Source organism: Melanerpes formicivorus, unplaced genomic scaffold (genome assembly GCF_026170545.1).
Source record: "Melanerpes formicivorus ecotype bairdi unplaced genomic scaffold, bMelFor1.0.p_v2 SCAF_4, whole genome shotgun sequence".
NCBI lineage: Eukaryota > Metazoa > Chordata > Aves > Piciformes > Picidae > Melanerpes > Melanerpes formicivorus.
In genome coordinates this window covers 17,665,956-17,954,313 of record NW_027142356.1, presented here as the reverse complement: position 1 = coordinate 17,954,313, position 288,358 = coordinate 17,665,956, and the positions used below count along the sequence as shown (strand labels likewise).

At 38.2% G+C, this 288,358-nt stretch overlaps 5 protein-coding genes and 1 long non-coding RNA gene across 15 annotated transcripts in view; 3 read left to right on the top strand and 3 right to left on the bottom strand.

Moving 5' to 3' along the window:
• ANXA10 (annexin A10) overlaps positions 1-4,830 on the top strand; it is a 24,298-nt gene extending 19,468 nt beyond the window's left edge. For both annotated transcript variants that reach the window (XM_068171115.1, XM_068171113.1), the window contains exons 10-12: positions 211-269; positions 3,000-3,122; positions 3,729-4,830. In XM_068171115.1, coding sequence (XP_068027216.1) covers positions 211-269; positions 3,000-3,122; positions 3,729-3,797 — 251 coding nt within the window. In that variant the 3' untranslated portion in view covers positions 3,798-4,830. The remainder of the gene's footprint in view (positions 1-210; positions 270-2,999; positions 3,123-3,728) is intronic.
• Positions 4,831-7,907: 3,077 nt separating this feature from the next.
• Positions 7,908-19,139, top strand: LOC137440694 (uncharacterized). Its single transcript, XM_068137131.1, has 8 exons — positions 7,908-8,779; positions 10,198-10,284; positions 10,461-10,694; positions 12,662-12,684; positions 13,536-13,681; positions 14,065-14,165; positions 14,260-14,361; positions 15,342-19,139. Exons 1-8 carry the CDS (start codon positions 8,240-8,242, stop codon positions 17,088-17,090), a joined length of 2,982 nt encoding a protein of 993 aa, XP_067993232.1. The 5' UTR covers positions 7,908-8,239; the 3' UTR covers positions 17,091-19,139.
• Positions 19,140-20,511: 1,372 nt separating this feature from the next.
• On the bottom strand, positions 20,512-62,786 carry DDX60 (DExD/H-box helicase 60). 3 transcript variants are annotated; one of them, XM_068137126.1, is made up of 38 exons: positions 62,700-62,786; positions 61,008-61,339; positions 60,803-60,872; positions 59,022-59,199; positions 58,538-58,879; positions 58,003-58,113; positions 56,532-56,693; positions 55,574-55,729; positions 54,946-55,087; positions 53,698-53,859; positions 52,316-52,418; positions 51,848-51,963; positions 49,535-49,698; positions 48,201-48,453; positions 47,127-47,290; positions 46,074-46,226; positions 44,944-45,093; positions 43,884-44,003; positions 42,527-42,622; positions 41,713-41,828; positions 41,052-41,197; positions 40,756-40,865; positions 40,266-40,370; positions 40,051-40,179; positions 38,782-38,909; positions 36,098-36,256; positions 34,961-35,105; positions 33,011-33,163; positions 31,784-31,888; positions 30,288-30,488; positions 29,139-29,243; positions 27,689-27,827; positions 26,905-27,026; positions 24,858-25,005; positions 22,827-22,969; positions 21,699-21,847; positions 20,710-20,772; positions 20,512-20,614 (listed from the first exon to the last, which is right to left on the bottom strand). In XM_068137126.1, the coding sequence occupies exons 2-38, from the start codon at positions 61,324-61,326 to the stop codon at positions 20,512-20,514; spliced, it is 5,430 nt and encodes a 1,809-aa protein (XP_067993227.1). In that variant the 5' UTR covers positions 61,327-61,339; positions 62,700-62,786. The 3 variants fall into 3 exon arrangements, with proteins under 3 accessions (XP_067993227.1, XP_067993229.1, XP_067993230.1); XM_068137128.1 differs by lacking the exon at positions 20,710-20,772 and having other exon boundaries at positions 20,526-20,614; XM_068137129.1 differs by lacking the exons at positions 20,512-20,614; positions 20,710-20,772; positions 21,699-21,847; positions 24,858-25,005 and having other exon boundaries at positions 22,843-22,969.
• A 17,174-nt stretch (positions 62,787-79,960) lies between these two features.
• Positions 79,961-260,758, top strand: PALLD (palladin, cytoskeletal associated protein). The gene is given in 20 exon segments (XM_068137130.1): positions 79,961-80,994; positions 135,507-135,685; positions 137,853-137,919; positions 138,552-138,657; positions 139,546-139,620; positions 141,494-141,635; positions 141,949-141,972; positions 149,720-149,839; positions 150,638-150,971; positions 227,923-228,618; positions 237,502-237,637; positions 240,334-240,435; positions 242,567-242,788; positions 247,507-247,656; positions 251,621-251,715; positions 255,068-255,200; positions 256,136-256,343; positions 257,027-257,192; positions 257,531-257,664; positions 258,652-260,758. Coding segments are annotated over 20 exon segments (4,296 nt in total). The 3' UTR covers positions 258,825-260,758.
• LOC137440696 (uncharacterized) lies at positions 240,430-258,658 on the bottom strand. Of its 3 annotated transcripts, none has more exons than XR_010987224.1 (5): positions 258,523-258,658; positions 255,046-255,193; positions 253,492-253,580; positions 252,440-252,553; positions 240,430-241,032 (listed from the first exon to the last, which is right to left on the bottom strand). It is a non-coding gene; the product is annotated as an uncharacterized lncRNA (long non-coding RNA). The 3 variants fall into 3 exon arrangements; XR_010987223.1 differs by lacking the exon at positions 258,523-258,658 and adding an exon at positions 256,980-257,045; XR_010987225.1 differs by lacking the exon at positions 258,523-258,658 and adding an exon at positions 252,633-252,797 and having other exon boundaries at positions 255,046-255,132.
• A 1,418-nt stretch (positions 260,759-262,176) lies between the features above and the next one.
• CBR4 (carbonyl reductase 4) lies at positions 262,177-276,054 on the bottom strand. 5 transcript variants are annotated; one of them, XM_068137133.1, is made up of 6 exons: positions 275,912-276,054; positions 273,379-273,520; positions 272,782-272,902; positions 272,184-272,320; positions 271,459-271,593; positions 262,177-270,049 (listed from the first exon to the last, which is right to left on the bottom strand). In XM_068137133.1, exons 2-6 carry the CDS (start codon positions 273,518-273,520, stop codon positions 269,871-269,873), a joined length of 714 nt encoding a protein of 237 aa, XP_067993234.1. In that variant the 5' UTR covers positions 275,912-276,054; the 3' UTR covers positions 262,177-269,870. The 5 variants fall into 5 exon arrangements, with proteins under 5 accessions (XP_067993234.1, XP_067993237.1, XP_067993236.1 ...); XM_068137136.1 differs by lacking the exon at positions 275,912-276,054 and adding an exon at positions 275,692-275,896 and having other exon boundaries at positions 272,782-272,899; XM_068137135.1 differs by lacking the exon at positions 275,912-276,054 and adding an exon at positions 275,779-275,895.
• Positions 276,055-288,358: the final 12,304 nt, after the last annotated feature.

Sequence of the window (288,358 nt, the reverse complement as noted above, 5' to 3'; positions counted from 1 at the left end):
AATAAGTTCTTCAGTGCAACAGCAATGAGTACCCACCCAAATTAAGTACCAGACTTTGCAAAGTAAAAATATACTTGGGAAAACTTGCAGCTTAATTATAAGCTGAGTCATAGACAGCATTACCTAGCTTTATATTTCAAGGAGCCAAGTGTCAATAAAAATTATTGTATAATAATCTTCTGCTTACCTGTTGCAACTCTTCTTTCCTAGTTCTCTGCGTTCGTGACAAGCCTTCCTACTTTGCTTACAGGCTTTATACTGCAATTCATGTAAGTAATCCCTCTTCTACACATACCATAAAAAGTAGCTTCTCCATTTTTTCTTGTTTGCTTGATTATTCATGAACAAGTATTCATAAATAAGTCCATTTAACCACTACATGTTTTTAAATTGTTAGTACATACATAAATTTCACAGAATCACACAGAATCACAGAACGTTAGGGATTGGAAGGGACCTCGAAAGATCTAGTTCAACTGCCCTGCCAGAGCAGGATCACCTATACCAGATCACACAGGAATGTGCCCAGGAAGGTCATGAATATCTCCAGAGAGGGAGACTCCATAGCCCCCTGGACAGCCTGTTCCAGTGCTCTGTCACCCTCACAGCGTAAAAAGTTTTCCTTGTGTTTCCATGGAACTTCCTATGCCTCATGTTCCACCCATTGTCCCTTGTCCTGTCATTGGGCATCACCAAGATAAGCCTGGCTCCATCCTCTTGGAATTCACCCTTTACATATTTACAAACATGAATGAGGACACCCCTCAGACTCTTCTCCAAGCTAAAGAGCCCCAGCTCCCTCAGTCTCTCCTCATAAGGAAAATGTTCCACTCCCTTAAAAATTTTTTGTGACTCTGCACTGCACTCTTTCAAGCAGTTCCCTATCCTTCTAGAACTCAGGGGTCCAGAACTGGCCACAATATTCCAGATGCAGACTCACCAGGGCAGAGTAGAGGGGCAGGAGAACCTCTCTTGACCTACCAACCACACCCCTTCTAATACATCCCAGAATGGCATTGGCCTTCTTGGGGCCACAAGAGCACATTTCAAAGCAGTGGCACCAGAGCAATAGTTATGATTTAATAGTAACAGTAAAAGCTTAAATATTTAGATGCCTTAAAAAATATTCATCTGCTAACTCTGTCATTTTTTTTTTTTTAAATTGAAAATCTGTCTTTTATGGATAGTATCTCCCTCTGCTATGTAGAATGTGCACTTTTCTTGCTATGTGACTTTTATCTCTAGAGATTTAATACTTATCACTAAAAATCAAATCATAACTTAAAGTTACATAAAAATAAATGGTGACATTTTCTTGTGGGACTCAGTGTTTGTATGCAGGTTCTTTTATCTTTATGTGTAAGTGCTAACATACTAAAACAAGTGAGTGCCAAGAAGAAATGTGGGGAAATGCAAAGAACCACCTACACATTTTTCCTACAAGAGGTCACTAAAGACATTTTCTTTTGGTTTTCATTCATCGGTGAAAATAATGAGGCATTATGTTATAGAAAAAAATAGAGTATATTTTTTAAGGCAAAAGTACCAGGAAATAGCAGCTAAGAAAAAAAGGAGTTACTCAAAGGTCTTGTATCAAGACCACTTTTCAAGTTAAAACCTCATTTTTAATTTTAAGAAATATCACATAGATAGTTTTATTCTATGTTATATTCAGATGATGTATGTGATGCAGGAAAAAGTTTTTCTTTATTAAGAATATACATTTGCATTTTGCTTTGATTAATATTTTAATCTATTTTCTCAAAATGTTTTAACAAACAGATAATTCTCAAAAGAAATACAAGAATTTAAAATACTGTCTGGTTTTGCAGCCAAATTATGTCTAGATTATACAAAAAGCTTTTTATACATTTATTTATTATGAGAAGAAGCTGAGAGATCTGGGGCTCTTTAGCCTGGAGGTCTTTAGCTGGGGGTCATGAGGCCCTTTAGCTGGGGGTCATGAGGGTGGGGCTGGGCTCTTCTCACTGGTGGCCAGAGACAGGGCAAGAAGCAAAAGATATGAACTGGAACACAGGAGGCTTCACTTGAACTTAAGAAGAAACTTCGTTCCTGGAACAGGCTGCCCAGAGAGGTTGTGGAGCCTCCTTCTCTGGAGACTTTCAAAACCGGCCTGGGTGCATTCCTGAGCAACTTGATCTAGGTGTACCCGTGTTAGCAGCAGGGTTGGACTAGATGATCTGCAGAGGTCCTTTGTAACCCCTACCACTCTAAGATTATAAGATTGTAATGCTTGAAATCATAGTCCATGACTTTTTATATAAAAGATTTTAAGACAGACATCAAACATATCAGATTCTCTATATGCAGTTTTTTGTGTTGTTGGTTTTTTTTGTTGTTGTTGAGGTTTGGGGGGGGGGGGGGTTGTTTGGGGTTTTTATATGTGTAAACAAGATTTCTGTGTCAATGGCTAATCAATAAAATTACAATTTATCTTTAAACAATCTGAATGGGTCATCAGGCATCCCAAACCTAAATCGGTTTTGATTACTTTTACTGCCACTAGATGTCCCCATTCTCCACACAATTACAGTATCAAAATGTATTTAGGAACAGTTAAAACACAGCTGAATACAAGCTATGTACGTTCTAAATAAATAATTTACAATCCCACTGAATTCACATTCAGCAGCAGTTGTGAAAAAAAATAATCATTGGTTTCATTATTGTTTGAATGGACTCCACAACAGCCACAAGTTACCTATAAACTGAATACCTAAAACTACTGAGAAAAGTTCATCAGGTTTTAATTTATAAAAGTTTCAGCCCATGATATTCAGTAACATTAATTCTGTTAAGTATATGAAAACTCTGTAGGACAAAACCTTTGAATGTTTGGATTCCTTTCAAAGCTCAGTTATCTTTACAGATAGCCTAATTAATTGGCTTGTCTTTTGAACATTAATGTGAACATATACAGCTAGGTAAACATATACTGTCCAACTGCCAGATTTCCTCTCATCTTCTTTTCTTCCCAGGACTTCGGGTTTCACAATAAAACAGTTATAAGGACTCTCATTTCCAGGAGTGAGATTGATTTGATGAATATACGACAGCGATACAAAGAGAGATATGGGAAATCACTCTTTCATGACATTAAAGTAAGTTTTTACACACTTTTGCATATATTCGGCACTGGCACCCCACAGACTGTGTCAAGTGGCTGAGACAAAATGACCAAGGAATCAACTTGTGAAAATATCAGGAAACCTTAGTAGACTGTAATTTATCTGTGACTGTCATGGGTTGTGTTGAATCTGCTGATGATATTCAAACCCATGCTGCTATTATGCCTGCTTCAAAATGAAAATGCTGGCTGGAGCAAAACATCATGGGGCTTGAAGTTCAGATTTTAACATGAGAGGCTTCCTGTTCTGGTTGCTACTTTCTGTTTCCAGGTTTGGGTTGTTGGTCTCTTCTGCTCGACTGGCTGTGGATTGGGGGTGGGGGAGTCGCTGGCTTCTAGTGCTGCTTCTGCATTTTTCTGCCCTTGCTTGAGAAATTAGGATAAGGTAGTTGTACATGTTATCATCTTATTAAACTCCTTATGTCAAGCCAGAGATTTTTTTTGTGTTACTTTCCACCTTGGAAATGGGAGAGGCCTTCACTTGTGAGAGCAGACTGTGAAACCAGTGCAAAGACACTTTACCTTTTTTTATTTTTGCTATAATCCAAAGTAATGTTTGGGGTTTTTTTTTTTCTTGCAGCATTTTGCTTCAGGGCATTATGAGAGTGCTTTGCTTGCTATCTGTGCTGGTGACACTGAAGATTATTAAGGAATGTGAAGATCAACTTTGAAAACTGCATAAAACTCTTAAATAGAACAGAAACTACACACAAAACACTAACTGTATGAGATCCCTACCCTATGCAGTGCTATACATTTGCTCATATTAAATCTTTCTTGAGACAGGAAAAAATGTTGGCAGGAATATGGTTTTATCCCTAGTTCTAATTAACATTTCCGTTTCTATGATTAATGAAGCAAGTACAAAAATATCTCCATGTAAGCATATGTTTATCATTCAGTCTTATAAAATCCCAAATATAGGCTCTAATATAGGACAGACAATAGGCTCTGGAAGAACCTATTCCCTTCCACACTGATGAGAAAAAAAATGTCTTGTTTTATTTAATTCTAGCAGCATGATTTCTTCCTTTAAGAGTTTTTTCCCCTTCTCTTTCTCATCTCTTACACCTCAGATTATACATTTCTTTTTCTCCTGTGGCTACAATATTTCCAACTTGGACACAGAGTCTTAAATATTTTTTAAAGAGGTACTTTCTGAAAGTATATCTCAGTATGACTGAATAAAGCATTACTACAGACATGCAAATACACGTTTGCTTTAATGCTGTTTGCACCTGTCCCTTATAGAATCACAGAATCATTTAGGTTGGAAAAGACCTTCAGAATCCAACCATTAACCTTACTCTACCAAGCCCATCACCAAGCCATATCCCCAAACACCATGTCTACACAGCTTTAGACACATCCAGGGATGGTCCATCAATCCAGTTCAAGTCCCTCTGTAGAGCATCCCTACCATCAAAAAGATCCACAGTCTCTCCTAACTTGGCGGCATCTGCAAACTTCCTCAATCTTCTCATCAAAGTCACTGATAAAGATGTTAATAGTAAAGTGGAACCAATACTGAATCCTGGAGAACACCACTTGAGACTGGCCACTAGCTGGATTTAGCTCCATTCACCACCACTCTTTGGGCCTGGCTGTCCAGCCAGCAGAGCACATGCCCATCCAAGCCATGAGTAGATACTTTTTTCCTCAGAAAACTATGAGAAACAGTGTTGAAGGTTTATTAAAGTAAGATCTGGTTCATCAAGCATATAAACCATGCTGACTGGGCCTGTTCAACTGGTTGTCCTGTATATAGTGCATAATGGCACTCAAGATGATCTGCTCAATGACCTTCTCTGGCACCAAAGTCAGACTGACAGGCCTGTAGTTCCCCAGATCCTCCTTTCAGCCATTCTTGTAGATGGGTGTCACATTTGCTAACCTCCAGTCCACTGGGACCTCCCCAAATAACCAGGACTGCTGGTAAATGATGGAAAGCTTGGAAAGCACATCCACCAAATTCTTCAGTAATCTTGGCTGTAACCCATCCTGCTCCAATAGACTTGGGCATGTTTAAATGGTGTAGCAGGTCACTGACCATTTCTTCTTGAATTGTGAAAGTCTCATTCTGGCCTGTTTCTGCACCTTTAAGACTTTCTTCTTTTAATATGTCCAACCTTCCTGGACTCCTTTACCCTTCAGGACTGCCTCTCCAGGGACTTTGTCAATCAGTCTCCTGAACAGGTCAAAGTCTGACAGCTGGAAGTCCAAGGTGGCAGTGTTGCTAACCCCCACACCTTTCTTCCCCAAGAATTGCAAACTCTATAATTTCAAATAATCACTATGCTCTAGATGGCCACCAACTGTCACTTCACCCACAAGTCCTTCTCTGTTCACAAGCAGCAGGTCAAGGAGGGCACCTTCCCTGCTTGGCTCCCTCACCAGCTGCATCAGGAAGGTATCTTCAACTGTTGTTGCTCTCTCTCCTGTATTGTATTTCCAGCAGACATCTGGGAAGTTGAAATCCCCCATAAGAAGAAGGGGTAGTGACATGAAACCTCCCCCAGATGCTTATAGAATGTTTCCATCTGCTACTTCATCCTGGTTGAGTGGTCTGTAACAGACTTCCACCACAATATCAGCCTTGTTTGCCTTCCCCCTGATTCTTACCTATAGAAACTCAACCCTATCAGTATCATTACATTTTAAGTATTCATACATCTCCCTAATATGGAGGGCCACCCCACTACCTCTTCTTCCACACCTGTCCCTTCTGGAAAGCTGGTAGCCATTGATTACAGCACTTTAATCGTGAGAGTCATCCTACTAGGTTTCCACGATGGCAGCTATGTCATAGTTTTCTTTCTGCACAATGGTCTCCAGCTCCTCCTGTTATCGCCCATACTGTGTGCATCGGTGTAGACACACTTCAGCTGGGCTAATGGTCCTGCCACTGTTTCTGAGGGAGAAGTCTTAATTCCTATCTGACCATTCTCAGCTACTTCCATGGTTACAAACCTACCAATGAGCTCTGTGTTCCTGCTGTTGCCATCACCAGGTGGTGGATCACCGTCCCCCGCCTCCACTGAGATGGCAGACTGAAAGGTTTTGCCAGTACTCTATTACACAACCACTGGTATTGCCATACCCAGGCTTCCCTCTAGCAAGCCCAGCTTCATCCCCATCCCCCTTTACATCTAGTTTAGATCTTTCAATGAGCCCTGCTAATTCTTGTCCCAGGATCCTTTTCACCCTTTGAGACGAAGTTCACCCCATCTGTAAGTGCAGGTAACACCAGGCTCAAAGCCAGGCACTCACCTGGCGGCTCTTCCTGTCTAAATCCCCATCACACCCTGCAACTAACCGCCGGGATAGAGGAGAACCTTTATTATTAGAATTAGAATAAACCTTTATTAGAATAACCTTTATTAGGATAAACCAAACCAGGTTGGAAGAGACCTTCAAGATCATCGTGTCCAACCCATCAACCAATCCAACCCACCCAAACAGCTAACCCATGGCACCAAGCACCCCATCAAGTCTCCTTCTGAACACCTTCAATGACGGCGACTCCACCACCTCCCTGGGCAGCCCATTCCATAGCGCAATCACTCTTTCTGTATAGAACTTCTTCCTAACATCCAACCTGAACCTCCCCTGGCGCAGCCTGAGACTGTGTCCTCTTGTTCTGGTGCTGGCTGCCTGGGAGAAGAGACCATCATCAGCCTGTCTACAACCTCCCTTCAGGTAGTTGTAGAGAGTGATAAGGTCACCCCTGAGTCTCCTCTTCTCCAGGCTAAGCAGCCCCAGCTCCCTCAGCCTCTCCTCATAGGGCTTGTGTTCCAAACCCCTCACCAACTTTGTTGCTCTTCTCTGGACTCGTTCCAGCAAGTCAACATCCTTCCTAAACTGAGGGGCCCAGAACTGGACACAGTACTCGAGGTGTGGCCTAACCAGTGCAGTGTACAGGGGCAGAATGACCTCCCTGCTCCTGCTGGCCACACTGTTCTTGATGCAGGCCAGGATGCCATTGGCCCTCTTGGCTGCCTGGGCACACTGCAGGCTCATGTTAAGCCTACCATCAACCAGCACCCCCACTATGCTTGTGAACCACATCCCTTGACCAGCTGTCCCAAGGCCCTTCAGTCTTTGAAAATGTTATTTGCAGTGTATTTTTTTTCAAGTACTGTATGTTACAAACGTACTGATTTATATCAGAAAAATTCCTTTGAGTCCCTGTTGTTTGACACATTTCAAACTATTTCATGCAGATAATGAAATTATTAATCCAGACATCAGAAGGAACAGCTCTGGGAGGCAAAAACAAGAACAAAAAAGAGATCGAGGTGCGCACCACCCTAATTTTTCAACATTAACCAAATTCTAAGTTTATTATGATTTTGCAACTGCAGTTAGAGGTAGCTATTCACAGCGGTACAGCTGTTAACAGCCCCACGGAGTGACTTTGCCTTAACTCGGTGTGCTTGCAGACAGGACTAAGGGCACCTTTCTTAACCGCAAACTCCTCGTTTGCACGGTGCCTCTCACAGACCGAGGAGCTGCCACCGGGAACGAGACAACCGCAAACAGACCTTCACAAAATGGCGGCGGCCCTAGGGCGCGACAGCTGTCCCGGGGGCAGCTGTCCCGGGGGGGCAGCCGCCCAGCAGGGGGCCGGTCCCAACTCCCTCCGGCCTGGCCCCCGCCGCCGGCACGCCCCCACCGCGATCACACGGCAGCATCTCCACGCTCCGCCCCGCGGCACCGCCTCACGCCCCCGTCTGCTCTGACTGGAAAGTGGAGGTGTCAATCTCGCATACTCCCCAATCGTCAAAGCGTCTCTCCTTGCTCCACCCCCTCACTACCGGGTTCCACTTCCTGGGAAGTTGGCGGTTGGAGTTCGCTGTTTGTGGGGGTTTTGGCTCTCTTGTCCTGGCTTGTAGCCCGTCTGTGGCGGGGTTCGCTGTTGCTGAGCTGGAGGCAACGGGGCAGCGGGACGAGCCGGGGGCGCCCATCCGGCCCGCCTGCGAGTCAGGCCTGGGGCAGCAGGACGAGCCGGGGACGCCTAGCCGGCCCGCCTGCGAACTGGGCCTGGGACAGCAAGACCGACGATCTCGGCCGCCCTCCTGCTTGTGGCAGATGGAAGCCAGTCTGACGTGCGCCGTGTGCCTGTCCCTCTTCGAGGAACCAGTGACGCTGCCCCTCTGCTCGCACAACTTCTGCCGGGACTGCGTACTGGAGTGCTTGGCCTCGGCCGAGACCGCCCGCCTGCAGCAGCAACGGGGCCAGGGGCAGGCCCGCCTTTCTCGGGGGGGGCCGGGGCCGGGCGGAGGCACGGCTGGCACACGTGTGTCGTGCCCACTGTGCAGGAAGCTGTGCCCGCTGCCCCGCGGCGGTGCCGCCGCGCTGCCCGTTAACACCACTCTGGCGGAGGTGGTCAAGCTGTACAGGTCCGGCATGGCCGGGGCCGTAAAGGCCGGGGAGGCAGAGCAAGGACAGGGGCCCGGCCCGCTTTCCCCGCTGGCGCTGGGGGGAACCTGCCAGAAGCATCCGGGCGGGCTGGTGCAGCTCTACTGCCGGATGTGCCGCCAGGCGGGGTGCGGGCTGTGCGTCTCTGAGGAGCATCAAGGTATCTTCCACTCCGTCAACCTCATCGAGACTGTGTACCAGGAGGAAAAAGTAAGCACGGTGCTGCTTGTCTTCGCCAGAGGTCCGGCTGGGAGTTCGGGCTGTCCCATAGGGCTTGGGTTGATTTTACCCAGAAATGCAAAGGAAAACGCAGTGTGGTAGCTAAGCGAGAAGCAGCGAGAAACTGCAGCTGGGAACCAGTAGTTTCGATTTGGTTGTGCGCTAACCCAGCTGCCTTCTGCTGCCATCGACTTCATCCACCACATACATACAGGGGGAAAGGGCATATTACGGTATCATCAGATCTGAACCAAACTTACCAAGGCGCCTCAGAAACTGGGGGAAAGGGAGTTTGTGTTTGTTAGGGGGTTTGCAGACTGGAAAAAAAACCCAACAACCAAGCCAACAAAAAAAAAAAACACCAAACCCAAAACAACAACAACAAAAAACCACACCAAAAACCCACCCAAAACAAACACACTGATTCTGAGACTTTTGCATTTCTGGATCCATTTTCTTTCACATTCAGGAGGATGCTAGTTCTTCCAACAAAGCCAGCCACCCACAGGTATTTTGTTTATAGGCTTTCTGAGCTGGTACAGGTAATTTAGGTCATAGCTAATTGCACATTTGAAAATGGATGGCTTAACTTAGCAATTTTTTTAACAAACCCAAAATGTGTTCCTGTTTGCATGAATAAAAACAACTGCCTGGCTTAATAGTTGATTGGCTAGTTGCAGTGGTGGTAATTGTGATTTTTTGCCTGATTAACTATCGTTGGGGCATAATAAACTTTTTATGCCCTATGCAGATAGAGTGCAGGGTGACATGTCATACAGCAGTTCTGCTGTGCAGTAACTGAAACTACTGCAGGGCAGTGATGAAGAGTATAGGCATCAAAGTGTAAGTGCCACATTGACTGTTCCTTGAGCCAGATGTTAGTTTTTGCACTGATTTCCTTTCTGCTTCTCCTGTCACCAGTATGTGTCAGTTGGGGAAACAGTCTTTGCACTAGACTTACTATGTAAAACAGTGCTACTATAGTGAGGTAAAGGACCAAAAAGTAGTGACAGTCTTAGTGTAAAACTTAAGTTGTGGACAGCTTTCTATTAATGTAAGGCATAAAAAATAGTGAATATCATACAGTTGCTTGTCAAACTGGAGTAGAAGCATTATAACTTGCTTTGTGATTCTCTGTGAGGTGAGAGGTTAAACAAAAGACTGAGAAAAACAATGGTTTATCAAATAACTGTAGCTACTCTAGCAAAATGCATTGCAGTTGAACCTAAAAACATTACTTGAGAACTGTGAAGGCAAGTTTGTGTGCAGATCCAGGAAAGCATTAAATGATGCTTTAAATCCATGACCTTCATTTAATACGTTGTACAGATCATCCCATGATTCTGGGTAACCACTGAAATGTTTATGGAGTGGATAAAGTTGTAGTAAGTCTTTCAACTGTCTTGCAGTTAACCTTCTTCAGCAGTCTGAAAAAAATGAGACTAATAAATGAGAAGCTGATGAATGAAATCTCAAGTCAGCCAAATGATATGGAGGTGAGTTACACATATTTTTATATACATATATAAATATCTTTGTTTCTGTTTTTGTGATAGGTTAATCACAACATGGAGCACCCTGGTGGTTCTTGTAGCTTAGGTGTGCCTGAGCTTGCTTAGGGAAGTGACTCCATGTAGATATTGCTACTGCATTTCATCTCTTATGCTTCTAGATGGTGCTGAACAGTGATGCAGAGGTAATTGCACTGGAATTTGGAGAAATTTTCAAAACTCTGGAAATGAAGAAACAGCAGTTGCTGGAAGATGTTGAAAATCAAAAAAGTAAAAAAGAGAAAGAATTTCAGATTTGGAAGAAAATGAAGGAAACTCATAAGAAAACTATTGAGAATTTTTTGAAGGATTGTGAAAAGCTTGTCCATGAGTGTGATCCTCAGCGTTTCCTGGAGGTGATGGTCTTTTTGTTATCATTTGATATTCAGATGTCATAGAGCCTTCCATATTGTGGATATGGTAATGACTGGATAAGGAAAAACGAACACAGCAGATGACAAATGCAGAACACAGTTATGTAACAAATTCGTAACTGTTTTGTATAACAGTGTCTTTTGTTTATAATGTGTGCTATACTATGCTACCAGCTGTGAAAGTAAGGCTGTCTTGGTGCTGGATGGGGAGGAATTTGCTAGTACTACCTTCAAAATTGTCATGTTTATTTGCTTTTTCATAGGTATTTTCAAGTGCTGTGTGCATTGAGCATGTTCTTTGCAGTTTTTGACTTGGAAGATGTTAAAAAAGGGTTTCAGTAAAAGATGGGAGCCAGACTGATGGTTTGCTCTGCAGAATGAAGTGCTGTGTTGGGGACACCTGAGCTAAGGCAATTGTACTGGTTTTAAAACTTGCTGTAAACTTTGCACCAAGGTGTGCGTACAGATAAATCAGCCTATTCAAAGCTACCTTAGAGATTTCTGACATGTACTGTGTAGTATATGCACTTTGTAGTATATGTACAAGATAACCCTGAGGGTCTTCCTTGTAGTGTTTTAAGGAAACTCTAGTGAAAAACACTGTTTCTGATTCAGAGTTAAATGCTAGAGGAACCCAAGGCACTTAACATTCTTCACTGTTGCTAAGGTAGTGTAGACCTTTGCATTTCATTTATGTTAAGCACTGTGGCTGCAGTTGTGTGGAATTTAGGCAGATGGTAGATACATGGCAAAATACTTAAATAACTACGGAATTTTGTGTTCAACTTCAAGGCTTACACATTCTTAAGAAACCACCGTGTATTGCAGTTTTCTGCAATGAGTCTTTTTGTTGCTTTCAGAGAAATGAGAAGCTAAAAAAGCACTTCAAGTCTGCCTAAGTTTCTGGTAACAAAGCGTTAAAGAAAATTTCACTTTTGTCTGAAGTAAAAGCAGCTCCCTCTTTTGAAAGAAATATTCTGACACCAGGGATTAGTATGCTTTAAACTTACCACCTTCCCACCTGTGCCCCTTAACAGTGGAGAGCTCATCCAGTACAGTAAAATTACAAGATTTTTATAGAGAAGCAGCTAGTCTGTGATCCAGGCAACTTTTTACTTTTCATTACCCATTCTTAGGGAAGTGCAATTTGACTGGTGCAGTACATTTCATACTGCCATTAGCTGTCTGATTTAAAATTAAAAGATATCGTAATATCTTGAGAGTTGGTAGCAGGGGCTTCCCTCACACAGAAATACAAATTTCAATGCCTACAAGTACCTGAACACCTGAAATGGATTAGATAACCATGATTCAGGATTTGAATGAAGGGAGCCTAGAAGAAAGCTGGGGAGGGATTTTTTACAAGGGCTTGTAATCATTGGACAAGGGGGAATGGCTTTAAGCTGGAAGAGGGTAGATTTAGACTGGATATTAGGAAGAAATTCTTTACAGTGAGGGTGCTGAGGCACTGGAACAAGTTGCCCAGAGAAGTTGCGGATGAAGGTGTTCAAGGCCAGGCTGAATAGGGCTTTGATCAACATGGTCTAGTGATAGGTGCCCCTGCATATGGCAGGAGTTTGGAACTAGATCATCTTTAAGGTCCCTTCCAACTCAAACAATTCTATGGTTTGGCTCTGAAGGAGTTCCTTCTGTCTTTAATGCAAAATATTAAAGGATAAAACATTGTCCTAGCCACACTTGCTTTTCCTACACCTCGTTCCACTCACCCCCATTAAAACTTTTAATTTTAACAGGTCTGTCTCACAGAATGTTAGGGGCTGGAAGGGACCTCAAAAGATAATCTAGTCCAAACTTCCTGCCAGAGTTCCTATAGTCCTGTGAAATAAAGATAAGGAGTGCAGTCTCTGAAGTAGTTTGATAAAGTAATCATCTCCTTCCTTTGAGAGTTGGAGGAAGTCATATCTTACAAATTCTTGTTTTATTTATAGGTGGCCTGTGGCTTGAATACAAGGTATATATTTTTTTTTTCATGCTTTGTTAATTCAATAGTGAAATTTTAAGATTAAAAAGTAAGAAAGTAGCTTGAATATGGTCAGATACAGCAACTTAAAAATATCAGACAGTAATTAGGACATAATGCTTTCACTTTTTTTCAATGCTCCATATTCCAAATATTTGTAAATATGTCAAGTATTTTAGTGAGGTACTATCTGGCACTAGAGGTAATGAATCTTTTGAATTGGCTTCTTGACAAGAACAGAGTATAGGAATTCATTAATATGTAATGATTGGATACTTTTAGGTGTCTTATTTAACCTCAGGAATGCTGAAGCATGCCTGGAGTTTTTTACAGAAATCTTGTAAATCTTCTTATATATGGAGATTCTTCAGTGCCTCCGTTTTTGTTCGCAGTGCACGTACACTACATATTTCTTTCTAAAGTTTCATAATTATGTTTCCTGTCACTTTTTAAACAGAGTTTAAGAAAGAATATTGGAAATGGAGTTCCTTTAAAGTATGTGGTGGTTCAGACTAACATTAGTAGTGCCCTGTGAAAAAATAATGATTCACCACTAAAAAAAGTGGTGGCAGTAGTGTGTTAATCTTTTTGCTGAACTGTGGGCACTACTTGCAGTTTTCTTTGTGTATGAAACCTAATTTCAAGTTAATCATCTAATAAGTTTTAAGGGAAGAAATACCTAGGAAACTTGACTACTTATCAAAGACTTGTTCTGATTTCTTCTCCATCTTGTTGATTTCTTTTTAAAATAAGGGGGCTGTATTAGGCAGGTGTAATTTAGTTGTCGGTATGTGAACCTTAAGAAAAGTGTTTGTTCGTGTGTTTGTTTTTTCCTTTCCCAGAATGAAAACTCAGCTTGACCTGATGAGTATAGCATCCAGCTATGAAAAATCACCAGTGTATACTCAAAAGAAGATTGATATCAAACCTGTGGTTAATGAAATCTTGGCTTTGAAGTTCATGTCCATGAATGAAGGTATTGTTAAAGGTATGGAAGAGGGGCAAGACTGAGGAAGTCATTTTAGAAATCTGCAACTTGTAAGGCAGGTTGCTCCTATGCAGCTTGCATTACAAAAGTGTGCAGAAAGCATCGGAGCAAATTAATAGATGATAAATTCATCCAAGAGCTCTAAAATGCATTTAATGAATGTGCTTTTTTTATAAAATCTCTAGGCTTTATTTCTGGAACCTGGGGGGAGTATCAGTATCATTTTCCAACAGAATCAGTATTATTACTGTTACAAATATGTTTGTTGTAGTATGATACGGGTGTTCGTTGTAGAATAATATGAAGATCAGCTATGCTCAGGAACCTTTCATTATTTTCCGTACTTAATATGCTCCTTATCAGTATGGTATTCTTTCTGCTAGATCTACCTTCTGGAGGAAATGAGAATTCGACGAAAATTGCTCTCTTTAAAAATAACATAAAGCAATGGCAAGTGCAGAAGAATATGCCCAACGCATTTCTTGTAAGTTACTCAGTGTGGAACTATAACACTGCACTATTTTGTTTATTTTGTCTTACCAAATGGTCTGTAACATCTGCTGCAAAACATTTTTCAGCCTGTAGCAGGACAGGAGGAAGCGCTCGCAGATGGTAGCAGGATCTCTACCCGCTTAATGTCGATATCAGAAATGTCAGCATTTCAAAACATGAGTCATGAGGTATGACTGAACATCTGTAGTAAGTATGGCTAAGTTACTATTTGTTATGACACAACGTTCTAAATAAACTTTTATATTTTCCAGTTTTCTTAGTAGAAATTTGCCTTTCCATTTTTAGAATGTAAATTGGACTAGACTATTAAAACTGTTATGATTTTGCTCTTCTGTTTTATTCAGAAAGCTGGAACTTAATCTTAGTACTGACTTCAAATGCATATATTTTCATGTGACTTTTTGAGACATATTTGTAGCTTTCTAATCTAAATAAGCTTCTCTATCTCCTATGTGGAGAGGGAGTTACCTGCCTGTTTTCTGAAGATGATAGAACTCTTCTAAGACTACCTAAATTCCTAATAATTTGACATGAAACTGGATCCAGTCTCTTTTGTTGTTGTTGTTTTGTTTTCGATGATCACTAGATACAACTAGATTTTTTCACTAGATACAACTAGATATATTAGCAGTTCCATCTGAGTGGCTGAGTGAGTATTGTTCCATACAGAATGATTCTAGATACAGTTAATGAAGCATGGCTGGCGGTGAATCTATAACATATGTTCTGAGAATACCAATGGCAGATGATTGAATGAAAAAAATTGCTTAGGTCTTTTAAATACAGACTTTTCTTTCACTGTATTTTGGGGACCATCTATTTTCTGTTCCCATTGAGAATACAACTATGTGGTTCTTATATCTGTATTGTATTCTGGCAGTGACTTTAAACACCCTCTTCTATAGACTCCCATTTCAAAACCTACTCTCTCATCAGGGTTCCTTGTGTATCTTGTTCAATTGTTTTAAAGAACTTTTACCTATAATGACCAGTGTTCTGTTGCCTTCTAGCAGCAATGGAAAATAACATCATAAATGCTATGCAATATACAAAAACTTCTTTAAGTCTTAGAACTGTTTGTGAGTTTTGTAACTGATGAATCCACAAATGCTGTTTTACTTAACAGGATTCTTTGCTCTGATTGTAGGAGTTACGTTACAAGTACTATATGGAACGGCAGAAGCTCACCAGTGAGTTCAGGACACAAACTTCACGTGCCAATAAAAAGTACAAGTTTGTGACTGCTGAGGCTTTGAAGTACAGGTCCTTAGGAACTTTTCTGGTATCTTCACCTGCTGAAGCAAATAACACAGATACAGTAAAAATGGGTCCCCTGCAAAGAGCAGGTGGCTTTTCTGGAACCAATAATCACAGCGTCCCATCCACAAATATGAACGTTTTTGAAACAAATGGTGACTTAAAGTTGTTTCATGAGAGATGTTCCCAGGAAGTAACCACTCTAGCCATATCAGAAAACTCAAAAGACTTAGCAATTAAGGAAAAAACACCAGTTCAGGCATCAGCAGTTACTGTTTCTAATGAAATGGCCAGAAATTCTAGTGCTTCATTTGGCTTAAACCCAGCAGCATCAGTGGCTGTTACTGTTTCAAATTCAGAAATTCTGGATGTTTCTGGAGAGAGACTTTCTGCTTCACCTTTTGCTTTCAGTGCATGTAACAATTCATTACCCAGATTTATGAAAGATGCAGGTGCATTTTCCTTTAAAAAGAAAGACAGGAAATATGTTTTCCCTCAGTTTTATCTGGGAAAATGTGATTGTGCAGATAAAACCAATAACCAGGATGAAAACAGTTTTAGAAAGCATGGTCCTGTAAGCAAACCCACAGCTTCTAACAGTTCTAATTTAGACTCGGCAGAAAGTGAGAAGCCAGCTATTCCATTTCTCTTTGGCAATGCTGAAAGAGATTGTTTTCCAGGATTGGGAGTCAGCAATTCATTTAAAGTTTTACCATTTTCCTCATTTTTTAGCCAAGCCAGAAAGCCATCTGACAAAAGTACATCATCTCACATAAGTGATAAAACATCTTCTGCAACAGAAACTGGAGAACATCGTACACAGAAACCATCTGTCTCATGGGAACAAAAAGGTGGTACCTCAGAATCCATCACAACTTGCAGTACTTCAGAAACCACCATGGCGTCTGGGGTGAATGATGGCTCTGATTCCTCACTTGTCCCCAGTAACTCTGTGTTTTCCTTCAATAGTAACTGTTTGCAGTTTGCTTCACCAGTATTTTCGTTTGGGAATGTTGTCAGAAATACTTCTGATTCACTAACTTCCTCCGTGTGTTTGTCAGGAAATGCTACTGAAAAAATGGAAAAAGAGAAAGTGACATCTTCGAACAAAACACCTTTATGTCTAGGGAAGTTTGCATCTTCAGAGTGTTCAGAGTCTGCTTCTAGACATAGTCATCCAGAATGTGAAGGATCTTTCTTGCATGTGAACTCACCTAAGAAGACAGGAAGTGCAGAAATGCCTGCTAGTAGTAATTCTTCTTGTAGTCAGCCTTTATGTTCCATCTTTCCTGTTAAATATGAGAATGCCTCTTCTACTCAACTTAATACAGCAACAAAAGAAGAAAGAAAAGATGAAGAAAGTGAAACTCTTGCTGAAAATGCTTCCTCTCCTAAGAGGGAAGAATCTGAGTCTGTACAGTTTCAGAATGCAGCTTGTTCTGTATCTGGTACATGCAATGATCTATGTTCTGGAGGTTCTGTGCTTAAGGTAAAGGAAGCAGGAGGAATGTCAAGTGACAGTGATTCTGACACTGAAAAGCTAAGTCAAACATCTGTCTCTACTGATACCAGTAGTTCATCAGAATATTTTTCTGTTGCTGAAGACAAAGTATCTCCTAGAACAAAAACAGAAACATGAAGAGAGTGAAATGGAAGATACCTGTGACTTTAGAACTATTCTCCCTGATTCTTGCCAATTGAAATATTTTTGTGTTAGAAACAACTGCTTATCAGTGAGTAAAATGTACTAAAGTGATTTTTATAATGCAAACCCAGAAGGAAGAAACAACCAAAAATGTCATATCTTGTTAAAGACTTAAGTATGACCATGTATACTATGTCTTTAAGAATGCTGTCCTGAGATGTGCCACTGCGTTATGTGTGGGTGATGGGGGCCTGAGGTGTCTGGGAAAGCAGGTTCAGTGAAGCTTCAGAAACAGGAAGTAGTATTGCTCTACTGGTACTGCACAGCAGCACCATTGGTAGGGTTAAATCAGTCAGACAACAGCATTCACTGCACGTGCAGACAGGGAGGGAGGACAGCTGTGGGGAACAAAAGGATGTTAAAGGGTGTTGCAGAAAATTGGTTTTCATGTATCCTTTTGGCCATTTTCTTTTTCTCTGATTCCAGTGTAATTTTAGTAATTTCTCTTCTGCTTTTGAAATTGAAACACCACATCAATATTCTTGTTATACACAGTAGAAGGGTGTCAGCTGCCTTTATGACAAGTAACCATCACTATAACTGAGATTTGGTTCCTTTTGGCAAGTTTGGGCATCAGTGGACAGGAATTAACATGCTGTTTTGATGAAAGCATTAGGATAGTCTAGTTTTTAAAACAAAAGCAAAAAAACAAATCCCCTTTTAAATAAAACGTGTAACAGGAAAACAGCACCCTGCACTCTAAGTGTTAATGATCCAAAACTCATTGACTATGAAATTTAATACAAAGTGAGGATAAAAAAAAATCTTCTCTAATTAACTATTTTGTTGCATCCAAGAGATTCTCTAGCTATTTATTAGAATATGCAGACAGTAGTACTATTGGAGATTACAGCTCTATGGGGGTTGGTATCCATGCTCCAGCAAGAGCTGGTACCAGATCTGCATTAGGAGAGTAAACTGCCAGGTATTAGATCAAAATGCATAATGTTTAATATTCCCACTGGCAACTACCCAGCCATCTTTAAAAAAAAAATAAAAAATTAAAAATTCCAACTGCTCTTGGCAAGTTCCTAAAAATAAATACATTTGAAAAATCTCTGGAAGGCTTACTAACGCACTTATTGTGATGGTGCTTAGAAATGCTGTTCTTGGTTTAGGAAACATTGACCAAATTTTAATTTGGTTTGCATTAAATTCTTTGCTCCAGTTTTTCTGTGGGAATGCATTCCTTTATTAAATGTGCTGAAAAATAGTTTCTGGAGTCTATAAAACTTACTCATCTTCCCTTCATGTCTGCATTATAGCGAGGAAGGTGGTGGAAATTCTCTTTGTTATTAGTTTTATGGTTTCTTTGTTCATCTCTTAAGTCTTACTGTATTTCATATTTTTCCTAAGAATTACTCTTTATTTCTAGACATGTTCTTCTGCAGATGCAGAAGTGAAGTGTTAAAAAGGGTATAAAGTTACATTACTGAAGGACAAAAGCTGAACGTGATGGTAATGGCAAAGAGTGGAGGCATGGGTAGAGGCTGGTCTTGCGATAAGGACAGCAAGAGACATGGAATAATTTGAGACACCAAGCACTCATAAAACTTGATGCTAGAGGGTTGTAGAGAACATTTTCTGCTACCGTGACAAAAAAGAAAAAAAATAAAAGGTAGTTCTTATGAGCTAGGCTAATAAACACTATTTAATTTCTTTAAATTGCTTATTTTCGGTGTATCTTCTGTTAATTTCTCTTACAGTGTTTCACAAGTGTTTGATAAAGTTACTCTGTCTTTTAGTGAAAAGATACTATTGTAGAACAACAAAGCAAATAAACAGTGTGATGCACTGGTTTTGAAAGCAGAAACTGTTGGTGTGTGGGTTCAATATAGCTGCTTTTCAAGCATGGCAAGTTACTGTCCAAATTCATTATAGTTCAGCATTGAGGTTTTACAAGGAAGATGAAGGGCAAGCAAGACATTTTATTTACAGTAAGTCAATGTCCTGGGTTAACACAACCACCTCACCAGTCCCCCTCTCCCCATGCAGTCACAAGGAAAAGTAACACAAAAAAATGTTGGGTTTCAATAAGGGGTTTAATGATCCCATAAAATGTACAGTTACTTTAGCATAATTTCTCAGAAAAGCACAGCAAAATGCAGAAGCAACAATAGAAGCCAGTGACCTCCCCCCATGCCTCTCACCTGCAGCCAGCCCAGCAGGAAAAGACCAACACTCTAAACCTGGAGACCAGAAGCAGCAACCAGAACAGGAAGCCTCTTGTGTTGCAATCTGAACTTCAAGGCCCATAATACTTTGCTGCAGCCAGCACTTTAATTTTGAAGCTGACATGACAGCAGCAGATTCAGCTCAATGACTGTGACAGATAAATTAGTCTACCATGATTTCCCAATGTTTTTGCAAGTTGATTCCTTGGTGTGCCAGTCACTTCGTCCTCATTCACTATTGACTCCTTACTTAAAGCCAAAGCAGGATTGAGGTGCTTTCCACATGTTATTTAAAATGACATGTTGACTACTGTTACTTTAAAACACATTGCAGCCTTCAGCATACAAAACTAGTACCCTATGATTACCTGCTAAGTTTGCAATTCTACATAGGATTGCAAGATTCTATTACTAAAACTGCATTACACTAACCAAATCCCATTTTTTTGTTTATTGTATTAAAAATGTTGTAGCCTAAAGCTGCAGAACAGTTTAAAAACTCCCATAATGGTTCATGAAGGCACTGCTCTTAATATTAACTTTGGAAAATAATTAGAACAATGTGGTTATAATTGCCAAAGTGATTGCTGAATAACCTTCTGAAATACAGCAGTGTTGTCTACTGAGAGGCTGGTCTTTCCAGGTGCCACAACTGTTAACATTTGTTCCATATTTGAAAGCTGTGTTGACATCCATATCACTACCTTAAAAAAAAAAAGAAAAAGGGGGGTGGGGGGGAAATGCAATTGAAAGACATGTGAAGTTACCTAGTTTTGAAATCTCTCAGAAACAATTATTTGGATTAGAGCCACTAAAATGACAAAAAGTGAAGTTTAATTTTCTAAAGTAAACTATTACTTTAGAATAAACCTTTAGAATAAACCAAACCAGGTTGGAAGAGACCTTCAAGATCATCATGTCCAACCCATCAACCAATCCAACCCACCCAAACAGCTAACCCATGGCACCAAGTACCCCATCAAGTCTCCTCCCGAACACCTTCAATGACGGCGACTCCACCACCTCCCCGGGCAACCCATTCCATAGCGCAATCACTCTTTCTGTATAGAACTTCTTCTACTGATATTGGATGAAACATTTTAGAACTCAGACGTAGTCACTGTAACTTAAAAGGCAGCTGATTGGTGTGGTAAGAGTGTTTATTTTGTACTGCTGCTTCTTCAGATAGCACACTTCAGTTTCTCTTCATAGATTTCGCCCAGTTGTTTAAATGCCAGTAGAACGTTATCATTTGGATCATCACACAGTTCACTCAGTGATGTTCTGGGGTTTAAAAAGCAAAGCAAAACAGAACTGTTTAATTCTAAGTTGGTTTAAAGATTAAATGCTTTATATTAAAGAGCACAAGTTTATCATACCCAACAGATTTAATGAGGAGTGCAAAATCCTTCAGTGCATAGTAAGCATCCCCTTCATTTAACCTAAAGGAAGGGGGGAAAAAAAGTAAATTGATATGCACTATAGTATACTGTTTCACCATTAATAAAGTCAAGAGATGTCAAAAGCTTAGCCAAATGATAATGAGAGATTAAAGGAGTAAGTCATCATTACTTTTAAATAACAGAGGCAAGAGAGTGTAAAAGAACAGATTAAATCTCCCGTTTTGGAAATGCAGGGCATAAGTGTTCCAGGAGGAAAGAAGGAGGGCTGCACATACCAAGTGCTTGAACATACAAATATGATGAGATATAGTAGCAGCTGAACAACTTGGGCACAGTTTGAATTATTAGGGCAAGTTGCTGAATGCTTGGAAAAGGAGGGAGTATTGAAGCAATACTGATGCAAATACTGAATTACTGGCCATTTTTGCTTTACCACTGTGAAAGTCAGCTTTCTGTGATGATGCTCTTCCTGCACCATAAAAGAGCTTGTGTTTTGTATGCTTGTGTCTTTTAACAACGATGATGAATTCTTCCTTTGATTTGGTTTTGTATTTGACTAAGCTTTAGGCATCTTTCTTGTGCTGTGTTACCGTCTTCTAGACTGCTGCATCAGGCTTCCCCATTTCAGGGACTTTCCTGACTTTTTTCCCTTGTGGCAAAAACCCTTGATTAAGTTAAAAGTAAAAAACAAGCAAACAAAACAAAACATTTGAAGAGCCTTTCTAAATAACCTGTGTCTCTGAAGTCAAGGCTTCTATGATACTATTCTGAACACCTTCACAGCCCTTGCATATCAATTTAGTATATGTTTTATTCTCATTAAAACATTAATCCAATTTAATCATATTTAACAGCTATTCCATCCCTATGTTCTGGAAAGAGAAGGTTTTAAAAACAAAAATATGTATTTATGTACATATTGGAAACTGTTGCTGTTTAGCATTATGAAAAACAGTAGTATGTACCAGTTATCAGTTGTCAACGCAATCAAAGAACCATGCTTATAGAAGTCCAGTGCATATGCATTGAGCGGCATCCTCCTTCCCCAGTTGTCATACTTCAAATAAAGCAGGGGGCAGTTTTTGACATTAACTCCAAGGGAACGTAAGACAGCCTAAACAAAACATACAAACAAGAAAGTATCTATTTAATAGCTACTGTGGTTTTATTTATATATGCCTGTTTTATGAAATCTACACCTATAGAACCACATCTGGAAAGTCTCATGCTTTAAATCTTGGACCACTCTACAAATCTTCCTAAGTATATGTAGGCTGTAGAAAAGGAGAGTTTGTTCATAAAGTGACTTATAATGTCAGTTCAGCTGTGGGACCTTCTGAACAATTTAATGTTTGACTAGGCCACTGGTGCTGTCTTGCATTTTAGGTGAAGCTTTTTTCCATATGCATAGATCACATATTCAAACTCTCTCACTGCTATTTTGAACATATTAATCTTAAGCATGCAGCGTTTTAAGGATGAAGGTAAATTTCAAGTCCCCTGTTGTAGAAATAGTTTAGTTACTTATTTTTGTATTACAGAATTAGAAGGCATGTGGTAATTCCCTAATACTTCAGAGACCACAGGAAAATGCAAGCTGACAGCAAACCTGCTGATGTGCCTTGCAGTTAAGCTAATTCCTATGCTATCGAGCACAGTTACTGAAATCCTATCTGACAAGCAAATGAAGGCGCAATAATGCATCCTTTTTCCAGGATCCTTGCAACTTCTGTCATTAATTTTTACTTTTAAAAAAAAAAAAACAAAACATAGAATCAATAGAATTGTTAAAATGGAGAAAACAAAATAGGGATGTGGTTTGAATTTGAAATTTTAGAGTAATTTACTTTTCTCAGAGTTGAAAAGAACAAAAGCCTTGCAAGGCAGTAAAGTACACACTGTTTCCCTACATTTACTCTGTTTCTTGCACTGTGATAATGTGGTGTGCCCTACTCAGTGCTGCCTGCTTTTTTGTTGAGACCTTTCAAATTGCCTTTCCTAAAACCTGACACATGGTAATAAGCAATTTTTATTCAACTGTAATAAAATTCTGCCCCTCATGATAAAACAAACCAAACCAAAGCAAAACTTACTTTATTAATTGCTTTCCCATGAAATAGATCGTTATCAGTCATTCCAGATAAACAGGCAAATGGTGAGATGGCAGATATGCTTTTGGTATTGTCCAGCAAATAAGATGCTAGTTCAGAGCCATGCCAATTCTTAGATGTAAAGTCTACAGAAAAAAATTCAAATACAGTATAAGCTATGCAGACACAAACTCCCTTTCAGGAACATTATGAAAGTGAGAGATTTTGCATTCAGTGGATAAAGATACAAAACAATCTTAGAAAGTTAAATGCTTCTTGATGTTTATTTCTTTTGTTCATAAGAAGCCCTACACAGTTGATTGCAGTATGTAAGAAAGAGAATTCTAGTGGTGAGAATAATTACATCTCAGTCCCCCCGCCTCACAACTTCAGCATTTCTCCTTGACTCATCTGTAGCCAAAATTGCTAACAGCATGAAGATGTGCCAAAACCAAAGGGAATGTTTGAAGACTATTAGAAGACTTATTTTTACCTTCATATGTTATGTCCTACACTGTCTTCCACTGAAGAAAAACTGGGTTTTTTCAACCTGTATTCACAGGTCTTAATAGCTAGACATCTAATAACCTTTAGTCCCAGTCAACATTTTTGTTAAATCATGGAGCTCTAAATAAGGAATATTCTAGCTGAGGCACTGTTAGGGTCAAGTATGTGAAGGTTGTCATGTCCAAGTGCTCTGCTCTTCAGTTTTTACAACAACATGGCATTTCAGCTGGCTCATGGTCTGCCTGAAACTTCAATTGCTGTCTGCAGAACTGTAGTTGTTTATAAATATATTTGTACTTTTGATTTTCCTTTTCTAAACAGAAATTTCTTATTTCTTTCTAAATCATAAACAATACTTTCAATCCTTACATTTCAACCTTTTGTGCTTTGTGTTATGTTTATTAAGTATGCTGCAGTTACACTGTTTGTGGCATTCAGAAAAAGATTCATAGCAGATTGAAAGCACTGACTGACAGTATTTTTTGGGGGTTTTTTGCTGCCTTGCCCCAGGTTATGGTAGGTGCAAAAGTCTCTGGCATCTCAAACCACAGGACATGGTTTGACCTTGTTTTTCTTCTTACGTAAATCTAAAGAAAAACAGTTCTTGCAAGTGCAGCAGTTTCAGCAAAATGGGAAGAATGCAACCACATTACACCTTCCATTTAAGCAGGAAACTTTACCACTCGAGTTGAAAAGGAAATTCAATTTCAAAGCTCACGTCCTGGGTAAAAGTAACATTAGTAACATTAATATATATAAATCATGAAAATGAAAGGCAGCTTGTGCTTTGCTCTTCTAATTTGGAACTCCATCATTCTATTATTTATAGCTCTTAATTGTCTATGTTTTTCAGGTAATGTATCAAGGTGTGGAGTGATTCAATTGTTAAAAAAAGTTTGCTTAGATTCAATATGAAAAAGTATCACTATACTGTTGCTAGCATTATACCATTATGCAGCACTTTACAGTGCTGTGTACTGGAAATAGAAAATTGTTATTTACCATCTCAGACCATATGGCAATTTTATAGTTGTGCCATTTCACATTGTTTGGTTATTGGACATCATTTACTGACATAAGTAACTCAGCTGATGTAAGAAATGCTGCAATGTTGTTCTTTAATTGTTACTTCAACAATGTTCAGACATTGAAAATTTAACCTTTGTAAGACTCTAAAAGCAATTCAAATATCACAGACATTTAAGAATCAGCAAGTGAATTGATGATTAGCTAAAAGGTCTTTTATTCAATAATTAAAGTGTCTTTCCTTTTATAAAAAGGCACCTTGATCTTTATTTCCCCTACAAAAAAATAGCAATAAAAATTATTCCTCTCTTGTACAAAACCTTTACTATGTACAATATTACCCACAATGCTTGTAAAATGTATGTGAAATAGAAACTGTATCCCTTTATTAGTGTGTCTGAATTTGCTATCTTATTTCTTTACAAAATAAGAAGTAACCTGAATGTTCTAATACAATCAATTCCACATATTATGACTATGCACTAATTTTTCACTTCCTACCTGTCTTTGACAGTGGAAGTCTGTATTCTTGTTCCATATCTGCCAGCTTGGCAGTTGTCAGAAGAAAGTGAGCAAAATTCTCTTTTACTTTGGTGTTGTACTCATTTAGAGCATCTGCAAAGTCTTCCGGCAGATCATCTAGAAAAACCTGAAATAACAGGCCATTTATTGCTTAATTCCGGTCATTTGTCCAAAGGTGCCTTTCTACATTGGTGCATACACTTGTCAGACTGCCTGACCATCTAGAATTAATGTATCTCAAAAATGTGTGAGAATTTCATGCAGAAAAAGGTATGGAAGAGATATAATATGTATAAAATGCCTAGGTTTTTACTCACAGAATAGTTGACAAACAACTTTCTCAAAGGTGTTTCAGCTAGTCTTTCCCAGAACTTGTTTTGCCTATCTTGGTGTTCAACATGACAGACTGATGCTTTGTTACCATTAGCCACACCAGCCCCACAATTCTTCTTTTGTGACTAGCCACTTTTCAGAAATAAGTAATATCTTTCCTCTTGGAATGCTTGCTGGAAACCGGCCACGCAAATTATTTCATCTGGAAGGTGTTTCCCCAGTTGTTCCAGCTGTAGCTGTGTCCTCAAGAATGTTAAGGCTTTGCATAAAAGAGCACATTACAAATGTTTCACTTTCTGTCTGTGCCCACATTTGGTTAACTTTGTAAATAACTAATACTAATGTTCATCCTACCAATATCCCATTTTTGGAAAATGCTCTAAGCCTACAGTGTCATTTACCACAGAGCTTGCTGGTATGCCTCTGAGTTGTTAGTATGTGTTAGATGGAAACACAATTCTAGTAGGGTGAGGAGAAGAAAGTATATTGCTATTTGGAGAAGAGATGCTTGAGTTGTGTAGTATAAAGAAATGCTGTGTCATTTATACTTCTAGATTTTGCAGTATCACAACAGTAACTGTATAATCATGTCAGCACTGAAACAAACTCGAACAATCTGGTACTTTTCATTCAACCCAATACTCAACTGCTACTTTAACTGTGGTTAAATCAAGGCTTCTTTATTTTAATCCACTAAGTACTTTCTTCATTATTCTAGCTACTTGTATTGCGTGAAAGTGTCAAGGTGCCGGCGGGGTGTGAGGCAGTTCAAGGCTGGCTACTGTGAAAAGAGGCCAAGGGCTCCCATGGCACAGACACAGCCAGTTCCAATGGCCCCATCATGGGACAGAGCTGAGTTCGACATTTCTGTGAAAAATTAGTTAAGAGAGGGCAAAAATTTCACACAAGCAGAGAGAAGCAACAGTGCAAACACCAAGGTCAGAGAAGAGGGGAAGGAACTGCTCCAGGTGATGAAGTGGCAATTCCCCTGAGTCTGTAGAAGAGAGCACAGGGGAGCAGAGATTTCTCTGCAGTTCTCAGTGGCAAAGACCATACAAGAGCAGATATCCACACGCCAGCTTGTGAAGGACCCCACACTAGAGAAGCTGATTATTTCCTGAAAGAACTATGGCTAATAGAAGGCCCACACTGGAGCAAGTTTTTCCTGAAGGACTGCAGCCCACAAAAAGGATGCACACTAGAGTAGGAGTGAGTGGTGAGGAAGGAGTGGCAGAATGAGCTGTTAAGAATGGATCACAATTCATTTTTCATTTCCTGTTAGCCCTGAACTGCTTGGGGTTGTGGGTAGATAAAGGAGTCAGGAATGAGAGTAACGTTGAGCCTGGAAAAAGCAGGGGGAGGGAGGAGGTAGTGTTGAAATTTTTATTTTTTGTTTATCACTACCAAAATTTGTTTTAGTTGGTAACTAATTCATTTAATTTTCCACAAGTTGAGGCTGGCTTTCCCCATAATCATAACCGGTAAGCAATCTCCCTTGACCCAGGAATTTTCCATCTTGTTTTCTGTCCCATCATGTTGAGACAGAGAAGTGGCTGAGTAGGCATCTACCTGCAGACCCACCAGGAGACTGTATGTACCCTCCATAATAACGCTCTTTTAACTTGCAAAAGAAAACAAGTTCATTGAAGTGGTAAATAATGTCAGTTAGAGTAAAGAATAATGCTTTCTCTACCTTTGACTGGCAAAACTTGTATTTGTATTTCCTGGTGCAGGCTGGAAGATATTTTCTCCCAAACAGGTTTGCTAGAATAAGCACTAGCCTTTCCAGCACATCTTCTGAAAAAACAGTTGTGCCTGTATTGAAACAGAAAGTGCTTAGGTTAATTATGAAAATATTAAATTAAAAAAAATTAAAAATCACTTAAAATAAACAGCTTCTCTTCAGGAGCTGCTTTTCCATCTGACATTGTCATGACAGAGGTCATGCAAAACTATATTGGATAATGATCAGCTCATTACATACAGAAGAATCTTGTAATTAAGCAACAACATATAGTAATATGTACAAATTAATAGTGTATTCTTCCAAGTTCACATAGTGCAGCACATCCCAGGGCACAGAATGGATTTGACTCATGAAATGAGAATTAGTAGTACTTAAATCTTTTTTGTTGATGTTCAGAGCCATTGTCTTATTTGCTACATGATTCAAACCTTGCTCTGATGTCTGAGTTACTAATTTTGCTATGTATAGCATTTTCTTTTACCTTATCAGACTGTTTCACAAATAGTAAATTTAGGTTCATAACAGCATTGCCATATGCGTGCACTGGCTTTCACAGACAGAAATAATAGCACATGCAGGGTGTGTAGAGGCAGAGGCCAAGAGTATGACAATGAAGACTAGGCAAGCAAAAGTGGTAGCAGCAAGAAGGCACTCAGAAAATTCAAGAACCATTTTAAGTTACAGAGCCTGGCATAGACTGCAGTTAAGATATATGGAGAGTGTTATTTACCTTCAATTGGCTGGCATAACTTGTGGAACAAACCTTTTGCAAGAAAGCTCACTAAAACAAAATTTGAGGGTTCATGATAGAACAAGTGTGTCACAAGTCCAGCAAATCCCATGGGGTTACCTTCTTGATCCAAGTAGCCCTATATAATTTCAAAGTGTAAACAAACCAAAACCTTAGTTGTGAATGATGAACCTGGATATGTCAAAAATATTAAAAGGTGGCATTCAGAATAGTCCTTCAATTTAATGCATATTGAGACATTTAATTTCCAGTGAAAGGCCTTACTAAAAACAAGTTACTAACTATCTGAGTATTTCCAAGGGAGATTTTCATTTCCCTGTGCAAAGCATGAGTCTTGACTTCAGAGTTTTAGTGCCATTTTAGATCATACTGCCAGTGAAAAGTGCATATAGTTACCAAAGCAAGATTTGATGCAACTTTAATTTTAACAAAGCTATTAGCCTAAATGTTTGAGGGGGTAAGAGCACAGCAAGCAGTGATCCGTCAAGAATGTTGTTGCAAGATGTTTGTGTGCTTATACAGTTTCCAATAGCAACAGGGCAAGCACATGGACTAAAACTCCATTAAAGGTTGTAAAATCCAGGACACCTGTAATCTCAGTGATCGCTCTGTATCACACCCTGTAAGAAAGGAGGGAGTATCCAGAGAATGATTACATGTGTGTTTGCCCTTTTTTTTTTTATATACACTACCCTAGGAAACTTACCAGAGACAGGATATGTGGGCCATGTTTTGCCAGTTCCTATGCTAATTGTAACTTACTGGAAATGTTACTAATCTCTCTTGGTCATATTCTTCTCTTTAATAGGAGTATCAGACTCCTAGTCCCACACAGAAGGGGCACCCCCAGCAGAGCAGGCAGATGTTTTGGTTAGGGCTCCTGTCAGGAGCAGGTCTGGGAAACCTGGGCATAAATGACTTGTTAATGTAATCACATTATTGGTGCCTCTGATTGCCTGTAGTCCTGAGCTGTAAGTCAAAATGGAGTCATGCATAGAAATTTTCAAAAATGGTATCCATCAAATTGAAACTATTACTGTGGAGAGAGACCACTATTTTTCAGTCTTCTCCAAGACCTATTTCCTAATTTATTTATTTTTTGTTAAAGGTATAGTTTGTTTCAGCATTTTGGAAATTAACTTACTCTCGATATGTTTTAAAACCCTACCAGTTTACATGCATGAATCTTCATATACAATATAAATGCTCAAATTTTGCTTTCCTAATCAATTTGCAATCATATAGACCATGCCATGTGACTTTTCCTATTGAAACATTTATAACAATTTTATGTTTCCCTATACAAAAGATGTAGCCTATTGCTATGGAATGTAAAATACACGGTTCTTTAAATTAAACCACACTAGCACAAACAATGAGAATCTGTATATATAAGTACCACCCTTCATGAGAATCAGCTAAAACCTACCTCTTTGATAAGAAACTGCAAGGAAAACATGAAATAAATTTTTAATATTTCAGCGTATCTTTCTTTCCTGAATGCCATCAGTGAGTGCTTCAACACTGACAATGCCTGGTCAAACAAACAGAAGAAAGAAAATACAAAAGGAGAAATTAGAAATCCAAGGTCTTACTGATATTGTAACAAGCAAAGAAATGTAGTATCCAGCTTCTATGCCTTGTTTCACCAACTGGCTTTCAGAGTAAAAGTGCTGGGTGAGAGTTACATTGCAGATCGAATGCCTAACTTTTGGAAACACTTGTGGAAAATTCCATCCTCTGTCAGATGTGTATTCATTTTCTAAATTTGTGCTTCTATTAAGGTTTTCAAAGTTAATTACATTCATATAGTGATCTAAAAGATAAGGATTTAAGTATCATTAAACTAAACCCAGGAAGTTTTGAAATTATTCCTTCCATTTTAATACTATTTTAATATTTAATACAGAAGTTTACCAATTTACTTTGTTATCTTATTATATTAAGAAGACTTATGTCTGAATTCATTCAGTGAGTCTTTAAAAATAAATGTCTATATGCCTAAGTGGATGTTTAAATTCAGATCAGCTGAATGCAAGAGTTCGTTAATAATTACAAGATGAGATCTCTGACCAATTTGTAACCATGGCCATGGGTTTTTCACTTAAATCACTTCAGTAAATGGCAAAAATAAGAATCTTTTGATTCCAGAGAGTTAGTATGTATATTTAAATGAGTGAGCAATACATAGAATTTTATCATTGTTTCCACTGAGACAGGATTACACAGCACCCCTCCTCCCTCTGTGTGATCAGCTTTGTCTCAAATCAAGGTAAAATTTTAAATATTAGAAGACATTCTAATTTTCCAGGTTGATGCAAATATTGCCTAGAGCGACCCACTAAAAATACATTCCTGCAGCATTCATTCTGATGATAGTATTTATTGTAAAGAAGAAATGCATGAAAAAGCACAGGACAATACTGTGGAGAAGATGGCACAGGTACTAGAAGCAGTACAGCAAAGTACGTGGTTTCTTTTGGAGGCAGATAATGCTTACTTCTGAAGTTCATAGCTGTCTGCTCATTTTAAGGAGACATAGTTTAACTTAATTGCTTTTAAGAAAACAATACTAAACCTTTGCTCTGGCATCTGCTTTGTCATCAGCCTTTGCAGCCAACAGCATGAGTCTCAATATTAAGGAAACAGTCAGAGGAAACTGGCCTTTCAGCTGAGGTACGTTGGACTTGATAAGTCTTTCAACTTTGGGATACGGAATGTTGTAGAAGAACACATTACCAATCAAATCTTGCCCTCGTCTTCCAGCACGTCCTGACATCTAAGAATATAATATTTAATAATTATATTATTAAAATAATAACTATACATTTTAAAATCAAATATAGATAAGTTGTATATACTGGTACTATCAATGCAGTCTTAATAAAGTATTTATGACAAATTGTTTCAACAACGTGTACAAAATCTGTTGTACCTCAAATATAGATGGTTTACAGGTTTGGTGGGTTTATTTATTTCTTAAAATATGAACTTCCAAATTTGATAGAAGACTTTAACACTGGCTAAGATGGTTAGGTTCACTCACATATCATTTTAACTTTTATATTTCTTCAAGGTGAGATTTAACTTAATTTGTACCTATATACTAGCTTTGTTTTCAAGTTACATTATTTCTAGGTAGACTTGAGGCAGAGACATTTGCAGTATGAATAAAGAGCAGAGAATATGAATGAAGAATACAGAGAATGATCTTAAGGATGTATTCCCTTGCTTGGGTCACCTGTTCTTGGTCAGGTCCATTGTGGGGACTTGCCAGATGGTGTGACAAAGCTGGAGTCATATAATTTATGTGAAGTGGAAGGTTGATGCATGTAGGTCCAGTTACTGCACAGAACCACTCACACTGAGGGAGAGCTGGCTGCTAGGTGATATGAGCAGCTGTATCTGGCCTATATGATCTCCTGGACCATATGCAAGCTGGCAGTACTACATGAAAATATAGGTTTGGAAAGTAGCACAAGAGCACCAAACACAAGTAAATTTGGGATTTGGGATAATGATAATGAAGAATCTCTCAGCCCATCCAATAAGTTGTGCCATGACTAGAAGCACTCTGTTTTATTGTATTTGGAAACTCATCTACTCACTGCTGTATTGCATTGCATGGAGTGCCACTTCTATGATGAAAGGAACTCAAATGTGCTGTTAATTCAGTGAGTAATTTTTCTTGTCTTCATACATCCCCACTGTGTGTTCTTATAGCGTATTTTTCACACATTTGTAAAACCCTGGCTAGAACAAACAAGAGCTTTTGTCCTTCTGGCTTCCATAATGGCAAGCTGAATCTATGCCTTTAATTCACCAAGCAATTGCAGTATTTTCATTATTGAGATAGGTCTCTTGACTGTATACATTATTTGTGGGCTGGCAGTCATGCAACATGAGTAAAATCACCTTAGCTAAAACTATTATTGTCACCAAAATGAACAGCTAAAATTCAGGACATACCTAGAATTATATGTAAAAGAAAATACTTATCTTCTAAAGTTGTGTGTGAAGACAGCTACATGTGTACTGTTCTTGTAATAACAATTAGGTGTTCTATTTCTGTACCTGTCTGTAATTCAGGGCATCTAAAAAGACTGAATCTTCAGCAAAAACAACAGATTTACATGGCATGTTGATTCCCAGAGCAAGTGTTGAAGTAGCTGTAACCACCTATAAAATACCAAACGTGAGTATATCTATTAGCAAAGGCAATATCCAATTTTAGAAAAAACACCTGTAATATGCAACTTAAACTGTAACAGGAATTTTATTATAACTTTTCATTTGCTGAACCTTAGCTATGAAAATATACAAATTTCACTCTTCAGTGTATTTTGCATAGCCGTTACATGTGCACATTAAGAAACAGTACTTGGGATACAACCCCATGCAACAGTAGAGGTTTGGGGAAGAGTGGATGGAAAGCTGCCCAGCAGACAAAGACCTGGGGATGTTGGTCAACATTAGTTGACTATAAGCAAGCAATGTGCCCAGGTGGCCAAGAAGGCCAACAGTACTCTGGCCTGTATCAGGAATAGTGCGGCCATCAGGAGCAGGGAAGTGACTGTTCCCTTGTACTCAGCACTGGTGAGGCTGCACCTCAAATACTGTGTTCAGTTTTGGGCCCCTCACTATGGGGAATTGCTGGAGTATGTCCAGAGAAGGGCAACAAATCTGGTGGTCTAGTGCATACATCTTATGAGGAGCAACTGAGAACTGGGATTGTTTAGCCCAGAGAAAAGAAGGTTGAGAGTAGACCCTACCACTCTCTACTTGAAAAGAGGTTGTAGTGAGGTGGGTGTCAGTCTCTTCCCAAGCAAAAAGTGATAGGATGAGACAAAATGGCTCTAGATGTGCCAGGGGAGGTTTAGGTTGGGCATTAGGAAAAATTTCTTTACTGAAAGGGTTGTTAAGCACTGGAACAAGCTGCCAAAGGAAGCGGTTGAGTCACCGTCCCTGGAGGTATTTACAAGACATGCAGATGTGGCACTTAGGGATATGGTTTAGTGGTGACCTCAGTATTTTATGGTTGGACTCAGTGATCTTAAGGATCTTTTCCAATTTAAATGATTCTATCATCCTATGATATACTAACCTGAAGGATGGAATCTCTTAGTCAGAAACAGGGTTCTATAGCTATCAATTCACCCAGTTTACATTATTTATTCAGAAACCTTCCTGTCAACATCTTTTCAATGAGTATAAGTCAATGCAATATGTATTTATGACTGGTGAAAGGTACACTATATTTTTAATATAACATTTTAAAAGAACTGATCCCAGTTGACCAACCTTGATATATCCCATCCTGAAAAGCATCTCCACTACTTGTCTTGACTTGTGAGACATAGATCCATGATGAAACCCAATGCCCCTCCGTGCCATGCTTTGCTGCAGGTAACATTTTCTCTCAAACCTAGCTCGATAGAAAATCTTCTCTAATGTCTACAAATAAAAACAAATGGTGTTAACCACAACCAGGTGCTGTTAATGAAAGAAAAGACTTCTCTAATGAAGTTCCAAGCACTATAGAGAAATATAACTGTTCATGATCTTCAGTCAACCTGAAACCAAAAGTACACAATTACATACCATTAATAGCTTCATTGTGATGACAAACCCACTTCTATACACTATCAGATTTTGTCACCTTTGCAACAAATGCTATGACAATAGCATCAACTGTCATACCACGTAGCTAAATGCAGCCATGCAGACATGGCAAGCTTGCCTGTTCACGACCTTCCTACTCAAAGCATGGCCTTATAACCATATACTGTGTGCCAGTATCACAGCATAAATTCCTAAGTAGCTTAATGAAACTGATACTTATTTTGTTTGTTTGTCATCCCTGCACAGTACTAATTAATTAATAATTGCAGAGGGACCTTGACAGACTGGACAGATGGGCAGAATCCAATGGGATGTCATTTAACAAGTCCAAGTGCCGAGTGCTGCACTTTGGCTACGGCAATCCCATGCAGAGCTATAGGCTGGGGTCGGAGTGGCTGGAGAGCTCCCAAACAGAGAGGGACCTGGGGGTGCTGATTGACAGCTGCCTGAATATGAGCCAGCAGTGTGCCCAGGTGGCCAAGAGGGCCAATGGCATCCTGGCCTGCATTAGGAATAGTGTGGCCAGCAGGAGTAGGGAAGTCATTGTGCCCCTGTACTCTGCATTGGTTAGGCTGCACCTTGAGTACTGTGTCCAGTTCTGGGTCCCTCAGTTTAAGAAGGACATCGAAACACTTGAATGTGTCCAGAGAAGGGCAACAAGACTGGGGAGAGGCCTTGAACCAAGCCCTATGAGGAGAGGCTGAAGGAGCTGGGATTGTTTAGCCTGGAGAAGAGAAGGCTCAGGGGAGACCTCGTTGCCCTCTACAACTACCTGAAAGGTGGTTGTAGCCGGGAAGGGGTTGGTCTCTTGTCGGCAACCAGCATCAGAACAAGGGGACACAGAACAAGGGGACACAGTCTCAAGCTGCACCAGGGGAGGTTTAGACTCGAGGTGAGGAGAAAGTTCTTCACCGAGTGAGCTGTTTGTCATTGGAATGGGCTGCCCAGGGAGGTGGTGGAGTCACCATCCCTGGAGGCGTTCAAGAGGAGACTGGACGTGGCACTTGGTGCCATGGTCTAGTCATGGGGTCTGTGTTGATAGGTTGGACTCGATGATCCTCGAGGTCTCTTCCAACCTTAGTTATACTGTGATACTACCATCTCCTTTCACAACATGGCTAGAAGCTTCCTTTTCCCAAACTCAGAAATAGCACAAGGTATCCTAGTCCATTAGAATATTCATAAATCATTTTAATGCCTGCAATAATTCATTATTTCATATTTTTACAGGATATGAAGGGCATAAAAATGTTTTGATAAGTACACAAAGGTGCTATATAGCCTATGCTAATGACTGACTCAGAAAAAATAGGAGTTCATGATCTGGATAAAGTGATAGAACTGTACTGCTGATAGTTCTTGGAAATGAATTAATGGTAGCATACATTTCAGGATGGCTATCACAACATCTTTTTTTGTTGGCAGACAATTGCCCATACATCTCAAAATTAAAGTTCTCTGATATCTGGAATCAAATTTTAAGGGAAATATTCAGAATGTATCACGAAGGCACTGTTATGAAGTACAACTGCATCACACATTATATGCTTTTATGCATTTATGCAATAATGCACGCGTTTTAGACACACAAAATCAGAATCATGCTATAATTATCAGTTAACTACTTACATCTTTATCCACTGCTTTAGGATCAGCATAAGTATATGCAGAAGGGATAGCAGTTAGCCTGTCAAGTCTTTTTTCTAACTCTTGTTTTGTAGTCGCAAGAAGTTCCAAGTTTTCCATTTTACTAGAGCTCAACTTTTCAACATTCCTGTACAAAATATAAAATTAAATTACCATACATTTATCAATTTCAAAATATTCATTGTGTGCTGAAAGAGACAGACTTATTCCCTTTTGACCTGCATACTCAGACATGTAGGTAGATCTGTTGATGTAAACTTGCTGATAATGTCAACTGCTTCATTTTATCATGGCTTGTATGCAAAACAGCAAGTAATTCTGGGTGAAGAAGAGAGAAGGAATTACGGTGATATACTAACATGAAGGAAACAACCATAAGTACCTTGCTTAGCAAATTAGAAAACTAACGAGATTGCACAGTAGAAGAATTAGAAGTGAAAGAAATGTGATGGATTTACTGCCAATAATGACTGTAAGGATTTAGGACAGGATTTGAAGAAGATAAGGGAGGGCCAACAACTTAGAGGAAGATTTTCAAGCTACTTCTGTGTCTAAACATCTGTCTAAATTCTGGATTTTCAAATTCTACCTTACTACTACTACTACTACTACTATTAAAGGCAACTAAGTCCATTCTCTCATGACATTTCCAAAGAATGCACTGTCAGTTGTCATGATTAGGAGGACAAACCCATGATACTTCATACTCCTGATAATCAGGGTAACTACAGCCATATTTCACTACCCAATGCCTCATAAAAATCCATACTCTATGATCACAAAATCAAGAAAATTCAAGCTTACAGTGAAAAAAATACACCATAATCAAAATGTCTTCAAATATTCAAAGAACACCTCACCAGTCAGGTGAACCCATACTTGAGAGACTTGCCTTACACAATGTCAGCAACACTGCTATCTTTCTGCTCCTGACTACACACTAGGTACTGCTGATTGATAACCTGCCATACAGATGCTTCTGCTGTGAGAGTTGTTAGAGCACAGAGGAGCAGGGACTACATTCTCAAGTCAGATGAACATGCTCCTGAAAGCTACATCCCCAAGGAATAACTTGTCACAATATACAAGTTTTTAATAACACATAGTTAAAATACTTACTGAGAACAGAATTTTGCTAGCTTCTTCTTCAATTTTCTTCGTTCATCCCTCAAATGTTCTTTTTCCTTCTCAGTATTAGGGTCTTGTTCACATCTTTGTTTTCTCACCAAATTGAGGAATATATTCCTGGCTGAACGTTCCACTAACTCCACATTAAAACTTTAAGTAAATAATGTACAATATATATGTTAGGTAAACTCTATTTAATATAATTTTTATTTACATGTTACAAGAATATTCATTAAGCCTTATCACCTGTCAACAGTTAGAACCTAATCATTAGAAGCATATCCCCACTCTACCCTCACATCATAGTTCACATTCACTTTTAAACTGCTGTTATTTCAAAACTGAGTGGTAAAATGTAAAATGATTATGCCAATAAATTACCTAGAACAAGTATGCTCAACTCTATCTTTCCCTAATACAGACACTCATAGATACTGAAAAAGTTTAATCTTTGTAATTCTCCTCAATTACCTAGCTGAGAATAAGAGCCTTTCTTAGTCTTCTACACAGCTGTTCTACCTCATAGCTTTTTCAGTATTGGACTGTTTGGAGTTTAACTGGGATGGGGATTTCTCCAACTGGGATGGGGATTTCTCCAACTTCTCTTTCAAAAACTGATTTTTTTATTCTTGTTGCAGTAGGCAGATCTTCTTAACTAACACCATAAAAATTCTTGGCAACATATGGGATGAGGTTGTATCCTAGTCCATTAGAATATTCATAAATCATTCAAATCTGGCAGTCACCAACAACAGGAGCAAAACTGAAGGACTTCACCCTTTTATCCAGAAAGATCAAATACAACTATTAAGGCTAGCAGGTAACTTCTTAAGCTTTTCACATCTCCATGGATGACAGAGGTCAGTAACGCTTGTTTGCCATTTACCCTTTTCCCCCGCCTTTGAAGCTCAGGCTGTATGATCTCATATCTCTCTGCCACTGGGTTTATTTGGTCATAAGGAGTACTCAAGTGGCGCCAACCCATTCTTTCCCTCAGTGGCTCTAAGAAAAGAAAATCAAACTCTAAGTACTCCTTTCTCCTACCACTAATGGTATCTACAGCTCTGACACCTGCTGTCCCAGGAGTCTCCATTAGTTCCACACTAACATAACACCATGAAGGATGACTGCTTTGCAGCTCACACATCAATAATGTCTTTGGCAGAAAAAGCTTACCAGTACCAATGAAACATGACTATCAATCTATTACTCCAAGTCACTGTCTACTACTTGTGATGGTAACTCATACCCTTGATTTTCATCACAATTTCTCAAGACTGGGACATTTAACTGGAGATTCTTAATTTTATTTTTTTTAATCTTGTCCCTTGTCAGACTACGAAGACACTGTGGAGGTCTACCAGGTACTGTTACACTACAGGTAACAGATTTCTGTAACTCACCTCCCAACTTCATACCACTAGGGTTCTGCCTCAATCTTTACTGTCACGGGATGTATTTTAATCTCACTATGATGTTTTATCAATCATCTAGAATATTCATACTCTACTTGCAGTCCCTTATCAGAGCCATAAACCTCCAAGAATTTTTAAGGACTGTAATCATTCCAGGGTGGATGAGAAGAAGACATCTATCTGTCCACCCTGATGAGAAGCACCTTGGAACTTCCTACTTAGGGCACCTAAATGATGCTGCAGTTCATACAGCAGCTCTGAAATGGTTACTTGAAGGAAGTACGAGTATCTAAACGTCCTTTTGAAAACTGTCAGTTTCAGTTTGAAAACAGTCACAACATTAATATACAACTATATTGTCACTGAGAAATAAAAAAATAAACAATTTATCACCAACTAATTTGAGATGTGCCATCAATATACATATTCATTTTTTGCTTTTTCCTTTCTAAAGTCCTTTCAGAAATACCTTTTTATCAGTACCAGTCACGTGTGAACTGAAATGGCAGTCCAATATAAGGAAGGACAAGGCTTCATACCGAGCTAGGAAAACTTTACCTTTTTAAACAATCATTCCTGTGCATTATTAGTGAGAATAGAGTAAACAGCGCTAGACAACTGTGTACTGATAAGCAGCTTCTTTTTGTTACAACATCCAGCACTGAGGGACATACCTACTTTACTAATATTAGCAATACCAGTGAGAATAATGGCATTGTCAGTAGCCTCAAAGGGGTTCATTTCACATTGTGTCATTGCATCTCACATATATGTAAAACTGGCTGATGCATGTCACTGCATGTAAGATGAAACTGTTAGAGGCTATGAAATTAAACCATCACCATGTGGCAAATATCCACATTAACAGAACCTTATTCCACCCTTTTCCCTAGCAAAGCTGACCCTGCATACATCATTTGTAATTCTAATTAAACATAAAGCATTCAACACTTTCCACAACTGTTCCACAGTGCCCACACTGGGGCAATGCAACTGAGACTAGGACTCTCATTGTATCATGATTCAATTTCTTGCAGTTTCCTCAGTCAGCATGCATGGATTCTACCCTTTCCACAGAGTTTTACTTCAGCTAAACCTTTAGGACCATAAAAATACAAGGGTTGATAGAGCTTGCAGGTCTTTTTAAAACATAGGCAACATATACCATAGAAATGCCAAGCCACATCTCTGTTTACCTGCAATATTATTTTTTCTGAATATAAGTAATACACATATAATACATGAAAGCTAAATACTTACATAAAAAATATGGCAGGCAACTTATTCATCTCATTTAATTTATCAACAAAGCGTGGAAAATTACTCCACTTCTCCAGTTCTGAGCAATCCACAGGTTTTGGCTTAAGGTGTTCCAGTAGCTCATTCACCTAATCAAATTAGTATTATTGTCAAGATTTTAAAGGCAGAAAGTTCAGGCTGGGGACTAACAAATATGAATACTTAATTTTCCTGTGCCATCTTCTTTCAGTGGACACCTTATTGCTCGCTACAGCTGTCTGAAAGGAGGTCGTAGACAGGTGAGAGATGGTCTCTTCTCCCAGGCAACCAGCAACAGAACAAGAGGACAAAGTCTCAAGTTGCGCCAGGGGAAGTTTAGGCTCAAGGTGAGGAGAAAGTTCTTCACAGAAATTGGCCATTGGAATGGGCTGCCCAGGGAGGTGGTGGAGTCACCGTCCCTGGAGGTGTTCAAGAAAGGTTTGGACACGGCACTTGAAGCCATGGTTTAGTTAGTCATGAGGTGTTAGGTATTAGGTAATAGGTTGGACTTGATCTCTGAGGTCTTTTCCAACTTGGTTGATTCTACAATTCTATGATTCTATCAGCTCAGCTTGTTAAAATTATTCAGAACTGCAACAGTCACATACAGCTCACAAACTAAAAAGTCTTCAGGCTATCAACTGACTTCGGTAAGAGCCCAAAATGCATATGGCTGTACCATTCACGGTTACCATCACTGTGAAGATAAAGTATTACTAACATATTGATTATATTTTAAGTATAATATTTCAAGAAATTTTGGGCGTTCTTCTCACATATTCCTTATTTTTGCCTTGCTGTCCATTCACTGCCATCTCATATTCCTTTTTATGATATAGGAATAGGTGGCTTTCCATTAAAGATTTGATTTTCTTCTCAATGCTTTAATTTCTATCTATACCAATGAGAAGCAAAAGAGACTTAGGACTAAAATAGCAGAGTAGTGGTGCAATACTCTCATTAATTGTAGGAGGTACTTACAAAGAATCAGGAATTAAAATGTCACAGCAGTATCAGAAATCTGACTTCCAGAGAAGTTTGTGAAAATACCACCTTGAAAATGCTTACAGAAATGCCTCAAATCATGCCTCTCTTTCAAGTACAGCACCAGATAAAACTGATATGTAACTATGGGAGGAGAAACTTCCATAATACATTATTACATATAATTATTATATAGCTTGAATATATAATTATTATATATTAAAGCTGCATACGGTCTTTAAAAAGTGTCCTGTTAACAAATGCTACCTTCTGCCGTTGGCCAAGCACAATCCATTTGCGTAGCTCCTCCTTTAGTTCCTGTTCATATTTCCTCACATCTGCCTTTTTTATTACTACTTTATTCTTGAAAAAGATAAACTCTTCAGGATCTAGTTCCTGGAAAACAACATTAATATAAAGCATTGCAGTACTTTGTTATCTGTTTATTTTGATCTCTTTTTCATACAATTGTATATACACACCTGTGCCCTTGGCCACTCTTGCCAGACTTTTACCATCATGTCATAAAGTTGGATGCTCTCTCGTGGAGACAGGGAAAGATCTGAAGGAATACCGTAATTCTCAATCTGCAAGGAGTTTAAACAAAAGAAAGAGAATAGAATAGAATAGAATAGAATAGAATAGAATAGAATAGAATAGAATAGAATAGAATAGAATAGACCAGGTTGGAAGAGACCTTCAAGATCATCGCGTCCAACCCATCATCCAACCCACCTAATCAACTAACCCATGCAACCAAGCACCCCATCAAGTCTCCTCCTGAACACCTCCAATAATGGTGACTCCACCACCTCCCCGGGCAGCCCATTCCAATGGGCAATCACTCTCTCTGGGTAGAACTTCTTCCTAACCTCCAGCATAAACCTCCCCTGGCGCATAATAATTTTGATGGAATCCATGTTTCCTAAAAGTAACAGTTGCTGAGCAATGTGACATCAGTATTATGCTTACATGATCCACTGTTAATACAGCACATGGATGACAATGTTCAATGATAAAATCACTGCCCTTTAGAGAACATACGTACTTTTCCAAATCATTGTATCTTTCTTCATACAGAACTGTGAAGAGACAAAAATGCTGTCATGATGCACATGGTTCTTTTAAAAAGTACTTAATCCTGCAATATTTGTTTTTATATAAAATAAAAACTAAACTGAAACAAGCTTACATTCTCATACAATGACTAAAACTTTTGCAGAAATATTAAAATCTATTTCTTCAACACAAAATACTCTGACACCCACCTAGCCTAACACGATAGGATTTCTTTTGTTCTCGTACTTGACGTTTCACTTTATTTTTTCTTGTGAAGTTCGTTTCAGAGTCTCTAGAGCTTTCTTGCATTTTATTCTCAGCACATTGCCAATATCTTTTCACAGACTGTAACCAGCTTCAATACAAGAATAAAATAAAAATAAGAGTTATAAAAGTATTTTAAGAAAATTCCTACGGCTATGATAGATTAATAACTACAATCTGCTCAACTTCTCTTATAGAATTTCCAGTCCATTTCTCACTATCTTTGGGGTAATTTTCTCCAGATTATGTGAGGGTGCAAATAAAAATGTGAAATAGCACCATTATATATAAAAATACAGTGCAATTGTCTACTCTGATTAATGATGGACAAGTGTGCTTATTAGGTTTTGGCAAGTCATATATACGTAAAAACCTTTTAAATTCCTCTGCACAGTTCAATTATAGTGTCTGAAGGAATAGTAGGGCTCGTTCTCAATACTGAGTTAAGAGTTACAGTGTTGTTTCGTGTCAGATGGGGGAATTATGTTAGCATAATAGATCTAGTATTATAACTTCAAATTAGTTGTGTCCTAATAGCAATTGACCTCTTTATGTCAAACAACTGACATTCAATTTAAATATGCTAAATATGTATTCCATACATACTCTGTTAGGTGTTCTGGGTTACTGACAGTAGCAGAGAGTGCCAAAAATGGACATCGAATTGTTACCAAAAGATGCTCCCAAACCTCTGCTCCAATTTCACCACCAAGACAATGGACCTATGTTTTTAGAAAAAATTATTAAAATAAAAGAAGAAGTGGCCTTTATCAAAGTGCACTTGTAACAGGACCTGGCTTGTGCTTTGCAAGAATCAAAAGAGTGTCAAGATCAGTACTGAATAAATCTTATGTTGGAGCAAATGACCGTCAGATACAAATCACATGTCCAGTAAATCTCTCTCCAAATTAGTATAACTTTCAATACTAGATTTACTGACTGTACCCTAGATACAAACTAGCATCATTAACAATACATTTTTTATGCAAGAAAGAATACAGTAGACATTTTTAATTTAGCAAGATTAATGATTTACTTTTACCCTAACCAACAAATACTGTATGATATGACAAGTGTATAATCCGAGTGTGGTATACTCTGTTTGTGCCATTGAGACTATGGTGGCAGATTTCAGTTTTTCAGTTGACTGGCTTGAGAGAAATAAAGAAAGCTCCTGGTATCTTTGATTGACCTATATGTCCTCTTAAGAACTAACAGAGTTTTAAGTTTTTTTACTGGAGCAGATAAACACTACCATTGAACACAAAAAAGCATGTAAGACTGAAATAGTATTTCTGAATGTTGAGGGGTTTTTATTAGCAATAATGTGTGTACTGAAAAATCAAACCACTAGCATTTTTCCAAAAGGTTTTGGGGTTTTTTTCCTTCGTTAAATTTGTTACTATTAAAAGATGCCTACCTCATCAAATATAACATATTGTATCCTTTTGGTCCATTTCTGGCAACGAGGAGACAGCATCAAAATTTCTAAACATTGAGGCACGGTCACTAGTATCTAGGAAAGGTTTGCAAAGCATTATTTTTAAGTAAACTGACTAATCAACTACAAGTAGATTCAGCATTCAAAAAAATAATGAATACACATGCGTTTAAAAAATGAATGAATGATTTGTCACTGCTATCTTCAAGAAGGGCAAGAAAGAGGCCCCAGGAAACTGCAGGCTGGTCAGCCTCATTTCATTCCCTGGGAAGATGAAGGAGTAACTAATCCTGGAAATCACTTCCAAGCAAATACAGAGTAGGGAGTATTCAGCATGAATTCACTGAGGGGAACTCCCAAATTCTATGATGAAATGACTAGACTGGTAGATTAGGGGAGAGCAATGGATGTGTTGTCAAAAGACATTTGAAGACATCTCCAGTAAGATCCTCACAGAGAAGCTATTAAGTATGGCCCAGATGAACAGACAGTGGAGGTGAATCAAAACTAGCTGGAAGGCTGGGCCGAGACATTGGTGATTAGTGGTACAAAGCCTAGCTGGAGACAGTGTAACCTCAGTGGTCAATGCTGGGTCTGATTCTGTTTAAAATCTTCATTAATGATCTGGATGATAAAAAGTATACCCCCAGCAGGTTAGCTGATAATACCAAATTGGGAGAAGTGGCTGATCACAACAGCAAATCATGCTGCCATCCAGTGGGATCTAGGCAGGCTGGAGAACTCCATGAAGTTCAACAGGGGGATGTGAAAAGGACAAACTCTACACCACAGTGTATACTGGGGGCCATCAAGCTGAGAAGTAGCTCTGCAAAAAAGGACCTGAACATACCAGTGGCCATCAAGTTGAACATTGGGCATCAATATGCCCTTGTGGAAAAGAAGGCTTAGTGGTATCCTGGTCTACACTAGGAGGAATGTGCCCAGAAACACAAGGGATCCTTCCTCTCTTAGTAGCGATGAGGCCACACCTGGGGTCATGTGTCCAGTCCAGTCGACTTCTAAAGTGACTACATTAGTGGGCAGGGAAGAGCTACCGATGCATTCTATTGGACTTCTGTAAGGCATCTGCTGTGTGCTGGCAACCAAAGAATCTTAATGTGTTTTTCTTTTAATTAGAGCAAGTAATCAGCTGCATACCCGATAAGGGTGAGTAGTATGGTTTTGACATAGACTGAAAGGTTCTTGTGAACAGTACAGGTATGCTTAGATTTTTTTAGTAATGGTACAGTTGTTTTATTAGAATTCACATTTTCAGAAGCCAAATGGAATACAGAAGTCACTATTACTGTGCGTTAAAACATCCATTAAAATATACCTGAGAATTCATTACATCACTGCGGTAATCTCTTGTGAAGACACCACACACTGTCAATCCATCTGGAAGTTTCTTGGTGAATTGTTTGTATACAGTTGCCACCACTTGGTTTACAAGGGCCTGAAATAAAGCAGGTCATTAACACAACTAGACACTGTATATCTGAAGGTGTATGACATTCTAAGACACATGAAAGTATTCAATTTTGTCAATGATACTAATGCAATAGAGTATAATGTACTGTGTAATGTGCTATTTAACCTACTTGAGTTTCAGTTATAGTCAAATGCTTTCAAATAAATTTAGTGTTGTGTAAATTCAGTTTTACTTTAGCAATTCCCTATTTTTTTCAAAACAAAAATAGATCACATTCTACTGCATCTACAAGTACTGTAATGATCTCAAATTTCTGTGGCTACAGGCATTAAAAACATTTCTGCACCCAGACTGACATTCAAATGATAAGATGATTTTGATGCCCAACCTGAGTATAACAGGTTTGGTTTACATACAGGAAACAGTCCATAACGATTGCTATGAATAATAGCACACATAATTTATTATTAAAAAATCATATAATAGCACACTAAAATAAATTTTATAAGAAATCAAAACATTCCCTAAATTTTTACACGTTTTCTTTTGAAATATCTAATGGTGAACTGAATGAGGAAAAGACAACCAAAGATGACTTGCTTGGTCATTGCTCTGTTCCAGTACTGCTTTGAGCATGTTGGTAAGATTTGGTACTTTCATCATTTTCCTAACATGCTACTTCTAGCACTTTTGTGTGCATTAGTGTTTCTGACCTTAAATTAACTGTACAGATACTAATAGAGAGAAACTTTATATTATATTAAATATTTTGAAGATTTTTTGGTGAACAAGCCATTTCAAATAAACATAAGTGTAAACCAGAATGTAACGATTCAATTTCTAATAAAAAACCCCAAATGTGTATCAACTAAATTTGTGTAACAAGTTACCCAAAAAATTACAGAATCATACCAAGACATATCATACTCATATATACTGAATATGTCATAGGATTCAGCCTTACCTTTGTAGGAGCAATATACACAACTACTCCTTCATTGCTTGCTTTCAGAACTTTTTCCATGCAGTAGTATGATGCATATGTCTTTCCTGATGAAGTGGGAGCAACAATCACTGCAGACTCATTATTGTCTACAATATCAAGAAGCTCTCTCTAAGAGAAAAACAGTTAACTACATTGTGATGCTATCACTATCACATACATCAAAACATGTCATGTTCTTAGTGAGTAAACCAGGTCTTCCAGTGAAAATATTTGCATTCTTTTCTCTTTTCTAATGGAAATATTTGGAACTACAACTTATAACTTGACTATTTCAATTATTTGATAACAGATACTGCTACCATAATATTCTGAGTTCAAAACTGGACATTTTCAAGTTAAAAAATAAAATCAATTAACTCAGCAGTGTATAATTTATTTCCCAAAACTTCAATATTCTATACAATGCAACATTTTATTTCTTACACTATATTACATCAATAATGAATGTACCTCTCTTTTGCTTCTAGCATATAGTGTTCATTAGTCTGTTTTCTTCCCAAGTATTGTTATCCTACATGTGCTCTCCTGCCCTACATATGGCGGTGAAAGGATTGGAAGAGGAGTGCAGAACTGGAAACAGAAATAGTACTAACACTGTCTTTCTCAATTAGCACAAATGCCAAGTTCCAAGCTGCTTTTCAAGCAAGTGGCTCTTTTGCAGATAGGGACAAGCAAAGCAGCAAATTAGTTTTGTTTTCCCAGTCCAGTAATACAAAAATCTGAGTTAGATTTATTCTGTTTTAGATAGAAAAGCTCTTTTTCAACCCATAATATGGGTGATTCTTTAGGGACAAATGAGCAGAAAATGAAGATTCTCAGGTTATCTAAATGGGGTGTTATCACCATCAAATGTAGTAACAAGCAGTGAAATCCCATGGCCTCAGAATTTCTTATGTGAAATTCCTTGGGCCGAGCTCTTTATAGAAAAGCTCTCAGTGCAGAAAGAGCATGAAATACAGTCAAAAATAACCTACTGAGTCAGATTTGTTAAAAACATTACTTTTAACAAGTAGTAATTTCTAATGGATTTTTTTTTAATTAAAAATCAAAGATAATTTCTATTTACTTCATGCAAAAGGTTTCATTACCTGCCACGTGTCTGGTATGAAATGTTGCACCCGAGGATCTGGATCATTTCTCTCTTCTCTGAGCAAGTAATAATCCATGTATTGTAGCTGAAAGCGAGCTGGACTCACTTCGATAGTGTATTTGCTTATATTCTGATCATTACTTTCTCCTACCTATAAGGTCAAATTTGTTCCAAAACTAGTGAGAAATTAAGAAAATAGCACATGCTTTGCTCTGAGGAATTCTGCAAACTTTGAAAAACATGAAAGTGATTTTATTAGACATGTAGTCAATAGGCTGTGAGCTATATCATCCTTCTTCTGCCTGACAAATCACCTTAGTATCTCTTCTGTTTAATGATATCCCATCTACACACAAAGGTATCAAACTACTCTTAACATTACATTAGCCAGTATGCAAGTTGCTAACATGCAGAAAAGCACAAGGGCAATCTATAGAGGAAGTATTTCAGCACCAAATTCACTGTAGCTACGTGTAGTCTCATCTGTGCTAGGAAGGATAAGCAATTCAGTATCTGAAACTGTTTCCTTCAAGGTGATCAGTAACACCATAACAACAAAGGTAGTTTTCACCTACCTCTGCAGTCTCCAAGATTTCCTTTTCTAAAGCAGTACATTTTAGCTTGTTAGAAAGCAGCTGCTCATCACTTAGCTTTTAACAGTGGTTTTTAACATGCAGGCTTCAGCTGATGTGATTAATTCAACAGTAAGCACCTCTAAAAGATGTCTAAGGCCTCAGGAAGGTGTACATTAAGAGCAAATTAATCTTGGTACAGATTTCAAATAGTATCCTTGCAGCCATACACAGTTCTATTTACTGAAGAGGAAGTGGCCTACTGTACCATCTAGCCCTCACATCAAACAGGGAGGTGTATCAATGGAACTAAAGAAAAGTAATGTCTGAAGCAAAACCAGTTCAAAATCCTATGATGCAATACGAAATAAAAGAAGCTCAACATAGCTCTTCTACATACTATTCAATGCTCAAGAAAACACTGTTGATATTATCTACACATCCAGCTACAGCAGAATCATTACAGCCTATAAAGTTACCTGGCCAGATAGAGAGCATGCCAAATTCTTAAATCCAAGAAGTGTTAGGTATGTGGTAAGTTTTTGAAGATGTGGTTTCTCCAAAAGATCTTGATATTTTTCAAGGAGGATATGAATTCTCCTCATGACCTGAACAGCTTTGCTTAAGTCTTTAGATTTATTACCTTTAAAACAATAAGCTTACAGTTATTTGCGAGGCGACTGTATCCTTTGGAGTCTTGTATTTTTAGAACAGACCTTACCCACCCAACCGCATTCATGACAATCTAAAAATGTATTTTATTTGAAGGCAAGTAGATAACCCACACTCCTGTGTTCTCTACAAGGAATGCCACTGATGACCAAGCACCCAAGAGCTTGTATCTGCTTCTGCACACTCAGATATGAAAGAAGTCATGCTGAATTCTATGCAGTAACTGAGCTCTCTCAATTCACATTTGCCAACTCACATTCACCACGCATTTATTTGCTCAACATTACTAGCAACGTATTTCACGCCAGCGTTTACAACACTCCTCAACACAATCAGAGCAGTGCGTTCAGACCATCATAGCTGAGGGTATGGACTTAACAAGTTAATTCTGGTGAAATAGGAGGCCACAGTAGCCCAGATTTCTCTGCAAGTGGCCATCATCCAAACTTTGGAGTTAATCACCTCAGCTAAGTAAACAATCCACTGTAATTTTAGTATGCATGATACATAATCATTGAAGGTATATACAGTAAAATAGATTGTTTAAATATATGAAATATTTACAAAGAAGAACAGGAAAATATCCATAATTTCACCACGTATTTTGTGGTTGGCTCAAAGGATCTTGAAATTGTGAAAGGGGACCAGAGCCTGTTAATTCTTAAAAACACCTTTCATGCTTCTGAAACAGGGCTGTATTCATATGTTTTTATTCCAGCTGAAAATGTCCAAGTCATTTACTCTGATGGTTAAAGGGAGTTGAAGTCCATGGCAGGGGGCTTGGAACTAGATGATCCTTGTGGTCCCTTCCAACCCTGAATGAAACTATGAAACTATGAAACTATGAAGTAGAATATTGAACATGAGTTTGGTTACCATACCTTGCTTTCTGCAGTGTTCCTTCCACACTTCAAAGCAGGCAGACAGTCCTGTCATTTCTACACTGAGCTTCACAGATTTACTTTTAAGAGTTTTGAGAAACTTCTCCAACTTATTTATTCCAACAGTCATATTTGCTTTTATTTCCTTTTCAGTTGGTACACGCAAGGCTTTCCATTGCTCCTGCTCTTTGTTTTCTTCTTTAGCTTGTAGTCGCTTGTTGTTTTCCTTTACAATTGTTTCAGCTTTAGTTTTCTACCCCAAAAAATTAAGATATTTAGAACCATCATTCTGTGTGCAACCATAATCTGGAAAAAGCTAATCCATAAATTCAGTTGCAGCAGGTGTGTTCATTTTTTAATTTGTGTGATGTATGGTGTTTTGGGAATTCTTTTAAATAGTACTTCATTTTGAAGGAGATACTATTTCTGTTGTTCTACAATACATGCTGTTTAAGAATGCTTCCATAAGCATAATCAGTATTAAGCTTCACAAGTAGTATTAAAAAAAATAAAATAAAATAAATAAAATAAAATAAAATACAATAAAATAAAATAAAATAAAATAAAATAAAATAAAATAAAATAAAGACAATGTCTGAAAATAAAACTTCATACTTTTATATATGGATAATAGTAATTCTGATCACATTGAGGTGCCTTTCACTAAGTTAAACAAAATTAAGAGTTCAACCTTACTTGAAATTAACAAAGTTATTTTATATAAATACTTTTACAGGTAACTCAAGAGTCTGTGATCTGTGATCCAGAGAATGGTCTATTATGAAATCCTGCTCAAATTGCCATTGCTCAGTATGAGCCATACATGAGTATGCCCGTACATGCTACACAACATGTGGTGTCTGGCAATGTTCACACAGTTAGGATTAATTGCAATATCTACAGATTTTTTCACAGAGAATGTTTCCAAACAGTGCAAGGAAATAAATATATTAATAATGCTTTTTTCAGTATTTCTCAATAGTTTCTTAAAGTAAAACTGAATTAATGAACTCCAGTTTCCTTCACTCCACATTTAAAGTACTGGCCATGAGCCTTCACAGAGTTCATATTTACTAACTTTATTTACTAACTTCATTTACTTGTGCCTGCTAATACTCATCAGTGTTCCTAACTAGAAACAAAAATCCTTTTGCCAGCTAGCTCATTAGCTGATTAAATCTGAGGTACAAAGGCAATTCACATTTTTATATTTCTTCACCTGAGAACTACTAGCACATTCAGAATATAAAACTTCAGCTGTGAGACTCATAGTAGAAATTCTTTCCTGGAAAACAGAAAATAAGGTTTGGGAAAAACAGCTTGAATACACTCACATGCTTATTTTGTGTTTTTTTGACAGCAGCATTAGCATTCCCTGACACGTCCTCTTGAGGTACAATAACTTTCGAAGTGGTATTTCCCAAAGTACTTCCATAAAAAATCTGAAAAGTCTGGAACTTTTGTATTTGTCGTCTTTCTTTTGCATCTTTGGATTTTGCTACAAGCAGACAAAATTGGTTACAAAACACTGTGAAAGAAGTACAAAATAATCTATTTCCAAGAAAAGATACCTGGGTAACAGATAAAGTTCCTAAAACTTCTTAATTGACCTAAAGACGAAAACCACATTTTGAAAGATGCTGGCTACTAAGACTCAAGAAAAATGGGCAATACTTGGCTCAAATTCAAATTTCTTTAGGCACACATAAAATCTATTGGAAAATTTAACAAGCAGGAAGCCTGGTGTGGTGGGTTGACATTTCCCCTCCCCCCAACATTAACTTTGTCAGGCCAGCTCAGCTGGAAGCAAATGGAAGCTGTATTTACAGGCAAAACTACACTCTACAATGGAATGCAATGAATATGTACAAAATATACAGTATTTACAATATTTACAGATATTTACAATTAACAAACAACACGAAAAACCCCCTGGTCAAAGACCAGGATTGTTGTCCCTCTGCCTCCCAAAAGGGAGAAAGGAGCAGAGAGTGAAAGTAAGTAGCTGTTAGAACTTCACCAAAACAATGCAGCCAAGGTCAGGCAGAAGCAGGTTAACATCTCCCGAGAGAAGTGAGCAGAAAAGAGAAGCCCGCAAAATGTTTTGGTACGAGCAGTCTTATAGCAGCTATTTCTCCAATGGAATCATTTAGAATTACCTTTAGTTTTCCTTTTCACACCCAATAGTGATTTATTTATATTTTTCTACTTTTCTGCTTGAAATCTGTGACAAAATTTTAAAGGCACAGCCTAAAACCATCACACATGGAAAGAAATTATAACTGTTTGAGCAAAGTGCCTAAGCTTCTTACACAGCCCATGAAAATGGGATGGAGTCTTCCAAAGGAAATTCAGATGATCAGGAAAATACTTCTTCCTCATGAAAATAAGGGTCTGGCATCAGAACATAAATAAATTAAGTTGCTGGAAGAAGGAAGAAGTTACTAAAGCCTACCTATTTCTGTTTGCCCTAAAAACAAAAGAAAAGTCAGTTTCTGTGTGTGAAGACCCATTTCAGAAGATCTTTCTAGTTTAGACAAGAAAGACTGAGACAACAGATGTCAGCACTGAGAATACTCATGCACACAAAGGCAAAGAGAGGGCCCACTCTTCAATTATAGTGGACAGTAACCTTCAACTCCAACATTATGGAAGGTGTTCTAGCTACTATTCTACAGGCTATGGTCTCCAAATTTCCACTGAAATCACAGTGCATGAAATAATACAAAAAATCACCCAGAAAGGTAAGCATAAGGAACCACAGCTACATAGATTGAGTGGTGCAAAAACCACATTCCTAAGTCACAGAGTGAAAAACAATATACATACTAACAGTAACCCATGATCACTCAACTCATGGTAGCTTTTTCACAGTTTTATTCTCTGTGATGCAACAGATGATGGGAACATAATGGGATTTGTTGTGAAAACTGTGATAACACAAGGGTGTTTAGTTATGGCTGAGCAGTGCTTACAAAAATTCAAGGCCTTTTCTACTACTCACACCATCCTGCCAGAAAGCAGGCTGGGAATATGCAGGAAGCTGGGATGGGACACAGATGGGGTTTTTCTTTACTTATTAAACTGTCTTTATCTCAACTTACAAGTTTTCTTGCTTTCACCCTTTTGATTCTCTAATGCTTTCTGCTGGGGTTGGGGGGTAGTGAGCAAGTGACTGTGCAGTGCTTAGTTGCCAGCTAGGGCTAAATCACAACTGTTTTATTTCTTACTTTATTCTGTTCTTAAAAGATAAGATTGGTTATGCATGCACCATCAAACATCTGTGCAGATTTTGCACATGTATGGATATTCTTATTAAGCATTATCCAAACTATATATTTAAACATTAAACTGCACGTACATACAGCTTGCTTATACAAAACTGTGCAGGGCTTTACAAGCAAGAGAATGTATTGTGAACATCTGACCACAGGCACTCATTCTGTTACACTCATTAAACCTATTTAAGACAATACAAAATGCATACACATAATGCACAGGCACATCAGTTTATATATAATTAAGCTATTACAATAACTCTTGTTTGACAAATATTTATACAGAAGCAGATCCTTCTCCAAAACCATAATAACCTTTTCAGTACTATGCTAGGCAACACAGACAGATTTCATGTTAGTTTTTCTTACCATCAGCATTGCATGGTACTCGCTCATATTCCTCAGTCAAAGGTCTGTCAGAATGCCAGTGACAAAGCTCATCAAATTGCTTGTATTTATTAAGTGAAGTAACGGCAGGATCATTGCTGAAATACAGAAACATCAAAGCAGAAATGAAAAATATTTTATGGAATCTCCAACAAAATATTCAAAACATTAAAAAACCTGAGTATTTACCAAAACACAGTTTATTGTGGCAGAAAACCAACATAGAGTTTAATTCTATTCTAAGCACAGTATGTCAAGATAAGACTCCACCTTTTTCAGAAAGGTTTACTAACAAAAAAAGTAAAACCTTGTTTTTTCACTTATTTTCATACAGATTAACCACAGAATGCAGCGTAACTAAATAACTCACACACTGACTAAAAATGCTCATTGCATAGCACAGAACCTACTATCAAAAGGAGCAGAGCAAATGCAAAGGATAATATCTACCTTTCTAAAACAGGTAGGTCTTTCAAAATATCTCCAGCGTAATCTTCAACCAGATAAGATTTCACTGAGATTAGTCCAATGGCAGGAATTTCTTCTTCATGATCTTCACAGCATAAAAAATAATTGTGTAAGTAAGAGTATATATAATTGCACATTATACTTGCAAATTTTATCAAGTCACATAGTAAATTAAATTCTATAAAGTAAAATTTGGTAGAAGTAAACAGCAGTTGACTAGTTCCTTTTTCTGTTTCTTCTCAAACATGGGAAGAAGAAAGTAGCAGACATTATTACTGCTTCCAAGTAGATATTCTCATAATTCATTTGACACCTGCTACAACTCATTCCATCTCATAAGCATAGGATTTGCTGCACCAATTACATGAAGAGCAAAGTCTCCTAAATATGCACATTCAACTGCACTTATATTTGATTGCTAAAGGTGCTACGTAACATAGCTTATCCTTCCCACATTTGAAATCTATCCGCACCTTTGGTTTTTGAGTTGTCCAAAGGAGGCAACAAATGCTGTGCCAGAAGATAACTTAAGATCCCACAGAAAACAAAGAAACTGTCCTTTCTTTCTTCCCACTAGAGCCCACTTTGCATCTTTGACAGCAGCTGAATTATACCAACAAACTTAATTAGAATTATATTCCAGCCTTCAAAGAATTTATCAGCTCTCTCTTCTAAAGATTTATAACATTTGATAGGTTTAAAACAAACATTTGAAGTTTGTAACAAAACTGGTCCTCAATAAACATCGGGTATTGGACAAAAATCTCTACCCTACTCCTTTCAAGACAGTCAAAACAGGTCATGTAAGGGAGGAAAGAAAACAAAAGATCCCAACACAGCTGTGCACTTCCCCAGTTATGGGCTACTAAACATGATTGTGTAATTTAAGACACTTAAGGGCAACTCATATTTCTACTAACTTCAAGGCACCAATTAAGGCACCAATCCTGTATTTTAGTCAATTTTCTGCTCCCATGTTCAATGACTGCATAACCCTATATAAACATGTACAAATTAATTATTATTGTTGTTAGTATTATTTTTATAACACCAATTGTACTGGGGTTTACAACACATAAAACAGATTTGGGCTAGCAATCATGGACCTAACCCAAATACCTACTGAAGTTAGTAACAATACTTGTGCTGCCTACAGTGGACTGAGAGTTTCACCCACAAGCCCTGGTCAGACTTACTTAGGCATCATCTGTAAGATTTGCTAGTAGTTGAAAGGAAGGAATATAGGATTCAAAAAGCATAGATTAGAGTTGTGATCACAATAAAATCAAAACACTACTCTTAGACCTTTTAGTGTTAGTAATCAAGATCATGCTTCTAACTCTGATTTGTGGAGTTATTAGTACCTTTAAATAATGTCTGTTCCTCTTCAAGAAATAGTTGGGAGGTCTTTCGTACTGGGAAAGCATCTCCAAAATTGTATTTCACAGACAATTTTGTTACTGTATCCCATAAATATTGGTATTCATCCTCCACTTCTTTTCCCAACTCCTTTTTTAACTTTGATCCTGCACAGGGAAGAAAGTAAACAAGCAAGCAAACAAGAGACCACTTTAACATTAAGTTCACTCAAAACAGAACCTATACATTCATATGCTGCATCAAACACAAAAACTCCAGTCCTATCTGAGGCCTTTGATCATTAGAACAAATTAAAACAGAGTATTGTACATTCACAGTATTTAACAGCCTAGGGCATAAGTAATTAAATGGACTGAGAAGATGCATTTTGCAAAAAAAGCCAGATTTGACTGTGGATGTCTGCAAGCTCCACAGCTAAAGATTTTGTATCACCTTCACCTCCAGGAGGGTAGGATCTTGCATTGATAACCAATCATAGTTAGCACTATAAAATCAGTATTTTATATTTCTAATTTCTATTTCCTTTCAAAATTCCTTTACATTTGCCTTACTGGCATACATATAGGACATACTGTAGCTAGACTGATAAAGAAAATGTTCTGGTTTACTACCAGACAGACTCATGGTAGACGATTTCAGGTAAAGAGAATTACTCTGAAAGAATATTTACTGTAAATCTTTTTCCACATTTCTTGCTCAACCTTTATAACTATTTTTTGAGAATCTTAACATGACTGATGGTGTTCTGAGAGTTCCAGAACCCAAATTCACCTATGATTTGCCTGAATCAATCTCATCTGAAATTAGGAGTATTATCCAATGTCAGAATGACAGTAGGCATAGAATCCATTTTGAATTCTGACTGTGTTACACTAAGACAAAATTAAATGGATAGAATATCTGCTAAAAACCAGAGATGAGAACAGTCAGTAACAGTGACCCAAAGCTCTTATGGCCTATGCAATATCCCTCTTCCTTTGCATATGTACACAAGACATATCAAAGATTATGATAAAGTATTCCAAGTGTATACTGGTGAAAGACACTTTCACGTGTAATTTTCTAGACTTGCTATAGAAAAATGTTTCTCTATTATTCTTTGAAATATATCCATTATTATATGGATATTTAGAAAATTGTGCTCATTTCTGCTTGCACATGTGCTTCAGTTTTCATTTTGCAGCTTAGTAAAGTTCAAAATCTAAGAAAGCGAACTGTTCAAAGATGAATACCTCCAGTATATTCAACCTCGTAGTAATGTGCAAGATTCATGAGAAGTGAACCATCATTTAAGTCAGGAAGGTAAGTTAAATCCAGTTTCCAATCATTTGTATCCCTTAGCTGTGTCAGAGCAAAATGCATACACAACTGTTGCTGTTAAAATAAAGCAAACAATTCTTAATGGAGCATCTTTTCATGTGGAATGATCAAAGCATCTCCAAAGCAAGGTTAATTACCACAGATTTAGAAATGTGAAAAACACACTGTATACTTACACACTATTACTTACACAGTATAACTTCTGTGTGAACAGTGCCTTCACTGTAATAACCAACTTTAAACAATAGAAGTGCTTTCCATCAAATTTCCCATATTGGAGAAGACCAAAACATCAGTCTAGTCCAGTATCCTAACACTGGCTAACTGGAGATGTCTAAGAAAAGATCAAGTATAGAAATACTGCCAAAAATATTCTACTAGCCCCACTGATTTGTGGCTCACAAGATAAGGTTTGCTTCCAGCAAGTACATTACATTCTTTGATCTCACCAGACAACCATAGTAGCATATAAAGGTAAATGAAAAGCTGAAATGACAATTGTACCTGATGTCAGGGGAAGTAAGACACTGCTACACATACCATTTTTATTAATGGTGAAACTTGCTTAGTCCAGCAGGATTTCTTGATCCTAATCTGAGCTCTATATGAAAGAGGCATATGAAGAAGAAATGCCACTGTAAGACATTGCATTCTGCAGAAGTCAGCTGCTTCTTCTGGACACAGTGGTCTATTTCTCTGTTGAGAGATGACAAGGAAAAAAACTGACCACGTTTTCAGTAAAATAATTGTGTTCACCTCTAGTTAATTCAGTGGTTTGCATTTTGTTACAGGGGCTAATATTGATCTATTTAAAAAAAAAAATACATTGTAATGACTTGGGAATACAAAATTAACTCCTTTCTAAAAGAAGGCTAACTAAGAAAATCAAGACAGAATGTAAAAACAATTGCCAATTTCTAACAGAAATGGATAGTATCAAGGTATAGGCCTACATTCTTTTCTCAACTGCACAGGAAATCCAGCTGTGCCAACCAACTCTATCTGTCTGTAGTCCACTGAATTGGTGTTTCATAAAATACTATTGATATACTGCATCTGTGTTAACTTCATGAAAACATAAGGCTTGTAGTATGGTCACAAAAACAATGTCATGACTGCAACTCAACAGAAACCTTTTTTTTTGCCTGAAATGTCTTGTTAATTTAAGAAACGTGTTTTCCCATGAACCTAGTAGAAAAATAAAAGTAGTAAGTGCAACTAATTTCTAAGGTTAAATCTCCTATGAAAGTAATTGCTCCTAAGGTAAATCTTTCCCCAGGAATAGCTACTGCAGGACAGAACACAGTGCCACCCACAGGGAAATCAGGCTCCTTTGGAAAAGCTCTGGATGCAGCAATTATCTAAGAAAACCAGACAGTATAGTCACAAAAGAAACAGCTGGGCCTCTCTTCAGCTTGGAACATAGGGCATACCTCTCTCCTGTTAGCAAAACATTTATGGTCATGGTCCTGAGAAGATACCAAAAAAAAAATCTTACTCTTGTTGACTGCCCTGTCTTTGCTCTCATTGAAGTATTTGCACTTTCCAACATGGTGCTGTATATTTTTAATCCCACAGCACAAGCAAGAACACAGATCACACGCCGAATGTCAGATCCTTCAGGCCACAGTTGTTTCAACAGATGGACGGTCTGGTGAACCTGTAGTCATAACATCACGAACAGCACAAATTATTGCTATAATAAAAATTGCCAAATGAAAAACAAATCCTTTCCTTTACCACAGCTCCATCAGAGCAGGGAACCAAAAGAACATAAAAACTACAGAATGAAAAGCTCTTTTTTGTCATGTCCCTAAGGGCACCAACAGCCATTACTGTCTCCACTCAACCCATTGAAGCATCCTCCCACTTGCCCCAGGCCTCATTTCAGTCCCTTACAACCATCAGTCACTACCCCAGCAATGTTGCAGCAGTGCTGGTCTCCACTTTCCCATCACACAGCAGGCTGACAACCTAGTCTGGTCTCAGCCCACTCCCAGGTAGGTGCCTGATGCCGAGGGCTGCAGTTGTCCCCAAAAGCTGCCCTGCTCTTGACTAAGATAGTGGGCACTGGCTACCAGGCTCTGCCCTGCCACACCCAGGGGAGCTCCCACAACCCCAATCTCAAGGGAACTAATGCCCGCCTTTGCTGTACCCTGATATTTTGCTGCTCTTGGAGTTTGCAATTAATGAATTTGCCTCAAGAAAGATAATCACAATAAAACAAAGTATTAGCAATAGATAGGCTTTAAAATGCTTTCTGAATAATACTAATTTTTTCTGGACTGGAAAAAAACAGAACAAAACAAAACATCATCTTTCTGGACCAGTATCATTCCCTTTAAAGTCCAAGGAAGCCTTTGCTGTTGCACTCTGCAGGAACAGATGCAGAGATGCAACAGTAGTGCAACCAACACCCAGGAAAACAATAGGAGTGCATTAGGCACTAAAAGTGATTATGATGCCATAAAAATACCATTTTCTTAACAGTTAAAATATTGTAAACCCACTGCTTTAATCATGAAAGCATAGACCTTGCAATTGTAATCAAGTTCTTAAAAAATTCCAAACTATAAAGTTTTTAGTTCCTGCAAGGTTCAGCAGCTGCAATACCAAGTTTTCGATTTTGAGACGTCCCTACAGATGAGGCTGCTGCTGGCAGCAGCACCAACTCTTGCCCACTGCTGTTAAATGTACCCCTTCATATTCTATCCTTTGTCTACAAGACAAAGGCAGCATCCCATTGACCGCCTTCCAGACGAAACATCCTACTTTAATGAATCTTAAAGAAACAACTTGAATCTACTGGGAAGAACACTGGACACAGAGAAGACCTTCTCAGACTCAGGGTGTCACTCCAGGGAAAGAGAGCCCTCAATTCTGGCTAGGATAGAATTTCAGGTAAAGGAAAGAAGGAAGACAGTCAAACTGAGAAGGAAAAAAAAAAAATCTCAAGAAGGTCAAAATACCTCTTTTTTCATGCTCTTCAGGCTCAGATTGAGATGTTTATTATAGAGATATATGACTGGGTCCTCATACATGACTAACTTTTCAGAAGTACGTTTCAGATCTTCTTTGTACTAAGAAGTGCAGAAATCAATGTTACATGCAAAATTCAACAGTTAACATCTACACTAAATAATATTTTTTTTAAGTCACATACCTGGCCTAAATATTAGTCTTTGTCTGGCATAATACAAGTCAACTAAGACATATGACATTAAAGAAATGGGAAAGGATGTATTTGAAACTATCATATCTCGACCCAACAATAATGTGAGAATCAGCTGCAGAGAACAGGACAGGAATTTGCCACCAGTCACAGTGCTTGACTAGGAAGAATTTCAAGACCCATTGGTCAAAGAAACATAAAATGAGCCACATTTCAGTGCTTTATAATTTTAATATGCAAAATCTAATACTCCTATTGAGGTATTTTAATTAAATCTGCAGCACAGAACTAACCCTGTTATTGCAAACCAACAACAAAGTTGTGTATCTTACCATTTCAAAAAAAATGTGGTGTTTATGCACACTCTGAACATGATACCCGTAAACTCTAAGAAGATCATACTCTTGTCCTGAAGCAAGCACAATGTTGACTTTCTTAGACAATGAATGAGCAATTAAAATACATAAATAGTCTGTCTGACGACAGCTCAGTCCTACATCAGATACAATGATGAAGTAAGGATAACTTTGCTTCAGGAAAATCTCCCATGTGGATGATAAACAATTGGAAAATTCTGTATGAACAGCGGTGCTTGTGTTATGCCTCAGGTGTTCTATTAATGCAGTTCGTAAGAAAAGAAAGTGAGGATATGGAAAGTACATCTGCTCAGCATCCTACAGGAAAGAAAAACAATGGAATTTTTCAGTTATGTTTGTTGACACAATGAACAGTTTCCTTATCCTGATTAGAATCAAGATGTTGGTTTTGAAGGAGCGCAGTAGTTTTAAGTGGAAACAAATGTTACTTGCTTAGTACCTTGAAGAAAACAATGACATATTTTGCTCCTTTTTCAGTGAAATCCTGCAGGAAGCATTCAACTTGGTAGAAGAAGTTTAGATACTGTGTATCCTCATCCAAAAACATAAGTAGTAAGGAATCCCCATCTATTACAAAGAATTCAGACTCAACATAGTCTTTTAACAGACTGACATACCTGAAAGAAAAAGAAATAGTATGTACATAACACAACTCCAAGAAAAGTTGAGGACATGAGACTGAGTGAATTTGCTTACTAATAGATTTTAAAGCAGTTTTGTTAATTAAATAAACTAAAAATTAAACCATATTTCTTGGATTCGAGATTAGTGCTAAAAAACTTTCAATCCTTGCAGTTACTGAATGAATTAGCAAATACCTTCTTTACAAGTCCAGATACTTTTGTAGTATCTGGGGCTTCTGCTACTTAGGTGGCACTTCTCCACACCTGTTCATGCAGAAAGTGTTACCTGTTCTTTAAGGAATATTCTCAGGATAGGATATAACCATTAAATATACTTTGAGAACCTTCCTGCTCAAGTTTCCATCTGAAAATAGGAAGTGGGTTATCAACAGCAATCAACAAAAATGACTACTACCTCCTTCATCTAAGGAATATCTATGGCAAGAAAAATAAGAGCAAAGAGTAGTGAAATCATAATACACTTCCTGTAGTGATCAAGGAATTAGAATACTTTTTCATTGTCTTCCCATTTCAGAAAACTATGAAGTTGATAAAATCTGCATTAACCAGTCTTAGGTCAAATTTTAAACAATCCTTTGCACTGACAACAGCAATTATAAACTGGTAGCACCTAGCTACCAGCATCCTAGGAACTGACTATATCCTCCAGCTCTCTAAGAGCCCATGGAAGTCCAGGGACATGATATCCTACCCAGGACAGACCAAGGAGTCAGAAGAACTTTTGCAGGTCCAGGTGAAGAAGATGCAAGCCCTTCTACTGCAGAGTCTATTACATATTATGGTAATAATGCATATTAAGAGAACGTCCATACTCTAATGGTAAGAACATGCTTGTTTTCTTCAAGGCTGTCAAAAAATGCCTGCTACACAGCTACACATCACTTAAGATCCACACCTAGGAAGATCTTGCTTTCTTTTCTGGCTGGTTTACAGACCCAGTTTGATATTTGATTCAATGAGTACCCTTCTATGAACAAAAGATATGTAAATTTCTGTCCTGTACACTTAAATAATCTGCTTTTAATTAATAATAATCTCTAGCACGTCAGCTTCAGAATGCAGAGGAGACACTTCACTGTCAATGTGAATGGCACCACTGCTAATCTTTTTCCATATCAAGCAGAGAAAAGAATCAGTTTCGCGATACAGAAGTTCATACAGGAGAACTGACATATGAAAATATAGGAAGTATATATGAAAAGTAAATTTTTGCAGGAAAACTGTTTTAAATGCTGTAAAAGTAGCAAACTTAAAATACATGGGGAAACCTGCAAAAAAAAACCAAAAACATGACAGAGAATTGAAAAAGGGTAAATAGTTTAAGTTGTAGATTAGTTCCTAAAACATTAAAACAATCTCTCTACTCTTCACACAGACTTTCTATTAGGGATCTTCCTTCATGTGGCTGGAGGAAGTATGGCATCCTAAGCATGCCTTAGGTCTCTTGGTTTTCCACAAACCTAGATGACAAACACATCAGGTTGTTTACTACTACACTGGGATGTATATGCAGTTCAAATAAACTAATTTTATTACCATTTATTGCATTTCTTTCCATAAACCTTTCTGTACTTACTGAGATCTTGGTAGGGATGCCCAAATGTGTAGCCTCAGCTTCTTCAGAAATTCAAGCTGTTTTCCTATTCCTAAAATAACCACATGTATGGTTACTAATAGAACCACATAGCTCTAACTCATTAATTAATTATGAAAGAACCAACAGGTAATACACTATAATGAAGGCTACGGACAAGAGAATACGCTAAATAACAGCTCCTCACCGGGGCCTTGGGAATCACGTTTACGACAAAGAACTCTGAAACCCTTGTCTTCAGTTTCTGATGCCTGTGGAGTCACTTCTTCAGTGTTACTACAGTCTGGGTCTTCAGCTTCTTTTTTTCTATCTTCCTCTTCTTTAAGCATCTGCACAACAGATGCCTCCACTTTGTCACTGGTCTCATCCTTCTCATCACTGTCACATGTACTCCCACTCTGTGTAACTGCCTTTGTTGGACATTGGCTATCCTTATCATCATCACTAGAACTCTCATCTGAATCATTATGAACAACTTTCTCGGAATTATCATCTGCAGAATCCATTTGATTCTGGAAACTGAAAAAAAACCAAAACAACAAACCACTTAAGTAATAAATGGATAGTTTTCAGGAAATACAGTATGTTGAGGCTTAAATCAAATTATTAACTTCATAATCTCACTGGAATAAAATGTTAAGAAAAATTGTAATTAATTTTGTGAATATTTTAAAATCAAGAAATATCTTTATGAACTATTAGAAATTGCTTTTAAAGTTTACTGAAGAGGAGTATTACATAGCTGTTTCATGCTTTGCAGGAAGCAACCCTTGCAGCGCTTGGTCATAATCTGCTTTATTGTATATATTCATGTGTATTTACATATGTATTTACATATACATAGTGGTCCATGTCTCTTGGTTTCAGTGACTTGTATCCTCACTATTCATGCTAGTCCAAGCCACAAATAGGCATGCCAAAATATCTTCAGTGTATGACAGGGTTAATCATGGGTTTGTATCAATTTCATTTTTAATTCAGTTTTAGGGTTTTTCTTACTTTTTCAAAGGCAGAGTTCTCAAATCTTCAATTACCACATACCTGTAATGGTCAGGGTAACTCCCTACTTTATGAGGTCTCAATGTTCAGGTCCTTTGAGCTAAAGAACGAACAAGCAGCTTGGCGTAACACTACACACTCCCTACCACATCAGTTCAGTTCATTTGAATTAGTTTTCTCTAGTTTCCATTCCAGTAACAGCTGCATACAGTGTTTATTTTTTCAGTGTTTGCTGTTGCAAAGGTCATACTGTGCCACTGGGTGGGGTGAAGGGAGGGCAGCCCTCATTCCACTGTCCCTTATCCCCCCAAGTGGGGCCAGTCAGATTAAACCAATACAGTGTGCTACATTACAGTGCTGTACTTAACTTTACAGCTGAATGAAATGTAAGCTACTTATATGCATACTGCTAACTACCTTTTGCGTACCGGCATATATACTTTTTGTCAAGGCAGCCGTAAAACTGAAACTTTTCTCATTTTCCTTATCTAAATGGAAAAAGCTGTATCTAAGGCTTTTGTTTTATCGGTGCTTTTCTGCAACGCACACAGCAACATCTGTGGTGCCTGGGTCTACCGTGTGGGCAGAGAACTAGGTAGCTTTGACACCCTGTCAGTATCTCCGCGCCGCTTCACTCTGGGGGGGCTCCTTTGCTGCCTGCAAAGTCCCAGATATTCCCCCTGCACGCTGTCCAGCCACCTCGTTCATTGTAAACAAACTGCAAACCTAATGCAAACCCCAATCACAGCCCCAGCACTATGCCTAAACCCACTACTGCCCCCCAAGAACTAAACCCAACCTTAATTCTAACCCAAATTCCAGCCTCAGCCCAAACTCTGCCCTAACCACAACTTTAAACAAAGCTCCGCTCCACCAGTACCTGCCGCTTGTGCCCGATCCGCTGCCGCATCCACCGCCCGGCCCTGCTCCGCCGCCACCGCGCTTTTAAGGGCCGGGCGGAGGTCGGCGGACCCTGGGTAGGGCGCTGTCGCCAGACCCACACGCTTTCGGTTTCCATTCCCGGTGCGACTCTGCTGCCAGGTTTCAGGTTCGTTTCCGAGGTGCCTGGGTCCCTACAAAGCAGCACTGTGGAGAAGGACGTGGGAGTCCTGGTGGATAACAGGTGATCCAAGAGTCAATAATATGCCCTTGTGGCCAAGAAGGCCAATGGTATCCTGGGGTGTATTAAGAGGAGCGTGTCCAGCAGGTCGAGGGAGGTTCTCCTCCCCCTCTACTCTGCTCTGGTGAGACCTCACCTGGAATATTGCATCCAGTTCTGAGCTCCCCAGTTCAAGAGGGACAGAAATCTGCTGGAAAAAGTCCAACAGAGGGTACCAGGATGATTGCAGGACTGGAGCACCTGCCCTCTGAGAGGAGACGCTGAGCGACCTGGGCTTGTTTAGTCTGGAGAAGACTGAGGGGGAATTTGATAAATGTTTATAAATATCTGAGGGCTGGGTGTTAAGAGGGAGGGGACAGGCTCTTCTCAGTTGCACCGTGTAATAGGACAAGGAGTAATGGAGATGAACTACACCACAGGAGGTTCTACCTCAACATGAGGAGGAACCTCACTGTGAGGGTCACAGACCGCTGGGACAGGCTGCCCAGGAAGGTTGTGAAGTCGACTTCTCTGGAGACTTTCAAGACCCATCTAGATGTGTTCCTGTGCAACCTGTGCTAGATTCTATGGCCCTGCTCTCTCAGGGGCGTTGGACTCGACCTTCAGAGGTCACTTCCAACCCCAAACATCCTGTGATAGAATAGCATAGACTAGACTAGACTAGACTAGACTAGACTAGAATAGAATAGAATAGGAATAGACCAGGTTGGAAGAGACCTTCAAGATCATCGCGTCCAACCTATCAACCAATCCAACCCACCTAAACAACTAACCCATGGCACCAAGCACCCCATCAAGTCTCCTCCTGAATGCCTCCAATGATGGTGACTCCACCACCTCCCCGGACCGCCTATTCCAATTGGCAATCACTCTCTCTGTATAGAACTTCCTCCTAACATCCAACTTGAACCTCCCCTGGCACAGCATGAGACTGTGTCCTCTTGTTCTGGTGCTGGCTGCCTGGGAGAAGAGACCAACCTCCGCCTGTCTACAACCTCCCTTCAGGTAGTTGTAGAGAGCAATAAGGTCACCCCTGAGTCTCCTCCAGGCTAAGCAACCCCAGCTCCCTCAGCCTCTCCTCATAGGGCTTGTGTTCCAAACCCCTCACCAACTTCATTGCCCTAATCTGGACACTTTCCAGTAAGTCAACATCCTTCCTAAACTGAGGGGCCCAGAACTGGACACAGTACTCGAGGTGTGGCCTAACCAATGCAGTGTACAGGGGCAGAATGACCTCCCTGCTCCTGCTGGCCAACACTGTTCCTGATGCAGGCCAGGATGCCATTGGCCCTCTTCCTGTGACCACTATTTCCTTGCTTCTCTTAAATTGTGCTTTTTACTTGTGGCAGCTTCAGCTAACTGCCCAAGAGCCATTCAGCCTTAATTGTTTAAGATTAGTGTGCAGGTTGCACACAGGGTGCAGAAAACACCAATTTCAAAACACCAATTTCTATTTCTGTTCCTTTCATTACACAATCTCTTTTTCTACCAGCCCACTTTCTTACCTTAGGGAATTTCACATAAAAATCAGCTAAATTCCAGTAAATCCTTCAGCAGAAAGAGTGCTGGACCCCTAGCACTTATTTTAAAATAGCAAAACCGCAATTCAGAAGGGAACATGGGTGCCCAAGTACTGTTGAAACAACATTTAGGAAACCAAAATTTGTGTATTACATTGTCTTGGTGAGAAGTGACAGCATAGCTCCACTGCAGGATGCAGCATAGAAAACTGCTGGGGTTACATATGTAAGTAGACTCCGCATGAATCTGGGTAGGCCTTCAACAGCCTTCCCGGTGGACAGCTGACATATAACACTTGCCATGTAAGCAGATCAGAGGTCTTCTCCACGCCCTTCATTTCATTTAACACCTGTACAAGAACAGCAGAAACTCAGGAGAGTGGTATCAATTATAGTCAGCTAATAGTCAGCTAACCAAGATAAGCCCCTGCTCCCTTCTCTAAGTACACGTTGGTACGTAACAAGTTGCAAAATAGTTGGAACTTTTTGTTTCCTCAAATTAAATGGAAGACAATATTTAGCCTAATGCTTTGATAGATGTTTAATATAACTTTTCCTTTGGTCCTGAAGAGAGGCTTTTAGTTTCAGTTCTTCATCTACCTGGCAATGCATTTTAGAGCTGATACTCATTTGACTAAAAGGAAGATTGGACATTTTACTTAAGGAAATTGGTTTCACCTCCATGAAAACATAAGAAAGAGCTAAAGCACCACTCTGGCAGAAGCAGGGGTGCTGAGCAGGGTGGTGGGGAGTGTGAAACACTAGTGCTAACAGGAAGATCAGTTGCCCCTATGGAGGACCCTATGCTGGAGCAGGTGGTATGGCCTGAAAGAACCACAGGCCCGTGGAAAGCCCACACTGGAGCAGGTGTATCCTGAAGGACTACAGCTCATGGACAGGACTCACACTAGACAAAGGTTAAAGTGTCAAAAAAAGCTGTTATATCCTGAGCAGCCCCTACAACCCTTACTCTCTATGCTGTGCAGGAGATGGGGAGGGACAGAGGAGTCAAGAATGAAAATGTGAGGCTGATCTGAGAAAGTGGAAGATGAGGGAAAGGTGTTCTTTAATTTTTTATTATTATTTGTTTAATAGTTTGTTTCTCTCTAACAAAATCTACTTTACTTGGCAATAAATTACATTACTTTTCACCAAGTCAAGTCTAGTTTGCCTGTGATGGTAACTGGTAAGCAGTGTCCCTATCTTTGTGTTGACCCACAAGCTTTTCCATCCTCTTTTCTCCTCCCTACTGTTGAAGGAGGGGAGTGAGAGTAGCTGGGTGACAATATGGTAGTTGGTCAAGGTCAACCCACCACAGTCTTTTAAATATTTCTATATCATGAGGCAGAGAGAAGGGATACAGGTAGATCCTTGAGATGAGGATCCAAGGAAGCCATTCTTTCAAGCATGAATCAGAGTGCCTAAAATCATCAAGCAGTTGTCAGTAACCATCTACTATAGAATAACAGGTGCAGAAATTTTAACTTGAGGCATCTTAGAAAGGGAAAATTTAAACTGTAACTGCTCAGCAATAGTAATTGGAGACTGAGAAATTATCTGGTCCTGGCAGAGGGAAACACATTAAAAAATATAAACAGGGATACCAAAGGTGAAACAACTCTCTATGAGATAGAACAAATTCTTTTGTTGATAGAGTCAGAAATGCTGCAGTATTGATTCATAACAATATGACTGGTGCTGGCACAAGCAAGTATAAGGAATCTGTTCATGCCACATCTTTGCAGGTTCCCTGTAGAACCACTTATGGCATTAGGACTCTGTCCAGTGATTGTCTATTAAATCACTTTATACTGAAGCATGGGTGTACATTTAATTCATTTCAACACTTCCTTGAAGTTGTCAGGAGTGACTAATCTTAATCTAAGATCTCTTCTTTAACATAAGCACATAAATGCAAATTTTGTGTATTGTGCCCTCAACTGGTTTTAGAATCTGCCCTTAAATTCAATACACGTGGTACATGACTGACACATATCTGAATGGGAGAAATTTCTGACCCAGAGATTAAAATAAATATAGTAATATTTTAATTTCTTTGTTAATCTTATTCTACCAATGCACTGTACAGAAAGCAGTGATAAGCAAATTGATTATGCTTTGACTATGGTATATTTTCCCTTGAACTTTCTAAACAGTGTAATTCCAGTCATGCTCGTCTCTTTCATTTCTTATGACAGAATTTCAGCTCCATTTCCTAATCTTCAGATAGATTTTTATACATTTCTGTTCAGTTTATAGGAATAAGGAACAAACCTTTATCAGACTTCAGGGATCTGCACCTACTCATAATGTATACTAGTTTACATGGTACACTGCAAGGTCATGAAGTAGTGGAATTTTACTGGAGACTTTGGTATTGTTCATGATCAGGTAAAACAAACTAAAGGACATCACCTCATCACAAGCAGCCCAGGCCATAAGTTTCTGGTTTTACTTATTTAGTGCAGTAGCAAGACCCTCTGGGAGATCTTTATTATCTACAGGAAAACAAAATTTACGCTAATGTTTCCAAGCAGTAATTTCTAGAACGTACTTAGTGGCTTTGCTCAGACCAAGATCAGTAAGCAATACAAAGATAAATATAAGCAGCCAAAAGAACAGGATTATTTTCAGCCTGCATCATGTTGATGATCCATTCCCACAGTCTTGTACTGGTGTAAGTATAGTTACACTTGCATCTGCTGAGCCCAAACTGAGCAGCAGAGAGAGGGAGAGCCTAGTGTGCACAATGCATTTTGTAGTGAAGTTATTGTGATGTGAGCCAATGACATTTCATTGCAGCTTCTGGGAATATTTCCTTTTTACAATGCCTCTCCTTCAGCTCCACTCTTCAAATCCTTCTCTATACACTGCTCAGTCTTAACCACACAGTTTATCCCCACTCATTTGCCGATTCAGCTTGTTATGATGGTACAAAACTATTCACTCCTTTCTTGGGTTAGCACTCTCCTGCAGTCTTCATAAATACACTCACTGTGCAGGCAGACAAGTACCAGAACCAGTGTGAGATGGCTGGGTGATGCAACTGGGACAGGAAAGAGAAAAGAGTGGGGAGAACGCAAGAAGCAAAACTAGAGTGGCCTTTTTTTCCCCAGAAAACCATTAGAATGGCTTGGCTCAGGGACTCCAATGGTACTGCGCAGAAATCTGCATATGTGCAAAGATACTTACTCTCACCTTTATATCAATGGTAACAATAGGTAGTATAGATGCAGACAATTCTAAATACGGGATTAAGTGCCTAAATTTAGATGCTTGTATTTTTTAAGTGTAAGTGTATTTTAAACATGACAAATATTTAAATTGAATGTTTTAGTTTCCTCTAGTTACCCATTTTAACACTGTATGTGTTATTTAATGTCTTGATAGTTTTGTTTTTTCCTGGTTTTGGAATCCCAACAAACTGGAGATTTCTTCTTTCCTCTCAGCTTGTTGCTAGTATCTATTTACTTTCTGTAACAATCTTACAATACACAGCATATCTTTTCTAGCTGTACAAACTTGGCAAATTCTTCCAAACAGCAACCAGAACTAGTGAAGAATCTACTGGTAAAATGTATGTTCTTATGTTACATATTTGTAATTTCCATTTGTCTAACAGCCATTGGGTGGCAGACAATGAATAGTATTGAAAAGACCTGCTGTGGGCCTAAGAGGTTTCCTCATAATGGCAGTGTGTGCCTGACCATCCAGAGATTAGGTAGATCCATTGGCTTCTTATAAGATACACAGTTAGCAGCATGGTAGTGTCCAATAAGCCACTGAACAACTTTATGGGTAGAGCACACAGAGTCAATACCTCATATTTTTGAATATAATCCCAGTACAGATTTGTATTACTTGATACCTTCTTGGTTTTTTTGGTTTTTTGGGTTTTTTTAAATCATGATAGAGAAATTCTGATAAAGTTCATTCTGGAGTAAATCTTACCTGGAAACTAGAAATATGACAGAAAGTAAGCAAAGCTCACATGAAACTGTAGCTCACTATATGCATATTCATTTTTTACTACACAGAATTATTTCACTTTGTGCTTTTCTGTGTGCCTGCATGTATATACATGTATGTGTAGTTATTTTTTCACTTGTGTGTTTGGGTGCTAAAGTTCATGAATGTCAGTACAAGAGGAAGGAAATTACTTGGAGAAAAGCTCCAGATCCTGAACTCCATATGAGAAAAAGGCCAAATAATCTTTAATTTCTGGGCTGGAATGCTACATCTTCCCAGCTGGTGCTTCAATAAAACAGTACAGTAAGTGTTCAGTCAGTGTATACATGCATTCCTCAGTGAGACAACTGTGATACTAATGAAAGCATGTTTGTTCTACATTGTGAGGCCTCGCCCAACATCATTAATTTTTGCATGTCCTTATTTCTTTGAAAGGTTCACAATCAGAAGTAGAATTTTTAAATACTGATACACCCACAAGTTTGAATAATGACATTTTCAAAAACAATTAAAATAGTATAGCATACCTGACAGTTGAGAGCATCGTAGCAAAACTCCCATCTGAAAACACCACTCACTGCTAAGCCATCTGGAAGTTTCCAATAGTTGCCCACACTTGTCTAACAAGAGCCTGTTTTTTGAGAAAATGCAGTATTTCAGAGATAAGTAAACAAAAGTAAACTATTAGGAAACAAACAACGATCTAGGCTCATCATCTTCTAGGTGACACAAAACTAGTAGTTTACACCTCATAGAGTCATGCTATGAGGGTGACTGAGCACTAACACAGGTTGCCCAAGGAGGTGCTCTAGGTGACCCTGCTTTAGCAGGGTGGTTGGACCACATTATCTGCAGAGGTCCCTTCCAACCTGTGATCGTGTGAATATTGAACTACCTATGTTATACTACTGTAACTACAGCAGCACGTATCTATCCTAAATTCAATTCAAAATACAATTTATACAGACTAAGGATGTGGTATAATAGAAAAGCAACTCAGTATGCTAAGAATATCAGAAAACAAGGACTACAGAAGGATTATACTGAATGTAAGAGAGCTTGCAAAGGATAAGATTAGCCCCATTGTAAAGGTCATTTTTGCTGGTTTTACTGTCAATTTTTTGCTGAGTTTGGTCTTGTCTTTATTTATTATATCCTGAAAATTAAGGATTTAAACTTCAGCTGCTAGATCATCCAACTCCACATCAGCTTCATTTGAAAAAGTCCAGTGTAACTGCACTACTTCACACGCATCTGTGATAGGGAAGTCCATTATGTACTTAAAACAGGTGGCACAGGCAATTATAAACAGCAAATCTTTGAACTTTACAGTTCTTGATTTTCCAAAGTAAGTCTTTATTGGGAATTTCACTGCTGTTATCGTTGTTGCTTTAACTTAGTAATTTGAGAAAACCAGTATCAAATATAAACCACCAAATAGATACAGAAAAAATTAAAAATGAATAATCTTAATTAATTTATAGACATAACTCGTGGACAATACAGACTTTGGTTCTCAAATCCAAAATACCCACGTCGTTTGTCAATCCCTTGGTAAACTTTTGTCTCCAGTAAATCATGTTATCTGTCCAGCACATAATAGATTCCTCTCTGTGTTTCAACAGCTATTCTTAGATTTTCCACACTTCTGCCTCAGGGAGGAAAAGGAAAAAAAGTCAGCTCTAATGATTGAGGATGTCAGGAGGGAGGGGACAGGCTATTCTCACTTGCTCTCTGTGATAGGACAAGTAGCAATGGATGTAAGCTGCAGCACAGGAGGTTCCACCTCAACACAAGGGGGAACTTCTTTACTGTAAGGGTCACAGACCAGTGGAACAGGCTCCCCTTCTCTGGAGACATTCAAAGCCCATCTGGATGCATTCCTCTGTGACGTTAGCTAGACTGTATGGTCCTGCTCTGGCAGGAGGGTTGGACTCGATGATGTCTTTGGGTCCCTTCCAAGCCCTGACATCCTGTGATCCTGTGATTGTCACATCCAATACTTTTGTTTTTAAGAATCTTTCCCTTAGTTGAAGAAGGGTTCATAAATCAGGAACTGGTGATTCTCACAGCTATCACAATGTGTAGAGAAATCACCACACATGATGGGTATATTTGGAAATGGAGATGCATGCATGTTCAGTCTGGAAATGTGTGGTATGCATTTTCTCCTGGTTTCTCATATTATTCCAGACTTCCAGCCCTGTAAACTTCAGAGGCCCATGCTGATGTGGACTAGTCACTGATGTCAACCCACCTCTAATTATTGTCACCACTGTATTGCTAGTTGTTAGTCTCCCAGTTATTCTATATTAACTGATTAAATACCAGCCTTTGTTTGTTAGGTAATCCAGCTTCAAATCAAAACAAAAAGAATATAGTAACAATAAGAAGCTGATATATGTAAGAATGAAAATTATTATACTGAAAAGGGTCAAACCAAAGGCTACTACAAGCTGTTAATAATTTCCTTTCATTCCTGGAGAATTTATCAGTGAGGTCATCAGTTCCAAACTGAATTAGTTGTGGGTCTGTCTACCCACAAAATAGAGCCCCTGGCTAATACTTCTTATGAAGGTATCAGGCAGAAGAGAGGGCATTATACCCGCTGGGTGCATACCTCACTTATGAACATTTTTTACGTCCATATGTTCATCATGTGAAGAACATATGTTTGTCATCACTGCTATAAATTTAGTGAAAACAGAAATTAACTACAATACACAAGCCTGACATTATTATAAAAATACTCTCAAAACCACAATAAAGGTCTGTTGTGCATCCTGATAGTTTTAACACAGTCTTTCCTCTTCTGGGACATAATCTGCAACTTTCTTATCTGCAAACTACTTCTTAGATAATTCAGGTGATGCCAAAGTGATGAATTGTTGTAATGCTTAGAAAACTCCTCATATATAGAATACAGCACTCTCACAGACTAATTTCTTTGAAGTGATCTGAACTGCTCTTCTCTGGTCTTCATACAGTTAATTCCTGACATCCCCTACAAAGAAACCACAAAAATATATACACTTACCTTTATCTAGGCATTGTTCTATCCACAGATGAAAAGAGATATTCAAACCAGACATGGCTGCAATACATTTCACAGAATTACTTTGACATGTTTCCAGGAAATCTTTTAACTTATTTATTCCAGACCTAAAATTCTGTTTAATTTGGTTGTCAATGCAAAGGCTTTTCCACTGTTTCCAGTCCTTTGATTTTCCTCTTCATCCTTCATTTTTTTCTGGTTTTCTTCAATGATTTGTAAATGTGAGGTACACCTCATTTTTGAAGAAAAATATATGGGTTTAGTTTTAAGCTATTAAACATTTGCTATGGTAGAATACACCCAAATGGTGAACACAGGTTATTTTATTTTTAACTGACATTTTGCCGTGCTTTGACCTCTTTTTGTTTCACGTTAGAAAGAAAGGAATGAATATGTTATATTTTTACATAGTAGAGTTTGTCATAAAACAAAAAGTAAGTTGTTTTTTCTCTATATGATATGCACTATGTCTGGAATATTTCAGCCACCACCATTTTCAGCACCTGTCAATCAGAAAAAAGCAAAAGGCCTGAAGTCTCTCCAACTCTATGGAAACTCTTTCCCAAAATACCCCCAAGCTAAGTGTCTCCCTAATAGAAGCTAGTGACTGACAAATCTCTCAGCAGGTTCATTCTAAATAGCCAGCTGTATTTTAGCTGTTTTTTATATTTAGTCTTACCGAGGTTAATTGCGGAAGTAATCAGCTGTTCAGAGTTCCTCCTTCAGTATTCATTCCTCTTTCCAGAAGTATGGATGTCACATTCTTGCACATTTGTCTTTGTTTAGCACTATGACTTCTGGTAGCGATACACAGCTGTCTACCCTTATCTTGTACCAGTCAAGTTTTTAGGTGGCAGGCTGAGCCTTGCTACAAACCCCAAGAATACATTTGACATAATCAAAAGACAGCTTGCAATGTCTATTTTTAAAAAAGCAATGTAAAGCTGTGTTATGATAAAAGAAAAAAAAAAATCCCAGTTTGTTGAAAAACACATATTTCTTTTTCAAAGTAAATTCCTTTGTGAAGAAAGAGGCTTTAATCTGGTACTGAACTTCAGTGTTGTTTGTGCCTGCTCAGATCAAAAACATTTCACAGGTTAAGAAGGAATCTGAGTACTTGACTGGCTGTGAATATAAACGTGTTAACTATGTTCTGTAGTCTTGCAGTTAAAACTAATGGAAATTGTCTTTCTAAAGCTAATAAAGCTGCATTGGCAAAGGTTTAGTACATACAATATAAAAATGCCATGTGATGCTATAAAGCCTTTTTCTCACTGCCCAACTATGAGAGTTGTATGCTATGCATAAGTTCAAACTGGTTTTATTTTTAAAAAGCCCAGATTTGTTTGAAATGTTTTTCACAGAAGTATACAAGTAACAGCGAATGTGAGTGGGGCTGAAGCACATACTTAAGCAGAGTTTCATACTACACAGGGCACAGAGGGATGGATAATTTTCCGATATGGCACAGGGGGTGATAGCAAGTGTAATTAAACTTACAAAATAAAAGAAATGGTAAAGCCACATGCATATGACTAATATTTGCAGAATACAATTTAAATGAATGAATATAATTTAAATGAAGCTAAGGAAAATTGCAGTTAAGACCATGAATGTAGATTCCTTAAAATAAAAATTAAAATTTTTAGAATGAGATTTGTGTTAATTCTGCTTTGCACAGCCGGGACGCTTAAATTAACTAACGCTTGGTTTACTTTTCCTCTTTCAAACAGTATATGAGGTATCATTCTGCTTAAATTAGCATGTGACTTTTGTGACACAGATTTCCCACTAGTGTGTTTCAGTTATAATTTATTTCACTTTTTTCTTTAGAAAATTATGTAGGACTGCACTGAGCTAATACATTAGAAAGGGTGCTGAAATTTCTTAAATGTATCATATAATGTGGAATCTTTATGTGTTAGACTATCCAATCTCAATTATGTTGCCATGTGCTACGCTGCCAAATTTTATCCTTGCTTTCTCTATCTTTGTGAGATTTTATCAGTCCTTCCTTCTGTAACATTCACTCCTTTCCCACATGTTTCTTAATTGAACATAAAATGGATTTCTTGATTTTTTGTGCATCATCTGCATTTTTGGGCTGCTCAAATTCTTAATTTTTAAATTCTTAATTGCATACATTCCCAAATGCTAAAACCTGGAATGTACTTTCTAGTTGAACCACAGCAGGCTGGCAATCCAGTTTGTTTACAGTTTCTTGTCCTTTAATACTGTTGTACAATATATCATAAATACTTCTATGGAATTAGGCAGTGAAAAGGCCGTCTCTAGGCCTTCTGCACAGATATTAGCCTAGCCTATATGGATTTTTAAGGGCTTTTATTGCAAAAGTATCTGTTCCTCTAAATCACATTGTCTGTGCACATTCTTTGTTCTGAGAAAGAATTTGAATGAAAAATGTTAACAGTGCTGTGCCTAATGTACATGCTGGCATCTGGCTGAAAAGTTTGATTCCACATTCCACAGCAACAGATCCTGATAAACAAGTTCCTACATTGAGCCTCCATCACGCTTCAAAACCCTCCAGGTCACCACAGCCATGTGAGGTGGCAGGCCCCAGGAGTTGCTCCCTACTCTCTCCCAGCCACACCTTCCTCCTCATCTGGAGAAGTGGCCAGGCTCCTTTTCCCGCCTAAAGCAGCCTGGGACATTTGCACCACTTGCCGTGCAGCACCTCAGATGTTAGTATATGCCCACCTCAGTTCTCCCTCAGCACCCACATCCTTCCCACCCTTTTGCTTCAATGCCTTACCTTGGGCCACCAAGTACATACATGGGCCTGTGAGTGGAGTAGCTTAAAAAGGCAAAAGAGATGTGCAGAAACAATTGTGTGTCACAGTGCCATGAAAATTGAGGGAGTTTGATAAATGCCAGGGCCTGACAAAAAGCATAGAAGATGCCAGTCTCACAGGCCCAAGCAGTTGGCTTACAGTACTGCCCAGCCCAGGCCACTGCCCACTCACAGGTAACTTGGGCTGGGCTATTTTTACCCCAAATACAGTGTTTGTTGGCAATGATCAACTAGCTTTGCTCCATGTTTTTTCACCTTTGTTCTAAATCCTGTGAGGGCACAATGTTCTTCACAGCCCCAGATGGAAATGCATTTTAATCACGGTGCAAATTCCTGATAAAATTCCTTTGAGATTTTAAGGGATGTTGAAGACCCTCACCAGTGAAATCGCAGTTTCTGCCGAGTTCAGGTTTTACCTGCCTGGTTAGTGATGGATTTTAAAAAATAATGGCATCTTGAGGAAGAATAGTATTACAAGTGTTCTCGTAGACTTGAGATAAAGGTTCAATTACAAGTTTCTCAGTCTGAGATAGGTTGCTTCAGCAAGACCATAGACTCCATAGGTCTTGGACTGAGAAGGCCTTATTCTTTCTCCAGTCTAGGAAAGAGTATTTGTTCTTTGCAAGTTGATTATGTGCCTTCCTTTGCATTTTATTGTTTCCTTTCCTACTCACAGCCATGTAAAGTTGTGATATTTTAAAGTTTGTTGATCAAGTATTCTGTAAAAGAAAGGTGTGAGTTATTACTGTTTTAACAGTTTAATATTAACAAATGCAGATGTTTTAGCTCTTCCATTGCACTTCTGCAGTTTCCTTCTGGGAAAATGCTCAGAGAAACTCCTCCAGAAACATTGCTGTTATTTCTGGATTTTTTTTTTTCCACTGAGACAAAGCTCTCATAAGTGTTCTCAATGAGATGAAAATGTTTCCATAGTAAAGACAGTTAGGGAGAGTTGAGTGTGCTATTCATTGTGCTCTGTAAGGCTATAGAAACCAGAAATGTGTTTTGACTGTTTCAGTGTTCCTTTGTGTGTCAGAGTTGTGAGGACTTTTGGAAAAATACAGTTTCCAGGGACTTTGCATGTCATTTCTGAGGGAGATACTTCTTTTCCTGTTATAGGGTTACTTCATTTAAGGTGTTCAAGATGGGATTGGACGTGGCACTTGAAGCCATGGTTTAGTTAGTCATGAGGTGCTGGGTGACAGGTTGGACTTGATGATCTCTGAGATCTTTTCCAACCTTATTGATTCTACGATTCTATGAAAACTCAGTAGGTGAATTTATTTTTACAGCGTAGTATATTGTTAGAGATTAATAATTAGCTATTATTACGAAAAGAGGTAGCATTTCTGCTGATAACTAAAAGTGTTAAGTCTTTTCCAATTTAAATGATGCTATGATTCTGATTTTTCTTTTCCTGGAAGAATTTAAGGTACACAAAGAAGCTACTTCTAGTAAAAAAAGTCATCTATTTCATTTACTGTCAAATAAATAATTAATGTTGTTTAAAAGTTAAAAATCTGTTAAGAAAAATTGCTGTAGAAAGAAATTATTTTTAAAGAATTAACTTTCACACACCATGTTTTCTATGACCTGTGGAGGTATGCCATTTAATATCAAACAAAAATCACATCCTAAAATTCCGGACTAATATTTTAAAACAGCCTAAAATACTGATTTAAATACAACGAAATCTGCTCATTTAAATGATTAAGTTCTCTGAATTTCTGAGTAGTAAGTGCACAGAATCTCATGCCATTTCCAGACCCAACGTTGCTTCTGCTGGAATTCCAGATAGCAGCAGTCTGCTGAAACATGAGTTCAGTTACCAAATATAGATGAGTGGGGTAAGAATTACATAGTCACAGAGAACAGATGTAACACACAGGTCACAGTCTTCTCGATGCTTACTGAGGACCAAGAAATCTTTAGTGAATAACTGGAACAACTTTAAGCCTACTCAGATAAAGAAGGAAAAAGCCAGCTTTGCCCGCTAATAACTATACTTGAGACTCTTCATACTGGCCTGTTCGTTGTAAGGTCTGTTATATATTTTCTGCTAAATTTTATTACTGTATTTTGGGGAGTAATTTTGCAGGATAACAAAATTCAGAGGAAAAATACTCTCCTTTTTTTTTGTTTGTTTTAAAAATTCTTGGCAGATACTTTTCTTCTATGTGTCCAGGATGCTTCTACTTTTCTTGAAATTATTTATTTGATTTTCTATGGTTTTCCATATTTCACTATCCAAATACCTTAATTTGATTAAATATTTAAATCTTTCCTGAGTCTATTATAATCCAGTGCACTTCTGATTTTACTATTTACTATTTTATTCCTTAAAGCATCTATATTATTTTCTGAATAAATATTTAAATTATGTGACATAAAATGTGTGTTTAATTGTTAGCAATCTTAAATATATAGAAAATAGGACCCAATAAATAGTTCATCGTAATAATTCTGGAAGTATAGCTAAACAATGACATGTGTGCAACAGCATATTGTTCATTTGATGTGTGTCTTTAAGTAATATAGTATATGGCTTTTCAGGTTACCTAATGAGTAATGATGATGGAAACTGTTATAAATACATTGTAGTCTAACTTGGAGAAGCTAGAAATAGCATTTGAAACTACTGATTATGATATTATATGCTACTTGATAGGGTTAGTAATACTTCACCTCCGGTTCACTGTGGTTACAAGTTGCTCTGAAAGAATAGTGGGTTTATGTGTTACAGTGTGTCTGGGGAAAAAAAAAGTCTTAATACTGGAAGCTTCCATTCAGCTGTCTAAGCTGGACGTATATATCCATTTTTAGACACCAGACCTTTCTTATCAAGAAAGCTTATCAACTTTAGGAACTGCCAGTAACTCTCAGATGTTCAAATTCATCAGATTTATCTAAATACCCAGATACAGACTGATTTACCTAAATGTAGAAAGTGTGCTTTGTAAATTAGGACATATAAAGCCATTATATTTTTCTAATTGTAGAACTAATCATTCAGAGGAGATATGTTAATTCATAATACATTTGTTTTAGTCAGTCTGCTAGCTAGCAGTAAACAAAATTGTCCTTTGACCCATAACATCGAAAATCCAGAGCAACTTGGTGTTGAAAGTCAGTTTACCTGAGTATGTATTTGTATCACTTTAAGATGTTAGTAAGATAGGAGAAAGTACAATGCAGCTTTAAATAAAGATCTCATTTGAAGCACAGGTATTTATGAGCTATCTAAATAGTAAACTGGGACCTTTGGTCATTAGAATACAAAGTTTTTTAAAATAACTAAGATTAAGAAGACAGACACTCTCCAGGTTTAATCCTTATTTCGCTGACATTCATCCATTTTATGCCATAACAGCTGAGCCTCTAGACCATCTGCTTGCTTGGCTTCTCAGATTCATTCTTCAAAGCTGTTGTATGATAGTTAGTTATACTGTATATACATTTTAGATTTTATTGACAAGAAATGGGCATGGTTGCTGAATTTGTTGCCCTGTAAACACAGATAAAAGGAAAGAAGCATAGAGAAGTGTATTACTCTATGCTATAAAACACATCTATCCAATCCTAAAATGCTTTTCTTTCTTTGTACTCCTTTTTTATGTGTTGAGTTGTAATCTGCTGGCAAGACAAGCAGGAATATCAAGAGATGCATATGCCAAGCCAAGAATTCCAATAATTTATCAGTCAGTTAATGACTACATGCTGGATAATCCCTAGTGAAGTAACCAAAGTTAAGTGGACCTAGCACAAGCTGATGTAAAATACATGCAAGTGCACCTCATAAATGTCAAGCCACCTATCTATCAGTTGAGAAACACTTTGGAGCACTAAGAGAAAATACTATATTTCTTAAAAATTTGTGCATAATTAATCTCATAGAAATCATCACCAGAAAGAGGGTATTTTCAAGGGTAACTAAAAGCACTGATATTCATAAAATCATAGAATCACCTGGGTTGGAAGGGAACTGTAAAGATCATCTATTCCAACCTCCCTGCAGTGAGCAGGGACATCCTCTGATCTACTGATCAGGTCACCCAGAACCCTGCTGAGTCTCACCTTGAATATCTTCAGGGATAGGGCCTCAACCACCTCTCTGGGCAACCTGTTCCAGTGCTCAGCCACCCTCATGGTAAAGAACTTTTCCCTAACATCGAGTCTAAATCTACTCTTCTCTAATTTCAAATCATTGCCCTTCATCCTATCACTGCAGACCCTCATAAACAGTCCCTCTCCAGACTACTTGCAGGCCCCCTTCAGGTACTGGAAGGTGGCAATTATGTCTCCCTGGAACCTTTTCTTCTCCAGGCTGAACAACCCCAGCTCCCTCAGCCTGTCCTTGTAGCAGAGGTGCTCCAGCCCCCTGATTATTTTCATGGCCCTCCTCCGGACCCACTCCACATGTCCATGTCCTTCCTGTATTGAGGGCTCCAGAGCTGGACTCAGTACTCTAGGTGAGGTCATTCCAGAGCAGAGCAGAGTGGCAGAATCACCTCTCTCAATCTGCTGACCATGCATCTTTTGATGCAGCCCACGATGGCATTTGCCTTCTGGGCTGCAAATGCAGACTATCTGCTCATGTCCAGCTTCTCATCCACCAGCACCCCTAAGTCCTTTTCCTCAGGGCTGCTTTCTATCACCTTGTCCCCCAGCCTGTATTGATAGTGAGGGTAGTTCCGATCCAGTGATTCAATTTATTTAAATGCTTTGCTGAATCAGCAATTACTTTTAAGAATAGATCACCCACAAACTAGTGACCAGATTTCAATAAGGAGAGTGTCAGGCAGATCCTCTTCCTTGTGAAAAGAGTGGTTTCCCTGTTGTCTTGTTTCTCGCTGGTTTTACAGAGGCAGAGAAAGCTCATTCTCATTCTAAAATCTTGCAGGAAAAGTGGAGATGTATAGAAGCTTCTGTGCATTGTGAAACTGGTACAGAATATATGTTATACACATATGGTATAGGATGATACATAGGTTCTAAATCTGCTTCTTCAGTCTGCTACTTTTAGCACGTGGCAGTTTGAAATTTCACTTATGTTGAGCAATCTGCTACTAAATTCTATTGAAATGTAGCTATTAAAAACATTAACACAAGAAGTAAAATTATGTTAAACACATTATCAAAATTAAACAGAAAAGATAACTTGCAATTTCTAATACAAATAACCTTGTGTAGATTCTCATAACCAGTTTCAACCAGAACGAAGTTTTCCTCTCAGAACTGGACAATTTAGTGTCTGGAAGGCACTGATTTAGTAAAAAGATAAATGTAAATATATTCCCCAAATCATTATGTGCCTAAAACCAGAGGTGTGGGGGGGAGGTGTGTGTGTGTGTAGAATAGCATAGATGTGAAATAACAAATCACTTAGACTGCTTAGACTGGTCCAGCGGAATTGAGCTTGTGGTATGCAATGACAGACAAAGGATGTCTTCATGGTTATGAAGGAAGAGGCATAGGAAAAATTGCTCCTAAATGCTCTTATTTCCACCTAGCTAATTTTCAGTCCTTGCCTATTCTAATAGAAGCTAAGGTTTACAGTAACTATTTAATGCACTGTTGGGTTCTGCTTTTCTCCCAGTTTTGTGTCTAATAGGTCCCACAGAGTTTCTTTAACTGAAAAGTTTTTTTTCATGTGTCTTCCAGTATGCAAGACAGAAGCTGTGGCTAGGCATTGCCTTTTTCTTTGATGCTGAAGGAGGCTTACTGTGCAGAGAGAGGCACCAATAACGGATATCCTGAAAATATGTCAGAAGCTTCATTCTGCCATGACTTCTTCTGTGATTCCCTATCAGATATTCAGAATGGGGAATTTTCAAATGAACTATCTGCTTTTCTTACCCAGGAAGAGATACGTAAGAGCCTTGACATAGCTCAGGAAGCCATTGCCAGTTCCATGAAGGAGGATCAGAATGCAGTGCCGGACAGTACTCATTATTTCAACACCTCTCTTTCTAACATTTCAGAAAATCCTTTCAGCAACACCAAACTGCATGAGCAAGATTCTCTACAGAGGCCTCAAGCAAGCAGTCTAACTTCATCTGCTGCAGGTCATATTCTCCTAAGGAATCAGAAAGAGCAATTCACCTCACCTCAAGCAGCAGGTAGTTTGGCCTCATTTTCCAAGAGGCAAGCAAGCACCTCACCTTTGCTAACTGCTAGTCCCAGCTTCATTAGAAGCCTGAAACATTCAGAGAAAGATGGTCCAAATGTACCTAAGACAAACCCAAAGTCTGAATTGGCATTCCAGGGAGAAGTTCCTTTCAGAAACAAGCCATGTGACAAAGCTGCCACCTTCATAGAGGAATTGTCATCTATATTTAGGCAGGCAGCAAAGACAAGAGGCCAAAGTCCTGATGGGGACGCTTCTTCTCCAGACAGTGGGTATCTGTCTCCTAAAAAGAGGCAACCAGATGTAAACACCTCTGTGAACCAAGAGTTTAACAAGCCACGTCAAGAGACTGAGCCTGAGGGAAAATTATTTGGAGCTCATATGAACGGAGAACACTATCCTGATAAGGAAAGTAGTAAAACTGTCCTTTGCCACCCCTTCATTAAAAAGGAAGATAATCAATCATCACCACCTCAATTCACTCAGAAGCTCCGGAGCCAGGAAGTTGCTGAAGGAAACAGGGTACTACTGGAGTGCAGAGTTGTTGGCAACCCAGTGCCTGATGTCAGGTAAGTGCATACCTTTTAACTAAAATACTAGATATCATCATCTTCTGATTGGGTAGATACAAAATGACAGATGTCACAGTGGGTTAAGGGCCCTACCATGACACAGTGAACCTGCTAAGAGGTAATCATATAAGAGCAGGGGAGCACAAGGTGTTAGTAAGTACATGGAGTAACAGATTCTGACCTCTTTTGTTCTCTATAGTGTTTCATTGTTTTGTGCTTGAGAAATGCAATTCTGCAGGATTGAAGAGCCACATGGCAAAATTAGAAACAGAATTGGCTCTAACAACATTCTGTATGACTGTTACCTCATCAATCTAGGTGAAAGAATTCACAGCTTTCCCCTAAAGAGCATGTATCAGGCAGTTGATACAGTTTTTCTGTCAACTAATTAGACTGTCTCCAAGCCCCATACCTGTGGGGATTGGGGTCTATAGTATGAGATAACCTACAATTTTCTAAATCCAGCCAAATACCCTTTTCTGTAAGACATTTCTGGAAATCATTAAAATTTCAAACTTCTTTTGATACTTTATAATAAATTTTATATGCATTTTCTTTTTCTTTTTTTTTTTTTTTTTTTTAAAGACAGAACATAAAAGCAACTGCTGTGTATGTTTGTTTGGTTTAGGTGGTTTATTTTTATTAAGAATAAGTCTTAATGCTTTCAACTGGCTCCCCTTCCTTCTAAATCTAATAGACGTTAAGGTCAATCAGCACAGTGCACACAGCATTTGCCACTTTTCAGGTCTGAATCTTAATGCAAATTTGATTGTTTAACACACAGAGGTAGATAATACCTCTAGTTTGTATAGTTCCTCACTGCCTATTTTGGTTTAAAGTTAAATGACCATATTTGGTGTTCTCAGAGGAAAACACTATCCAAAAAGTCCTGTTTGAACAGAACACATTTTGTAGTTTCCCATTCAGAACTTCCTGTAAGGTTCTTTAGTTACATCTGAAGACTCCATGTATTTTTTAAAGTTCTTAACATTTACTTCAAGCAATGTACCAATCATTTTCCTGTAATATTTGTTGTGTTTTAAATTTCTTCATAACTTTTACTGTGAAGTCAACAAGATTTTAAAAGTACACTTCTGAAAAGTCATGTGCTTACATGCACTTTCATTCATTCCAAAGTGAAAAGTTACTTTGGAAAAAATATCTCCATTCTTACTTGTGACTGTTGAAGACAATGGTACTGCTTTTACTGTTATCTGAGTCTTCAGTGAAAATGTATCCCAGAAAAGCTGAATATTGACACAGTGAGACTTTTATAGAGACATCAATTGTGTTCAGTCGTTCTTGTATACAGAGTAGAAAAGGTTGTACCTCAACACATTGGGTTATTTACTCAAGCTTACACTGTCCTACAAACTGACCTTCTAAACCAAGACAAGCTGTGGATCTAAGTATGCTAAAGAAAGGAACTATATCACGAGCCTTACCAACAGGTCAGGAAGCTTACCCCAAAAATATAATTGCAATACCTAAATTGTAATGCCCATCTGGCAATATGACAGCTGTGTCATGGCATTAATACTTCCTTGGTATTCTGCTGTTGTTTTTTTATAATTGTGGGGAGGATTTGGGGTGGGGCACAGGATAAGGACAAGAATACAGTTTTGGTTGCAAAAGCATTCCATTTGTTTGTTTTCCTTTACTAGAGGAAAACACTGTTTCTATTGTCTTGAATGTTTTTACTAGCATCACTCCATTATGCTTTAATGCATAGTTCAGTCCTACTGAGTAATAAAATGTATTTTGTGGGGTGAAAATGACTTTAGAATAGGCAGCACAGGCATGGAAGATCAGTAAATCAGAATTACTAAACATCCATTACATAGATCCTAGGGTCAACAGGCATTTACTTTCATAATACAGCCAAATAAAAGCCACTCACTGGTACCATCAGACCTACATTCTCTGAATTTCTGACTGTTGACACAAGTATAGTTCTCTTCAGAACCCATTGGAAGTCATCAATTTCATCGATGAAATACCACAAAGGCAGTCTAGTTGAGTTTGACAGCAGCATGAGCAAACACACACTGCTGCAATGCTTCGTTTTCTTATTGGTCTGATTTTACATGGCAGATCATCAGTTGTTACTTCAGTGATATGATTCCAGAACTGTACATAAATACCAAATGAACTAGGAAGTTGTGTGCAGGCTATGGAGATTTCTTTGCTCAGGTTCCTTTATATCATTGTTGTATTTATTTAAGATGTTAATAATTTTTACAACAAATCTAGAAAAAAAGCTTTATGATCTTTAAATTTCAACATAAACTCTGCTTTTCTGAATCTTAACTCTTGCAGAATCACTGCTGACATCATATTAGATTTTAAAATCAAGAATGATTTTCAGTAATCTCATCCCTATTTGTTAATTTGTAATTTGTTCTTTATTTCCCTTTTTGAAACCCATAATTATCTTGTGCTAATAGTCTGCAGATACAACCATTGCTGAATTGCAGCAAATATGCTTCATGTCAAATTCTTAGTCTCTTGAAAAGCTCTCTGACAATTTAATACACTTTCATGAGCCACTCTTGAATTGGTTTTATTTAATAGTTATTACTTACTTTCCATCTGGTATAAGAGCACACAAATTTGTGAATACTTAAAGAAAATATATAGCTAGCAAAAAATTACTTTTCTAAAGTTCACACTAAAAATACTTTATTCTTTATTGTCCTCTGCATTGTGGATCTTCAAGTGAGGAAATACATGGCAGCTATACCTGAAAAACTTTATGCTTTAGAAGGCAGCGCATTTCGGCACTTTTCTGTAATGACGCTGCCTTGGCTGAAGAGGGCACTCGAATACTGGACGGCCAGGGCATAGCAGGCTGGATTTCTTCTGAGGGACCGCCGCACCAGGGGGAGGTATAGAGTCCTTTAGCTGTTGATTGCTCTTGCCATAGAATAAAAGCCGAGACTCATTCAGTGGTTAAGTGACTGGGCTAACCGCGTAGGGACAGGACAAATACGTGATGTTTGGGTGAGTTTTGGAAGTCCTATCTCTGAATCATAGGGAAAAGAGGAGGTACTATTCTATAGAAGATAGCAAGCATGCAGAAAAATTTGTAGTGGATTCTGGATTGTAAGTGCTAGGAACTTCGAAACAGCTACATAATATCATCTATGCACATCACTTCCTCTCTTTCTGGAGCTGAAAGGGAGATTTATGGCATATCCTGATATCCAGTAAATAGTTAACATGTTGCTGTCCAAAAAGCAAACCTATTTAAAACTACTGACGTATTTCAGAGTAAGTGAAGAATGTTTGATGCATGTGCAACTTTCAGGAACATTTCTGTAAATTTGAGTCTTGTATTTTGGTCATAAAAGGCACCTACTTTTCTAAAGCACTGTACTTTAACAACTGTTTATTAGACTGAATTTGTGATTTGTTGTGCCTTTGCAAAAATCTTTAGGGCATAATCACATGAATTGGAAACATTTAAATACCTAGGTTGTTTTTTTTTTTTAAGAAAATGGCTAGAGGGAAAAAGGTATAAAAGATATTAAATATTTTGTGAAAAGTGATGGATAGGTAGAAGGTAGAAATAGATATTAATATTATTGTCAAAAGAAGGGCTACAGAACAAGCTGAACAGTTCCCTGGTCTGTGAGGCCTAAGACGCCACTTTGCTTTGCAGAACTTGCTTAACAGTGGATGGAGATAGGGACACGAGCCATGATTACCATGCAGTTATTATTTTTTACTACACATAGCAATAAAATCTGCAGAATCGAGGCTTCAGTTTTTCGGATTTCTCACAGAAAAGCCAATTTCAGTAACCTAGACACTGTAAATAATATTTTTGCAACTTTGTGTGGTAAGTATGATAAAAATCAGAGAGCAATGGGGTTTTGGTGGTGCTTTTTCCTTTTCTCATCTGGGAAGTGAAAAAAACAGAAGGTATAGTTCTTAAAGTGATGATGAAATAACAATACTTCAACAGTGACAAGAAAAGCACTGACAAAACTGTTTTTTTTCCCAGCACCCAAGAAGTTGTCCAGCAGAGCACAGCTGATAGTCAGGCAGCATCAATCATTAGTGACCATTAGTTCATCCAAGTGATCCATAACAGAGCAAAAGGCCTTAAAAAAACCCACTTTGGTATTTCTCACCTTTTAGCATATTATTGTTACGCTATGCATTGCATTTTACTCTAGATCTAATAATCTTTACAGCTGGCTTTCTTCCTTTTCATAGCTTTTAAGGAACTACACTTTCCAAAGTCCTCCATATATCCAAGGTCCAGATAGAATCCTGCCTTAACCTGTTACCCTTCTTATAAGGCTAAAGATAACCAGGTTGCAGAATCTCACTATAAGCACATGAACTATCAAATATAGCGTAAGGACAAGGTATATATTTGAAGGTTATATGACTAGGAAAGCTCATTAAAGTTCCTTGGTTGTTGATAGCTATATCACACAGAGAGTAGAAACAAAATCTGAGTGACAAAACTTGTCCAAAGTAGCTACAAAGTCCTACAAGAGTAATATAAGTACATTTTGACAGAACTTGTAAATAGGATCTTTTGGGTTGAATCCCAAAAGAAAACAATCCATTAAATTTCAAGAACTACTACATTTCATCAAAATCTATTACTTAACTTGCTAGTTCTACTAGAAGAAATTTAAATACCTAGCAATAAAAGTTTTGTCATGATCAGAACAATTTTAACATGGCTGAAATTTCCAAATGCCAACTTAAGACCTAGAAGAGCACTGGGGAATTTGAGAAGTTCTAGGATATCTGTCTTCTGAAGAGTGTCTAAAGCATATAAGTCAAAGAAGAAATTAGCTTTGTTACTCTGAAAGCCATTGTATGAGTCAGAAGCTCTCCTTCAAAGTCCATCAGCAATGCAATACTTAAAATAGTGTCAGCATTGAGCTAGCTAAATTAAATCCCTGCTGGCAGTGACCTCAGCATTTGCCTCACTATCTGAATATTTAATTACTTCGGAGGTCTGCCCTGATGTGTATGCTATGCTCAAAGTATTTACACATATTCAAGAAGATTCTGTAGCATATCAGACATTGAAATGTTTTATGCAAAGTATATTTTCTCTTTCTTCAAGCGAAAATTGACAAAAATAATAAGAAAAAAAATACTAAAAAATAAAAGTACTTTCCATATACTACATGGCAAGAACAGGGCTTCTTTGCTTTAGGGAATCTCTATTTGCTCTTGTTATAAACATTTTCTTCCCATAAGTGTTATCTAAATTTCACTATAAAACATAACCAGAATCCCCACTTGCAAATACAACTTGCACGTAGTCCAGAATAGTCCATAGAAAATACAGAAACAAATGCAAAGTACAGCACTTAAATTTATAACAAAACCCAGATACCTGAATTTTACAACTTCACAAAAGTTATTCTACTTTACAGCCTTTAGAAGCTTTGAAGTCTAGCAATGTGCAATATACTATGTCCCCACCATAGTCTTCTTAATAGGTACAGCTGCAAAGAGCATTGGACATCAGATTAAGTAATGTTTAACACAAATCTACACAGCAGGGTGGAAATCCAGGTTTATAGGACAATAGTGTCTGAACTGCCTTGACAGAGTTGGCAGATTTTTAAGTCTTGAGAATGTAAAGGGTGTCACAGATGTAGTTTCTGTGTCTTAACTAGGCTTGATTTCAGGCAGGAAAACATTTAGTTCAGAGGTAACATTTGGGTTTGTTTCTGAAAGTCTCTCATCATGTTCATTCTGTAGTTGCAGTGAGTCATCAGTGCCTTGGTGGAAGAGACAGGCATTCTATTAGTTCTATAGTGGCAAGACTTTAATGCTGATTTATTTTCTTTTTTTTTCTCTTTTCTTTTCCTTTTTTCTCTTTTCCCTTTCTTTTCTTTTCTCTTTTCTTTTCTTTTCTTTTCTTTTCTTTTCTTTTCTTTTCTTTTCTTTTCTTTTCTTTTCTTTTCTTTTCTTTTCTTTTCTTTTCTTTTCTTTTCTTTTCTTTTCTTTTCTTTTCTTTTCTTTTCTTTTCTTTTCCTTTCTTTTCTTTTCCTTTCATTTCTTTTCCTTTCATTTCTTTTCTTTTCTTGATTTACTGGACCATGCTATGCCATTATAAAATTTTTGTTTGCTTTCACTACTTTAAGATAAGGCCTGTTCATCTCCAGGCATCTCTGGAGTTTCATTTTCATTCAGATCAGATCTTGAATGTAATGTTGAAAGTCACCTCAGTGATTTGTGAATCTGCTAAGTTCACAGAATCACAGAATCACCAAGGTTGGAAAAGACCTCAAAGATCATCAAGTCCAACCTGTCACCACAGATCTCATGACTAAACCATGGCACCAAGTGTCATGTCCAATCCCCTCCTGAAACCCTCCAGGGACGGTGACTCCACCACCTCCCTGGGCAGCCCATTCCAAAGGCGAACGACTCTCTCAGTGGAGAACTTTCTCCTCACCTCCAGCCTAAACTTCCCCTGGTGCAGCTTCAAACTGTGTCCTCTTGTTCTGGTGCTGGTTACCTGGGAGAAGAGACCAACCCCCTCCTGGCTACAACCTCCCTTCAGGTAGTTGTAGACAGCAATATGGTCTCCCCTGAGCCTCCTCTTCTCCAGGCTAAACAATCCCAGCTCCCTCAGCCTCTCCTCATAGGGCTTGTGCTCAAGGCATCTCACCAGACTTGTTGCCCTTCTCTGGACACGTTCAGGTGTCTCAATGTGCTTCTTAAACTGAGGGGCCCAGAACTGGACACAGTACTCAAGGAGTGGCCTAACCAGTGCTGAGTACAGGGGCACAATGACTTCCCTGCTTCTGCTGGCCACACTATTCTTGATGCAGGCCAGGATGCCATAGGCCTTCTTGGCCACCTGGGCACACTGCTGGTTTATGTTCAGCCAGCTGTCAATCAGCACCCCCAGGCCCCTTTCTGTTTGGCAGCTCTCCAGCCACTCCAACCCCAGCCTGTAGCTCTGCATGGGGTTGCTGTGGCCAAAGTGCCGCACCTGGCACTTGGATTTGTTGAATGTCATCTTGTTGGAGTCTGCCCATCTGTCCAGTCGGTCGAGGTCCCTCTGCAGAGCCTTTCTACCCTCTAACAGATCAACATCTGCTCCCAACATGGTGTCATCTGCAAATTTGCTGATGACTGACTCAATACCCTCATCCAGATCATCAGTGAAGATATTAAAGAGGCTGGGGCCCAGCACTGATCCCTGGCGCACACCAATAGTGACTGGCCGCCAGCTGGATGTGGCGCCATTCACCACCACTCTCTGGGCTCGGCCCTCCAGCCAGTTCCTAAACCAGCAGAGTGTTGCTGCCCAAGCCATGAGCTCTGCTTGTCTTAGAACACTGCTCTGGACTAGTGGGCTTTATTGAGGAAGCAAGGGTCTCTACCCTTGCAGCAGCTGCCTGTACTAACTTGTGGACTACATGTTTTAGGTACGTAACTTGCAACTTTCAACTATTTTCTTTTCTGTTCCCCATTCTACTACGGCAATGAAAGTCCACACTGTCAGTTTTTTCTCCATCTAGTGGAAAAGAAGCAGTGGAGTTAAGGCCTGTTTATATCATGTACCTGTGGCAGTTTAAGCTGGGTATTTCATGCTGCTGCCACACAAGCTACACCTCCGGTGTCCTGAGTGCTCAGCCCACTGTGTGGACACAGGAAGCTGAGTATTTCATACCCATAATGTCTTGCACCCTATAAATCTACCTGCAAAGTCTCTCACTTCCTTTTTCTTCCCTCTCTACTCCTGGGAGAGATGCTCCCTATTGGGTAATGGTGGGGGAGTATCTCAAGGCTTCTTAGGCCTAGCTAAGCCTAATGCCAGGAGAAGAAGGGGGAGGGGCGATCTCAGATCTGGCCAGTCTTGAGACCAGCCTAGCAATGGAGGGGAAGAAAGAGCCCTGGGGTTTTTTGGGTATACCCTCATATGAGGAAAGGGGAAGTGTTGGGAGGCTTTTGGCTATGCTCTATGGGGACTCTGTATGCTTTGGGTTTCTTTTGTCACTATGCTTGTAGTTTCTGTAAAACACTAATTGCTTTTCCATTTAAACTTTCCATCACTTCTGCAATCCATTTGTGTGAGTGTCATTCTTCTGCCCCTCTCAGGGGGCAAGAGAGGATCTGCCTGGCCTCAAACCAGGACAGTACCCTACTTCAAAAATAGTATCTGAGCATATCTGAGAAATGCTAGTAGTGCATCAGTTTTCTTAACTCATTAGGAATATGCCTTTTACCTTAGAACTATAGAGATGTTGGAAAGAGGATTTTTTAATAATTTGTCATCCTGCTATGTAAGAATAGCATTTAATGACTCACATAATACTTGATAAGCAAATGTTCTGTTTAGATGGGATTTTCTTTTGTGTTTCTTTATTGCTTCAAAACATAGAGTGGAATATTTAAAAGGAGCATTTGGAGAGGAGGCTCTTTCCTAGTCAAACAATCTTTACAAAGTCTGGATTGTCTTAATTTAGGAAGGCCTTGAAAAATAAACAGGAAGAGAATCCTAGCTCAGTTACTTTATTTTTCTCTATCAGTGAAAACAAGTGTGTCTGTTTTGGTGTACTACTGAAAATTAAAAGAATCATAGTTCACTTCTTTATTCTTTTGTTCTGCTTTATCTGCCCCTCAGTAAGGGAATGCAGATCTAAAGTTCCTTGCTAATACTCTGTAAATAAAGAACATACTAGCTAGTATTTATAAAATTACTCAAAGATTAGGTGAAAATACTATCAAAGTACATTTTAAACTGATCCTATGCTTGATGGCTAGTGCAAAAACCTTAAAAGTAAATTAATAAAAATTACAATTTAGAATAAGAATGGTGCTTCTACCTGCATACTGAAAAGGAAATATGGAAAGAACATTTGCCTTTTATTTACATAGGAATTGAATGGGACTTGGATGAACTCTAAAATAGCAAGGCACCACATGTCTTCAGAAACATCTCACACTACATTAGTTCTGTCTGTGTTAAGATTTTTAGTTTTAAAACTAAGTTTAATTGAAGTAGGTTTAAAATAAAGATTTTTTTTTTTTAAAGTGCTGCCACAACAGGGCCAGGGGCTGCTTTTACTTCACATTTCTGCATTTATTTATATCCATGTTATATAATGTAAATGGGCCTGTCTAGTATTGTGCAAAGCATTAACAGCAAGAAGATTGACAGTAAGGAAATATATTAGCAATCTGCTTCTCATGGACTGATTGAAAGTACCGATCAGTGAGAATTTAAACTAAATACAGAGGCTAAGTAGAACAGAGGTGGGAATGAACTCAGATGTTTTATGAGCAGACTACTTTGTTTGTACTGAAATATGAAGAGAAATGGAGTGGTGAGGCTTTTCATAGAGAGAAGTGTTTGGAGTTAGTAGTTCTGGCATCACTACTTATCAATGTTCAAAAGGTATGCAGTGCTATTCCAAATCCTATTTAAAATATTATGTTTAATATTCTTTGACATGTTTGCTCATTTGCCTAAAGGCAATACCATATCTTGGATTGTTTAGTTTTCTTAAAGATAATTACAGCAGTTTAATAACCTTACTTAAACAGGACATACCTCTGTAAGATACAATATGTTGCTTTTTAAATATAAACTAAGTAAATACAATTACCACTTTGAAACTTGATGCTTTAAAAATTCTTTCCTAATAAAAAACTTTGTCATGTCTGAAATATGCTCTGAAAGTGCATTCTTGACAGTGTGAAAGCTAACTTTAGAGATCTGGATGATGAATTGAACAAATAGAACTCTTTGCAAATATTCATAGCTGATGACTGAAAATGTTAGACTTTAATTCATGCAATTAGAGTTGACAGGACTGTGAAGGAGATGGAGAAGGCAATAGACTAGAAGCTTTTAAAATACCAAACATAGAAGAAGCATTATTAAACAGCAGTGAAAGTTAAGCTTACTTTAGTAAGCCATGGGCTTGCACTTTAAGCTCATGCAAAGGTAAAGAAAGGAATAAAAGAAACTGTCTTGCCCATCTATTGCCCGTCATGTGTGAAAATAAGAGTATTTCCTTCCCTAAGCCCAGAGGTGTAAAGTGAGTGGAAAAGTTAAGGAATAATCAGTGCTTTGATTTTGTACATTGTACAGTTGTGTTGGCATTTTGAGGTGAGTGGTGCTAGAAAAACAGTAAAGACTTCTAATTTCTGTGAACCCTCTGAAAATCTTCCTTTCAGTGAAACCCATCACTGCAGTGATCCAGCACTGTGGCTGATAGAAATAAATAAATTGACATCCTTGGTAGCTTTTCAGTGCATGTGGGAAAGATACTCAAGGGATATAATGATGTTCCTGCTTTAGGCAGAACTTTACAAAACCTCAGAAGATGCACTATATGCTGAACAGCTATTTTGCTTTTATCCAAGGCATTATAGTCTTTTCTCACCATGTTCACAAAACACTTTATGTTGTCACAAGTTCCCACATTCTATACACTTCAGGAAAGAAGTATAGATTTAAAGAGACTTGTCCTTTTTTCCCTTTTTTGGGTATTGAAAAATAATCTACAGTTACATAATGAGGAGATAGCATTTCTTCTAAGATAGCAAGATGAACAAGATTTGGAAGTTTAGCTTTGTACAGAATAAGCCTTCAGTGAGCTGTTGTCCCCACAGTTACTTGTGTTTTTAAATTTGTCCTCTAGAAAACTTGCAATGAATGTAAGAAATTGACTTAACTGCTTTGTGCTCCTGTCAGTGGCCTGAGACAAATTAACAAAAGGAGAATTGATAAGTAGGAATAGTGAACAGCTGCAAACAACTGAAAGGACTTGCTTAAGTATTGAAAACTTTAACCAATATCCATATAACATATTTCTGTAAATCACAAACAGAGAAAAAATGTAAACATATACCCAGATAATCTTGGTAGAGAAGACATGCTATTTTATGCAATAAATCAGGAGGAATGATTCAACTAAATAATTTCATCTGTATATACAAAGATATCTTGAAGTTGCAGAGGCGGAAAATGCCTGGATATAAGTACTACATACCAAAGTGCTCATTATAGACCGACACCAAGAGCCATATTTTCCTTAAGGAATAGTGTCTATAGATGAGTACACAACTCAAGATTAAGAGTAGCGTGAAATCAAATAGGTCAGACTTCCTATGGAAAAGTTAATAACTTAAAATGCTTGGGGGTTGTAGGTAATTAGCAGGTGGAATCACTCCTAAAACTGTTGGGTGTTTTTTCAGATACCTGCAGGTCAAAGCAAGTAGAGGACTAAAATTTTTGTGCAACAAGTCTGTTATGAAGACAAGTTTCTTTTAGGCTAACACTAACATGCTGCTTCAAATCAAAGATTCATTGTTCCAACTTACTGTATACTTGCAGTGCACACATGCATTAATGTAATAAAAATAGTTAGTACTTTGCTCTTACGCAGTGACTTTCATCTGAACATTTTAGTACTCTATAAACAATTTTTATATGTGAACAGCTTTTGTTTACCTCTCCTTATATGATAAGGTTATGCTTTTCAGGTAGCCAATGGGAAAGACTAGACAGCTGACTGGTATCCATAGCTAACTATGAATTCTATTGATATCACAGAAAATGTGGCTACTAAGATAACACATGGACCAACAGTGCATCGCTGCTTATGGGAATACCACTTAAATATTTGCCTTCTGAGTAGCTGACAAAGGTATTTATGAGTTAACATGAACTAAGGACCTCCCACTCCTATAGACAAGTTTTGACAATTTCAAGTTGCTCACAAGCTTCATAGAAGGCAGTTTAACATTTGGCCACAATATAGCATCTTCAGCATTCTGGTCTTCCACTATCTTCTTTTTTTTTTTTTTTTTTTAATTCTATGACATACTAGGAAACTGAATAAAGTATTAATGCACTAACAATTAGAGGTCAGGTATAGCATCAGATGCTGTCAGAACCTGTCATATTTGGTACATGCTTTCAATACAGGTGATTCTGAAGGGGGCTGTCTCTTCAGTCAAGTGTGTTCCTGTGTGCTGTGACAACTTTACTTTTAAGAGACTGTATAAAAAAGAAAAAAAAAAAAAGCACACTCTAAAAACTGAAGAGTTGAAACACATTTCTTCATGTAGGAAGACAAGCTATATTCAAATAAACTTTTCCAAGGGCATTGAGTAGAGTACAATACTCACACAATTTCCTCCTGGGAATAAGATAGCAAAGTGGAATTCAGTTAAACAGCAAAAACAAAAAAAAACCCAACCGAAAAAACCACCCCAAAAACCAACCCCAAAACCACCAGTCTGCTGATTAGTTTAACAGGTACCTTCACTTTACCAAAATGGGGCTACTTACAATACAATGGCATTCTCTCAAATATCTGCAAAATCAATACAGAAAATTCTTGCTCCTTTTGTATGTAGGCATGTATTCCCATTCCTTGTCAGGTTAGAGAACACCGCCAAAGTCCTATCAGTCAGGTAAATGTTTCCAGTGTCCAAGACAAGAAATCATCATGTGATGTACAGAAGTGAGATGAGGGGTTTTATTTGTTGGGGTTTTCTTAAGGGAACAGATATTCTACGTCTGTGTTGGACTGTGTAGGTTGTGAATTGGCACAGAGATATGCTTTGTAATATCATACTTAAGCCCAAGATCAAGTAAGAATGCAGATCTTGTAATATCCGTAGTTAATGCTTGAGTGTGAACTGACTTAGTTTCCACCTTTTTCCCTCAACAAAATGCAAGGTCTATAAACAAATTTAATGTTTAAGTGAATTGACATGCTTCTCTCAAGCTAAAGCATAGTTCTGGATAAAAGATGTAACACAATATGCATAGTTTGAGTTATGTACATTAATTATTATAAATTTGAAGTTTGAGGAGCAAGTTTTGATTATTGTCCAGTAGAGGCTGATTCTAAAGTGTGCTGGCTCAGAATTTGTATTCCACTCAGTTGAATGTGAAGCTCATCAAAACTTTTTCTTATTTTCTTCCTTCTTCCTGGACACGTGTTTCTCTGATAGTTATGAGTGTAAATATTTGCTGAACCAATTCACTGAGAAAATAATGTGAATGGAATTATGTAGATAATTATATTAACAAAAGTAATGTAAATTATAAAAGTGTTTTTCCATTCTCACTATTCTTAAGATATACAATCACCTCCTTCTGTTCAATGCCTATTGGCAAAACTCATTCTTAATTCCAGTTAGATACCTTCACTCATATTTTTCTACATTTTAAACTGCAAAGACTTACATTAAGATAACTGGCATAGCTATTTATCGGGTAGCCTGTTTACAAACAGTGTAAGCCAAATTCTTGTAAAATCTGCAGTGACCATTCAATATATACCTCAAACAGTTAAACAGAACTTACTGAGCATATTAGTGTTTTTTTCAAAAGGATAAAAAAATCCTTCAGGAAAGTTCTTATGCAGAATTGAAGATATTAAGAAAAAATGGGGAAATACAACCCTTTTTTTCTTTCCTTTTTTCTTTTTAGGGGGATGCCTTAATCCTCAGTGACTAATCCACAGAACATTTAATTTTCACAGTTGCTGCATGGAGAGTCCTCACAAAGTGAATTCCATTGTAATCAATGAATGGGATTTATACTTTTACACTTCAACAGTTTTTCATAACTAAATATTAATTTTTATATCTACTAAACTATGATTATACTTAATCAGCTAACCTTCACATCAGTGAAGCAAATTTGGGAAGAAAAAAACTCAGAGGGGAAAATAATTATTTCCTCTGTTTCCATAAGAATGCCTGAGAATCACTGCTGCTAAAAGAAATTCTTCTGCAGATGTTAATTTAGGGAAAGCTTGAATGATAGTTAAGAAGCATTATAACATAATCCAAACCATAGTGCAGAACTAAATTTATTTTATGTGTCTTTCCCATACACTGCAGGGACCATTTGTATGTTACAGTTTTTATTATGAATTAATGACAATATCAATTGAATCTAAAGACTTCAATGAAAACAGATGAACAGCTATGGTTTGCTTGAGATGTTGCTACGGTGAGTCTCTTGTCTAGTGAAGAATAAAGGAAAACTCTTGTAGCCTTAAGGAGGCAAATGTCCCTGTATGTTTTCTGACTTTTTTCCAAAACAGTACTCCCACTCATGAGGACTTCTAAGTTTCATTAGGGAGAGTTAGGACAGAAGAAGAGTTGACTCTAAATGAGCTTCCTCAAGCTTGCCATATGGCCAGAAGGAATCTGTGAAAGACCATTTCCCACAAAACCCAGGAGAGAGATTTTTAGGGGACTTCACCTGTAAAGGAAGTAAGTGGCGATGGTGATTTGCAGTTAACTGGGGAATTGTTACAGATGACAGGCACTGCAGTTCTAGAACATGCTACCAACTACAAATTCAGAGGCTGTGATTCAGAGTTTCAGCCTGGAATTTTTAAAATTTAAAAAAAAAAATAAAACCAGCAAAACCTAAAACACAGCCTAAATGGGATTAACTTAATCTGTTGTTGGGCAGAAAAAACACCACTGCTGCTGTAATCCATGTAAATGGCAACTTGAAAATTGGATGCATGTGACTTTACATAGTGTGATATTACAAGCAAAGTCACTCCAGTACCCAGGTCTGGCATAAGTGCCATGGCAACTTTCTATATACTGATGCAGAAACTGGCTTTCAATTAAGACCTTCCTTAATTTAATAGTTGTAGCAGGCCCACTCTATTATGTTCCTTCATGTCTTTCATCCTCAGAAGGACCGTTCTTCAGATGTATGACATGAGGATAGAAATTGCATTGAGAAGGAAGATCACAGAATCATATAACGGTAGGGGTTGGAAGAGACATCTGAAGATCATTCAGTCCAACATCCCTGATAAAGCAGGATCGCCTAGAGCAGGTCACGCAGGAACTAGTCCAGGTTGGCTTTGAAAGTCTCCAGAGTAGTGTCCACAACCTCTCTGGGCAGCCTCTTCCAGTGCTCCACCACCCACACAGTAAAGTTTTTCCTCATGTTGAGGTGGAACTTTCTGTGTTTCAGTTTGTGGCAACTGCCCATCGTCCTACCACAGGGCACCACTGAAAATAGCCTCCCCCCTTCTTCTTGACAGCAACCCTTCAGATACATTAATAAGATTTCCTCTCAGGCCTCTCAGTCTTTCTTATAAAGACAGATTTCTTGTCTCTTAATTATCTTCTTGTCCTTCATTGAACTCTCTCTAGTATTTTCCTGTCCCTCTCGACCTGGGGAGCCTATAACTGTACACAATACTCCAGATTTCATCTCACCAGAGCAGAGTAGAGGGTGAAGGGAGCCTCCCCAAATCTGCTGGCTACAGTCGTCTTAATTCATCCAGAATACAAGGGGCACATTGCTGTCCCATGAGTAACTTGCTGTGCACCAGCATTCCCAGGTGCTGAAGAGTTCATTTCCATAGAACAGTTCTCCAGCAGGTCAACCCCTAATCTGTACTGGTGCATGGTTTTATTCCTCCCAAATGCAGGACTCTACACTTATAATTGTTGACCTTCATTAGGTTCTCCTTTGCCTAGCTCTCCAGTCTATTCAGTATTAAAATTTCCCTACCTGGATGATGTTGGCTAGGTAACCTCTGATGGCTCTACTACATCAAACTTCAGCCCTAGCACTAGTGCAGGTTTTTGTAGGCATCCTCTATTATAGGTGTGGATATTTTGCCTAAAGTGATATATTTTAAGTCTGCTACATTACAGACAGTCTAGTTAGTGCAAACTGCTACAAAAATGTGGTGTGTATCTCTATGGGCATGTTGGTCCCAAGGCTGATACTGATTTGCCACACTGTTATTTATTCATAGTAACACAACTGTTCACTTTTCTAGCTTGCTCAAAGATTAACTTGCTTACCTATAACTTAAATACTGCTTTCTAAATAGGGAACAGTGAAACATTAACATGAAGGTGGATATTGCTGTCCCAACAAACAATTCTAGATTAAATGTATGTAATGCTTTCTTTCAGTAGCTTGGAAATTTCCTACTTAAGTCCAGTTCTCTTTCTTTTTGTTATACAACTGTGTTAACACATCTCAAGCTAGAAGACTAATTTCAAAAGTTTGACAGATTAATGTACTTTTCCACTTATTTCTCAAGTGTTAAACCCTTGTATTGAAACATGGATGACATAAAAGAGCTCAGTCTTCTGTCTTATCTAACCAGGTTACAGAATTAAAGAAATATGTAGCATACCAGGCCTCATGAGATCCTTTGGTGGCTCACTCTCTTCATACAGCACAAAGATGTCACAAGATGCACACAAAACAAGTTATCAGTCATGAGTGTAAGCATAAGAGGCATAGTAGAATGGGTAGAGCTTGGTGCAATCTATAAATATAATTGTTATTGCCTCTACTCTTGAGGTAGTTTTTCAGTTTTCACTGGATTTGAGTTATACTGTGATGTTGTAGTTCCACTGCACACCAAATATAACCACTTTTCATCATTAAGTCATTCAGTTGAAGAAAATGACTGACACAAGTCTGTACTTAGCTGTGAGGATTATAATCAGAACAGCATGTCCCATTCCGAAGCTAACATTAGAGTCCAGAACTCACGACTGCTCCTTGTTAGCAAATACAAGTGTACCTGCTGAAATCTGTTCCATACATAAAAACAGATACTGATTCTGAAGAGATGATTGTCTACCATGGTTTCACAGCACCATATCTCATGCAAACCATTCTATTGTCTACATGATGATCAAAAGCCCAATTTTTTCCAGGCAGACAAATTACACATGCACTATGTATCTTCAGGAAGACCAGCAAGTCTTGTAGAGGTTCTTTTACCTTGCTTTGATGATAGAACTCTGGGGTTTTTTTGTTCTTTTCCACAGAAATCAGGAGAGGAACTTCCAGTGAGAAAAATAAATGTGAAATGATTGTTGCAAGTTTTAAAAACATACTCAGATGGGTTTTTTTAATTTTAATGTGATTATTTCTATAAATAGCTCTTATGATATGTCTGGTTTGGGCTGAGGAAAATAAACCTATCCTTTCACTTAATATTTGAATCCCTTTCCCTTTTCTAATTTAATACCTCATGAAACCTGAGAGCCTGAGAACCCTTTGAGGGTAGTCATCATAGATCTAACAGAGTATTTTTTATTTTTATCACAGTGTGAAGGCAAAATGAAGAAATGCTGAGATTCAGTGATGTTTTGCTTCAGAGTAGCTATTTAAAAATAGCGATGGAAAAAATCTTGATCTGTGTTACACTACTGGCTAGAAAGGAAGTATTTTGATTACATTGTAATAGTATAAAATATAGCTTAGATAATGAAAGGCAAAAGGATATGGCCTCTTACTATATAATCTCTTTGGCCATCAGCCAGAGCAGGAAATTTTCTCTGGGAGAGTGAAGGTATCGAGTAACTTGAAAAGCAATATATTTTCAGAGACATTATCTTCATTTCACACTGTTTTCTGGAATTAGATTGTCACCTTAGAGAGCAGACTTCTTGTTTGAAAAGCAGTCTGCAGTCTAACTCTTTCTGTGTATTTATTTGAAATAAAATTTAACTGGACAGGAGGGAAACTGCAAAATACTGCTGTTTGGGGAAGCACCTTTATTACTGGTGAGCAATAGTGTACTGCAATATGGACTAGAGAAGAGCATACACTGTTCACAGCTCTGTAGTACAAATGTGTCACCACAAAGGCAAACACCAAAATAATGTATTTGCAGTATTTCACTTAGCAGAACTGACTCTTGGCATAGTCAATGTCTTTAACAAATCCTGAAAAACACAGTCACAGATGCTGTAATTATCTTCTAGTTCTTCTGTTTGCTGTACCAAGTGAGTTTGCTAATTTCGTTAAAGTTTTTGTAGAGAGACCATTGTATGCATCTATGCAGCACCAAGGTCACAGCAGGGAGTGAAGGGAAAGCTCTAGATGATTGGAAGGATTTCAGATTCATCCAACCTTGAAAGGATTCTGGTTCCTTACAGACCTTTAAAAGAATTGTTATTTATTGCACAGAAAAAGATATACTGCTGAAACAAGAGCAGCGAAATATGTTTTTGCTCAAGATGATTGCAAATTGTTGACTACCATTCTATTTATGGGGACAACGCTATCAAAATGTTTTATTGTGTACTAAATAACTTCTATTTCAGAAAGTACACTTTGCTTTATAATGTTTTTGATATGTAAGTACCTGTACTATATTCACTTATGAACTGTGATAGTGATACATCTTGTCTAAGTGAATGATTCAACAATTGCAATATTCATGTAACTTAAAAAGGCACCAGTAGGATCTGGTGGGGTGGAAGTAATTAAAGCTCAGATTCACAACCACTGTATTCTATCAAAGCAATATGATCCCATCGAGTAGTATGATTGCTGGAACAGAAGGTATCATTGGAAAGAATATGAGATTTCTTTTTGCCAGTCCCATGCAGGAATTCTACCGTGGACAGCATGGGAGAATCACCATCAGTCATGTTAGTACTGTGTGCATTTTGATTCATGATACCAGATACTGTAATGACATCATGTCATAAATAATTTCTTTGGGGGCATCCACACCTCCTTTAATTGTTTCTATCCTTTGAAGACCTGCTGACTATAGCTGCATTATCCTTTAACTTCAAAAGTCTATACCAATTAAAAGGTTCTGGGAAGGATTTTGTGACAGCTGAGGGTGTGGGATTTTTATATTTTTTTTAATATATATATAATTTTAAGAGTAAAATGATCAGAAAATTAGGTGTTTAGCTTGCCAGAATTGTAAGAAAATGCTACTCAGTAATATATATATATATATTATTATATTATCCTGCCAGTTCTTTAGGGCATATTTTGAAATGTGATATAGGACAACCTTTGTGCTAGAGATGTGTCTTTTGCCACTCCTATGAAAATCCACCCAGAAGTGGCCAAGTTGTAACCTGTAGTTCTTCCTCAGTTTATATGTGGTTCCATGGTTGAGGAATGTTGCCCTAGAGCAAAGATTATGTTTGCACTGGCTATGGTAATCCATGAAACACAGTCCAAGCAGCCTAAAGCCTTTATGGGCAGGCAAATGTCTACACTCTCCAATAGGCTGAAGAGGCAGAGGCAGCATGAAGAGAAGCTTCGGGCAGGAGTGTAGGGTGCACTTAGGGTTGGCAGTGATCGGCAAGAGGGGCCACTCCTGGGAAATATGAACAAACTGGGAGCTTACTGGATTAAAGCCCTTGAAAACCAGGACAGGAGGGAAGTATACAGTTCTGGAATATGGAGACTGGAACTCCAATCCAGTAGAGGCTAGATGAAGGAGGTGGAATACAAAGAAAACTAAGTGAGAGGTCAGGATAACACTGGGCCCTTGCTAAGAAATCTAAATAACATAGATCAGGGCTGTCTAGACAAAAAAAACCCAAACCTATACATATAAAAAGAGTGGGACCAGGATGGGTGAGGACAACAGTGTTCAACTGTGTACCTGGATATTTGGTAAGTCAGAAGCTCTCATGCTGGCCTAAAAGATTCTGATGCAATTCTGGTACCTTTCTGTGATGATGTGCAATAGAATTTACCTTGTAAGTTTGTGCTAAGAACATAAAAATACTTTCAATTGAAAAGAATTACTAAAGTTATAAAGTCAAGGACTCAAAATGTAGAAAACAAAGTTGCACTTAAACACTACACTACAGTACATAATGATGTAAACATAATTCCCTTTCCCATCTTATTCATGAGATGAGGATTATAACCAAGAAAGAATTTTTACAGGATTCTTATCTTATTTTTGCTCAAGCTGGAAAACATCATACTGAATGAATGCTGAAAATTAAGCCTGTTACCTGAGGTATTCAATTTAGCATTTTCAGCTGCAAGTGAAAGTAATAGAAATATTGCTTTAAATATGACCAGCATTGTATATATTCTGAAAAAACAGAAATAAATACTTCAAATAGTATTTGCAATTCTATTTGAAAAGCAATGATAACATCTTTTATTTCACAGTGATAATTCTGAAAAGTATTTGCTTGTGAAAGGCCATAAACCATTAATAGTTGTCTTTAAAATAAGTAGGCATTTTGTAGTAAAGAAGCACAAATGTTTTAGGGTGAAGAAAAGGTTATGGAAGAGATGGAACAGGAATGGACATGGTTATATCAAGTTGAGGACAAACATAGGGAGAAATGGTCTCTTTCAGACTCTCAGATCTTTACACTTGCCCTTACCAAATGTTAGTGAAACAAACAGTCCCATCCTTTCTTCTCCTAAATATCTCTTCTTCAGTGATTTCTCTTAAAAGTAGATGCTTGTTATCTGGCATTTCCTAACATCTGAGTGCTTAACTTCTTAGTAATGATTTTTATTGCACTGTGATCTTTTATGTAATGTCTTTTCTTTCCAAATATAGTAGTGAAAGTTCAGCATCCCTCCATTGCTGTTCATGAGATACATAAAGTCAGTTTTTCAGATATGTAGCTACTCCAGCTGATTTTCAAAACCAATATGTCATGAATTTATGTAGTTATTTGGGAATTATTAATTTGTGCACTTAAATGATTAAAATACTCAATAAATTCTTTGTAGTCTTTGAAAAATATGATGAATTATTCTTCCAGATCTGCCAAAAAGCAGGACCAGCAAAGATGATACACAGATAAAATGTTCCATTAAATGAGTAGTTGCAAGGCCTGAGTTAGACATTCTTCAAGCATGTAAAAACTATGCATTTTACCTGTGAGCGTTTTATCAGCACATTTTATTCAAACAATAACTATTCTTATCAACCAGAGCCAGGTTCAACCTTGTTAATGGGATGAATTGGCAAAGACTTCTGGCTACATAGCAACCAGTAAATATTGTTCCAGTGGTCTGGAGTGGCCAATGAGAAGCAGGACACATTGAGGCAGCTTTACTTACACCAATAGCACTATACTATAATTCCTCATCCTGACAACCCCCTTTCCATCTCACTGACGTGAACATTTTTAGAGTATGATCTCATCTGCAAACTGTAAATATTTGGCATTTTTATGATGGGAAATTATTACAAAATGCTGAGGCTTGCTTCATAAAGAATTTAGGCAGGAACATTTTTAATTTTCTGTTGTTAATGACGTACACATATTTACAAAAAAATTATACTGTTAATTACACTAATGTAATCATCATTTCAGGAAGAATTAATGCAAGCAGTATTTAGTGTTTTATTGAAAGTCCTCACTGTCTTCTGGGCCTCTTAGTGGAACTGTATTCAGCTGCCTTTTTATTGTTCATAAACAAGAGAAAAACAAAACCTCTTCTTTATAAGCTTTTAACATCTGCCACCTAATAACTCGTCTTTTAAGTCTTCACTTTGTTGCTGAAGTGTCTTTACTTCTCTCTGGATGGAAGAATAAATTGGGACATACTGTATAGCCTGGTTTTCCTTCTACATTTTCTTAATGTGGAATATACTTCTTAATAGAAAATATACTTAAAGCATCCAAACACTTGAACTGTAATAATACAAATCAGAAAGCATTGGAATGTTAAATGCGTCTGGGATATTTTTATAGGTGCCTTTATTGTTTAAAGGTGGGATTTTATGTAAATACAATTTCTACTATGGGGACTTCCTTCTTCATTTCAGTTTAAATCCAGAATAATACATTTTGAGTAAATGTTGTAGTATTCCACTAGTGAATATAATAAAGAAGAATATCTTAAAATTTTTGCTTATATATATAGGAATCTAGGTTTTAACTGCTCATTAATCCTGAATATTACATGAGAATACTTCTACAGCAATGCAATTAAAATAAACAGATGGTTTTGAGGCCCTTAATAGGGAAAATGCTATATTTTCATTTAATTTTGTGTTTAGGAATAATTTACCTTATGTTTTAAAGCCAATGTTTCTGATTTGCAGAGATAGGTGAGATGGCATTGTAGGTGTCAATAGTAGTAATAAATGTCAAAAAAAATCTTCCTACACCTAAGCTCAAATTTTAAGCAGAGTTAAGCAGAGTGACTTTTAGCATTCTTCTGACTTTAAACTCATGAAACAAAAGATTCTGATTTTCATAAATAAATTAAACCAAGTAGGGCATTCTTTTCAAAAGTTGGATACTGCAGACCACTTTGAAACAATATTGTGGAGCCATATTTTATCAGATCTACTATCTTGAAGTTAGAACACTTGCTTAAATGTGCAGTGTTCATACGGATGTTTTTGTTTATACAATTTGTTGATACAAAAAATTCTCGCTACACTGTATATAGAGTACGTTCTTGTTCTGATTCCTGATGAGTGCACAGATTGCATAATGATTTCAGTAGATCCTTTAATCTGCCAACTTCAACTGAAGACAAGAAAGGTCAGTGATAGAATGGTTTCAGCACACAATCCGTAAAGATGAGCTGCAAAGTATAATTTTAAAATTAAAAAGATCTAAAAGTCTACAGCTGCAATGCCAATGATGTCGTTCTGACAAAGACTATTAAACAGCTTTTTCAATATAACTTAAATGTTTGTAAGTGTGGGAATATATGCACTAATTTTCTTGCCACATGAATACTTCCCTTAAGTTTTACCTTTGCATTGCAATTTTCCTTTTGTTTGTTCTATTCCTGAATTTAAAGTGAAGCCCTTTCGTTTCAGGGCTTGCCAATGTTATTGCATGCTCCCCATGTAGAAAAAGTTATATAGATTGAAGCATTTTTGGATTTTGGAGAACACAAATGTGCCATAAAATGTAGTGTTTTAAGTTCTACCATGCATGCTTAGTGTTTATGACAATTTGATCATTAGACATTATTTCTGTTTCATAAGTTTCCCCGTAATTATCTTAGCCATGTGGAGACAAATGACTGAGAGGAGTGTTTAAAGACAAGGAAAACTAAGAATATATAGAATATTAGATGGTAAGCTTCCTTGCAGGAGAATCAAAAGCACAAAGCACTGTTGTTTCATTCTTTCCTGGAGTGCCCATATGAGGATCATTGGGCTACCGGTCATTTGTACCATCATTGCATAAACACAGTCCCTGTAAGAGGGATGTTTGGAACTGCTCAAGTTTAAGTGAGAAACTAGGGTTAATCTATGTAGCACAAAGTTATTGAGTGCTTCCTTTCATGCTAAGTGTGTGTCATCTTGCAGTTGTAACTCACCACTTCACTATGGCTACACAAAAATGACATAATTGTATATTGCATTTATACATGTTTGATCTTGAGCTTTCCATAGAACACTTTAGAAATTCAATCCCTGAACATCATGGCTTCCTTTGGATCCAAACTGAATTGTATCATTTTAATTAACATTTGTAGTCTCTGATTTCCACATCTTGATGACAGATTAGCATACCAGCACAGTGATAAAATGAGATTAAAAGGTAGACAAAGTTCTGGTTTTATTAAGTCTGGATGTTACTAAAGAATAAAAGAATTTGATCATAAAATGCTCAAGGACCTTAATTAAGGACCTTAATAACAAACTTTCAGGCTATGCCTTTTAAGATATTGTTTAGCTCTGCATTTAGATGTACTAGGAACTTAAACTGTTGACTTGTCATGAACCATTGTAGTTATAGCTACAGAAAAATACAGTGGCACTAAAACAAAACAACAAAAAAAAAAAGGTTTTTTTAGTGAAAACATTCTTGTTTGCTATTTTTTGCGCTCCAAAGGCATAAACAGAGCCTGAAGGACAGTATCATTAAAATAAATGGGTAGTTATCTATCATAAATTAACATCTGCCCTAGGCTAACAACTTCAGGTGTACAAAAGGAAAATTTCATAGTGGGTTGTTAGGTCTCTGGCGTAATGCTATTTGTATTACATGCAATAACATCTCAGATTAAATGTTTATAATCATACAAACTCATTCAGCCAAACTAATTGCAGTGAATAAACTCTGCATACCTGAATTAAATATGGCTCTTGGAATTGTGGGCATTTTGATGATTTTAGTATGCACCACACTGCAATATTTGAAAAAACAGGTGAAGCAGTGTTTGAGCTTGAAAGACAATTGGCAGATAGCCGGTTATGAATATCTGCTCTAAGTAAAAGTAGTAGCATGTACTAGTGACCTCCAATGATCTTACTCCTAGAAGGGCCTACAGTCACTGGGAAGAGCTGAAATACAGTCTTTGTGCTTTTGTTAGGGAGAAGCAACCAAACATTGTTTAAAAATGTGATCTAGGTATTTCTTGCCTCAAAATCAACAACAAAGCAAATATGAGGAGAAATACAAGTTAATTTATAATCTGAAATGCAGTGGAATGTTAGCTATTACGTGGAATAGGCATTGCATGCTGTGAAAATTTTCAATACTTTGAACTAATTTTTATTTGCAACTAGAATTAGGAACCTTTTTTTTTTTTTCTGTTGAAGGGAGAGCAAAAGAAATTCTAATGTCCACTTTATAGGCTGAAGTCCATGACTCGTGAACGGCCTTAAGATCTCATCTGGAATGAGACCACTGAGCCTCCTCTGTGTGTATGTGGTATTTTTAAAACCAACATTTGTTTTCACTACTGAATACGTGAGAATTATGTATTTCCTAGTTAGCTTTTTCAAAGTATTAATATGAACCACATAAATACATCCCTTTTTTTTGCCAAAGTGAATTGGAAGTCTCACTGCCTAAGGGGGCTGTTGAGGGGCTGTTTAAACTCCTGCCTCCAGAGAGCCATCGAGGAGGAAAGGCCAGGTTAGATTCTGTGGGAGTGCAGGGAGTAAAGGGTATAGCAAGTAAGCAGGTAGCAGCCATGAGTTACTTACTTTGGCAGTATGTAAACCAGATGCTCCACTTTTATCGATACATGTGTAGTTTTGTCTGGAGAATATTTTTATAGTATGGTGATTGTTTGTCAGGTTGAATGGCTGCTATATTCCTGGTCTTGACCTGATAATATAGGGTGAAAGTTTTTTAAAGCATATATGACTCTATTCCTGGTGATGAAGAAACCTAGAGAAAACAGAAGTACTTGATAGCCACCATCCCTTGTTTTCCATGTTGTGTGCAAGTTATCCTGGCCAAACCATTAAACACACATCTTCATGTTTGTAAATAGGTGGGTGTGAGAGTGTGTGTTAAAATCAAGAGTGTATGAAATCTACATAGGAATGATAGAGTAGGTAAAATCAAATTATCTAAAGAAACCATAAACATTTTTAATCTTCAGTAAGGTTTTGCACCAAGATTTTTTACACCAATTTCTTAGACACCTTAAAATTATGAGGGAAGCTGAGAGAAACATACTGACATTTAATCTCAAGAACAAATAGACAAAAATAAAAGATATTAAATTGATGAAATTCTTTCTGCAGGCATGATCTTGCAGTAAATATGTAAATAAATAAATTGTACCATCACTTCCACATTGCACACCTAAAGCACTGCAGCCAGGGAGAGCAAACACTATTCAGTTTATAGAATAATCCTTTTTCCAAACTGTTGAGGTTTTTTAAAAATACAATTAATGTCAAAAATCCTAACTGATCAAATCTTGTGATCATACAACAGGATACATGATCTTGTCTCTCACCCAGCTTTTCTATTATGGCTAAATACATGATATTTCCTTGAAACGTCTCACAGGCTACAGCAAGTCACTGCAGGAGTAAACTAACTTGCATATTCTATGAATTAATGAAGAATGCCTTACACTGGTAACAGAGAATAGGAAAGACAAGAAATAGTTGAGAATGTAAACTAGACCTCTGCTGGGCAAACTGTAGAAAAAGCTACACTGCTGTAGCTGACCAGCTCAGGACAGGCAAAGTGCATTTGAAATACTGGTTTGTATTTGATTTGACTGCTTTCTTGATTGTTACTTCTGACAATTCTCACATGAGTATTTAAAGGTATATCTAAATCCTTCACTTTTTCTTTTGTATGGGAATGTTTGAAGTTTAATGACTTAAGGTGGCATTTTGCTCTAGAGAATTTAAGAGGATTCTTTTCCTTCTATCCTTGAGTGAGTCAGGAAATTACGTGTTTTGAATATTTGCAGTTAAACATTGAAAAAATTTACAGGTTAAAACTTATCAAGCAGATACACATTTGTGAATAACTTTTGTTGTCAAACTCTCCACTTAGTCTGCTGAAAGAAGAAAATAAACCTTTTAACAACTGTTGTTATTGAAGTTAAATATAGGGTGCTCATTGAATCTTCATGCACAATTTACTTTGTTCTCAGGGTAAACAAGAGCATCTATCCAAAGTGACACGAGCAGAAACTAAATGCAATTTGATTATACTGTAATAACTGCTTAATAACTGTGGAGTGAATTACTGTGAATATCCTGGCTTGGCTTAACTGCTGATATTACAATTTTGTAACCATTATTTAGCCTCTTGTTAGCTAGAACTGTCACGTGCACACATTGTTCAAGCAAAATGAGTGTGGTTCCTTTGTGGGAGCAGTAGACAGAGTTGCCATTTCTCTTGGAGAAATAGATTACAGCTGGAGAAGATTCCATTAGTCCTTCATCATCTATTTATTTCCCAAAGGTTTAGATTTAGTATGGGTTTTTTCTTCCTTGCAGGTATCTTTTGTACTTGAAGCTGATGACTTGGAATCTCATTTTACATTAGGGACAAATCAGCTTGCAGTAGAGTTATCATTTATGGCATAAGAACAGCAGACAACTCATACAACATTCTGATTTAATGCCATTCTGATTTTTTATCCATATGTTTCTTAGCAGTGACATCTTTGCTTGTTTGCATCTTAACATTAGCAAGCCACAACTGCTACTGATTCCTGAACATGAGAGCACCCATTTGAAGGAGTACTTCAAGGATGCTAAGTGAAACTGCCAATGTTTAGTCCACATGTTAAAATGACAATTATATATTAATTAGTATATGTACATTCTACCGCCTTACATTAGAAAATACAGTAATTATTTATTGTCACATTTCATGTGGTTATCCTTCTATCTCATGTGCTGGCTGCCAGTTTCCTCTATGGTGATGAGTGGAAAATAATAGTCCAGTCTCTAGAATTATCACTGCTCATATTATGAGAAATACACATACACATCTTAGGAAGAAAAGCTTCAAGCAGCTATGCTGAGTTTCATGCAATCTTTAGGTTTTTATTCATGACTAAGTTGTGTGGACAAAATAATTTTAAAAAAAGGAAGATGGAAAATGTCAGACAAGATTCTTTTGGTCAGTTGTAAGAAGTCTTGTCTTATATGCTTATAAAAAAAATATCTTCAGCAGAAAGGGTCTCAGCCCTTTGTCATTCACTTGTGCTCCTTATAGACTTCATTTTGTGTTCTCTATGATATATCCATAGACATACTAATACTTATACCTAGCCTCTTCTTCACTTGACTTTCAGTGCCAGGTTGAAGGACCTGAGGCCCAGCACTTTCATATTGTACTGTTTTGTTCAGCAGCAGGACTGACTCTACCTCAGACATGCCTGTACTGCACTCTAGTGAATGGTCTTAATATTTCCCCCACCCTACTCTAAAGTCCTTCCAAAATTCTGATGACTTTTGGATGCCTTCAGTTTTTATTTTCTCTCCTTCATTTTGATACAAAATGACAAATATTAAAGCAAAGTGTAATATTCTGCATTTTGTTTCCCTCTTTGAGAGTCATATTGAAAGGAGGGTTTAGTGACGTTATGTTAATAGGAGGAACTTCATACTGCTTGTTTTCAGTTGTATGCTGATGCTTTCATTAAGCTAAATCAGCTGTTCAGAATTACACACTGGAAGAAGTGTTATACATTTACTTGCTTAGCTTTAATCTGATGTTTTCCTGTACTTAAGTGCTTAGAAGGATCTGATATTTGGGCACCTTGTCTTTTCATTTCTTCAACTAGGTGTCATGGTTTAGAACCAGCCAGCAGCTGAGCCGCACGCAGTTGTTCATGTAAGCTCTAAGTAGGTAGTTACTATGCAAGTCCTCCTTCAGACAATTCAAGATACACAGGCAATGTCTGCAAAGTGCTGCCCTTGAAACAAGAAGCTGTTGATGGAACCATGGTAGCACAGAGAGACTTAGCTTATGTGTACTTTTAGCTGTTTAAAAAAGTTGGTGAACGGCCTATAGAAAATGGAGCACTATTAGCTAAAAAGCTTTAATTTCTTTGTGCGGCTAAAGCATAAAATATCTTTTTGCCTCCCACAAATCAAGGGCCCTGGTGTTTGGATGGTATAAATACATAATAAGCAAGTAAAGGTAAATTTATTCTATATGCATGGGTCACTGGAACAAGTAGCTATAATAAATAATATTAATAATATTAAAGGAAAGGGAAAAAATATCTTTTACATCAGTTTACCAGATGCTTAAAATACAGCATCATTCATTGCAAGCAAGGAGTTGGCATTTTCAGTGGATCCAAAATGGAGTCTGGGAATAAACTTTTGCAAACACATATGCTTTGTCTGTGTTCTGAGAATTCTGAGTGGCATGAGGCAATGGGATGTTACTTCTGGCACTGTGTGATCTTGATGATCTGCTGAGTCCCTGGCACACTGGTCTGTGTAGCAAAGATCTGTGAAGACATCAAGGACTTGGCATCACTGAATGTAGCACAACAAGCCTTGATTTGCCAACAGGTATTGCTGCATGAGTTCATTTACTGAATGCAGAAACAAAAGCCAACTTTTCAGTGAGTGAGAGAGGAAAGAGAGCTTCTTGCCAGCTGCATTAGTCATTAGTTCTCTTAACTTAGCTTAACCCTTTTGTGCACAGCGAAGCTGTGAGGGAGCAAGGAGTGTTCAAATGCTTTGTGGATGTTTTCTGCATTTGTTCATCAGCTGCTATAGAGCAGCTGGACATGCTGCAGGACCAAAACTTTAAGAATGTGTTTAGAAATCTGCTTGGACAGTTTGCCCTGCATTTTGTGTGGTTGTTGTTGGAGGTATGCAAAGATCACAGATACTGCGCTGGAGAACAGCAGGATGCCTGCTTAAGACATTTGGGATAGTGCATGCGTGGAGTATCCATTTTTCACCAGAAATCTTGTTTGCCATGCAATTAATTCAGAGGTTGCATTGCAGAATAATGTGAAATGTGGTAAGATCCTACCATGAAGTACACATGCAGAGTCTCTGCTTTTATTTTTGTATACTAGTTACTGGTGCTCATACCATTTTTGTGTACAGATCTGGTGCAACTACCGTGTTAAATAATATTGGGCTGATGGAAGACAAAATGTTTAATTTCCAAAGGCAAACTGAAGTGGTACTAAGTATGTAGGATAGACAGTTAAAGAACAGACTGCAGCCTCCAGGAGAATGCCTCCATTCTTCCTGCACAGGCCTGATTTTAAAGCAACATATCTCTCTTAGGAGGAGGGCATGAGGGGATGAGTTGGTGCAAGATGTATGCTTCAGGCAAAGCCCACTAGAGGAAAGGCATCTCAGCTTCTCCCATCTGATAATTATTGCTTAGGCCTTGCTGTGTGTATGTCTGTAACAAGTGGCCTTCTACAGAGAAGACTGTCCTCATTTAAAAGCTCCCCGATGTATTGCTTCTCTTAATTGCCCAGTTGTATGCACATTACAATTTCACCTAACCTTTTCCAGTTATTCCAAAACTTCCTTCTGTAAAAAACTTCACAAATTCAGCTTTGTAATAGAGATACTTTACATGGAATGGAAAGAGAAATGTTTATATCTTAAAAATTTAAAGCCTTCATCAGAGGTGTGCCACTGTTCCTCTTTCACTGATTTTGTTGTTTGTTCTTTCATCTTGCCATCACCAAATACAAACACAAAACTCAAGTAATAAGCCTCAGATTAAAGAGCCTGGGATTTCAAAGGATTGGTATCAAAAGACATCCATGGGTATGCTAGCTTACCACAAGAAAATCACTGGAAGTGTGTCAGCAGCAGAGGGTTAGGCAGCTAGTTTGCTGTAGATGCCATGATCCTGGAGAATCCAAACTGTTCATGAAAGCTCGCCTTCTGTATGTAGCTCGCCTTCTGTATGTAGCTCCACAGCATTTGAAAAGGATTGTCCACGAGGTCCTGCTTGCCCTTCAGGTGAATATTTCTGGCTCTTTCTGGAATAAACCATGTTGAATTGGAGACTGATTTCAAATAGAATGTATCATAAGCAGAGATTTCAAAGCTAAGTACTTGAAGGTTCCATTAAAATAAGAAAGCAAGCTTAATAAGGCTACTGAGCTTAAGGCTTCTTTGTTGGTGCAAATTGTTATGCAAAATTATTATTGTTTTTGACCAGCTGCTTGTTCAGTCAGCTTGTAAATACCTCAGCAGAAATATCAATGTCAGCACAGCATATAATTTTTGGTAGCTAGGGGGCATAGACAGGATTTCAGGACGCAGATTTGGGAGTTGACACTGATGCTCTTAGGAGGAGGAGAAGGTGATTTGTGTAACACAACTTAGTAACACATTAAGGTGGAAGAAACATAAATTGCGCATATCTGTGAGAAATCATCCCTGAAAAATAACTTGAGTTTTATTGCTTGTAAAATTAAACAGTTGTATGTACTAGGTTGATTGGAAGAGGTAAGAAATCACTCTTTGAATTGGCCCAAGCTAGTAATGCTTGGGGAACATGTATAAAATAATTCTCCGTGATGCTGCAAGCAAAATGAGCTTGAGAATTATATCCAGAATTTTGGATAATTTAGTTTTGCAAAGGAGCATAAACTTCATATGTGGGAGGTCAGGGAAAAAAAATAATCTCCATCCATTAGAGCCTCAGGGGTGGAGGTAATATTTTATATGCATAAATGTGGTTACAATTACTGCTAACTGTATGCTGATGTTCCTTGGAAATGGCAAAATGCACTTGAAGAATGGCCACTTCAGATGCATGTGTCTTAAACTGCAAATTGGTGATTGAGATAGTGGATTGGAAACCAGGTATAATTTAAAAATGACAAAAATTAACTTCTGTAAACACAGCTGGTTTGGAAGTTATACATATGAAGTAGTTAGGTTTCCTAACACTCTCAGCTAAGGCTGGGAAGACCAGCAATTAAAGGGAAAAAGTTGGAGCATGAGTACAAATACATTGTACACTGTACATTGGGTTTTGTGTTTGTTTTTTTTAAACCAATAAACAACAAACAAGAAAACCCAAACAAAAACACAAACACACACACATCAACCCACAAACATAAGAATACTGAATATTACTGCTTAAATTATTGGTTACCTGTTTTAACAAAGTACACAATATTTAATAAATAGCCTGATTTTCCAAAATGGCTGAATATCTTAAAGATTTCTAAAATTCTGTTTTGATGAAGCAGAACCTGCTGGATTCTTGGTAACATAAAAAACATGAGGGTCTACAGAAAAAGGTTAATTTTAAAATCCCAACAAAGACAGCAAAAAAATAGTTCTTGAGTACAGCTTTGGTTATTGTTGGCTAAAAACACTACCAAATCCATGTATCAGCATTCAGATACACCCCGCCTTCATCAAGGTTTCAGCAATGCAGTAGAAGCAGAATAGCACTGTGACTTTTACTGGGGTTTTGGGTATTTTATTTTATTTTATTTTATTTTATTTTATTTTATTTTATTTTATTTTATTTTATTTTATTTTATTTTTTAATCTATCTATGAGCTCATTTCCTGAAATGATTTTTCCTCCATACTTGGGAACAGAAATATGTGGTTTACCTCAAGTTACTCTTGAAGAATTACTGCTACACAGTTAATCCTCCTGAATAGCATTTTTAAGATTTTTTCAAATCATGAAAGGGGATTTATCCCAGAAGTAGGTGAAGCAGGCAGCCTGGTAAAACTCAGACTTCACTCCACAGCTATCCAAACAGCCAATGCAAACTATTCTATATAAGAAGCACTGATTGATGTTCAAGGGAGGCCTGTTCCAGGCGATGCATGAGCTAGGACCGCCTTATGGTCCAGTTAGCAGTCTCTGCTAGGTGATCTATTGGGAAGTTTTCCCCCACTTGACCTAATCCTGTGTTTGTGCCAAAGTCATTTTTTCTGGAAGTCATTCTTAGAGACATAGTTTACTTTACAAAATTTTCTCTGTTTGCTCTAAAGTGAAAGAATGTCTAGAGAATATATAAATTAGCAAGATTTAATTTAAAAAAAAAATCAAGAATTACAAATACTTTTGATAGTTTATTTAAATATACATGTAATTTCATTTTGTGCTGGTAACAATACTTCCTCTATGGCAAATGTTAATTCCTAAGTTATTTCAAGTCTTTCCAAATGTAATATCTTTTTTCTGTCACATTGATAAAGAAAATATTTGAAATTTCCAGAAAAAAAAAAAAAAATCTAATATCTCTCAAAATTTAATGTCACAAAAGTTTGAGAAGAAAAGATTGTGGCCACATTTGTGACTTGCTTATTACAAAAAACACCAATAGTGATAGAAAGAGAAGATCTCTTTTTAAATAAATGGACATATATATTATGTCATCATGGAAGGACATAATTTTTTGGCATATTTATATGTCTAACATAAAGCATTTGTTCTGGCAACATACATTTTCTGTTAGTAGTAAATCAAAGAATCATAGGTGTAATTTTTAAAGCAAAGTCTCAGTGTCATACAAGGGTTTGTTTGTTCAAATTAGCTGCTTTATGAGAATTTATAAATGCTGGCTACTGTCAGCTCCTCTGAGTGTTTCTACTGCTTAGTAAATATATCTCAAACAAAACGCAGCCTTTTTCACTGGGCTTAAACTAATCAGTGTGCTTCATTAAAAGGGGGTTGGTCCCATTTTAAAGCTTTGTGGTTCGCAACCTGCTGTTTGCTGAGTAGAAGGATTTACTGTACGGTAAGAAGGGAGATTGGCTATAGTTTTGCGCTATTTTCTTGCAAAAATGCAACCTTTTTCTTAGTAACTCTGTAAAATCTTAGGATGGACCCGTTGCTTTGCTGTTAGTTAAAAACTTGATCAGACTTCAAGAACTGAACTTTTGGGACATGGGAAAACCTAGCAGCTTTCCTTCCCACCTTAGTAACACATTAATTCTATTTTTAGCAAAACACTTGTTTCAATCGTGAAATATTCTTTTATGTAAATAGAATGCAGTGATATCTGGATTGCTTCATTTTATAATCCTTTCACTGATAGAAGCTGAGAAATATGTTCTTAAAAGCTCAATTAGAATGGGATAAGGTGATGACTGTGCTTTTAAAAAGCACTGTGATTTTAAAAGCAAATAAAAAGCTCCACCTTCAGAATATCTATATGAGATATGTGGTGAGCGGAAGGGTTTGGACCCCACAGATCTCTTGTTGTACTACTATGTTTTACTATAAAGCTTCAGATAGTTATTAGATCATAACATAGAGACTTTGGTGATGTTCATTTGAAAAAAAAAATATGCAAACTAAGCCAAAAACTAATATAAACAGTAGTCCTTTGCAGACTGTTTTCTTCACAGCATAGAATTGCAAATAAACTTTTTGTTAAAGTGTTCTGTGCAGGATTTAGTGATTATTTTGTTATTTTATGTAAACCACCTTATCTAAGATAAAACTAGAAGAAAACTCTTTATGGTCGTCTTCTACTACTCTTTCACTTGATGTTTCTTAGCTAAAATGGATTTGGTGGTCAGGTGGTAGCAGCATTATGTGCTGGTATCCTGGACATCAATTTGCATGAAGAAGGATGGTACAGGTAATGCTGAAAGCTCATTAAGAGACATTAGCAGGTGCTTTGCTATTTCAGAACATTAGATCTGTATGAGTACTGGAGTCTGGTCAGCTGTCCCGAAGTTTCGTTTTCTTTGCTTGGAAAGGAAGGCTGCCAAACACCTGTGACTCCAGTCTCTTTAGCAATGTTACCATGGAATTTTTATGCTATGTTCAAGATATGTTTGTTTCTGGTATTCCTCATAGATTTCTTGTTGTAAATATTAGCAGATAATAGCATGAAATAAAATCAAGAAATTATAAAAATAAATTAAAGGGGGGCAGGGGGCGGGAGGGGGGTGATTTTCTTTAAGAGTTGGCAAAGCAGACTTATTTGTGAAAACTTATTTGTTTGCAAAGTTATTTGTGAAAATCTTCAATTCTAACTGAGTATACATGCACTATCCAGAAAGAAGTACTTGAGTTTTTACTTTATGGTACAATGTAATGAAGATTCATATACTACCTGTTTCCACACTCTAGGTACAGAGAAACAGTTTGGAGAAGCCATGAGATTCTCAGACTCATTGGCAATTAAGAAGAATAATTCCCATGAGCTATGGAGTCAAGCATAATATCCCTGCTGTATGAATCATATGGATAGTGCAATAATTGAACAAGTGGCTGAGCTGAGTTTTAGAAACATTTGGTTGCCCTTGTATCCACCCTACCATTATCCTCTTCCATGCATCTTTTAAGGTGCCTTTACATTTAATCACTTAGCATTTTGAATGGAATTTATTTCAGGGATGATTATTATATGCTTATCGTGAGATTAAAATGTATTCAATAAACAAACAAAAGACGCTGATGGCTCTTTAACTCAGTGAACAAATACTTCAGCCATTTGACTTGTTTGGGCTTGGGATGCCTGCATGTATACCCCGTAAAAGTAAACAAATTTCCATTGAGATCAGATGTAGCAACTGATTTGGAAAGTGATAGTTATTTAAATTATTGTTGGGCTTTTTGGTCTTTGGAGAATTCATTTTGGCATTAAAATGAAAGATGTATACCCTGCAAGATTCCTGAATTCCTCTAGTGCTCTGGAATATCATTCATGTGGTTTGACTGTTTTAAGAGCAGATAATCTGGATTTTTATTTGTGTAATTGTAACAAATATGTGTTTCTATTAATTTTTGGTTTTATGCAGCTATAAAATATTTGGAAACCAAACTTATCTGAACACATGGTCAGTATGATGCAGATACTAATCTTGAGGGCATTCTGCTTGTAGGCACCATTTGTTTTAATAGATATTGGATTTGAAAAACTTGTCATTTCATTGAAACTTCAGTTTAAGTGTGATATTAATTCTGACCTTAGGTTCTGGAGGTGATTGATTAATATCTGAATACATCACTTTCAAGATGTCTAAATGCTCTGTTGTGTCTAAGTGGGGATTTAATACTTTTGCTGAATTTGTGTTCTTTCAAGCCTGTCCTTTTCCATAACAGCAACTCAAATTCAAATGTCTGGTCTATGACTAGGTTATCGATGAACTCTTTTGTCTGGAGACTCAATTGCAAATGAAACTGTATGTGGCCTTATTGTTGTCTACTCGAACCGTATGTTTTTCAAGTCAGTACTGTAATTAGCCAATTCAGAAAACTCAATGCAGCTTATGTTCAAGATGGGATGAGGTGTGGACTAAAAGCCCTGAGGTCATCTTAGCTGTTCTTGATCTTTCTTGCATGTGAAATTTGTTAGGTTGAATTTGGACTGGCAAACCACAAGACAGCAAAAGAAACCAAGCTCTGTAATGCTACCAAGGAGTAAAGTACCAACAGAAAACTACATTACAGTTGGGCTCGATGAACTTCCTGATACAGAACTTGAATTTACTGCAACTTTTATGGCCTTACAATATATTGAAATTCAGTCTCTAGTGAATATGCAGGAAGTCAAACTTAAATCATCATAACTTCCTTTTACTCCAGATGGTTTCTATAGGTTTCTGAGATTTACCTTCAACGCAGGGTATATTTGTAGATTTAAATTTTATCATAAGAATTCTTTTTGCTACTACCTTTGAAAAAACACTAAAATTTCTCCTAATGGGAATGTAGGGAAGTGTATAATATCACCCCTATAAAACCTAAATTCCTATGCAAAGCTCCATGAACCTTACAAAAGGACAAAATAAGGGTAGGTCCAGAATAAGTATCAACTATGGACATGAAAAATCACTAGGTCTGATTTACACTGACTCCCATACAGAGGAACAAAATCTTGTGTAAACAGATGGCTAGTTTCTGCCATCATTGCACACTGGCACACTGGAACCTAATTTCTGATTTTTTTCTCCCTTCTTTCCCCTTTTTATTTCCATTGGGAGAACTGGTATTTCATTGTGGAAATTTACTAGTTCAGCTTTTCTTAAAAATGCAGTGCCAGGTCTGATACCTCAAAATCTTGATCTAAACTATTATGTATGAAGTGAAATTAAATTCAACATTGTTTTGACTTTTCCTTATACTGTCAGATTTTAATTAAAACTTCTAAAAACTTACAGGAGTCTCTGCAAAGTATTATTCTTTGCTCAGCAAAGTATTATTCTTTGCAAAGTATTATTCTTTGCAGAGAGTAGTGTGATAAAAACATAAATTGTGTTGTGTTAGCGTGTAATATTTTGAGAGCACTTGTTTGAGTTTGAAGCCTTACTGGATGCAATGAAGATTTTCCAGAAATATTAACTAATTACAGAGTCTGTTTCTGGGTGCATAGGTAATTTTATTGGTACTCAAATTTATTTTACAAAGTCAAGATTAAATGCAAGTGATAAAAACAAACAAAAATTCAGGCTATCACTAATGATTTTTTTATTTTTCCTTAAATTTGTTGGTTTCTTATTAAAGCTCACAATTATTGAGCTTTTACCAAAAGAGTGACAATACTTACAGCTTTCTGAGATTTCTGATTATCCAGGGGTAATCATGTGTTGTCTTGTAGGTGTTGATTTTTCTCTTGAATAGAGAGAACTGCCCTGAAAAAGTAGGACAAATTTAAACTATGCTGAGATTTTCGTATCCCTATATCTGTATTATACTGTAAACTTGCAACATTTGCTATTTTGAAAATCAACATTAAGATCTATCTAGAAATGCCTAGGACTGGAATTTGGGAACTTCTGGATAGGCAAATATGATGGTATTTTTTTCTGCCATGTAGTAAACTTCACTGGTAATTTCTGTTTCTTCTCTCCAGTTTGCAAAGCATTGGGCATAGCGTGACATGCACTTTGGCTTCAGTATTAACAAGTAGATTGCTACTAAATCATGCATTTTGTGACATGTTCTTGTAAGTGTAGAGCTCCTTAGCTAAGTTTAATAGCTCATTCAGATGAGCTGTAAGTCACATTGGAATTTTTTTCTCTACCTACTCTTGAGATCAGAAGCTTATAGACCCTCTCAATACAAGCGATAAGAGGAGAGAATGAGGGGGAATGGATCACTACATTACTTCCTTAGTGTTATTTTTGGATACGACTAGCATTCCTCCCCATTACACACACCCTCTCTTTTCCCCAGCCCCCAGCCCTTCCATGCATTACAAGCTCATACAAACACTCTCACGTACTCTGAAGCAAAAGCAAGAGCAACAGCTGGACTGAAGCCAGAGGACTTAAACTCTGCTTCCTCATTGCCAGCAGGCTTTGTTCTTTGGAATCAGTCAGAACTAGGGAGATCGTCTCATTGCCGATCGTGAGTGGCTGGAATCTGGCAGCTCGGCTGTGCCTGTCTATTCATTTTTTCTATGCCCTTCTGCAAACTAGGCTGAATTTAGAGCAGCAAAGCTAAGAGACGGGGACAGTCAAGAAATAAAGGATCCACAGACCATCAGCTTCTCTGGGGGGGTGGGGGTCGATCTGATCCACAACGGTAAGTGGCAGTATTAAATATATGTAAAGATGCAAGAAACAAAAGGTGCTTTAGCTGTTTTACTACAATAGTGGGGAGGGGTGGAGGGGGGAAGCATGTGAGTGAATCATACAATGCATGCTCAGTTATAGTGGTCTCGGAACAGTACCTAGCAGTAAAATGTTGCTTATTTCTCCCTTTCCAAAAAACAGTGTAAGAATGTACATGTTTTAGCAAAATTCCTAAGTACCTGTACAATTACAGAAAACTTTCCAAATTCCAAGCTTCATCACTGGGCTTTCTGCATTATTTCTTTTCTGTTTTGAAATATGTACGGAGTAACTTTAGCAGAGTAACTCTTTTAAGACCAAGAACTGAACCTGGGAAGTAAAGATCTTCCATCAAAGGGGATACAATCAGAACTAAAGTTCAGAAGGATAGAGAAGGTAAAAGGGATGAGATGCTTCCTAAGATTATTTAGATTACAGGAACCCAAAATAAACTTTTTTTGTTGTTGTTGTTTGTTTTTAATTATTGGCATTCATTCAGAGCACACACACACTCCCAGTAAACAAAATTATTCTTGCTATATGAAACATTACCAGTGCTGCCTTTTGAGTTTACTAGCAGTATGGATTGTGTTATTACAAGGACTTTTGTTTTTCATCACCCTGTCTTTTTATGTAATTTTTTATAATGATCAACACTATGGCAGGTTACTCCAAATGTCGTACTTTCAGAAATACTATCTAGCTGTCAAAGGAAATACACTGTAGGGACACATTTGTTTAAAAACTACTTATAACCACTGTTATCAGCATGCTGTTCTGTCTTGCTACATGAAGTGATAAATATGAAACTCTTGAAATGCAAAAATTCAACTGTGTAATAAATTTGATCGAGAGGAAAGGAACAGGTGATTGAATGTACTTCAATAAAACCCCAGTAGACCCCAAATAGGAAAGCTTTTCTTTCTCTTAACTCTGTCTCATCAGCTACTGGAATTAGTTATTTCACTTATTTTGTTCTGGCAAGGTGAGTGGTCCCTTCTCCATACCGTCTTACTACCTCCTGGTTATCAGGCAGTTGTGAAGATTAATCTAGTCACATGAAAACTGTCGACTGTTTGGTTGAGGTCTGTAAGTTTGTTTTTTCTAATTTAGTAACTCATAACCAAAGCTATCCAATTCTTTCACCCTTCAGTTGGAATAATACTCTGCTTGGTCTGGTAATTGATAAAAACAATCACCTAAATTTCTGTTAGAATGGAATGACTGCAAAACAGAGCTCAGCAGGGTAGTATGCAAGATATTATGATGCATGGGATGTTTAGTACATGTTTTGTTTGTCATGTAATAAGGCACTTCTTTCTCTAGCAGTTACTAGCTCTATTTGTGGCAAGTTATTCACTGAACTGGAATCACATAGTAGAAGTAGCAAAGATTCTTTTTCAGCTCTAAAAATGGAATAGTGTTTCCCTGAGTTGGACCCCCCCTGCTGATGGCACCATGTCAGGTTGCCTCAGCAGCTGCTTTCAGTTTCATAATTTACACGGGTGCTATGATGACATTTTTTTCTCATTGATGTGGTGAAAAAAATCTGACATCTTTATGCTGTTTTTCCTGCTCTGATATGTTAAAGCATATTTTCTTCTGACTGAGACTTGGCAATGAGTGTTGAATTCAGAGATGGGCCTGTACCAAAACTCTAGAATTCCATCATCCATGAAGTATTAGAAGGTTAATAACTGGATCTAAACATCTTGGCTCTTGGCTGTTCTAAATGCATAGCACTTCAGTCACATATTTAAATTGGTTTTGAGGTGATTAAAACTAAAAGAAAACTTCCAGGCTGTAGATAGACTTTTAAAGAGGAAGGGGCATTTGGGAATCTTGTACTAAGTTAAGGAAACCTTGCTCATTGCTGGTTAAACTTGACTTTTAGGAACCCCCAAGGAATTACATTCCCCTTCTTCTATTACAACTTTATAAGTAAGCAGTATTTTGGAGCTTCTTTTGAGATGTCCTGAGAAGTCTGAGGTGCTTTCTTCCTGTTGTTCCTACTTGCTTGAGTAGAGCAGTGGTGAAGTTTGGCAGCACTCATGCAGGTAATGCAAAGGGGTTTTTTGATCCTAAGTGACTTGCCTTTAAGTTTTTAACAATGTGCCGTACACATATTCATCTGTGTAAAAAATATTGGTACCCCACAGTAAGAAATACTGTAATACAGTGTAAAGTGATGCAGAGATTGTTACTGAAATCATGATTATTCTGGGTTTTTTAATTGATTGCCTTTTGTGAGTCTGCCTGGATTAATGGAGTCACTGGCTCTCTGTGAATGCAATTGCACATACATCTGCCAGCTGCTTGCGGTATCTCTGTTTCAGCAAGAAAAGCTGTTCATTGGCTGCATTGGGTCACTGTGGTTTGTGGCACACAGTACTGATTTATTAGGCAGTAGTTGTATTTTTTCCCTTTTTCCCTGGAATGATTGAACTGTGATGTCACTTTTTGTCTTGGCTTTAACCTTTTCAATTTTTTTTTTGACTGCAGACTATTCTCTTAACACTAGAGAAGTGGGAAATGTCCCAGTGTTCATTGCAGAGAAACTCTGTCTACCCCAGCACATTCCAGGGCCACAGAATCATTTGTGGTGAGAGTGATTCAGATCTGGTTAAGATGATTTAAAAGAGAGGTTATGGGCATACTGCAGTTGCGCATTTAAGAAAATACAGGGAGTTTTTTACTGCCTGATTGAGACCACATGGCTCCAGTTTAGACTTTTTTTAACATGGAAATTGTTGGCTGGATGTACTCAAAAGATTTTTTTATTATTATTTTCTTAATTGCTTAGTGGCTGAGAGTTGAGATCGCAGCACTTAATGGCAAGGTAAGGATAAAAACAAATAGTTTTTAATGTTCCTTTGAGCAAAAGAAAACAATTAGAACGAAAAATTAGTTTTTTGTGTAGAGTACAAACATGCCTTTCTTAAATGAGAGCAAATAGATCTCAGGAATTCTTTTAGACATTGCAGGATAATTTGTGACCTGATTTGAAAGGGAGTGAGAAGGACAGAGATAAGGGAAGATCTTCTTGTCACAAATCAGGGTAAAATGTTCCATTCCAAATACATTATGGAAAGTATCAAAAGAAAAAAAAAGGAAGGGCAATGACCTTTTAGATTGTACACAATTTAATTGCTTGTCCTCAAAGTTATCATTTTGGGCTGATCTTAAAGGAGTGAAAAGTTTATATTGTTTGTGTTATAAAGTTTTTATTATTTCTATTATAAAGTTCATATTCTTTATATTACAAAGTTCATGTTGTTTATATTATTAGACTGTTATAATTATCTAGAACAAAGTATATCCCTAATCTGAAGGACAAGATTTTAATTATATTGTGGGTGGTTTGTATTTTTATATTCTTTTTATGCATGTTGTTTATTCTCATATAGTTAATCAAGCTTTGTACATTCTTCAGTACCCTTATAGTCTTTCTTCTCAGTTATATTCTTTCTCCTGAAAACTCATGCATAGCACTTGATACATGGCTTTCATCCAAATTTCCTTCAGATGTATTTTATGGTGAGTGTTTTTCATACAGACACCTTCTAAATAGGAAAACAAGTCCATGGAGTTTCAAATTTAGAAACTGGATTAAAAGTTACAGCATTGAAAACCACTGTTTATTCTTGCCTCTGGTTGGAAGATGAAGTACCAATGAACAACTGCTGCAGTAGTTTTGAATGCACAGTAGTTAATCTAGAAATCATACACAGCTACTATTATTCTACAATGGCAAATCAAGTAAAGAAAGATGATAAGCTGTTTGCTATCTTTAAGTATTGGGGTAGTAATGTTAGCTGGCTGAAACTAGAAAAAGTAGAAGAATAATCAGTTCAATAGCTGTGTATGTCCTTTTGAACTAGATTTTGCTTATCATTACTTTTTTCTCCAATTCCTAGGACACATGCAAACTTGTTTTTAAGTTAGAAAAATGATAAAATAAAAAAAAAATTTAAAAAACCCTTTAACCAGAGTCCACAAATCACTGCAAATTTCTGCCTCATAAACTATAATGGAAATTTATAACAGGTATTTGCAGGCTTCTGTAACTTTGGAGTGCACAATGCGGAGAGGAAAGCTGTTAGTATTTCTGAATAACTGCTGTGAAAATTAATCAGATGTGAAAATGCATACTACAGCACCCTGACATTCCCGCCTTTGATATGTTAATGTGGTGCATCAATGTTCATTTTACCATGTTAATATGTATGCAACATATAGAACTGTCCTGAATCGGTTTGATACCAGATAATCTTAGCTGTAGTGTGGCAATCAGTACAGTTTTACTACTTATAAAAAAGAAAAAGGAAAGAAAAAAAAATAAAGAAAGCTTTTATGGTGCCAGATTTAAAAGGCACATCTTGTGCCAGAAATCCTTCATGAATTCCAGAGACACTCAGTGCATTACATATCACGTGAAGCAGAGTTGGTAAGATTCTGCTGCATAGCATACATGGGAGTATCCCTGTATCTTCATATAAAGACCAGAATATTCTGTTCTTTGAGACATCTTTGGTACACCTTTGATAGACCTACTGAGGGTATACAGATATTAATTTGTAACCAGATTGATATTTGTCATTCTTCCCAAATTTAATGACTACTTACATGGCTTTTCTGACTCTAATGCTGGTGCAATCTGCATTACACTGCTCATGTGAAAATAGATCCCCTCTTCCCATTCTGTCTGGAAAAGGGCTAGAAACATAAGGTTCAAGGAATTCCAGGATTTATATGGGCCACAGCAAGCCTATATAAATTCTAGTAATTGAAAGGAGGAGTAGCTCTTAAAGCAGTCTTGAGCTTTGACTCTCAACCTGATGGATGCGTATGAATTCTTGATGTTCCAGTAACACCTGCTTTTGGTAATGTTTAGTATTTCAGTTTTCATACTGGTTGTGAAAAATACACATGGTATGTTTTAAGGCATGACTGGCAGGCCATGTTGATAGGTAGGACGAACCTTTGGAAGTGATGATTGTTTGAAGCAAGCAGGCACTGGCCATAGCTATACAGATCATGATGAAAGCACATACCAAGGGTATTTGTGTGCTTGTGGATCGTACCATGTTGATGGCTGGCAACCATGAATATAAGCTTGTCTGATAAGGCTGAAAATGAAGTCTCTAGTTGGAGCATCTTGCAGCTAGTGAGATCTTTTAAAGGTGCTTTTTCTGATAGCTGAGCAGATAGCAACAGTTAATCATTATTTATTAGACAAAGATGATGCCTAGTCCTCAGGCCTGACTGAGGTGAAGAGTGTAGTCCTCTGCTAAAGAGAGTCCTTGTGAGTTTTGAAATGGACTGTAATGCAGCAGCTAAACCTACCAACAGGTATCTATTTCAATAACCCAAGTAAGTGTCAGATTTTGCTTATGCTATGTAATTTCTGTAAAGGGATGCTGTGTATAACGGTGCTGAGAAAATCATTGCATAAGTTTTGATGTCTTAGGAGAACTTAGGCTCCAAAGAAAGGCAGCTTTCCTTTCTCACCTTTTCCTTCCATTTATCTGCTGTTTCAACTAGACTCTTCCACAGATTATCTGACCTAAGATACCTCAGATGCTATCTGCGAGTCCATAATCTTGAATCTTAAATTAGCTCTTTTAATGGGTAGCTTTGCAAATTAGCTGCATTATTGCTAGAACTTCATTATTTGACTCCTATTGGCTTCTGGGATGTTAAGCAAATGTGAAAAATAAATTTAAAAAATCAAAATAAATAAAGCTAAAATAAAAGATAGAGATATAAATATTTAAAATTAAATTGAAATGGAATTTAATCAGAATTCACTCTGGAATCAGAATTTCTGCTTTGGCTCACTGTTTCAGGCACTTACAAAGAAAAACATTAAAACCACAAAATTGTCAAGACCCCAAAACAGCAAAATAGCCTCCATTTACAAAATTCTGATTTTATTTATGAGCACAGAAATGTTAGAAAATTGTCAATGGGGAAAAAACCAAGCAAACAAACCCCAAAGAACCAGGGTATAAGTTTTGTGTTTTGTTTTGTTTTGGTCTTGTCTTGTTTTGTTTTGTTTTAAAACATGTGGTTTGTTTTTTTTCAGGGATGTTGTTTTGTCAAGTACCTCATACAAACACACTCCCAGTACTCCTCAGGGCACTTGCATGAGGACTTAGATTTGGAGATTAAAATTGTGATCACTAACAGAAATGGTTACATAGACCTTTAAGCCATATGCCATCACCTTTGGCCAATCTCTTCTAACTTTACAATTACACATTTTGCTCTCTGTAAATATATGAGACAGACTCAGTTGTGGCAGTGTTGTCTGAATACAGGTCATCCTAATCTTGAACTCATCCCAGCCATTTAAGACCTGCTGCTACTGTTGCAAACCATAGAAAGTGCAGCGCTGAGGTGCTTGTTCTGTACATCCTGTGACACTCAGCAGAATGATGCCAATCTCCACATGATGAGCCTCACTGAATAAAATTTGACTACTGTCATACTTAATGCAAGGCACTGACATAACTGCTGCCAGCTTTCTTCCTTTGTCCTCAGCCACTAAGCTGTTTACCTGATCTGTAAGTGTTTTATTTTATGGTCAGCAAAGTTGTATTTACTGATGCTAGCTTTGAAGTAACTAGGAAGTAGGGGAAAGTGACGTGAAAGCAGGAACAGCATCTGTATAAGAATGAAACAGATTTGTATTGGATATATAGGGTGTTTTGGGTTTTTTATTTGATCTAATCTGGTTTAGCTAATGCTGCAGATGCAAGTAAAAAGGTTTATTCAACTACAATCATGTGGATAGCTATCTTATATAGGGATCATTAAACTGTAACTATAAAAAGCACAGTGATTGCAATATGTCACAAGTGATTTAACAACATTCTACCTTTTATTACTCCAGCAAGATGTCTGCCACTTCTGACATTCCACAGTTGCCACTTCTGTGTATTCAGTATACATTAGGCTACACACCCTGGATGGAGGTTTCTTTTCACTTATTGTTACTTTGCAAGTCATTAAGGTTTCACAATTGAAAGAGCTGGGGGTTTTCTGCTAAGTAGAGTGATTGGTCAAAAGTACTTCTCAGATTCTAAGAAATATTACTGCTTCATCTGACATGGACTTGCCACTAACTCACCACATTCGTATTAAATATAATCTACTTCATGTATAGAATTTAAGCTATGCAAATGTAATTTTATCCTTATAACTTTCCATTTTTTTCTTTACTCTTAACACTTCACCTGGCAGTTCTGTAAAGGCTCCTCTCCACATGCAGGAAAGCAATAACAGCATTCTAGTTCAAAATCCATTCCTGGCCAGAGGAGTATACAGTTATAATGGATAGCTCAGAGAGGCATTTCTGTTATAGACAATATGCATTCTATTTCAGCTAGACAAGCAACTGTGTTAATCCTACAAGCCTCAACAATTCTTTGGGTCTGAAAAATGTTCAACATTTTACATGTGATTATTAAATACTGATTTATTTATTATTTTTTAACCTGCTTGTAGCTATCTTCACAGCTTTTAGTTTTCTTTCTTTTATTCCCTTCCGTGATCATGTTACTTTCCTATCAAGTATCAGAAGTAGTATCTTGATGTAAGCCTAGGTCTGCTAAGTCAAGGAATGATAGCTGCAATTTAAGTGAACATAGTTAGAGTTATTTACTGTGTGCACTGGAGACCTGGGTGCATAACTGCCCTCCATGTTAGTAGAAGGTAGCCACATAAAATCCTTCTGCCTCAACAGGCAAACAGATACCTAAAAATGAAACTCCAGTACTTCATTACCATGCAGTGCTGTATAATAACTTACATCTGTCTGTTCATTCCAGTCTGCTAGCTTTTTTAAAGATTGAATAATAATTTTATGGCTAACAGTACATCTGGTGATGCAAGGTCAGAATCTGCTCCTATTTTAGAGATCTGGTGAATGCATGGAAAGAGATCTTTGAGTTAAGGCAGTGGAAGCCAAGTTCTGATTTGGCTCTTGCCTTTCTTGGGTGACAGTGGACAAAGTGCTTAACCTTTGTTTCTTGATAATAAAATATATCTAATTATCTCATGTTCAATTACTGTTTCAGTTCTCAAAGTCCTATTCAGTGAGGTTTTCTTTAGAGAAATATTTTTATTTATCTACCTCAGACACAGGAACATTCATGTTGACATTCAGTGTGGATGTTGACATTCAGTGTGGATGAGTGGAAACTGTTGTTCTGAACCATTAGATTCTGTCTAGACTGATATTACCAGGTAGTCCAATGCTTATACTTAGTAAGATAGATTCCATGTGATACACATCAAAGAAAATAATGGTGAATGTACTTACTCAGTATGCATATGAGGGTATACCTAACAGAATGAGAAAAAGGGATGAGGGGAGGGAATGGTGGAATAAAATGAAAGAGATGTAGTTTGTTGCTCTTGTTGGCTCTTCCATCATGCTCTGAGGCTGAGAACAGACTATACGAAACCAGGAATGTTATCTCTAATATTACATGTGCTTCTTCCAAAGCACTAAACTGTAAATCTCTTCTTATATGCTGCCCTCACAGCAGTATATAAGACTCTTTGTACAAAGGTGCTTGCATACTTTTTAAAACTTATGAGATATCTTTCTGTACTTTGTTTAAGCAAATATTTGGGGATGTCCCATTGAAATTAAAATAGGCAGAGTTTCCTGGATTGTCTTTGGAATTCATATTTGTATGTATTTCTGTGTGTGGCAAAGGATTACTTTAGTCACAGTGAAAAATACAGAGCAGTGTCTCTGCTTTGGAAATCTACTATTCTGATTTTTTAGGGAAGAGATTATAATCTTTGCATGAAATGAAACAGCAAATAAATCAATTTCTGCTGGCACTACTACAGACACAAGCAGAAAGGGTCTGCTTGACTTACTGACAAATGAATTAGTGGAACAATCTGAAATGCAGATAATGTCTACCACACTTTGACTTCAGGGTAAGATGTTCCAGGCCCAAAAGGGAAGTTGTACAAAACCAGTCAAATTAATTACCTGTCAGAAAGAAGTAAGTTATTGCTCACTGTCTGGCATTTCATGCCCTAAAACTAAAGGGGCTCCTATGTAGTAAGTCATGAAATGCAAAAAGTGCACGTTTTAGGTGCTGGGTTTCTTTTCTTTCAGTGCTGAATCCAATATAAAGTGTTTCAAAATTCTGAGATAATCCTCTGAGAGTGAAAACCAGAAGTATGGAAAATGAAGGGCTCTGTGTGGTAATCATTTAAACTTGTATTACATTAAGAAATTAATGAAAGCAAATACAATAATATTAAGGGACAGAACTGGAGTCAGCTATTGACAAGCTTTTTATGACTGCAGTTCCTTATTCACATTTATAAATTCTTCTGTCTTTGTACTTTGACAAACCTGCTTCCAGGTTTATTGGTACTGGAGGCACACTATTGCTTACATTGCAGTGGAGATTGAAATGTGTGAGATAGTTCAAAGGAAGAAAAATCTTCCAGTGAAATAAAAAACCTAAGCAGACAAAATGAGGAAGTTGCATGGCATGTTGAGGAATGAAATGAATGTACATCAGGTGTATGTACTTGGTTTGTCTTAATTAGAACTTGTACTTTGCCTTATTCTTTCTCTCACTACTTATAGCACTTTGTGATTTTAGCATAAAACCTGAAATAAAAGTACATGTATCACAAAATGACAGCAGGATCGTTCTATTTCTGTATCTGCTGTCCTGCTTCTTGGCTTTTATCTTGCTTTTGCTAACCCATTATATAAAATTGCATCTGTAGATATGTCAGAGGCCAGAGGACTTTCCTTTTTCATGTATTTTCAGTAATTTTGTCAATTGCAGGCCAGTTTATGATCCATTAGTATTCACAGTTTTTTTTCTCTGTGACTCAGAGAAAGACTGGACGTTAGGAAGAAGTTCTACACAGAGAGAGTGATTGCCCATTGGAATGGGTGGCCCGGGGAGGTGGTGGAGTCACCATCATTGGAGGTGTTCAGGAGGAGACTTGATGGGGTGCTTGGTGCCATGGTTTAGTTGTTTAGGTGGGTTGGATTGGTTGATAGGTTGGATGCAATGATCTTGAAGGTCTCTTCCAACGTGTTCTATTGTATTCTATTCTATTCTATTCTATTCTATTCTATTCTATTCTATTCTATTCTATTCTATTCTGAGAGGTTACAACTGGTTTTACTATGGTATTTATGACACAAACAACCATTTTCTAAACCTAAGTGGTACAATCTGAGGTCTAAGAACAAGTGTGACTTTGCAGCAACTCAATTATTTTGCCATATCTCATATTTAATGATGAGAATAAATATATATATAATGTATATAAAAATAGATATAAATAAATTTTGGGTTATTTCAGCTTGCTATTTCCAGTCTGATCCTTCCTTTTCTTTCCCCTGATATATGCAATCTTTTATAGCTAAATTTTGGATTCTTGTATCTGAGGAAAATCATTGTAGGTGAAGGGAAAAGATTTTTATACCCTGAATTTTAACAGCTTATTCTCCTGAAGTTGAAGGTATTTTATTGAGCATCAGTATGGGCTTTGTTCTGAAGGAAATTTGTTTCAATTTCAACACATAATGAGAGCTTGAGAAAATTATCAATCACAGCCACCCAAGTTCTTGGGTGATTGCCTTAATTACTGAAATACAGAACTGTAGTTTTAGTGGAGCAGAGTCCTTTTGACTCTTCAGTTGTGCCAAGCAGTGTCTGCCCTGGCTTTTGAGGAGAGCAGTTCTTTTCCCTTTGATTATTCCAACCTATTCTTCCTCAGTCTGACTACCTTGTCTGTGAGGCACCACCAGTGTTATTGCTTAGGAACATGCAAAGGTGGTTTGCAGTTTGCACTAGATTAAATCACACAGCATTTTTCTCTCTTTCTTGATCTGAAATTTAGAATGAAATTAATTATCCATCCATTAGATGGATCTATTTTAGGTGATCTTGCTCTGGCAGGGGAGTTGGACTTGATGATTTTCAGAGTTCCCTTCCCTACCATTCTGTGTTTCTGTGTTTCTGTGATCCACACATTTGTCAGTTAAATTTCTGCTTCTGAAAGTGACACATTGATAGCATAGGCTTGTGCCCAAGCAGCTAAAAGTCAGGTTTCTGAAACTGTAAAATCAATGGGTTACACCTGGTCAATGATTTTTGTCTTCTGAAAATGTGTAGTTAGAATCAAAAGTAATAATTATGGTGCTTTGTGTTTTGATGATGAACAAAGGGAAAGAAAAAAGATAATCTTTTGGGGCAAAAGACAAAGATAAAAAAAAATAGGATATGAGATAGGATTTAAACCTTGGCGTTCAGAAATGGAAAATAAGTTGTTCAGCAGTCTGTTATTTCATTTGTGGAGGACTGCCAAATAAGCAATGTTTTTGTAGAAGAAATTACTGTATAAACATGATATATTTGTTCATTCTGGTTAGAGAGGAAAGCATACCAATTTTTACTTTAATACTGACTGGGTTTTGGCCAGTTAAAGAAATTATCTCAAATCTGTTCTTACTGAATACATACAGCTCCACAGATGCCTTTGTTCAGCATGATTAAACAGGATTACCTGAAATGTGACATGTCATTTGTGAAATATCATTTGTCCCAAAAACAAAGTGCTGTCAACAGTAAGAGTGACTTATCCGGTTTCTTCGCCATATGTCATCAATGTACCTATAAGGCTTTGAAGACAGTTCAACAAGGAAGTTTCTAAATGCCAAGTTATTCCTGCATGAATTGTGTAGCCAGTATTGAACATCACCTTCTGCACAGCCTGTTATGACAGAGATGTTCATGAATCATAAACAAATAGCTAGGGATTACATATCCAAATATGTCATACAGCAGGTACCCCTTTTTTGTATGACAAACTCTAGTTTGTGTAAAGAAAAAATCAGCATTAAACTTCTTGATACAGGACATGGAACTCTTTTATGAATCACCTATAACAAATTATGACATTTTATGTAAAGCATAAAAATACTGCATTGTGAGTTGCACAAAAACTAAGCACTGTGCAAACATAAGCATCTGAATAATCCGATTACTCCTGTGTACTTTAAATCTTATATGGCAAAATTGATTTCTTTAAAAAATCAAGTTAAATTCTTTAAGTAATGATATTTTACAGTGTGGAAGCAGCTAGACTGCTTAAATTGAATGGAGAAAAAAAAGAAATTAAGTAATACACACTATTCTGATAGAAATGCTGACTCTGCCAGAGCAGGAATGCCAGAGTATTTCATTTAAACTTTCTGTGCTGAACATACTTAACACAACTAAGGATAAAATTACTTTTTAATTTACAACTTATCTCTCTGCACTTTTTGTAGTGGTCAGAGTTCCCTATTATAATTCTTCCCCAAGGCTGTATCTTAAAGTTTCACTTCAGCTGCCATTTTAAATTAACTTTTAAGAGTGTGCAGAAAGGAAAACCTCTCTATTCCTCAGTGACTCTCAAAAAACACAAGTTCCAGCAGGATTATGCATTAGAGAGAACCTTGTACTGTTTTTCTTAAGGCCCTGGTGCTCACTCAGTCAGTGTACTGTTCAACTCTGTTTATGTTTTGTTCACAGTCATTAAAATCCCAGACGCACGTGTTCATATATATTTCCATGCATGTAAGGCTGAGAAAACGTAGAGAAGAGTGAAACAGAAAGACATACTGTATTAATTGCTACTTGATGTCAGTGTGCATAAACTGCTGCTCACCTGGTATCTGACTGCCCTTTTTTGTTTGTTTGTTCTTCTAGTTTTGCCATCATACAATAATGTAGCCAGTGGAACAGCAAAGTAGGCTTTGAAGCATGAAAAGCTAGTATCTTAATCATTGTTTCTCTGCTACCACAATACTTCTGGCTTGCTTCCTTGGAGTATTGCCTTTCCAGTCTAGTGATTGTGTTTCAGTGTCTACATTAAATACCTAAAGTTTTAGCGTACTATAAATACAATGTAGGTGAAAACTAAGCATAGTTAGGGAAAAGAAGAGGCAGCGAGTGGCATATTGAAAGTGTAGAGAGGAAGATAAATGGAAGAAAAAGAATGAAGAAAGCACAAAAGAACAGAGTCATTCAGTGTTGTTTGAAATTTGGCAAGATACTAACAAAATTAATTCCTGTTACATAAAATGAATATTCTTATATTTGACCCTTTTTGGCAGCCTTCATGTGACATCTTACAGTAGTTTCTGTTCTCATTCAAGGGGAAAATTCTTTAAGAGTTTCTGGAATGCTAGTATGGTCTGCAGGAATACACCTAGGATACAAGCTTGACTTATCCTGCAAACTGATAATATATACACATATGCAAAACATTTGTTCTTCTGGTTGTTTCTGTCTGCACACTTCATACAATATTGAGAACCTACAATAAAGGGATAGGGAAATTAGTAGATAATTTTTGTACTTGTCATCCAGAATATGTGAAATAGATCATAGAATCAGAGAATGGTGGAGGTTGGAAGGGACCTCTGGACATCAAGCCCAATCCCCCTGCCAAAGCAGGAGTCTGTTTATAGCTGTCTTTTTATATCAGTGTTCCCTATACAGGGAAATCTCTTTTTTTGCAAAGCAGCTGCAATGCCTTTTTTCCATTGTGATGTTCTCAGTGTCTTTTGATTTTGGTTTGGTTTGGGTATTTTGCCTCTCCAGAAGCTTTATTGCCTTCTCGTAGATATATAGTAATTCTTTTATCCCCAAGGGAATCAATAGGCTGGAATAGATTGAACACAAGCAGTGGTTGCCCTAGTGAGCAAAAATCTTACTTTGTGGCTCTTTTTCTGTCTAGCCATGAGTCTTCCTGGTTTCTTTGGCTCAATATCTCTTTGACAGTGATTTGTTGCTTGCTTTGGTGATCCTTCTGCAGAAAGAGAGAAGGCTTCAAAGGACTGTCTTTGAATATTTTTCAGTCCTTAGGAACAGAAAATCCTCTTACCATGACTATTCCAAGGATAATGGCATGAAGGCTGATGGGATAGCATTTTGTGCTCTATAATATCCCATATCATATAAAAGATGGAAAACTAAAATCCATTTTGTATTTGGGCAAAAGTTACTTCATTTATTTTTATTAGCTGCCCCTTGTTTGTCATTCACAAACTGTCTTAAACTGAACTGGCACCTAGTAAGTTATTGCAGAATAAATATTCCAACTATTTTTGCATTCATTTAATTTTGCTGTGACCTCCAAAAGAAATTCACATTAATAAGTCCTCTCCTTATATCAACATGTAGATGAGAGGAGAGAGGGAGGGAAATCACAATTAGAAAAGGAAAGAGAATATAGCTAAGTCTGTTCCACTGTTCTTGATTTCAAGTAACTCTACTCTTAATTATTGTGAATAGTTCTGTCAACATTACACAGTGCAGTCCCACACCAAGCCTGTTTCCTATTCATCAAACATCATCTTAATGACGGCTGAGGTAATTTCATATTGAACTGCTTACTTAACGTGTTTTCTTCTGTGGTAGACAGAGTCTGATGTAGCAAGTCAGGACTCATTTTCAGTGACAGGTCACTGATATGGCGCAATGAGTCTCAGTCCAAACCAGTACTGAGGAATAGCTCCCACTATTTGAGACTATGTCTATGCATGAATCAAGGGGCGTTGCAGAACCTGTGGTCCTAAGAAAACAGTTTCCTTATTAAACATCCTCTCACACAAAAAAAAAATGAATTTTGGGTTTTTTGTCTTATGTTCATATGCTTATCACAGTTTCTTAAACATTTTCTGAGCAGAGAATTTGGCAGACAGAAGAAAGCTATACAATTTGCATGAAACTAAAATGGGACATATCTGAGAAAATAATTAGGCTTAGAGGAAAGGTTTTCCTTTGCAGGATGTTTCTGGAAAGGAAAGAAAAATAGAACTAATGGTTAAGTAGAGTGTCATATTACAGACTTTTGTCTGTGATTGTCTAGAAATTGAATTAACCTCTCTCTTGTGCATATCACTTAAAATGTAACATATGAAAGACTGCACAGAGGTTAGGGCTCTGAAGGTCTAATAAGCAGAAATAGTAGCAGAGGTCCTCACACGGGGAGAAGGGAGGACTTGTGACAAGAGGGGAAAGGAGGGGAAGAGGGGGAAGAGAAATGTTAATTTTGGCAGTCAAGCTGACAGAATAGATTTATCTCCAAGCCCAGTAGTTTTAAAAGTAGGCCAAAGGGGTCTACTGAGTAAACAAATGGAAGTTTGTTAGTTCATTCCAAAAATGATACTTTCTGCGTGCTCTCTCTGGGCACAACAGAAGACAGAGCAGAGACTTGTTAAGATTTTAATTATAGAAGAAAATTGCATATGGTTTTAATGCTACTATCAACATTTTTCTCCTTTCAGGAATAAAAGATCTATTGTTCAAATGGACTGCCCACAGATCTGGATTTTATTAAGGGGTATTGTCTTATTCAGAGAGCTTGCCCATGGTTCTGGGTGTTATTAAGGGGAATTGTCTTATGTGTAAATCTGTTAGGTGACTTAACTCTGCATTCTGAAATAAGCATGAAATCTCAAGTTTTACAGCCCTCATTGATTGTTATTTTGTGGTATCTATCATCCTGTAGTGTTGCACAGTTTCCCTAAATAGGTAGAGGGGTTCTGTAACTCTTTGGGGTTACTTTGTTTTGGAGAGCAGGGGAAAATCAACTGATGGAGGGAGGGGTTGATGTCTCATTCTGAAGCATTACTGAAATGTAACTATAAAAATTCTCTCATAAACATAGAATTATAGAATGGTTTAGGCTGGAAGGAATCTTAAAGATCATCTAGTTTAAAGGCCTCCCCTAGGCAGGGATGCTTTCCAATAGATCAGGTTGCTCAAAGCCCTGTGCAGCCTGGACTTGAGCACTTCAAGGGATGGGGCATCCACAGCTTCTCTGGGCAACTTGTTCAATTGTCCCACCACCCTCACAGTGAAGAATTTCTTCCTTATAGCTAACCTAAATCTACTCTCTTTCAGTTTGAAACGATTAACCATCATCCTACCACTAAACTCCCTGGTAGAGTTCCTCTTCATCTTTTTTTGCAGGCCCCCTTTAATCTCCTGGAAGGCTGCCAAAACATCTTCCTGGAGCCTTCTTTTATCAAGGTCAACCAACCCCAGCTCTCTTAGCCTATCCTCAATGAGAGGTGCTCCAGCCCACTCATCATTTTCATAGCCCACCTCTCTGCTTGCTCTAACAGCTCCATGTTCTTTCTATGCTGGAGGCCTCAAATTAAAGGAAAAATATTGGTTTTTTTTAGAAAGTGGCAATTTAAAGTCTTTAAACATAATTTTTTAAAATACTGTAATCTTTAAATTTTAATTGACTTTCAAATTCCCATGGTTACTTTTATTTATGTATTTTAAATGAAAAGTGTATGGGGGGGAAGAAAATGGCTGATCACTTTTGCAGCTTGTTGTCAAGAATTACTCATTTTGTCTTTATCCTCAGAATAACAAAGTCTGAATTTTGAGGTGGCACAGGAAGAAGGAAAGGAGGGCAGAGAGAACAAGCAAAAGTGTAGATTAGGATTATGGGGTAAGAGGAAGGGAAGGAAGAGTGATTAAGATCAGACAGAGTTTATACAACTGCACCTTAGAAATAGTTGGCAAAACTGGTTTTCAGGATATAGTGCAAATTTGAGAACAGAAGGCTGTTCCTGTAGTGACTCACCGATTTACCATGCTTTGCAAAAATGTGTAGCAGCCCCTTTATAAAAAGTTATCCACTTCTCACACACAATGGACTGTCAGAGATACAGATAAATGAGGAAAATACAGAAAGTATTCCTTCTACCAAAACACAACAGAGAATAGTTGTAGATGTGTACAATTTTCTTAGCATTCAGAAATGTCTCCTTAGCTTTCAAACAAAGTTTATTCCAGCAAATTATTTCTTTGTGGATGCCTTTAAACACTTCAAAGCACCATGCGCTCATTTCAGTAGCAATTTAGATTTCTGCAGCAGGGTGTAATGCCTTCTTGTGTGAGATGAGCTTGAACCAATCTTTCATGTTCTTTTATTTGTCTTTCCAAATACGTGTGGGCTGCAGATGGTTCTGTGAAGGAAAAGAACTCCAGGATACCCCTGACATTCAGATCCATTCTGGAAGTGAAGGACTTCATTCACTAATTATAGCAGAAGCCTTTGAAGACGACACTGGACGCTATACTTGTCTGGCTACAAATTCCATCGGCTCAGATAGTACATCAGCTGAAATATTCATTGAAGGTAAGAGGGGAAATAATAAGGTACTTGACACATACGGGAAAAGATAACTAAGATGAAGTTTACTTTTGGTTCTGTATATTAAGATTACATTTGTCTTGATGGTATTTTTATGATGCTCCTCTGCTTCCCTTTAATGCAACACATTCTGCACATCACAGGAACATCCCAGAATGGGTACAAATAGGACAAAGAATAGAAAAGGAGGAACAAACAGAGCTTTTGACATATGATTAGCTTTTAAGTAGTACCCTCTGCAAATCAAACTACCAATAATTACTTTCATGATAGCAGTAATCCTTGTCTTAGTTCTGAATGTCTTTCTACATTAAATGTGATTGCCTCAAATGAGTCTTCTTCAGTCATGGGTAAATGTATTTTAACTCTTCAAATTTAGCACACCAACTCTAAGTCAGGTAAAAAGTTAGTCATACTGGTTTTGTCCAGAATCTGATGTTTATTTTGATACTTACTATTAAATAATTTAATATTTTCATGTTTTCCTTATCTGTATTTTAATTCATATGTCTTTCAAACATTTTTATAATAAATGTTTTTTAGCAGTTTTGTCACTCATTAAGTGGTTCATTTGAAGCACAAAAAAAAATTCTTAAAAAAAATTCTGATAACTCTGAATTCAGTAGCATTTGGTTAACAAAGCAATAAACTTTTCACTATAAACGAGCTAAATCATGTCAGAAGTGACTTTATAGGGGTTTTTTTATTGTGTTTTATGTTATCATAACTTTTTTACCCCACACTGTGATGTAATAGCAAAATCTCCAAGATTTTTGTGAATCTTGGGGATTCTAGTAAGAATTTTCTTCACAAAAGTAAGCATGACTTCAGAAATAGTCAGTCTATGCTGCAATGTGTGTATTGATTATGAATTGCTTATGATTTGTATTGCAAATACAGCTATCAATATATACACACAAATCCTTGGAGGAATAGTAACTACTGAATAAATGTCTAGAATAAACATTGTGTAAAGTACCATTTGTTAAGAAAAATGAGGACACCAAGAATAAATGATTTGATACTTGTTTCTTTGAGTTCAGGATATTGCCAAACACAAGCATTATATCAAGACTTTCACTGTCAAGATGTGTCAGTACATAAATGTTATGTATAGGTTAATACAAATAATCTGAACTGTGGAGATCATGGGTAGCAAGTTTAGTGCAAAAACATTCTCCTATATTGAGTTGCTCGTACTCAAGTTCAAAGATTTGCTGCCTGTGTATAAACACAAATGTTTGTCAGTCTTTAAGTGTTAACATTCAAGTAAATAAAATTATATATTTCCAGCAAAGAATTAGTAGTGAGCTTTCCCCGCCCCCCCACCCCCTTTTTTTTTTTTTTCCTTTTTTGCTTCAATATGAAGGAAGACATCTAAAAGCCTTAAGGAAAAGAGTTTGCAATTGAATTGACATGTTTTCTGTGATGGTCTGAAGTACACTGCACTGGTTAGGCCACACCTCGAGTACTGTGTCCAGTTCTGGGCCCCTCAGTTTAGGAAGGATGTTGACTTGCTGGAACGAGTCCAGAGAAGGGCAACGAAGTTAGTGAGGGGCTTGGAACACAAGCCCTATGAGGAGAGACTGAGGGAGCTGGGGCTGCTTAGCCTGGAGAGGAGGAGACTCAGGGGTGACCTTATTGCTCTCTACAACTACCTGAAGGGGGGTTGTAAACAGGCAGAGGTTGGTCTCTTCTCCCAGGCAGCCAGCACCAGAACAAGAGGACACAGTCTCAGGCTGTGCCAGGGGAAGTTCAGGCTGGAGGTCAGGAGGAAGTTTTACACAGAGAATGGTTGCCCATTGGAATGGGCTGCCTGGGGAGGTGGTGGAGTCGCCGTCACTGGAGGTGTTCAGGAGGAGACTTGACAGGATGCTTGGTTACATGGGTTAGTTGATTGGGTGGTGTTGGGTGATAGGTTGGACGTGATGATCTTGAAGGTCTCTTCCAACCAGGTTTATTCTATATTCTATTCTATACATAGTTACACTGTTTCATCAGACAAGACAATAGGCAGCGGCTTATTAGAGTGTTCACAACTCTTGAAGTGAATGGCAAAGGTGGCACAGTTTGGTTGTGGGGGGAGTTTAATGTCAATATTAAATAAATCAGTAAAAGGGTATGAGATTATCAAAAATGTTTTCTTTTCCAGGTGCCAGTTCCACAGATTCAGAGACTGAAAGTTTAAGTTTCAAATCAAAATCTGGAGCTATGCCACAGTAAGTATACAAAGTCGAACCAATGCTGTGTAAATGTTCTTAATAAGGATCACTGGAAAATCTTCAATGGTTTTAGGTATGAATAAGCACCTGGAGCATATTCATGCATGTTTTGTCATTTCTCCTACTGTCATGTGATATAAATGTGTAGTAATATAATTTTAGTTTGTATTAATATGCTTGTTCTGTCATAGAAGTCTTACCCTGCCAACTCTTTTTGGCATCATCTTTTCATATTCAGAAGTAGTTTTAGGTTAACCAAGACTTCATTTGTAATCACGCAGACTTGTGCCTCCAAAAAAGCATGCAGAGGTCTACAATTAAAGAAATAAAATACATTTAGTTTGTATCTTAAATCAAGACTTTTTTAGGGGATGTTGTGGTTGTTTTAGGCTATGCCTTCAAAATTTTTCAAAGATGTGGAAGAGTAAATTAGCCAAAGAGTAAATTAGCCAAAGAGTAAATTAGCCAAAGATTACGTTCTACCCCAGTTTCCTCCAATGCTGATTTCTTACAGCTTGATAATGACATATTTAAAGTTACAGAAAATACATTATCTTATCAGTTACAGACTAAGATATTCTGATTTCAGATCTTATCAACTGCTTGCTCTTTTTCTGGGTTTTTTTCAGGGCCCAAAAGAAAACCACATCTGTTTCCTTAACAATAGGATCTTCAACACCAAAATCTGGAGTCACTACAGCTGTAATTCAACCTATCTCTGTGCCCAGTCAGCAGGTATTCTTATGTATTAATTTTTTAATTAGTAAAAAATATTATTTAAAAAATTTCAGAATTTGCAAGTCTCAAAAAATTCTGTCATTTTGAGGAATTATATTCCTGAAGCATAAAATTATGATACATTAAGAATTTTTTTTTTTCCAAATGTTAAGTATATATCTAGTGAATAGGACATAAAAGCAGTGGATTTTTACCCAGTGTATACCAGTGCAGTACCTATGTGAGATCTGGTATATTGAAAATTACTGAGTATATCACTTAAGTGTGACTTGGTCCAATTCCAAAAGAATATAATACAAAGTGATGCCTACAATGATTTTTTAGGAAAAGTTTTAGATTTTGTTAGAAAGTAATTAATTATTTTAGAGAAAATTAAATTTTACTGTTCATTAATTGATGCTGTTTTAAAGCCACTGTGGGTGACTTAGAGTTTGAACGTAGATCCTAAATTATAAATCAAAATCTCTGTTAAACTGTTCATGGTAAATTCCTTTCCTCTCCTTTGGCTCACTCTGATAAGCCTTTAGATACCTGCATTTATTTATTACTACAGAAATTAAGGGATGTAATAACAGGGGAGGCAAAAATGCTTCAGTGCAAGTGACTTAATTGAATGACGTTAGTAGGAGTCAAGCCCTCAAAATACGTCAAGGAAACTACTGGATACAACATTCACATGGGAAATATAGAAACTCTAAAGCTGGCATTTTTATTTCAGAAGCATAGCAGATGTCAAACAATGATGTCACTCAAAAAGGTTGCTAGAAGAGGCATAAAATAATCAGTCTGTACACGTGAGAGTTCTATTATTGCATAGATGTATTTGGGCCATATTACTGAAACCAATATTCTTTGTATTTATGGCATTGTTACATTACTTTGTAGGTTCAAAGCCCTACTTCATACCTGCACCGTGTTGATGGACCTAAGCCTACCTATTCTGCACCCATTTTTACAAAGGTATATTGTATACATCATGATTTTTGTATTATACATCTACTGTCCAGTAGGAAATATCAAAATTCTATACCTTGATGTAAGAATGTTAAACTTCTACAGTTTTTATAATCCTTGTCAGTACTAGTGACTTCCTATGAAAATACATCTTCATTGCAACAAAGAAGTTCTTATGCCTTTTACCTTATTAAAATCACCAGTGGAATTGTGTGAGTATCCTGTATGTGTCTTATGCTGTCCTTTATTGAGAAATCTTTGTAAAGCAAATCAAGGCATGTGAAACTTACACACCATAATCACCACAAAGCCTCATTCATGATAATTTGTCTACTGACAAGAACAAATAACACAGGTTTTTTGACTTTGCTTTAAAAAAAAATCCATATAGCTGTGTTAGTTAAAAAAGCAATTCAGATCTTCATTGGAATATCTTGTAAAATGTAAGGCATGGTTTGATAGAAGTTAAACTTTGATTCAGTTATTCTAAAGTAATTATTTAAGACAGTATTTATTTTCACACTCATCCCAAATGATAGTTTAGAACTGGGAATTAGGTAACAGCAAAAAAAGAACAGTGTATTTCCCAAATCTCTAAACCACAACTTTAACAGAAAATAGGATTTTTGTTTTGCCTTCAAACCAGAATTTCTACACAAGTGACTATTATTTAGTCACCATTAGCTGAAGTAAAAATGGATAAGGTATTTCTGGTTATTGCTTTAGAAAAACAGTTGACTAAGACAATATGGAGCAGCAAGTAGTTTTGCTGAGAGATTCATAAGACTAAGCCCTGTTGTTCACAACTGTCTAGCCTGGCCCCATCATATTCCTTTCTCACATCAGAAAAGCTCTGATTCTGTCTCTCATATTACAGGTATCACAGGAGAGTGAATAGTTGATTTATAATCTTAAAATGGATAGCAAAGGCAAAAATAGTGGCTGTCTTCTGTCCATTCTGTTGAGTACTGTAATCATCCTCTTTCACCCCTTATTCATCAAAAGTTTACACTCTTCCTGAATTTTTCAGATGTATGTACAAATTTATTGCAGCGGTAACACTGTCTGAGAAGTTATCCATGCACAATCTGATATAGCCTAATCATATTTGTGTCATCTAATTTTGCCTGATTGGTTTTCAATGGCAACTCCACATGCTAGAGGTTGACTGGAAAACAGCACAGGACCAAATCAATCAACACGTAGCTACCTGTAGAATTTTATTTTCACAGTGAGGAAGGACAAAAAATGAAAGGTCAGACTGCAACCATCTGTTTGGGATGGTCTGAGGAATTACACAGTTTTACATAGAATTACATAGAATAAACCAGGTTGGAAGAAACCTTCAAGATCATCGTGTCCAACCCATCAACCAATCCAACCCACCTAAACAACTAACCCATGACACCAAGCACCCCATCAAGTCTCCTCCTGAAAACCTCCAATGACGGCGACTCCACCACCTCCCCAGGCAGCCCATTCCAGTGGGCAATCACTCTCTCTGTATAGAACTTCTTCCTAACATCAAACCTAAACCTCCCCTGGCACAGCCTGAGACTGTGTCCTCTTGTTCTGGTACTGGCTGCCTGGGAGAAGAGACCAACATCCGCCTGTCTACAACCTCCCTTCAGGTAGTTGTAGAGAGTAATAAGTTTTACACCTTTTCCATTTTCAGTCATATTAAGATTGTATTTGAAAATACCCTATTCAGTCATTTTTAAGTCTATATCTGATGTAACAGCTCACAGAAAATGTCTATTTAAAAAAAAAATGTTATGACACAATAAAATAAAGTTGAAATATAAAAGGAAGAAAATAATATTTTTTCAAAAACATAAAATGCTTCTTTTTAATTTACATTGTGATTGTTATGTTTTAGGATCTACAAAACTGCATGGCATCTGAGGGACAAGTTGTGGTACTGGAATGCAGGGTCAGAGGATCCCCTCCCATTCATGTTAAGTGGTTTCGACAGGGTATTGAAATACAAGATTCTCCAGACTTCAGAATTCTCCAGAAAAGTAAGGCAATAATCTGAAGTGGCTACTTTTGATACAAGGCAGGGAAAGATCATGAAATTAGTCTATCAGTATAGAGTTTTTGATGGAGTCCTCTCTTCCTCACGTTTCAGTGTTTAGAATAGCTAGAAGTAATAACTGAAGTACTACCAACAGAAAATTTAATCTTTGTTATTTTGCAGTGTGTCTGCACAGATTCTGTGCTTGTCTACAGTATTTCGGTATAATATGTTAATTCGATATACTGCTGTTTATTATTGTCATCTCTAATACCATCTTTCTTGTTTATTTCTCCTCCATATGATGTGATATGCAGAGCCACGGTCTGCAACTGAACCTGGTAAGAATCGTATGTAAAAATAATCTTGTGATTCACTAGCTCTTTGAGTTTGTACTGACTCCATAAATAGAAGTGTGTTTCTGCTGAGCGCTGGTAATATGAAACCCCCTTAAAGACAATGTTACTTTATTACACCTTTTGTACTCTACACTGTCCTTTACATCAATTGCTTTATTAGTTAAACAGTAAATTCCATTTAGACCAGCAAGGAGAGTCTCACAGATTAAACTCTCAAGAAAACTTCGTTCACGGAAAATAAGTAATTTGCTTGTTACTGAGGAAAAAACAAATCCCACAAAATTCCACTACCCAAACTGTACTTGTAAGAGTTTCATAACACCCAACCACTAAATGCTAGTTTTGCCAGTCTAACTTGGCAGTTGTGAAGTATCTTGAAAGAAAAAGCTGATCTTAAAAACAAGGGCACATTGAATTTTTCTAGCCTATTTATAAAATAGAAGTTCCAGATTTCAGAAAGCAAAAACTGCTCTTCCAACTACAGGTTTTCTTGGTTTGCTTCATCTTCCCATTGTACATGATTATATTCTGGGGTAGTTTCGTGCATAGTAAGTGGATGCAAACATTTGTTCTTTAATGTTTCTAAGTCAAACATACAGTAGAGAAGACAGTGGTACTGCCTGAGCCTTGCTTTAAGAGGGTGCTTATGTTTGAATACGCCTGAATTTGGAGGCAGTTTTAATTATGGAGTAGAACAATGTAACAGAAAAGTTTTCTCTCCAAGGCCTGGGTATCCTCAAAGAGTGTTTCTGAAATAAGGACCTTAGCAGTTGTAGTTGGGGGTGGTGGGGGGTGTGCATTTTAAACTTGTAGTGATCAAATTGGTAGTCTTTGTCTGCAGGGAAAAAAGACTTGGCAGCTGAGTGATGTTTATAAAGTAACAATGTGGCTATGAGGATACAGGCTAGGAAAAAGTAGTCAAGGATTAATCCTAAGAGAAATGCAGCTTTCTCTGACTTCTCATGGAATGGAGAAAGGGAAAAGCACCAGCTTGGTGGTTTTTTGTTGTTGTTTGGGTTTTGTTGTGGATTTTTTGGTCAGTTATTCACCAATTTTCTTATTGCTTCACAAAATTATTAGATACCTATTTTACTTCATTATCATAATACATATGCATATACACACACACATGCATGCTCTATCCTGACAGTTTATATTATTAATTGTAGTGTACAGCATCATCACATCTAGTAACAGCTAATACATAATACATGTGACTGAATTATTTGATTTATAGAGGCTTGAAATGTGAGCCACATGAAGGAAAGGCGAGTGCAGGGAAATCAAATTAACCTCTAATGAGAAACTAAAACACGTCCAAGTGCTCCTTATTAGCACTTGGACGTAAACTTGGATTGCAGTAAACCACTTGGGCAGTTTATAATCACAATCCGAACTTCAGGGTTTAAAAATTGTAACTTTCAATTCAAAACAGTTTGAAGATAGTTTTAATATCCTTATAAACCCATTGGAACATTCTTTGAACATTCCCCTGTAATATTTATTACAAAATAAGTCTTTTGATTTAGCTGGTTTCTGGGTATCTTTAAAAATGAAATCAGAATGGATCCTTACATTATTGGTGCATTTCAGAGTTTTCACAGGAACGGCAAAGGTATTTAAGATCAAGTTATCTCGTACCACTCTCAAGGTAGTGGGCACGGCAAGAGTATGAAGGCATCTCAAAATGCTATTGGAGTATCTGCATTGTTGCTGTTTAATAGGCATAATGGTAGCAAAAGCCTGACATCAATCTCCTTTTTTTTTAATTTTGGAGTCTTTTTTTCTGTGCTTGTAATTTTATCCTAATATATATAAGCACGTCCCTGCTACCCAAAACTATGACAGAGTTATGCTTTGGTGTTTTGTTCTCCCTGGATTCATTGAGATAAATACTTTCCCTGTAAGATTTGAGCATGTATCATTTCCCACTAAGCCCTATTAAATAATGTGCAGTGTCTTATTCTCCACTAGAATTAATGACAGTATGCTTATTGGCGTATTTCTGTAGGAACTAACTCTGTGTATGAAAAGGGAGTGGAAGTAAGCTTGGGTAAAATGTAATTATTTCCTTTTGGCATAAATGATAAGCAGCAGGGGGTTTATAAATAGTAATATTGGTAATAAGTAACTCTGGTTTTTTGGATGTAATGAAGGCTGTTGTTCTTTCTACAAGAAGAAGCCAGGTGCATACCAGAAATTTAATAATTACAGCATGGGTATGTTATGTAATTCATACACTAAAAAGCCAGACAAAACAATGCCTGCAGAGGAAATTGTTCATAAGCAAGCACGCAACTGCTATTCAGTGTTGATGCTGAATATCTGTGCAAGATGGCAGGGAAACCAACATGCCTGTGCTGCATGAGTATTCAGAATTTTGAAAGATGGTGATGATTTCTAAAATTTTTTTCAAGTCTGTAACTACCATGAAATTTTGCATAAATTACAACAAATTTTGTCTGATTTTAATTGCTGGCTGCCAAACAAAGTCCAAATGTCAAAAAACACTTTATAGTGCTCAAAAACATTTGTTATCCCTTGCTAGGTCATTACTCACACAGATGAAATATTAAGATGCAGGGAGCCAGGGCCTGGGGGGATTGGGTCACTACTTTTTGGGGGTACATTCTATCTACTCTAATGTGTTTTGCACTCCTTTTACTGTCTAGACAGAAATCAGTTTGCATCACAAATCTCTCCAGACTGCTTTGTGAATTAATAGCTAGTCAGATTACTTAAAGCCAACATCACAGTTTGTCAAATTACCTGCTCTGTATTTCTTTCTTGGACGTTTTGGATATATATACTCATTGAATCTTTCAAAGAACAGGCTGCCTGAGGATGAAAAATCCCATGGAGTCATTTGCCAGCTGTTGATATTTTGACCATTACTCAGCTGTCTGGAGGCAGCCACAAACTGTATTGAATTACATTAAACCAATTGTCTAATGGCATGGAAGAAGAAAACTATATGAAGTAATTTTTCTTAAATTGCCAGGAAATTGCCACATGTACATGCTTTTTTTCCTAAGCACAATACTGTGTATGCTCACCAAAACCATCTCAAAAGATAGTCATCACTTCTCTTGGATTGTGTTTTCTTGTTCCGTTTGGCTGCTGTGTTCCAGTTGCAACTCCAGTAAGTAATTCCCTTGGAAAACTACCCCCTGTTTTGACGTAATGTTTGAAACTGAAAATACAGTGCAAATGTTACAGAAATCCTTACTGCCTCCTCACAATAAAAAAACCAAAAAACCAAAAACAAACCACCAAACATCTTCCTGACAGCTTATGAAGTTCAAAACACAGAAACTTCAGCAGGTCAGCATGCATGTTGGATCCTTGCATTTTTCAGTGAAAACAAGAATTCTGACTGAGGAGTCTGACTCCTTCTCACTGCTGAGCAGCAAAGAAGGACTTGAAGAGAGCAATTTCCAATTAGCCAAATGAATGGGGTCTGTGTTTATAGGTTGGACTCGATGATCCTCAAGGTCTCTTCCAACCTTAGTTATACTGTGGTACTGTGATACTACTGTGATATGTTGGGAGAGAAAAGAGTACTAAGGCCTGTGTCTTGAGGCATGGATGATGGGGGAAATTTTTCTTGGGATGTAGAAGATAGTGTGGATTTATGTATTATGTATTATGGATTGAAGTATTCTGTATTCTGTATTTACTTTTACATTCAATTCTGTGTTTTTCTCCAGTTCACCAAAACACCCCATCTTAAGTCTGATTGCTACAAGTGGTCTTGTTGATACTTCCAAATTTAAAGCAAGCTTCTGATCTTTTATTTATTATGTGATTTTTACTCTTTTATCTTACATTGGTGATCTTCCTCTTCAGTTGTGCACATTAAAGCTTATTGGAGTTCATTAATCATCACAGTTAACATTCCAGATTATGTTGATTTGAGCTTCAATGTATACACTTGACTCAACATCAGACTAGCCATCTTAGGCATCTACAGCTTCATAGCTGTCTTAGTGTAAGCTTTAGCACAAACTTTTCCTTGACCTCTTCTCAAAACTGAGCACTGCTTTAGGGACCAGAGCCCATGTTGCCATAGCAGTATTCCTATTTATTATGCCTGAACTGGTTAGATAGCAGCTGTCCCAGGCATTGATTACATATAATACAACCTAGGTTCTGTACCCTAAAACTGCATTGTACAGACCACAACCACATTTGCTGTTCTTTAGTTTTCTTCTCAATATTTAGCAAGTGTTGTTTGAGATATCTTCAAGCATAGTCAGTTCTGTATATCTTAAAAACATTTTCAATTCATTTCTTAAATTACATAAAGCTTATTTAAATGAGACAGAACTGCTGCCTGACTGGCTAAGGGTATACACAATACTGATCATCAGAAACAGGTAAATTGACTACCTTTTTCTTTTACTCATTATTGCAGGTTAAGGCATCTACTGGTCTACAATAGTATAACCTATTATGCTCCTCTGCATATTCAGGTGTTCTCTATTTTCACGCTTTTTCCTTTCTCTTTATATAAAAGATGCACAGACACCTAAATGAGAAGTTACCTGATGGGCCTATTGCTTTGTTATTAAACTGTAGTTAAACTTCTGATGGTGAGGAGAACAAGAGGGAGTATGAGAGATAACTTGTCTACAAGATGGCAGGGTTGTGTTTGATTGGATTTTTACCAGGAAACCATCACTGTGAGTGCTCACTGTTTGTGGAGCAGAAGACTTGGAACTTTAAACCTGCATATACAGGAATAGCTCTGTTCATTGCTTTATAATCAATAACTACTAATAACAGACGTTACTTATTTCCCAGGACTGTTTGTGCATTACAGTGGAGGAAAATAATGGTCACATTTGGAGATGAAGGTGCAGATACAAGAACTACTCTGTCTTTAATGTAATACATTGAAACACTCTGAAGTAAACACATTGACAATGACTAAATTTGTCAAAATGCAACAGTTTTCTATCTTACCAGAGATTATACTTCCTAATGGACTCATGAACAATAAAGGGGAAATATTACTTTGTAAAATGTAATCTTTCTCTCTAAATAACTGACAAAATGGTCAAGTACTTGCATGCCTAAGCATTTTACATGTTTCAGTGAACAGAATGCTTTTGTATTCATCTAGTCAAGTGTTAAATATGTTTTAAGGCCCTGAGAACAGCATTTCAGAGCTGCTTTCTGGAACACATTCTTGTGATGAAATTATTTGTCGGCTGATGATTGCTGAGAAGTAGAACAGACATTATTTATTTCAAATCATAAGATTCTACTTAGCACAGTAACAAAAAGAAATAATTAAGGCAGGATATAAAGCCTGAGAAATACTTGTACTCGGCACACTATGTATCTGCAGGCCTCTAAAGAATGTTTCTTTTGTCAAAGTATCTTATTTCTATGCTTTCCACGGTAGTAAGCCTTTTAGCAAGGAGCTAGATGTCAGTGATTCTTGGTTAGGGGGGCACAAAATTAACAATGACAATGCACTGCTTGCATGTGCTTTTTTCCCAAGCTGCCTTTTGATTAGTTCTTGAGAGCTTTTATGTTTTCATTTTAGCCAGTATGATCATGATTGATCACAGACATATTGTAGTTCGTTCATCTGCCTGAGAGGACTATTTTGAACTCTGATTATTTTCATCACTAATTTACATGTTCTTTCAGTGACAAGGGTTACTGCAATTTAACATGTATAATTTTCAAGCGTACCACTTCAGTGAACAAACCACATCATGATAAAATCCATGAGAATTCTTTTATTACTGAAAAGCGAAGATCAGCCCTTCTCATGTGATCATTTTAAATACTTTAAAAATGGAAAGAACATTCATTATTCATTAGTTAGATCTGCTGTTTGAAAAGTAGGAATTCTCCTGGTTGCTATACTTTGGAGTACCTTTGCCCTCATTCAAACAGCAGTTCTTGGCATGCTGGGAGTGATTCTCTTCTGCAGTTCTGAAATATCCAGCTTTCAGAGTTCTGCTGTTAAATGAACAGGAAACTATTGTGCTGTATGTATCATATTTCATCCCCAGAGTCAGTTCAATCCAGGAGTATGCACGTGTGGTTAACAATATAGCTTCAACTGCTTATGACACACCAAGACTCTAAAAAAACCCAATCTCAGTAGTTCAAAACCTAGCTTGTGTTACCCATTACTTTCCTGATAAGACCTTTCATGAGTCATTAATCTTCATCTGGGTCAGATAAGATCCAATGTGCTACAGTATTACTAGACATGCCTCTTGCAGCTACACAGAATGACTGGCTTGTGTTGCCAAGAGAAAAAAAAAATCATGTTCTGCTGTCTGAAACACAACCCTGTGCCAAATATTTAGTTAGTCATTCATTTTTTAGTCCATTTCCAGTACAGGAATTTTTTTGATACATTGTCAATTAAAACTGGATAAATTACATAACTTTTTTTGTCTGCTGTCTAGAGACAGTAGTCTGCCATTCCACAGTGAAAGTTAAGAAAGAAAACAGAGAAGTGATAGAAAATGTTTTCCTTCTTTAAACTAAAAGAAGTGAAGCTTACCTTACTGAATCTCTTCTACTGAACAATTTTCACGTGAAATTGAAGTTTTAAATATTTTTCCCTCAATTTTCAGCTTGTTTTTATTAGCTGTATTCCATTGATTTTGTGATAATATGTGGGATTCCAAATAACTGTCCAAAATGTGAAATTGTTTGTTTTCTAATGAAACTCAATTCTATAAAACTTCCCCACTTTCATTTTGAGATTAGAAAATTAGTACAAGCAAAAGAAACTCCTAACTTACAATGCAATATTATTCAAGTCTAAAATTTTCTAGGGATGTTGAGTAAATACTAGGATTATTTAGATAAAGTATACTGTGAACTTTTAAAAATGTTAGAATACCACTGAAAGTAGAGATAAAATAAAGTGACTTTTCCTGAAGATTCTGGGAAAAAATATGCCTAAATTATCTAATATGTCCATTATAAAATGATGGAGTTTATTTAGAAAACATTACTGCAAGACCTAACCTGAAAAGGGAATGGTCCAGTCTTCATACAAATTTTCTGACTGAGGCCCTGTTGTAATCAAAGCATATATCGTAGCATATTGAAGTAAAATGAACAGATTTTAAACAGCCACAGAATATATCTGTATTGCAGCACTTGTCAGAGTTGCTGGAAATGATCTTTTGTCCTGTTTTCAATTTATCCATCCTCACTGTTGTTCAGACAGACAGACGTTATCTTCCCAAACTCTGCAGAAGGGAAATATTTATGGATGCAGAGTTTTTCATTCTGGTCAGTCTGAACAAAAAAAAAAATAATAATTCAGAGTGATGACAAAATACTTTCTGGTTTTACTGGGAATAGGATTTCATCTGAACTATTGGAAAGGAGGAATGATGTGACATTCATTTAGCTTGCAATTATTAATAGTGTATGGAAACCAATACATCGACTTGTACGAATTAGTACTATCCTGTGTGCATAAAATGACTGCATAGACTTGAGACTGCAAAATTACTGTTCAAGAGAGGTCTATTTTGAAAAATTAACTTGATGAATTTATTCATTTTAGATGCAAAGTTATTTTCATTAATACCATTTATTATGGAAGCTTTTCTGTAATTCTCACAAGATTTCTTTTCATGAGCACATTCTACCATTCTTCTAACATAAAATGGAAAAATATTACATGGCACTTTAAATACTTTATAATGCAACCTATTTTTCTGTTTATTTCCAGAAGAGATATGCACTCTTGTAATTGCAGAAACTTTTCCTGAAGATTCAGGACTTTTCACATGCACAGCAACAAATGAATATGGCTCAGTAACAAGCAGTGCCCAACTAATTGTTTGTTCAGGTATGTGACAAAGAGAAAGCGGGATTCTTTTATCATTGTTCTTAGATACTTTACATGTGAAGTTATCAGTCTGCTTCCCTTGTAAAAATGGGCTGCTGTCAGACAGGGGTTTTGTCAGCTTCAGAGTATTCATATAAAGCAAACTGAATGTTTTTATTGGCTCATTTCCTAGTTTAATATTTTTGTTTGTGTAAAATGCATTTGTAAAGTGTCTGCCACAAGCCTGGCAGATTTGTAAACATGAAGGTTCTGAGACTAGATGGCAGCAGAGGCAAAATGAAAGTAGATAAAATTATGCTCCCACAGGTAGCATATGCGATTTGTAAAAAAAAATAAATATATATATATATATATACCTGCCACATGCTATGTTCAGTTTCGTTGTTCAGTTTCGTAATATATTTGCATGCATACTGTTGCGGAATGCACTAACACAGCTGCCCTTGCAAAGATGCCATACATCCTTCAGCACTTTTAAATGAGTTGTTCTTAAATGATGCTGAGACTTCAGGAAGAGGAAATACTGTTTCAGGTGTTGTTTGCCAATCTCAGTTAGTGGCTGGATCCCTGAAAAAGATTTGGAGGGATCCATAAGGTTCATTATTCCATAAGGTCCATTATGCCTGTTGCATGGGGCAGAGTCAGAAAATGAATAGCCAAAGAGGTTTAGAAAAATATCTGCACAGACCCAAAGAGATCTCACCTTTAATGAACTGAAAATACAGCATGTATGTACCATGTACTTTGTCTACGGTTTATTGGAGAGATATTTTTTTTTATTTCTTTTATCCAACTCAGAAAGCTTTAGTCAGGAATCACTGACAAGAGAATCAAACAGTGATGATTTCCACCATTTCCCACCACTTCCTCCAGCTGAACATAGCTCTTTGGAGCATCCTCCTAAGAAACATACAGAGACCCACCAAGCAAACAGCACTGAGTTGAAATCTGATGTGGCAGCCCTTCAACTACAGCTCAGTTCAGCTGAGGAAAAAACAAATGGCATCCACCTCGTTCATGGAGTTAATGGAATGATTAACAGCAAGCCAAATAGTGATAAATCCGTCCCACCTTCAGCTGTTGTGCTTTCACCCACAAAGGAGCCACCACCTGTGCTTGCCAAACCAAAGCTGTGAGTATTTTTTGTGTTTGCTGTTGGGTTTTTTTCCCTACAAACTTAATATTGGTTGAAAGCAAATTTTTGCCTAGAGCAGTTTAGAGTTAGACAAATAATAGACAATGACTAGTTCCTCCCACCGTGTTTCAGTAATAGCTATTATGTCATAGTCTTCCAGCAGTATGGTAGCTTCCAACTCCTCCTGTTTGTTGCCCGTGCTGTGTGCATTTGCATAGAAGCACTTCAGCTGGACTGTCAGACATGTCCCCTTTCAAGAGAATCACCCCTTAATTCCCTTAATGTGTTTCCTTGATGTTTCCCTGTTGGCTGTTATTACCCCAGTCACTGTACCTGAATGTCAGAGTGGCCTGAGATTCTTTCTTAGTGTTCCTGTTTTGACACTGATTACCCATCTTTATTCTGAATGTTCTTGGGTTTATGTAGTCAACATATATTCAGATGTATAGTGTATGTATATTTCTTCCATTATGGTTATGTATAACACGTAACTCATTCTGTTGTCAGAGAGATTACAGTGGCTCTGGCTCTTGCATAACTAAAAATCTTGAAATTAAAAGCTCAAGGAGAGGAGAAATATGTGGAAGAGAATTACCTTATATTAGTGATGATACTTTACTTGTGCAAGAGTGATGCTGTTAACTTATAGCTTGATTTTAGCATTGTGCAAACTCTTTTCCATCTCCTTCGTGAATATTTGTAGTGTAACAAAGGAACTAAATTGCTATTTTATGTAATGAGAAAGATTTATAAATGATAAAAATGTGTTTAAGAGGAAGTATGAAATATGGTCTTCAAGTTTATCAAGGTATTTGCTTATTTACATATTTTCACAGGATAATTTGCAAAATATAGAAATGCTGGGTTTTAGCAATCATGTCCTGATTGCACAAAAACACATGCTTGAGGCAGCAAGCCAGGGCTGCCATTCTGCACTCACCACTTTTTTCTTTCTGTTGTGCTTTGTCATTCTAAGCAGTCTCTGACAACTGTAGAAGAGAGGAAGGAGTGAAAGTAGAAGAAAGACAGTGGTAGAATAACAGTATATATGATGGTGATTGCATGTATGGATGGGAGGTTGCTGAGGATGTCAACTTATAGATGATATGTAATGTGTAGTAAGCCAGGTGATCTTGTACTCAGCTCATCTGTTGCAAGACCCTTTTGTGAAGAAAAGGACCTATTTGCTCCAGCAGAGGTATAAAAAGTCCTTTTCACTCCATGCTTTCCTTCCCAGAAGTGAGGCTGCCCTAGATAAATGAAAGAATGCTGGGTAATAGACTTCCCACTGCATAATGATCACTGCTACCTGGGCAAAATTTGTTCTGTTTTCAAATGTAGAGTCAATGTATAAACAGAGGTTAACATTGTATGCAATGATGTGAGTGGGATGCTATTACATGAATCCTTTTGTTTGCTGATGTCCAAATTGATGACCTTGGAATCCCTAGTGCAATTGCTCTTAAGTCCTGTATTGTACTTGGTGTACAATATAAATCTAATGCTTGGCCAAAGCCAGCATAAGTCATAAATGGAAATCTTGTCTTCCCTTCAGACAAGTGTTTTGCTCCCAAGTATAGTGATAGCATAAAAAAGGGAAGGAGGAAGACAAGGAAAGTCTGGCTGCACAGACTTGAAATCAGCTTTCAGCACTTGGGTAATTGCATCCTAAGTCAAAGCTAAAAAAGTATTTACATAAAAATGGTTGAGTGGTAAAGTATCTATCTCAACCATGAGAGTGATCCCCCTAGAAAAGAACTCATCTGTGAAGTTGTATCTGTCTACAGAGTACTAGTATTTATAGTGGATCTTAGGAATAAGTTCTTCAGTACAAGGGTGGTGAGACTCTGGAATAGGCTGCCCAGGGAGGTTGTGGATGCCTCCTCCCTGCGGGGTGTTCAAGGCCATGTTGGATGAGGCCTTGAGCAGCCAAGTCTAGTTGAGAGATGTCCCTGCCCATGGTAGGGAGGTTGGAGTAAGGGAATGTCCCTTCCAAAGTAAGCCATTCTATGACTGTAATGAAGAAGCAGCATATATTAACTATGCCATAACAGCAAACATGTTTATTATAACTTTTGTTTTAATTGTTTAAACACCTAAGCTAATATTGTAGAAATCTTGAACCTTCTGAATATCATCAGAGAGTTATATTATTGATGAAGTCTGAATTTAAATTGTCTAAAGGGCTTTTCTTTTCAAGTTTATCATAACTCAGGAACTACTTAGACAGTTCACAGATAAACCTGCTGGAAGTAGATTATTCAGCTGACACTGAAAGTAATCTCAAAGCATTCAGGAATGATGGACTGGTTTTGGTTTGGTGGGGTTTTTTTAATTGTTGTTGTTATTGTTGTTTTTAGTTTAACAAGGAGAGACTGAGCACATTCTTGAAGTATGAGGTACATCTGCACCTTGGCAATGCAGCTGTAGTCAACCTATAAATAATGATTTACCCCAATTCACTCCAATGCAAGAGTTGGCGTGCTTCTGTGAGTTACTGTGGATGTTTTCAGGCTTGACAAGTGATTTTTAAGTCCTACATAATGCTTCATATGCAGTTACAGACACTTAAGTAATCCTTAAGCCATAGTATTAGTTGTTGCCTCATTCTGATGCTATGAATATTTAAAACAGAGTTTAATGTGATAATATATAGAATTTTCTGGGAAAAGTATATGTAGAACTAACCAGGAAAGCTGTCGATATCAGGTATTTTGCTAATATGGATTTTAGAAGACAATAAAGGTACAAAGTTAGAAGACAATACTTCATCATGACTTGTTGCTACATGGGTTTATGTAGACAAGAAAGGAAGAGTTGTTGAACTGAGATCAAAAAACTCCACATTTTTGCAATGCTGATCTCTGCTGCTGTAACCTGTTTGAGGTACTGGTGCATGCTGGACTTTTCACACACCACTATTTCCTGGAACAGATGAGCTTTCAGAAGTGCCCCATCTGATATTTTCAGATACTTTGCATCTCTCAATATTAGACAAATAAATGTTAGCATCTGTTTTAGTATGTAGCCCACGTGTGGAACCGATGCCTTAAACCTCTCATAATATTCAGTCTGAACGTCTGAAAAAAATGCAGAACACTGTTCTGGAACTGCACATAACATGAATCAAAGTTCTTAATTTGAAACCATGGACAAGTGGCTTAGGACTACTATTATTTTTCCACATATCTGTTAAAGCAGTAACAGAAAAGGTAGTGGTTGCTGGGTGTATCTACCTGCGTGATGTTAATTGGCTTTGTGACAAGCCATAAGTTCATGGGTCATAAACTTGGTGCCAGAATTTCCTGACCAGAGAGCTTCAGATGGGTACTGTTTTATCCTCTTGGTGCTGGAGTGTTCTTCCTGACTTTCATATCCATCAGGGAGAGTATTAGCTCAGTAAGTGCAGTTCTCTTATGCTTTTCACTTGCAGATGGAGAGAGCAACTATAGGTACTGGTAACCTTCTTTCTGTAGTTAATTCATTAATATAAGCAATATAAAGCAGACAGTTGAAAGTGATACGTTTGCCACTTTTAAATTAGCATCTAAGTATTCTGCATGGGCATGCATCACACACACTGTGAGGATGGACAGACAGAATTCCTAAATTCCATCTCACCCATTTCTCTTTGATGATATTTCTTTGCAGTGAGAATGAAAGGCAGGTATTAATTTTGTAAAAAGAATGCCTACTGAAAATTAAAAGGAGTAAGATACAATATCTTGCAGTTTATGAATTCATTTGTAATCTGTATTTCCTTCACGTGTCCATAGCTATATTGTTTCTTCTTTTTTTCTGAGATTTTGGAGTTTTTAAATGCTTTCAAAAGTCTTGGGTTTGGGTTTTTTAATAGTTAATCATAAACATACTAAAAATATATCAAGCAGTGTATAGATAACATGAGTAAAGAACAGATAAGATTATAATTAAAATAATTTCTTAGAGATAAGCAGTTAATCTGGTTGCTGTGCATCAAAGGCAATGCTGTGAGAGTTGATAGAACTTCCTTAACTAACAACACTTGCATTCATACTAGTTGTGAAAGGGATATTATTACTTGAACTGAATTGTTTTGTCACTTCATTGTCCAGTCCTTAGCACCTGAGTTATCTTTTACAATTCCTTCCAGTTTGTAAGCAATGCTTCAGATTTTTTTGCAAAGATTCTAGTTCAGTTGTTTCTAAATGTCACTTATGCTTTTTATTCTTATGCTATTAATTTCACTACTTTTCACTAATCACTGAAATTATTCTTATCTTGATCTTCCTGCTAGCAATTCACTTCATTAAACAATTCACTTGTACTTGGAGTCATGCACACGCTATGATGTTGGTAATGTCTGTCCTGCCAGGGACTGGATTTTAATGATACTGCAAGAAATTATTACTTCCATAATGATTGTATTAGAGAGAGAGAGAGAAAGATACAAGTAGCAAATCACTGTTTCAACTATATTAGGAAGAGATGTATAGAAAAAGGACATGTGAGAATTACCAACAATCCAATGATTAATGCCTTAGAATATATAGAAATCAAGTGTAGGTACTTAGTGTCCCTGACACCTAAACTGCTGAAGCCCAGAGAACATTCTTGTGTAGGGCACTATGAAGGCTTCATATTTGTTCTTATGCAGAGCAACAACATGTTGGAAATGGTGAGAACACATGATGTAGGAAACATTTTTCTACTCAGTTCTACTAACGTACATGAGTGTTACTTGCTTTAGCATCCTAATTTAGAAGAGGCTGGCCACAGAAATGTTCAAATTGAAGGTTAAATGGCTTTATGTAAGTTTTTGTTTGAAGTCATTGCATCTTCTGATAAAAACTTGGATAGAAAACCATTCTTGCTGAGTTTGAATGACACATGGAGCAGACTTCTGCTGCCATTATTTATATGAAACAAAAAGTAACAGAGCCTTTCCCAACTATGGGAAAGATATTCCCCACCTTTTAAATGTGATTCCTCAATAAGTTATGTCCTTGTAGGTTTTCCGTATTTCTTCAAAAGTTGTTAAAAAATAAAAGCAGGTATTACTAATTACTAATGAATTAGAACTGTCAATTAGAAATATGTACAGTATATATTAAAAATTTATTTTCTACAGCAAAAATGAGGGAATTGAAAGCTTTGTTATTACAGAAATGTGAAGGTAGGAAAGGAAAACATATTGAAAAACAAAAGTTATACAAAAATTATTTAAATAAAAGAGCAATAGAAAATTCCATGGAGTCTGAAAATGCACATTACAAATATGTACTCTTGTAAAGAATAAGACACTAGTTAGCATCCACTGTAATACTTTCTGATAGAAAAAAGACATAAAGTAATGTAAAACTGAGGTTTCCATATTCCATAAGGCTAAAACAAATTCAAAGATATAAAGATTCTTACATTCTACTTGGAAATTAACAAGACAATCTTCATCTATATAAGAAACAGTTGTGTTATATAAGAATTAGTGATCACAGTAACAAAGTTCCATATAGATTCACTCTTCAATTTCACTACTGTGCTCTTTCAAGGTTAATAAGGATCTGCAGATTCTTATCTTGCTCATAAAGTCTACCCACAATAAAACTTTGATCTGAATGTGCTTTCTGCTGTAGTAGAAACAATGACTGCTAGCAATTTTCTAACAGGTTGATCCGAGTACCTGTCCACAGAGTTATTTTAGTACAAGTTCTTAGCATTTTCTTCACCTGCTTTCAGTATAGGAATGGTTCATCTGTCTTGTTTCTGTCGTACTTTGGGCCCACGTTTTTTAACAGGGTTAGAGATAAATCAAGGAAAAGTTTTGTGAGGAATTCCATTTCAGTGGCTACTAATCAACAGGCACTTGTCTTAGAAGTAGGGTTTATAATTTGCTAATTACAAATAATAGATACAAATAAAGAAGGCTTTATGAGAGAATATACTAAAGGATTTGTCTCCATTTTATCAGGCTCTTTTCTTGCACAAAACTTGCAAATCCTAGGAAGGAATAAAAGGTGTTATAATGCCTCATGGCACAGCTGCAAACTGAATGCACTTAATTTAGTTTGAACCACAATTTTAGTTGACTTGCTTAGTGATCTGAGCTAGTGGAAAACTCTGAGGTTGCTGGGAGTTGAAAGAGGAAATAGGAAGTGTTATGAAATATGGGTAGAAAGTCACTTTGTCATGCTCTTATCTCACTGTTTTAAAGAATGATAGGAATGTTGTTTAGTTTTTACCAAAAAATATATAGATCAGTGAAACAATGTTTCTGAGCATTTTGTGGTATACTGGATTGATGTTTGCAGATTGGAGAGATGAAAAATTATAGATGATAGGATATTGCAGCAGCAGAGGCAGCTACCTGTTAAAAATGCATGCAAGGAGATCCAATCACTTTTGTAATTCCTCATTTGTACACCCTACATCACATGTAAATGTGGCAATTTCTTTCCTATTTCTCAAAATAGCCACAAATAACTTAAATGTTGAGATACTCAGTCTTCTCTTAAAGGCAGTGGGCTCAGGCAGTCAAATGTGATGTTTTTTCCCGTTCCCAAGGTGACTTTAATAAAAACCTAAGAACAGATAGTAACTTGAAATTGTAAATAAAAATAATTAATCAGGTTACTGTGCATATTCTGCTCTCAGTGACTTTATTTGCCTATTTCAGACCAAGGAATAGTATGTGGCAAAATCAGTGGCAGTTACTGCTGAGAAATTTCCTTTTTACTGCTGCCTGTGTTAACATAGTGTTAAAGGGTAATCAAAAATGAACTTTAAACCTTTTAAAATCTGCAGCAATAGAAGTCTGAATCTCTTTGTAACAATAGATATCAGCAAAACAAAAGGTTAAAGGTAGATGAGAAATTAATTTTTTACATTTTTTTCTGTCTTCTTTTGGCACTGATGTTTTCTGACCTTTAGTAGGTGGAGACAACAGTACATCCTGCTTACATAAAAGCTAATCAGTATTTTATCAGAAAAAGTCAAACATCCTTGAATCAGTTATAAAATGTGTAGCACTAATGCTCTGAGCATTGTATGCACACAGGACTTCTCTGATTTTTCAGATTATTAACACTGAAAGTGGTCCAGGTTATAGGATAAGTGGGGAGGTTGGTCTCTTCTCCCAGGCAGCCAGCACCAGAACAAGAGGACACAGTCTCAGGCTGTACCAGGGGAGCTTTAGGCTGGATGTTAGGAAGAAGTTCTATACAGAAAGAGTGATTGCCAATTGGAATGGGCTGCCCGGGGAGGTGGTGGAGTCACCATCACTGGAGGTGTTCAGGAGGAGACTTGATGGGGTGCTTGGTGCCATGGGTTAGTTGTTTAGGTGGGTTGGACTGGTTGATAGGTTGGACGCAATGATCTTGAAGGTCTCTTCCAACCTGGTCTGGTCTGGTCTATTCTATTCTATATGGATTAAAACAGTTCAACCACTTATTTAAGTCAGTGCATGATAAGATTTTAGTTAAACACATGCTGTAAGCTTGAAAAAACCTTTAGTGCCTCCAAGAGTGCTCTCCCTCTCTTTTCTGCTTGTTTCCCCTATTTCTTCATAGCTATTGCCTCTCTTGTTCCTTTATTTCCAGCTGTTCTTCTCCAAGGTGCCATGGGTAGGCTTTTTTTCTCAAAAAACAGAGAGAATCTAGAAGCTCAGCCTAAGTGCTAAGAACTTTCTTCATTTTCTGGAAGCACATCAGGTATGCCCAGGGAGGTAGTCACTGTCTGTGAAAGTGTTCAAGAAACGTGTGGACATGGCACTTTGGGACATGGTTTCATGGTCATGGTGGTCTTGGGTTGACAGTTGGATTCAATGATCTTAGAGGTCTTCTCCAACCAAAATAATTCAATGATTTTATATGGAATCACAGGAACAGTGCTACAGAATAAAGATAGCAAAGGCTGGGGAAGTGTGAGGCAGATTGTGCATTTGGGTGGTTTGTTGGTTTTTTTCCCTAACAAAGGGGAGCAGATCAGTATGCCAACAGTTTATGAAGCACCTTTGAACCATAAAATGCAGGAGGAAATGTACCGTCCATCTGCAAACAGCTTGTGGTGGTAGTCTTATGAAAATTGTGAACTAAAAGCATTCAGATGAAACATTTTGGCTTTTGAAAGATTTGTGTCATTTCTTGTTTATTTCCTTCTTTCTGAAATAACTGAATGGATTTAATACATGGAAATGATCAAGCAAAACAAATCCAGTTGTTCAGTTCTTCTAATAGGTCACATTTTCCAAGAGGTTGTTAGTGTGGTTTTCTTTAGAAAAGTTTAAGGATTCTCTTGCTATCACAAGGCAAATTTCTCAAATCAATTGATTAGATGTTTCCCTGTATGCTAATCCTTTCAGACTAATCATCATATGTACTTACTCCATATTACATAGCTGTGAAAATGGCATGCAGCCACTCACTCCTGGTTGTGTAATCTACACATAATTTTGAAAATGTAAAAATAACATATTTTTTGCTGGGTAGAATGTAGAAGGGAGGTGAGACAGGATATAGGTTTTGGGTTGCACTTCCTTTGTTTTCCTGTCTCCATTCAGACAAATCCTTTTCAGGACTGCTCACTTTGGCTGTAGCAGGTAGACACTGAAGTTTCAAAACTGAGATAGATGGCGCTCATCATTTTGAGGAAAAGAAGGTCACTAACTTTAAAGTACCAGCAAGAGTATGCCTGTCATCTTTGTCTTCTAAGTGGCTTCCTAGAGAAAAGTCCCTTCTGGTTCAGGCTAGGGGCTTTGAACTAATAGGATAGAAGATTGCACTAGCTCTTTCTTCTGCAGTCAGCTCTGTCAAGGAACAAAAAAAAAAAAACCAAACCAGCATACAATGCATTGTGATACAAAATGAGGAGGTGGAAATCCTTACTCAATGAAGAGATGACATGTAAGTTTTGATTGATATTAGAAAACACAATTTGCCTTTTTAAAAAATTTGCTTGTACATGTTTTCACAGTACTTTTTATCATGTTCCTTGAGTATAAAATTGATCAAGAAATTGAAATTAAATATGAACCAATGTCAGTTTGAGAGTCTGAAAGAGGTACTGGCAAAAGCTAGTTCTGCCAATACTCATTTTGTTTGGAAAATATGTTCAGTAGGATCAGAGTAGTAAAATATAAAGGAATAAAGTTCCTGCTGACAACATGAGCTTTGAACACCTTTGTAGTCCATGATAGGCATAAACATAACTACTTGAATGGGAACTGGAGTAAACAGCAGGTATTCTGTTTGAATGGCATTTGGAAGCTACATGACTTTGGCTTCAAATGTGCAACCATCTGAGGCCTGAGTAGTAATGAATATACCATTCTTTAATTCAAAAAGTACAAGAAAGGAGGTAATTTGAGTATGCATTTAACAAGAATAATTTCCAAATAGCTAATTTACTTCATAATTGTTTGCATATGCAGACAAACAAAACAAACCCAACATAACTAAATGAATTACAAATTCAAGTGCTATGTATTTTTAGACTCCCAGTACCTGCTGTTAGAGTGTCCTGTTGATTTAATAAACTGGTTACTGGAACTTTCCTTATCACAGAAACACCTAACCACCTGCAATTAGAACTGCCATTGGTGATACCCACGCCTTATACAATGCTCTGCAGAAGTAGGAACTCTTGCATGGGTAAGGAGAATTGTTGCACAGGGTGCTACAGCTGATGAAGTTTAATCATAAACTCGCATAGTTACAGACCTACTTGTTTTTATTACTCTTCTGTTCCCTCCTGGCATATCACAGGGTTTTTTCATTGAAGTGATGTAATCATCTCATGGTTTCAATTCTTCCAACTGTGATTATATTACCAAACTTTCTTTGTATGTATTTCAAGTTTTCTTTTTAACCTCAGCTTTTTCTTCCATTATCTTTTGCATTTACTTGGATTAACTGCATTTATTTTCTGCCCCATGTAAAGAAATGTTTTCTGGTGACAAAAATAGGAGATTGGAGCTCAGTGGCATTCATTTTTGTCTGGTTCATTGTGGGTGCTATAAAACTTAGAACAAGTAATTTCCATGTGCTAATTTTTTTTGTTGTCTGAAAAATCAGTAGATATACCAGGGTTTAAAGATACTAATATATCAGTTAATTAATACTATATTCCCACTTTATGTACTCAAGCAGATGTCCAAAGTAAATAGATTGGAGAAGACCTAAGCACCAATCAAGTTCTGCAGGTCCTCTTCTGCCAGCCTTATTAATGCTATCAACTAGAGAAGTGTGGATTTATATTGGACTAGAGGAAGAAGCTCTTAAGTATGAGGATGGTGGAACACTGAAATAGGTTGCCCAGGGAGGTGGTGGAAGCCCCATTCCTGGAGATATTCAAGGTCAGGCTTAATGGACACTGAGCAATCCAGCCAGCATGGATTTAGGAAGGGCAGGTCCTGCCTGACCAATCTGATCTCCTATGCTCAGGTGACCAGCCTGGTAGATGTGGGAAGGTTGTGGATGTAGTCTACCTGGACTTCAGCAAGGCCTTTGATACCATCCCCCACAGCAAACTCCTGCCCAAGCTGTCAGCTCATGGCTTGGACAGCAGCACTCTGCACTGGGTTAGGAACTGGCTGGAGGGCTGAGCCCAGAGAGTGGTGGTGAATGGTGCCACATCCAGCTGGCAGCCAGTCACTAGTGGTGTCCCCTAGCGATCAGTGCTGGGCCCCATCCTGTTCAATGTCTTTATTGATGATCTGGACAAGGGGATTGAGACCTCATTAGTAAGTTTGCAGATGACACCAAGCTGGGGGCAGGTGTTGATCTGTTAGAGGGTGGGAGAGCTCTGCAGAGGGACCTTGACAAGCTGGACAGATGTGCAGAATCCAATGGCATGAGATTTAACATATCTAAGTGCCAGGTTCTACACATTGGCCACAACAACCCCCTGCAGTGCTACAGGCTGGGGTCAGAGTGGCTGGAGAGAAGCCAGACAGAAAGGGACTTGGGGGTAATGGTTAACAGTAGGCCGAATATGAGCCAACAGTGTGCCCAGGTGGCCAAGAAGGCCAATGGCATCCTGGCCTGTATCAAGAACACTGTAGCCAGCAGGAGCAGGGAGGTCATTGTGTCCCTGTACTCTGCACTGGTTAGGCCACACCTTTAGTACTGTGTCCAGTTCTGGGCCCCTCAGTTTAGGAAAGATGTTGATTTGCTGGAATGTGTCCAGAGAAGGGCAACGAAGTTGGTGAGGGGTTTGGAGCACAAGCCCTGTGGAGAGAGCCTGAGGGAGCTGGGGTTGCTTAGCCTGAAGAAGAGGAGGCTCAGGGGAGACCTTACTGCTGTCTACAAGTACCTGAAGGGAGGTAGCCAGGTGGGGGTTGGTCTCTTCTCCCAGGCAACCAGCACCAGAACAAGAGGACACAGTCTCAAGATGTGCCAGGGGAGATTTAGGCTGGATGTTAGGAAGACGTTCTTCATTGAAAGAGTGATTGGCCATTGGAATGGGCTGCCCGGGGAGGTGGTGGAGTCGCCATCACTGGAGGTGTTTAGGAAGAAACTGGATGAGGCGCTTGGTGCCATGGTTTAGTTGATTAGATGGTGTTGGATGATAGGTTGGACTCAATGATCTCAAAGGTCTTTTCCAACCTGGTTACTTCTATTCTATTTTATTCTATTCTATTCTTGTTGGGGATGTCCCTCCTTACTGCAGGGGAGTTGGACTAGATGACCTCTAGAGGTCTCTTCCAACTCCGTGCATGTTGTGACCCTGATTCTAAACAGAAGTATAAAAATGTTAGAAACATATCAGAATGTTCAAGTGACCTGTGCAGTATTTAAAGCTTCTTACTGATTGCAGAAGGGTGTTTTGTCATTATGTAATTTTATATTTATTCTGTGTGCTAAAGAGTGGCCTGGAATCTGGAAGAAAATTATATTTTATAATCTCATATATGAGCAGTATGTGTGCTGAACGTTAAGGGATAGTGATCTTGTGGTAATTTATCCGAGTTGGTCTCATGCACTTTCATAAAGTACCTTACCAGTGAATGAATTGTGCAAGTCCTTTGTTATTTTTTCCCCTTCCCTATCTGCACTTGTTTCCTTTTTGTATTTCCACCTGTATCTGATTTCTTAAATGAAGGATTTATTTGGGGTTTGTCTTGGCAACTACAGTCCAATGATTGTGGTTTTATGTTGTGAGTTGTTTTGTTTTGTTTTTTAATTTGGAAGAGAGTGAGAGGAGCAAACTTTGCTATGCTTAAAACATCTGGGGTTCTAATGAGGATCTGCATTCAGAGTACTTGAATGCAACCCCCTTCTAGTTAAGCATTAATAATACAAATTGGGTAAGGAAGTCTACTATCTCTGCAGAATCTGCTCAGATATTCAAGAGCAACAATAGCTATGTGAGTGATGATCTAGCCAAAGAATGCAACTCTGAGGTTCAGTAGCAGTGTTTTTCCCTGGCAACTGAACAAATTAGAGCATCAACAGCATATGCAGTTCCAAAAGGCAAAGTGGAATGGCATGGATTGCTGCTGTTGTAGTTTAGGGAAAGCTTAACAGATGTCAGGTAACACTTTGAGAGAGTGACTTACTGAAATACTGACAGAGAGAAAACAAGTGGCAGCAATTTCATTGCAACAGTTTGTTTCCAGTTTTACCTGTGGGATGGAGGTATTTTTATGTTTCACCTTTCTGAATTCAGTAGTAACAATTTCTTTTGTGGCACTTTTCAGAAACATATTCTTTAATCAAGTATTGCATATTTGAAACCGAAATAATGAAATTATTGGAAAAGTCTGACAACTTTCTTTTCTGACAACTAATTGCTCCAAACGTGTATTAATTACATCCTTAAAATTCAGTACATTTTCCTAACTGCTTACAGGATATAATTGTCATTGGAGATTACATGGAAGTGAGAAATCCTCTGAAGTGGACTCAATTTATCTTCTTTTATTATTATTAGTTTCTGTGGTATTTCAAATACTTCGGGAAATAGTTGTCATACTGGCTTAGACATTCTTGAGTTGATGAAATTGCTTAGAATTTTGAGTTGGATACACTTCAACTTCAGTTTACTTTTATAATCCTCACTGGGAATTAAACTCTTCATCCCTAGAGTAAAATAGGATAAAGAGTGTTTTCTGTCAGAAACAGAAATTCACAACTACCCTTTTGGCCTTCTTACTAATCAAGTTTACTTAACTCTCAACACAGTCTAAAAAGGACTTTAGTGACATTTGCAGACCGTTATCTAGTAAATGCTTGTCTGAGTGAAACTGCCCACTCAGTCCCTGAAGTCAAAACTGTGTGCCTTCAACTACCATTAAAACACATAAACAGAGTGCTGGTTATCAGCAAACCCCTTTAAATGTGTAGTGTAAAATACTCAATAAGTATAAATATCATATCAGCATCCATAGTCATTGGGATCATGTAATAAGCCTCATCTTGGTTTTATTAGTCAACCACAAGATTTTGATAATGAGCCACAGCAGAGGACTATGTTCTGCATGCAAAACACTTGCCTCAAAACAAAATATTCACAAGGGAAATTCAAAAAAAGCTTACAGATTTCCAGAACTGCAGAGGTTCATCCTGACTCTTGCTGTAGTATAGATAAATAATAACTTCTTTTTTTCTTTTTTAACCCTAGTGCATATGTTTGTGTGGATGGGAGACTTAAGATTTGCTAACTTAAAAGACAGCAGAGATGCTAAAATCAATTAGCTAGGACTCTGGAGTTCTGATGCTCATATGTGTACTTTTGGCTCTGTTTAATTTAGTTTTCCTACATGAATATTTCTCCCTGATATTAGAAATACAAAAGACATGGGAACTTGACTTTTTCTGTCATTCATTCACAAGATTTCATAATTGACTGTAGTTGTAGTAATGTGTTTTATTGGAGAAAGCTATGGCCATGATAGTTTTAATTTTATACATCACAAACTGCTAAATACACTTCTGATAATATCACCAGGATTAGGACAATCTGGGGTAAAAAGCCCTTCTTTTCTTGGTAAGTCTATAAGCTGATATAACAGCTTGTTAGAGATACTGGTGAATTATCAGTTAATTAAGGTGTCCCACAGTATTATCATGTCTAAGGTAAATGTTTAAATTCTAATGATTCCGTGTTTCATTAAGGAAAAAAATGTAAAGCGATAGATATTCCAGAATGTTGCAGGCCTATCTACCATGTTGCATGTTCAAGTTTCTATGTTGTTTGCTATCAGCAGAATCTGGCAGCAGATTCCATGTTTTCTAAGAATCCTCTTACAATGGGGCTATTGACATTGCTGACAAATTGTTGTGAGTAATCAATAACCTTTACAATTCAAGTGTAAGTACCTGAAACATGTGCCTTCCTATATGACTGAGACGGTCTGTATTTACATGCAGTTATTGAAACTGGAACATAGCCTATTTTCTCTCCCAAGCTGACTTGAAAGAATAAGAGTTTACATGTACATGCCCTGAAAGTCAAGTCCAGTAGATTAATCCAGGTTTTTACAGGAAGGTTCTCTGCCATATGCTGTGGAGAGTAGACAGTCGTTAAGAAATTTGGGACCATTGTAAATGAGGTTTATCCTTAAAGAAACCTAATTTCTAATATATCGGCATGAGAAAAACTCATCTGTGGATTTCAGAAGAGCATTTCAGTTTAACCTGAGCAGGGGATAGAAGTTACTCAACACAGGGTAATTTTCTGTGCTGACTGGTTAAAAAAGTATTTTAAATAAACTTACCAATTCTCTGTTAGAATTAAAAAGACAATATTGAAGGATGTTCCAAATTGCTTTGCATGTACTTTTCTACTGCCAGAAAGTGTGTTAATACTAGCAAACTAGTTACACAAAACTATGAAAGGCAGAATTAAACCATCTTCATTTGAGGTATCTAGATGCTTTTCATAAATTTGCTGAACTGGAATTCAGAAGAATTGAAATGTTGGATTTAAGAAATGCTTTTGAAAATGAGAGAACAGGAACTTAAAACACCTACATGTCAGTATTTTCTTTACTTGGCTACTGCCTGTAAAATCTCCCATAAATGTTTTGGCACATGAAGTCTAGTCCACCAAAATTAGCCAAAGGACAAAGAAAAGGTGGTTTGGTCAGTTTGGGGTTTGCTTTGTGTTTTAAAAAGTTAAGCTAAATATATGAGTGGATGCTCTTCCCAGGCTTTGATGTAGCCAGCTTTTTATATGAGGTTTGTTCTGCCAGTTCTGAGCAGGAAAGAGTATGCACGTCAAATCCTTTTCCAAACAAGCCTCTCTGATTTCTGCCAGAGCACCAGCCTTACTAAAGCAAGGCAGAGTTAACCCTTATTTAAGAGAAGAAAAAAAAAAAAAAGCACTATATAACTTAAAATAAAAATATTGTAGCTCACTGCAACAATGCTTCTAACTGTAGAAACACATTAAGGCAATTAAACAATGACATTGTTTCCAAAATGAGATAGAGCTGTTTCGGAACAAACTTGTAAATTGCTCAAAAAAAACCCCAACAACAACAAAAAAAGTTGTCAATTTAATGAAACATCATTTAAATTTTCTGAAAAAATATTGAAAAAGTCAGTTAACAGTGACATTTCATAGCTGACAAAACCTCAAACTTCTTGGTAAAACATGAGGTAGGCAAATGTGTTTCTTTGTATTCTTTTACTGCTACTGGTATAAGTAATGGAATAAGCAGTAAAACTGCTTATTTACCTCTCCACAATAAATTTTAATATAGTATGCTATATGTCCTATTACTACAGCAAACACAATTCAAAACAAAATAACACCTTTGAAAAATAAAATCTGATCCTCCTAAAAAGGCATGTACATACTGAGAAGCATGGATGAATCACACAGAATCACAGAATGCTAGGGGCTGGAAGGGACCTCAAAAGGTCATCTAGTAGAGTAGGTCACTCAGGAACACATCCAGGCAGGTTTTGAGTGTCTCCAGAGAAGGATACTCCATTACCTCTCTGGGCAGCCTGGTCCAGTGTTCTGTCACCCTCACAGTAAAAAAGTTTTTCCTTATGTTTACATGGAACCTCCTATTCTCCAGCTTGCACCCATTGCCCCTTGACCTATCATTAGACATCACTGAGAAAAGCCTGGCTCCATCCTCCTGATGCTTGCCCTTCACTTGTTTATAAACATTAATGAGGTCACCCCTCAGTCTCCTCCTAAAGAGACCCAGCTCCCTCAGCCTTTCCCCATAAGGGAGATTTTCCACTTCCTTAATCATCTTTGTGGCCACATCTAAATCCCAGTTTATACTCAAACAATGAAAAAGCAAGCTCTGGACTGCCAGGCTAGATCAGGCAATATTCAGAATGAGACAGATAGAATCAATGCTTGTGACAAAAATATTCTGCAAAGCTTTACAGATAGAAGTTAAAAAAACCTAATAGTTAAGTGCTAGTAAGATCTTAGTCTCTTATGAAACCAACAACTGGAGTTTTGAACAATATAAACATAAGTTGCTAAAGGAAGTATTAAGGATGGGACATGGCTGTTTGTATTCAAGTTGTTGTGTACCACTTGTACATTACATGGAATGTTTCAGAAAAACATTAGGGAACTACATCAACTTTTTGCCAATGGAAAATGCAGTACAGCATTATTTAAGGACAAAACAACATTCTGAGGAGTCCATATTTCAGCCAGTAAATTTATCAGCTTTTTAGGCTGGCTGTTGGTTGTTGACCTTGCTAAAAGTATGTAGGAAATTTGTTGAGTTTTCTATACCCACTTGTTCTTGCTTGTATGCAAGAACAAGTATGCAAACATACTTTTAAGCATTGTAACAGGTTTGAATTATTGCCTATATACCCCCTAATATACTCTGTAAAGCAGGATCTATTTTTAGATATGGTCAAAGGATTTGTCATAAGCTGTCAGAAACCAGCTGGTTTATAGCCCAAGAATTTTACTTTTTAAATTTGTTTTAGAAAGAAGATTATTCACCTAAACTTCAGGAAAAGTGAGTGAGAGAGAAATATTCTCTAGGCTTTGATGTCCAAGCGCTGTATTTACAACTACCTTATCAATTTACAGTCTTCCAGAAGCAAACCTGACAAATTCTCTCTCTCTCCACTAGGGTATACACAATGTCAATTTGGCTATACAGTCGATGGATCAGGAGACCTATTAAGCTAAAGCCCAGCCAGAATTTTTCCATTAAGACACCAAAAATGGCTATATATTTTTCTCCTTTCCTGCTATGCAGGAAACCAGATCGAGAGACTGTTAGCTGCCAGATTAACTGCATCAGTTACTTCCATCCTGTATGTATGAGGAAACTCAAACATCATTCAGAAGTCTGACACTTCTTTTGACACTTTACACGAGGTTTTTGCAGCTCACTTCATCTGACCAATTAAACTTTGTCATTTGTTTATCTTCAGCATGTCTTGAGTGTAAGTCTCACTTATAAGGCTGGTTTCACACGGTCATTTAGAGGTCAGTCTGTAGTCTTCACACAATCTGTTAGAAGTCAGTTTGTAGTCATCTAATCTAAGCTTGCTGAACTGGAGTCAACTTTTTTAAAAAAATAAACATCATTTATGACAAAATAAGGCTGCAAAAGCAGCACAGAAATTCTAAGACTCTGATAGTTCATTTGCAGTTTCTGCAGTGAATCTACATTATGTTGAGGGCTCTGGTGGTGCACAGCTGCAAGATCACTCTTATACACCAGTATTGTTAAATAAAAAATCTATAACTCCAGATGAAAATTATGTTTGATACACTCTGGTTTTACTGAACTGCCAAAAGATATTTTAGGTAAAGAAAAGCTGTCCATTCAATACTGGTTTCTTCAGCTTGGTCAGTTTGAGACACCCTGCCAAAGCAAGGCAGCTTACTGCAAATCACTGCAAATAGGCTCTGGAAAGGAAAGAAAACAGTAGTTGTTTCTTGACCAATTAATTATACACTTGCAGTTACTATTTTTAGTGGGCGGTTGTAATAACCCAATGACCCACAAATGCCCCATGGAAAGCTTAGAATTGTATTCTGTTTCAAGAATGTTTTTACTGCAAACTGTACAGCTTTGTTCTTTCATATGATTGTTAATGCTAAGAACAATTTCAGAGCCAGATATCCTTATCATAGAAAGGAGGTGCTTTTAAACTGGTTGTAGTAAACCCACTTTTTTTAGACAATTGAGAGCCTGAAAGGTTTCCAGCCTTCTGTAGCTTATGTTGCCTTCTTTTTCCACAGGCTTTTTATGAATTCACAGTAGTAGATAATATTAGTGATACACACTTCAGGAGACCTTGTGCTTTGGCCTACTTTCAACACATAAGTACTGAAAGATATGAGAGAATTAGTTTAGTCTGTGGTTTCATGTATGCACTCTCAAAAAGTGTAAGTCAAAGCTGCTGTGACCCTGTTCTGGTCTCCCCTTGGACAGCCTAGCTCCATGGCACTTCTCTTGGAGCAGATAAAGCATCAGCCCAGGATGCCATGCCAGGTGAACAGCAGTAAATGCAATAGATGCCTGTATAAGTGCTTGTGTTGGCACTAGCTAGGGAACAATAGACAATGTGATGTGAAGCTATGGCTTCAGAACTCCTGCTCAATAACTCTACTACGAGAAAGGTTTTGTTGCTCTTCATGTTTTGGTTTGGGTTTTTTGGTTTGGTTTGGTTTTTTTCTTCACAACAGCACAGTATAAACAGGTTTTAATTTAACAGAAAGGACTTTTGGCACAGGATCTTTATCCATGAGTCTATTTGCTCCTTCTATTGTTTTTTATTTCTTACTATGTATTTACAGTCCCTTGAGGTCTGGTAACTAAAAATACAAAGCTGCTATAATGAGTATCCTAGAAAAATCAGACTCCAAGGAAACACCTGCAATTGATTTATCCTTCTAGTGAGTTTCACCCATGCTTCAGAAAAACATGAGGGAATGTTCAGCCATTTGGAAAGGAGAGATGTACAAACTTCCATAGGGACTGAGTCATGTAACAGCACTGCTCCTTCCCATTTATTTTGTGGTCTCGTGTTGTTCTACTTCCTGCCCATCCCCAGGTCCTGTCCCACTCCCCTCCATTCTTATCCTTCGAAACACAGCAACCTCTCTCCAAATTCCTTCCATTTTTCCACTGTTTACTCAAAGCCAGAGAAACACCCTCGCTAGAAAAATTGGCAAATGCAGGCCTCGTTCAGGAATAGTTCCTTTCCTTCTGTTGTAGAGTGATAGTGCTATTGGGAATCCTGCCTTGTGTACTTTTAGTACCAAAATTTCTCTAATGCAGCTGTGAATTTTGCTTCACAAGTCAACTAGTAAGTGATTTGCAAAAGAATAAAAAATAAATTGTGTCTCTGAGGTGATAAATAAATAATTATTATTTCAGAGAAATATGTTCTATGCCACCTGAGAGTGTAATTCCACAATTGTATTAGCAGAAAAGAGACGGAAAAATGGGCAATGGTGACTAAAGGGATGAAGGAGTGACTGAATAGGAGGGAGGGAAAACAAATTCATAAAGTTACTGATCAAAAATGTTTCTGTTCAACTTAAAGTTTCCATTCTGTGTTCCCAGCTGCATGTCCAAATCTCTCACGTTGTGCCAAGACCAATTATGTGTCTGACACACAAAACCCTCTTTACAATGTAATGAAAATGTTATCAACAATTAACATGATGCATAATAATATTTCATATAGAATTATGATGATTTTAGGGCCATAGAAATACTTCACAAAATGTGTCACTGTTTTCAATTAAGGCAAATCAATCTTTTATGAGGCATAAGACTGGAAGGCAAAAATTACACCTAACAGTACAAACTGAGGTAAAATAGTGCAAGTAGTTAAAAAATAGCAAAGGTTACTTTCTCCAGAAGATGATCATTTGTATTTTACAAACACTTACAGATGTATTTTTTTCCTACAGCTTGTGTTTGAAGTTCAGTATTTTCACAGAATTAGAGAAAAGTAAGCTAAATCAGATAAAAATAAGAATGCAGTCATCCTAGCTCTTGATCAAAAGCCTGGTGCCTGTGCAAAAATTACTGGATGTTTTGTTTTGTGTTGTTTTATTTTTTCTGGGGGGGTTTGCGTTTGTGTGTGTGTGTGTTTGGTTTTATTAGTTGTCCAAAATCCACCACTAAGAGATTTTCTGATTTTAATGTCAGAAACCAGTATGCAATAACCTGAGCTTTTGAGACTAGTGTCTGAAAATGGATCCATATCTGCTTTTTTCTGGTCATAGCTCTGGTTTGGGAAATAAAGTACATGTACAATTGCATGTAGTATTTAGATTAGCACTTAGTCTGAACATAAACATCCATAAAAGTGGTTGTGGGGTATCTATATATACCTATATCTGTATATTTGTGGGTGGCTGCAGCACGGACCCCAGTGCATGGATACAAATTGTATACTGCAGCTGGGTTTTCTTGTTTTAAAGATCTGAGCATAAAATTGTTTGTTTACACAAAATGAAAAAGTGCAACTCTAAATATGCTTCCACAATGGCTTTCTCTTACTGAAGTGGCAATGTGGAAAAGGATTTTCCTGGGCAGATGAAAAACACTGGGTGCTCCAAACAGAACAATTGAGTGTTTCAAAATGAATTATACTAACTCGCTGAACCAGACTCTTCTCCCTGTGGGTATGTGTCTGTTTGCATATATTTATCAGTCTGCTTGGAAACAAAATGAGGAACAGTCATGCATTGCCTTTTAAAGAAGAGTCTGAATGGACTTTTATTTTTATTGTCTTAGGAAAAAAAACATCCCAGGGAAGATTACAGCCTCTTACTGTAAACTAGAATGAGGCTCTAAAGTCTCTCTTTCCCATAATTTTCACACAACATCAGCTCTTACTTCATCTTTCCTTTAGATAATTCTAAACTCTGGTTTAACAATGAAGCGTGCTATAATTCCCTCTCTCCTAGTTTAACCTCCCTAAGGGAGGTAATTCAGGAAGCCCATACTTGTAATTTCTTGATTGTCAGACTGTTTTACTTTTATTCTTACTCATGACCACCCATGAAGAACTTTAAGCTTCATCTTATTGCTATGACTTTAACAAGTTCAGTTGCTTTGAGAATGAAAACATTCTTAAAATAATGGATCACTCACTACATGTCATATTTTAATATCTGAGTTTCATGAAAAAAATTACTGGTTTGTTAAAGTGTTGACCTCGTGGCATCAACATTAGGTTACATCTTCTTTTAACAGTGGTGCTTTGCAGAGTGCATGTCCATCTAGCAAGCACCACACAGAGCAATTGCAGCTATTGACATACTGGAATTCTTTTCCTTTGTGAAAAGCTCTTTGTCCAGCAAATTTTGTTCCAGCAATTGACATAAAGCAAAAGCTAACCAGTCACAGTGAAAGAGGCACCTTGCAAAGAAGTATGAGATATTCACACTGCTTAATGTACACAAAGGGAACTACATTAAGAGGCCAGTTGTGCATCATCTCCTATGTGGTTTTTAAGAAGAAGAGCTCTTAGAAGGGTTGTTACAGATTATTGGTCTGCAGAACTCAGGAGCTTCATCAAACCACATTATGATTTTAGCTAATGAGAAGAATCAGGATGTACTATCCACTCTTCTCAAATTTTATTTCCCCATCAAAGAAGCCTGACTTCCATGGGATTTCATGTTGGGTTTTATATTGTTTTGCTTTTATGTCCTTCCAAAGTCAATGCTATTGGTAATTTGATGATTTCTAAGCCAGGTTGCTTATAGCTCCCACTCTTAGAACTCTGAACTGAAACCCTAAATAGCTTAGTATGTCTTACATCTCTCCTTCAAATAGCAATCATGTCAAAAGCAAAAAATATTGCTAAAAATAATTAAATAATTGTCCACATTTTCCATAAAGTGACAACGTCATACTGTTCTTTCAAGAGAATATTCAGGATCTAGGAATAGACCCTCTTCATTTGAACCTCCTTTTCTTTTTGTGAAATGTATGTTAAGCAACTAGAATATCAGTCCTACTGGTTTTGCTTGTTTGTGCTTCCTTTCTAATTAATCTGACATAACCCACATGTTCACAGGATCACAGGATGTTGGAGGTTGGAAAGAACCTCTGGAGATCGTCAGGTCCAACTCCTGCCAGAGCAGAACCATATAGTCTAGCTCAGGTCACACAGGAATGCATCCAGATGGGGCTTGAAAGTCTCCAGAGAAGGAGAGTCCACATCCTCTCTGGGGAGCCTGTTCCAGTGCTCTGTCACTCTTACAGTAAAGATCTTCCTCATGTTGAGGTGGAACTTCCTGTGCCGTAGTTTACATCCATTAGCCCTTGTCCTATCACAGAGCACAAGTGAGAAGAGGCTGTCCCTTCCTTCTTGACACCCAGCTCTCATATATTGATATACATTTATTAGCTCCCCTCTCAGTCTTCTCCTCTCCAGACTAAAAAGCCAAAGGTCTCTCAGCCTTTCCTCATAAGGTAGGTGCTCCAATTCCTTAATCATCCTTGTAGCCCTTTGTTGGATTCTCTCAAGTAGATCCCTGGCACTCTTGAACTGGGGAGCCCAGAACTGGATGCAGTATACCAGGTGAGGCCTCACTGGGGCAGAGTAGAGGGGGAGGAGAACCTCCCTCAATCTGCTGGACACACTCCTCTTAATGCACCCCAGGATACCATTGGCCTTCTTGGCCACAAGGGCACATTGCTGTCCCATGGATAACTTGTCCATCAGGACTCCCAGGTCCTTCTCCACAGGACTGCTCGCTAGCAGATCACCTCCCAACTTGTACTGGTGCAATTTATTATTCCTTCCCAGGTGCAGGACTCTCCACTTAACCTTGTTGAACCTCATTAGGTTCCTCTCTGCACAGCTCTCAGTCTGTTCATGTCTTGCTGTACGGCCACGCAGTCTTCAGGTGTATCAGCCAAGCCTCCCAGTTTTGTATTGTCAGCAAACTTGCTGAGAACACACTGTCCCATCATCAATGCCATTGATAAAGATGTTGAACAGGACTGCACCCAGCACTGATCCCTGGGGGACTCCACTACGTACAGGTCTCCAGCTGCAGTTGGCAACACTGATCACCACTCTTTGCACTCTATTGTGTAACCAGTTCCTCATCCATCTCACTGACTGTTCTTCTATTCCACAGTTCCTGAGCTTACTCACAAGGATGTTATGGGAGACCAGCTTCAAAATTAAGCTGGTACTCATCTAGATTTATTGTGAATGTCTGTTTATATTTTTCAAAGCATAAAGATTTAAAGCAAGGCTGCTTGCTTTCTGTGGCTATTAAAATATATTGGCAGGACTTTGCAAGTCTTGGGAAGAATCTGACCAATCTGTACCAACTTCTTTTCAGTGAAAGCACTTTCACCCACTGTCTAGATTATAAAAGCTGGCCAAAAATTTTAGTAAGGAACAATGCCAAACTACTAATTGCCAAAATTGGGTAACTGGGGAATAACACAGTTTTTAAAACCTTCAGAGTTAGTTTGCAAAGTGTTACTAAAACAAATCTGAGAATTTATTCTACACAGAAATTGTAGATTTTTATTACAAATGGCAGTTGTAACTATAACATTCCATGGTGATTTTCGTCGCTGTGCTTTGGCCATTCATTTACAGGGCCACAGCAATCTCACCACCACAATCTGTGTAGCATTTGATTTATTTTCATATACTTCCCTTGTGTTACATCACATCAATCTGTGCTCTGGACCAAGTATGAAGCAATATCCCTGAAATTCATTTGTGGTCAGAATTACTCTCATGAACTGGCCCAACATCATAGTTTAGTCTTAATATATTCTGAAGGGTTATTTGCCAAGTGCTTGGAAAGGCTTGGGGAAGATCTTGAAAGCCTTTCAAGATAACTTCCCTTCCCCTCCTCCCTTGCAGTGAGACACAACCCATGTCATGGAGGTTTAGCCAGACAGACTGCATCACAGATCTCTTGGTCCTGTGACTCAAAGGTGAGATAACTGTGATTTAAATTTAAGGCTGTTGCACATGAAGGAGCTTAGTTGTATGGTTGAGTGACATTTTTTGAGTTGAGATGAGCACTTTCAAACACAACTGTATTTTTTAATTCATTACTGTGTTCAGTAAGGGTGGATTGTAGACACAAGAGGCTCAATAGTGACAATTTCCAGATGGAGCCTCCTGTTGCCTTATGCAGCTGATGTTTCCAGACATCACAATGGGACTGTACGACAGAGCTGGTGGTAGTGGGCAGGTGGAATGGCAAGTATGTACGTTGGGACGTTTCTCTGCCAGTATTAGCAATGCACTCCCAAAGTGAAGGTCATTGTCAGTGAGTAAAGTTTCTTCAAGTAAGTGGAGCAGTGCAAATTATCACTCCCTTCAGCACCAGAAATGCAGAAACCAAGCTCTTATGCCAAGTAAAAATCTACTTCTGATCCTTGCACTGCAAGTGAGGGGATCAAAGAGGGAATGAGACTTTAGTGCTGCTCTCATTCCTAAATTCCACCAATGTCTTGCCAAGATGAAACCCCAAAAAAACTAATGATTTAATAGTCTCATAGCCCTTTTATTGATATTGATACAGAGAAGAATTTGAAAATTAGTGCTTATTGTTGTTGGGGGATGGCAGTCATCCGTATCAATTCATGTGAGAAACTGTAGAAAACACTATTCCTTAAATTCATATCTGTCTTCAAATGCTATTCATGTCTGTCTCACAAGCATTATATATGAGCCATTGTAATCTTGATGTGCTCTGTTGTTTTCACAAGTTCCAAATTCTCACCACCGGCAACATTCATGTGAGTATCTGAAGAAGATTATTGACCTCTCTGATTTTGATTCATGAATTTAATATGTGATCAGTAAATTCTAGTAAACCATTGTACACCTTTAATAAATAACTTCTAAATGTTACTCTTTGCGCAAGGTATTTTAGAAAATGAGTTGTTGAAATACAAACCTATATGAGATCTTCCTGACTGTGCTGTGCAGTGATACAGAATGAAGTTTTCTTGTAAGAATGGCTCACTAGCAATACTTCCTGGTAACATTTATTGCGTTGACTCTGACATGACTCCCTATGGAATGATTGCGGTGGGTTGAAATTCCCACACACCCCCCACCAACAGTAATGAATGTCTCAAAAGGTTTCCAGGAATTCTTTAAAACTTTGCACAGTACAAGAAATTGTACCTGAAAATTTAACCAAAATACATTATAGAAGAAAAGCAATGAGGAACGAAGTAGCTTAGAATTTCCTTTTGGTTGGGGCAGTTGTTGTCTGCCTAATGCATGGATGTCATGCACATGTTACATTATTATGTGAAGAATTTCTTGATAGGTAACATTATTTACTTGATCAGAAATATTATGTCAGACTTTCAGAGTAGCATAATCTATTTTCTGTAGTATGGTTTTGTCTAACTTCACTTCTTAAACTTGTTTGTTTTGTAAAGCAATTTCATGCTTTGAGAATATTTTTCCAAGTTACACCGTCACTACAGGTCAGCAGAATTCTGTCTTTGCATTTCCAGATGCTCTGTAATGAAATCCATCTGTATTTTATCTATATTTGTATTGATTTTTTCAGTTCTGCTAGCTTATGTCTGTTCTTTGCCTTACTAACCCTGAAGTCAACCAAAGTGGTGGGCATACAGCCAATTTCAGATGGCATTTCGTTAGTCTACTCCCTTTTAAAGTAGTTTAGGAAATGTAGGTCAAATATTTCTGTTATTTGACAAGCCTGTTTAACATTTCCAATTTCACCCCCTTTACTCTTCAAGATGTTTCAGCTCTAGACAAAGGGAGCTGAAATGTAGCTCCCCTTTAGTTACTTCATTGTGGTTTGTTTTTTTCCAAAATGTCTCGTTTTGTTTGTCCAGATACAGATGTATTTATTTTTCCTAAACCTGGGTTTATATATTTCTTTAATTTGTGCTACTGGGCATTTGTCTTTTAAGACATAGTTATATAACTCTGGCACACAGACTAAACTCGTAATTACTTTAAAGGGAATTAGGGTGTGCAAGGAATGCAAGATCAGCTGTTTGAAAATGGTCCAGTGGAGCTGCTGCTTCCCTGCACCCCCACACACCCCCACAATGAATATTTATCTTAAACCATTTCCATGGCTTTTGGAAACTTGTTTCACTTCTCAAATAACATGTGTTCCATCAACACTTTTTGACTTGAAGCCAATTGGTTCCTTAAGGCTTTGTTAAAATGTAGGCTGCTTTTTTAATATTGTTGCTTGGGTTTGTGTTTTGGGGGGTTTGTTTGGGGTTTTGGTTTGGTTTGTGGGGTGGTGTTGTTGTGTTGTGTTGGTTTTTTGGGGGGGTTGGGGGAGTATTCACATTTTGGTTTGCTTCGCTTTGCTTTGCTTTGTTTTCTTTTGCCAGTTCTCTCTCTGAAAAAATTCCGCTTTGATTTTGTGGCTATTGTGATACTGGGTTTTGGTGGCTTTTAGTCTCTCTTATCAGTGACTAGAATCCAGCTCTTTATTGCCAAAGTCCAGACCTGTATTTATATACTGATTTATTGCAGACTGTATGGGATGCTGTCCAGGCAATAGGATAAGAAAGTACATTCAGTGATCAGACTTACCAGGCTTATTTTAGTTTTTGAGAATCACATCCCAGATCATGTATCAAACCATACTATCAATAATAACATTTTTGTGGCAGTATTATCTAAGCATGTTTTTTTCATAGTTTACTGTGACATTAGAAAACCAACACTGTATTACTTTTTACGTATAGGTGAGGTTGTTTCCTCACTTCACTTTGTGCTGTGTGCTCTGAAACATGAACTTCAGTAAAGGAAGGTATCCAGTATTTCTCAGAAGACAAGCCAGGAAATAGGGATGGAAATAAATCAGTCCAATGGACACAGTTTTTGAAGGTGCCATTACCTAGTTGATTGTATCCAAAGAATTGTATCTTCCTCTGTAGGGTGAGCTGAGGGTGACAAAAGACAGAAGATTTCAGGAAAAGAAAGTAAATTAGGATAATAGTGAGGCACTAACTTGTGTGTGTACTAGTGGGATAATAGGAGGTTTCATGTGGCAAATAGTCCAGAGGCTGGTAACCATGCTTATTTTTTCATTGAAAAAGCATTTTTCATTGAAAAAATAAGACTCATTGTGCTGTGGTTTGTTTTCTGTTTCTGGAGTTGTTTAAACAGGTTTCTTACATGTTTACAAATACCATACTCTTTAAGTAGTGTGACATAAATCACATTTTGTTTTGAAGAAGCACATGCATATTGGGACAAACTTTTAAATTAGCCACAGGTGGCACCTGTTGTAATCTGAGTAGCAGAAATTTCCTTCACTAGTTCTACTACCTCTCTAAATGTTATTAAAGGCCTCAGGAGCTCCTCCCTTTGGGATATGCCTTATGGGATCCTGAGATAAGACACTGGTACAGCTAGTCAAGTGGCGATGGTAGAGACATCTCCTGGTAGAAAACTGTCAATGTTTGAGTATAGCTTATTCTAAATTGATTACAGTAGTCTCATTACTTTTTGAGATACTGACTTGCTCTTTAAAACTGGTTCTTCAAAAATTAATTGAGGAAATTCAGCCTCATTTGTCATCCAAATTTTAGCTTTGTTATGTATGTTGTAATATTACAGCAGCATCCTCCACTAATTTCCCTCTAAAAAAGATAATGTACTCAGTGAAGATCTAAAATATGCTTCTTGTATTATAAATTAAATGTAAAAACAATCTATAAAATTATTATACCACTTTCAATACCATAGTTCAATTGACATCACTTTACCAGTCAAAATAAATTTTTCACATTCTTTGTATGACTGATATAATGTTTATTTTTAATACTTTCCCAGGTAACCTTTCCCTTCTGGTTTAGTAATACTCATGTATTCACCTTCTCTTCATACCTAGATTCCAAATGTGGCATTGTTGCTCCTTGAAATCTAGGAGCTACCTGGGGCAAACCTGAATATCAATTGTGTCTTGCTGAAGGGTGGTGAACAATTCCTGGGACTGAAATACGAGCTTTTTCATGTTCTTCACAACAGCACTTCCATGCAGCTCCTGGCTAGGCACAGATTGATGAAGTGAAACCTGCTGCTACAGTAATTTTACTTCTTTGAATATTCTGGCACGTCCATCTTCTTGAATGAGTTTTGGAAAGTTGACATAGCAACCACACATCAGCTGGGAGCTCTTATATGGGTCTAGAAGAGAGAAGGGCATGGGGGGGCTATCATGAATAGATTAAGCCATCCTTCAAAGTATTATCCCATCTACCTATAAACTACCTGAAGGGTGGTTGTAGCCAGGAGGGGGTTGGTCTCTTCTCCTAGGCAACTGGCACCAGAACAAAAGGACACAGTCTCAAGCTGCACCAGGGGAAGTTTAGGCTCACAGTGAGGAGAAGGCTCTTCACAGAGACAGTTGTTAGCCATTGGAATGGGCTCCCCAGGGAGGTGGTGGAGTCACTGTCCCTGGAGGTGTTCAAGAGGGGTTAGGATGTGGCACTTAGTGCCATGGTCTAGTAGTCATGAGTTCTGTGGTGACAGGTTGGACTTGATGACCTTTGAGGTCTTTTCCAACCTTGGTGATTCTATGATTCTATTCTACGAATATAGCTAAGCATTTTTCCAAGAACATCCTCTTTTCCTCCCAGTGTTACTTATGTAAATTCTGCAGAGGGTAATTATTTTACAACCATTGGGTGACTGAACAAGGGATTCTAGTTGTTTTATTTTTTAAAGTAGAAAACATTTGTAAAATATTTCTGCAATTAAATTGTTTATTTTTTTATAATAGGAATCACAACTATATACAGCTTTTTATATTATAAGTCAATAAACATTCAGTGAAAGATACTTAAGTTTGTTACTTGGATCAAGTCATCATAATGAGAGTTTGGTTGAGAAACTTCTGTAGAAAAAAGATTAATTCAGTTTAGAGCCAGTGTTATTTTCCTGGGCTCGGATAATTCCAGATACTGGTCTTCACAGCAGATTTGTATCATGTTATAAAGTATTTTCAGTTAGCACTGATTTCAATAATTTAAACAACTCATTTTCCAAAGGTATTCTAGTGTAAACAGCCTATAGCAAAATTTTGTAAACATCATACAGTAAAACTCTAAATACTAAACCATTTAAACTAATACAGTAGAACCTCTTAGAATTAAATACCCCTCCTTGCCTCATAAGAAGCTGAAGGAAGGACAGGTTTTACAAAATGGCAGAGTGTAAAGCTGTATAAGGGATACAGTAGTTCTTTCAGAACAGCCTCTCCATAAACTGAACAGATCCTACAGCAAAATAAACAGTGTTCCATTATACAAGAGACCTATAGGGAGTTCTCATTACGCCAAACGCAGAAAAAGATTTACTTTAGGTTTGGCAAAGAAGTAATCTAAGAATATGTTTGGCAACGAGTATATTGGGGAACTGTCATATTCTAGCACCGCTCCACCATTCTTATTGAATTCCTAGTGTTTTTGGTTTTTTTTTCCAAAAAAAGGTTCTGCAAGTTCTGTAAGTTCAAGATAACAGTAATGAAATGTTGTAAGTCAGCATATGCTAACGTGGTAGTAATTGTAAGGGCTGTGTTTTAACAAAAACTGTTCTGTTTCTCCAAATATGAACCAGACGTGTTATATAGCATTGTGGCACAAGCCTTGCTGCAGCTATATCATTCTTTTAGTTTAATCAAAACAGTAGAATTCTGAGGGAAAATACATTATCACCAGTCTTTCCTTCTTGGCACCCACCCATTGCTGGGAAAAACAGAAGGCCCAATTTGTTCTTAAAAGTCCAGGTTTGGTCAGTGAATATCAGTTTCTTGAGGAGAACTGCTTGTCTGCAGTGCAGTCCTGTTCCATCTGGGAATATACTGTTGTGATATGAAAAAATCCTCCTTTGCTATGGGTTTAGGAACTTTTCTGTTTGTTTTAGTGATTGTTTGCAGTTTTTGTTGTGGTTTTTTGTTTGGTTTTGTTTGGGGGTTTTGATCCTACTATGTATAATAAATGATGCTGAACCACTTTAAAATAAGTCCTATGGATAAATTCAGTTGTGGGCTAGGAAAAAAGTTTTCTTTTCAAGAAATTCCAGTAAGCTTTCTTCAAGAAATTCCAATTATCCTTCCTAATCAAAATAGACAACCTCCACTGATGGTAGAATTAGTGCATATGCAAATGATCAGTCACAACAGAGCTGGCGATACCATGAATTAAAATGCATGCCCAAGTAGCACTGTCTGTTGCTGTGACCCTTACTCTCACAGATTGCTGCCTAGGTGCTGGGCTGCAGTCCTGCTCCTTTGGCTTACCCTCTCAAAGGAACTTATAGTTTCATAGTTTCATTCAGGGTTGGAAGGGACCACAAGGATCATCTAGTTCCAACCCCCCTGCCATGGGCAGGGACACCCCACACTAGATCAGGCTGGACAGAGCCTCATCCAGCCTGCTCTTAAACACCCCCAGGGACAGGGCCTCGACCACCTCCCTGGACAACACATTCCAGGGTTTCACCACTCTCATGGTGAAGAACCTCCTCCTCACATCTAGCCTGAATCTCCCCACCTCCAGCTTCATTCCATTCCCCCTAGTCCTATCACTACCTGATATCCTGAGAAGTCCTTCCCCAGCCTTCCTGTAGGCCCCTTTCAGATACTGGAAGGCCAAAACTTTTACCTTTAAAAGTTTTGGTTGAGGTACAGCACCCCTGACCATGAAGCACTCCTCAATCAAAACATCACATAAGAGTTTTTATCATGCTTCTGGAATACAAATCTTCTCATGACCTAAGAAGAACTGTAAAAGGGCAAGTATCAAAGGTTGTTGGCACCTATGTGCCATTAGTTAGCAGATGTTACGTCTCCTCCATCCACATTCTTTCAGTCCATTACAATTTTAAAGCTTACTTACAAATTCAAGTAGGATCTTAAACATCAACCAAATGAAAGCAAAATGTAATTAATGAGAATGCATATGAGACAACAACAACAAAAAAATCACTTTTATAAATCATGGTCTTTTTAAACTGCATACTTACAAAGTTGTCCCTAATGAAAACCTACCTGTACTGACAAACGGATATTCAAAGTGTTTAAGCAAGTTTATATATATGTACAACTCCATTGACATTTCAGAATATTTTATCACTGGCCACTTCATGATACCTTTTGAATTTTAGTTTTAAAGAGACTTTCAGTTTCCTTTTTATTTAATTTTCATTTGTAATGATTCAAAGTCTTCTTTTAGAGAAGAAAAGGAACTGGAGAACACCAGAATCTTCTGGATATGTGTGGACTGGTATTTCTGTCCTACAAAGGCAAGGTGGACATTTTAATGCATACTTTAGCTGAGTTTAAAGTGAAAACCACTGTATTTTTAATAGAATTGCATAGATAGAGGGGTAAAGTTGTAACCAAAACTGAAGATAAAACAGCAGATGTTTTGTTTTAATGTAATGATAGCTGCAAAGTAATTTAGAGTTAGAGGCCATCTTAAGGACACATTAAAACATGCAGTCTTATATTCAGACTAATACCACCATATAAACTGGGTTTTTTTGAAACGTACTTTCTTCCTTGAAATGAACTTTTATGACATCATATTCATTTTGCAGTTTATTTTCATCTCAGTTGAGTAATTGATGCATGCAAAACTCAATGCTCCCCCAAAAACACTAGTAAAAATCCCAGAACAAGATGTGTGGGACAAACTTTCTTAAAGAATTTCTGTGGAAGTCAAGCATGTAAGACTGGATGAAAATTGACATTAAAACTAATTTGAACAAATTTGTTCACCATTTCTACCCATACCTATAAAAAAATTCCCATGAAAATAAGTTTATAAGGTCAAAGACAAGAATTTAGTTTAATAGTCTCCTGTGATTCCCTCCAACCTCTACTTTTTCCCATTCGTACTTGCCCTTGTTCATCACCTTGAGCAAACACTGGTAATGCAGGCAAGACAAATTCTGAGCTTTCAGTTTTCATACCTAGTATCTGTGATTCAGAACAGGATTTCTAGGAAAGCCCTGCTAAGCCAGTAATAGTCCACAGATCTAGCGCAGACCATCCTACATGTATGATCCATGGATTTCTGACCTACTGGAAAAAATCTGGCTGGAAATTCTGATGTCATACTGTGTGTGTAAAACTGGTATTTTGGTAGGAAAGGGGTTTGTTTATTTATTTTTAAATCTAAAAGTTCATGATCTAGCCAAATATGGGCATAGTTCAGTGAAGAGGGGAAAAAAAAAAAAAAAGAAGTCTTATTTCTGGCACTGTTAAGATTCTCTGCCAAATCAACTAATTCTCTACAGAAGCACTCACATGCTAGAACATCCTTAAGATGTATAATACACATTCCCCTTTTATTAATTTTAACCACAAAACTTCAGTTTCAAAGTATCTGAAATTTTTTTGTATAAAACCTAAAAAGAAGACAACAAAAACATTCTGATCAGATGTTTGGCTTGGATTTTTTCAGTACAAATGGATATTTTGCAAATCTGTAAGCAGCTGATTGCAGGTTCTTCTATTAATGATCTATGGACATGTTTAAGAAAACATGGTACTATGCTTTGAAGAACTACTTACTACTACTTACCTACAAACAGAACACTTTCTACTGTAGCCATGGAAAATGCCCTGGTGGGATTCACACCAACACTGTTGGCATGGGTAATGGTTGTGCTGGTTCAGTGTCTCTTATGTTGCCATACAGAAAGAGGACTTGCTGATGCAAGAAGTTTTGGTCTGTAAACAAATTACCATATAATGGTGAAGAAAAGTATCTTAAAAAGCATTTTGGTACAGTGTAAAATGTTGGAGTAGTTCATGTTCCACTAAGTAAAGAAAAGCAACACTCAACAGCTTTTCTGTGCGTTTTAGAATAATTGCATTCCTTTTTCTAAGCCAAAACATAGCCACCACCATTACATAAATGTAAATCTTTCTTGAGAAGTCTAGTTCTCTTCCTTCATTTCCTGTAGCTTATTAGCTGCAGCTTATTTCAGACTGTTTTCTCATAAGCTCCCAGAAAATGTAAACAAAGCATAAAAATCTCATCCACAGATCTTCACACTAAGTAATTCTGAACTCCCACTAGGAGTACATTGCCCATAAGATCAGTCATTGCAAATTACTATTGAAGTTTTTTTTCTCTTTTGCGTCTTTTTTTTTTCTTTAAATATGTTGTAATGTCTAGAAAGAAGAAATCTGGTTTGTACAAGACAAAGTTATGTCTGTAGCATGTTGTGCTTTGACAATCCCAGACTTCACAATGTGGATCTTTTTGCTGTACATAATAGTGGGGTTTTATTGCCTGAAAGTTCTGTTCTTCTCCTGAGCATCCCAATAAACTTATTTCCTACAAAGGAAGTAGGTCACAGAATCAGAATTGTTTAGGCTGGAAAAGACCCTTTAAACATCCAGTCCAACCCTCAACCCAACATTGCCAAGGCCTCTGCCAAACCATGCCCCTCAGCACCGCATCCATGTGGCCTCTGACTACGTCCAGGGATGGGGACTCTACCACTGCCCTGGGCAGCCTGTTCCAGGGGCCTGACAAACCCTTCAGAGGAGAAATTTTCTCACATCCAGCCTAAACCTTCCCTAGCACAACCTGAGTCCATCTCCTCTTGTGCTATAGCTTATCTGTTGGGAGAATGATCCCCCAACCTCCAGTACAGTTTGCCAAGAGAGCTAACACAAAAATTACTTTGTATTGTTGAGTTAATTTTATTACAGTGCTGCTCTATTCTCCGTTCAGTGATATCTGATCTACGGATCTTCTGTTTTGCCCAAGAAACTCAGATGAACTGAACTATGGAATAATGCTGCCAAGCTTTCTGTTACAGTCAGCTTCAATTTGTCATTTCTTCATTTTATTCTGACATTTCTCACTGTAGTCTATGCTTATTTACTATGTGCCACTTGCAGTTATAACTAGTTATCATTTAGTGATATCATGCAGACTATATTTCTCTCTAAAATCAAACTGGAAAGCAGTCATCTGCTTTTAACTGACAGTGATTTCTGTTGCCATCCTGTGTATTATCTCCATTTTGATGATAACATGTTGGCAAATGTTTTCTAAATGCAATACAATGGCTTATGTCAGCTATGCATACGAAGAATAGTACTTGTGATTTCCATGAATTTCTGGCCAACTCTCATGTGTAAGCATTGTCCTTGGCTGCTCCTGTAAATACAAGCCAAATACATGACTTTTTACTGCTCATAACTGCATTGTATTTCAGAATAGCTTTCATCCAGGTTTCCCCCAGGACGTTTTAGTACTTCTGTACTGAAAGTTCTGGCAATAGTATTTTGATATGAATGCACATGGTTTTCATTCAGATATATATAATGTTGCTCACATGGGTTTGTAATCAGAAAAGCAGGAATTGAGATTAAATAAGAATTCAATTTAAACAATATATTTATGTGTAGTAATTATTCTTGACCAAAGTCTTGATATTAAGCAAATGGGTTTCATTTAAATTAAAAATAACAGGGAGGGGGAGACACATTTATTTTAAAGTCCCACTTATATTGACAAAAATCTATGATAATTGGACAAAATATGTTTTTTTACATATGATAGTTACAGCATCATGAAAACCCTTTACACACAGTTTTATATTTATGTATTTAATGTTATGCTGTAAGTTTCAGGCATGTAATGCATGATGCAGAGGACTTCTTTGCATTAGCTGGTTTTTTTTTTTTATCATGGTGGAAATGCCAAGGTAGAAATGTCTTTTCTTTATCTTTCTTGGGATTCCATGAAAGCATATTTTAATAGGCAGCTAAACTATGCAGATTTAATTTTAAACTGGGGAATAAGCATTCTCTGCCTGTGTTTGGGTGGCTGCCGGTGGGTACCTATATACTGGGAGGTGTTCCTTCCCTATCTTCCCTTGAAAATTCTGAGAGAAATTTGCAGCAAGTAGTACTATCTTGGTTTCAATGTGAGCATGTGTTGCATTCAAGAATTTAGAAAAAGAAAAATGTATTAACCATACAGATTGTATATTGGACAAAACTATTTAGGACCATACTTTGAAAAGTTATATTTTAGTAAATTAACTAAATGTAGCAAGCATTAACAGAAAATTTTCAGGGAGTTTCAGATGACCTGACTCATGAGCACGACATCTGAGATAGTAGTAGATAACATAAAAATAATAGTATATTCTAGAGTAAAGAAATTAATAAGATCACTAACATTTGGATGAAAAGAATATAAATTTTGTAAATGTAAGTAGCACCTCACAAATCTGCTCAAACTCTGTGAAAGAATCAGGTGGATGAGTGAAGTCTGGTTGACACAGTCCACATTATTTCCAAGGGTTTTCAACACTGTTTTGAAAGATTTCTGAAGAAACTAAGTAGTCAAGGGATGAAGGCTTGACAAAATGTATCATATTGCCCAAATTAAATCTTTAAAGGAAAATAACCAAAACCAGAAATTTATAGAATTATAGAATGGTTTAGATTGGAAGGGACCTCCAAAGGTCATTTAGTCTAATGCTCCCTGCAGTAAGCAGAGGCATCCTAGTTGATCAGGTTGCCCAGAGCCTTGTTGAGCCTCACCTTGCATATCTCTGCATATCATAAGGTGAGGTGCATATTTTCTGCATTGGTTAGGCCACACCTTGAGTATTGTGTCCAGTTCTGGGCCCCTCAGTTTAAGAAGGACATCGAGACACTTGAACATGTCCAGAGAAGGGCAACAAGGCTGGTGAGAGGCCTTGAGCACAAGCCCTATGAGGAGAGGCTGAGGGAGCTGGGATTGTTTAGCCTGAGGAGGCTCAGGGGTAACCTCATTGCCCTCTACAACTACCTGAAAGGTGGTTGTAGCCAGGAAGGGGTTGGTCTCTTCTCCCAGGCAACCAGCACCAGAACAAGGGGACACAGTCTCAAGCTGCGCCAGGGGAGGTTTGGAATCGAGGTGAGGAGAAAGTTCTTCACCGAGCTAGTTGTTCGCCATTGGAATGGGCTGCCCAGGGAGGTGGTTGAGTCATCGTCCCTGGAAGTGTTCAAGAGGAGATTGGACGTGGCACTTGGTGCCATGGTCTAGTCATGAGGTCTGTGTTGATAGGTTGGACTCGATGATCCTCGAGGTCTCTTCCAACCTTAGTGATACTGTGATCTCCAGGGATGGGGCCTCAACTGCCTTCCTGGGCGACCTGTTCCAGTGTTCCACTACCCTCATGGTAAAGAACTTTGTTCCTATCATCCAGTCTAAATCTACTCTTCTCTGTTTTGGAGCCATTGCCCCTCATCCTATCATTACAGGCCTTTGTAAACAGTCTCTGTGTTAATTCTCAAAAAAGCTGAACTGCACATAGAACTGTGTTGAGTCTGGCACTGTTCATCATCTATGCCTTTTTTTTCCAGATCACTTATGTTTTAGAAAACAAAACAAAAACCTCTTACTCGGCCCAAACAAACCACAAAAAAAATCCCAAACCATCACAGCTGGTTTTCAGGTTTCAGGTGTTTAGGTACAACAGATCTATAAAGAATTCTTTTAATCAGATAAATCTGTATATTCTCATACTTTGGCAGGAGATTTGTTGAAGCTCTGTATCATAACTTATTATTATCAATCTATAGCTGTTTGCATCCAGAATTAGGTAAAGATGTTAAGTCTGAGAAACATGATTATGTGTTACTAAATATGCTTTACAATATTACTATATCACTCGTGTTTCTTCCATAACATTGTTGTGGGGCTGGACAGCACCAGTACTCCCTGGCAGAAAAGCAGGTGGGATAGCATAGTGTGGCTCTCTGAGGGTGGCATGACTCATTCTAGTTGAAACTCTTGATTTACTATATGCAGTGAAGTCGTTTAAGTGAGTGGCCTCACCACCCGGAGGAGAAGGAAGGATTCACTTGTGCAAGCACAAACTCACAGCTACCAAAAAGAAAAGATGGCATGGAGAACACATAAGCTTTACTTGCTGAAAGATGCCAATGGTAGCACTTTAACTATGTGGAATATTTAGAGAATGAAGAGCAAACATAGAACAGCACCTCCAAGGTTGAAGGATAATGCCCTTCTACTCTGAACAGATCTGTTATGGTGTCATTCATACTGTTCAGAAGTGATGTCAGATGACCAGGCCTGGGCAGAAAATTGTTAGCAGAATCAGCAGTGAGTTATTTGTCAGTAGCATGAACACCTGCTGGAGATGATGGAGTTGTTCTGAAATAAACTTGTACTGTTGCAGCCTTTAGCAACTGAGAGGATGGGCTCCAGGAGCTATCCCATTTTTATTTTAAATCACATTTGACAGTCATATGTCCTTATGACTTTATTCTTAAAGCATTTCTATACTTTGGATTTTAATATTGCCATTGTCATTCATTGTCATGAATGTCTTACTTACATTCACCTCACAGCAGATAATTTGAAATTAGGAAATTTTTCTGCACATAAATTCTACTACTGTTTCTTGTTTTGGCATAAGTTGTTTGGTTGTTTAGGTTTTTTTTTCTGAGGTGAATTTTAGCATGGTAGTTTATGTAGTGTAAATATGATGTTATTAATATATTTATTCTAATATTCTAATTAAGCCATTTCCCTAACTTTTTCTAGTTTAAGAGTGTGTCACTAGTAAACAAACTTGTTCAGGCTTCTATTGAGGGCAAGAATGTAATATACAAATACCAGAGTTGGTTTCCTGTTAAGAATACTGCTGGATTAATGTGTTTGGTGCAGTCAAAGGACTATTGTAAGAAGGTGGTTATAAATGCACTTTTGTATTCTATTCTTTTTTCCCATGCAATTGTGCCCAGGCACATTCACAATTGCCCTGTATACCAGTGACTGCTACTTGTTTACGGCTTCACCCAAATATTAATGGACAAACTTTTTAACATTAAGGACTTCTTTTCACAACTTAAGGACCCATATTGAGAAACACAGGAATATTTCCAGGCTTTCAAACAGAATTAGAAAGTTAGAAGTTTAGCTATTAATTCTTGTTTAGTTTGTTGCAAAACACTGTTTCTTGTCATGATGCATTAGAGAACACTGTCTCACAGGACTTTTGAATCATTACTTCATGAGTATTCCTTTAAAGGAGTCACAGCTTTCTGATTTCCTTAGTCAGATAAAGGTGTATTTGCATGTTGACTTTGTTTCAGTTGTCATTCTTGACATATTCATTATGTATTTCCCTGAACTGTTACAATTTTCGCATTTAAATTTAAAGAAAGAAATAATTTCCTGGAGGATTCTTTGATACTTCTTTAAAAGATGGTTATCACATAAATGCCTGTGATATTCCACTTCAAAAAGACAATGTCTAAAAGATGGGGGGGGGAGCGGAGGTGGGGGGCGAACTGGCTAGCAGGGCTGTTTCTTCTCTTTAAGCATTCCTCCTTTCTTGCTGTTGGTCAAAGTATCAAGCAGCACAAGTAACAGCAGGGAGCGTTCTGCTAGTGAATTTACACTGACTTTCAACAGGTAAGCTGCTTTTTATATTAGTTATGAAAACAGTTTAGGGATACTTTGAGAGTAAAACTAGTGACCTCTCTTGCTTTCTTTATGTAACAGAATAGCCACCAGGTTAAAAAAAAAAAAGTTCGACTGTTGAGGGATTCCTTGTTCTCTGCAGAAGGCACCAGCTAAAGCCTCTCCAAAGGACAGGCTACAACCTGTTCTAGAGAACAATGGAAAACATGAGAAGAATCTGAGTTTTTGCATGGAACTTTATGACTTCTTTTGTCTTGTTGCCAGCGCTTTGCATACACTGCTTCGGCAGCAGCTCACAGGGCGGTACTGCCCAGGAACCCCCTCGCGGCTGGCGCTTAAAGGTAAAGCTGCAACAGGGGACGGAAGCGGGGACAGAGGTAGCTGCATGTGGCTCTCGAGAGGATCCCACTGCCCGCTCTTAAGGCCCGCTGCCCGAGAGCAGCCGCGTAAGGGTTCGGCTTTACTCCGCTCTACCCGTCCCAGTCCCTCTGCTCCGCCCCAGCCCGGGGAAGGTGCTCCTTACATGGGCATGGCCGCGGCCGGAGGCTCTGCTGCTCGCCCGGGGCCCGGGCGGGGTGGCCCGCTGGAGCGGGGCCGCAGCCGAGCTGGGGGCGGCGCGGCCTGGGGGGTTCAGCCAGACAAAGAACAGTCCCGACAACCAAATAAGGAAGTTGGAGCTGGAGGATTTCAGAATACGAGCAGGAGGGGAGATGGGGAAGCCGTCTTTCTCCAGGAAGCAGCTTTCTGTTTTTAAAAGTGAAGTGGTAAATACTGGGAATCGAGGCTCACGAACTTGTTATCCTTCTGTAATCTTTTGACAGCAAAGCTGAAGAACTCAAGCTGTGTTTGTCATATTTTCTCCTGTTTCTGAAGGCTCTTTATAGATTGTTGTTTACAAAGGAGGGGTCTTTGGCAGCCCCCTTGGGTTAGCAGCCTGAAGATAATAAATGAGTCTTCCCCTGCCAGGGAATCGCATTGTAGAAAATCTCAAGCATTATCAAAACAATATTATGAATTTTTATTTACTGCAGTCTCCTAATGAAAACTTAGGAATTCATCCAGAAGGTTATGTATGCACTCCCGACAGAATGAGGTGTCTTTGCAGTTGAGAATAGTAATAGAGAAAAGGAGAGGGGGGAAAAAACGGTGCTACCCCCCCATCCTGACAATTATAGTATCACAGTATAACTAAGGTTGGAAGAGACCTCGAGGATCATCGAGTCCAACCTTTAACCACAGACCTCATGACTAGACCATGGCACCAAGTGCCACATCCAATCTCCTCTTGAACACCTCCAGGGACGGTGACTCCACCACCTCCCTGGGCAGCACATTCCAATGACGAACAACTTGCTCAGTGAAGAACTTTTCTCACCTCGAGTCTAAACCTCCCCTGGCACAGCTTGAGACTGTGTCCCCTTGTTCTGGTGCTGGTTCTCTGATAGAAAAGTATTTCATAACATATCAGGAACGTAAGCAAGGTGCTGTTTTAAACATAGATATGGAATTCTTACTCTCTGATCCTAATCCCTAGTGTCTTTGGACCTTTTTTCCCCTCTACTTTATATGGGTTGAATTTAAAAGGTCTTATTCCTGATAGGGAACAGAACATAATACCATTCACGTTTTCACTTCAGACTTAGTCCAGGCAGAAAGAATTAGCACAACAGAAACATTCAGTAGATGGAGAAGCTGTAATCTCTTCTAACTGTATGAAAGATAGAAGAGAGAAAACTAAATAGATGTGGGCATAAACTTCAGCAATACTGTTTAACATACTAGCCTGGTTGGCTCTTGTTTCAAAGCACTAGCCCACAGAGTGTCTCCTAAATTCACAGCCTTCACAGCAAACAATTGCACACACTATGAGCTTGACATTTGATGAAGAGAAGTAAGTTATGCCTTGATCTTAAAATTGTGACCAGATCATAAACTGCTACTGAAAAACTTGAGGAAGCCTAACTCAAAAGAAACATCTTCCCTGACAGGCCTCCTAATTACGTAGCCACAGGATACTAAAGTGTAGCTAACTGAAAGATAAATCACATTCGCTCTATCATGAGTATTAAATAAGAGAATGTAGTCTTGAGATTTAAGCTGGAAACTGGGAAGGGCTGGAATTGCTGTAACTTTATATAAGCCTCCTAACAATTTAAGCATCTGAAGTGTAGGTAGACCTCGTGATTTCAGTGTCATAGCTGAAGAGTGTTAGGCCAGTTGTATCATGAAGTATAGGAGAAACAAAATCACAAAGGGTAAGCCTGAGACAAGGTTATTTTGCTCTTGATTCTAGTATTTGATATGTTGAAGAATATTACAGATGTCTTTGTAATGTATTTCATTAATACAAAAAATTAACAATGTGAGAAGAGTAGTAAAGTGAGAGAATGAAAGCACAAAACAGCTGCAGGAGCTGGTAAATTAATACAGAACAAGTTGTACAGCTTGGGAGAGAAAAGAAATCAGACAAAAGCTTATAAAATAGGTCTCCTCTGTGGTGTTGGCAAAACTGACAGCTTAACACAGGTCAAATTGGAATGGATATTGAAATGTGTTGCCCAGGGAAGTGGTTGAGTCACCAATCCTGGATGTGTTTAAAGATTGTTCGGATGTGGTGCTTGGGGATATGGTTTAGGGGATGAACTTTGTAGAGCAGGGTTATTGGTTGGACTTGGTGATCCTGAGGGTGTTTTCTGACTCAAATGGCTCTGTGATTCTGTGAAATATGAGGAGTAAATAGTTTTCCAGGTTATATTTTGTTATATTTAGTGTCACTATCTCCAACGGTCATACGCATCGCTGTACCAGTACTTGTGCAGACCAGGAAATCCTTATGGATTACACATGGTCAAAACAGACTAAGAATGCATGTGCTGAAGCCTCTACTTTAAGGAAGGCACTGACATTCTTGACTTCCCTATATGCTTGTTATTTAACTAGACAGTTCTAGTTCATTGTTAGAAAGGGCCTATATAGCAGACCCTTGTTTTTCCTCCATGCTGTCATAAGGGTTGCACAGTAAGTCTAATCAATATTATTTAAACAATTTTGTACCCTGCGACCTTTTGCTATTTTAGTCCAAAAGTTGAAGTAATTAGTATTTCAATGAAGAAGACCTAAGCATGAGTCACTGCATCGCCATGTAATAACTCATCCTTGTGTGTGTGCACATATATGTCCGTTAAAATAGTAATTGCCTTCTTATCACAATTGTCTCAGCAACAGAAACTTCTAATTTTTGTTTTACTCTATGTATAATTAGAGTTTGGAAAAGATACTTTTGTTGTTGAAACATGTTTAATAGATCAGAGTCTTTGAAGTATGATTTGCTTTCAAATGTTGGCTCTAGTTATGATTTCATCTCTGTAAACACATAACATGATGGTGTGTATTGGCAGAACTGAAAGTGATGGTAAATGTCTGCTTAAATACTCTTTCTTGTAATAAACGTGTGACCTTTATTTTGCAGAAGTGCTAATTAAAACAAAAGCCACAAACTTCTTGCTCCTAGTTCACAATGTCTGAATTTAACCAATAGGAAATAATACCAAACTAAGCAATTTACAGTTACAACCTCAGTATCTGCCAGTATCAGCAAAGCTAGGTAGTACAGGATGTTTACAACATAGGATTCAAGAGACCTCTGAAATAGTGCTAAATGCTTTGGACAGGTACATGTTTGCAATTTCAGAGGTATCATTAGTCCCTTTTGCTTTTACGAAAATCTAACTTTGCAATCTGGCCTTCTAAAAAAAAAAAAACAAAACCAAAAAAACTCAGTCTCCTGTGCATTCCAGGAAAATTAGTGTCCTGTTCCTGGTTTAGTAATCCCCATTCAATGTTTTTAATTGTTGTCAAGTACAGTATGGGAAAGAGATGCAATATTATGGCGATCGTTTTGTTTTAAATAGAATTTTGAAAATCCACAGTGATTGACATGTCAAAGCTTATTTTGCATGACTAGTGTAAATGGGATGCATTTCCTTTTAATGAGAAAAACAGGGAGACTCCTGAACAGGGCTCCATAAATCACTGAGTTTGATCAACTATATATGAGTCCGTTTGAAAGCTTGTAAACTCTTTCAGTTCCTTCTTCCTATCCTCCAGCATCTATGTTACTGCCATTTACATCTGATCTTAATGATGTTTGAACTGTAATATGATGCAAAGCTCAGCTGTGGCCAGCTGAATACTGTTTGGGTTGATTTGCAGGCATGCCTATATTCTCAAATTAATTTCTGTTTTTTAAGACCAAAAGAATATTGTGTCACCTGTCTCCCCAATGTACAAAACACCATTTGAATGTCAATCACAACTTCTTCCTAGATAACAGATTACTTTTTTTTTAGGGCTGGTTGTTTATTTTCCTTTTGAAAACCATCCTGTTTTGAAGAATTTGAGAGATCTGGTTTTAACTAGCATGATCAAAATTGCACACGTCAGTGTAGCTTTTAGTATCTTTGTTATGCCCCAGCTAGCATGCCAACATTTTGTATATCATAATGAAGAAAAAAAACAAGTAGGCAAATAGAAGAAATGAAATTGAAGTGCGTGGTTATTTGTAGTAGAGTAGCACCTGGAAACTAGCTGTTGTGGGTAACTGTGTATACTCTGTTAAAACACACTTCGTTCACTAAAGATGCACTGCAAGCCAAAATGTTGTATTGAAATACTACCAATTATTCTGTAGTAAAAAACGTGACAGATTCTTTTAACAAGTATATTGAGTTGTTTTATCTTTGTTTTCTGTCAGATTGCTGAGGATGTAAGGTTTAGTCCACAGGAATTAATCGTTGGATGCTATAATTGTAATTTAATTGTAAATATTTCATTTAAATTTTAGGAATTCATTGGAATCATATGCAATTGTCTTTTTACATGAAAACCAGTTTCCTTCATTTTAGTTTGCCAGTCTTGCTGTATGTGTAGTTGGAAACTCCTTAAAGTAGAAACAAATGTTCCTAGAGCTGGGATGATAGGCAAAGTTGTTTACAAGAACGAATCACAGATCATACTAAGTTTTAAACTAAGCATCTGGTTTTGTTTCCTTTTTCTTTGGATCTTTATCTCACATTGTGCCTCATGTTTGGTTCCCAGTAAGCTGAGCTTCTTTTTCACTTTCCATGACCAGGCATGCTTGTGGAGTCGCAGTGGAGAAAATGTCTTAAACTAAACTGATGTGCACAAGCTGTCTTTTTGCCTTTGTCTTCCATCCCCATGAAGTGAATGCAGGTATACATGCACATATATAAAATTTTCCTCCAAAATTCTTGACAATGTAAGATGGGTGACACAAGAAAATGTCAGAGAACTCAGCTCTTTACTGCAATATTAACTTTGTTGCAGTCAAATACAGAAGAGAAGGTGCAATTTAGAAACACAAAGTCTAGGTCTTCTTGTCTTTTTCTGCTGTAGATCAGTGTATTCTTTGTTGCATGTGTAGATGATGGGTAGCTATTGCTGGCTGAACTGTGTTCTGCTTGTTACATAAAGCACTATTCTGAACTAGTATACTTACCACAATCATGCAGAGACCTGATTAGCGATGACTGGTACTCTTTCTGTCTTTGTGCTATCTTAATACTACGTGTATGAGCTACTGTGCTTCTTCCCCATAGTCATGTACCAGAATTGGAAACAGAGTGCTAGTGCAGTGCCAGTCTTCTCAGTGCCAGGATCTGACCTGTCACTCTCTATTCTAGCAATAAGATGCTTTATTTCCCTTTCCCTTTTTCCTAGTTGGCTGCATTCATCTGTTCTCCTTGTTATGTTCTCATGTGATCAAGTGATATGGAATGAGTTCTGAGATCTAAAGAGGGCTGAGTGGTGAAAAGGAGTGAAAGGGTTAAGTAAACAGGGTAAGTTTCAGTGCTGTCTTGTTCTGAACTATCCACCTTGGAATTAAATTTCTGAAGTACAGGTCTTGCTCATCTTGGGGTTTCTACCAGTTGAAGGAAAAAGTTTTAACATGCTCCTGTGTAAACCCAGCAGATTACAGGCATGCAGAGCTGGACTATAATACACATTGATTGAAAATAAATGGAGCTAAAAGAAAGAGGAGCACCCTTACATTGACCTGCCCTAAAATCTCTTAACCATTGTCCAGGACATTCAATAGCAGTGAGATAAAAGGCATCATGTTTATATCCTTCTTTTTGTTGTCCATGTTGTAGAAAATTCAAGTCATACCACTGTAGACTAAGCATGGATTTGAGAATAGAGGTTTTACAGATGTTTGGTCAAAACAACCCCATACAGTGCTACAGGATGAGGTTGGAGTGGCTGGAGAGCAGCCAGACAGAAATGGACCTGGGGGTAGTGATTGACAGCTGGCTGAACATAAACCAGCAGTGTGCCCAGGTGGCCAAGAAGGCCAATGGTGTCCTGGCCTGCATCAGACATAGTGTGGCCAGCAGGAGCAGGGAAGTCATTGTGCCCCTGTACTCAGTACTGGTTAGGCCACACCTTGAGTACTGTGTGCAGTTCTGGGCCCTCAATTTAAGAAGGACATTGGGGCACTTGAATGTGTCCAGAGAAGGGCAACAAGGCTGGTGAGAGGCCTTGAGCACAAGCCGTATGAGGAGAGGCTGAGGGAGCTGGGATTGTTTAGCCTGGAGAAGAGGAGGCTCAGGAGAGACCTTATTGCTGTCTACAACTGCCTGAAGGGAGATCATAGCCAGGAGGGGGTTGGTCTCTTCTCCCAGGCAACCAGCACCAGAACAGAACACAGTCTCAGACTGCACCAGGAGAAGTTTAGGGTTGAGGTGGGGAGAAAGTTCTTCACAGAGTTTTTAGCCATTAGAATGGGCTGCTCAGGGAGGTGGTGGAGTCATCATCCCTGGAGGTATTCAGAAAGGGATTGGATGTGGAACTTGAAGCCATAGTTTTAGTAGTCATGAGGTCTTGGGTGACAGGTTTGACTTGATGATCTTTGAGGTCTTTTCCAACCTTATTGATTCTGTGATTCTATGATATTGTATGTCTTGTTTTAAGCCAAGTGTTTAGTACATGTTATTGATGATTTTATGATTGCTAATGATTATATGATAAAACTAATGTTGGTGTGTAATCTGTAAGAAAGCACTGGATCCAGACAAAGTTGATTCTGGTAGGAAGGGTATGAACCAAGAGTACAAATCTGTTTTTCAGTCTTTATCTCCTTGTGGAGAAAAAAAAAAACAAACAACAAAACCCCCAAAACGATTTCCAAATGATGCCTCCGTGGCACATACAGTAGTAACTAACGTATTTACAGTACGTTTGAGTTGTTTTGCATAATTAGGCTGTAAAATAGTATATGTTACAAAAATAATGCTAAATGCTCTCTGAACTCTGCTGCTGTTCTTTGACTGGCAAAGATGATGCAGATGATTGTTTATAAAACACCTAAGTAAAGCATGCAATAGAGTGGTACAGTTTTTCAGAGAAGAAAAAGTTTGAATTCAATTTAACCTGAAGTGGCACTAGTGGTATTCTAAAAGAACAGAGAAGTATCTAAAAACTTAGAAGAATAACTTGAGACATTGTTTTTGCTGTTCTGCATTAAATAGTGTGGCCATCCCACCCTTTCTGTCAGGCAAAAATTATGTGGAAATCATGGAAACTTTTCCTAGGCAGAAAGCTAATGTAAACTCTTGTGGCAAGGCTTTGTGCAGCTGTATGGCAATATGGAAGGGTCTGGGATGTTTCCTCCTGTCTGCAGGCAGCTGCAGTGACTGCTTAGCTGTAGCTGAAACGTCCCAAGCTTTTCTGTGGGCTATTAATGCCGAGTTCCAGAGGAAAGAAAGTGAACTTCCACCACGGGACCCGTGCAAAAAAAATGTATAAGAAAGTCCCAGTCCTTGCAGCTCTGAGGGAGAGTGTTTAAAACTTAAGACTATGGAAAGAGGGAAAGACGATCCTGACGGCGACTCGCCGCGGGAAACCCCTATTTGCCTGCCTTTCTCAGCAGCCTGGTAACGCGCACTGGGGAACCCAGAGCGACCGCGGGACTCTTAACGTGAAGCCGCCAGAGTAGGACGCGCCGGCGGAGGCTCCTGAGTCACGGCGCGGTGCCCGCGCCCTCGGGCCTGCCCTATAAAACGCCGGGTACCTGCGGGCGCCGCCCGCTTGCGCTGCCTGCTCCCGCCGCCGCGCTCTCTGCTCCCGGAACGCTTGCGCTCGGGTATGTGATAACTGCCCGCCTAAACGTGGTCGAGGTAAGATGGCTGGGTGCTTTCGTGAGCTTGTACGGGACGGGCTTTCTTCCGATGAGGCGAACGCACCCCGAAAGTGGTGGTTGCGGCGGCGGCAGGCGAGAGGTCAAGGCAAATGAAATTGTAGTGTGATCAGATCGAGCTGACCTCGTTTCTTGGGAGTATTTCACTTTTACACGACTCTTCCTTGCCCTTTTCGTTTGCCACATCGTCTGCAGTTGCATTCGAGTTTAGTTGATGCACTTTACTTGCTGGCCTCGGCCGTTCCCTTGGCGTTTCCAAATACGGAAAGGATGCTGCTGTGGCGGCAGCGCCTGTGTGCAGCTCAAGGCTTGCTAAATCAGTTGTTAGTTGATTAATAGATATGACAGAACGGTAAAATAGGAGGGCTTTCGCAGCCTTCTTTGTAGGAGACTTTTGCAGGAACCCAGTGATACTCCTGAGTGGTAAAGGGCAGGAGACTTTATGTTGTAGAAAACTTACTATGGCTTCTTACCAAAAGTAAACTAAAATCAAGTGAAATATTGTGGTTTGTTTTGGGGGTTTGAGGTTGGTTGGTTTTGGTTGGTTTGGGTTTGTTGGTTGTTGTGGTGGTGTTTTTGTTTGGGTGGGGTTTTTTGTTTGGTTGGGTATTTTGTTGGTTTTGGGTGGTTGGTTGGGGTTTTGTTTTGGTGGTTTTGGAGGTTGTTTTTTTTCCCTGTGGAATTCATTAGTCTGTAAGGAAGACATATTTGGTGACCTAGCAATGATGTACTCTTGCAACTAATATTTTGGTTCAAATGTTTATCACTGAGCATTGAAAGGAATTTGGTGTTACTTGGTAACTTTGTAACTTATAACAGTAAGGGCTTTGGAGATTATTATTTTTTCTCCTTTTTTTCCAAGTCTGTAGCAGACATTTGTTTAAGTTTTAGTAGAGAAGGGAAAAGGAAAAAAAAAAAAAAAAAAAAGGAAAAAAAGAAGGCAAAAGTTTCCTGGCAGCAGGCACATAATTAGAAAGAAGGCTAGGAAAAGTAAGACTGGCCTTCCTTATAATGATGTGTTTACAGAAACTTGGAAAGCAGATATATGCATTGGCTATCAAAGAGAAACCAGCGTCTGCTGTTGGAACATTTGGGTCAGCCTTATATTAAGGAATATGGCACTGCAGAGCATACATCTAAAAATAGGAGTGGACACATTTGATGTTTTATTAGGGTTTCAGGTCAAAGAAACTTTTTTTTTTCCTGTGGTATTCTGTGGCTGTGCTGAACTAAAACCATGATTCCAGGGACCAGACTTTGTATTTCTGAGATTAAATATTACATATTCTATGGAAAACTTTCTGTCCACTCACAGGTCTGTGTGCACCAAAACCCACTAGACTTCTGGGGTGGGAAAAATTATGATGATGTTCTTAAGAAAACCCAACAATTTCCAGGCATCCAGAGCTGGTCTGTGATTCACAAGGCATACCAGACATAGAAGGATTAAGATATGGAACTGATAACATGAGTGATGGTAAACCATATAAAAAGTTAAATGTCTTTCAACCCATGTCTGTTGACTGTATCTAAACAGTATGAAAAAGGGGGTGACATAGTAGAAAATCAACGATAACAAAGACAGGATTTACCAAGTCACCAATCTGACACAGTTTTCCTGAAATCAGAATGGTGGATATGTGGTAAAGGTTTGTTAGCCATTGGCAGATAATGTCACACACGTTTTTTTTAGCTTTATGTGACCCAAGCAAATATTTATTTAAAGTGAAAAACTGATCTAAAACATTTGTGTGATTTAAGTAACAGTAAGCAGCCTGATGTCCCAGGATTCATTAAAGAGCATGGTTGTAAAAGGCATTTTTATGTTGTCATACTTAGTGAAGTCCTAGAAAATTCTCAATTTCAAAATTTCAGGGTGGGTTTGGTTTGGTTTGTAGGAGCAGAAGAGTTATATACACATTGACTTGGCCAGGGTCATCTTGCTGGACACTCATCCACTCATGAGAGCAGGCCTATTATTTTTGACTAGGCTTTCTCTTTCCAGAGACTGTTCTTATTGCAACATGCAAAACTTTGCAGAGCTAGTCTACAATAGTGGTTGCTCTTGTACAATTGCAATTATTGTGAAGTAATTATTTAGATCTGCTCTTCCAGGCAAAATAAAGCAACTTGCTATTCTCTACTCTGCACTGAAGATTTTTTTGACTTTATGCAACAATTGTGGAGGTCATGATAGCTGCTCCAAAAAGAGGAGCAGAGTTGCAGTTTTGTCATCCACTTTGTGGTCTGTGTGACTGCAGTAACCATTTCTAATAGCTATGTTAGCTATGTTAGCACAGCATGCCTCCGTTTCTGTAAGGACATAGTGGTAAATCTGATGAGTAATGTTCAGCTGTTGGGCTTTGAGCAATGGAAGACAAAGGGAGCGGTCTGGCTGGCAGTGGCCTGCAGGGTGCTGGTCAGCCCACTTACATGAAAAGTTTCTTCTTTCTCTCTTCTACAGAATTTATTTTGATTATTTTGCTTCAAAATGGTCTGTGGGAGACTTACTTTATTAAACTTACCTCGTTCTCAACTGGGCAAAGTAAACTGATCTTACATGTAAAGTAATGTATTCGATGGTAAATTGTTGTATTCTTCAAATAGCAAATGAGTTTTTCAACCAGCTGTGCCTAAAGTAGCTCAAATCATTAATGTGGACCCGTGTGCCTGGGGAGAAGAGTAGAGCATCAATCAGTGTGACATCATGTATATATGTTTTCTCTGTTGATAGGATAATTTCTTGTAGATTATGAGAATTGGTAGGCACTAAATCTGAAGCACATGAAGATAAAACTCTTTGGTTAGTAAGCTGCATTTCTAAGGTGTAGATAAAGGAAGTGCATGGGGTACAGTGACAAGAAATTCTGAAAGATGGAGATAAGTATGTGCACTAATAGTAATGTAATTTCCATGTGTTTTAGGTTATTATCATGTGCCTTTCCATTTACTTTCCAAGAAAGAAGTCTTCAAGATTTTGGGGGTCCGTTATAACTTTACTTACCTGAGAAGAGTTGGTGGCTCCAATATTTTATTTTCCCAATAAAAATTTCAGGGTCATGCAGAACACATTAATTAACTGGCAATCCCCTATACTATTGCAAGCATAATCACTGACTGAAAATTTTTCATCCTGCAAATATTCTTTAATCTAAATATGCCTATGGAATTTTGTATTCATGAGTCATATTCTATCTTGGAAATATTCCTGTTTTCTTAACAGATAGCATTTCAGTTCTAGGTTAAGTAATACAGTTCCCTTTGGAGGGAAGCTCCCACTCAACAATAGTGAGCAATGATTTCATACTGATAATTCATCCATTTCAAAGAATTAGGAAGAATACATACAAAATAATTGCTAAGCAAGTTGTAGTATGCCCTGAGGATTCATTTTTACTTCTTAATCTGCAGAAAGAAGAGTAGCGTCTTCTGTGACCACGAATGGCAGAACTTCCTGGAGCATTACAGATCATTTAACATTGTGGTATTATAGAATTTTTAAAAATGCTTACTATGCCATCGTAATTATCATAGAAGGAAAACAAATAATTAAGGCAGGGATTTTTTTGCGTGTGAAGTAAACTTTTTGGATTAGCTTACACATAGAAAACTTGACATATTTTTCTTCCGCATTGCTGTCTAGACACTTAATATGGCCCTTCTCCCACCTGTTTGAGACATTCTAGCCCTTGCCAAGACAGGAAGCTTGTGTTTCCTTTATTGAAGCAGAAAGTGATTGTAATTAATGTATTGTGTATGACACTCCCTAGTGCTTTCCCTTTTCACAAAGGGATATAGCATCTATTTTCTAAATAGCTAAATAATACAGTGGCCTTTTTCTGCCTAGCGCACCTGCATGAGATGAACCAAGAAACACCTGAATCTGCTTTCCCTAGTTTGAATTGTGTGTGTATGTCTCTGCCCAGACAGTCTGAGTAAGAAATCTTTGATTAACTTTAGATTATCATAAAACTTCCTTTGGTAGCAGTTATTCAGACCTCATTCCAGTCTTTCCCAGGACATTCTTTTGAGACTGGGGAATTTTATTCTCTCACATCACCAAAAAAGGTTTCTCTTGAAATTCCTTTTTGAAATGGGCTCCCGGTTTTGTTACCAGTTTCAGAAGATGCTCTACATTTTATGTACTGGTCTAAGATACAGGAGAAGAAAAAAACATTTCTTCTAATTATTTTTGAAGAAACAAATTTTATATCATGGTTTGCTATGGAATATTTCAAACAAAGTGGCAATGTGGGCTTGAGTTCATAACTCAGCCTTAAAAATGTTTGAAGAGTTGAGTCTGTGTCATGAGCTACCCAAGAATTCAAGTTTTGGTAAATGTTCATAGGATGGCAGGCACCTCATTTGTCCTTTTGGATTTCTGTAAAATGAAGGCTTTCAAGAGAAAGATGATTATTTGCAGACATGACGTGTCAGCCAGCAGAAATGTACAGGAAAAGATTATTTGGTTTTCACTGGCAACATGCTTATATTTTAAATTTTTTTTTGCAGGCTAAAATGTGAAAACAGATTAACACACAAAATTCTGGTTTAGTAGTGTTAAAGTTTTATAGCAACAAAGTAACCCCACCAAATTCACAGTGAAGAGTGATTTTCCTGTCTTGTATGCAGTAGCACCCATTAAGGTATCACAGTACTTGACGTATGCCTGTAAATAATGGGAAAATGTAGGGAACTAGGACATCAGTATTTAACGCTGGTTTTACAGTCTTGAGTGGGATAGTTCCAGCCTTCACATTTAGAAGAAAATGAACTTTGCTTTAAAGAAAGTGAATTTAGATGAAGCTTCAGTCAGATGGATATAACTATTAAACTGTAATTTAAAAATAGTTCTACTGTTAAGATGAAGAAGAGCAAGAAATGCATTTGGTGGGCTGGAGAAACTTCATTAGGAGTTCCTGACTGGGTTCCAGTGAACACAAAGAGTATGCAATACTTTGATTATTCTCTTTGTGTGCTGTTTCTGCTACAGAATCATTCAGAAAGTATGACTGTGGTTCTACAGCCACACTGAAAGCAGAAATCTGGTTTAAATCAAAACCTGCATGTGTTACAGCAGCTTTTCTCAGGAGAGGCAACCTGCTGGTCAAGCTTTAAGATGGTCATGCTCCTACCCATTGTTGCACTTTACGCACAACTTGGAAGATTTATACAACTTACTCAACTTCATTATGTTCTTTCTAAAGTTGAATTTTGTAATACTTTAAAATTTTAAAGTTTAAAATAAGTGAATTCATTCTTCTGAATGGGCTGAATCAGTGTGAAAGTAATCGCTAGAAACAGAATTATTTCTTTCAGCTCCGTTTCAAACACCATGTGCATATGTACATGTGGATGTGTGTAAAATGCATGTTTGTGACTTCAAAGGATAGGTTATGTAGATAGTTTGTGGTTCTTTAATGATAGGAGATAACACAAGTCTGTTGCTGTATACATATGAGACTAATGTTTTGTATATGTGTCCTCACAGAGCATTAGTAAAAATCTGTATTAGACTCGGGGGGATGATTTGTTTAAAGCAGCTATTAAAGTGAAAAGCAATTTTAATCGCCAGCTTTGCCTAGTGGAGCAGATTCGCTGAGGTGACATAGAAGGTTTTGCACAAATGAGTTTTCCTTCACAGAAACCCAGTGGTGCTGTATTTCTTCCAGCCCACCTCACTGTAATTGTTTTGGCTCTGAAATATAAAACCTTTCTTCTCAGTGCTTGAAGGTTTCAGGAGGGCACCCTGATTTATGACTGTATTTTACATTGACCAAATATCTAGTGATTTTTTTTATTTTTTTTTAGTGTGAGTGAGGCTTTGGAAAACCCAGAGGTGGTGATAATATTTTGTGGATGGGATATTTTTGTGCATTGTGTATTTGTGTATGATTGGTGGTTCCTGTCAAACTTGTAGGAATTTAAAATAAGCAGGAGTTACTTGGGATTGTGTTACTGATGGTGAGTCTGTTGCAAAATGGTGCCATTTAATTCTGTGTCAATCTAAGGTAGGTCCTAAAACCAGAATTATGCAAAGAAAATTCAAAGGGATTAGTGATATCCACACTGACAAAGGTGTTGATGAGCATGTACAAATGACTTTAAGATATTTTAATGAAAAGAATGCCTGGGCTTCAGAAGTGTTCATCAGTATTAGTCAAGTCACCAGGCTCTCTATTTTGCTCTATAAAATCCAGATTATTTTTGGTGAAGAGTTAGAGACTTTGGTGTTTTCTTTTTTCACAACAGAACTGTTTTTCTGTCTGACACAAATTCTATTGTTTTTCTGTTTCTAAAGCTATCTGATAATTTTAATATATCCCTGATTATTCTCACATGTCTGGGTTCAATGTCCTCACCAAATAACATGTTTATTCTTTTACATATTGCCTTCATAGCTTTTTTTTTTTTTTCAGACAGTAAATAGTATGCCGTACTGCTTGGTGATGTTCTAATGGACAAAGTCTTGATTTCTTACAAATATTCAGATTTTTACAGATGGAGAAAAAACTATGGGGATCTGTATGTAATGCAACAAAGAGAGACACCTCTGCTATCTGTTTCTGCAGATACATGAAATCCAATTTATAAAGTGAGACTATCAAAGTTCAAACTATATTGAAAGGACATTATGTTGTCTTACGAGTGTCTGGGATGTTACATGTGGTTTCCATTTTTTTTAATCTTTAGTGGCTTTTAGAGTTTCTGCTAGACATTTTGAGGTTAACTGTTTAACATTTTCTAAGTTGTTCATCATGAATTTCTGGAAAATGATTGCATTAACTTTCTGCTTTGTATTAAAATGCCCTCTAAACTGCTTCTTTCTTTTTAAAAAAAAGTTGTAGTTGAGGAACATTTGTGCTTATAGTGCACAGACCTCCAAGGGATAAAAAACCAAGGTTGGAAGCTGCTTCCATATGTATGCAACTGAATTAGATGTGCTGCATGCGTGTTTGTCTGCATAGATGGAGGGGGAGGGGGGAAAGGCGTGCCTTTTTAATTTAACCAAAATGATATGTCAACATTTTCTCAAACACAGATTAAGCTTTCAGCTGCTGACTCTTAGGTTAGTTCTGTGGTTCTCTATGGCTCATGGAAAACAGCTTCTTAAAGTGTTTGTGAGATTTTTAGAAATAAAAAATACACACTGCATATAAAAAGAGTATAAAGACACAATTAATATGAATAGTGACATCTGAAATGTTGGACTCAACGATCCCTGGAGCTCCCTCCCAGCCCCTAAGATTCTGTGATTCTGTGAAATATGCTGGAAAACTAGCAGAAGGCTCGTTTCAAAGTCCAAATCTCTTTGCCATGTTTCCCTTCTTTCCCACCAATTGTATGGCTGCCAGGAACAAGCAATGTATGAGCCTCCTCTGCAGCCCTAACTGGAACATACTGCAGTAATCCAGTCTTGACATCAAAGATGCGTCGTGTGGTATTTAGACCAGTGTGTGGTGGAACCATTCCCAGGATGTAAAATTCAGCACTGACCACATGCATCACAGTTAGCCCAAGATCATGGACCCAATTTCAACTCTGAGAAATCTGTTAAGGAGGGAAGCAATGCTTTCTGGAACATGAGCTGACATTTTAAAGGAGCAGGGTTTTGATTGCCAGTCTAAGCTTCAGTGTATTCAGCTGGTCTTTGATACCTTGCTGGAAGTGTTCTTATCATGAATTATCACAGGAATTCTGCAGGTTCACAGAAATATCAATAAATGGATATAAATTGAAGGAGGATAGGTTTAGATTGGATTTTAGGAAGAAATTCTTCACCAGGAGAGTGGTGAGACTCTGGAATAGATTGTCCAAAGAGGCTGCGGATCCCCACTCCCTGGAGATGTTCAGGACCAGGTTGGATGGGGCACTGAGTAACGTGGTATAGTTGAGAGGCATCCCTGCCTGTGGCAGGGAGGTCTAAGGTTTCTTCCAGCCTAGGCCATTCTATGATTCCATGATTCTATGGAATGTAGACTCCAGAAACACACACTCAAGTAGTGGATATCCTATTTGGCAGAACTGCAGTAGTAAATTAGGGCATTAATATGTGAGCACAAATTATACAATTATAAATTAGTTTCAGGTTCTTTTACTGTGCATGTCAGGAGATGAAGCAAGCTATTCTTACACTTCTTACAAGGATTTGATTGCTATCTATGGGCATGGCTCTTAGTGTAGTGAAATGTTTAGTTCAGAAAAAATATTGACATTTTAATGTTAGATTTAAGATGTTGTTTTACTGAAAGGCAATAAAACACTTCTGATTTTATCCTCTTCTGACTGCAGTCTGCTCCTCCTACAAACTGCCAAGCACAGCTGTTTCATCCTCACTTTGAAGATTACAAAGTTACAGAAGTACTAGAAAATACAGTTAATGTACCTGGGTACAAACTTTGGACTTCATTGGTGGTGGACTTTAACTAGGAAAGAGGAGTGGCCTAGGGACAGTTAATTATAAAGAATTACAGAAGAGCTTCATTGGCCACTGAGGGTAATGATCAGTTTGCAACTAAACCACAGCACTCCCATTATGTCCTGTTTTGGATTAGGAAGATAGATGTTTGTACATTAATGCCTATAAATACAAAAGACAGGTCCTGTTTACTGAGCAAATTCTTGTGAATTAGGGGAACTGTTTGCAGTGCTAATATTTGAAGTAATGTGCTCATTGATAAATAGCAGAGCAGAATAGAATCGGAATGCATTTAAGCAGGAAGCAGATCTGTAGCAGATAAAGGTTTAGGGGAGGTTGAGTGAATTTGTATGAATACAGAGCTTTGAAATGCCTAATATTTCAACTAAATCTTTTCCCTTTTTCCAAAAAGGTTTAGTATGCCAGAATTTCCAGTAGTGAAAAAGCTGGTTGTGCAGAACAATAGAGGATTCACTAAACTGGAGTGAAACTAGGATGTTTGGGAGACATTTGTAAAGCATGTGAACAGTACCTTTTTAATTAATGGAAATGTTTTTAAAATGTCAAGGCCTCATACAAGGAGTGATACAAGACAGAAGCAGTTTATCTGAGAAATTAAATTCTTCACAAAGCCATAATTAAATAATACTTAATGTGCTTTTGAGTTAAGGAAATTGTCTGTCTGTCATCATTTGTGGTCTTTATGACAGAGGAAAAATCACAGAAGTCTGCTCTCAAGCTTCCTGAGTTACTGATGTTAACCTTTCTGGTTGGCTGTTGAGATTATTCTCAAATGCTTCCTCTATTTAATCCCCTCAGATTCCTCAAGAGTTGTTACAGGCTGTTCACTGTTTGCATGAAATTGAAAATGGCTTTGTCAAGAGTCACTGGAAAAGGAAGAAAGGTACAAATATGATTAGTTTCTTGATTAATTGCTCTTCATTTGGAAAATTTAGAGTTTGCTAAAAGCAAACTGACTGCTGGTGAAGTTTGTAGAATGATTTCAGCTCTCATAGTTGGTAGAGGTAACTGCAGTTGTGAAAGGGCTTTTGGGAAGATGTGGGACATATGAAAAGGGTACAGGTTAGGAGGCGATCTGCTAGAGAGCAGTCCTGTGGAGAAGGAGGCTGGTGGACAACAAGTTATTCATGGGATAGCAATGTGCCCTTGTGGCCAAGTAGGCCAATGATATCCTGGGGTGCATCAAGAAGAGTGTGTCCAGCAGGTCGAGGGATGTTCTCCTCCCACTCTACTTTGCCCTGGTGAGGCCTCACCTGGAATATTGCATCCAGTTCAGGGGCTTCCCAGTTCAAGAGGGACAGGGATCTACTTCACAGAACCCAACAGAGGGCTACAAGGATGGTTAAGGGACTGGAGAACTGCCTTATGAGGAAAGGCTGAGAGACCTTGGGCTTTTTAGTCTGGAGAGGAGAAGACTGAGAGGGGATCTAATAAATGTATATACAATATATTGAGGGTTGGGTCTCAGGAAGGAAGGCACAGCCTCTTCTCACTTGTGCAAGGGGCAATGGATGTAAACTACGGCACAGGAAATTCCACCTCAACATGAGGAAGAATTTCTTTACTGCAAGGGTGACAGAACACTGGAACAGGCTCCCCAGAGAGGTGGTGGAGTCTCCTTCTCTGGAGTTTTTCAAAATCCATCTGGATGTGTTCCTGTGTGACCTATGCTAGGTTATGTGGTCCTGCTCTGGCAGGGGTTTGAACCCAAAGATCTCCTGACCAGCCCAGCTTACTCTTTCATCTTCTGTTTCCAAGTCCAAAACACAAGCAACATTTCTAATCTGTAAGTTAAAAATAGAGTAGAATAAACCAGGTTGGAAGAGGCCTTCAAGATCATTGTGTCCAACCCATCATCCAACACCATCTCATCAACTAAACTATGGAACCAAGCACCCCATCAAGGCTCCTCCTAAACACCCCCAGTGATGGTGACTCCACCACCTCCCCAGGGAGCCCACTCCAATGGGCAATCACTCTCTCAATGAATTTCTTCCTAACATCCAGCCTAAACCTCCCATGGCACAGCTTGAGACTGTGTCCTCTTGTTCTTGTGCTGGTTGCCTGGGAGAAGAGACCAGCCCCCGCCTGTCTACAACCTCCCTTCAGGTAGCTATAGAGAGTAATAAGGTCTCCCCTGAGCTTACTCTTCTCCAGGCTAAGCAACCCCAGCTCTCTCAGCCTCTCCTTGTAGGGCTTGTGCTCCTCACCAGCTTTGTTGCCCTTCTCTGGACACATTCCAGCAACTCAACATCTTTCCTAAACTGAGTCTCCCAGAACTGGACACAGTACTCAAGGTGTGGCCTAACCAGTGTGGTATACAGGGGGAGAATGACCTCCCTGCTCCTGCTGGCCACACTGTTCCTGATACAGGCCAGGATGCCATTGGCCTTCCAAAGGAGATAAGTAAAAGTGCTTGTTAAGTCACAGTTAACTAAGTGGTAGTAAGCTGTGTTGACAGAGATACTTTCTGATTTATGTATTTCTAGATATTTTAAACTGATACTTGCCTGACAATTGTACAGTTTCTTCTGAAGTTTCATTGTGAACATTCTCAAGAATTATTTTCACTTGTAGTTGTCTTATATTAGTTTTACAGTGCAGAATTTGTATTTTAATTTAAAATTATTAATTATTCTGCAGTTCTCTATACTGGGAAGCTACTTTTGTGGCTGTTCTGCAATTCAGGCAGTCAAATCATCAACTACCAGGAACAAAGCAATTTTAGACAGTGTAAACCATAAAAGATGCTAAAATATATCAATAGTACTTGAAATGTGAATTACTATAAACATGTGGATCTTTGAAAATGGCATATTGCTGTCTTCTCCATTGTCATTTAGCAAGTTCTCCTGAGCTCCTCAGAAATTTCACTGTGCTCTTTAATAGGAAGGTTTTTCTATTCCAATTTTTGAAGCAGATGATATCACTGTTACTTAAATTGCCTGGTTTTGTATGCCATGATAAGTGTTCCCTGCGATCTGAATATTTGATTAAAATTCACAAAAGACTCCAGTGTGACACCAGGGACACAATAAGTTAAAATCCACAAAGAATTTCCCACACTTCTGTCTGTATAGGGGCACCTTCCAGGCACAAGAGAGAAATTTGTTTTCCCTGCTAATGAGGGTTGACACAAAAGGTAGCATATTTTGACTTTGTGACCTTTACTGAGAAGAGAGTGGAGTTGACTCGGGTCAGTCACTCAGAAATTCTTTTCACATGTTTTCCATTTCTGTCAGTACTGATTGGACCTAACGAGTATCTGGTTATGAAACATTTGCATCTCCAAATATTTCTGTGCCATTTCAGTAAAGGCATTTTCTAATGGAGATAATTAATCTTTAAAAGTTACTTCTAAAACGCAAGCTAAAATGGAAACAAATTACTGTAACGCAGGGATGAGTTTTTTAAATGCAAATTTTCAAATGTGTTGGAATGATGTTGTTTGTACCAAAGCAGCCTGATTCTCAGAGCTACCGATTGCCATTGCTCCCGTTAAGTTTCAGTGTGACTGAAAACACTGGTTTGAATTCCTGAATTCATTTACACAAGCTTGGAAAGCTGTTGCAGCTTGTTTTTCCTGTGATAAAACGAAAAGATTATATATTTGACGATGTACATGCCCAGCTAACGTATCAGTTCCTCTTGTGCCTGCTATATATAGTAGGCTAACTTGCATAATAATAGCAGTAGGATGGATGAGTGAGAGAATTGCAGTTGAGTTTTTTCCATTACAGCTCATTTTAGCAGATGTTTTTTCTGTTTCCAGAATGACAAAGCATCACAGTATAATAGCTGAAACTTAACAGAGATTTCTGATAACTTTTTTAGACAGAACTGTGTTGTCCAATCAGCAAGTTTTGCTGAAGTTTTATCACAGCTAAGAATTTATTAAAGCTAGATAAATATAGCTGCCATGTGATTTAAAACGGTATTTTAAGTCTAATTCCTTTGCTTCTCTGACCTTTTCTGAAAACTAGGCATTAATTGAAACCACTGCTAAAATGGCATTTTAGAAAATGAGCATGGCTGGTGCTAATAATGTTGCATATGATCTTAGAATAACAAAACCCTAATTATTTAGGTCAAGTACCTAAGTCACAGATCAACAACAGTATAGAAAGATGAAACTGGTCAAGCAAGTATTGTTACTTATTCCTTTGGTATTTAGGCAGTCAAGTCTTAAGCTACATATAATCTTTTTTTAGTGAAACGATAGCCTGTACACTATGTACTTGGTAAGAGTGTGTTACTGTTGCAAAAATTCCCTCTGTATGAAATATTCAGATAGTTCCAGAAACAGAGGTGAAATTTACTCCAGTTATTCACTGTGCATGCTAGTCAACTTAAAAATCACTTCTCTATTGTAACCTAAACTTCAGCTTTACTTCCATTAAAGATTTCCTTACATTTAAACCATCAGCCCTAAAATTATGTATGAATTAACACAAAGATCTTGTTTGGATGCTGCCATTCAGAAATGGTGTAGGTATTGAAGTTCTTCCTCAGCTTTCTTGGTTACAAGCTAAAGGTATGGCTTCACAAGCCCTGCCTTGGAAGGGACTGCCTTACCAGCAGTGTGAGCCCGGGGAGGTCCAGCTTTCAGGTGCTTGTTCCTGGATAAACACCACCTTTCTGTTGCCCCAGCAGAATCCTTTCAACTTTTAATTCAATTATCCCTTCTGCTGTAAGTGTCCTAAACTGTTGGGCCACCACAACTGGATGTGAAAAACAAGAAAGGGGACACAGAATTATCTGGGGACATTTTATTAAGTGGGCCAGAGAATCCATACGATCTTAAGACTATGTGATTTCTAAATGAGAGCATTCACAGTAATATTCAGTGTACTCCATCTTGCCTTTGTTTACTGTGTATTTTTACTTTATTGGCATTTTCTTTCCTGAGAGTTGCTGATTGCAACATTCACTGTGGATTTTCAAAGATTGCAAGCTCTACTGCTGCAACTGAAAGCAACATGAGCCAGTCAGTGAACTCTACTCAAACTCTTCTGGAAAAAGCAGAGTACAAATGACCTACCCTGACTTTTTGTACTGTGGTAAATGCATTATTGTGTTTGTGTATATGACAGTGCCTAAATAAATTATGCTCTCAATAAAATTCCATGCCAGCAAATACTGCATGCCGTCTTGAAGCAGGAGTTGGATTATTGCTCAGCAATTGTGCATTAGAAATGCAGTATCTGGAATTTATGTTTACATTCATTATAGCATGAACATAAATTTCTCTGGGCATTTTTATTCTTCATAGACTATGTTTATTGCTTTCTGTCTCTCAATATATGGCATGAACAATAAAGTCTAGTAACTTTACTAATGAGTGCAAAAAATTGAGTGCAAGGACTCTTTATCTCAGAAAAACCTTGTAGGTCCACTGGGCTTTTTAGGAACATTTAATTTATTTTTACTGCATACAAAGAGTCCTATTGTTTGTGGTGAAAAGCTCAACATATATGAATGACAACATCTGCCTCTTAGTAAATGAATGTTGTATAATATTTTACAATAATTAAATGATTTCTGAAAAATAATGTCTTACTAGAAATAAGGGACAGTACTGATGGTATAAAACAGGGCTTGTCTCAGCATCACAAAGAGTGGGCAGCAAATGGGTACAAGTGGACGCTCGTATCTCTCTCCTGCTTTTCGGCAGTGGATTAGGCCACTATTTTAAGTCATTGCTTTCTAAGGTTTCTAGATGAAATCCTGAATCTTCTGAAGTAAAGTCACAGAAATTAGAAATTCTTTGCTTTTTACTGGAATTCTGTACATTTGACAGAGATTGTGCAACTCCTTTGCTATGCAGTTGGTGATAATTTAAAAGATGATTTTCATTAGAGGTTCTTTCCTCAACAGTGTACTGGGAGCTCCAGCTCTATGTTCTCATCCTTTGCAGCTATCCACTGGCCTTATATGATGATCCTCACTGACGACTTCTGGACACTTCTGAGTGTTTAAAGCAAGATGTGGAGTTGCAGAGAGGTTTCCTATTAAGGAAAAGTGATGTAATGTCAGTGGAACGCTGCCAACTCCTCTCCACTTATTTTATTTATATTAGCTGCATACCAAAGAAAATGCCCCATAAAACATGAGTGCTCTTTGCTATATTTAACCAAGCTAATTTACTAATACCAGGAGATTATGTTTATATGCAATGGAAATAATTATAAAAATATACGGGAGCATCTCATTGAAATAAAACAGGTTGAACTTGAGAAGGGCATATACCAGATTTGCTCCTGGTGCATAGAAAGACTCTAGAGAATCTTTTAGCAACATATGTATTTCTGTGCTGAAAAGTATTGTGTAACATTTTAATTGAACTGTTTTGCTGATTGTTTAGAATAGAATTAACCAGGTTGGAAAAGACCTTAGAGATTCTTGAGTCCATCCTATCACCCAACACCATCTAATCAAATAAACCATAGCACTAAGTGTCTTATCCAGTCTCTTCTTAAACACTTCCAGTGATGGTGACACCACAACCTCCCTGGGCAGCCCATTCCAATGGCCAATCACTCTTTCTGTGAAGAATTTCTTCCTAACATCCAGCCTAAACCTGCCCTGGTGCAGCTTGAGACTGTGTCCTATTGCTCTGGTGCTGGTTGCCTGGGAGAAGAGATCGACCCCCACCTTCGGGTACTTGTAGACAGCAATAAGCTGTCTCCTCTGAGCCTCCTCTTCTCCAGGCTAAGCAACCCCAGCTCCCCGAGTCTCTCCTCCTAGGGCTTGTGCTCCAAACCCCTCACCAGTTTTGTTGCCCTTCTCTGGACACATTCCAGCAAATCAACATCTTTCCTAAACTGAGGGGCCCAGAACCGCACACAGTACTCAAAGTGCCTAACCAGTGCTGAGTACAGGGGCACAATGACCTCCCTGCTCTTGCTGGCCACACTATTCTTGATACAGGCCAGGATGTCATTGGCCTTCTTGGCCACCTGGGCACACTGTTGGTTCATGTTCAGCCAGCTGTCAACCAGTATCCCCAGGTCCCTTTCTGTCTGGCCGCTCTTCAGCCACTCTGACCCCAGCCTGTAGCACTGCATGGGGTTATTGTGGCCAGTGTGTAGAACCCGGCACTTAGATGTGTTAAATCCCATGCCATTGGAGTCTGCCCATCTGTCCAGTCGGTTGAGGTCCCTCTGCAGAGCTCTCCCACCCTCTAACAGATCAACACCTGCCCCCAGCTTGGTGTCATCTGCAAACTTATTAATGAGGTCTCAATTCACTCATCCAGATCATCAGTAAAGACATTGAACAGGATGAGCCCCAGCACTGATCCCTGGGGCACACCACTAGTGACTGGCTGCCAGCTGGATGTGGCACCACTCTCTGGGCTCAGCCCTCCAGCCAGTTCCTAACCCAGTGCAGAGTGCTGCTGTCCAAGCCATGAGCTGACAGCTTGGGCAGGAGTTTGTTATGGGGGATGGTATCAGAGGCCTTGCTGAAGTCCAGGTAGACTACATCCACAGCCTTCCCCACATCTACCAGGTGGTCACCTGATCATAGAAGGAGATGAGGTTGGTGAGGCAGGACCTGCCCTTCCTGAATCCATGCTGGCTGGGCCTGATCCCTTGGCCATCCTGTAAGTGCTGTGTGATTGCACTCAAGATGACCTGTTCCATGATCTTGCCTGGCACTGAGGTCTGTAATTCCCTGGTTCCTCCTTCTGGCCTTTCTTGTGGATGGGCATCGCGATGGCTAGTTTCCAGTCATCTGGGACCACTCCAGTGAGCCAGGACTGTTGAAAAATGATGGAGAGCAGCTTGGTGAGCTCATCTGCCAGCTCTCTCAGCACCCTAGGATCGATCCCATCTGGTCCCATGGACTTGTGGGGATCCAAGTGGCTGAGCAGGTCTCTAACACAATGTACACAGAAAGTGATTTGCATCGATTTGAATCTTTTTAGTTTTGGCAATGCAGATGCTCTCACATTTAACCTGTGTAACTAAAATCAATATTGTCATATGTGTTCCAGTCTTATCTTCTAGTCTGAAATACTTGCATTCGTCTTCACAGAGAATGCAGTGTGATACTGTGGGCTTTTGGTGATATTTAAGATCAGTCTAGCCTATCTTTTGTTGATTTCCCTTTCTGACTTTCCTATAGGACTACTTTTTAAATGATTAAACAAGTCTCCTTTTTAATGAGTAAACTTTTGCTTGGTTTTTGTTCAACTCTTTGTTCTACAGCTGATGGTGTTGATAAATAATCACAAGATTTCTTCCTGATTCTAACAATGTTACTTCATAACGCTGTTAAACAATTTGACCTTTTCCATTAATTCTACTCCTACATGGTGACCCTAGATGGGTGTGGTAGTGTTGGGACTGCGGATCCTCCCTGATATTAAAGCTGCCTAAAAGAATATTCCTCATCAAGAGTAGCTGAGTACATTTGTTAGTGGCTGATAAATAGGAGCTATCATGCTACTTAACTACATCATGCGTATGGAAAGAAAAAAAGGTACTTTTAAATGAATAAATATTAAGTCTAGTGTGATTGCAAAACTATGTGATATGAGACCTGCAGTTGACTCATGAGCTATGAAGCTGTGGGCAGGGGAATGAATTTTTGGTAGTGTTATTTTTATCTGCATTACTTAGGATGTGTTGAATGTTTTAAGTGTTTTCTGCGCAAACCCAAGTCACCTGTCTTTACCTTAAAGCTTGTGCTTTATTGGGATGACTTCTAAAGATGCTTTCTTAGGAGTATCTTCATACATTCTGACATTTAGCATCTAATTTACACACTTTGAACTGCACTCTGGAGGTTTCACTGACTATCTAGGAGGCTATTCATGTAAGTGAGATGCCAAAGACAAGATGATGAGAACATTTCCCTATGCATCTCCTTTCAACCAGAAGGATTAGGGCAACATGACAGCAAACTGAAGTGCTGCAAGGCCAGAATAAAAAGGCAGATTATCTTATCAGCCTATCACAAATCCTGTACTGGTTTACTGGAACTTGTTTTGAAAATATAAAGCCATTTAAAATATGTTTTAAATTCTGTTGTTATTTCCAAGTGTGCAGATCTTCTCTCATTCATTCTGAATGATTCATTAGGGAAGTCAATTATGATGCTAAAAAATCATGAGAAAAAATTTTGAGTCAACTAAGGGTCAAAAAACATTTCCTACAATTATGAAGTATGTTCATCAAGTTGGGCCTGTTGCCTTACAGATTCCTCTCAATTTCAAATATCTGATTTTAAACATAAGACACATTTAAACAATACAAAAACCCCTTGGATCATGAGATACGATTTCCAGTATTAGGCTCTTGAGGACAATAGTTCTCCCTAGCGTAGAGGATCAGACATAACTAATCTGTGAAGTATTGCCTGGACAGGGTACAGCAAGAATTATGTGCTATCAGTTCTTGCTTAGCAAAGTTTATTTCCCCATGTTAAAGCTAAAGTCTGGTGGATTAGTTATTATTTAAGTAACTTTAATATCACAGTCTTGAAATCCATGTGGAAAACCTCAGTCTCTGAAGGTTTATGAAATGACCAAAAAATGAACAGCTTCAGACAACATTGCCTTTAGGGCGTGAGAATGTAATTAGTGTGGTAAGTCGAAGTGTATGGGCTCATTAGAATCTTGGCTTGCAAAAGAGGATGATTCTAGGGGAACAGACTTAGTTTCTTTCAAACAAAAATGCTAAGCAGCTCAGTCTGCAAATCTGGGTGCTCACTTTCCCTGATACATGGCACAGCTAGTTGGAGAACTTAAATGTCTTTGCCTTATTTTGTCCTCTATGAAGAAAACTGTAATATTTTTTAATGCTCTTTGGTATCTCTAGCTTCCATTTAAGCATTCCTCATTCTGAAAAAAAAAAAAAATTACTGTATTTTATACACATTGTCTAATGGATTAGCTGACCTCAAATAACCCAACCACTTTGGTCATTGTGTAACACTTGTATTCTTTACTGTGCTTGAGGTTTCTCCCTGAAACAGAAAAAGAACAGAGGGATACTTCAACTGAGAAATGGGATCAATGTACTTACCGTGAATGTTTTTTGTGTGACTACCAACTAACTTTAGTGAAGTGTCCCAGACATACGAAGGTCATGTGGGTTCTAACGCCCAATAGTACACTAGTTCACAGTAGAAAACTGGTAGAGAAGGGTATTTTAGGCCAGTGTTTTCCAAAGAGTGAAGAATGCTTTTGTAGGGAAGCTAGCATGTGAACTGAGGTAGAAGGTAAAGCCATGAATTTTGGTATTATTCACTTCTGGAGCTCACAAGGTAGTGAAAAGAAGACAGTAGTTCCAAAGAAGGTCAGTGAGAAATAAAATGGAATGGAATTATACAGTGATCTGAATATGACTGAGAGGAACAGAGGATCACCTGGAACCACTTTGTTCATACTGGAAGAACCTTACGACCCACACTCATGCTGACTGTAGAGCTACCAATTTAAGTATTGTCAAAATCCCTGTCTTTAAAGTAACCTAAAAGTACAAAATTACATTAGGTTGTTTTTTAAACCACAGCCATAGAAGACTTTTCTTCAATCTCAGTTACTTGTGAGGTAGAGGATGGCCTGGAGTCCAAGTTGCTATGATACTTGAAGAGAAGGTTTTTACATACAGGTGGTGTTGACTTTAACCTGAAAGAAATGTGTTGCTACTTTTACATGTTGTTGCCACTTGAAATAATGGAAACAAAGCATAGAATTTTTGTTTTGTTTTAAAAGATACTGATCTACTAGTAGCTTCTAAATGGAATCTAAGTACTCAGGAGGTTGTAGCCAGGTGGGGGTTGGTCTCTTCTCCCAGGCAACCAGCACCAGAACAAGAGGACACAGTTTCAAGCTGTGCCAGGGGTGGTTTACGCTTGATGTTAGGAAGAAGTTCTTCATAGAAAGAGTGATTGGCCATAGGAATGGGCTGTCCAGGGAGGTGGTGGAGTCACCATCACTGGAAGTGTTTAGGAAGAGAGTAGATTGGGTGCTTGGTGCCATGGTTTAGTTGATTACATAGTGTTGGATGGTAGATTGGACTTGATGATCTCTTCCAACCTGGTTAATTCTATTCTATACTCCAGTTATAATAAGGGAACAGTTTATATATACTGTGCACACTATTAATGCTTCAGTGTTTAAAAAAAAAATATAAAATCAGTATGGACAAAACATAAACTGGTGTTGATCCTTTTCATTCTGGAAAGTTTTAACACAACCTAATCTTAATAGATAAATATGGGAAAATACAACTTGGGACCTTCAAATCAGACAAGTGCTGTTTCTAAGCTAATATTCTTTATCAAAGAGTGTCCGTCTTCAGGCTAAGAAGGTGCTTGAGTCATCAAAATAATGAGTCCATAAATTGAGACTTTTCCTTCACATTTGTCAGACAAAAGGGGTTTAAATCTTGAGGAATACACTTTTCTTTATAACTAGATTTAACAAACTATCCTGTGATCAAACTGAAGTCAAACAAGACCTGTTGATTTTGTCTGGAGGGTTTTTACTGAGTGGCAGAATGAAGGAGTGGGATTAATTGAACTCTGATGGTCAGCTGCAGGCAATCAAATAGTGAAGTCTGTGCTACAGCATACAAAATAGTAAAATTGCTGTCTAGGATGGGACCATACATTGTTTCCAGATTTGTAAGTGTTGAATAATGTGCATGATATCTTGATAGCCTATTTTTTACTATATTATACATCAATATGCTGTACGCTTAAAATATTTCAAGAAACCTATAAATAAACAGGGATTCATTTTTTGCATATTTGTTTAGTAAGATATGTTTAACTTCCCAGAACATGAGACTTTTACACACACTTATTTTTAAAAGACTTCTAGATTGTATGGTTTACCTAGACACAACATGCTTGTTTGAACATCTGCTCTGTACTCTACATTATCAAGTAGTACTACCAAAACAAGGATAGATCTGGAGTGAAAAAAACATTCTGTGAGGGCATGATAACTACCCTATAAATTTCAGAGTCGCTTGAGTTTAGGGTTTGGGTTTTACACATTGCACTAGCTCTAGTCTGCTCCTGTGGACTGAAGCTCATTAGTTGCTGGAGTTCATTAACATTTGTTTCCTCTGACAGGGAATCAGTTCTTGAGAGGTTTCTCCAAGACACAAACTGGAGAGCAAACAAATGGGAACAGTTGGGGATTTGCTGATCCAGGCTGAAGCACAAATTCAAATGTGTCCTTTGAGGAGAAATGCTAATTTATGTGGTTCTTTGGTTTGTGCTAGTCACCACACTGGCTACTATTTTATTTGGGAAAGATGAAGCTTCGTCCATTCTCTTGTTTTTCTCTGGCTAAGAAGGCTGACTTCTTGCACTGGGAGCTAAGCAAGATTCAAAACCGTTTTAGAGAAGGGACTAGCCATTCAGAATCACTGGCACAGTATTTGGCCGTAACAAGTGTCGATTTACCTGTACAATCCCTTCTTTTTTTTATGTCATTGAATGTCACTTAAGGCACAGCTTAATTCAGGGAACAAGTCCTTACTGTGTAAGTCTCTTCATATATTAAGTTACTTCATGCGTTAAGAAATAAACCGTGCTTAAAGGGATTCATCCTTATGGGATGTATTTTCACTCAAAAGTCCGAAAGCAATTCTTTGCTCTGTTGTTCATATGTAGTGTATAATGGTATTTCATTTAAGCTTTTCAGAATAATGCACTGTGCAGTTAAAAAAAAAAAAAAAAAAAAAAAGGTTGAATTAACAGCAGTTTAAAAAATGTTAAATTCTCACCATAAAATCACTTCATCTGTTTGCCAAGGAAATGCTATTTAAAATTATGTGTTGCCATAGCAAAAAGTTAATTTGAGTGTCTGTTTCAGGATGTTTCTCTTGGTGATGGATAGGGAATGTGATTAGTTCTGGCCATATCTGTTCAGTCTGTTTGGGAGCAGAATATATTCTGCATATTTAAAAGTGTATTTTGACTGCAGTGACATCTGTGTACCACAAGTGGATATTGGTTTTGCTCAGTAATTCTGCTAACAGATACTAATTTTTTGATTTATAAAAAGCAATGGGGAAATTACAGTGTGGTGTAGGATTCAGTCATGGAGAAGGGCTGCAAGCTTGCTTACTCCTTACAATTTGCCCTAGATATCTTTGTTATAATTGTGTTTATCATGCAGTTGTAAAAAGCAGTAGCTGTGCATATCTAAAGGTGTTTTAGCAGCATTTTGGGTATCATGAATGTTCTTGTCTCTCTTATGCTTCGGGAGGTGCCTTTTAAAAACAAAAGTACATGTCTAGCTACATAAAAAGTGATAATGCCTTACAAACTCAATTTTTATTTTCAAAAATAGTCCAACAAAATGAATGGAGATCCACATCTTGATTGTTCCTAACACAAAATAGGTCACAGAAGTGTTAATCAGGCAGGTATCACTGAAATTGATGCAAGTTGCTGTCAGGAAAAAGTGTGATAAACCAGAAATGCATTAGTATACATGAGTCTACCTACACAAGCAGATAAAGTTCTATCTCCTGTTACAGCCAAGGCTACAAAGAGCTCTTACTGGTCTTTTAAATGCAGTGGCTGACATATACTATATCTGCTGCACTCTGAAGTGTTTTTATTTTACTAAGAGACTCTATTGTGGCTGTTTTGTCGACACGTGCTGGAGTTTTCCCTCTGCTCTGTGATAAGTGTAGCCCACAGATTCTGCTGGGCATGAACAGACTGAGCATTTGCCAGCTCTTTGCAGAAATGTTTCTACGAAACAATTGTCATTGTGTGTAAACCAAAGAGCAGATGCTTGATAAATATTGCAGTATTAACAATGAAAGCATGGAAGTTCAGTTTTAAGTCCACTGTAACTGTTGGGAGGTAGGCATATAATAAGCACATTTCATAACTCTGGCAGCCAGTGGTAGATGAAATGTGATGATTTATAGAGCATCTTGTTATTTGCATTTAAAATTAAATTTCAAGACAAGTAGGCATGTGCTGTTCAGTGAGAAAATGTATCATACTACATCTAGAAGAGGAGTGGCTGTTCATCTTCTCTTCTGTTTACCTTTAGGTTTAGACTAGTACAGTTTTTCAAACTTTTATACATACTTTTTTCTCTACATGTTTTCTTTGCAATCACAACAGAATATAACCTTCCACAAGATACAGCACAACTGGAGGCAGAAGACCTACTTGTCTATTTGCAGGCCAGTTCATTCCTGCATTCCAGGTCATGATTTCATAGAATCATAGAATGATTTGTGTTGCAAGGAACATTAAAGTTCCCTCCCCCTTCCATGGGAATGGTCACCTTTCACTAGACCAGGTTGCTGAAAGTCCTATCCAGCCTGGTCTTGAATACTTCTGGGGAAGGTGTGTCCCCAGTTTCTATGGTGTTCCAGTCCCTCACCATAAAGAATTTCTTCCTTTAATCTAAATGTACTCTGTTTCAGTTAGAAACACCTCATCTCTAAATTTTCTGATAAAAAGTCCTTCTTTATCTTTCCTGAAGACCACCTTTAAATACTGGAAGGCTACTATAAGGTCTTGTCAGAGCCTCCACTTCTCCAGGATGAGCAACCCCAGCTCTCAGCCTGCCTTCATAGGGGATGTGCTCCAGCACCCTGATCATCTTTGTGGCCCTCCTCTGTGTCCAGCAAGTCTGTTCCTTTATGCTTGAGGCCCCAGTGATGAACACAGTTCTCCAGGTGAGGTGTTACCAGAGCAGAGAGGCAGAATCACATCCCTCAACCTGATGGCCACACTTCTTTTGATGCAGACCAGTCTGATTGGTTTTCTGGGCTGCGAGCTCACATTGCTGGCTTATATAGTTTTTAATCCTTCAGCACCCCCACATCCTTCTCCACAGGGATGCTCTCAATGCCTTCACCCCCCAGTCTGTATTGACAGCAGAGATTGTCCCAACCCAGATACAGGACCTTGTACCTGGCTTTCTTGAACCTCATGAAGTTCACACAGGCTCATTTCTCAAGTTTGTCTAAGTGCATCTGGAGGGCATCCTGTCCGTCAGGTATGTTAACTGAACCAAACAGCTTGATGTCATCTGCAAACTTCATGAGGGTACACTCAATCCTACTGTCTGTTTCCAACACTGGGACCTGTATTGCTATTAATGCCTTGATACAATTTGCCTCTTAATAGCAACACACATTTTTCCTTTATCAGTAAAACTTGTATAATTTTCTAACTTATTACATCCATCACTGGATATTCTGTGCAGCAGTTACGTAACACTATTGAAGTCAGACAGATTTTTGACTACCAGACTTACTCTATGACTTAACCCTACCAGTGATACAAAGTTTAGCTGTATTGTGTCTTTATGACTTTTGGGAACAATGAACATGCACAAGAGCACAATTTCCTCCCTTTCTGTACCCAAGCTAAACGTGTTATCTCAGTGGTGCACCTTTTGAAAAATGTCCCTGCTGTGGTATAAAGAGATGAAAAATGGTTCCTGTCTCTAAAGAATTGCTTGTGCTCACTGAATATTGGCACTATCGCTACTGCTGGTTTCCTTAATCCGAAAATTACCTTGATGTCTTTGACAGATAATCAAATCATAATGAAAAGTGGGCACAGGTACAACTGCCACTTCTTAGGATAGACAGAATGGCTTTTAACAGCCAAATTACGGCAGGATTTCCTGACAGAGAGTTCACAAACAATGCAGGTGGTTTATGCTTCTCTTCTTTGTGTGTGAAGTTTCTCAGGGTGAAAGTCAAGCTAAGTTTCATAGCATCCTTATCATAGAGTACTTGTGTTACTGATATTCATGAGAGTGTGTTAGGTTACAATGAAATAAATTATAAACACTCCTGTATGTTAACCTGAAATATGGAAAATGTTATTTGTTATTCACCTGCATTTACAACTTTTTAAACTTTGATGGACAAGTAATGAAAGCATTTAAAGGTTGCAGCTGTTGGAGGTGGCACCTAGTAGGTTGCCTTCTGCTTTAACCCTGCTTCCTTTGTGGCCTTCTTAAGTCAAAGTAGTGATCTCAAGCTGTTCCACATCTTGCTGGCCAGGCACATCAAAGGTCAGGAATCAGGACAATGTGCCTAGGAGGATGGGATTGAGAGTATGAGTCTGGGAGATGGGGAGAGGAAGAGTGCTTCAACCTGAGCGCTATGTGTCCAGAGAAGGGCAACAAAGCTGGGGAGGGGTCTGAAGCACAGCCCTGTGAGGAGAGGCTGAGAGAGCTGGGGGTGTCTAGCTCAGGGGAGACCATATTGCCATCTACAACTACCTGAAGGGAGGTTGTAGCCAGGTGGGGGTTGGTCTCTTCTCCCAGACAGCCACCACCAGAACAAGAGGACACAGTCTCAAGCTGTGCCAGGGGAGGTTTAGGCTGGATGTTAGGAAGAAATTCTTCATAGAGAGAATGATTGCCCATTGGAATGTGCTGCCCAGGGAGGTGGTGGAGTCCCCATCACTGGAGGTGTTTAAGAGGAGCCTGGATGAGGCACTTGGTGCCATGGTTGAGTTGATCAGATGGTGTTGGGTGATAGGTTGGACTTGATGATCTTGAAGGTCTTTTCCCACCTGGTTAATTCTGTATAGCTTTCTGGTTATTCACCACAAGGACTAAATTGTGTTGATAACTTGTTCTCCCTGAAATCTCATTGTATAGACAACAAAATATCTCTGAATATTTGCAGGGTAGAACCCAAAGTGGTGTGGTTTTGGTCCTTTCTGCACTGCCCCCACCATGTTCATCCCCCTGCCATTTTTATTTTAATTGATAATTCCAGTCTTCCATAAATGTGAACTTTTGCAGGATTTAAAATAGTCTACATTTCTTTCTCATGATATAAGGGATTGTTTAACATTAGGAAACTTGATGCTTGAGTAAATGTGTTTGTATTAACACAGTCCAAAGGCTGTCTGCAGTTTTTGTAAAAAGGAGCAGCTGCTTTCCCTTCACCTTCTTTCCTTGTCATACCTGTGCATTTTTAACAGTTCTACAAATGAGTAAATATTCCTTCAGTGGATAGGTTAATTGGAATTACTTTTGTATTCTGAGTACTGATTTTCAGCACAGCTGTTAATTAATTTGCTGCCGTCTTACGTTGTTGTTGTAGATACTTGCTGACGTGGAAATCAGTGTTACCTGATGTGACCGTTTGAGGCTGTGCCTTTAAGAAAGGGACAGTGCTGGAACACTCTGGCTGAAAGCCCTTGCTTTTTAACACAGTGTGACGATGGTTGTTTCACTTCTGGTAGAGCTCTGGCATGATTCTGAAACAGTAGTATTGAGTTAGAGGCTAGGTCTTCACTGGCAGGTAGATTTCCTGGACTTGAGTATCATTACTCCCAAAATACAAACTTGTCATTGGTTTCAAATATTAATGTAGGAAACTAGCTCAGGCTTTTCATGTTGTGGTTAAATCTTATTATTTTCATTCAAAATATTCCTGTCCTTTCAGAGGTATGTTTTGCATGTTGCTGTAGAACTGCACTGCCCATTTCTCAAAGGGCAGATGGCTGGTGGGATTGTGAGGGGGCCAACTAGCTTTCCCTCAGGAATGACTTGAGGCAGAAGTGAGCCCATTATTGTTCCATACATGAGAGACAGGAGCATTTCTTTCAAACAGAAAAAGCTTTTCTTTGTCTGCTTTTAATTTGCCTTTTTGTTGGTTTTGTTAAGGAGGGCCAAGATCAGGATTTTTTTTTCAAATGTAATATAAAAGCATATATTCTATCTTGGTTCTTTATGTGTGGTGCTTATTTCACCAGCACCATCTCCCTGCCTTTGGAGAACATTCATCTCCAGCACAGATAGCCTGGATAGAGCAACTTCCATACAAACTTCTGCATTTGAAAGGTACACAAACCAGGTTATACTGAGGAGATGATTAAAATGCAAATAGGATGATGCTTCCCAGAAGACAGGCATTGTTCCTCTGGATAAGTTTTTGTATATACTCTTCACAAACTCAGATATGTCAGCTAAAAATAAAGCTGGTGCATATTCTAGTGTTGGGAACCTGTGAATGAGCCTGACAGAGAACTTTTAAGTATGAAGGATTTAAAACATCCCTGAAAATGCCATCTGCTGTAATGTCCTCTGTAATCCAGTAGCCAGTTCCTGTTGAGACTTTCACAGATGTGCAACCATCTACCCATCTCCTTTCCTCCATAGCAATGCGTTCACGCACTTGGAGTTAGAGTTTCTGATGGTGGTTCTCAACAGTTTAGTTCTCAAAGGTGATGACTGCTTTATTAATTTTCAAAATGATGTGATGCAAAGAAGGTATCAGGAAGAAAAATCATTATGAAACTGAGATGTACAGGCTATTATAGTCTAACTCTAAACCCATGAATTCTTGAGTAGCTATTAAAATATGTAGTGGCATCTTTAGAGAAGATTCTGATCATCTCTGTCCACAATTTTCTCAGAGTGTTCTTTTTTTAGAAAGATAGTATACTGTAGCTGCCCTCCAAGAAACCTTGTCTTGCCTTTGAATATTTGTATTCAGATGTCTCTCACTGTCATGTAGTGCTGAAAGTTGCCACCTTACTGAGCATATTTCAAGTGCCCAGAACCAAACCTGTGCATGCAATTGTACTTAGGCAATGCAAGGCTAGAAACCTCACCTCTGTTGCAACTAGTGTGTGTTTTTGATAAAATGTTGCTCCTTTACTGTTTGCATTTCTTTAACAGTTTTAACATGCCTTTTAGAACATTTGAAAATGTATATAGATATCTTGGTTAAGCATATGTGATATTGAAAAATGTTTATAAATATCTAAAGGGTGGTTGTCAAGAGGATGGGACCAGATTCTTTTCAGTGGTGCCCAGCAACAGGACAAGGGGCAGTGGGCACAAATTGTAACACAGAAAGTTCCATCTGAACACAAGGAAAAAATTCTTTACTTTGAGGTTGATGGAGTGCTGGAACAGCCTGCCCAGTCTCCTTTTCTGGAGATAGTAAAATCCTGCTGTGGTGAGATCCTATGCAACCTGCTCTAGGTGCCCCTGCTTTAGCAGGGGGGTTTAGACTAGATAATCTCTGGATGATTCTTCCAGCCCTTACTATACTGTGATTCAGGGCAGGGGGGCAGGAGGAAGCCAACAAAACCAGCAAACATTCAAGCAGACTTTTTGGAAATATTTGTGTACTACTAGGCCTGTTTTCCAGAGAGTTGCTAAAACTTCTCAATATTTGCTTTACCCTAGGTATGACGTGTGTGTTTTATTGCTTACTTTTGCCATTTACTGCTTGACTTTTAGTAAAAACTTACTTTTAAAGGTTCATCGTTATATGAATTATTGGGTGAAACTGAAAACTCTGCGTGAGAAAAGATGTTTTCTCCTCTATTGGTTAAACAAGTTCAGTGCATTCCCTGAAAGCATGTGTGCCCTTTAAAACACTGGGATTACAAAACATATTTCAGCTAATTGAAAATAGGGTATAATTACAATTAAACTATTTTTTCCGGTAATCTCATCCAAAAATGGAGCTCTTTTTAATTACCTTCTTTGTTCCTCTACTGATGAGGTCAACATAACAAGCAAATTCCCTTGCATAATTTTGACTGCTAGGCTCTCTGAGTGGCACACCAGTGTTGTCTTTCAGGGACCTACCTGTGTAGAGCTTCCACTGCTGTCAGTGTCATTGCAAAGGAGTGCTTGTGAATTGATTGTTCTTTTCTTTTCTTTTTTTTCCTTCTTGATGTCACATCACTAGGAAACATCTGCTCAAGAAATTAATAAGTATAGTACAATATCTACTGCTAAAAGAGTAGCTCTCAAGTGAAGAACATTCATTTGCAGACAAGGATTGTGCATTTCTGCCACTGGAACAAAAATTTGCTCTAAGGTCTTTAAGGTTTTTCATACATGGACTGATGTGATAATTATGTCTGCATGTTGTTTTTCAAGCAGACATGCACTTGCTTTATCTCAACCCTAAACTGATCAAAGGCTTTGCAAATGGAATTAGTGCTGTCTTGAGCTAATAAACTTTGACTTACAGGCGTGTATATTCCTATGGCCTCAAGTCAAGCTTGGTGTGAAAGCAGAGCAACCACATATTTTTCTGCCAAACTTTCATAGACATACGCTGAATCTGGCCTTTACTTCTGCCTGGACTGGTGCAGCAGCAGCTCAGCGGCAGGCACTGTAGTACTATCCTTACCGTTGACAGTGCCATAGATGGTCATTTGTGTTATGCTGCTGGCCAGGCACATCTCCATGTGACCTGACAATGGAAATAAATAAGTCCCAAGACAAGACACTGACTCGCTTTCAGCACATGTTGGGTAAACATAGGAGTGCTGGAGACAGCTAAGTTTCTTCTGTATTGAACACGCTATTTACAACACTCTATTTCTCTCTCCTCTTTTTTTTTTAATAAATTAACAAAAAATATTGGAGGTGATTATAATGGAAAATAAGTATTATTTGTACATAATTTTAGAGACAGTAGGTCTACAAATAGTCAGCTGAAGATACAGAAATAAGCTAAAAGTAGTCATCTTACAGGACTTTGTCTTTCCAATCAGACGTGACCTGAAATATTTCTGTCATGAGACAAGGAAGCCAAATGATGATGGAAGCTAAAATTGTGTTGCTTTAGCCCATTTAGGGAAAAGAGATTTATGTTGAAGAATGGCAACATTACACTGTTCTTGTTACTGATGTCATTTAAAAGGAAATTGCAATCTCCTTTTAAGCACTAAACTATGTATTGTTGGTGAGATGACTGATGTTGCTGGAGTCAAACCATCTTTATGACCCAAAAGAAAAAAAGCACACTGATTTTTTTTATTATTATTATTTTTTTCAGTTTTCTGTCCTAAACAAGCTTGTTCCTCTTTTTCTTATCTACACAGTGACCTTTGGCCTGAGATCATAAGTGGCATTATTGTCAAAAAAACATTTTCTGGGAAATGTGGATGGATGGAACATTAAAATTAGAGTGGAAAATGTGATGATATTAACATTTCTAATTTTGTTGCTATCAACAAACACATTATTGTGCCAGAATCATACATTCATGTGCCCTACATTAAGCAGACAGCTTCTAAAATTTTGTGCTCAAATGACCTAAATTTGCATGTATAAACAATGACATGCATGTATACAATAAAGTATTTATGTATTAAATATACAGAAAAGGTGTATGTGCAAGTGCTGAAACTTTCTCTCAATACTCCAGATGTCCACAAAGTTACGATTGTGATTGGAACATAACCATTTTTAAGCAAGTCAATCTGATACATTCTAAGATGATAGACCACACAGTTAATTTTGATCTCAGTGTCGTTCTCATTGTCCACTGATATATGTCCTGGGACCTACGTGTAAGAATAAAGTCAAGAAAAATAAAAGTCAGACTAAGAACATGGAAACTCAGTTCACCATTTCCTTAGGTTTACAAAGGTTTCTTGGAAGTCTTCTGTGCTCATTTACAGGTATATGAATGATTCTGATGCAGAAGTTGTTCTGTTGTCTACCTCGTTAAAAGTATGGTAGCAATTAGGTCTGCCCACAAAAGCTACAACAGAAATCAAGGCTGAAGTTATTGCTGTGTAAATATCTGAGACTTATTATTGAAATATCTGTTGAATGAAATAGGCAAGAAATGAAGCAATTTTACTATTACTTATATTATCTGGATTACTCCTTTAAAATATCTTAAGTGTCTTATAATTTACTTTTCTGAACAGGTGGAGGTTCTGTCAGCTTCTCTTATACACATACAGACCTCATCCTCTAGAGCTCAAAACCGAGACTTTTGTAGCAATGTTTTAGCTCAGAACAAATAGGAGAATTCAGCATATGCAAATGCTTTGAATTTTCCCTTCCTTTGGATTTTCCTAGTACAAAGATCAGTAGAACATTTACCTCCCCAAACAGCACTGCATGTCTGATCATCTTTTTGTATTGTCTTCCTTCCCACAGGGACCCTATAAAAATACAGCAGCTGCAAAACCAAATTCGTCTGGAGCAAGAAAGTGGCCAGTGGTATCGTCACCAAAAGCAACCTGATCAGCATCATCACTCTCCATCTTCTCCTTCCTTCCCTCCTCCCCCCTCCTTCCAGGAGCTGGAGTCTAGCCAGTCTGTCACCTCTCCTGTACCAATGAGTATTCTTAACTCTCATACTTCCCCAACCATGCAGTCTTCTGGCTCCTTCAACTATGCTCGGCCTAAGCAATTCATTGCTGCTCAGAACATTAGCCCTGCTTCAGGTTATGTGACTCCATCTTCAGGATCATCTACATCCAGCCTTCCTTCCCCTATGTCTCCAACTGCTTCTCAAAAACAGTTTGGGAGAGTGCCTGTTCCCCCTTTCTCTCAGCAGTTTGCTCCAGAAGGGGAGTACACCTGGTCTCCTTCTTCTCCATCCCCTCCACCTCCTCCTCCACCTGTCTTTAGTCCAACCACAACATATCCAGTGTGTGATTCTTTTCCACTTCCACCTCCTCCACCCCCTCCTCTTCCTTCACTTTCTTCACCTTCCCACAGCCTGTCTCCGACTCCCAGATTTTCTAATTCTGGCCAGTCTCCAGCAGCTTTTCTCAGCTCCATGCTGCCATCCCAGGCACCACCCATCTCTGTCAACGCATTAGGCCTCCCAAAAGGAGTGACACCTCCGTAAGTATCAGCTAATGAGCTCTTTGAGTTTGACTATACTGAACATTACTGTATTTGCTTCATTTTATACTTTTCTAGTCAACTCTGATGTTGTTACCTGCTACCTGAGAGGGAGAATTGCATGAATTGAAAATGCCTCTGGCTAGAGGTGGGATACAGGTTTCTAATCCTTACAGAGGTTCTTAAAATGTCACACACTAAGAACACAAAATAGGAGAAGGTAGAGCTTTAAATGGAGTTTATGAAAACATGAAAGCAGCAACAAAAGCCTCTGCATGCCCAGGACAGTGAAAAGAGTTCCAAGAAAACCCTTCTCAGGGCCTAGTTCTCTTAAAGTCAGGTGTTCCATTATATCTTCAGGTAGAGGAATAGCAAGTAAAGAGACAACTGTTCAGAAGTCCCTATAGCTTTGTGATACTTAAAGTGTAAAGTGTTAAAATATACATCTGACAACAAAGCAGTCATAACAATATAGTGGCTTTTGGCTGGAGTTTTTGTTCTGAGAAAGTTTTGAAAAGGGTTTAGGAGGAGATTTAGAAAAACAGTGCGTAAAACCAAACAGAATGCCTTTCCCTAACAACTCTGCATGCTTGTTTTCTGCTTTTGTCTTCTGTAAAGGCCAGAATAGTATTTTGGAGCATGTCAGCTCCCAGCATAGATCAGTTTGTCTTTCCACTGGCACTTGACTCTCATTCCATTCTTGGAGAACAAAGAGACATGCTGAAGAACAAAAATGAGAATAGCTGTATCCAAGGCTTATTTATAACTTTGTCTAGAAGTTTGTCTAAACATATCTACAGTATCTAGGTGACTTGCTCAGCTACATACCGTTGCAGTGGGAACTTCTGTTATTTCAGTCCAAAGATATAAAAAGGAAGAGAAGTAAGAAAGCAGACAAATATCAAAGCAATAAATCATGTATATTCTTTAAGAAGCATTGCATTATCTTGATTTCTGTCATATAACTCGTTATAGAGTCTGGCTATAAAAGAGATTTAGGAGAAAGACTAATAAATAGTACAGTTTTCCCTTCCACTCATAATAGTGGTGGTTTTCTGTCTAGCTGTGTTCTTTGCACTGGCTGAGTTTCTCTATTGATCCCAATGGTTGAAAGTTGTGTCAATAATTTAGTGACAGCTGGACAGGTAAGCAGAGCCTTCAAAAGGCTGCAATTACCCCTGGCTTTCCAGAAAAGGCTCTAGTACAGCTTTATAGTTCTGGATAGCAACTGGGTTCTCTTTCAACTTCCTTTCTGTATGCAGCAGCAGCTCAAGTGTCTCCTATGTCACTCTTTCTCTACTATGTTCATGCTTGCTTGAGGCATTAGCTGTGTTTTTTCTCAGTCCCTTCAATCTTTGGATAGAGACAAAATTCTGCAAGGATGCTTCCCCCTTTCTCATGCTCCTCACTTACCCAAGTCCAGCAGCTAGTCTGAGTATGCACATGGTGATGTGTCTATCCCTCCCCAGGACAAGGCAGCAGTCTCAGGCTTTGAGCTGAGGATAAGGGTTGACTGTTTGACCTGCATTCCCTCAGGAAATGTAGTCCAGATGGGAGCTGGATCATGTTAACTATACCGAATGTGTGTGTGTATAGTTTATGTATATACGTGTGTGTGTGTATACACACACAGAATTTGTCATCTGAGTCATAACATTAAAACATGGTAAAAGATGCACTGTGTGATGCAAAAAGAAAAAAATATATTATTAATCTAATGTTATGGATATTTGATGCCAATTTTTCCCTGGCCTCTTCTTTTTTATTTTACTGTGTAGGTTATAAATATCTGATATGCCTTGCTGAGTAAATTGTTCTGTTTTCCATCATTATCATACTACTCCTGAGCAATTCCTCCCTTTGCCTTCCTCCCACTGCTTTTTGTCTGTTCTGCTTTGTGCTTTTCTTCCCAACACCTTTATTTTCTCCTTCTTTTCACTTGTTTGCTTCATCCTCAAAAATCCTCTTTTCTGGAACATATTTGACTTTCTGAGATATTGTAGTTTTTGAGCTGCTCACAATACCCCGTAACCTCAGCCCATAGTCTCACCATGTATTCCAGGATCCATTGATAGTAAAGGATAGTATTTTTCCCTGACAGTGTGCTCTACAGGTAACGAATTGGAGAATTCAAAGTTATTCAGCCAGTTAGTTTTGTCTCTGCTTCTTGATCAGACGTGTAGCAGTGATATTGAGAATAGAATAGTGAACTAGACAGAGTTCAAAATGCCCTTCATGGATAGAAGGTACACTTTTTACTAGAGATTCCACATACACTGTTTGAAGTGGTAGTATTTCATCTTTAGACAATAACTTCATGATTTTAACATCAGTGGAATTTGACGTGTACCTGCTACTGTATTTAGATACTTCAGCATTTTTGTATCAAGTGCCTTTACTGGGTAAAATGTTCTTAAAATGGTTTTCCTCATCTTCTCTCAGTGTTTTTATGGTCCCTTTCCCTTACCCTGCCCCTGCATTTTCGTGTGTGTGTGCATTTCAGGGTTGATAATTCGCTGTTCTGATTTAGATTTGATGGTCTTTTCATGGTGGTTGTTTACTCTCTTCTCTCCCATGTAGGGGTACTGACAGCCAAATACCTGAGAGAAAACAAGCATTTAGCCTTGTAGGAGTCTCCTCTTATTTCAAAACCCCATATTTTGGTAGAGTAAGAAATTCTGCAGAATATTTTAATAGGTGTAGTTAGGCATCTTGATATGCTGTGGAATTTGTAGAATAATAGTTTGATTTTTCATACATTTGAATTTTATTTTATTTCATTACTGTTAGCACAATTACAGATCTGCTCCTCATTATTCAACCATTCTTATTCAGATTGCTTTTGTGGTAGGAGCAGAGTAAAGGTAAAATAGTAAACATTGCAGTTGGAGGATTTGGGGAAAATATATCTGAACATGAGTATTTCTGTACCAGGAAAAATTCCAGCAAATATTAGGGTTTGCATTCATTCCCAACCCCCAATTTTTGCTCCTGTTCATTAGGTAACTTTTGTTCAGCTTTTCTTGATTTGTTTTGTTGTACTTTCTTTTCCTATAGCTTGGGTACCACTTAGTGGCTGTTAAACCAACACCTTATCTGTGACATCAGATCACTTCTTCTTGATTGTCCTAAGAAACTGCTTATACTGGGGGCTTTGGTTTTGTACCATGCAGTATGTGTGCAGGATTATCATACAATACATGCCATATAAGGCTTTTTTGAAATACGATGAATGCATGGTTGTTCCACTTGAGCTTTGAAATCCAGGCTGTATCCCAGATCTAATCAGTTAAAGTTGCTCAAAAGTAGAGATTGGGCTTTTAACGTGGAAACACAGACAGTAGCCAAAGTAACAGACCTCCTGTATCCTGACAATCATTGCATTTGAAAGTCTTAGTTTCCAAGATGATCTTAAGCAGTTCTTTTTCTAAATGGTATTTCCAGATGCTTAAGAATGTTGTAAGATGACAAGCGAACTCAATAGTGAGAATTAGTACATGTATCCCTGTTGAAAAGAGAGAGAAACTGTTTGAACCACTGTTCTGCAGCTTTGGTCTGTAAATTTTTTTTCTTCAGGGGATTTAATTTTGTAACTTCCTGATTTTAAGCAGATCTGGATGCCACAAAACATCTGTGAATGTAAAAGCCAGGTATAGTGCTTGATAGTTGTGAAGACCTTAATGAGTAGCATTTCATCAACTAGAATATAGGATATATTACCTTTTCTCAGACCAGTGTAGGTTTTTTCTTCATATGCTTCTGGGAGTTACCCGTTGTTCTGGGGATTTCAGGACTATGGGGACTGGAGCCTTTTCTACATTCAGGAGCAGTCAGTACTTTAGTGATTTCTTCTGGACCATCAGCTCCAGCATAACACTGCTAACAGTCAGAAATGCAGCTAAGATTAATAGTTACAAAATAGATAACATTTTAAAATTTGATATCCAAATGTGTGGACATCTCTTGATGTCTTTGAAAACAAACAGCACTTTTCTATCTGTGGTTAGCAGTGCAGCATAAGGTAGAGGTGTAACTTGCTGAGGTGGGAAGGAACTGAACAGGAGAATGAAAAACAATAGATTCTTCTTTTCATGAGTAAAAATGAATTTGTAAAGATAAGCCTAAGAAAAGCAAGGTTTTGGTGGTAGGTATGCAGTTTGTAGGTGAGTAGTGTCTGTGTTATCTAATCATTAAGAAGGATCAAACTTGCTTAGAAATATGTATCCTTCATTCCAGCCTTGATCCCATCCAATTCTGAGGCGTGATTATTTTTAATCTTTTTCCAACTACAGTTTCATAACTTATTCTTGGGTGGTAGAAATAATTGAACTTTTACCTTTGTTTTATTTAGCATAAGTCATCCTTAGTCAGGTCTGTGCCTCAAGCATTCCCTTAATTCAAATGCATATGATGTCATATTACTGAACAGATCTGACTCTGGTCTTTACAGCATCTATGCAAGATCAGACTAAAACAATTTTGGTATGCAGCTCCAGCTTCAAAATTTGTGTCCTATTACAGTGCTTGTAGTAACTTTGTTCTTACAGTAAGTGAAAAATGTGTTAAGTGGGCAGGAATTAGCTGTATTTTTTGGAAGGCTTTAGTTTTAAAGGAAAAATCAAGTTACTGTTCATTACCTCAGCACCAGAGAATGGATTTGGATTTCTGTGAAACTGAGCCATACTGGCTGCAAACAGGAATTTGTTCTTGGAAGGATAATAACAGCCAGCTTGTTACTCTTGTTTACACTGTGAAAGGTGCATAGGAAAAGAGGGAATCATATCCAGTGTGTACTGTGTAATTAAAGCATGAAAAATACTGCTGGTTTGGCCTTCTTTCTAAACAAACATATTCCAAAATATTCAAAACTAAGGCTGCAAAAATCGTTGCTCTGCAAAATCTGTGTGTATTAAGATGACTGAGTTTTGGCAATTTCATAGCACCCTTTCTGACCAAAACAATTCAGACTTCTGTGCTTCTACCTATATTTGTATTCAGGCCCTCAGTGACTTATGTGATGGTCAGATCCTTAAAATCTGTGAATTGGAGCCTGATTCTGAAAGGCTGATAGTTTCTTTGAATATTCATGGTGATGGTGGTGTGCTTGAGACTAATGGTGTGAATACTTTGAAATACGCCTTCCTCAGCTATGTCCTTCTACCTTAATACTCAAAACATACTCTGAAAATTTCAACAGGCACAGAATGAACATAAAAATACATAAACAAGTTAGCAGAACGTTGTGTTTGATATTATCCCTGAGAAAAGATGCAAAGAAAACCAGTGAGTCACTAAGGAAAACACAAATCTTAGGAACTTAATGCATCCAGATAAGGGCATGTAAGGATGGTAAAAAATGTTTGCAAAAGCAGTTGAAGAAAGTTTGCTGCCAGGCTGCCTTGATCTGTAAAGCTTAATGGATCTGTGCTTCGGACAATAGATTTGCCAAAGGCCTATCGCCGTTTGGAAGTTCATCACAAGAATGTATGTCTCAAGAGCTAACTGGGTATGGGGTTCTGTATGTATATGTACACTTACATACACATTTTAAAGTGTGTAAATGTAGAGAAAGAATACCTAAAGAGAGGGTGGAAATAGAGCATCTGCAAGAAGAATTACATTTCTTAGTGCACCTCTGTCTTTTTTTTCCCCAATTTAAAACAGTTCTGAAAGAGAGGTTCTCAAAAGACATTTGAGGAAATTTTGACTGAAACATTTGTCTACTTATATTGCTTAACTGACCACGTCCTCACGTAAATACTTGCTTGTAAATGCAAGTGAAAAGAATGTATTTTTTGGGCAAGTTGCTTTGACCAGGTCTTGGATGACAGTTCCGCACCAACTGTGCAAAGTGCTGGACGTTCTGGTACATAATGACACATCTGTGAAGTTGTTAGGGCATCTGCTTCTCCTGTTAAAAGCTACCAGGGATCCCCAGGACATTGCTGAAATATTTGTGTATCTTTTTCTTAAATAAAATTCTTTAGCTTCCCTACATGACTTGTTCCAGTGTTACTGTTGGAGGGTGAAGAAAGGAGAGTTTTACATGGTTTCTGTCTAAGCTAGGGCTGTTGTTTTTCACGTTCTTGGCTATGTATGATACTTCATGAAGAATCATTGAATGCCAGCTATTTTTCATGACTTCTGTTTGGTTCACCTCTCTATTTTCATTCTCATTTCCTGACTAAATAAACAAGATATTTTTGTGTGTGTGACATAGCTTGTCACAAAAGCTACGCTTTTAAAAACCCCCTGGCAGTTTTTGTGTTCTAAAACTTCCTACCGTGCTGTATTTTTTGTGAGGTGTCATGATAAAACTGGAGTTGTGTCCAACATAAAGGAAAACAATGACGTTTTATGCTAATGTGCCCCAGAACTATATTTCTTTTCCTTTTGAAATGATAGTGTTATTGTCCAAGTTTCAATCTCACAAGTTCTGGAGAGATGATTAATGTGTTATATCTAATTTTCCATTTGTATTGCTGTCATACTTTGAACACTCTTCCTGAGTTTCATCATCATTAGACTGGCTCTAGACTAATTATGATGATCATTGTAAATGACAGTTGTTACCTGCACATTCCATTTTGAGAAATGTGCTTTTATATTTCACTATTCCACTTGCTAAGCTTGCAATATTTAGTATTGACCTTGATATACACAGACCTTTAAAGAGTATTCATTGTTCTGTATTCTCCCAGGCTGACAGAAAAACAAAGTAAAAATAATTGCTACTCTCTGAATAGCTTTTTCAGACAGTTGTGCAACCCTATAACAGAAGTCTCAGACTGAATCTGTTTCCCTGATTTAATAGGGAATTTACTGCAGCTTCTGAAGGCTTACTCAGAAGCCATAAGCTGAAGTGTATCAATGCTACTTCTTTTTGTCTATCTGCATAACCCGACAGAAGGAGATATGAAGTTCGATACAATTGAATTTTCATTTCCTCATTATCTTTCGTTGTCTTGAAGTAGACTGTAATGTTGTTTTCTTACATTTGGTGTGTACATTGATCTTACTAACCTGTAGTTCTTTTGGTAGTCCTTTGCCTTTTATAAATGAATCTCTTTGCTTTGGGGTTTTTGTTTTCAGAAATAACTGATGGTGCTTCATAAAATGCTTTCATGTGTTACTTGAGTTCCACTCCAGAGCACCTAGCCCACCTCCCTCTTTTCATTACTGTTCCCAGATTTCTTGAGTTACTGAAGCATCTCTTTTGAAGAGAACTTACCTCCTCCATTTGGCATTCTCTTGTCTCTGTGTAGGTGGGATAGTTTTCCTAACTTCTTCCTCAAAAGAGAGTGGAGGAAATTTTATTACTTGTGACTGAGAGGACCTCCAGCTATAACCGCTGAATATTTCTTGGGTGATGCATATTGTTCTCAGGTTCTTTGCTACATTAAGCAAATGTCTACTTTAATTCTGCTGTCATTTAATGTGAAAATGCAGCTCTTTTTACAAGAACTTGACAATTTTCCCATTTTAAATTTACTTCTGGTAACAGAATATGAAATTGTTTTAGGAATTTAGACAGAAACGTTTCCAATTATTGTTTCTCCATCTATTCACTTAATTTCTTTTTCATTGTTGTCAGCAAATGTAACTGTTTCATTTTAACTAATACTGAGAAATTACCACTGAAAACACTTGCTGAAGAATGAAGTTTCTCTAACCATGTTATAGAAACAGAATACTACACAATATCCAACAAAATTTGTTATGTCCATACCATTCTTGTTTGACACTCTGGTAGCTAAATTATTAAGTTACGTATTGGAAAGAAGTTTGCCCCTTACATGCCAGTCTGATATATTTATTTTGTCTTTGTCATCTGTGAGTTTGTCAATTTATCTGATTTGATGCCATATTTTGCATAATTCATTCCCATGTAATGGTTTGAGCCCTAGTTAGTCAATGAAGTTAAAAAAAAACACCAACACACAAATATTAAACCAGTATTAGTGTGACTGACTTCATGGAGAACTGCATGTTCAAAATGCAGCACTGTTGCTTTCTTCACAGCTGTGTGAGATCAACTGATGACCAGTGGAAATCCCCATTGCTGGGCACTTTTGGCAAAAGAGCTTTTATAACATTACTGAAAAGTGTTAAGTATTAGCCAGAAAGGGGAAAAAAATTCCTGTGCTATTCCAGAAAATGGGAATGAGACATCCCGAAGGGCAATCATAACTCGTAGCTTGGTATGAAGAATAGCTTAGTGTGAATGCAAACTGCTACATGTTTGTTATTCGGCTGTGAAACCACCCTGCTGCTGAAAACTGCTTTACAGGGATGATTTCTCTTTTTGCTAGTGTAACCTAGATTCTGTGAATGGCTCCTTTTTCAGAAACAACATTTACATGTTGCCTTCAGGTATGCGTTCACAGAGATGTGAAGAATGAACATGAAGTTATGCATTGTGTATTGCAGAGCCGTAACAAGGGATTAGTTAATAAATAATAAAGGAAATTAATAATTAACTGCCATGTCTTGCATCTTTCTGATCTTTTTTTCTCTTATGCTTCACGGGAACCTAGTTTATCTTCCATCCTCACTTATCTAGTCATGCTTTCTCTTTCATGTTTTCTCTTTGCTTTATTGTGATTGCTCTTTGTGTTTCCTCTTTGAGTGTACAGTGTCTACAGCCACCACTACACCATCCTGAGCCCTATTTTAACAAACATGAATAAAGCATAGTTTCAGCTTTGTTCTTAAACTAACCATTTAAACAATTATGTGAGTTAGAAGAGATAGCATAGTAAGAAAGATATTTGACCTCTAATTTCAAAGACATTTTCTTCACTAATAACAGTGATTCCAGCTAAATTTATAAATACCAATGATTTCGGGAAAGTTCATGGCTATTCCTGTACTGTTTTGCAGGGGATTTCCCAAGAAAACAGGCAGAACTGCTAGAATAGCATCAGATGAAGAGATCCAAGGGTCAAAAGATGCTGTAATTCAGGATCTGGAAAGAAAACTTCGCTTCAAGGAAGATCTTTTGAACAACGGGCAACCGGTACAAAAACATAAATACTCTGGGGAATGGGAGTGGGCATCAGAGGTAGTTTCTCACACATACAGCATATAGAAAAAATTGCATAGACTGTTTCCACATTTTATGTATTTGATGTTTTTAAATGTATGTCTAAAGCTACATTTCCATAAGGGATGATAGTGAACATTTTGGCCTATCACTCCTCCTTCGGGGCAAATTTACTTGGATTTAACAAAGTGATGGAAGTCTTGAAGATGAAAAGTTGTCATAAGAAGCCTACACATCCTGTACTTTGAGTGCTTTTTTAGCCTCAGAGCCAATCTGCTTTTGACTGTTCATCACAGGGTGGCTGGCCAGTAAGCATAGGCATAATGCTTGATCAGTCCAGATTCATTCTTCCTTTTGCCCAGCTGTCAGACAGTGAAAATCAAGAATAGGTGGTAAGTACATGTCCGACAAAAATGAGGCAGTTCATCATGGGAAACAAACTCATTAGGAATCAGTCTATGTTAGATCCTACAGCTGTGGAACTTTTTTAACTGATAAAATAAAAACCCTATAGTACAAGCTAACAGACTTAGCAAGAATTAACAATGTACTCGAGTCAAGAAATGAGGTAAAATGAGTAAGTATGTAGAACAGTTGAAATGTACAGTGGCAAAGTTCTCCATTACTTTTGTGCATTTTAAGATCTGCATAAAAAGTAAATACCAAATTCTTCTTGTTCCAAGTTGATGAGAAGCAAATCTGAGAATTGATGACAATTACTAAGTCACTGATTTGACTGTCTTTGAAGCAGAAATCTCTTTTAAGTGTAATTTTTCAAAGGTAAACTGTCACGCCCTGTTTTGCCAATGCAATGTCTTCAAAAGCATCTGAATGCCCCAGAATGCCTTTGTGTCACTGAAAGTTGGCATGCTTCAGCTTTCTTAGGACCATGATCAGTAGTTTGCTATGTTTGCTTTGTGTCTGAGATGTGGACTATAGTGTTGTAGTTCAAGACAGCCGATTGAGTAAGACTATCTACTCCACAGCTGCTGGATTCTTAATTTGGTCAATGGAATGAGGTAGGAAAAATGTTCAGAATGAGCTAGTTCTTCTGTACTTGCCTTTCTCTGCTGACTGCATAGGGTTAGGCAGTTTTCTCTAGTAGTTAAGCAGAATCACTCTCAAAGTGTGTAAGTTCCCATTTCTTCAAAGAGGGTGGGCTAAGCATGACTGTCAATGCCTATTTTGGAAAGTGAGTGAGATGTTTGGCCTGGACATAAGACTGGAAAAAAACCAAGCAAACAATCAAACAAAAAACCCCACACAATAACCACCATGATCATATGATGTATAAGCTTGAACCAAGTAAATTCTGGTTTTGCACCTGCCTTGAGGCTTTTGCCTTGCAGATTCTTGTCTTGGGTGATTCTCTTTGTATAATCATGGCTTTGGGCACTTGGAGTGATCACAAAAGAAATTAAAGTGAAGAGAAGTTCATGACTTGCTTAGACATTTGTAACCATGCCAATATTGGTATTGGTGCTGGTTTAGCTACAGTATGACATCTTTTACAGATCAAACTAGCTTTTAAAAAATGGTTTGTAAACTAATTTTCTTTTTTTGTTTTTTTTTATTTCCCCCCTTCATGTTTCTGGTAAATGAGGCATTTCACCATTGTGGTGGTTTAGACCCAGCTGGCAGCTGAGCCTCACACAGCCAATTGCAGACAGCCCCCCACACCAGTAGGTAGGAAGGAAGATTGAGAGAAAAAGGGTAAAATCCAGTAAGTTGAAAATAAGGAGAGTTCAATAGAATAATATGGATTAGAAGCAAGGATGACAATAACACTAATCAAGAGTATCTAAAGCACTGACCACCAATGGTTGCACTGTGCTGCAGCCACCTGCTCAAAACCCCTCCTTGCCCCAGCCCTCCCCTTACCAAGTGGGCAGTCAGCATGGTACCAATACCCTGCGGACTACTGCAGCTGCCTCTGCTTCTTCTGAAGAAGACAACTCTCCTAGCCCACCCAGGACAACCCATAACCATGTAATGAGTCTGCTTTGCATTCGAGAGCATTATTTTTCAGTCTTGATTTGTAAGAAAGTATTGAAGTGCCTGAACTGTGGTATTAACTGTAGAAGAAGAAACCAAAACAAAACTTCCTTCACTTCCTTTACCTTCTGAGTATAAATTGTCCTTTTTAAGTTGTCTCCTTAATTTCTGAAAGGGTAGGAAGAAATATAAATTAAGCACCTTTAAAGGATATATATATTTCTATAAAACGGTCATATTTCTCACAAAATAACAAAGTAGTGTAGCATCTCCTTACTGGTTTTGGCAGAATTTCCTGCTGTGTGGTTCTAATGTAAAAATGGAGCAGAACTAGAAGTAGGATTTGGGATGATTTGACATGCACTTTTTTTGATGGCCACGCTGATTTAAGCAGTTCCTATTGCTCATTGCAGCCCAAGTTCCTGGCATGAGGATGGAAACAAATGGCAAAGTTGGGGCAAGAGTTGCTTAAGCCAGAAAAGCCACTTGTAATGCCAAAAAAATGCATTACAAACTGCAGTAGAAACTTTTTGTTAGAAACATATTACTGCTCTCTCTTATTAGTATTGCTTACAGTGTTGATTATTGAGTGCTTTGTACTTCTTAATGAGAAATAAGAACTTTTCTTACTTCTTCTCCCCCCTCCTCACCCTCCTTTCATTGTCTTTGTTCAGAGATTAACATATGAGGAGAAAATGGCTCGTCGACTGCTGGGAGCAGACAGTGCTGCAACAGTCTTCAATATACAGGAACCAGAAGAAGAGTCTGCTGTACAGGTACCACATAACTACAATTTCATAGGGAAAAAAAAGAATAATTTCAATTTTTCTTTTATACAGACTGTGATTCTCTTAAAAGAAGTCCTACATAAGACAGTAAATATACACAAGATAGGACAGTTTTTATTACAGAAGTCATATGCTACGTATCAGTGAAGTACACTGGAGGATTAGATGCCTATTGCTCAGTTTTTCCATACTGAGCAAGGCTTAGAGTTCTCAAACGTCTGTTCTCTGCTTTAAACTCTATTTATCCTATTCTATCCTGAATATCCTTTCTCTCAAGGAAAAAATATGTCTACTATCTTGAAACTATCTTCTCTGTATGTTTGTAATCTCTGTTTTTTGGATACTGACCAAAAATGCAACAGAAAGTCTGCTTGAAAGGCCAGGTACATGCTCTCCATTGTTGACGTGCCAGAGTTGCTGTTTGGAAATGGAGAGCATTCATTTGCCACTGTTAGCAGATGGAATATGTTCTCCCAATAAACACTGAGAAACTGTCAGGGATGGCTCTCAGTCTTCTTTCTGCCTCTTGATCTTTTCTTCTGCCCTTGCAGGAAGCTCGTTCTGTTGGTGCTTCTGTAGTGAGCCCTGTGGATATTCAGAAGGTTAACATTTTCACCCTTTTCTGTCTTGCTTTTTTGTCCCTTTTTAAAAAAAATTTCCCCCCTCTTATCATCTTTGCCCTTTTCCTTCTACTTCTTGGTTAATAACAAGAGGTCACCTAGCATTAATAACCGGGGAGATTTGGGCTGCACTCTCCTCAAGGCATTGAAGTTGTTCTGTCAGTCTAACTGTTTGAGCCAGGCAGCTTAACCCCAGTGCAGCGTGCTCCAGTATCGTTCTGCCCTCAGTTAACATACACTGATACTAACTGCCTTGCACCCAAACCAGCTGCGTTTTATACGTACCGCATGTGCTTCAAGACAGACTTTTGTGATAAACTTTTAAGGAGAAAAGATGTTTTTAAAATGTCTGCAGTTTGCAAAGGTATTTCTCTGTCCGTGTTTTACCATTATTGAGGGTTATGATTAGTTCTGTAACCAGTGACCTGCATGTCATTGCCAGAACAGAGACAGTGATAGAGGATAGGCATGTGAAAGGAGGCTTTATGAGACACGTTCTATCTTAAATAAAATATGGGTCATAGACAATGGCCAGAGGTCAGTTGAAGGAGTGCCTGAATTTCTGCTGGAGAAGAGCATTAGCTAATAAAGATTACGTTTTTTCCTTTTTTTTTTTTCCCCCTTCTTCTGAGCTTTCTTATATTCTGGCACTATCTTTGTAATCACTAGATTCAAAGGAGGATTTTTGCTCTGCAAAGTAGATAGAACATGTCAAGAAAGTACCTAACTATGTCACAGTAATGCTTCCCAGTGTTGGAACAGCAAGTGTAAACAAGCAGCAATACTTTACACTGGATGAAACTTTCCACTCTTCTTTCTACGTCTTGAATACTCTCATGACAAATTTGCTTTTTAAGGGAGAAGTGGTATTTTTGGCCAGACAAAGGGGACCATGGCAGTAAAGGGAGGCAACTATGATAAACTAGTTACTATCATAGACAAAGCTGCCTTTTTCTTTTCTTTTTCTTTCTCATTTCTACAAGTAACTGTAAACAAAATCATTTTAGCCTTCTGGTGCACCCTCCAGTACAGTTCTATGCAAACAGCAGATGTGAACCATATGTTCTTCTGGCCATCTGGAAAAAAAAATCACAACACTCTCAATCTGCCTTTACCCTCAAGGATTAGTGTTTCTTTTGTCTTTATGAACTGCTTCAGATACTTTTATTCTTATAGGTGCCTTCCCCCCCCCCCCCCCCCCCCCCCCCCGCCTTTTAGTGGAAAGAAATTACTTTCCTTCCCCTATTAAATTAGACCTTAAGATAACATGAGATACAATTTTTGCCTCATACCAGATGTCTTCATTGTTTCATAGAGAAGCTATTGGAGCCACGGATTATAGTGTTTTTCTTCAACATGATACAGTTTCCTTTTGCATGTAAAAACTTAATGGATTGTCAAAAAAATCAGTGGAATAAGAAAGCCCCAACATTAGAAACACATTTTGCTGAGCAGTGTGTTGAAGCTGGACACTAATATGTACCTTTCTTGTTTGACAGGAGTATAAAGTCTCTAGCTTTGAGCAAAGATTGATCAGTGAAATTGAATACAGGCTGGAGAGATCTCCTGTGGAAGAATCAGATGATGAGGTGCAACATGGAGATGAACCTATTGATAACAGTATGTCACCATATTTTGAGATAAAGCTGAAGCATTACAAAATCTTTGAGGGAATGCCAGTCACATTTACATGCAAAGTGGCAGGAAATCCAAAGCCAAAGGTAAGAAAAGAGAGTGAATGTTTCTAGAAACACTCTTCAGAGTTTTAGATTGCTACCTTACAGTCAGCCCTTGGGCCCTATGGGCTGTATCTTACAGGAACCTTCTCTCTCGATGAGACAGATTCCTAGCTAGCATAAACTGCCAAATTTATTGTGATGTGACTGGAATTATTTACATTTTTACTGGGCAAAAATCCTACTACAAGGCTTTAGCTCTTAGTTACTTCCTTGTGAGACTTCATCTCAGTTATGTTACCTAAATGTAACAGTTCTGCCATTTTCAGAGTTAGGAAAAAACCAGTTGGAAAACCCTGTGTGAACAGGCACAACCTCATCAGATTAACACAGGTACTTAGCTCAGGCACAGCAAGTGCCTAATGTAAAAATATGTTGCCTCTGGTTCAGAAGCCAGCATGGTATCTCTGCATTCTTCAGCATTCTACACACCTTAGCAAGACTGTATTTTATTGAAAGTTAGAGGAAGGCACAATAAAATACCATAAACTCATAAATAATGCAACAGCGAGATGAGACATGATGGTGGGGTTTTAATGATGAGCTTCTGATGGAGGGCTGGGCTTAGGAAGTATTTCTTTTTAGCAAATGTGGAAGTACCAGTTGTCTGATATTAGTAGTCTGGAAGATTATCTTCCTTTGGTAGGCTGTGTTTAACCATTTCAAAAATTGCTTGGCAATCAACTGACTCATTTGGCAGCAAGCAAACTGCAATAGCTTTTTCAATGTCCTTGCCAAAGACAGTATCTTCCCAGTGGCGTCCCTGCAGCTCTTACAGTGACCCCTTGTGGATAGGGTTTCTTTTCTTACCAAAATCAAAGATGCCTTATCTCTTACATAAGACCTTCACAACAGCAGCCACATCCAAATCTTTTATATAGTGTATATTTTGGATTTTGAACAGAGAAAAATGCAAATGACATTACATGTCCAATGATACTGCACAAAGTGTAGAAGAAAAATGGACAGTATCAGGTAGCAGACAAGGAAGGAACAACATAGAACTAGGGCTATAGTAGTGCAGACCAGGAGAAGCCAGTCTGTAGAATGAGAGATCCATCCCTGCATGCATTTCAGAAGGTTTTATTTCAGGCTAACTCTAATCTCATCCCACAGACTGAAGCAGATGCAGCACATTAGATGTGTTCTTGGAGCACATTTTCTGGCTTAGTTTCATCTGTAAGGAATCCAATTCTGTGCTCCAAGACCACAACATGATGTGAACCACTGCAACGTAAGTGGAGCTGATCAGTATACTCGTATCAAACTGAAGACACACACTGAGAACATTAGCCCAATCTGACTGAAACCATGGCCTTGATGTCCAGCATTATTTTTGAGTTGACTATACAGAAGACCCTGTGGGGCTGTGTAAGGTGGGAAGACAAATGGGTTTGTTGATGTTAGAGGTGCAGTGTGCTGGAGAGGTACTTCTTGCCTGAGGCTTATGACTAAATTGCTGGATTACCTATTATGCCTCAGTCTCAAATCAATTTAGCCATTCCCTAATTTTCACAGTTTTCAATTAAGGTGTAGTTTCATAGTCATCTTAATCTGATTTAAGACAGGTGAAAGAGGCTATCCCCTTTCCCTCACTCGCCTTGTTTTGGCAATAGGGATTGCACAGCCAAGCAACCACATTGTTAGTGGTTCTCCTGAAGCACAGCACTTGGATCCAGGTACGACGTTCTGTAATTCTGCAGTGTCAAAGCATGCACATTAGAAAGTGCTTTACTCTTGCACCTGGGACTATGACCCTTTAGTCCATTCACTTGCAGATGCTTTATGCAATTTATTAAATTGTTTGGGATGGAACCAATTTCAGCCCTATTGGATGCTACTTGTTAGCTGGGCTTTGCAAATGTCAAAGGCTGTATCTTTCCCTCATCTACTGAAGGATGCCAAGATAGCAATTTTGAAATGCTCAATAGCTAAGGACTGCTCTTCTGCTGTCATTTGTTGAAGCTGGAAGTGATGCCCCTGCATAAATTCTTTACTTTAGCAAATGAAAAGCTGGAAATAATTTACTAACTTGAAGCTCCTCCCTCCTAAGTATTCTGTCAGCTCTGCCAAGGAATGGCTTTGGGAAAGACTGTAGTGTTTCTAAAATCTGGCATTCATTACAAGGGATTTTTCTAAGCAGGGTTATTGGCTTGATTATTTTTCTCCCTGAACATGCCATGTAAATTGAATAGCGATGTGCAAATTCTCTCTTCATAAATATGACTTTTTAAATGAGTCTATTTTTGTAATGTAAAACTATTTCCTTGTTAGAATGAGCATGAGTGCAGATGTAGGAGGGAGTGTGGAACACCTCTTTTTAAGAGGGATTTCTCTTCAGAATTAGGATAATGCCATCAAAAAGTTAATCGAGATGTGGATGTTGCACAAAGGTCATAGTACTTGCTCTTCACATGGACAAATAGAATTCTTAGTGATTCAAAATGCCTGTGCTGCCCAAGATCAACACCCCCTTTTGTACCATGTATTCCGCTGGTTTATGAAAATCTGGTGCAAATAAAAGCAATCCAGATGTAGCATTCACTGCTTACATAGTTTAATGGTACATTTATTAAAAGGTATCCTAGAGAGAAAATACTTCACTGTCTCCAGCAGCAGGAGTGTTCTACTGAATAACTCCACGGTAGATAAAGGCAGTATTAAGAATTTACTGCTCAAAAGTCAAACCCAGCGATGCTAGTGCTTTTAAACTTAGTGGAAATAAGTATAGGACAACACATGCATCATATCTGGATAGCTGATTCAGTTCATTTTTGCCTGTATTTCCATGTAATAATTCCTGGCACGTCTCCGATATTTCCGATAAGTACATGGTTATTAGATAATTACTACTTAATGCAGCAGATTTCCAAGCAACGTTATGACACATGTAAAGCACGCAAGTTAGAACTCGTTTTTTGCAGCCACGTTGTTAGTAGCAGCCATTAGCATGTGTGCGTAAGTGATCAAGTATCTTTTGCATCTCCATTGAGTGCTCTGTCAGCAGATGAGGAGACATGACTAAATCTCATGTTAGCATCACAGAGTCTCTGCAAGGCTGCTGACAGACAAAATGGGAAACAAGTATAACCAGCTATTGAGGAAATGAAATCATTTGTAGTTACGCATAATGCTTCTTAATGTAAAATCCATACATGGTAATTAATCTTCAAGGCAAATTTCCACTTACTCCTTCTGAACAAGTGTTATTTGTGAGTTTTAAAGTATATCCGTAACTTTTTCCCCAGGTGAATGAATTTAGAACTTTAATATGCCCTGTTCTTCTTATGTGCCAACATTTAAACTCTATCAGCAATTGTCTTTGGTCACTTCCATTTCTACAGGAAAGCTGGCATTCTTTCTTTCCTCGCTGTAAGATCTCAATTCCCACTTCATGAACTAGACTTAGGAAAACGTGCATGTTTTTTTTCATGCTAAGTAGTCATGGGACCAGGACAAACACAGTTGTACTTTGTACAAGCTGAGCTCCTAAAGACTGTGTAGGTATCCGCACAAATGCCTTAAGAAATACTGAACCGCCGATGTTATGGCGTAATGCACACTTCAGAAGGGACAAGTAAATAATGTTCAGCTTAAATATGGGTTTGAGCAGCTGACTCCCACCTCCCTAGTACAAAATGTTTCACATGTTCCTCTGTGTGTTTTCATGCATGCACCATTATTTCCTTTTAATCCCAGCAGAATTCACTTGGGGATTTTACATTATTTTTTAAATACTGCCAAAAAAAGCCTCAAGGCTAGGTAAAAAGATTTGGTTTTGGTTTTTCACCTCAAGTTTAAGGCATTAAAAACACATACATATTCTTGTGTAATTCATGGACTATTACAAGATAATATTCTGCATACATCTTTTTTTGGCTCACTGAAAGTGGTTTTTGGGTCAGCCAGAGAATAAAATTATACATCAAAAGCAATGGAAAAGATCTCTATTTGATAGATAATGTAACTGCTCTGTACAACTTGGAATTCTAGTGGTGTTGGCATACAGAAAGCTCTCCATGTGCTGACTTTCTTTGAAGTATTTCTTCCTACTTTGTAAAGGTGTCCGTTTATGTAGCTGCTGGCACAGTGGGGTGACATTGTTGGTTTCAATCACATCATTATATGGAGCTGGCCAGTCTGTGCACTGAACAGTTCAGTGCCAGCATGAGTGGCTGAATCCCCTTCTGGCTTTTTAGTCCAGTCCAGTCATCATAATGGGTATGTGAAAGAAACTGGTGTTGGAACAGTGTAATCATCACACTTTTTTATTCATCATCAAACTAATTATTCCAATAATTACCTTGGTTTATGGTTTTATCAGCAGCATTCTGAAGTTCTTTCTGCAACTTCTTCAGATTTCAGTGAAATAAAAATTAGTAATCTCCTCTTAAACTGAACTTTCCCTCGTAGTGCCATTTCTTTTCAGTTCTTGGTATGTTCAGCTGCTGTTCTGTCCTTGGGATGGGCACAGCCCTTGTGCATTCCTTTGGTAAATGCTCATGCTGCCATCTTTCTCTTTGAACAATTGCTGATCTGTAACTTGCCTTAATTGTTTGTAGAGTGGGGTTCTGCACTTTCACTAGGTGATCAAACCAGTTTTCTTTTAATGCTTACCCACGAGGTTTGCAGCAGTTAAGGTTCATTAGTGCTATTAATTGATAAATGATGACAGTGAGTCATTCCTCCTTTATTTCCTGCAGATTTATTGGTTTAAAGATGGGAAGCAAATTTCTAAACGAAGTGATCACTACCAAATTCAAAGAGAACCTGATGGAACTTGCTTGCTGCATACTGCAGCCTCCACCCTGGATGATGATGGGAACTACACTATAATGGCTGCTAACCCACAGGTAAATGAAGGTTTGGCTCCAGAGCAAACACGCTTCTGGACATAAATCTTTAGAAAACTATCTCATCTTACGTTTGCATGATTTAATTAAACAATGAAGTCATCATAAAGTATTTAAATTAGATTTCTGTTCTCATCTTGCATCAGTAGGGTGGGACCTTTCTATCTCCAAGAGATTAGCAACTCAACAGCAGGTTTTTTTTTTCCTATGGTTTGAGGTTTCAGAGAGGAGGGGGTGTTGTTTTAAAATCATTCTTCTGCCATTTCTTTCAGCTGATAACATCTCAGTATCCTAACGTAGCATGGATACCATCCATAGTATAGAGGAAAAAAATGCAGTTTGCAGGCAGAAGTAACCCAATCTAGTGATTTCATTTTTCTTCTGTTGACACTGCTCTCTGAGGCCAGCTTTTTGCAATGAATGGGAGTATATCACACATCAACATGTTTACGTTAGGCAGCTGTTGGAATTCTGTAAGGCGCAAAAACTTCTCACACTTCTTAGGCAGTAGGAAGGACCTCTGTGTTATCTCAAACTCTTTATAAAATGGTTTTTGTTTTTATTTAAACAGTGTTACTGATTTTGTAGTGTTATTTGTTCTTAACAAACTCAGTACAAGAGCTGAGGTGTGCAGCAGAAACCCACTTAACTCATTGGACGTAGCTAAACTTGCAGCTCACACATGCTATGGAAGTTAACTTTCTCAATCCACTTTTCCTACAGCACAATAAATTGAGGGGAAAGAGTTGCACATGAGAAACCAAGGCAGTAACATAGGGATGTAATGAATTATTTTCTTCTGTAGCACCAAATATTTTGCCAAGACCAGGCCTGCAAGTAGAATCTTACTGTGTAAAAGTACAAACTGTATCACTGAGAGAGTTTAATCTAAACTGGAGTGTTGTGCTCTGTTATGGACGTTGCTAGGTTACTTAGCATGACACTGCCATTTTTGCCTTGCTCTTAAACTGTCAATCCTGCTCGTATTGCAGCATGCTTGTGAATGTGTGGGATTGTGCACACAGACACAGGAGTTTGGGGCTAGATTCCACAAACTGGAGTGCTTTAGGTAGTTGAAACATTATTTCTACATATACAGATAAAGAAATAGCTTAAGGCCAAGGGAATTCAAGCTGGAAGCTTTTATGCATAGATGACAATTGTGTTATAACACTTGGTTTGATTTAAATTGTGGAAATTCACAGCAGGTTTAAAAATGATACATAGACATATACATGCTCAAAGCAGGAAGTGGTTCCTGTTCATCTTCCTGTAAGTGTTTTGTTACTGCAGAGAGTACACAGTACATGCACAGTGCATTCAATGACAAGCAGTGACACAGTTTGTTAGTGAATTGTTAGATGTACTGAAATGAGTTGGGTTTGTATTCTTCCTAGCTTGGGGATTGAAAAAGTGGTTTTGTTAAGTGATAAAATTCTGTATCTGTGCTTTCTTACCCTCTTTGGAGAAGAACCAGAAGCATCCTCTACTGGCTCCCCTAAATAAAACCTTTGTTTCACCAAGCCCATTCTGTTCCCTCCTTACAGTGTAATTCCCAAGCAAACATACTTATCTCTTCCGCTATTTGCTTGCTTTTACTGTGCATTTAACAGTACAATGGAGGCAAAGAAGGTCTATGTGTTAATCTACTAGCCTTTCACACTCAAAGATCTGGATTCCAATTCTTATAAGTCATCCTGAGTGGAAATAATTTTGGCATAGCTTTCTTAGTTCTAGTGGAAAGTTGTCCACATCTCAAAGCTATCACAAACTTAGGCAAATTTGGCAAGCTTTCCTTAAGAAAAGCAAAATACCTAAATATAAGGGAGCCTACATCAGGACTTTGATGGACTGGTAGGTATTTGCTGTGTTTTGTCCATTCCTATTGGAACAACCACTAAACTACAAAGCAAAAAGGCTCATTCTCAGCTGACAGAAATTGATTTTACTAAAGCAAAGTCTGTTAACTCTTTGCCAGTTTATGCCCTCTTGTGATCTGGACTAATATTACAGGATATATGTAAGTAAAATGAGGTGTTGACACACCTTGGAAATCATCTGTGGTCGTTAACAGCACAGGCACCACTGCCTGTGATGTCAAGCACAGCAATCTGGAATTAAGACTCTAACACACCTCTGGGGTTTGCAGTAAAACCTGCCATATAACTTAATCCAGAGCAAACTGACCCTGGGCCTAGACAAACATAAAACCTTGCCTGTTTTAGGCCTTTAGTTGTAGGTTACATCCCTTAACAGAGCTCTTCCCATGAGCCAGCTGCATGGGCTTGAAGTCAAGCCCTTATTTTCACCTTTTTTCCTCTTTTCATCCTATTCTGTTCAGATTTCTGCATTATGCACTTGCAGTCCTCAGTCTGGAATTCCCTTAATTTCTAATAGCATGTTTTCTCATTTATTACTTTGCACTCATCACTTCCTTTTCACTCATCCCTTGACTATTCCAAATATTTGGCTTCCTGCTTGTTCCTAGTTATCCAAATTCTTTACTGTCCTTTTATGTTTCCATGTGTGATGCCTTCATGTATTGAGATCGCAGAAATTATCCCAGGATGTGTGAACTGACCAACACCTGCCAGAAAAAGATTAATATGCAGTGGTGCACAAAACAGAAATGCATTTGTCCCAGATGTGTTTAATGGTCCTACAACACAAACAAGAAAACCCCTCTTGCTTAAAAAATTGCTGCAGGTCATGCACAATGGCTTATTTTAACACAAATATTTTTCTTGTGGACTAAATGGGTCATGGGAATAAAAATGGGACACACAGACCTCATTTCTAACTGGCTATTGCCATTTGAAGGCTGTTTGTGACCCCAGTGAAAACATTTTTTTTTGGTGGGCGTTGACCAGTTGTTAATGAACAGCTATTTGCAACCCCTGAATTACAATTGCAAAAATATTTGCCACTTTTATGATCACAGATGTCAGTGCGGAGCTTGCAGCTTGAAACTGCAGTACACTGCAAAGCTAATGTGAATATTGTCTTACTGATACTTGCCATATCAAAGAAGCTATTTAAAGCTATAAGTTTTGAAAAGTTCTAAAATTACAAGTATACAAACTTTTACTGCAGTATTGCTTTTCCATACAGCTTTTTTAGTTGTATCTGTTGTGTGTATCTGTATTAACACCACCAGATGCTTTTACCCCTTATATGGTGAATTCTGCAGAGTCCTGCCTGGCAGCAGTTCTGTCTGCTGGCAGTCCATCCCAAATGTGCTACCTCTAGTGCCTGTGGTGGACAATTCATTATTTAAAAGTTCCTTTTGACATAAGAAACAAAGCAAAGCAAAAAACCCCAGGGGATTAAATACAACAGAGGCCATGTGTTATTTAAAGCTTTATCATTCACTGAAAACGTAAGATGTCTGAAACATCTCCCATGCCAACCTGTGCAGTTGTCTGCCTCAGTGTGATTCCTACCCCCCAACCAAGCTTACTCTTCAGCTAGGACCCTTTCAATACAGTTCTTGTGGCTTTTACATTCATGGGGCTGAGGGTTGAGCTATGGCCTTACCGGATCAAGTGGATCAATCTACTTCGGAGGTAGCAGTTCTGTTAACTACAGACACTTAACCATGTGCTATTTTCAAGATCTTCAACTAGTTGTTGTCTTTTGTTCACTTGTATACACAAAGAAACCTCCCACCCACACCAATAACCAATACTGGTCTAAGGACAAAATGGCCAGTGGTACTCAATCTTTTTTTTAAGACAAACTTCCAGCTGGAACATTTTACCTTACTCCAGTCTGCTCTGAGTTAGATTGGAAGCTGATAAAATAGTTTAGTATCAGAAGGTTTTTCAATGTTTTTCAATGACTGTGCAAAAGGAGATTGTATTTGAGAGACTGCAAGAGGTGGGCAAAAAAAAAGAAGAGATCACTTTGAATATTTATTATGATTTAAGTTTTTTAATATTCTTCTTCTTCATCACCATAACAGGGCAGAATAAGTTGCACAGGCAGGCTGATGGTTCAAGCTGTAAATCAAAGAGGCCGCAGTCCTTGGTCACCTTCTGGTCAGCCTCATATAAGAAGGTACCCACTTTTGGTTTGGTTTCTTGTTTTGTTTGGGTTTGTTTGTTTTTTTTCCTTCTTTTAAAAGTATTTGCTTTGCAAAATTATGGTAACATAAAGAATGTGAAGTAAGAGGACACGTTAAAAGTATGGTATTCAGGAAATGTGACCCCTGCTGTCTGAAAGCTCCTGCAAAGCTTGCACGCCTCTTGGAAGTATAAAGCAAGCTCTGAAATGACATGACTTTTGAGTGTCCATAATTATGCCTTTCTCCTCCTTTCTTTGTGATGTTCACTAATTAGTCCTTATTTCAAATTACACTATCAAGTGCTGGAAGGGACCTTGCTACTTACTTTTTTTTTCACACCACCTCACCTGGCTTTAGAGCCTGTACATAATGAAGCTTCTAGTAAGTACTGATTTAAAGAAACAGCAGTAATAACTGCATGCCAAAGAAGTTTTAGAGTTACATTAGAAATATTTTAGTATTTCAGTGACTTCAGTTCAGGTTCTTATAAGGAATTGTGAGTCAGAAATCAAGTATTAAACGTATCTTTGAATTCAGTTATTCACATATGAAGCTTTGGTTTGTGTTTTTGGACCATATAAGGGAATTTTCCCTTCATATGCCTTTCTTTTGTTTTTGTGTTGTTTTTTTTTCCATTACCATAAAGCATTTATGAAGCTCTTTAGCACAGCTTAAGCATCTTGAGACAATACCAAAAAAAATTTGAGTTTTGCTTACCCAAACTGAACTGGTTTCAAGGGAGTATGAACACTCTGGGTCTGGATCTGACTGTGATGAGGCACCTATTCTGCTTTGTAGTCACAAAAGCCACAGAATCCCAACACTGTCCAACTGTAACAGGCAGAATAGATGTAATTACACAGTCAATGTTCAATAACCAAGTGATTCCTGTAGCAAGTAGTAGCAGTACCTGTATGTGCTGTAGAACTGCTGCATGCAAAACAGGCTTTCTCCTTTTGATAACTGGAAAGTATTAGTAAGTGAGAATGGTTGTTTCAAAGCTTCTGTACAAAGCTTAGCATTGAGACACCAAGGCATCTTGAAGTGCACTGCAGCCAGAGCTTCAATAAGTCATCTTAAAATGCATGAGACTTAAGGAAGATTTAAAAAATAAGTATTCCTATTGTCCCTGCTCTCAATTAGAGGATTAACTGGAACTTAATGTCCTTTACCCCAAATCAGTAATTGTTACTATACAGTCAGTCATACAGTATTCCCCAGCTTCTTGCTCACTTAAATTGCACCACAGGAACCCATGGAGCACCCTGGACACATTCAGAATATGGATGTTAGTGTGCCTGAAACTAATCTTTGCAATTTGATGCCCACATCACAACTCTAAAGAACCCACAACTAATCCAAGGGTATTCTAGTCTGTTGCAATTTTTCATTCCTAGACAGCTAAAGTAGTTGTCTCCAGTTGTTTCATTGTTTCTTTAAAACCACAAAATGTTTTAGAATTAAAATAACCCTGTTTCAACTCTCAAGGTAAAGGCCTAAAAGCAGCCTGAAATTTTAGCAGTAAACTTACAAGGAGATAAAAAGAAAAGCATTAATTATTTCTGACTCTAGACTAAACAGCATGTGATTTAGGTTTCCTTTCAAATGTGCAATCTGAAAACTTGCTTTCACAATTCAAGACCATGCTATCAGAAAAAAAAAACATCTTTGGTCACAAAACTTCTAGCCTCTTTGTTTTCCACTTAATTTGGTGTAAATTCCACCCCCCCATCTTCCCACCCTTCCACCTCATTTCTGACCAATGATACCTTTTTATGCAACTGCAGCAGTGAGCTCTGGTGGCTTTCAAAAGGACTTTCATATTCCTATGGTGCCAGTTAACCTCTTTGGCCCAGACCTGCAAGACACAAAGAAGCACTAGTTAGTTGTGCTTTCTGGTATCTTATCAACAGGCTCTGAACAGGATGGATATAGAAAGAAGGGCAACAGCAAAGAAGGACGAAGTAGACCAAATGCAAGCAACTGTTAAGTGTGTAAATAGCGCTTATCTTCCATACAGAATTTCAGCATCTTGTTTCCCAAATGTAGTAGCTGGGGCTTGAGCTTTTTTTTTTTTGGGGGGGGTGGGGTGGTGTGTGTGTGTACGTGTTACACATTATTTTAGCCTAAAGAAACCATGGGCAGTAGAAAACGCAGTACAGCCACATACACTGCTGCAGGTATACTGCAGATACTGGCCAAAACAGGACCACTGGCAAAAGTTAAGAGGAAATGGAATTCAGAAAAGAGAATTGTACTGTAAAATGTCATTCATAAAAGTTAGCTTGGAGGATGTTTGAATAGCTCATCTTCACTACAACAGGATGTTACTACAGGTAGCAGTTCAGTCCAGCATGGAAACCTTTGGAGCTGATCAAGGCAAGGGCCTTGTTCCAATTGCAACTTTCTTTGATTCCTAAATCATGTAACTAGAATAATGCTAGTTGTATTTAGAAAAAAATCCAGTTAAACAAGGGTTCACCTAGAAAAACATTTGACACATCAAAGCAATAGGCAAGAACAGCCAATGCTGAAGATAGATTTAATGACATTGTGAAAGCTTGAGGTGAATGATACTGTCTAGGGCCAGGAGCTCTTTTTTATTTCTTTTTGTTTTTTCAACTTCTTACATTGCTTTCATTAAGAACAATTTAATTACTTATTAAACTCTTATTGCACACAACTGAACTTTTGTTGTTTCAACATCACGCTTTGGTGACTGTAAATGTTCAAGAATATCTCAAACAAAAACCTTACATGAAGAATAAATATCCACAGCACTTTAATCAATGGGCAACGGCAAAGATGAAAAATAAGTCTGATGTGAAAAAAGTCACTTCTCAACTGAGATGATTTAGCTTTTATCTGCTGTTTTCTGAAAAGCAAATAACTGAGGAACATGACCTGCACCCTCTGGTGTAATCAGCAACAGTTAAGGGATTAAATATACATGGGACACTAGAAATGAGAACTGAAGCTATATGCTAAGGCCTACTGACTTATTTTATTAGTATTACTTTTTAGAGTTAGTCTTTAAATCACTGAAATATAATCATGTATGAATAAATTATTATTACCAGTAATTATTTTATAGCAGTATTTTCCAGACCATATTTTGCCATTGATTAATGGCCAAATTAAATGAATGAATGAAATGAAATGTGTACCGTGTCGTAATTACCTTGGTCTGAGCCAAATGCTGCCAGTGTATGTGTGTAAATATGAACTGCTCACACTATAGGTCAAATAAATTATTTACAATTCAAAGCAGTCTAATAAGTTGTTTTGGTTCATCTGATTTAGCGGAGAAAAAAATAATTTACCTTTATTTCATGTTATTTTAAGACCACGATCTCGATCAAGGGACAGTGGTGATGAAAATGAACCAATTCAGGAACGATTCTTCCGGCCTCATTTTCTGCAGGCTCCTGGAGACCTGACTGTTCAAGAAGGAAAGCTATGCAGAATGGACTGCAAGGCAAGTATCACACAAAGGTTAGCAGCAACCTTTTGAGAACATTAGCTGACTCAAAACCAAGTTCGTTTCTTTGTAAGGCTATTTTACCAATTGACAGTTCCAGTGACTATCAATAGTTAATCTCAGTGCTTAAGAGGAGGCAGACACACAATAAAAGTGCTTCAGGCAAATCTTGTATCTCACAGTAAACTGCTTTTTAGAATTCAGCTATGCTGGGGTGTGGAGGGAAGCAGCACACAACTGTAAAGACAATGTGCTTCTCCCTTGTTTTAAAGTCCTTTCATTACTTGAGGTTCAATCTTCCATTAGAGTTGGAAACCATATAATCTTGATTTATGACTTTGCCTAAGAGAATTAATAAAGCCTGAGATGACTTCTGTTTACTTTATGCTGATATATTTGGAAGAAGCTATTTGTTTCCAAGCAAATGGCACAGCTTTCACAAGTACAAGACTTGTTCACACAGACCCAGCATTACCTAGTGCAGGCAGTGCTGTCACTAGGTAACACCTCGCTGGAATGGAACTCAAAGTTCAGTAATTAGTCAGCTACCATCATTTGTCTGCAAGATTTTCCTAGGAAGTTAATGTAGAAAAGAGTTAACTTCTCATTGCACCTGAAGAGCAAATAAAAAAAGACAAAAGGTGTCACCCTGTGTTTTGTTTTGCAATGAATTATTATCTAGCTTCTAGCATATCTAAATACCAATCTGTCTTAAGTTGCACTCATAATACATCATGGAATTCAGGGAGTTGGCCTGAAAATGTATGAACAGAACTGAGCCAGTGTATAATTCAGGACAGATTTAGATCTTTAAATCTTCTTGTACACCTGCAGTAGCAAACAAAACCAAACTTCTCCAAAGTAACAAGCCAGGACTCCTCCAGTGTTGTGTATGGCTAAAACCAATTCCCACTGTTCTGTTTACACTTAAGGTTAGTGGATTACCAACTCCAGATTTAAGCTGGCAACTTAACGGAAGACCCATTCGTCCTGATAGTTCCCACAAAATGCTGGTGCGTGAGAACGGTGTGCACTCCTTGATCATAGAGCCCGTCACAGCCAGAGATGCTGGAATCTACACATGCATTGCCAGCAATCGAGCTGGTGAAAACACATTCAGCCTGGAGCTCATTGTTGCAGGTAATGTCTTTGTGCTAGGCTGCAAGGGTAAGAGGACGTGGGAGACCATAGTGCTGTCACATTATGTGGTTAAAGGGTAGAGGGGGCAAACAAAGAAACCCCAGCAGTAACAGACCTACAGTATAGTTACAGGTGATATATTTATGTCATGTGGTGGCATAAGTTGACTGGCAAGTAACCTCTGTGCACACAGTTAGGGAAAGAGGGCTGAGGCCATAAATCAGACTCCTTACTTGAATGGGGGTTTTGATGGCAATTTGTGCAGACTTTTACCTGCCAATGGGTAGCCAGTAGGCCACAGGCTGTGTGTTTTGCAGCACGTTAGACTAATGCCACACTGGCCTTCTGGTAGAGCAGTTGTTCTTCTGTAATTAAAAGCCCATCCTCTTATGGAATATGAAGGGGCACTGTTTATGTATCCAGTCTTCGTACTCCACATTTCAATTAATTGAGAGATGGAGGATAAACCCCTCAGCTCTGTCAGTGCTCACTTCTCCTCTACTAAAACACTGATATGACAGTTTTCTTCTTATGAACCAGGACTGAACTTTGTGATTAACTGAGAGAACACTGAAGCTTTCTGCCACTTCAATTTCTCACTGCTGATTTTTAGCATGTTGCTGAAAAAAAGGCTACCTTTTTGCAGACTAGTGTCGATATGACTGCCATCTTTATTTTCACAGCTAAGGAAGTACACAAAGCACCTGTGTTTATAGAGAAGCTACAAAACACAGGTGTGACTGAGGGATTCCCAGTGCGACTGGAGTGTCGAATCTCGGGGGAGCCATCTCCTCAGATATTCTGGAAGAAGGAGAACGAGTCACTCACATACAACACTGACCGAGTGAGGTTAGACTGATTAGAATAATCTCCCCAAGTATAACTTCAGTGACAATTTATCCTGTAACAGCAATTAAAACCTAGAAGGTCATAAGAATGCTTTGTATGAACAGCTCATAAATATTAAGTAGTTCTTGTAATAATTTATTACATGTACTCAAACATGGGGACAGCCTGGTGCCTGACTCAAAATAAGAATCTTAGTTTTGTTCTCCATCCTTAGACTTAAACAGATGTCTTTGCACTTCAGGCAAGTGGAGAAGGAAATTTCTCTTCTAGGACTTGGACTTACAGAAATGTACCTAGGCTTCTAAGTAAAGCTATTTTTCTTCTTTTCTCTTATTCAGCATGCACCAGGATAACTACGGCTACATTTGCCTGCTGATTCAGGGAGCTACAAAGGAGGATGCTGGCTGGTACACTGTGTCAGCCAAGAATGAGGCTGGGATTGTATCTTGCACTGCCAGGTTGGATGTTTATAGTAAGTGACTTCAAATTTCATGATCACATTAATCCCCTCAAAAGCAACAGTTCTGTAAGTTTCAGTTTGTTTACAGAATGGTTTACATTGGTCTCTTTTTCTTTTGTTTATAGTTTCTCCTCAATAGTAAGATCCACATCAAGACAACAAATGCACTGTCAAAGTATATTCACCATCTTTCAGATACCTAGAGAAAAACAAGCATGCAAGCTTTCTGGTTTTGCTTAGTATATTAAATATAGCTAATTAACAACAGATAACAGCATGATTACATTACTTTTGTGGATCATCATTACTATTGCTCGGCTAGCACTTCCCTAACCTTTTGTATTCTTCAGTACTTTAGTCTGTAATACACCTGTGACAGCTACCAGAAGCACTGTAGATGTTTTATGGCTTTGTGCTTAATTATTCAGTTTGTTCCAAAGCAGCTACTTGCATTGTAAATATTTTCTCAAACCAGAATCTCTTACCAGTCTTCTCATAAGCACAAACTGCTGGGTCGGGGATGGAGAGAAACTGGAATGATCAGTGATGGTGTCTGTGGTGGTAGTGGGACTTGTGAATTAGAGACTTGACTCGGCATTCTTCAGCATACAGGGGAGGGGAGCAATGGCAACCAGATGATTTCCTTTCATATACAACAACTAACCCTGGAACAGTTGCTCGTTGCTGTAATGTTAGTTCACAGAAACAACCCCCCCTACTGTTACCCTTCCCAGTGATACAAGGAAAAGTAGAAAGCAATGCCAAAAAGGCAAAGTAACAAACACAGACACTATTGTTTCTACTTACCACATCTGAAGGTGAAACTAGATGCTGAGAAAAAGAAACCACCAAGATAGGAAACAAACTTACCTTTGATATAATGGTTTTCTTGGGTTCAGAAATTAGCATCTCTTTTACAAAGGGCTGCCTGTGCATCTGGCATGCTTTGTTGCCCAGCACAAGATGGCTAACATTTTTTCTTTCCTTTTTAATCTATAGCTCAGTGGCAACAACCACCTCAGACAACCAAGCCAAAGAAGGTGCGGCCCTCGGCCAGTCGGTATGCTGCGCTTTGTGACCAAGGACTAGACATCAAAGCAGCTTTCCAGCCTGAAGCAAATCCTGTCCATCTGACAATGCCATCTGGCTTGGTAGAGAGCGATGATCTGTAGATCCAGCTGCCACTTCCATCATTTTCTTTCGAAGCAGAAACACTGAAAGCCATTGCCTTGACCAATGATACTTCTATGTCACTTTATGCAAAGGCAGACACCTTCAAGTACAAAAGATAAACAACAAACACAATAACCATGTATTCCTTACTCATTATACCAAATTAGAAGAATAGATAGATTATTAATAGAAATGTACACATTGCACAACAAATCACATTCACCAGTTCCTTACACCTACGTTGCTTCAGCTCTTATGAATAACCCGTTTCACAACGGCCAAAATACATCAGAGAGACAGATGTTTCAGAAGAGAACTCTATCACTACGTGCCTTCAGCAGCAGTAAGCAGATGCTACAAAATCTTAATGGAGCAAGATGTTTTATTTGAGGCCATTAGAACACAAAGAAAATTAGAATGTATGGTTATCTATAGTTCTAAAATGGCAATGCATACTGAGAGCTACAACCAACAAGTGCAATATTGTAAGAATAGCACAGGAAGGGACAAAGAAGAGACACAGGACAAAACGCTGTATCTTTGCAAACTGCCTTCCATTCTACAATAAAAACAGTATCTTGCCTTAAATACTGTTGTTAAGTGTGGACAAGCAACATCAACACCATAAATTTTTTTGTATTTTTTTCCTTTTTGCTATCTAAGGAGGAGGTTTACTTACAAACACACAGCAAAGACAGTTCAAGAGTAGGTAATTTAACCTCTTCAAGATAAAGAAGAAAAAGAGCTGACATGCAATAACAAGTCTACTCCAGACTATAAATACTAGTAACTAGACAGGGAAAAATGGTGGGAGTACAAACCACTGCAGCACGTTACTGCAGGGGGTGGGAGCAGGACAGGGCAAGAGGGTGCAGCTCTCTAATGATTTCCTGAAGACAGTCTGTAACCTTGTGATACCCCCTTCCAGAATCTGAAATTCTAGGGCGAGTGGAAAACTAGTAAGCATGCGTATGGGACAGGCGACCGCTTAGAGCTTGTGTAGCGTGTATGAGGATTTTAGAAGTGTACGGCAAGTGAAAAAAGGGCTGAGACTGCAACCTGCATTTGAATGACAAGTTCACGCCAAAAGTGCCAAGCTTGCAGATCTGAGGAAGTAGAAAATGAAGATGGACAAAAATAACTTTGAATCTGTGTCTTTCTTGTTTTCTTATTGTAACACATCTTTGGTAGATTTTATTTGTTTCTTCTGATTGTAGACAAGTGACAGCTCTTTTAATGGGCAGAGTCTGTGTGCTGTAGATGGAAAGTAGGAAGGCTACTTTCAGAAGGCAAGACTCTCAAGCTGGAGCCCCACTGAAGTCAGACCTGACTAGGTAGTTTTAAATTAGACCCAAATGAATTTCAGATGCAGGGGAGGGAGGGAGGGATGGAGGCCTGACAAGTATTTGATGGTACGAGCTATGAAAGGAAAACACTGTATTCCTTGTATGAAGCACACATACGGTATCTTTCGTTATTTATAATAAAAGTGTTGAGATTCTTGATCTCAGTTCAGTTACTCAGAAGTCCTGTACTTAGGGTTGTTCTTTTTAATTTTGTAATTGTGTACACCATATACTGCATTAGTGCTATATGTGTATTGCTTTGTAAGTACACAGAGTTTGTTTTGTGTTTTAGTGACTAATAAACTTTAGCACCTATGGTAGTACTGTTCTGGTGCAGGATGTGACCCACCTTAGGCTGTCATCTGGGAGTGATTTGATTCTATTCTAGGAAAAGTATGTCATATCATTTGCCAAATTCTTCTTGACTGTGACATGCTGATTTTCCTTTTTTTTTTGTTTAGCTTCACTAGCATTATTTTGCCACCCTTTATTCGTATTTATAAAAAATTGTATTATCATTACTTTGGATTGTTGTGCTGATATAATGTGGGTTGAACATCAATAAATACTACACAACTAGAAAGTTTTCCTTCTGGTAAAGACTATTAACTGTCCCATCACAAGCGAGCAGGTATAAAAGTTAGAAATTGTAAATGTTATGAGTGCAGACAAAATGAGAGCTAAGCACAGCATCTCTAAACAACTTGAATTTATCGCAGTTCTCTGCATGTGACCTGGAATCTTGTTTAAACACAACAGAGGACCAAGATCCATAAATTCTCAGAAATGTTTGCCAAACAGAAGTACTTGAAGATGCTTTTTAGTAGGTTTGAAAATGTGCATCTAGTAATTCAGCATGACATCACTTAAAACTGATTTAAAGGAGAGAGCGTGGCCCAAGCACTGCTAAATTTATTTAAGAACAGCCTTCTAACAAGGCACTATCCACATTAAACAAAAACAAAAAATAAGATTTACTTTTAAACCCCTGAATATTAACTAACAACTTCTTTTCTGTGCAAAGACACCAGGAAAGATGCAAGACAGCAATAGATTTTCTTTCAGGTTTACATTACAAGGATTAATCACCACAAACAATTATCTCAGCAATTGAGTACTGACACTAATAGTGATGCTGGAACTGAAATCAATGGATTTTTGTCTGCTTACAGTAAATTCATCTTTGGCTTAGGGACTGAAAAACTGAGGCTGCTCTTGTGAGCTGGTTTAAGATGAGGTCATCATCACTTTTTGCCTCTGTATGTATGTACAGACACACACTTAAGTAGTAAATCACATCTCCAAGCAGCAAAGATGTTTTTATGAAAACATTGAGCTGTGCTGTTACTTAGTTACTGGGACTGTTTGGGTTTACAAATTCAGAGACAAGCGTGGCACAAGAAAACTACATACTTTACAAGCCAAAAATCTGAAATTTTTGGAAGCATCAAAGTAACTTTCAGAAGCTTACTCTCCTTCCACAAACTCCGTCGATATACTATGACCTGAAAGTGTACTTTTATAATTGTGTAGGGCTTAAAAAGAGAAGTCCTAACTTTTTGTAAGACTTCATGTTTAACTATGGGAAGCCTTTTAAATTATTTAGGAAGCTGCTCAGTCTGAGTGTGTTCAAATCGACTGAAGACTCAATGTAACTACATTCAGGATGATGACTGAAAACTGTCGAGAGCACCAACAAATAGTGAGGTGCAGAATTTCACTTAGATGAAGGTATTTTCCTCAGCTGGTGATGTACTTTAGCACACAGTGCCTTTATCCTGCAACTTCATGATGACAGCAACCATTAGTTAACATGTACTATTTTTTCCATTTTAGCCATCAGGGGAATGGGGATCAACCCCAAGCTATAGTTCCATTTGAAACCCTATCTTATAAATCATAGTCTCTTTCCACATTATCACTTTCAAAGACCATTTTAATTCTGTTTGGGTGTATGCCAATAACTGCCTTGACTCCCCCACCTCACCCCACCCCCCAGCCCCAGACACCTCTATCCTTATCTCTGCCAGCAGGCCAAATGGATTTAATATGCAGCACTTCATGTCATGACACTGAGGACCAGCTGCATGCTCTGGCTGTAGCACCCAATGCCTGCTCAGATTATGCACATCGACAACAGACCTGATTTGCTGCCTCACACTTCAGCTGTACATGCAAGGAGCAGAATCTGCTGACATTTAGTTAATTCCCCTGAGCCAGCTGAAATAAAAAGCCTTCCCTCTGCAGAGTTTTTCTTTGAGCAGAATCATGAACACAGACCCATCAGATGAAAACACAGCTCCTGCCCTAAGAAATTTACAATTTGTTCCAGGCAACACATAGTACTCTTTAATGTGTCTTAAAACTTACACCTCTCATACAGAATTAAACCACCATTTGCATTCTCTTACAGAAGTGACATATATAAAACAATTTTATACTGCACTGGCTCTCTAACAAAAATGTCAGTGTTTGGAATATAATGCTAAGCTCACACTTAGAGCAACCATACCTGTAGAGTAGTGAATTCAGGAGCTGTACAGAGAATGGTGAATGAATGTCAGTCCAGCATCACCAGGAAGGATTACGGTTTTTTGCCTTACAGAACAAATGCAGCACAGCAGATGAAGTCTCTCAACTGCTGTCGCTTTCTAGTTTTGCAGTAGCATAAAAGGTCCAGAAACAGCTGCAGAACAAGAAAGGAGAAGAAAACAACAGTACATGGCCAACGGTGACATCACTTACAGCAGGAGCTCTACAAATCTCATCACACTGATTGAATTAGGTTGTTTGGGTTTTTTTTTCCCCTGAAATTGTTCTGTTAAAACACAACTGAGCATACTTTTGGGTTGACTCTTGGCCCAGACATTGCAGCGTATTTCCACAAAGAACTGAGGGTACAAATCTGCATTGCCAAGGATGGGACCTTCCAAAGATACTGCAAAAGGTGTTGAAAATACCTCATAAGACTTGCTATACAATAGACAACATAGCTCTACTCTATTCCAGATTAAGAACTTGTGGATTTTGGAGATGGCTTCTATCTGCAGCATTTGTCTTGAGTCACTGCTGAAGTCATTTGTAGGAAAGGGCCTGCATTAGAGGAACCTGTCTGACCACACTGCTCTACAAGTTAATGCACAATTCTGTTTATTAACATATTAACTCACTTCCTCCTACAGTATTTCAGAATCAGATTCATTAAACATTTTTGTAGCATACTGTAAATCTACAGCAGCTTTATATTGCTTAAATTCACTATTAACTTCAGCTGTACTGCCTCGATCATTTACTAACTCATGTATAATAATGTAAAGTAAACCAAACCTACAATAAAAATCTAATTTTCCATCAGTACAACTGTTATTAAATCTAAAGCTCTTGAACTGTACGTGAATGATACTTTTCAGGTAAAGAACAGCAGCTTCCCAAAATTTCAGTTTATGAAGTTCCAGATCCACTTTCCACTAGGAAAAAAGTGGGAAAAAAGCAAAACCAGGCTCTGTTAGTTGTTTCCCCTCAATGTTCTCATTACAAAAAGCGTAACAGTTAAAAATCTTAATTAAATAATTATTTTTAAGCTTTTCCTTGTAGCAATTCTATTAAATAACCAACTTCATAAAAGCAGAACAAAGGTTTCATTTGTGATTAATATTTTCCTGCAGCATACAGAAACAGTTGTAAGAAAAGGCCCAGCTACTGCTAGTAACTGTTTCTTTTGAATTTCAGGTCAGCCTTTACATCCTAAAAGAGATGGAATGTGTTTCCAGTCACTAATTTTAAGGACTAAGACATCAGTGATCTGTTTTTGCCCAGGACAAGTGTCACTGAAGCCCAAGGTGGAGCAAAAAGGACACAAGCATCAACAAACACAACAGCAAAAAATGTTGATGATCAGTGCAACTCCACTGCCCTCAGGTCAGAACTCAGATGTGTCCTGGTTGCTTTGGCAGTTATCAAATCAGGATTCAGGACTGAACTCCCACTAAGCATGGCCAAACTCGATGTGGAAGGCAGAGGAAACAGCAGTTAGGACAGCAGAAATATAGTTCCTATTTGCAACAGAGTAAGGGAGGCTCAAATAATTTGTCCATTTCATAGGCAGTATTAAATTATTACCATGTCAATGCAAACACCTCTTCATTAATACCTTTAGCTAAAAATACCTGAAAACGAACCTCACATTAATAATGCAGTATACTGGGCTCTTCCCCAGTGGAAAGACACCATTCCAATTAATCAGAAAACTTAGCAGCTTTGCAAACCCATGTCATAAATTAAGCTGGCTAATCTAACATTTCCAAAGCGACTGAATACAGCTCCACTGCATAGCAGAAAGCTTAGCACGACCTCCACTCTGGTGCTCTGACAATTAGAGTGGACTACAAACTACAGGTGCTCTCTGTTCTATATGCCATCCAATGTAAGAGCTGCAAGAACATGCAGAGAATGGATGCGGTTCCATTGCCTGCTCTGCTGCTGGCAGAACCATCTCACCATAAAAAATCATGCATGCACACTAAATGGCATTGATACAAAACACACACAATAACAATGAAGCTTCTTTTCTTGAGGGTTGCAGGGAGTTTTCTGTAGAAATCTTCCAACTACCTGAAAAAATGGGATGAAAATCCAAACTGACAACAGCAGGAAGTAAAACACTGTAACTGAGAGTTTTTAATAGGTCTTCAGCATACAAGTGGAGATCTGTTTACAATGCAGCCTCCAACACATAGGTGTAACACATACAGTGCATTCAGCATTAGAAGTGCAGAGCTGGGAGATCTGCAGGGTAGAATTCACAAAACATCTAACTGCTTCACAAACATGCTTCAGCTATCCCTGCACAAATTGTTCAAAATAACACAGGAGCTTCAAATGTGGCAACACGATGAACATGCAAGGCCACTTCAGCAGTGACAGCCAGCAGTTGGGGAATAAGTAACACGCAGCCAGCAGTTGGGAAATAAGTAACACGCAGGCAGCTCCATGTGCTCAGATGGTGTTAGCTCGGTGACGTCTGCCCCTCATGCTCTCACGTGCATATAACGACACCAAGAGAGGCAATATTTGTTACTAACTCAGCAGACATATCTACAGCAAGGAGGAGTCTGAAACTGAGCAGAGCATGTGTGTGAAAATAAAATGTAATCAGGGACATTAGGGGAGTTTTTGAAGAGCCAGTGGTCTTGAAGACTTCACTACAACACCTGTCCTGCCTTTTCAAACAAGGATGGATTACCTGAATTAAGTGGGTGTGCCTGGTCTTGGAAAGTTCAATTTTCACTTTCAGCTCTACTTAAAAAAACTACACTATGCTTTTGAAAAAAACACAAATTGTCTCATAATTGCAAGAGGCACTACATATTTTGGTTTCAGGCAATGCAATCTCTCACACTACACAGCACATCAAAGGCAGAAAATTTGTCCAACAGCAATAGATAAAAAATTATATTGTTTATTCTAACTGTAGATAATGTAATAGAGATTTTGAAGTCTGGGATTTAGATATCCCCTTTCTATTCAAATTTCACTGAACTCAGTACCAAAATCTTCGCCATCTTTAAAAAACACACCTTGTATCCTCACATAGCTCAGCATATATGGATTTGGGTTTCACAAAACTGGTAACAACAATGCCAGCTACCAACTTCCTATCTACACAGGCAACTCCACCTCCCTACTACATACATGTACTAACGCAGTACTGCCAATACAATAATGCCTTAGGATAGACTGCCCCCAGGAGGCCAAAGCGAAAGCTCTTCAGTGGAATCTGGCACACTCACGATACTTCGGCACATCTGTTACCACAAAGGAAAGTCTGCACAAGCTGTTCTTCCAGCAGCTCCTGCTTACAGCTGCAATTCCGAAAAGAAATCCCATCTCACCAACCTTTTGTGTGTCCTGCTAGAAACTTCTGATGATTAATCAATTGCAATAGGTGCCTCAAAAGCTGAAGATTCAACATAGGAATTCACTACAGCAAGTTCTAAGTTACAAATCCATTTCTTAAGGGACAAGCAGAAGTAAAGCTCTAATGGTACTTAAGGAAAAATTATAGGAGAGTTTTAAGCAACACAGAAGAAACAGATGAATAAAAAAAGCACATGCTCTCACTTTCACTAGGCATGGAATCACAGAAACTTTGTATGTCAATATAAGAGTGAATTTTTCAAAATTCCAATGAAAAATCATGCTAAGTCAGTCAAGCACACAGTCCTGCTAAAGAACATCTACATGCAAAATTATTTATATGTAGCTTGGCATAAATGATAGTGGTACAAGAGGCAAAAACCTAAATGTCAAGTTTTAATCAAGGGCAGTGACATGACAGGCACACCAGAAATATCACAGAAACCAGACAAATAAGCAAGATATTAATACAAAATAGATAGGAACAATGTGTAGCTAGATATCAAAATATTAACTCACCTAATCAAATAAGGATTGAATTTCTAGACCTAGTATCTAAACTTTGAGTAAACTTGATTCTGTTTCCAATATAATTAAGATGATGGCAGTAGCTGTGACACCCAAGGATGGTAAGGCCAGCAATGTAACTGTCATGAAAGCAATTGGCAGCGGACTGGGTAAGTGTCCAGTCAGGGAACCAGCTTTGGCTGTAGTCTCCAGGAGTGTACAAGACCTGAGCGAAAATGCTGTTTTCAAAGACTGGCTTTGTGATAGTAACATTTATTTCTGCATGAATACTGACCAAGTTTATTAATAAAGACACCGGTCTTCTGCCACAGACTTACATGAAGAAAGAGCAACATAAAACAGGGAAATATGCCAAAGTGAAACCAAAAAGACAAGTCAAAAAAATGCAATGCCTGTTGACATCACTAAGACTGTATATGGTAAACGTAAGTTCGGCAACTTTAAATACACTTGCAAATTGTATGTTTTTTGTGGAGAGAGGGAAGTCAACATGAACTAAAAGCTACTAGAATTCAGGTCAACCTTTGTAAACCAGCAGTCTACCTGTAGCAGTCAAATGGAACCTGTCACTGAATGCAGTAATTACAAACAGATCAGAGTGTAAAGGAACAATTTACAAAAGTGCAAACAAATGGAACAGCACCTTAGGAACCTCAATAAGGCAAGTACAATAAAAAGCAAAGTTCTCAGTAGAGGCAATGCCACAGAGGAGAAAAAAAAAATCCCAATCCCCAAACAAAATCCTAAATCCATTTTGGTATGATGCAGGAACTTGAACAAAACTTCCACAGGCAGTTCACTGAAGGTAGAGGACAACAAAGACAATGTAGGGTAAAAAAAGAGCTTTCCAGCAACATGAAACTAAATGAAATATGACTCTTCATCCTGAAACAGAAACAACTGAAGCAGACAGGATAGGACAGAAGTCTATATTTGAGACTGACCCAAAGAGAGCACAAGAGGGTGGTTATTATGTCTCATGAAATCTAAGAACCCACAGGCCTCAAATAGAGCAATCGATTTGGCAGATTTTAACTTATCAATGGCAAACTGCTGGAAGCACAAGAGTCTTCTAAGGAGACACCACCACACATTTATGTTACCTACTCTACGCATTCACAATTCCACTGTCACACCAAGCCAGACAGAAGCTTAGTCTGGCAAACAGGTATTACTTCTTAGAATAGCTGTACACAGGAAGCACTGGGATAGTTCTAATTTACCAGTTTGAAGAACAGGTGAAAAGGGTCTTCTATAAAACTATAAGGCTACCAATGCTTCAATCTAGTCCTGTAGCAACAGCAGTAATACAAACATAGTATGTATTGCATTATTTGAAAAAAAAAAAGCAACTTAGTTAATAACATCTAACAGTTTCCTTACCCAAACAAAACCAAAGAAAATAATAATTAGTGTCTGAACTCACTAAAAAGACTATTTTTTTAATTCAGTCTCTGTTTTCACTTCTGTTCAAGACAGACACAAAAGCTTTGCCTCTGAAACAGCAAGGACAGGTAGAGGCAGCAGCCAAGGTACTGACATACTACTACTTGACTAGCAAAACTGGGAGTACCAGCTGTCCTTCTTTGCCTTCAGCACCCAAAGAAATATTCATCTATTCTCTGGCCAATTCCTTTTATCAAAGGGAAACATAATCAGCAATTGTATTTTTGGTACAAAGACACATATGACACAACTTTTCACAGCAAATAACATCATCTCTCTACAAAGAGATAACAGCAAGATAAGCAGCCCTGAAGGAATTGCCTTTAGTGGTATTTTATATTCCAACACAACCAACGGTAAACCCCCTGAACATACAATCGCACCTTATATTATTTCTCAATGCATACCTGTGAGAAGCTTGAACATGCATTGTTTTCTGGCACAAAGACAAACTTTCTCAGCTGCACAAATGAAGAAAATCTGACTTACAAAACTCAAAGTTATCATCAGTGAGATCTCTTCTTTCTGTACTTTGGTTTGTGCCAAGATGGAAAGTAATTTCAAGAGCTGAATCAACATCTGGATCATGATGCAATGAACACAGGAGCTAAGAAGTGAAGGTCCTAAACCACATTCATAGTCTTCAGAGATGATAAAAACATAAATTGCCAAAACTTACTTATCTCAGTAGAAAAGCCTGAGGTCAAAATTTTGGTAGTTTTTCCAACAAAAGAAGATTGCTCAGGATCATTTAACAGTGAAGTTATTACTGTGCTTCAAATGCTGCTTTGAATAAAACTAATGGCTATTTTATTGACTATACATACATATTAAAGAGCATCAACATACCACAGTTTAGCTGATTGTTCAAGAAGCTATACAATAATACACCTTGACTTCACACTCTGGAAATGAGATGCATTTTCTAAACATCTACTGAGTCAGTGAAAAGTCTTTTATGTGGCAGCTGCGCTGTTCACCAGTGTACGTGCAACTCAGACTCAGAATATTACAGAATTAGCAACTTCAACGGCCAACCAAGTCCTTCCATATACATGCACAAGTGCTACCTGATTAAACAAGTGTTGTATATACATTCAAGAATGGAACTGAGCGAGTTTTGTCTTTATAAAAACACACTGCATGTAATTAAATCTCCTGAAAGCAATTCAGGTATGCTGAAGATACAGAAGCTCCTAGCTTTGTAGTGTCAGCTACAAGCAAAAAACAACCAAAAGAAATTCCTCGCCACTTTGAAGAGGCTAACTGATAAGAAAAAAAAATTTTACAGTTTGCAGTCTTCAGCCTACATGAAGACCTTGATGTAATCTTACCTGCCACCCAATAAAGAGGCCTCCACACATTACTAACCTTTGTGCAATATGACAACTCAAGTAAAATATTCACTCTATCCCAAACTGGAAAACATGACTTGATCAAAATAGAGTACTTTTTAAATGCTTCAGTATGCTATTTAAAAATATCTTGGTAACAAAGCCAGATCTTTTTCAAATTGTTACAAACAGGCTTCACAGTGCCAAATCACAGTGGTGGAGTCACCACCCCTGGAAGTGTTTAAACAGCATGTGGACCTGGTCAAGAGTTGGACTGGATGACTTTTGAGGTCCCTTTCAACCAGATGTATTCTGTGATTCTATGGAACAGACTCACTGCTGATAAATTTTTCCTCTGAATAAAGAATTTCAAATCAATTACATGCATCAATCTTCAACTAGTTTCAACCTGCCCCCTTTAATTTTTATATATTATCACAATGACATTTAGGCAGATTCTTACTCAGAGTAGTACTCAAGTCATAAGGTGCAAGCCTCCATCTACAATTAGAGTACTCCCTGTAACATAAGAAGACTCTAGAAGAAAGACAACAGCATGTGCAACTTCATGAGGCTCTCCAAATCTTCCAAGGAGAATTGCTTTCTTCAGCTGATCCTCTTCCAAATGAGCAGTCATCTCCGTGTGAATAAAGCCTGTGAGAAAAAAGAGAACTGAAGTTACCCAACATTCAGCTAAATTCCTCTATGGGATTTTCCCTGGAATCCTCCAAAGTGAAATCCACTCCTAGGACTCAGCAGCAGCTATCATTCTTCAAAGACTCAGAAGTCAGGCCACATAATTTTATAAGTAAGAACAACATTTTGTCTCATGAATTAAATACCTTCTATTTTGGGAAGCAGGATATAATCATAAAACCAGAGATCTGTTTAAGTCTAAAACTGGGTCCCCAAGCCATGTATGCTAACACTTTTCTGAAAGACAACATACTATCTTGTCACCAGAACACTCTCAATAAAAATGAGTATGGAAGCTCTGCCAAGAAACACCTACAGGTGGCAAGTCTTTCCACTATATTCTTTAAAACTTGGGACAGCACTTTATAAAATTTCTACTACAGCACTCATTTGAAGACTACTCTTTGAAAATTGTAAGGATATTTCTTTCATATTCCCACTGCTTCACTTCTCTCCCCATAAGCTGCAGCTTCACAAAGAGCTGATCTTTTCTGCTTTCTAGCTGCCACCAGGAAGGGAAAGTCTCAAGTTTCCTTTCTACTGTACAACTGTGCCCCTTTATGATGGCATTGGACCCTTCAGTGAGCTGCTCAACTCACTAAACAATAAAAAGTATTTTTTTACACAGCTCAGAAGCTGAACTTTTTCACATAGAGGTCTGAAAGGCATTTGAGCTAGCACCATGTGAGTGGCAGAGCACACAGCTGTAAGTGGGAAGTCAGAAGAGACAGGTTTTTTTTTTCCTTAAGGGTGGGGCTTAGATCATCTTGTGGTCACAGCCTTGTCCTTACAGAACTTTCTTTCCAGACTCTCATTTTACTACAGCGATAGACAGGGACAATTTCATGCCAGCTTTTTGTGGTCTTTCCTGTTTCTCTAATAACAAATAAGCACTCTCTAGGAGGAGAAAAGGGTAGCTGTCTGCATATAATTACTTCTAATCCTTCCATCTGCAAGGAGGGTGGGTCTTGAAGGAGAAACAAACTGGGGTGGAGGGGAAGACATTTATTACATAATGATGGACAAACAAACAGGTAAACACATTGTCAAATTTCTCAGTGTTCCCTTAAAAAGACTGAAGGTTTTGTACAAGAATGTCATATACTGTAAGCTGAAAAAAGAGATTAAAAACATTTACTTACAAAAGTTGGAGAAAATAAAAGCCATTTGCCTAAAGTTACTTTCACAGTACAGCAAGTATCTCTTGATGACAAGGCTCTAAAAAAACCTGATCTAGCAGGAAACATCCCTGCTCACTGCAGGGGGCTTGGACAAGATGACCTTCAAGGGTCTCTTCCAACCCAATGTCTTCTATGATTCTATAACCCCAAAAACTAAATTGAAACTTTAAATTCCCCAAAACTAACCTGGGACAACCACATTCACTCGAATTTGCTTTTTTGCTACTTCTTTAGCAAGAGAGCGTGAAAATCCAACTAATCCTGCTTTGGTAGCGCTGTACACACTTTGACCAGAGTTACCTTTAAGTCCTACAACACTTCCTAAAAGAAAGAAACATCAAAGAGAAGAAAAGATTAAACGATTAAGTCAGAACTTTGTACTAGCTTTATCAAGGTTCTAAATTTGGAATGGAATATGAGGTTACAAGAAAAGGAATTAAAAGTATATTACTAAGTGTACTTCATAGCTACTGCTGGGAAAAGCAAATCCCTCAATTATCTGCAATTTTTCTGGAATTAATTTCTTTGTTGACCAACAGGCACCTTAAGAGTAAAATAAAGAGCTTTCCTTAAAAATAAAATCCTTTCACACAACCAAAACAAACAAACCCCAACCAACTAAACCTGCTTACCTAAGGACTAGCAGCTGGAAGACTCAATAAAGAATGGTAAAATTCTTTATTCTATATAATACAAACTCTGAGGTGTTTGTTACTGAAACAAACTGGTTTAACACTTAGAAGTTGCTGAAACTACACAAAGGATAAGCATTCATAAAAATATGCTACACACAGAATGTCTAAATATAAAGCAACTCAATAGTGATTAGGAGCAATTCTACATATTACATCTGCTAATGTTTTCCAGAAAGCCAGTACATAGAACCCCAGTGGATTAGACAAGCAACTTACCTATGTTGACAATAGCACCTCCCTGTTGTTGAATCATGGCTTTTACAGCAGCTTTGCATGTCAACATTGTTCCCAAAAGGTTAGTGTGAATCTGGGCTATCATATCTTCAGTTTTGGTTCTCAGTAACAAACCATCCCTGACAAACAGAACAAAAACCCCAAAAGAACTCACTGAACAAGATCAATGGTTACATTTGCTCATAATAAAACATGGTTGATAAGTGAAACATTAAAGGGCATTTACACGGTTCTATAAATTCTAGCATTCAAAATTATGACATTGCAAGAATAACACACAGCAAGAAAAAAAAGTTAGCTATGCTCCTGGCAACAAAACCTTCCTTGCAGAGAAGTATTCAACATTTTGTTGGACCATTTCAGGGGGAAGACAGTCAAAGGAAAGAGGAGTAGAGTAGGAACTCATAAACTGAAAACACAGTGAAAGCTGTGTCATGTCAGAATTTTACCATCATCAGGAACAAAGTATCAGTGAACACTATCTTCAGAGGTATCCATTAACAACACTCTCATTAAATACCAAGGTCCTTAGCACCTTACAATTAGATGCTGTCATCCGGAATTGTAACGGAAAACCAACCTGTTGATCCCAGCTGCATTAACCAAGTAGTTAAGAGGACCTAAATTCTTCTTTATCTCCTCAAAAGCATTTTGGACTTCTTGTTCGCTGGATACATCACAGCTAATTGCCAGATGTCCTGCTGTATTGAAATAAAGGCACATCATAACCGTAAAGGTGGTATACCATTCAAAAATCTTCTTTGGAATTTATCAACTTAATTTGAAAAACAGATGCTCAGCTAGTTAGAACTTGAGGAACCCTTTAATTTCCAAAGAATTAAATAAGGACAATTTTCAAGTACTGCACTGATTAGTTATGTGACAATTTCTTGGTTTGTGGTTTTGGCCTTAGGAAATCAGAAGTTCCACATGAGCAGACTGGTCTCAGTTCTGGCTTGGTCAGCAGCCATGGATGACTCAATTCATATCACCTCCCTGTTGTGACCTTGAATAATGCCTTTCATCTTACAATTCACATCTTGCAGACATAACTTTCACAAAGAACATTGTGAAACCAAAATTGTACTGATACAGCTCTTCTTTCATATTTCTTAGGCTTTTACGAGTTACCTAAGCATTGGACTGTGAAGAAATAATTGCAAAGCAGCATACGTACCACCAAGATTGAGAGCTGTGGTTTGGGCTACTTCCAGATTCCTAGAAATGATTGCCAGGCGGCAGCCCTTCTGTGCCAGCAGTTCTGCAACAGCTTTTCCTATTCCTCGGGATCCCCCAAAAATGGCACAGACCTTGCCCATCTTCAAAAACAATTCACAAATTGCAAATAAGCCATGAATTTCAGGTGCAGTATAGCAAGAGAATAACCACTCTTCTTGTTAACATCATAGCCCTTACAAATTCATAGCATTGCAAATTCATAGCATTTTATAATACCAGCTTACAGAATTAGCAGTTTGTTAACTTTTTATTCACCACAATAGTAACACTTGAACTAAATTAGATACCATTTCTACAAAAGCAAGTTAATTAGTAATGATTTCTGAACTAGTTAATATAATCTACTATTTCAGTAATACTATTAACGCTAAGTCTGAGTTGATGAAGTACATGATTTATATATCCAAAGGCCAAAGCTTATTCAAGACAACATAGTAGTTGTGAATACATTGTTCTTGCAAGCACTTTTCCTGCACCAGTCATTTAGCCTCAAGGTCAAACTATATCCTAAGTACCTGTATGGGACCTCCACATCACGAACATTAATGAGCACGATTTGATACTACTGTATTTACAATAGTTTAATATTAAGTTATACTACATAATACCATGTTTTTACCACTAGCCTTAGTTTATGTTTCTGCTTCTGCAGAAATGCTTTTTGAATTGTGATATACTTTAGAAGTAGCTCTATCCTAGATGTTTAAAGACTGTAAGAAAAAAGTACGTTTGTAGAATGATCTTTTTTTCTGCAATATCTAGAAATAAGTCAGCTGTTTCGGGATTTCTTGAGGAGACAGAGGCAGAATCTGAGTAATAACAAATCCCTTTTCCATACATTTAAATAAATCCTTTTTGAACTCAATTACCCTTTGTTTCCATAACATCCTGAGGCAGTGAGTTCCATTATTTGTGGAGAAGTACTTCCTTTTGTCCTTAGTTTGCTTTCTGATTAGGTAATACTTTGCATTTCTCCCATCTTCCTATTACTATTTATAATTTTGGAGGCTACTCTTCCTACACATGTGGAAGCCACTCTGTACCTTACTAAAGACTGTTCAACCTCCTAATCCCACCACCCTACCCTTCTTGATGTGCAATAACCAGAAGGGTACACAGTGTAAAGCATACAAGGACACCATCAACTGATACAAAGGCATAATGATTTCAGTTGTGACAGGGCCTGTAGGATAATGAAATCAACCCATGTGCCTGCTTCCACTGGCAAGTTGAAATCAGCTTCCTAGGACAGGAAGAGGACTAAATACTTGTATCTCAGGTGGCAGCCCTTTTGACACAACACGTACAAAAAGTTGTTCTGCATGAAGACATATCCTTACTGATAAAAAGGACACCACAGCCCCATCAGGAATAACTAACTTTCTGAATAGTCTTCACCAGGTATATAGGCTGCAAGAGACAAATTATGGGATCTTGCACCCCAGTAACTACAGCAGACATGACCAACTGACTCGTATTTTGTTACTAGGGTTTTATTTGTTAGAAACAAAGTCTGCCTTCTCCTTCATGACTGATGTCTTCATGTATAGAATCACCACAGTGACTCTTGGAAGTACTTGCCTACTTGTTGCAACAATGCTGTACTAGAATTTTTTCCCTTCGTATTTTGTTCTTGCCAGCACAGAGCATACCCACTCTTTTTTATTTTTCAAACATGGACTAATACACATTAGGAGGAATCCCTGTGTCTTGCCTGACTCCTCCCCCACTAAGCAATGTCAAGTGAACCTTATACTACTTAAAAATAGTCAGACCAAATGCATTTTCTAAATAATTCTGAATATGCTTAGCTGCACATGGCCCAAAAAGCTAGCTGTGGGGAGAGTACCTCTGTAAAACCTATCCTTCTACCCTTCCTGGTGTCTTGGGAAAAAATAGCAGCGATTCTGCCCAGAGCAGTAAGAGTTCCCCGTATGTTACCCGGGTATTTAAGGGGGACACACACACACGACACATGAGGCCTAGCTCCAACCCAGCAACACACGATTCGACTTAGCTATGACATGGGAGAAAATGTCGGCAGCACAAATCGCCTTATGTTTCCTGATCAAATAAAGGCAGGGGAAACATGCATCTTTCGAGCAACAGGCTCTTCTCGATGGCCACACAGCACAAGCACCTGTATGACCTTTGTCCCCTATGGCCCTTCTCTTCGCTCAGAACCTCAACGCCACCCACGCCGCCCCCGGCCCCGACTCTCGAAGAAAACCCTTTCTCCTTTTCAGCGTACTTGTTTTATTTTTCAGCCCCTCCTGGCTTTAGGGCTCCCACCAACCTTCTTCCACCGGGACTGCCCCTCCCAACCGAAACCACGCACCAACGAGGGTGAGCGGCCGCCCCCTGCCCCAGTCGGCTCCGCCCAGAGTCAGCGGCGCAGGGGCAGCCGCGGCGAAGTTGAAGAGCTGTGGGCCGCCCGGTAGCGACAGGGAGCCGAGCAGTTTTGTGCTCACCACAAGTCTCCTCCTCGGGGGCGGTACGGTGCAGACCGACGCAGCGGGAGGGAGGGAGGGAGGCAGGCAAGAAAGGCACGTAAGCAGAGGTATGGCAGGGCGTCGCCGCGGTGCACCTAAGCGCAGTTCCTGGTCTCAGCCAGGCCGTCGGGCTCAAGGTGGAGCCCGCGGTGCGGACACCGGGGTGTAGCGCCGCCTGGGAGCCCGCCCAGACGCCGCGGGGCACGCCGGGACGCGTAGTCCCCGCCCGGCGCCGCTGCTTGGCCGTCGGTGTTCCGTCCTTCGGATAACACCCCTCTTCAGTCCCTTGCGGGCTGCGCTCCCGCCGTCCCCAAAACGCGCAAGGTGGTGCGGCACAGGGGAGCGATGGAGAACGGCTTTTATGTCTATTTCAATTTATCTTCTGATTTCTGAGTAGCTTTTTGCATTGCATGCTTACAGAGGCTTTTTTCCTCTCTAACACGACGACACTGCAGCTCTGAACTGAACAGAGGTGCCAGAGATGACAAAATTACATAAGTGACCTGTTTGAAGAAGTCCTTACTGCTGATAACAGCTGGAAAGGCTGCCGGGTGAGCCGGTGGTAGCTTGGGCAAGAGGAAGCTTCCCATGGGTCGTTGGTCAGTTGCGCAATGAGGAGAGGAAACCTGTCAAGGCAGGGCCACCACCCTGGCCCCCATGTGCAGAATGACTTTGGCATTGTGTGCACCTCCATCCTCTTCAGAGCTCGTGACTGGACAAGGCCTTCTGCTTTTATTTTGCGATTTCTGTTTTTAAACTACATTTCACGTCTAGCTGTCCACACAACATCCATCTTGGCCACCTGTAGTACACTGAATGGCAAGCCCCAGTATTCTTGCCAGAATTAAGAGGGTGTGAAATAGGTGTCTTACTCCCACCTGAAGCTCTGTCCTGGCCTTGGTTCCTGCTTTATGCACAAGGCATTTTTCATATATTGACATGTACAAACAGCCAAATAAGGATTTTGTCTCTCTTCACACTTTGTAGCTCCAAAATTCCTAGGGTCCTGGGTGAGGCATCATTGTAACAGCAGAGTTAAGTTGGAAAACACTTAAAAGATAGGTAAGACCTGAAATACAGAAGCACCTGTGAGAGTTCCAGTTTAGTAACCAAAGTAAGCTTCATGATAGGCAATAAAATTAATATAAGACCTGCTATGTTTCAGCAGTGATGTTGTTAACATTTATGTCTGATGATATGCTGGGGAGATTTCTGTGAACTCATACTAAGTATATTTTTTCACCTGAGAAGTAAGAATAAAACTGATCACAATTGTATACAAAAGTACACTTTTGAATTTGTTTCTTTTTTAGAAAAAAATACTATTAAATAGCTCCACAAAATAACATGTGGTAACATCACACCAGAGTTTCTAAGAGCTCGGTGGGAGTATAACTTAGTACAGTTGTTGCTTTCGACCTGCAGGCTGCCATTCAGGATTTCAGGTTATAAGTTTCCAGGGGAGCTGTAGAGAGTTTAATATCATTACCTGTACTCATAGATTCATAGAATGGTTTGTGTTGGGACGGACCTTACAAATCATCTAGTTCCAACTCCCCTGCCATGGGCAGGGGCACCTTCCACTTATACCAGGTTCCTCAGGGTCTCGTCCAACCTGGCCTTAAACACCTCCACAGAGAGGACATCTATGATGTCCCTGGGCAACCTGTTCCAGAGACTTGCTACCATCACTGCAAAGAATTTCTTCCTAACATCCATCTATCTATCTAAATCTATTTTCCTCAAGCTTAAATCCATTCCCTCTCATCCTATCACTACAAGCCCATGTAAAAAGCCCCTTCTCAGCTTTCTTGTAAGCCCCTGGAAGGATGCTAAAAAGTTTCCCCGGAGCCTTCTTAACTTCAGGCTGAACAGCCCCAACTCTCTCAGGCTGTCCTCATAGGGGAGGTGCTCCCCCTTCGGATTATATCCCTTCTCTGAACCCACTCTAGCAGCTGGATGTCTCTCTTATGTTAGGGGGCACCATAAGTGGATGCAGTACTCCAGGTGGCATTTCAGAAGAGCAGGTGGGGAGTATCACCTCCCTCATCCTGCTGGTCACGCTTCTTTTGACACAGCCCAGGTTACAGTTGGCCTTCTGGGCTGCTGCAAGTGCACATTCCTGGTTCATGTTGAGGTTTTTGTCAAGTGACCCCCCGAAGTCCTTCTCCTCAAGACTGCTCTTGAGCCATTCCTCACCCAGCCTATATTTGTGCTTTGGATTGCCCTGACCCAGGTGTAAGACCTTGCACTTGGCCTCGTTGGACTTCATGAGGTTGACTTGGGCCTGCCTCTCAAACCTGTCCAAGTCCCTTCCCTCCAGCATGCCAGCCAGACCACACAGCTTGGTGTCACCCGCAAACATACTGAGAGTGCACTTAATTCCACTCAGTTCTTGTAGGATTCTTTTTCCACGGATCATTCTTTACATATCGTAGGAAAAGCAGGTTTAGGCATTGCTAAACAGGTAAACATCTGTAGGAAAAAAACCTTTACGAAAGGCTGATATGCAAAATTAGTTCCTTTTAGCAAGTATATTTCTATCGCAAGCTGGTCCTGTTTTTAAAAGAGTAAATGAGATGTTGTGATCTAAGGAGATTTCATAATAGACCTTACTTGGACAAGCTGGAGGTCCAAGTAATAAATAAGAACAGGAGTAGAGAGCTGAGGCTCAGGATAGTCTCACATGAAATGGTTTTGTACAATATAGATGTACTTTTTCAACAACTGTGTGAGCAAACATTTTCCTCTTAAGAGACGTATTCCTCATACCGCCCGTGAAAAGTCTTTCCTCTAAACCCTCTCAAAAGACAGAACAAAACAAAGCCATCAGAGGCTTTGGCCAATCACTTAATTCCTTCGTATCCTCTTGGCTAAACAAGGTTTCCCCATTATTAGTAGTAGTATTTCATGTGAGGTCCATGCCATGTCATCGACTGCCTCTATATTCCCTGTTCCTTTTCTTAAAGAGGGCCAGAGGGCGCGGACTACATTTCCCGCCACAGCCTGGCCCCCGCGCAGGCGCTCTGGGCACGCCGGAACCGCTATAAGGGTTGTTTGGGTATGAGTCCCCTGAGTAGGGAAGCCGCAGGAGGTATAGTCGCCGGGTGGAGGTGAGCGGGGATTGCCCCGCCCGTTACTGGGTGAGCGTTGGGGTGTGAACAAGAAGCGAACCTTTGTGTGGGCGAGGGGTCTGCTAGGCGGCTGGAGAAAGGGCTCGGCTCCCCCGTTCCTCTGAGGATGCCAGTCAAACGCTATCCCCCTCTTTCACCCGCCAGTGACTCGCTCGCTCGCCCTTCCCGAGTGTTTTTCTCCCTCCACTCCCACGTTGTTCGGGGGGTGTCAGAGCGGGGTAAGCTGTTTTGCCTCCCCGGTGCTCGAGTGGTGGAGAGCCAAGAGGGTGCAGCAGCCCCGGGACCTGCTGCCGTTCTTCAGCATCCTCGCGCGGCGCTGAGTCGTTTAGAGTGGGGCGGCGGGTGACCGGCACTGGCTGCTGCAAGGCAGCTGGGAGGCTGCGCTGCAGGGCACTTGGGACTTGTGCTGGCGGAGGCAGAGGAGGGGGTTTCTGCGGCCGCGGAGAGGAGGCAGCCCGGCGCACCGAGCCGCACCTGCCCATGCAGACTCTAAGTAATGTCACTTGATTGGGCTTCTGCCATCGTGTTAGGTTAAGGCAAATGGCGGAACACAATAAAGCGGTTACAAAACAAAGTCTTGCATTGAGAAGTACTTCCCCCCCCGCTTGGGTCTATTTCTCCTTTTGACCTTACAGTGCAGTTTGATAATTGAGAGAGAACCTGCAGCGCTGAAGATGTGACTCCTGTGCAAGTTCACACTCAGTAGGCTCAAGCCGATGGAGTAAGTGCTGTAGGGAAGGAAGATGTTTTTGTCTAGAGCATGTGTGGAATGGCTAATTTTATTATGTGGTATCTCTAGAGAAATCGGTTTTGCCAAACTTTTTACTGGTAAATTGCTGGGTATGTTCAACTTCAGACACTACCAAAAGATTTCAAAGATTTCATCTTCCAAGTTAAGTTTCTCAAGGTTTCAAATAAACACTGTAGTTACTACTTTAATCTGTCAGATTGCATAATTATATTTTATTTCAGAATTCTAATGGAGGAAGTATGACAGTCCTCCAATGCATGGAAAGTCACTGTACTAGGTCTTGAAAGCTCTAAGTTAATGTTTGTTTCATGTTACTGTTCTCAGCTTCTTATTTCCAGAGGCTGTGCTCACTGAAAAGTGTGTGCAGCGAGTGCTGTACAGCAAAAAATGTTTGGAGAAATGGGCTTCCCTCAGACCCTTCCAGCCTGCTATGGCAATGACTGGAGGAGCCTTAGGACTGGTGAGCCCTAGTTCATGAAGAACACTGGAAGGAGATGGTGATGAATCCAGGGGGTTAGAGCTAGTTGGTATGAGAGTAAAGTGAACTGGACCAGGTGTGTGACCAAGGAGAAGTCAGCAAGGCTGGGACTGGGAGTAAAGTGGAGCTGGTGGAGGTGTGTGAGGTAGAAATGAGGTTAAAATGGTGTAAAATAACAAAAGCTTACTCCAATCCATAATCCTAATTGGTAAAAATAGCCTTGTGGTTGGTGTCTACTACAGGCCACCTGATCAAGGGGAGCCCACTGATGAAGCACTACTACTCCAGCTAGATGAGGCTTTGTGCTTGCAGGCTCTTGTCCTGCTGGGGGACTTCAACTACTACAACTTCTGCTGGAAAAATAGCACAGCAAGCTGTAGGCAATTGAGATTCCTGCAGTGCCTCAATGATAACTTCCTGAGCCAGATAATAGGCAGCCCTACCTGAAGGAATGCAATACTGGACCTGGTGGTCACGAATGTAAGTGAAGAACTCATCATTGATGTCAAGATTGGGGGCATCCTGGGCTGTGGTGATCATGCACTGGTGGAGTTTGCAGTCCTATGGGATACAGGACAGACAGGGAGTACAGGCAGGACTCTGAATTTTAGGAAGGCAAGCTTCCAGCTCCTTACAGAGTTAGTCTAGTAGGACTCCCTGGGAAGGGATCATCAGGAACAGGACAGCAGAGCTGGCAGATTTTTAAGGGCATTATCCTTAGAGTGCAAGAGCTCTTGATCCCTGTGCATAAGAAACTGGGTATGGAAGGGATAGGCCTGAATAACCTGCTGGTGAAAATAAAGAGTGAGAGGGAACTGCACACACAGTGGAAGAAGGGACAGGTAACCTGGGAAGAGTATAGGGACACTTGATTGTGTAGAGATGAGGTCAGGGAGGCTAAGGCACACCTAGAGCTGAACTTGGCAAGGGATGCTACGAGGAGGGCTTCTACTGGTGAGAAGGGAGAGCTGGTGTCAATAGATGAGAAGGCTGAGGTACTCAAAAACACTTTTGCCTCAAGCTGCCTGCTCTATCCCTGTCTCAAACTGATGGACCATTAGGTGTGGACCAGTGAGGTAAAGCTCCTCCCACTGTAAGGAAAGATCAAGTTCAGGATCACCTGTGGAACCTCAACATACATAAATCTGTGGGACCTGATGAAATACATCCCAGAGATCTGAAGGAATTGGCTGATGTAGTTGCAGAGCCACTCTCCATAATATTTAAAAAGTCCTGGCAGTCAGGTGAAGACCTTGGAGACTGGAAGAAGGGAAACATTGGATCCAGTTTTAAAAAGGGTAATAAAGAGGACCCTGGAAATTACTGACCTGTCAGCCTCACCTCTGTGCCTGAGAAGATCATGGAACAGATCCTCTTGGAAGCTACACTAAAGCAGGTAGGGGACAGGGAAGGTGATTTGAGACAGGCAGCATAGCTTCACCAAGGGCATGTCCTGTGTGACCAATTAGGAGCTTTCTACAATGGAGTGACTACATCAGGGGACAAGGGATGACCTATGGAGGTCATCTATCTGGACTTTAAAGCTTTTGACTCTGTCCACCACAACATCCTTCTACACTTCAGAGATACAGATTTGATCGGTGACCTGTCCAGGGGATAAGGAATTGTCTGGATGATCATATACAAAGGGTTAGAGCTCAATGGCTCAATGTCCGTATGGAGACAGGTGGCAAGTGATGTCCCTCAAGGGCCTAGGTAAATTTAGGTTGGACATTAGGAGGAAATTCTTTACAGTTAGAGTGGTAAAATACTGGAAGAGGGTGCCCAGGGGTGTGGTTGAGGCCCTGTCCCTGGAGACATTCAAGACTGCACTTGATGTGGCTCTGGGCAGCCTGATAGAATTGGTCGCCCTGTTGACTGCAGGGAGGATTGAATAAGATGACATTTGAGAGTCCCTTTCAACCCAGTGCAATCTGTGAACAGTGTTTCAGTCATTTGAGAGTTTGTGTGACTGCTGTAATTTCTAGGAAGGACAAGTGAATGTGGGCACATAATGCCATCCTGTGGTTTTAAAACCATCATCCTAGTACAAAATCTGTCAGGCACATAATGGATGGATCTCCTTTAGCATTCTCTTAGGTCTCAGTGTCTTTCAGAACAGAGCTTGGTGTTTTTGTATGCTTTCTAGGTGAGTACCATTGATGTTCTTGTAGCACAAAATACATGACAGGGTTTGGACAGACTTTTTTCAAACACAAGTGTTTGTGTGCCATAAAGCAAATGGATTTTGCTTTATGAAGGACTATACAAGAATAAGGAGGATACAGGTCATATTTATGCAATGAAGATACTAAGAAAAGCAGATATGCTGGAGAAAGAGCAGGTTTGTGCTTGTCTAAGTCTGCAAGATTTCAAATGTATGCTGTCTAGAAGATTGCCATAGATATTACTTGGTCATTTTCTCCCATTTGAAAGTCCCAGTCTAGCAGTTCAGAGCATCCACTCTGATTGTAAGTATTTTAGGCAACCTACCCAAGTGGGCAACACTTCTGCAGTGTGCAGTGTTTACACAGCAAAACTTATTTCTGTGTACTTCATCAAATCATTGTTGAATTTGAGGATGCCTTTCATAAATAATCTGCTTTAACAGTAACAAGTAACACATTTGCTTTACAGACACCTCAGTGAAGCACTCCTGTCAACATGAATCGTCTGTCATGTGCTTTAAAATGCTTTTTAAAAAATATGGTATGCCATCTGGCTCCCAAAGGCTCATTAAATCCATTGGAATATGAGTGTTAAGGAAGCTAACATCACATGATGCCCACCACTTCAAAAAAAGGGGGGGAAAAAAAGTATTTATAAATGATAAAAAAAAAAAAAAGGGAAGTGGTTCAATTTTGTTTATAACTTAATTTCCTACAACTAAGAACACGCCAGCCATTTCAGAATAAAGACAGATGACAGCTCCTGTTCCCAGGAGCTTATGGTCCAAGTTTATTTTCCAAGTGACATGAAGATGGAAAAAAAAATATCTGGCAGGGAAATGGAATCCTAAAGCCATAGACTGTTTAGATTTCTCAGGATAAGGATGTCTCTATGAATTTGGATTCAGAGGGCATGCTCCAAGCTGCTTTTAAGACTTGCCAGGTCACTTGTATTTTCCTTTCCAAATGTCAGTTCACCCATCTTTAATTGAGACTAATGGCTGTCAACTTCCTGTATTGACACAGCCCTAGGGAAAGGTTTCCTACTCTATAGTTCCTGTCTTTTCCTGTGGAAGTGCTTTTAGGCCTTAATGTAGAAAGTGGACTGCACCTGCAAAAACTGAATTACCAGATACAGGCCTTAAACTCAATTTGGAAAGGCAGTGCCTTTTGTTAGAGGAGTCACTTGATTCACTTTTCATGAGAAATGGAAAAATAAATCGATTAGGGAGGGTTGAGGGAGTTTTAAAAGAAAGCCCCAAGTATTTAATTTAAAAGAAACAGGTTTGATGTTAACTCTATATTTTCTATATTGTTCAAATAAGATTTATCCTCTCTACTAAAAACTGCTACTTTCATTTGCTGGAATAAGGCAAGTGCTTTACAAAAACAGAGGGGAGCTTGTGGTAATGTGCATTTAGATTCAGAGCTGTCAAACATACCTAAATAAACAATCTGATAAATATGTTTAGTAATGCTACTTAGGACACATTGGCCTATTGCCTGATGAAAATGATGCAAGAGAAATGAGCAAGCTGCAATCTTGCAGAAAAGAGCCCAGGCAGTCAAGGGAAGAAGAATATGAGATAACCAAATGGGGTAAGAAAGGAAAAAATAAATCAGTAAGGCCTCATGCAATAGACAGCATGACACCATCTCCTGAATAACATGTGGAATAATGGTGAGTTAGTCCCTGCTTGGTGGGTTTTTCCAATGTAAGAACTGGGTAATGTTGTGGTGACTGACCTTATCCAGCCTCTCTACATTTTTCTCAACTCAATGCATAACTATTCTTAGCAGCAGAACTCTGCAAAATGTTTTGTAACTCATTTTGGCTGTAATGCTGCATCCAGTTGCAACATCCTTCATAATTTTAGTTAATCTAGGCTTGCTATTTTGTTCGGAATTTCATAAGGGAAAAAAAACACCACAAACAAATGGGAAATAAAGCCCTGAACTCCACTGTTTGGATGTAAATGGCATTCTTTTGCAGTCTTCTCTACCTGCTGTACTTGGAAACTAAAAAGGCAAAGACAAGCCCAACAAGGAAGAGTAGAGGGGGAGAGGCTGTAAACAAATACACTTGCTGCCATGTTCTTGTGTTTTGCCATCTGGAACTTTGTAACACAGCAGGAGGTTTCAAAACAAGATTCCTGTAAGTTAATAAATCTGTTATGCTGACAAGAGGGTCATTCTGGTTTTGATACGACAGACTGCCCCCCTGAGGGATGAGAAAACTCATGTTTGTGGAATTAGTGTGCCTGTCTGTACTGCCAAATTTATGTGAATGCAAGACAAGCCATTGCAGGGTAGACGTTCCTAATAAGCCTCATTTGGCATGTACAGGGCAGTCATGCAGAGATTCATTTGATAAAATGGATATGCTCTAAAGGACAGGATACAATAGGTATTGCACTTCTGGTAACTCAAAAAGCAGTAACACATTTGAAGATCTTTATATTAGCTAAGAATTCACATCTGTCATTAATACTAACCATTTCTGTGTATTTATCAGCCTAGCAAGTAAATTAGCAATTAATTTCTTCTGTCAAAAGCAAAAACCATACAGGACAGCATTCTACCTAACGGTATCAGCATTCCAAGTACTTCTGAACTTGGCAGAGTTATACCTGTGTGTAAATGAAAACGCAATGCAAAGCCCAGTTCTACCATCTGACTAAAGCTTTCTCACAGTAACATTGTTTGCACTTCTACTATCTCTAGCTATAATTGTTTCATAAGAAAGAATTTTCTGGGTTTATTTGTAGCATATGTATACCTTATGCAAAGTACACGCATGCTTATAGAAGAATTTCTAGGTAAAACAAAGATACCATCAGCCTGGATCACAGTTCCAACTATAGCTCTGTATTCTAGAATAAAGTCCATTTATTCTGGTACAGCATGTTTCAGTTCTTTCAGAAGAACACCCACATTAACACATAAATGGCAACTACAGCCATACAAATATTAATGGCATTGTATCTTCCCATGGAGGACGAAGCATTGTAGTAATACCGGTCCTGATTTCTTCTTACCGCGTCATTTGTAAGGCATGGCTTTTTTTGCAGATACAGCAAAATTAATATGGAACCTACATTTTTCTATTTTTACCACACCCTGTTGCCATAAATCTTTTAGCTAATAGTGTGCAGCCATTCAATTCCTAGGCACAGATTATTTCAGCCCTTCCTGCAGCTGATGCCTAGTGTTCACCCTCACTGACACATTCCCTGTTCCAGTTTGCTGAAAGGCAAGGAGTCAGTTATCTTACTCTTTCCTTTCCTCAAAGAAAATGCTTTCCTTTTATAAAAGATCAAAACCTTTAGACTTACTACACTGGAGTAAAGAGCTTCCCACATCTGTTTCAGAAAGAGATCTCTCTCTCCTAACTCCCATTTTGAAAGTTCATTATTCAAACTGTCAGCACATATCATTTACTTTTCCCTCACAGATTTGGTAAGTAGTTCTCCCAGGTATCAGAGATACTGCTTCCCAAACATACGTGCCTATACTACAGCTATCTGATCCAACGTTGATCTTGCATCTTTCCTGAAAGAGAGAACATTTGCTGTCTTAATTTCTAGCTTCACATCTATCAATTTCTAATTGTAGACTGCAGCAGCAGTGAGAGGAGACTACATGACTAACACTGGACATGGATAAGCAGATCAGCACTGCCAGGATTTCTTGGAAAAAGACTAAATGCATATGCTGAGCTGCATGATTACAGCAACTGAAGGCCTTTGCACTATACTTGCTTTAGGAGGAGACAAGCACTGCTTTCAGCGTCTGTGTCAGCAGATCTGTTTAAAATATCCAGCTGGTGAAATCTCTGGGATTATTTGCTTAAGCATGGTCCAAGGAATAATTTAAGTCCCTGATTAAGCAAAACTCACTAACACCTGGAACTCCCACTGAAGTCATATAGCTGTAGTGCATACACGAAAAGCCTACAACAAATCATAGCCATGGTGACTATGAACAATGTGGAAGGGAGAGAATATTCTAGGCTGAATATAGTGAGCCATGATCACTAAATCTCAAACTAAAAATAGAAAACCTTACTCAAGCTCTCCAAAGTGCTGTACTTGCTCCTCATAGCTAAGTGTTAGAACATCCAGGGAATCAATTTCAGGTTTGAAATATCAATTTACTTTTGCTGAATTAGAAAAGTAAAAGTAACTTCTATTTGTAAGTAACATTGTTGTGTTTTATTTGGTTGGTATTGTTTGGTTTTCCTGTGTTCTTTGGTTTTGTCTGATATTGTGGTTTGGTTTTGTTTCTTTTTCCCCTAGAAACATGCCAGGATGGTCCAGAGGGTAAAAACCTCTATGAGTCAGCAAAGGACCTCATCACACATTCAACTTTAAAGATCCATATCTAAACCCATACTTGTTCTGTGAAGTGCTAAACAACACTTTATTGCTCACTTTTTTTTTTTTTTTAACTAAGAGTCCAGTGCACTTAATCCTTTAAGGAATTAAGGCCTAGGAGGTTAAGTGGTTCATGTGAGAAAGAGGAAGTGGTGGTTAGGCAAAACATCAGGTTATGTTATAATTAGCCAATAAACATAGTAGTTCTAGCTATAAAAAAGTAATTTAAAGTTACAAGCAAGACATTAGATCCATGCCTTAGGGACCTCTTTTATATTTGGAATCATTACTTCAGCAACTAATCTTTCTTCCAAAAGCATTCTATCATGTTATTAAATACAGCAAAAAGATAACGTAAGCCAGGTATTAAGCTATTATAGATTTGTCAGTAGTGCCTTTTAGTTAAAGAACATGGGCTTTCTTTTCTGTCTTTTCCAATGCCAGACAAACAAGCTTTTAATAAAAACATTAACCAGAACTTGACCAGAATCCAGCATTTGTCCTTGAAAACAAAATACTATTTCCTTAAAATGTTGCTTTTGGTAGGATTGTAATAGACAAAACATGCAGACAGATATATGCAGACAGATCTTCAAACACGCACAAATGACTGGAAAGCATTCCAGCCCCTGCCAGCATTATTTAACAATAAAGTCCAAAAAGCTCAAACATACAGGTTTGCTAATTTTTCTCCAAACTAGTTCCTACTTGACAGAAGATACTTCTTGCACTGGTAGATTTAGCCATGACTCAATAAAACCAGGGATGCAGGCTGACTAACTCACAGCTGTCTGGGTACATTTTAATACTGTCAGCTTTACAGTCACAACCCAACCTGTTACACAAATCAGCAGAAGCACTAAGGGAGCAGATGGAGAAATTACCTTGTTACACACTTATGCAGAGTCCACACAACAAAGGTTTAGATCACCATGCAAAGACAGACACATCCTAGTGATTGATTGCTTTTCACCACCATGACCTCTGGAGAGATGCAACTGCTCTGGGAGCTGACAGTTTTCACAGCTGGGTTTAGCTGTCTGAATCTATTGTATAGCTCTGAAAGTAGTTCCTGCCATCAGCTTGCACCTGGGACCTCTGGCAACATAGCTGTCACCACAGAGATCTGAGAGACGTGTGACTAGCTATGTCCTGTAGTGGTCCTCATCCTCCAGACACACAAACAGTTGGCCACATCCGGTAACAACCCCACTGACCTACTGTGGGAGAAGAACATTAGCAACATTTACTATGGGATAGCTTAGCATCGAAAAAAGAAACAGCTGTGGTTGGAGCAGACAATGTTTCACTGATCTCTTTAATTACAGGGCTGTTTCTACTCCCACCCATTCCCCACTGGCACATTTATTGCTGACATGTCAATCTTTACTAAGCAACTTTCCCAGACTCAGAAACTGACATTCAAGCCTGGCTGATTCTGTACTGTGGAGAACAGTTGAGAAATGTTATGCAAAGGATTTTATATTTCAGTATTTAGTTTTTCTTGGTTCATCTAAGT

Excerpts from the sequence above, each read along its gene's own strand:
- LOC137440694 (XM_068137131.1), top strand. The coding sequence starts at position 8,240 with ATGGAAGCCAGTCTGACGTGCGCCGTGTGCCTGTCCCTCTTCGAGGAA. Across the intron at positions 8,780-10,197 it reads CTGTGTACCAGGAGGAAAAA|TTAACCTTCTTCAGCAGTCT; the intron begins GTAAGCACGGTG and ends ACTGTCTTGCAG. Across the intron at positions 12,685-13,535 it reads GCCTGTGGCTTGAATACAAG|AATGAAAACTCAGCTTGACC; the intron begins GTATATATTTTT and ends TTCCTTTCCCAG.
- DDX60 (XM_068137126.1), bottom strand. The coding sequence starts at position 61,326 with ATGGATTCTGCAGATGATAATTCCGAGAAAGTTGTTCATAATGATTCA. Across the intron at positions 47,291-48,200 it reads GGAACACTGCAGAAAGCAAG|GTAATAAATCTAAAGACTTA; the intron begins GTATGGTAACCA and ends ATTGTTTTAAAG. Across the intron at positions 40,866-41,051 it reads ATCCTATCGTGTTAGGCTAG|TTCTGTATGAAGAAAGATAC; the intron begins GTGGGTGTCAGA and ends GTCTCTTCACAG.
- CBR4 (XM_068137133.1), bottom strand. The coding sequence starts at position 273,520 with ATGGGCAAGGTCTGTGCCATTTTTGGGGGATCCCGAGGAATAGGAAAA. Across the intron at positions 272,321-272,781 it reads AATGCAGCTGGGATCAACAG|GGATGGTTTGTTACTGAGAA; the intron begins GTTGGTTTTCCG and ends TCTGTTTGTCAG. Across the intron at positions 271,594-272,183 it reads AGGTGCTATTGTCAACATAG|GAAGTGTTGTAGGACTTAAA; the intron begins GTAAGTTGCTTG and ends TCTTTCTTTTAG.